Here is a 222,430-nt window from a genome sequence, read left to right as displayed (position 1 = left end):
TTGGGAAGATCTCCTGGAGAAGGGAAAGCCTACCCACTCCAGTATGCTGTCCTAGAGAATTCCATGGACTGTATAGTCCTTGGGGTCAAAAACAGTTGGACGTGACTGAGCGACTTTCACTTTCACATTTTGATAGTACTCCAGATACTTGAGAAGCAGGAGGAAGGGTCCCGAGGACCATGTCCCTCCTGCCCCCCAGTCAGCACTTTACTTAGATGAAGCTTCGGCATCTGAGCTTCTTACCCGAAAGAAAGGCTGGTAGACTAGTTCAGTTCTGTAGGAGTTTTATGGGGAAGAAGTTGACTGAGGGAGTCTTTTACCCAGAGCAGTAGTACTTACCACCACAATCAACAAAGCATGAAGATTTAAAGGTCAGAATTTAATGGCAAGAGTCCTAGGCCTATACATGAGAGAAGGAAAATTTGAACAGGTCCTGAAATAAGGGAGACAAAACAGTTATCAAAAGACAAAGTATAAAGCAAAGGAAACACATGAGAGCAGGAGGGGTGGCCTCAACAGTAGATGAGAGGATGCTGCTACTGCTGCTGTGTCGCTTCAGTAGTGTCCGACTCTGTGCGACCCCACAGACGGCAGCCCACCAGGCTCCCCCATCCCTGGGATTCTCCAGGCAAGAACACTGGAGTGGGTTGCCATTTGCTTCTCCAATGCATGAAAGTGAAAAGTGAAAGTGAAGTCACTCAGTCGTGTCCGACTCTTATCGACCCCATGGACTGCAGCCCACCAGGCACCTCCGTCCATGGGATTCTCCAGGCAAGAGTACTAGAGTGGGGTGCCATTGCCTTCTCTGGATGAGAGGGTGAGTTGATGAGAGGGTGAGTCTCCACTAAAATTAAGTGTTTGCAGGCTTAGTAGCAGGTTGTGTGGGAGGAAGACTTGCATTTAAAGGGCCAGTGATGCTGTTGCCTGGCTGGGTTGTGTGTTTCTAGCCTTGGGACACATTGGTAACCAGATATGCTGGACCAGGGCCCGCTCTACAGAGTCCCTGCTGCACAAGAGTCCACCATTGTGCCGATCTGTAAACAGATTCCATCTCCCCCAAGTTCCCTGAAACCAGATAGCCCTATCTCACATCTGTACCCTTGTCTAGAGAAATGAGGGTAGGGTGTTGGCAGGGAGATGAGAAGCCGGGCACAGGTGGTTCCCCTGTTATCAGTGGGTATGGTTGACTTCAGATAGGGCACCTGCACGTGAAGAGACGACTCCCAGTTCAGACAGAGCGGCTCTGTCTGTCGGCATGGTTGTCTACCCCAGCTTATGGGAAGACTTGCTTCCTCTTTCAGTCATCACCATTCTCCCAGATGGCTTCCACTTTGCTATTGCCTAGTTTTTCAACCCCCTTTCAGTTGATCAGGAAGTGTGGCCAGGTATTTAGGCAACCTTCCGTGACACATAGCTGTCAGTTTACAGTTCTGCTTAAGTACCCTCTGGTACTTAATGTTTTGAATGTTGTTTGCCTTTCAGTTGTTCAGTCATGTCCGACTCTGTGATCCCATGGACTGCAGCACGCCAGGATACCCTGTCCTTCACCATCTCCCAGAGTTTGCTCAAACTCATGTCCATCGAGTCCGTGATGCCATCCAACCATCTCATCCTCTGTCGTCCCCTTTTCCTCCTTTGAATATTGGAGCCAAATTATGATATGATATCTTTGTAAACAACTCTTGAGAAAACCCCCAAAGTTCTGCTGTGCGTGGGCATCAGGACAGATCATGGTACTGACTGTCATGATCCTGGCAGAGAGAGGGTATGTGTACTATGGGCTAGCAGGGCAATGTGTATTGCTCTCATAAATAGAATTACAGGCTGCGTGGAAAGTGAATTTCTCCAACCTGTCCACCAGGCAGGATAAAAGAGACGGTTTTCTACATCTCCACCTCAGATACCTTTAGAGCTACATCATAATGTTGCACAAGGTCCCCTCCAAGAATAGGCATAGCCTGAATTCAGGCAGAAAAAACAACTCCTCCTACACTTAGTCAAAAGGCTAATAAAGGCCACCACCTCCACACAGAGGCTGATGTGCTCCCTGAGCACAATAATGTAGTTGCCAGAGCTTCCAAGTGATTGTAGCAATGGGCTTGGCTCTGGAGTTTTATATTTGAGCAACAACATTCAGTCATCCCTTGTAGGGTCAGCCCAGCAGTGAACCAGCCAGGATTAGTACCATGAGCAGAGAATATGAGCTGGAGCTATGTGAGAGGATACAAAATGATGTGCTAGAGGGCTCCAGGCTCTTTTTTTTTTTTTTTTAATTAGGTAAATCTAGCTTCGGAAAAGGCAACGGCACCCCACTCCAGTACTTTTGCCTAGAAAATCCCATGGATGGAGGAGCCTGGTGGGCTGCAGTCCATGGGGTCGCTGGGAGTCGGACACGACTGAGCGACTTCACTTTCACTTTTCACTTTCATGCATTGGAGAAGGAAATGGCAACCCACTCCAGTGTTCTTGCCTGGAGAATCCCAGGGACGGCGGAGCCTGGTGGGCTGCCGTCTATGGGGTCGCAAAGAGTCGGACACGACTGAAGTGACTTAGCAGCAGCTTAATGCCCAAAGTTTAGACAGTCCTTTCCCTGACCTCCAAACAAATGCTAAACATCAGATCTTTTTTCTTATAGTTTCCTAGAATGTTTACATTCAGCTTTCAGTTGACATGAGATTTATTGTGGTGGGTGTGTAAGGCATAAATCTATCACTTTTTTTTTTTTTTTTCTTCTTTTTTCTGGCTGAGCAATGTGGCATACGGGATCTTAGTTTCCCAGACAGGAATGGAAACTGTGCCCTCTGCAGTGGAACCCCCAAGTCTTAGCCATTGGACAGCCAGAGAAGTCTCAGTAAGGCTTAACTCTAAATGGACAGTTTTATATGGGCACCGTAGTATGCTGGGTTACACTCTATATATTCATTCGGTCTTTGTTACTAGTTCAAAGTACACTGTTAAGGGCCAGAGAAGATAAAGGCCATATAAGGACTGTGCCCCTTACTCTGCAGCAGCTTACTGTCCAATTAAGGGGATGAAATGTACACAGATAACTATGCATACAAAGAACCTTGTGAAAAGTGCCATGTGAGCCATATGGACAAGAGAGAATACAAGGGCTTTTTTTGTGTGTTTGTTTTTCATCTGATTTTTTTTTTTTTTTTTTTGAGAGAAAGAGAGAAAGTATTCAGGGAATAGAAGTAGCTTGAGTTTTCCCAGAAGAAGTATGATTTCAGATAGGCCTTCAGGGATAGGTAGCTATTTTAATCTTGACTTGTTGGTTGTAATGAGCAGAAAACCACTTGAACCATCTCCGTTTAAAAAGGGGGTTATCCACTCATCTCACTTTTAAGAATCTATTCCAAAAGTAAACTGGGAAAAAATATTAAACAGAAATACGCACAGGGCAATTTACTATTTTTATGCCATTATTGGTAATAACAAGAGACTGAAAGCAACTCCAGTATTGTCAGTATGAGACTGGTTGAGACATCATGAGGACTGTGCAGTAAAAAGAAGGAGAAAGATAACTTGTCTCCAAGATAATTGGTTTAGAATGGTGCTTAGTGTCAACAGGAGGGACAGATATAAAGTATGTACATATGCGCTTATATTTTCAGAAAGAAACAATGGAAGACTAACACAAAAATGATAAAACAAACAAACAAACAAACAAACAGTGACCCAATGAGAAAGAGTGATGCTAGTGGTAAAGAGGGCTTCCCTGGCGGCTTAGACAGGAAAGAAGCTGCCTGCAATGAGGGAGACCTGGCTTCAATTCCTGGGTCAGGAAGATCCCCTGGAGAAGGGAATGGCAACACCCTCCAGTAATCTTGCCTGGAGAATTCCATGGACAGAGGAGCCTGGCGGGGTATAGTCCATAAGGTCACAAAGAGTCAGACACAACTGAGCCACTAACACTTAGTCACTTAGTGGTAAAGAACACACATGCCACGGCAGGAACATAAGAGGCTTGGGTTCAATTCCTGAATCAGGAAGATCCTCTGGAGGAGAAAGTGGCAACCCACTCCAGTATTCTTGCTTGGAAAAATCTCATGGACAGAGGAGCCTGGCGAACTATAGCCCATAAGGTCGCACAGAGTTGGACATGACTAAAGTGACTTTTGGAGAAGGCAATGGCACCCCACTCCAGTACTCTTGCCTGGAAAATCCCATGGATGGAGGACCCTGGTAGGCTGCAGTCCATGGGGTCGCTAAGAGTCAGACACAACTGAGCGACTTCACTTTCACTTTTCACTTTTATGCATTGGAGAAGGAAATGGCAACCCACTCCAGTATTCTTGCCTGGAGAATCCCAGGGACGGGGGAGCCTGGTGGGCTGCCGTCTGTGGGGTCGCACAGAGTCGGACATGACTGAAGCGACTTAGCAGCAGCAGCAGAAGTGACTTTACACTCATGTACACAATGAGAAAGGAGGAAATAGAGTGAAGGAAATAGAAATTATGATATAACATTCATATTTTATGAATTTTGGCAAGATAAAAATTTAAACATGAAAAAAAATTTCTCTGCCCTTTGGCCTCCTCTCTCCCCCACTGTACATTGTGTATCTGAATTGTGCATTGACCAAATCTCCCCATCAGCAGAAATACCTGCTCAACCATAAAGAGCAACATTCTGTCTGGACAAAGACAACTCCTTTAAAGATAACATTCCTTCTTAATCTTCTAAAGGGGTCTCAATGACCCACCACTGTGTACTTACAGATCTGGATTGCATAAGCTGTCAATAATATATCATTTAATATACAGCCCTCTTATCTCAAAAAATTTACATAACTATGCTTTGACTTGTAATAGGTGGAACAGTTCTCAGAGCTTTCTGAAGAGCTCATCCCAGGTTATAATCCTCAATTTGGCTTGAATAAATTTTCCATTTCTTCTTTAGATTGACTGATTAATTTTTCATCAACAAAATAGAATTTATCTTGAGTTTATTTTGTAACATAGTTTTGACTTTGGAACCATGTAAATATTGACATGCTTAAGAAACAGAAATTGAAAGTAAAAAAGGTGAGCAGGGGGTGCTTCCCTCGTGGTTCCATGATAAAGATTCTGCCTGCCAAGGCCGAAGACATAAGTTCAGTCCCTAGTCTGGAAAGATCCCACATGACACAGAGCAGCTAAGCCCGAGCATGACAACTGTTGATCCTGTGCTCTAGAGCCTGGGAACCACAACTCCTGAGCCCATACACCACAACCACTGAAACCCCCATGCCCCAGTGCCTGTGCTCCACAAAAAGAAAAGCCACGGCAATGCAAAGCCTGTGCACCACAACTAGAGAGTAGCTTCTGCTCCCCACAACTAGAGAAAAGTCCGGGCAGCAATGAAGACCCTGCTGCTGCTGCTAAGTCGCTTCAGTCGTATCCGACTCTGTGCGACCCCATAGACGGCAACCCACCAGGCTCCCCGTCCCTGGGATTCTCAAGGCAAGAACACTGGAGTGGGTTGCCATTTGCTTCTCCAATGCATGAAAGTGAAAAGTGAAAGTAAAGTCACTCAGTCATGTCCGACTCTTAGCGACCCCATGGACTGCAGCCTACCAGGCTCCTCTATCCATGGGATTTTCCAGGCAAGAGTACTGGAGTGGGGTGCCATTGCCTTCTCCGAATGAAGACCCAGCAGAGCCCAAATGAATAAATACATTTTTCAAAAAAGTAAAAAAGTGGAGCTATTAAAAAGTCATACTATAATATCTGATGATAGGTAAAGCCAGTTGAGGGACAGAACTACAAAGTAAGAAACCAAGGCAAGGACTTCCCTCGTGGCACAGTGAATAAGAATCTGCTTGCCAATGCAGGAGACACAGGTTCCATCCCTTTTCCAGGAGGATCTCATACGCCTCAAGGCAGCTAACTCTGTACGCCACAACTACTGAGCCCGCACTCTAGAGCCCTCGAGCTGCGACTACTGAAGCCCATATGCCTAGAGCCTGTGTTCTGCAGCAAGAGAAGAGACTGCAATGGGAAGCTCATGAACCTCAATGAAGATTATTTCTCCCTCACCAAAACTAGAGAAAGCCCGTGTGCACCAGCAAAAACCCAGTGCAACAACAAAAAAAGTGGTACTATATATAATCGTAAGAACTATCAGTCACGTTTCAAAAGAAACCAAGGCAACGTCCTCCATCTCCTTTAAGTTGCTCATTTATTTATCCAACATGTTTATTGAGCACATATTAGGAACCAGGAATTGTTCTAGGCATTAGGCATATAGTAAAAAATCAAAAGGAAAAGACTTGACTTTATGGAGCTTACATTTTAGTGATGGGTGACAGATGATAAATACATGAATAAAATGTAGAGTTTGCCATATGATGATGGTGCTATGGAGAAAAATCAGGGAGGAGAATAAGGAGCATGGGCAGGGGTAGGATTGTAATTTTAAATAGAGTGGCTAGGCAGAGTCTTGCAGAGAAGATGACATTTGAGCAAAGGTCTGAAGCAGGTAAGAAAGCATAACAGCCAGGTTACTTGGGAAGAGCATGCCCACAGAATTGCAAGTCAAAGGCTCTGAGGCAATAATGTGCCTGACTTCAAGGAAGAAGTTCTCTCTTGCTGAACTGGAGTGAGTGGTGGGGAGGGTCTTGGGAGATGGAGATCAGAGGGAAAGGGGAAAGCTTCTATAGGGCCTATGAGGTACTTGTAAGGACTTAGGCTTTTACTCCAACTAAAATGAGAAGAAAAGGGAGGGTTTTGGGCAGAAGAGTGACATGACCTGATTTGCATTTTAACCAGTTTCCTGGTCTCTGCTTCTTGCATATTCAGCAGTGGCCCCATCCCTCTTGTTCTCTCTCAAAACTTCTGCTTACTCATGGCTTCTGAGTTCCCATCTTAACATCAGCTTACATGTGACTTTTTGTTTGGTGTTGTAACAACTGTTGACATTTCAGCTTGTGTGCCTACTGTGACCTAATCACTCAGTCTCTCAGTGTCTCAATCCCAGATTCTTGGGTGACACAATATTAGACTCACCATATTACTAGGCTAAGATTAGCCCATTGAGAGAGAACAAGCTGAAGCAAGTGTGGGCAGAAGTGATTAGAATCCTATAAAATGTCCAAAATATTATGGACAGAAAAGCAATGGTTAGTACATCAGCTTCAACAGGTACCTCAAATATTTTGATTATTCAACATATACATAACAATTAGTAATCTGGCATATTTAGTAAACAATCTATAATCCAATTAGACTGCTAGGGTGCTCAGGAACCACCTAAGAGTAATAGTAATAATAGATGACTTTACAGTGCTTTATACTAAAAAAGGTACATGGAGCTTCCCTGTAGCTCAAATGCTAAAGATTCTGCCTGCAATGCAGGGGACCTAGGTTTGATCCCTGGGTCAGGAAAATCCTCTGGAGAAGGGAATGGTTACCCACTCCAGTATTCATGCCTGGAGAATCCCATGGACAGAGGAGCCTGGTCGGCTACAGTCTGTGGGGTCGCAAAGAGTCGGACACGACTGAGCGACTAACACTACTGCTGCTGCTGCTAAGTCACTTCAGTCGTGTCCGACTCTGTGTGACCCCATGGACGGCAGCGTACTAAAATAGAGCTTCTAAAGCTGTCCATGGTAAAGACCATTTTTCTCATTTCCAGTCTGTAGGAGAATTAGACTTTTGTAAAAGTGAATTCCTAGAAAAATTAAATGTAAGAAGATAGATAAAATTAAAACCTACATTTGTTGTGAGAGAAAATTTTCATTTTTTTATTTACTTAGAAAGTTATATGAATAGCTATAAAAGTTTCAAAATGCTTAGTCTCAATCTCTGTACTTATCATGCACCTGTTACAAATAGTTCTAAGCTTTAAATAGCACTGTACTAAAGCTCACTTATCTAAGTAGTAGCTAAATTCTACAGTAATGATGGAAGATTAAGGGCATTTCATATTCTGAATAAGCATATTAAAGAATATGAATTGTGCTGCTGATGTTACTTTCACTTTCCTCATTCTTCTCATTAAATAAGCTTAGTGCCCTGCATGCAGAAATGCATTTATTCATTTCTAATGAATCTTTGTTGATTGAAATATTTCTGTAGTTTGAGAATAATTTTATGCAAAACAATGTGTAATTTATTCTATTTAAATTTATTATTACAGATTAACTCTAAATAAATAGAGGAAAGCAAAAAAATAGATGAAAACAATAGAATGGGAAAGACTAGAGATCTCTTCAAGAAAATCAGAGATACCAAGGGAACATTTCATGCAAAGATGGGCACAATAAAGGACAGAAATGGTATGGATCTAACAGAAGCAAAAGATATTAAGAAGAGGTGGCCAGAATACACAGAAGAACTATACAAAAAATATCTTCATGACCCAGATAACCCTGATGGTATGATCATTCACCTAGAGCCAGACATCCTGGAATGTGAGGTCAAGTGGGCTTTAGGAAGCATCATTACAAACGAAGCTAGTGGAGGTGATGGAATTCCAGTTGAGCTATTTTAAATCCTAAAAGATGATGCTGTGAAAGCGCTGCACTCAATATGCCAGCAAATTTGGAAAACTCAACAGTGGCCACAAGACTGGAAAAGGTCAGTTTTCATTCCAATCCCAAAGAAAGGCAATGCCAAAGAATATTCAAACTACCGCACAGTTGCACTCATCTCACACACTATTAAAGTATGCTCAAAATTCTCCAACCCAGGCTTCAGCAATACGTGAACCGTGAACTTCCTGATGTTCACGCTGGATTTAGAAAAGGCAGAGGAACCAGAGATCAAATTGCCAACATCCACTGGATCACCAAAAAAGCAAGAGAATTCCAGAAAAACATCTACTCCTGCTTTATTGACTATGTCAAAACTTTGATTGTGTGGATCACAATAAACTGTGGAAAATTCTTCAAGATATGGGAATACCAGACACCTGACCTTCCTCCTGAGAAATCTGTATGCAGGTCAAGAAGCAACAGTTAGAACTGGACATGGAACAACGACTGGTTCCAAATAGGGAAAGGAGTACATCAAGGCTGTATACTGTCACCCTGCTTATTTAACTTATATGCAGAGTACATCATGTGAAATGCCAGGCTGGATGAAGCACAAGTTAGAATCAAGATTGCTGGGAGAAATATCAATAACCTCAGATACACAGATGACACCACCCTTATGACAGAAAGCAAAGAAGAACTGAAGAGGCTCTTGATGAAAGTGAAAGAGGAGAGTGAAAAAGTTGGCTTAAAACTCAACGTTCAGAAAACTAAGATCATGGCATCCGGTCCCATCACTTCATGGCAAATCGATGGGGAAACAATAGAAACAGTGAGAAACTTTATTTTGGGGGGCTCCAAAATCACTGCAGATGGTGATTGCAGCCATGAAATTTAAAGACGCTTGCTTCTTGGAAGAAAAGCTATGACCAAACTAGACAGCATATTAAAAAGCAGAGACGTTACTTTGTTAACAAAGGTCCATCTAGTCAAAGCTATAGTTTTTCCAGTAGTCATGTATGGATGTGAGAGTTGGACTATAAAGAAAACTGAGCACCAAAGAATTGATGCTTTTGAACTGTGGTGCTGGAGAAGACTCTTGAGAGTCCCTTGGACAGCAAGGAGATCCAACCAGTCAGTCCTAAAGGAAATCAGTCCTGAATATTCATTGGAAGGACTGAAGGTGAAGTCCTTCAATACTTCAAACTTCAATACTTTGGCCACCTGATGTGAAGAGCTGACTTACTGAAAAAGACCCTGATGCTGGGAAAGATTGAAGGCAGGAGGAGAAAGGGACTACAGAGGATGAGATGGTTGGATGGCATCACTGATTCGATGGACATGAGTGTGAGCAAGCTCTGGGAGTTGGTGATGGACAGGGAAGCCTGGCATGCTGCAGTTCATGGGGTCAAAAAGAGTCAGACACAATTGAGCGACTGAGCTGAACTGAACTGAACTCTAAGTGCTAAATATGGCTGAAATAAGTTCTAGTCTCTCTTGGGTTAGAAATGGGACACTCAAGGCGAAAAGCAAAATATCTTCTTAAATACCCAAGTCTCTGATATCTCCTGTATTAGCACACAGGTTCTTTACCACTAGTGCCACCTGGAAAGCCCAAATTTCAGATATAGACAACAACAGAGTACTGAAACAGGAGGGAAGGGGGCAGGGCTCGACCTTTAAAGAATGACGTAGACCGAGGACACAACATAAACTGATTAGAACCAAATAGGTCCAAGATGATGGCAGAGTCAGAAGAGTCGACTTCCACTAGACCTTGAGCCTCATCATTCACTCATTATAATACGTCAGCAAACTAAATGACGCACCCACAGGCACCATGACCTTTCTAAGGCCAAAAGTGAGCAGTGGCCTTAGAAAGTGGCCTTTCGCTTCCTGAAAATCCCCATCCTTTCCCTAAAATCTGGCTTCCCAGCTGGCTTTAGTGGTAAAGAATCTGCCTGTCTGGGCAGGAGATATAATAAGAGACACAGGTTAGATCCCTGGGTTGGGAAGATCCCCTGGAAAAGGAACTGGCAGCACACTTCAGTATTCTTGCCTGGAGTATCCCATGGACAGAGGAACGTGGTGGGCTACAGTCCATAATGTTGCAAAGAGTCGGACACGACTGAAGCAACTTAGCACGGATACACGTCATACCTAAAATAGCTGGAATACTCCTCCCACTCATCAGACCATGAAATTACTTACCCCTATAAAAACTGACAAGATGCCCTGGAGAAGGGAACGGCAACCCACTCCAGTATTCTTGCCTAAAGAATCCCATGGACAGAGGAGCCTGGCGGGCTATAGTCCATGCGGTCACAAAGAGTTGGACACGACTGAGTGACTACACATTCTTTTTTCATAAAAACTGACAATGCCTTACCCTCTTACCTTCTTGCACTTCTGAGTGCCACTCTTGCCTTCTGAGATAGCCCATATTCTGTGTAGCGTGTGTGTGTGTGTGTTAGTTGCTCAGTCGGGTCTGATTCCTTGAGACTCCATGGACAGTAGCCCACCAGGCTCCTCCATCCATGGAGTTCTCCAGGCAAGAGTACTGGAATGGGTTGCCATTCCTTTCTCCAGGGTATCTTCCCGACCAAGGCATTGAACCTGGGTCTCCTGCATTGCAGGCAGATTCTTTACTGTCTGAGCAACCAGGGAGGCCCCTCTGTGTAATGTGTTTCTCTCTAAATAAATAAATTTCTTACCTATTTGTCTCTCACTAAAGACTTTCTGCAATGAAACATGAAGAACCTAAGCTTCATTAAGTCCTGTGACCAGGTATGATCTCAATTAGAAGACCATGGTTCAAGTTCCAGTTTGAGTCATATAGCTTCATTACTAACACTAAATTAGAGGGAACAGTGCTTCTAAATACTCACATTTCATTGAGATTGAAAATCCTGGTTCTGTAATTGATTTGTGGACCATTTTTTAATATAGCTAGTATTTAAGCACTTAATTGCTATGCTGGGTTTTCTATAAAGTGAATTAAGCTGATTAAAGCCTAATATTTTATGGTTTCATCATTTAATACAAATGTATCAATAAGTATAACTGAATAAACAGTATATAAATCATTGATTTATTTACAAACTACCATTCTATAATCCCTGATTGGAAAGAAATTATAGAATAAGTTTACTCTGGTAGCAGTAAGCTTTGACTACTGGTTTATTTCCTAAGACTATATGGCTTTTTTTTATCCACAGATTTCTGAGTAACCAAAATTTAAATTCATGCACAAACTGATTTTAAAAACCTGAAATGGTTATGAGGAATTAAGTGAGGGTGTTTAAATCTCTTAGTACTGCCTCGAATTTCTTTCAAAGATAGCATTAAATGTTCCAAGTTTTGTTTTTATTCATACAGAATCAGAGTAGTTCAGCAGGAAAAACATACAACAATACCCCACTTGACCCTTTGCCACAATCTACTCTTTAAAAAACAGAAAAAGAAAATTAAAAAAGGGAAATTGTTTTTAAAGAATTATTTCAAGTGCATCATTGCCAGGAATTTAAATTGGTCTCCTCCATACCATTGTTGTGAAAAAACATTAATATTGTTTTTAAAATATTTCTATACCTTTTGAGGTGAGATACCATTTTTTTTTCTTTTTTTAAATCAAGTTCTAATGGTAAGGTTCTATAAGATACAAACTAGTAAATATTCCCTGCATTCACTTGTAAAAATGCTAAACCTATTCCCATAACCATTCTAAAAACTATCATATGTACTTATTTACTTCAGAGGTCTAAATATTTACATATTTACTTCAGAGGTGTAAATAGGTTACTGACTGCTGTTTCTTCTGCTTAGCTCATCCTCTTCCTTCTCACCTATCTGGAGAGAGACATTTCTCCCGGATCTCTTGCATTTCTGCATATCTTGTGACCGAGCCATTGCCACTCTTGTTCTGGATTATCTTTTCAAGGATGTTTACACAACAAACAGTCTTGGAAACTACAGATAATACCTCTCTGTAGAAAAGGGCAGGGTTTTTTTTAACCATCAAATACAACACAAATTGCGTATTAAAAAACAGAGACATCATTTTGCTGACAAAGGTCTGTATAGTCAAAGCTGTAGTTCCTGCAGTAGTCATGTACTACTACCATAAAGACCATATGGATCTTGGTCTTTATTTTTGGCTGCCCTGGGTCTTCATTACTGGGTGTAGTCTTTCACTAGTTGAAGTGAGTGGGAGCTGCTCTCTACTTGAGGTGTGAAGGGCTGCTACCAGTTGGACCATAAAGAGGGCTGAGTGCTGAAGAATTGATGCTTTTCAACTGTGGTGCTGGAGAAGACTCTCGAGAGTCCCTTGGACTGCAAGGAGATCCAACCAGTCAATCCTAAAGGAAACCAACCCTGAATAGTCATTGAAAGGACTGATGCTGAAGCTGAAGCTCCAATTCTTTGCCACCTGATGCAAAGAGCCGACTCACTAAAAAAGACCCTGATGCTGGGAAAGATTTAAGGCAAAAGGAGAAAGGGGCAGCAGAGAAAGAGATGGCTAGATAGTTTCACCAACTCAATGGACATCAATCTGAGCAAACTCTGGGAGACAGGGAGGACAGAGGAGCCTGGCATGCTGCAGGCCATGGGATCGCAAAGAGTTGGACATGACTTAGTAATTAAACAACAAACTGTAAGAATAATGTTTCCTCTCAGGGCCAAGGTCAGGCATACATCCTGCTTATTATAAAAGATTTGGGTTCCCTTGGGCTTCTCTGGTGGTCCAGTGGTTAAGAATCCACCTGCCAACCCAGGGGGACATGGGTTTGATCCCTGGTTTGGGAGGTTCCACATGCTACGGGGCAACTAAGCCCAAGCACCAAACTAATGAAGCTTGCTTGGCCAAGAGCCTAAGCTTTACAACAAGAGAAGCCATTACAGTAAGAAGCCCTTCACACCTCAAGTAGAGAGCACTCCCACTCACTTCAACTAGCGAAAGACTATACCCAGCAATGAAGACCCAGGGCAGCCAAAAATAAATAAGTAAAATAAAAAAGATTTGGGTTCTCTAAACTTGGGGTTTCTCACCTACAATCCACTGGGTATGTAAGCACCACCTGGCTCTCTTCATGTTGCCCAGTGAGCACTGGAGCTCAGAACCAGTGCAAATGCTGATACTCTGGCTACTGCTATGAGTATGAATGATATATTGTTCTTTGTCTGCAGCTCAGGAACATTTTTGTTTTCTGCCAGAATGAAACTGTGGCAGGCAAACTTCTTAGCTTGTAAATAGGGTAAAATTCCTGGGTTCCTTGCAATACCTCAGTTCTTGCATTGAGATCTTTCCTAAAATGCACCCCCCTTACCTTTGCCCTTCAGGTTCCTGAGAGAACCTGTGTCTCCATAATGAATTTCCTTTTTATTTGCATTTAAATGGGCTCCATTATTTGTAATCAAAATAGTCCTGATACTGTAGCCAAAAGTGGGATCAGACTGCTCACCACTCAAAAGCTGATAAAGTGGCAAGATTGGTAGAAAGGAAAGCTTGCTTTACTTTAGATGCCAGAAATTGGAGGAGAGGGAGGAAGGGGGAGAGATGGTGTCCTGTCTAGAGGCCAACTCCCTACAATCAGAGGCAAGAGCTTTAATAGACGAAGGAGGCAGCCACATGTAGAAACAGTACAGACAGCTCTGATAGTCATCTTGAAATTGGTCATCGGTGGTCTGATCAGCATCATGTTGGTTGTTTTAAGTACAGTTACTCTTCTGGTCCACAGTCCATTTTGTTCCCATTTCCAGGAGGCTAGTTCTTGGAACTGTATCATGACTACAGTCTGGTCATCATTTAGTTAACTTCTTCTACCTGGTGGGGGTTTTAGTATCCACAGGACAGCTCACAGTATATGGCTCAGAATATTATCTATAGCCCTTGAGAAAGAGCTAAAGGTCCTTGACTTTGCTTATTGACTAAACTATTATTGTTTTGTCCTATTTTCCTTTGCTTCTATATTTTCTTGCTTCCCTGTTTAGACTTATTCTTTGGCTAAAGTTTTTGCATAGACAAAAGGCCGGCAGAGGATATGGAAGGGAAGGACCACAGGGTCCTGTTCAGTTTCAATACCATCAAGAAAATCTATTTCTTTTTGAAAATAGAACAATAGGGGGGAATATTCGAGTGGTTTTCTAAATGCTTTCATTCAACAAATCTTTGTTGAGCCGATCCAGGTATTATGCTGGATGCTGGGGCTACAATAGTAAGTAGCATGTGGTCCATAGAGGTTCAATTATCCATACGAGAAGCAGCCTTAAGTATAAGTAAAGCAACACATATTAGTTGCAAACTGTGAGAAGTGTTGTGAAGAAAACAAAAAGGAGGTGAAGGAAGGGAATAAAAAGGGAGGCTACTTTACAAAGAGCGATTGGAGAAGGTGACTTTGGGAGAGGCATATTTAAACTGAAATGTGAAGGATGAGAAGGCCAAAGATCAGTATAAATTGAAGGAACAGTAAGTGCTAAAGCTTTGAGATGGAAAGAGCTTAGGAAATGTGAAAATCGAGAGAAGAACACTTGTGAATAAATGTAATGAGTAGCGGGAAGAATGCCAGGTGGGGCAGGGATTTACTCTGTGTACAATGGGAAGCCATTGGAGAGTTTTAAGAACTTAAGTGACAGGACCCAATTTACATTAAAGAAAACAAATTTTGCTGTTGTATGGAGGATGGGTTGGAGGAAAGCAAAATTGGAAGCAGAGAGACCCGTTATGAGGTTGTTGCTTTATCCAGGAAAGAAATGATGGTGGCCAAAAACCAGCGGTAGCAGTGGGTCCTGTGTGACTGGGACAGTGGATGTGGGTGGGGGTGGCAACCTGGGAGAGTGGTGGGTGGGGGAGGTCTGGGGCTGGTCAAATCAAGACTGCCATTTGGGGCTATGTTTAGTTGTACATTTCTATGCGATACCCCAGGGAAGATATCAAGTTGGCCATTGGAGGTTAAAGCCTAGAGTTAGATATAAATTTGAGGATCATCAACATATACATAGTATTTGGTCCCAGTTTACTTTCTTTCCCAGGACTTAGTGCTCATCCTTGGTGTCTCAGATGGTAAGGAAACTGCTTGCAATGCAGAAGACCTGGGTTCAACCCTCGGTTAAGAAGATCCCCTGGAGGAGGAAATGGCAACCCACTCCAGTTATTCTTGCCTGGAGAATCCCATGGACAGAAGAGCCTGGTGGGCTACAGTCCATGGGGCCACAAAGAGTCAAACAGGGCTGAACGACTAACACTTTCACTTTCTCCCCAAATTGGGATATGCAGGAACTTCTGAATCTCCTGCAAACCACCCACAGAACATTAAGAACTGGAAGCACCATGTTCAGATTTCTCTGCCTAATGGTGCCACCATGACTATTTTTTTTCCTTCTCTGGTGGTTCCAAGTTGATGAGGGCCTTCCTACAAGGCGGCCTCCTCCCAGATACCCTGACAGAAAGGTGCCTTTGCTTTCAACCTCCCCATCAACCTACCTGAAGGGTTTTTACTGACACAGTTTAATGGGGATACAGTTCTGGGCCCCTTCTCAGTTTATATCCATCCATGTTCACGTCTATAAACTAAAATAACACCGCCTCCTTCTCTCCCAAGCCTAAGTGTTTCTTTAAAGACTATTTTTTAAAACCACGTGGTTTTTTTGGACATATAAGTTACATACCATAACATTCACCCACTTGGGTGTGTAATTTAATGAATTTTAATAACACTCAAAGTAATAAACATAGCTATGCAGCCATCATCACCATTCATTGTGGACTACTTCCATCACTCCCTAAAAATCTTCTGTGCTTATTTGCAGGCATTCCTTGTTTCCTCCACCATGGCTCCAGGCAACCACTAATCTATTTTTGGCATTTTTTTGGCCTTTCCTAGACATTTCATATAAATGGAATCATGCAATATGTGGTCTTTTGTGTCTGGCTCCTCTTACTGAGCATAATGTTTTTGAATTTCATCCAAGTTGTAGCATACAGCAACATTTCATTACTTTTTTATTGCTGAATTTCCTTCCATTGTGTGGATGTACAACATTTTGTTTACCCATTTGCTTGCTAATTGTCATTTGGGTTGATTTTGGCTATTATCAATAATGCTGCAGAAATAGCATTCTTATTCACCAACCCTAGTCACATGTTGAAAGAATCACACATAATTTTTTTAAATTGTGAATTAAGTGTGTAATTTGTTGTGTATTTTCCTCTATTTTCCAGTTCTTTTGGAAATTTGGTTATACTGTATTTATAGTTTTAAAAGTAAACTTTATTCATTTGATTTAAAGTTATCATAAGATAGTTCAGTCACACACAAAGGCATTAGGATAACAAAAAAATCATGTACCTACCACAGTTCAAGAAATATTTCTCTGTCTAGGAGATAACTGCTCTCATTAATTTGTATTTTCATTCTCATTCATGTCTATGTACTTTTACATGTAGACATTCTTATAAAATACATAGTATTTTCTGTGTGATTTTAGACTGAATATACACTGTATGAAAAATAATGGTACTATGTATTCTTAGTACTTTAGTACTAACTTATTTTTCTTTTCATAATAGCTGCCTTAAGTTGAACAAATACTATCCCCACTTCACAGATAAGGAAACTGAGGCCAACAGAGGTTAAGTTACTTGCCAAAGTCACACAGGTAGTAAATAGTAGAGCTGGGTTTGAACTCAAAAGTCTGACTCCAGAGTATCTGCATGACTATGCCACACTATTTCAAATATTACATTGTTATACTGTGTTTCTTTTGCAGCCTGCTTTTCCCTTCAACATTATATTTGCAAGATTCCCCCATAATGATGCTTGAAGCCATAGTTCCTTCCTTTTCATTACAACATGGTATTTTGTTCAGTGACTAGGCCACAATTCAGTTACTCATTCGACTATTAATAGAGATGATTACCAACAATATTGCAAGTACATTCTTGAACAGGTCTTCCTGTGCACGCATGCAAGAGTTCCTATAGCGTATATATCTACAGAAAGAATTTCTGGGTCATATGGTATGTGCATCTTCAAACTAACTAGATATTTCCAGTTATTCTCCATAATGATGATGTCATTTCACTTGCAAGAAATCAGCTTGAAAAACATTCTTCTGTCCCTGGTTACAATATAAAAAATAACCAAGCACTACAAGAAACTGGAATAACATGCCCAAAAAAGTGACAAGAAGTGGAATTTATAAAGAAGAGTATAGTAATCCAAATTTGCCATTTATCAATTCTCTCATCTCCTTTTCCTTACTTCCTAAGCTATATTCAACTCTTGGATCTTTCCTGAAAAGCATGAACCTGATGTATTACTACAAATATTAAAACCCCTGAATTCTTTACAGAGGAGTGAATTATTTTGAAGCGCAGTGCCTTCATAGTTCAGTGTTTCATTGATCCCCTCTTTTCCTTAAACATTGCCATAGGTTTCTTCTCTACCAGCCTGAAACTTGCTATTTTTTATACTCACAATCATGGAGCATTAAAGAGTTGAAACTCTCTTTCATATATAAATAGAGATATAGACCCCAAGTAACCTTTTCAGTGAAGAACCTGTAAAGTTGTAAGAAAACAAAAAGTTTAGTGTAAGAAATTTTAGTTCAGTTGTTTGATAATTTACATGCATCTAACGTTAATACTGCATAAGAAAATTTCTTTCTTTGGCTATGCTGGGTGTACTTTTGTCTACTTGTGGCTACTCTCTAGCTGAAGTGCACGAGCTTATCATTGCAATGGCTTCTCTTGTTGCAGAGCGCAGGCTCTGGAGCGTTCAAGCTTCAGTAGTTGCAGCTCCCAGGCTCCAGAGCACAGGTTCAGTAGTTTTGGTATACGAGCTTAGTTGCCCGGCAGCATGAGGGATCTTCCTGGACCAGGTATTGAACCCGTGTCCCCTGCATTAGCAGGTGGATTCTTTACCACTGAACCACCAGGGAAGCCTGAAAATTTCTTACAGAAAAGGAATATAAGCAAACTTTGGAAGGTAAATGTTCTTTGAAATATTTTACCTTAAGATTCTTTTCAAAAGCTTTCTCTCTCATACATTTAAAATGGAGTCAAGTGTAGTTTGCTTCTAAATTATGAGCAATATTCTGCTTCCTCTGCAGCTTGGAGGGACATCATGGATGATGCCTTTCAGGTATAGAGAAGAGCACAGGATTAGTGGGGGTGGAGGGTGGAAGGAGAGAGAGGGAGCCTCCCGAACATGAGCTCATGGAAGATGGTAAACATTCATTGCACTTTTATTCTTTAGATCAACTAGGCAACTCCATTTATGTGTCTTGCCCCTCAACCTACCTTGCTTTCTGAAGCTGCCTCACTTTCTTCTGTGTTCATCTTTCATCAGTCTCTCCCTTGTCCTAGGTGGCAGGACAGGATTGACGACATGTAAGTGCTCCCCTCTTGGATACTTTTTTTCACCTGATGCCCCATCCCCATAGAAGATATACTCTTTCATCTCACAGATGCTTCCTGTCCTTCCTGGTGTGCCTTATAGAGCAGAGGCTGCAAATTCAAATGCCCACAGTAGCCAGAAAGGCAACTTTACTGAGGAAAAGTGGGACGGGATCACAGAGAACTGGAATGATGCCCCATAAAAGGAAGTGGCTACTACCAAGCTCCTGTTGATTCTTACCATTGGAAAATGGGATCCCAATATTGCCAGGTCTTTTGATTTCTCAGGTGATCTGGAAATACAGATTTTTAGGTGAAATTCTCCCAACTGTTAAATGTTGGAACCTGACTCAGTAAAGACAACAGAAACATTCTACAACTTAAACTAAGCTGGAGGGCTGGCAATGGCTTGTGGGTTGCCATTTCACCACCTTTACTTTAAGGAGAGTTCTGTCTTGGCCAGCTTGATTCCCAGACCTTTTGCACAATTGATAATGCAGAATTGAAAAAAATGAGTAGAGAGAACCAAGATCTCGGGGGTAAAATGAAATGCACAAGGACCTAACTGAATGAGGTAGGCTGATCTAGATAACAAAGAGCTGGGAGGAAAGGGGGGTAACAGAAACAGAGTTTCCAGAGTTGGGCAGTCAGGTGTGGAAAAATGGGAAGGATGCTCTAGAGGAGTGCTGCACGAGAAATCTTCTTAGGGTGGAGGTAAAGTCAGGAAAGAGCATGAATAAGTGTCAGTAAATACGGGTCACATTTTAATGATCCTCAGAGAAATTAGGTAGAGATTGGAACTCTTTTTTAAAGATCTTTTTGGATGCTAGGATTGGGCTTTAAAATGTGACAAAAATAAAAGAAGGAAGGAAGAAAAGAAAAATTAATAAAAAATAAAAAGCAAAAATAAAATGTAACTCCATGTGAAGACCAGGTCACTTCGAGTCCTGGGAATTAGTAGGAATAAGTTTCTTGATTGCTGACAACAGAAACAATTCTGGGTAACTTAAGAAGAAAATAGATTGATTGGAAGGATATGGGGCACATCAAAGAATCAAAGAATTTTAGGAAAACAAGAAAAGCAGGCTAAGAAAATGAGCAAGAATGAGGGAACAACCTGGAAGACAGCCAGCTCACACACGGGAACAGCCTGCCTCTCTTGTCACTACTAAACGCTCACTGTTACACGCCTGACTCTGCTCTCACTGCTGGTACTCTGTTGAGCACTGGCTGCTTACACCAGCAACAGAAATAATGCTATAGTCTACTGTTCTTGCTTCTTTGTATCAAGACTCAAAATCCATATGCAAGACAGCAAAAGAGACACAGATGCATAGAACAGTCTTTTGGACTCTGTGGGAGAGGGCGAGGGTGGGATGGTTTGGGAGAATGGCATTGAAACATGTATATTATCACATGTGAAACGGATCACCAGTCCACATTCGATGCAGGATACAGGATGCTCGGGGCTGGTGCACTGGGATGACCCAGAGGGATGGTACGGGGAGGGAGGTGGGAGTGGGGTTCAGGATGGGGAACACGTGTACACCTGTGGCGGATTCATGTTGATGTATGGCAAAACCAATACAATATTGTAAAGTAATTAGCCTCTAATTAAAATAAATATATTTATATTAAAAAAAAAAAGACTCAAAATCCTAAATCGAGAGTTTCCAACTGTCTGACCTTAGGGCGTATGCCTATTCCCTAGCTGGGAGGAATCTGAGAGTACTAGGGTAGTTCTTTTTAGCTTTCCCAGGGAGGGAGAAGCAGCCTCTTGCCCAAATGCATGCAATGGCAGCTTCTCCAAACAGGAAGTTCATTTGTATTAAGAATTGGGCAGTCACACATCTACTGCAGAACCTCAGTGGAAGTAGTCCCCCATGTGAAAGACTGAGTAGGAGATGGCCAGTGTATCAGCCAGGACATGATTCTTCATGCTGCAGTAAAAAATAACTCCGGAATCTCAGTGGTTCACAGCAACAAAGGTTTACTTCTCATTCACAACCATTGCAGACTGTACACACTGTCCTCATTGAAGGACCCAGGCTGGTGAAGCAGCCTCTACCTGGAAACATTACTAATCTCATAGCTTCAGTGGGGGTGGGGGTGGGGTGGGAGGAAGAGCATAGCAAGCCATATTCTGACTCTTAAAGCTTAAGCTTGGAAGTGATAAACATAAATTCTGCTCACATATTCCTCATCCAAACAAATCATACGACCAAACCTATTATCTGTAGGACAGACCCAAAGAAAGGGCAATTGATTATTTTTTAAAAGGAATTAAGGCCATTATCGGGGGGGGGGGGGGGGGGAGGGAGATATGCCAGGTAGTAAGAATGAGAACATTAGAGGCAAGAAACAAAACGGTGTTTGGGCAGTAGCTACAAGTAGCGTGCCATTACTGAAGTATAAGGCTCAGGACAGGAAGAATTAAGAGTACTGAATGACAAGTGGGAAAGAGGTCACCAGACCCTTGTCTTCAGGATGAAGAACTTGATCCTTATTCTGTAGGCAATGAGGATCCTTGTGGGTTTTTAAACAAGAATATGAGATGACTACATTTGTGCTTTAGGCAGATTACTCTATGCAAAGGATGATTTGAAAGAGGTCTGTTCGGAAGCTCTTGTATTTATTCAAGTGAAGGATGACAGCCTGAACTGGAGAAGCTAATAGGGGTGAAGAGGTGGTGACAGGCAGAGAGAAGGCAGAATGGCTGCGTTTGTTGATTGATTAGATGTGAAGGGTGAGAGAAAAAGAGACAGGGAGGGTGCTCAAAAGTACTCATTCTGCACAATTCAATTTCCTTCACCTTCCTACTAAGTGACAAAGCTGAATGTCCAACATCACCAAAATATCTTAGAACTTAGAATTTTCTGTTTCCCTAGATGTGTACATTGGAAAAGGCTAAAAGTTCCCAGGAAAATAAAAATGGCTAAACATCACCTCACATACTAGTGTAAGAAGAAGTTTAAAATGAGCATACTTCTTCAAGTGACTACCTGATCTCTCTTTTCCACTTATCTCCCTTTTTAATCATTCAATTCTCACGTCTTAGCCTATCCTTCAAGGTGTAGTATAACAATGAGAAAGGAACGCTCTCTTTTTTCTTTTAATAATTTTTATTTATTTACTTATTCTTGGCTGTGCTGGGTCTTCACTGCTGCTAGAGCTTTTCTCCAGTTGGGGTGAGCTGGGGCCACCCTCTAGTCATGGTGTGTGCAGCTTCTCTTTGCAGTGGCATCTCCTGTTGCAGAGCACAGGCTCCAGGGCCTGTGCCATCAGGGAAGCCCAGTTACTTTATGGTAGGATGCCAGCTACTCAGGTGGCTCAGTGGTAAAGAATCTGCCTCCCAATGCGGAAGGCACAGGAGATGCAGGTTCGATCTCTGGGTGGGAAAGATCCTGGAAGAGGAAATGATAACCCACTCCAATATTCTTGCTGGAGAATCCCATGGACAAAGGAGCCTGGTGGGCTATATAGTCTATGGGATCGCAAAGAGTTGGACACGGCTGAGCAACTGAGCACACACACACAGTATTACCAGTGACATCATTGCCTACTGATATGATGCACTGAGAACATCTGTATATTCCTGCCCCTCAAATTATAACTTGTATCCAATCATGAGGACACAACAAACCCAAACTGAAGATTATGAGCCTGGGCCTCAAAAATACCAAAATTATAAAAGACAAAGAGAGTTTGAGAAACGGTCCTGATGTTGATAGGGATGCTGTGGTTTTGTAAACAGTGCCCTTCTTTACAAGGCCAATGGGGCATCATGTCTGCCAACTTACTTTGAAATGGTTTAAAAAATTATACATCATTGCTGTCTCATGTATTTGTACGGGTGAGATAATGAGAAGGGGAGGGAGGGAGAGAAAGAGAAAAAAGGAGAATGGTGAAAATGTTAGTAAGTAGGGAATCTGGGTCTTGGGTAAAGGGTGTATAGAATTTCTTTGTACCGTTTTCTGTAACTCTGGTCTCAAACTAAAACAAAAGTTAAAACTAGAGAATGGAGCTACTGAATATCAAAAAACATTCTTCAGAAAAAATATCTTTGATACAGTGTTAAGAGAAAGATATTACTAAAGAAATGAATAAAATAAATGGCTTGGGGAAACAGCAAGCCTCAGAGATATGTCCTTAGTACCAACATGGCGAGACAGGACGAAAGCAGATATGGCTGCTTGGGTCTGGATCACAACTTCTCTAGTGCTAGAGGCTAGTCCCTTCCTCCGAAGATCAGGGGAAAGTAATGAGAGAATGTAACAAAATAATAGAACACAATACAATAAACTCCTTAAAAGCCAATAAGCACCATCTAGTGGCAAGAAGATGACTTTCCCCACAGTTTAAGAATTGTCAAATTCAAATTGTACAGGTCAATTTGCATGTCTACCAGCGGAGTGTGAGAGTTTCCAAAGTTTCACATCTTCCCGATCTTCAGCAGGCTTGCTAAGGTCATCCTTGTCCAGTTTTATCATTTGGTAAGTATGGAATGGTCTTTCCCATAAATGCAAGTGAAAGTCGCTCAGTCATGTCTGACTCATTGCGACCCCAAGGACTATACAGTCCATGGAATTGTCTAGGCCAGAATACTGGAGTGGGTGGCCTTTCCCTTCTCCAGGGGATCTTCCCAACCCAGGGATTGAACCCAGGTCTCCTGCATTGCAGGCATATTCTTTACCAACTAAGCCACAAGGGAAGCCCATAAACTTTCCCATAAACTTGAGGTTATATTTAGAGGCTTGGTTTAGATTCAGGTTTGTTTGTTTATTTTTTTAATTGGAGAATAATTGCTTTGCAATTTTGTGTTGATATTTGTTATGCTGCTGCTGCTGCTAAGTCGCTTCAGTCGTGTCCGACTCTGTGCGACCCCAGAGACGGCAGCCCACCAAGCTCCCGCATCCCTGGGATTCTCCAGGCAAGAACACTGGAGTGGGTTGCCATTTCCTTCTCCAATGCGTGAAAGTGAAAAGTGAAAGTGAAGTCGCTCAGTTGGTATACATATATTCTCTCACTGTTGAACCTCCCTTCCTCACCCACCTCATCTCATCCCCTCTAGATTGTCACAGAGCACTTGATTTGAGCACCCTGAGTCCCAGCCATTTCCCCTGGCTATCTATTTTACATATGGTAATGTATATGTTTCCATGCTATTCTCTCAATTCGTCCCACCCTCTCCATCCCCGGCATGTCCACAAATCTGTTCTCTATGTCTGCATCTCCATTGCTGCCCTGCAAATAAATTCACCAGTACCATCTTTCTAGATTCCATATATATCCGTTAATATACAATATTTGCTTTTCTCTTTCTGACTTACTTCACTCTGTATAACAGGTTCTAGGTTCATTCACCTCATTAGGACTGACCCAAATGTGTTCTTTTACATGGCTGAGTAATATTCCACTGTATATATGTACCACAACTTTCTTTTTCCATTTATCTGTCAGTGGACATCTAGGTTGCTTCCATGTTCTAACTATTGTAAATATGCTGTAATGAACATTGGGATACGTGTGTCTCTTTCAATTATGGTTTTCTCAAGGTAAATGCCCAGTAGCGGGATTGTTGGGTCACACTGTAGTTCTATCCCTAGTTTTTTAAGGAATCTCCATATTGTTCTCTGTAGTGGCTGTATAAATTTGTATTCCCACTAATAGTGCAAGAGGGTTCACTTTTCTTCACACCTTTCCATCATTATTGTTTGTAGATTTTTTGATGATGGCTATTCTGATTGGTGTGAGGTGATACCTCACTGTAGTTTTGATTTGCATTTCTCTAATGAGTGATGTTGAGCATCTTTTCATGTGCTCATTGTCATCTGTATGTCTTTGGAGAAATGTCTGTTTAGGTCTTCTGCCCATTTTTTGCTTGGGCTGTTTGTTTTCCTGATATTGAGCTGTGTGAGCTGCTTATATATTCTGGAAATTAATCCTGTCAGTTGTTTTGGTGGCAATTATTTTCCCCCATTCTGAGGCTGTCTTTTAATCTTGTTTATTGTTTTCTTTGCTGTGCAAAAGCTTTTAAGGGCTTCTCAGGTGACACTAGCGGTTAAGAATCTTTCTGCCAATGCAGGAGACCCAAGAGATGTGGGTTCTATCCCTGGGTCAGAAAGATCCCCTGGAGGAGGAAATGGCAACCCAGTCCAGGGTTCTTGCCTGGGAAACCCCACGGACAAAGGAGACTGGCAGGCCACAGTCCATGGAGTCACAAAAAGTCTGACAAGACTGAGCACTACTACTGTACTGTAAGTCCCACTTGTTTATTTTTGCTTTTATTTCCATTACTCTGCTGCTGCTAAGTCACTCCAGTCGTGTCCGACTCTGTGCGACCGCATAGATGGCAGCCCACCAGGCTCCCCCGTCCCTGGGATCCTCCAGGTGAGAGCACTGGAGTGGGGTGCCATTGCCTTCTCCGTCCATTACTCTAGGAGGTGGGTAAAAGAGTATCTTGCTGTGACGTTTGTCAAAGAGTGTACTGCCTGTATTTTCCTCTAAGAGCTTTTTAGTTTCTGGCCTTACATTTAAGTCTTTCATCCATTTTGAGTTTATTTTTGTGTATGGAGTTAGGAAGTGTTCTAGTTTAGGCAAAGATACTACTAACACAATTCTATATACTTCCTGTTGTATCACAACAAAAGGCACATGATACTGATTATAAGCTATACAAGCTAAAGCAATGAGGGCACTTTTAACTTTGTATCATCTTTGCATTATCATCTATTATCTTCAAAGTGGTTTAACAATTGCAGTGTGTTTCAATTGTTTCTGTCCATATTTTTAAGCAGGTAAGGTAGGTTTCTGAGGCTTTTTTGGTTAGTAAAGGACCACACTTTCCCATTTTTACTGTTGTATTTCTGTTCTTTTCTTATTATATTACTCAGATTATAACAAATCATTATCATACAGCAAAAACTTATCAATGTTTCTCTTAAAATTTATTTTATTTATTTATGTATTTTAGATTTTAAAATAATTCATATTTCTAGTCTTATCTAAAACCCTTTTGGCATACTGAGCTTTTCAGGTTTAATAAATTTAATAAATGTACATAGGGGCTTCTCTGGTGGCTCAAGAATCTGCCTGCCAATGAAGAAGATGAGGGTTCTATCCCTGGGTTGGGAAGATCTCCTGGAAAAGGAAATGGCAACCCACTCCAGTATTCTTGCCTGGGAAATCCCATGGACAGAGGAGCCTGGCCGGCTATAGTCCATGGGGGTCATCTGACACAACTGTTAAATAACAACTGGTTGTCAATCAATAAGTTCAAATGTGGCCAATCTGATTCATCAATCATATAATAATAAAACCCCTCATCAATATTTCACCTAATGATCTTACCAAACATTGATAATCTCCCATGCTTCACTTCTCTAATCCCTTCCTCTCCCAGAACTTCTGGCAACCAATAATCTTTTTCCTGTCTCCATAGTTTTGCCTTTTCCAGAATGTCATATAATTGGAATCATACAGTACGTAGTCATCTCATATTTGCTTCTTTCACTTAACAATATGCCCTTAAGTATTCCCCATATCTTTTTTTACCCCTTTGTCTTTTTGTGACTCGATAGCACATTTATTTTTATTGCTGAATAATATTCCATTGTTTGGTTGTACCACAATTTATTTATCCATTCACCTACTAAGGGATACCATGGTTGCATCCAAGTTTTGGCAATTATGAGTAAAGCTGCTATAAACATTTGTGTGCAGGTTTTTCTGTGGATGTTTAGGTAAATACTGCTTTCCCGATAGTTCAGTTGGTAAGCAATCCACCTGCAATGCAGGGGACCCTGGTTCGATTCCTGGGTTGGGAAGATCTCCTGGAAAAGGGATAGGCTACCCACTCCAGTATTCTTGGGCTTCCCTTGTGGCTCAGCTAGTGAAGAATCCGCCTGCAATGAGGGAGACCTTGGTTTGATCCCTGGGTTGGGAAGATCCCCTGGAGAAGGGAAAAGCTACCTACTCCAGTATTCTGGCCTGGAGAATTCCATGAACTGTGTAGTCCATGGGGTCGCAAACAGTCGGATACGACTGAGCGACTTTCACTTAGGTAAATACTAAAGGATATCATTGCTGGGTCATGTGCTAAGAGTAAGCTTAGTTTTGTAAAAAACGGCCAAACTGTTTTCCAGAATTGGCTGTTCCATTTTGCATTCCCACTGGAAATGAACAAGCTCCCGTGGCACCACATACTCCCCAGCATTTGGGATTGTCAGTGTTTGGATTTTAGCCGTTGTGATATGTGTGTATTGGTATTTCATTGTTTTAATTTGCAATTCCCTAGTGATCTACCATGTTGAGCATCTTTTTTTTTTTAGTTTTATTTTTGGCTGCACTGGATTTTCATTATCACACATGGGCTTTCTCTAGTTGCTGTGATCAGGCTCCTCATTGTGGTGGCTTCTGTTTTTGCAGAGCACGGATTCTAGGGTGCATGAGCTCAATAGCTGTGGCACATGGGCTTATTTGCCTTGTGGCATGTGGGATACTCCTGGGCTAGGGATCAAACTGGTGTCCCCCGCACCACAAGGTGGATTCCTAACCACTGGATCACCAGGGAGACCCCCAAGCATCTTTTCATAAACTTATTTGCCATCCCTTTCTTCTGGGTTTTTCCTTCCACTGTAGGTAACCATTTTTTATTGACTTTGGTTTGCCCTTCTATTTTTACTTAAAAAATCATATGTACTTATATTTATAGTCCCCTTGCTTACACAAAAGGTAGCATACTGTACAGATTCCAAAGCATTTTATAGAGCATCTTTTACTACAGCAGCATAGAACCCATCATATGGACATACTATTGTTTCATAAATGCTGAACATTTAACGGTTTCTAATCTTTTGGTATTACAAATAACACTACAGTGAATAAGCTTGTGCACACATCATTTCATATTTCTGTTTGTATATCTTTGAGATACATTTTATCGAAAGGTGATTATAGTGTCCAAGGTTAATGCATATGTAATTTTGCTAGATATTGCCAAATTCTCCTGATACCCCTGCATTCCACCAGCAATGTATGATAATGCACGCTTTCCTGCAGATCTGCCAATAAGATCTTTTGTTAAACTTAAGGATTTTTGCCAATGTGATAGAGGAAAGCTGTAATGTTCTACATTTTAGCACTATAGAAGTCTGTTCTGTTCTAAATTATACATTTTATGCATCTAGGATATTTTATAAAACAAGTTAACATAAGTATTTTTAAAGAAGATAGGTTTTCTATTTCAGTCTTAGAATATACCACTTTTATTGATAATCTAACTATTGATAAAAGAACTAGAACAATTTTCAGCTAGAATGAGAAAGAATTTCAGAGGTAAGAAAGTCTGATTTTATCTTTTAACAAAGTAAAACTCTTGAGCTCAAAGAAGCCAGGTAATTAACTTCAAGTTACATGGTTCATAAAAAATGAACTCACATTTAACTAAAGCTAAAAATACTGCAGTGACTACATCAAAATTATGAAGAATGCTCTCCACAAACTGGAAGGCATAACACTCATCTTCATAACAATTTCACTAAATTAAACTCTGATGGATTACATCAAAGCCCAGGTACTCGAGTGACTGCTGCTGTGTTTTAGTACAATTCTGGAAGCTGATGTGAGCAGTGAAACCCAAAGTCACTTGGTTCTAACAGCCTTATCAATCATCTTTCTCACTTTTTCAGCTTTACAGTCAAATAGATCTGCTAATGGATTTCTGCCAATAGTTCCCAAATTTACAATATGAAATCTGAAGGCAAGGCCTATATATATTAGAATTTTTCTATCAGTCTTACTATGACATAATTGTTTGTAATTCTTGAGAACAGAGTATGGAAATTATCTTTTTGACTTGGCTCCTTATGGAGTAGCAGGATGAAACTGCAATGATTTTACAGTTTTAGTCTCATTAAAAGGTATAGACACTTACTTAGAAGTATTTTACACTAAATTTGCATTCAGAGACTTCTTAATAAAAGCAAAAAGTTGGAGCAAATTAATCAAAATCACCAATTATCCATGGTGTCATTCATAGCACAAGAAAAATAATTTTTTGGTCCAGCACCCAAACCAATTCAATATCACACATTGCATTTAGTTTCCATGTTTGCTTTAGTCTTCTTTCACCTGGAATAAGCCCTCAGACTTTCTTTCATGGCTTCGATGCTTTTGGAGCATCAGGTCTGTTACTGTGTAGAATGTCCCTCAGTTTGAGTTTGTCTGATGGTCCCTCATACTTAGACTCAAGTTATGAATTTGGAACAGGATTCACACAGAAGTGATGCTGTATTCTCAGTGCCTTGGGTCAGTCATGCACCAGTTTACATGACACTAATGTGTCCCAGTAGCCATGATACGTATCTTAGTTATTCTCCACTGTAAAGTCACTATTTTTTTACTTTATAAATAAAAAGCAATTTGTGGGGAGATATTTTGAGACTATATCATATTTCTCATTAAACTTTCATCTACTAATTTTAGCATCCATCAACGATTCTTGACTAAGCCAATAACTATGTGATAGTTACCAAATGGTGGCATAAGGATATTGTTTAATTTGGATTTTTTCCCTTTTGGCTGTGCTGTGCAGCTTGCAGAATATTAACAGTGGCTTGTGGGCTCTTAGTTCCTGAACCAGGAATGGAACTTGTGCCCTCAGCAGTGAAAGCACAGAGTTCCAACCATTGGACCACCAGGGAATTCCCAAGTTTGGATTTTCTTAATATACTATAATTGTAATAATACATTTGTTTGCATGTTCATGAAATATATACAGTGCCAGAGAAAATAAAATAGCTTAAAACAGCAACCCAAAGAAGCTGTTTAATGACAAAGTCAGTTTGCACAAATAACAAAAACTATTTAGAAGTATGAATGAGCAAGTCTCTTATAGCCTAAACCTTTTCTTCCTTTCTAGTTTTATTGAGATATAACTGACATGCAGCACTGTATACATTTAAGGTGTACAGCATAATGGCTTGACTCATATATATTGTGAAATAATTACTATAATAAGTTGGTTAACATCCATCATCTCACATAGGTACAAAAATCTCCAAAGAAAGAAAAGAAAAAGAAATGTTTTCACCCTAGTGATGAGAACTTTTAGAATCTACCCCCTTAGCAACTTTCAAATATACCATCTGGCAGTTTAGCTCTTAGTCATCATGTTTGTTTTGACCTATACATATAAGGTTAAAGAAATTTTGGGAAACCTTTTAAATTTTAATTGTCACACATATCTTTGGGGGTAAATAAAAAGGATGCCCACCCAACATAAGCTTGAAAAAAGATGTCTTGATGGGGTTAACTGGAGCAGACTATCATATCATAAACTTATCACAGGGATGAAATTAACTCTATTAATAAGCTTGAATCTTACAAGATCTATATGCTTTGCTTTTGTATCTCTCCAAATACAAAAAGTGTTTTCCTTAATAATAACTTACATGAAATTAAAAATTACTGTAATTATTAAATACTTCAAACATACAGAAAAAAATTACAGACATCCATTACCCACTATCTGAATGTAAATGATGTTTATATCTTATTATCTTTGCTTCAGAATGTTTTTTTCTCTACATAAATAAAGTATGGATACACTTAAAGCCAAACTTTCATCTTTTTCCTTTCCCTCCTTAGGGTTAGCCATTTCCTATCATCAATGTGTCTTTGCCATGCATGAATTCATGCTTTGAATTGTACAAAACAGTTAATCTTTGAGTCCAATATATTAATGGGCTTCCCTCATAGCTCAGTAGGTGAAGAATCTGCCTGCAATGCAGGAGCTCCGGATTCGATTCCTGGGTTGGGAAGATCCTCTGGAGAAGGAAATGGCAACTCACTCCAGTATTCTCACCTGGAGAATCCCATGGACAGAGGAACCTGGCAGGCCATGGGGTTGTAAGAGTCAGACACGACTTAGCCACTAAACCACCACCACCTTATAAATATATCTATATAACACTGTTTTATGCATTACACAATTAGATTATTGATTATAAGTTGTATCATACTGAATGCATCAACTTTCATTTTTACTTAGTCTAATATTTTTGAAACTTATCTACCTTGATACATGTACATCTGACTTATTCATTTTAACTACTGTATGGAAATTTATTGTATGAATAATCATCTATTCACTATTATTTATTTCCCAGCTGATGATGAATTAGTGTTTTTATTTTATTTTAATTTATTTATTGCTGCCTCAAAGGGTGATGTAATAAATATTCTTATATGTTTTTCTTGGTATATGTGGGCAAGTTTCCCTGTAGTGAAAAAAATTTGAGTCATGGTGTAACCATATTTTCAGTTTTACTACGTATTGCCAAATTGTTTTCTAAATGGTTGCACCAACTGATACTCATATCAACAACTCACATCTTCTCTTGTACTTTGATTCATCAGGCTTTCTAATTTGTTTCCAATTGGAAGTATGTGAATTATTATCCCCTTATTGTTTGCATTTGAATTTCTTAATTAGTAGTATGCAAACTTTTCTTTTCATGTTTTTGCTATTGTATTTTCTTTCTCTGCGATATACCTGGGTATATCTTTCACCAGTTTTTATTGGGTTATTTATAATTTTCTTGTTCATTTGAAAGGGTTCTTATTTATTATGAATATTAATTCTTTGTTCTATGCCTTGCATATCCTGCCACCTGTAACTTGGTAAACTTTGCGTATAGTGCTTTGGATACATGTTTTAAATTTAATGTGGCTAAACTTAGTAACCAGATAGTTTCATTTGTTTTGGGTCATGAAGACCAGAAGACCAGCATTACTTAGATCTAGTGCATACCTGGATGAAATCTAGTTCCCTGTGCTAAACGTTCCCTGGTTCCATATCCCTTCTAATGCCTATGGAAGCAGAAGAAATTGAGACAAATTCTTAGAATTTGGATATAGTTGGGAATCTTAAAACTGGCCATAAGAAGCTGCACTTTGAGCAAATACTTTTCCTGGGGTAAATGAAGGAGATTCTTACCAAGTCGTTTTAGTTTTGTTTGGGGAAGGGCAGGGGTTAAACCAGGTAGATGAGCTTTTGTTTCTTAACAACTATTACTATCTGTGTGTGTTAGTCCCTCAGTCATGTCCAGTTCTTTGAGATCACATAAACTGTAGCCCACCAGGCTCCTCTGTCCAAGGAATTCTCCAGGCAAGAATACTGGACTGGGTAGCCCTGCTCTTCTCCAAGGGATCTACCCTACCCGGGGATCGAACCTGGGTCTCCTACATTGCAGTCGGATTCTTTACTGCCTGAGCCACCAGGGCTATTATTCCTAATGGGGAGTATTGATAATCTGGTATATGCTACTCTTCAAAAAGAAGAAAAATTATTAAGTTTTTTTTTTAAACCTTTTATGTTGTATTCGGGTATAGCCAATTAGCAATGTTGTGGTAGTTTCAGGTGAACAGCAAAGGGACTCAGTCATACATATACATGTTCTCCCAAGAAATGTTGTCTTGAGTCACATTAGTGGATAGGAGTTGCCAGGATATTTCCATAACATCTTGCTGGTTCTGTGGATGACAGCTGGGGTTTTGTAATACCTGATGTTTAATTCTCTGCCATTTGTTAAGAAATTTCTTTCTTGCAAGGATTGGATGAGTAGCTATTTTTCATATCCATATGAAATACCTCACACCCAACTCTACCTTGCTGAACATTTGGATAGCAGGATGTGTAAAAAGCTAATATAATGGCTACTTTGCTTCCACGAGGAAGAAAAAGGCAGTATATATCCTCTTTTTTAATGACTGTGAGAACTAGAAAAGTTACTTTCCCCTAAGACTACCTAACTGAATCAACGCAAACTTTAAAATCCTTGGTCAATTTTCCTTATTATGAAATCTTTTTAAAGCAAAATTAAATACCAATGTATTAGTCATTCAGTTCAGTTCAGTTCAGTCGCTCAGTCGTGTCCGACTCTTTGCGACCCCATGAATCGCAGCACGCCAGGCCTCCCTGTCCATCACCAATCCCAGAGTTCACTCAGACTCACGTCCATCGAGTCAGTGATGCCATCCAGCCATCTCATTCTCTGGCGTCCCCTTCTCCTCCTGACCCCAATCCCTCCCAGCATCAGAGTCTTTTCCAATGAGTCAACTCTTCGCATGAGGTGGCCAAAGTACTGGAGTTTCAGCTTTACCATCATTCCTTCCAAAGAAATCCTAGGGCTGATCTCCTTCAGAATGGACTGGTTGGAGCTCCTTGCAGTCCAAAGGACTCTCAAGAGTCTTCTCCAACACCATAGTTCAAAAGCATCAATTCTTCGGCGCTCAGTTTTCTTCACAGTCCAACTCTCACTTCCATATGTGACCACTGGAAAAACCATAGCCTTACTAGACAGACCTTTGTTGGCAAAGTAAGTCTCTGCTTTTCAATATGCTATCTAGGTTGGTCATAACTTTCCTTCCAAGGAGTAAGCGTCTTTTAATATCATGGCTGAAATCACCATCTGCAGTGATTTTGGAGCCCCCAAAAATAAAGTCTGACACTGTTTCCACGGTTTCCCCATCTATTTCCCATGAAGTGATGGGACCAGATGCCATGATCTTGGCTTTCTGAATGTTGAGCTTTAAGCCAACTTTTTCACTCTCCTCTTTCACTTTCATCAAGAGGCTTTTGAGTTCCTCTTCACTTTCTGCCATAAAGGTGGTATCATCTGCATATCTGAGGTTATTGATATTTCTCCCGGCAATCTTGATTCCAGCTTGTGTATCTTCCAGTCCAGCGTTTCTCATGATGTACTCTGCATAGAAGTTAAATAAGCAGGGTGACAATATACAGCCTTGACGTACTCCTTTTCCTATTTGGAACCAGTCTGTTGTTCCATGTCCAGTTCTAACTGTTGCTTCCTGACCTGCATATAGGTTTCTCAAGAGGCAGGTCAGGTGGTCTGGTATTCCCATCTCTTTCAGAATTTTCCACAGTTTATTGTGATCCACACAGTCAAAGGCTTTGGCATAGTCAATAAAGCAAAAATAGATGTTTTTCTGGAACTCTCTTGCTTTTTCCATGATCCAGTGGATGTTGGCAATTTGGTCTCTGGTTCCTCTGCCTTTTGTGAAACCAGCTTGAACATCTGGAAGTTAATGGTTCACGTATTGCTGAAGCCTGGCTTGGACAATTTTGAGCATTTCTTTACTAGCGTGTGAGATGAGTACAATTGTGTGGTAGTTTGAGCATTCTTTGGCATTGCCTTTCTTTGGGATTGGAATGAAAACTGACCTTTTCCAGTCCTTTGGCCACTGCTGAGTTTTCCAAATTTGCTGGCATATTGAGTGCAGCACTTTCACACCATCATCTTTTAGGATTTGAAAGAGCTCAACTGGAATTCCATCACCTCCACTAGCTTTGTTCGTAGTGATGTTTCTAAGACCCACTTGACTTCACATTCCAGGATGTCTGGCTCTAGGTGAGTGATCACACCATCGTCATTATCTTGGTGGTGAAGATCTTTTTTGTACAGTTCTTCTGTATTAGTCATTACTAATACTAAAAATTACACCCCAACTGATTCTCTATAGAGGCTCATCTTCCAGAAAGGTGGGCAGAGAGAAAATTGGTTCAAGTGATCGATTCCTTTTAATGCTCTCTTTTATGTTTATATGTGATATGAGTCTTTCTTCATTTTTAAGATAATTTCTCTAACCCCTATTAAAGACTGTTTTTTAAAGCTATTGAATTTTCATTTCTTATTGAAAATTATTAAGTTCAGTAAAATTGTTAACAATGTGAGTTTAAAAAAAAAACAAACCTGGTCATTCCCTGGCAGTCCGGTGGTTAGGACTCTCACTGAGTGGGCCCCAGGTTTGATCCCTAATCTGGGAACTAAGATCCCACAAGCCTTGTGGTGTGGCCAAAAAAGAAATTAATGAATAAAAATAAGTAACAATGATAACAATATCTTTGAATGCTTAATCACAGAAACAATGGATAATAATTACAAAATTATAAGAGAAAAAAAGAATATAAAAATCTGTAAGCATACCACCTAGAAGTAATAATTATTAATATTTTGGAATATAATTTATTTTTTCTATGCATATCTATGTACATTTTAACCAAAGATGAGATAATAAAGTCCATCTGCTTTGTAAATATATTTTTCACTGTTTCTTTCTTGATATAACATTTTACTTAATCAGTAAATATTCAGCTAAAATATAATTTTATCTAAAAGATCCTTTTACATATATATGCCTTCAGAGTTGTGTCATAATATATATATATATAGAAATGTACCTAATCATTTCTAAATTTTTATGTTATGAGTTTTAACATTAATGAAAATCATTAATAACTTTTTACACATGTCTATGAATAGTTCTTTGACAAACAGTCACTCCAGAGCAAATGGTATAAAAATTTTTGGGGCTTTTGATATTTACTACAAAATTTATCTTGATAAAACTTATATAACTTACACACTTAAAAGCCTTTTAATATTTTTTTTTACTTTCTTACAGGTAACATTTCAACTTTGTTGGCCATACTCTGTAAATAATACATAAAAAGCTTGATAATGTTTATCAATATCCAATAGAATATTGACCCATTAACATCCATTTTGTACAGTGCTATGCATTAGAAATCTTATCATATACTATTAATAGGTAAATATTAATCTGAGAGCCATTTCTATTATTAAATGAAGATGAAAAGTAAATGTAAAAACTTATCTGTGAATTCCTTCAAAATATATTCAGGAAAATACTTTTTTTAAAAGCTTTTTAAAATATTTAATCATTTATTTGGTTGTACCAAGTCTTAGTTGTGGCATGAGGGCTCTGGTTCTCTGACCAGGGATTGAACCCTGGCCTCCTGCATTGGGAGTGAGGAGTCTTAACCACTGGACCATCAGGGAAGTCCCTACTTTTTTTTTTTAAATAAACTACTATATTATTGGAGAATGAGTGAGAGTCACAGAAAGGTAGGTTTTGAGCAGAACTGTATGTTACAATAGAAATATTTAGACGTGAAAGTGAATGTGTTAATCACTAAGTTGTTTCTGACTCTGCGACTCCATGGACTGTAGCCCACTAGGGTTCTCTGTCCATGGACTTCTCCAGGCAAGAATACTGAAGTGGGTTGCCATTTGTTTCTCCAGAAACATTTAGAAATTATCCACGAAATAGTATAGGTTGAAGCTATAGTAAAAAATTGTTTAAATTTAGATAAATTATGGATAATTGAACAATGATTGACTCAAAATAGAGACTAAGTATACTACATACAATTATTTCATGGAGCAGCACTTTCCCACCAACTAGATTATAAATATTACTCCACTACTCTTGCCTGAAAAATCCCATGGACAGAGGAGCCTGGTGGGCTGCAGTCCATGGGGTTGCTAGGAGTCAGACACGACTGAGTGACTTCACTTTGACTTTTCACTTTCATGCACTGGAGAAGGAAATGGCAACCCACTCCAGTGTTCTTGCCTGGAGAATCCCAGGGACGGGGGAGCCTGGTGGGCTGCCCTCTATGGGGTCGCACAGAGTCGGACACAACTTACGTGACTTAACAGTAACAATCTGATCACAAATGGAATTATTATACTCTATTGTCCTTGCATCATTCATTCAACAAATTTTGAGTGCCTACATGTACCATTTAAACATTTTTAGGTTTTTTTTTTCTACAAACAATCTCACATTCACCATTTCATATTCTACATAGCTGGAGAAGGAAATGGCCAGACACTCCAGTATTCTTGCCAGGATAATCCCAGGATAATGGATGTAGGAGCCTGGCTGGCTACAGTCCTTGGGCTCGCAAGAGTTGGACTTGATTGAGCGACTAAACCACTACCAACATTCTTCATAGCAAGAGTTTAGATTTCCATGATACCAGGGGTTGAGACTCCAGGCTTCTGATGCAGGGGGTGTGGGTTCGATCCTTGGTTGGAAAATTAAGATCTGGCATGCTGCACATCATGGCCAAAAAAAAAGAGTATTCAATTTTTTATATTTGTGGAGATAAATACTACAGGACTGGTGAATGACCTTGGACTCCTGGAGTAGGAATTTCTGGGACTGGGGTTCCCCTCTTTCTGCAGTAGGGGGGCTGCATCTTCCCACTAGGTCTCCAGATGCTGGGAGCCACTTTCTCAGCACTGCTCACAACTGCTGGCATTAAAGTTCAGGCTGCCCAAGCAGTTCGTTTATCCCCACAACACTCTCATGCTCACCTTGCCTAAAGAGAGAGAAACAGAGGGGCAGGTCTCTCAACTAGAAGTTAGCGTTCACATTATACCCAGTATGTCCGGGCTCAAGTACATCTCTTTTTAGAACGTGTACGAGGGGGAATGCATCCATCTGCTGCCCCTTCTACCTGGGGTTTCTGCTGGCTCCAAGTGATACCACTGATACTCACTGGAGCCCTTCACCTGGCAATATTTAAGTAATCATTGTGGGAATCTCAGATCTGGCAGGGTCTCACCACCCCCTCCCAGCATTTCCTCAACTCCACCACATCTTGGCAAGTTCCAGGAAGGACCCTCACGGTTCCTTCCGTTCTCCACTACGCTCCTCCCTGAGAGCAGCTCCACTGCTTTTTGTTCCCTCACCCAGAACATACAGGAGCTGGGATGTGGGGAGTTGAGTGCGTGCTAAGTCACTTTAGTCATATTTGACTCTTTGCGACCCTATCAACTATAGTTCACCAGGCTCTTCTGTTCATGGGATTCTCCAGGCAAGAATATTGGAGTGGATTGCCATTCCCTCCTGCAGGGAACGTTCTCAATCCAGGGATCAAACCAGAGTCTGTCTACTGCATTGGCAGGCAGGTTTTTTTTTTTTTTTTTTTACCACTAACGCCACTTGGAAAGCCCTTCTTTTTTCTTCCCCACCCTTCCCAGGTTTGAGGAATATTTCTATTTTGGATTTTGGTGATGGGGAAGGAACTGGTTCTCTGCTGCATTTGCTTTCAAAATAATTTTTAAAATGACCTTACATTTGGACATTCCTTTTGAATTTAGAAAGCTAGAATTCAGTGTATTTTTTTTCTCCTCACACTAAATGCTGATCTCTGTCCTGACCCTACCCAGATGGCAGCCTCCTGTCTTGCAGCCCAGAGGGGAGAGATGGTCAAAGATTCAGGAAACAAAATACATGGACCAAAACCTCACAGAGTCATCCCGTCAAACAGCTCATGAATATTATGTCTTACATGAGGAAATGTTAAGTGAAAAAATAGGAAAAATGTAACTATGCCTTGGTTAAAGCTATATAAAATGAAAATGTCTACATAGAAAATAAGACAGGGATGAAGAACACTATCTAGGTTACATTTAGAGCGGAGGGATTATAGGTTGAGATTTTATTTTTTGTTTTCCAAAACGCTTGTGATTACTTTTATAAGTTGGAAAAAAATGAATGTACCAAAACTAAAAGAGAAATGTCTTTCATTGTTTGCAGATACATTTCCTTGAACAGACCTTGAATAATGAAGAAATATCCTACATTTATAGATAATGACCCTATTCTCTTGTGGTAAGCCATTCTAGTGTTTTAATAACCTTCTTGGTCAGGAAGTCTTCCTTCTATCTGTCATAAATATAATTCGCTATATTGCTATAATATTTCTTATGTCTCTGGCAAACATTTCAGTTTGTCATTTAGCCAATGTTATCATTGTGGTTAACCACAAAGGAAAAGTATCCTCATATATTATAAATAATAATATGTTAGCTAAACTATTAGTTGTTTATGGAAAGCATTGCAAGTTATATAAACCTCTGTCATAGTGTATCATAATATATTGGAGTAAATACAAGCAAGATAAAATAATTTGTCTTTATCTACCAGACTTCTTAGCATATGGGATACTTCCAATAGATGGTAATTAAATAAATTCAATTTTATGATTTTAAAAGTCCTGATCATTTCATAAGAACATAAGTGATTTGAAATATCTTGATTTTTGAAAGTCTTTGGATTAAAATCCAGATCAAATCTTTTAGACATTTATTTGAAAAATTATCCTTGTCTACAGTATGAGAGGTTTGCCTGGAGCACCTCTAATTAACCCTTTCATCCTTTATAAAGGTATTTTTTTGTTGTTTGTTTGTTTGTTTTCTGGCTATCCTGTGCAGCTTGCAGGATCGTATTTCCCCACCCAGGAATTGAACTCAGGCCTTCAGCACAGAGCCCTAACCACTGGACTGCCAGGGAATTCCCTAAAGGTAAATAATTCTATGACTTTATGATTCATTGGCCCACAAATGCCAAAAAAAGTAAAATCTAGTTTTTTATATTTGAATATTATTTAAGAAACATTAAAAAAAAGGAACTGGCATATTTAGGCCAGACTTGTATTGTCAGTGGAAACAGAATTGAGTGCTTCCCTAGTCTAGTGGATTCAGAGAGCAGAGCCATGTGACTAGTCTAAACACTCCTTCAAGATGACAGAAGGTAGGGTATTTTTACACATAGTGAGGATACTTTCTTTAAATGGCTCTATGCTTCATGCAGTCGTTTTCACACTCCATGTTGACTATGCACACGGCCTGAGATAAAATAGTATTGGAGTACAGCAGACACACTAGAGACAGCTCATTGGAAATCAAGAGCTTTGTAAGCCTCAGTTATAAAATCACAAAAATTTTCTGGAGAAAAGGGGAAAAGTAAAATCCACTAACTAACAAGGTATCCTTCAGCTGCTGGTACAGAATTTTGCATAGCTTCAGCAATGGCCAAAGGCGTCACAAATCACACGGAAGTGAATTTTGATGGGTCTGTTCCAGTTTTAAGACAGGGTAATCAACCCCTAGTCTGGAGGTCCCTCCTTATCTCTGAGGAGATTGTGGGCAGTTTTAGGATTAACCAGGGAATCTTGTTCAGTATAAGATGACTGTGCTGTGCTTAATTGCTTAGTTGTGTCCGACTCTTTGTGACCCAATGGACTGTAGCCTGCCAGGCTCCTCTGTCCATAGGCATTCTCAGGCAAGAATACTGGAGTGGGTTGCATGCCCTCCTCCAGGGGATTTTCCTGACCCAGGAATCAAACCAGGGTCTCCCGCATTGCAGGCGGATTCTTTACCAGCTGAGCTACCAGAGAAGCCCATAAGATGGCTAGGGAACCCTTAATATCATGAACTCAGGCTGCGGAAACTTCAATGGCAATGTTTCCCAAAGTGTGACACCTAGAGTATTGAAGGCAGTGCCATTTTCCCTGCCTGCCCTTCTGTGAATGTATGTGCACAGTATGCTCTGGACCCATGTTGTCCAATCTGGGCACACCAGACACAAACAGCTCTTGAATACTTGCACCTGACTAATCCAAATAAATACGTTGTAAAATACACACCCAACGTTGAAAGCATAGAGGGAAAAAATAAAGTAAAATGTCTCACTAATAATTTTTTGTATGCACCACATGTCGAAAAGCCTATATTCTAGTAAACTGGGTTAAGTAAGACATGCAATTAACCTTAATTTTACCTGTTTCTTTTTACTTGTTTCATTTTTGATAACATGGGTGGCCTGGGTTTGTGGTGCTCATTGGATTTCGGCTAGATGCTGCTGCTCTAGACAGATACCACTGGGAAGAGCTCCTGTCCGTCCCAGCACTCTGCTTGCACAGCATGCTGGGAATTACACCAGGGACCATTAGAGGAGGCCCTGCCTCCGGAGAGGAGGAGGATTTATCTAATGGTCAACAGCAGGCGGCTGTGTTGGAAGCTGTGTTGGAAGCCCAGCTGAGTCTGGGCTGAAGGCGGATGAGGTCAAGGGAGGAAATAACAGATATTTGTATTTTCAGTTTCCTGAAATTTCCTTATTAGGTTGTTTTATTTAAGTCAGGGAGGGGGCGTGGAAACAAGTGAGAAGAATATATTAATACAGGTAGGTCTTTAGATATGTAAACACACAACTAAAGTTTGTTTTATATATTCAACATGACTGTTTACTTAAAGTTCTTTGACTGAAACCATTCATATATATATTTTAGAGTATGACTTTCTGGGTTTTACTGTGAATCCTTAGTTTTTCTGTTTCATAGTAAATACAGGGCTCATTTTCTCCACTGCATCAGGAGATGGCTATGCATTCAAGGGAAGGAGAGAAGCCAACTTCTCTGTCCCACAGGGCTTCTTCTGTATCTACTCACAGCACTCATGCTGTCTATGTTGCTGCTGACACTTGTTGACTTTAAAAAAAATGTACAATATGTGAGTTGCGAGTTAAGTTTTAACTGGGGCAAAATGAGGACTGTAGGCCAGGAGATAGCACCTCAGATAGCTCTGAGAAACTGCTCCAAAGAGGCAGGGATAAAAAGGTCAATATATATGTGATTTTTGGTGAAAAGAAAATACATGCAATCAAGCACATATTTTTCCAGAAGGTTTCTACTTGTCTCATGAAGCCTTTGCTAGTCACGAGGAAGAGTCATCACCATGAAGGATTTTAGTGCTTTTCTAGATATGGGGAGATACAAGAATTGGGCTCATAAAATTGACTCCTGGAAATATATAATTATCTGAAGACCTCCCTCCTTCGCAATGAGCACAGAGTGCCTCATTTCTGCTCTCCACCCTGAACTCTTTGCAGAGGGTATTGAAGGTCAGCATTTGCAGCTGCACATGACTTAATTCTTATAGAAGTAGATGGCGTGTGCCCATGGTAAGTGCCAATTTGTAGTTGACACTCTTAATCGAAGAGTTTGGAATTCAGAAGTCAGGGGGAGATGCTTAGCTGTCCTTTTGAATGTTTCTATCAGCCCCTGAGGAATAGATTTGCATTTGCCTTATAATGGAAGGATGTTCAAGAACTTTCTGTTTAGGATATAGGAGTTCTACTAAAGCAATTCTTTTTTTTTTTTTTTGCTGTTAAAGTTAACAATGCAGGATATTATAAAGAGCAGAAAAACAGCCTGAGGATGAAGGCGATTTTGCAAATAGACTTGAGCTTGTTAACCATCTTCCTCTACGAAAAGAAATTTATATATTGATTCATTTACTTGGCAATTTGATGATAGTCTCCCAGGTAGGTGCAAGGCACCTGTAGTAGTACCTACAGTGGGTGCTAGTTTCATGAAATCTTGCAGACAATTAAGAAGATACATCATAGAGGACAATTTCTAGTGTAGATGTGAAAACTTCAAGATGGAGAAACTTAAAGTTAACAAAGAGGGGAAGAAATTCTTTAAAAAGAAAAGATGTTAATTTTTACCTTTTGAAAAAGACCAAGAGGGTTGCCATCATTTCTAACAGACTGCCTAACAAAAATGTGTCTGGCAGGCCACATTTTCTAATGGGCTTTGTTCCCACTATTGTTTAGAAGCCAAGAATTAAGTTGAACTAAAGAAGTCTAGCTTGTTTTTGATCATCATATTGTGTTATCAATGTTATGAAATAACATGCAATGTTAGAAAAACAAGCACAGGAAAAGGTTCTTTATAACCTTTTAATTTCTTTTGTATTTAAATTATTCCTCAGGGAAAAGAGAAGAGAAAAGGCAAAAATATTTCTTCCATTTTATAAAAACATGTAGTATCCAATCTCCTTAGTTTGGAATTAAATTGGCTGAGCACCTCTGGGTGGGGACTGCTGGGAGATGATGTGAAACATACCTTGATCTCAGTTTCTAATGCAACCAGCTGCAGCTATTAATGAGTCCATACCACCAGGATATAAAACATATCATAGTCCTTAAACCAAATGTCATCGGTGTTGAGCCCTCATCTGTTCACTACAGGCTTCCCTGGTGGCTCAGACAGTAAAGAATCTGCCTGCAATGCAGGAGACCCAGGTTTGATTCCCCAGTCAGGAAGATTCCCTGGAGGAGGGTGTGGCAACTCATTCCAGTATTCTTGCCTGGAGAATCCCATGGACCTGGTGGGCTACAGTCCCTGGGGTCGCAAAGAGTCAGACAAAACTGAGCAGCTAACACTTGCACTTCTTCCTTTTCACTAGGCAGAAAATAAAATCTCAGTTATTATTCAATCCATTTTACTCCCCTCCATGGAATCATACAAGAATCACAGGCCCACATTGTTCCAGGAGCTTTGGGAAGAGGCCCATACTTAGTCCTTGAATGGATGTTGACTTCACATCTATTGCTTCTTCTGTAGAAGCTGGTCTTTGGTACTTTGGTGGACAAGACTGTGGTGGATGAAGTAGACCCTTGCTTAGTTTCCTAAGTTTACTTGGAGGAGCTACCAATGTCCACCCTGAGTGCAGTGCATGAATGAGGCCCACAGCTGCCATTCCTAGAACCAGATTGTACTTTGAGTCTAGGGGCAGGCCCTGTCTTGGCTTGGGTTTTCCCAAAGCAGAGCTGTGATAAGCGCTCTTACTTAGGCAGTATACTTGGAGTGATAGGGCTTCCCTGGTGGCTCAGTGGTAAAGAATTCACCTGCCAATACAGGTGATGCAGGTTTGATCCCTGGGTTGGGAAGATCCCCTGGAGAAGGAAATGGCAACCCACTCTAGTATTATTCCCTGGGAAATCCCATGGACAGAGGAACATGGTGGGGTATAGTTCATAGGGCTGCAAAAAAGTCAGACGCAACTTTGCAACTAAACATCAACAGCAACAACACTTAGAGTGACCATAGGAAACAGGAGTAAGATAGTGGGGAGAATGAAGCCGAGAAACTGGAAAAGCCATGTGAAGGCATGTTCTGGAGGTCGATGCTTTGGGCAACAGGGCTTTGATTTGGCGAAAACCTTCAGTGCAGTATGCTAAGTGACTTCCAGAATTGTCTGTTCAAAATTGTCTGTACTGGAGTTGGAAAAATTCATATATACATCAGATATTGTCTCCCATTTGTCTAGGGTTGCTGTGTTAGTTTGCCTGGACTGCCATAACTTTCCCAGACTGGGCAGCTTAAACAATAGAAATTTATTTTCTCAAAATTTGGGGGGCTGGCAGGTCTGAATTCTCCTGAGGTCCCGCTCCTTGGCTTGCTCATGACCACCTGCTAGCTGTGTCCTCACCCGGCCTTATCTCTCTGCATCTCTTTTCCTGGCGTCCCTTCCCCTTCTTACAGGGACATTAGTCCATATAAGGTCCACCCTTATGACCTCTTTGAACTACATTACCCCCTGAAAGGCCCTAACTCCAAATACAGTACGTTCACATTGGAGATTAGGGCTTAAACTATGAATTTGGCAGAGGTCGGAGTGGGGATAGGGTGACACAATTCACTCCATAATGGTTACCCTTGGCGGAGCTAACTTGTTGACCAGCGTAGAGAACAAATGCAGTAGTGTAAAGTTACTGGAAATTCAGACTTGGATGAATTAGGAGGTGAGGGGGAAAGAATGTTGTTGTTGTTCTGTTGCTAAGTCATGCCTGACTGTTTTAGACCCCATGAACTGCAGTACGCTAAGTTTCCCTCCTTCACTATTTCTTGGAGTTTGCTCCACTATTTTCTGGAGGGGAAAGAATACGGAGTTGGGATTTCAGATGCTTGGATGGTCACCTTTTTCCTTCTCAAGTCAAAACTAGATCTTCCCTCACTATCTAAAATGAACCAGGTTAATCCTTTTCAATGGGCTAGAAACAAAGCCAATCTTTACTTTCCTCCTGGGTGAGGAAAGTATTTTAATTTTTTGGCCATGCTACACAGCATGTGGGATCTTAGTTCCCCAACCAGGGATCAAAGTTGTGTCCCCTGCATCGGAAGTACACAGTCTCAACCATTGGACTGCCAGGGAAGTCCTGGAGGCTATGTTTTTTTAAGACAATATGATGGGTCTTTCTTTCCTGGGATGGGTGTCTTAGGCTAAAGTGTGTGCTCATCAGAACTAAGACAAGGATTTCAATGCAAATGATTTATTTGGGAGGCAATCAAAGAAAAGAAAGAAGTGAATAAAGTGTGTATTAGTGAGCAGATTATCACTGAGGGCAACTGGCCCTCCATTCACTAGAATATGCCTCAGAGCTGTCCTATCCAAAGGCAAGCAAACTGGGGTATTTATCCTCCAGTCCTCACCTGTCATTGGTTGGTGGCAGTTCCCTGGCGATGCTAACTCTTCTGGCATTTCTGGACTATTCTGTATAAGAGAAAGCTGTCAGGCACAAGTTGCCCAAGGAAGACCTTGTGTATCTAAGGAATATGAGGGACACTGACAGCTACTATGGTGGGGTGAGGCAGGGAAAGGATGTCTGAAAGAGGGATGAACTAAGTAATTAACAGTATGAGCAGAACTGGACCATTGGAAGATTTCATTTTTTTAAAAATATCAATAAATATGCTGTGATCTTAGCAGTAGCGATTTGCATTTGCTTTATTATAGTTATTCAAAACGTATTCTACCATTCAGACTTTGCTGTTGTTGTCCAGTTGCTAAGTCATGTTCGACTCTTTACAATCCCATGAACTACAGCATGCCAGGGTTCCCTGTCCTTCACTATCTCCCCAAGTTTGCTCAAATTCACGTCCATTGAGTCAGTGATGCTCTGTAACCATATAATCTAATTCAGACTTCATATTACTTTCAATCACCCGTCTTTGTTAGGTTTAAATCAATTAAGTTTTTTAAAATTTAAATTTATTTATTTTTGGCTGTGCTGGGTCTTCATTGCTTCGAGGGTTTTTCTCTAGTTGTAGAAGCAGGGGCTACTCTCTCCTTATGGTGCACAGGCGTCTCACTGTGGTACTTTTTCTTGTGGAATATAGGCTCTAGGTCAAGCAGGCTTCAGTAGTTGTGGCACATGGGCTCGGTAGCTGTGGCTCCCGGACTCCAGAGCACAGCCTTAGTTGCTCTTCGGAACGTAGGATCTTCCCAGATCAGGGATCAAATTCATGTCTCCTGTATTGGCAGGCAGATTCTTTACCCCTGAGCCACCAGGGAAGCCCTAAATCAGTGTAGTTTTAATATTTTTTTTCTTCTTCATGATTGTTTCATTTTGCAGGCACAAAGTAATACTGTATTGTTATTTAGTTGCTCAGTTTTGAATGACACTGATTTCTGCTTTTTAGTATTTCTTCTATTTAAATTTATATAGCTTTTCTTCCTTTTCTAGGTTCTTGACAGTGGGAGCTTAGATTTTGATTTGGGACTTTTCTTCTTTTCTAATGTAGGCATTTACTGCTATAAACAGAGAAGGCAATGGCACCCCACTCCAGTACTCTTGCCTGGAAAATCCCATGGACAGAGGAGCCTGGTAGGCTGCAGTCCATGGGGTTGCTAAGAGTCGGACACGGCTGAGCGACTTCACTTTCACTTTTCACTTTCATGCATTGGAGAAGGAAATGGCAACCCGCTCCAGTGTTCTTGCCTGGAGACTCCCAGGGACGGGGGAGCCTGGTGGGCTGCCGTCTATGGGGTCGCACAGAGTCCGACACGACTGAAGTGACTTAGCAGTAGCATTGCTATAAAAATTTCTCTTGACACTGTTTAGCTGTATGCACAAATATTGATATGTTGTATTTTTGTTTTCATTCCATTCAGAATATTTTTTGTGTGTTTCCTTAATACATACTTTGATTCATGGATTATTTACAAGTAAGCTGTTATTTTCCAAGTGTTTGGGAGTTTTCCTGGAAATCTTTGTTATTGATTTCTGGTTTGCTTTCATTGTGACCTGAGAACACATGCTGTATGAGTTCAATTATTTAAAATTTGCTGCAGTTTGTCCTATGGCCCAGGATATGATTATCTCAGTATATGCTTTAAGAACACTTGAGGACTATTTTAAGAATTCTATTTCAGTTTAAATACAGTGTTTTTGTGTATATGTTTTTCTATAGCTTTTTAAGTGGTTGCTCTAGGTTTTATTGATACATTACATACACATAACTCCTCCTGGTGTCATCATTTTACCAGTTTGAGGGAAACAGAGAAACTTTAACTCCTTTTGCGTATCTTTACTCTCCAGGTGGCGCTAGTGGTAAAGAATCAGCCTGCCAATGCAGGAGACCTAAGATTCGAGTTCTATCCCTGGATTGGGAAGATTCCCCTGGAGGAGGGCGTGGCAACCCACTTAAGTATTCTCTCCTGGAGAATCCGAATGGACAGAGGAGCTTGGCGGGCTACAGTCCATAGAGTTGCAAAGAGTTGGACATGACTGAAGCAACTTAGCAAGCATGCACTTTCCCCCATTTATAATTGGCCTTAAAATAGTGGCACCCCACTCCAGCACTCTTGCCTGGAAAATCCCATGGACGGAAGAGCCTGGTAGGCTGCAGTACATGGGGTCACTAAGAGTCGGACACAACTGAGCGACTTCACTTTCACTTTTCACTTTCATGCATTGGAGAAGGAAATGGCAACCCACTCCAGTGTTCTTGCCTGGAGAATCCCAGGGACAGGGGAGCCTCGTGGGCTGCCATCTATGGGGTCGCACAGAGTCGGACACGACTGAAGTGACTTAGCAGCAGCAGTGACTTCTGTTGAAAATCTCATTTAAAAGGGTTTAAAGGCTTCCCTGGTGGCAGAGTAGATAAAAATCTGCCTGTCAATACAAGGGAAATGGGTTCAATCCCTGGTCCAGGAAGATTCCACATGCCGTGGAACAACTAAGCCTGTGTGGCACAACTACTGAGCCCACACAACTGCTGAAGCCCATTTGCCTAGAGCCTGTGCTCCACAACAAGAAAAGCCACTGCAATGAGAAGCCCATGCACCACGATAAAGAGTAGCTCCCACTTGCCGCAATTAGAGAAAACCTGTGTAAGAGCACCAAAGATCCAGTGCAGCCAAAAGTAAATAAATAAAAATAACAATGAAAGGGTTTTATACTTTACTCAATCCACTTTTAGATGACTGATCTTTCTACCAGAATGTAAGTACCACCATAACAGGGAGTTTCCTTGGGATTGTTCACCAGTGTTAGTTTTCTGCTAATGCAGTGATGGTCACATTTTCATAACTGCCACCATTGAAAGCTCAGTGGTAAAGAATCTGCTTGCAATGCAGGAGATGCAAGTTCGATTCCTGGGTCAGGAAGATCCCCTGGAGAAGGAAATGACAACTCCAGTATTCTTGTCTGGAAAATCCCACAGACAGAGGAACCTGGTGGGCCACAGTCCATGGGATTGCAAAACAGTCGGATATGACTTAAACACTAAACATCAACAGCCACTGAAAAGGAAGCGGCTTCAAAAAGTTGTGGGGCTAGATCATTCTAGGTAGAAGAAACAGTAAGTAAAAGCCATCAGGCCAGAATATACTTAGAATCCTACTAAAAATACTGAGTATAACATTCTATGTGACATAGCTCATATCATCTCAATCCTCATAATTATAAATTTGTTGATATAGTATGACTCATTTGAAACACTATTTAGATCCTAATCCAAAACAAAAATTGGCCAAACCCACATGGTTTCACTCAATATGTTCCTCTTCTTACCTTTTTATATGTTTTCTTCTGAGCATAATCTGGTTTTACTTTGGGGCCTTTTTTTCTAACTCTGTAATTTAATATGTTTTTACTTACTGTTAAATCAACATTAAAACTTTATAGAAGTAATTAAAAAAAAAAAAACACCATGATCCATGATTCAAACATATTTTCCCTGGCAGCTTTGAATGGTTAAAGTTTTAAACTCTAGAGTCATAAAGCTTTATATTCATATCTTGGCTGTGTGACTTCAGACAAATTATACTTGCTGCTGCTGCTGCTAAGTCACTTCAGTCGTGCCACGAATGAAGCCCACTAGGCTCCCCTGGCCCTGGGATTCTCAAGGCAAGAACACTGGAGTGGGCTGCCATTTCCTTCTCCAATGCATGAAAGTGAAAAGTGAAAGTGAAGTCGCTTGGTCGTGTCCGACTCTTAGTGACCCCATGGACTGCAGCCTACCAGGCTCCTCCATCCATGGGATTTTCCAGGCAAGAGTACTGGAGTGGGGTGCCATTGCCTTCTCCGAAATTATACTTAGGGCCTCTGCATTAGTCCTCTCATTTGTAAAATGAAAAGAAGAACTGCACACAGCTTTTTGTTAAAACTATTGTACCTCACACAGTTGTTGTGAGAATTAGGTGAATTGATCTAATGCATTTAAACAGTCTGGCACACAAGAACCCCCTCCTCAATAACTGTTCATAATTCTTATTATCAACCCAACAATTTTCTTCCCACATAATTTTTATTTAGTTGCAATCATAGGATATGTATGGAGTAGAGAATGGAAAACCAATTCAATATTTTTGCCTGGGAAATTCCATGGACAGAGGAGCCTGGCAGACTACAGTCCATGGGGTTGCAAAGAGTCAGAGATGACTGAGCATGTGAGCATGTGTGCACACACACATGTGCACGCTCACACACACACAGGATATGTAAAGGATGGTGTTATACTTTTAAATTTAACTTTAATAAGGTTTCCTTCACACTTATTTAATTAACATACTGTTTTTAATGATAGCCTGACATGCCATACTATTGATATATCTTGCTTAAAAATTTCCCTGTTACTGGGCATTTATTTTATTATTATGAGTTATGATCTTATAAATTTTTTATTCTGAGTGATGAATAATATTCTTTATTATTATGAGTGATGATCAATAAAGTGTGGAAAATTCTGAAAGAGATGGGAATACCAGACCACCTGACCTGCCTCTTGAGAAACCTGTATGCAGGTCAGGAAGCAACAGTTAGAACTGGACATAGAATAACAGACTGGTTCCAAATAGGAAAAGGAGTACGTCAAGGCTGCATATTGTCACCCTGCTTATTTAACTTCTATGCAGAGTACATCATGAGAAATGCTGGGCTGGAAGAAGCACAAGCTGGAATCAAGATTGCTGGGAAAAATATCAATAACCTCAGATATGCAGATGACACCACCCTTATGGCAGAAAGTGAAGAAGAACTAAAGAGCCTCTTGATGAAAGTGAAAGAGGAGAGTGAAAAAGTTGGCTTAAAGATCAACATTCAGAAAACTAAGATCATGGCATCCAGTCCCATCACTTCATGGCAAATAGATGGGGAAACCGTGGAAACAATGGCTGACTTTATTTTTTTGGGTTCCAAAATCACTGCAGATGGTGATTGCAGGGAGGCCTTGCATGCTGCAGTTCATAAGGTCGCAGAGTCGACACAACTGAGCGGCTGAACTGAACTGACGATCTTATGCACATGCTTTGTACATGATGCTTTTTCCTTCTTTCAAATGATTTATTTCCCAGCTATCCCCAGGAGTATAATTTTTGATTTTGTGTCCAACATAGAACTCTTTCCTCCCATGTATTTAGTTCCAAAGAAGCAACCATTATACTTTTTACATGTACTTTCAGTACATGATGGAAAGAGAGGCAGACATATCATATCACCACAATGAAGTGATGTTCATGTAGGAACAGACTCTATACAAGACTGATAAGGTCTACATTATTAGCATCATTGTTGTTATCATTCATTTATTCCACAAACATTTACTATTCACCTTGGACGGGCGTGGACAATGGTTAGGAAGAATGTTACAAAAGGAAGCCAGAGAGGTACAAAAAAGAGTGAAGCTCCAAATGCTAAACACCACTTTATTTACAAACTTTCCTTGTTGATTCTGCATGTCTTCTCAGGCATCATGTGGAATCTATCTGAAAGTTAAAAAGAGGCATTTTCTTTTCTCAAGGAACTAAGATTACGTCAACCTGATATTTCTCACCTAAACATATGAATTTCATGAAGCCATGTGGATATATGGTAAGAAGGGAGTCCCTCTCTCAAAGAAGTCATAGATCGCCTTTTCCCCCCGTCTATATTTCAACTTTATTAAAATAAACAGGGCAGTAAGAATGTTTGAATCTTTTCCTTGGAGGAAGAGGAAGAAATCTTTTCAGGTCCATCACCAGATTCCTTCTTTGGAAGAGGCCCAACCTAAAAGTTTGAGTTACATAAGCCTAACCTTGTATACTATTTTCTTTTCTTTAAAAATTTTTTTATTGGAGTATAGTTGATTTACAATGTTGTGTTAGTTTCAGATACACAGCAAAAATGAATCAGCTATATATATATATATATATATATCTCCACTCTCGTGTAGATTCTTTTTCCATATATGCCATTTCAGAGTTACATATATTAATAAAAGAATGAAATTAGAACACTCCCTAACACCATATACAAAGAGAAACTCAAAATGGATTAAAAACCTAAATCTAAGCTGGATGCTATAACACTGTTAGAGGAAAACATAGGCAGAACACTGACATAAACTGCAGCTAGATCTTTCTTTAATTTTTTTTTTATTTTGTATTGGGGTATAGCAGATTAACAACCAATGTTGTGATAGTTTCAGGTGAGCAGCAAAGGGATTCAGCCATACATAATATGTATGCTGTTTTCTATTAAAGCTACTGCCCATTTCACATAAGAAATAGTACAGGTTAAATTTTTTAGGTCTACCACATCCTGAGTTCAGTTTTACACCTTTTCATTAATGTAGCTGAAGCTCTCCTTCTGACACTGTCTCTAAAAACACTGCTGAAAACCAATGCCAGTACTCTCTACTGGCTTTGGAGATGATATACATGTGTTAATCACCTACTTTTGCTCCTTGACTGGTAATATAAACAATGCTTTCTTCTGGAAATGGTATAATGTTATGGAAACTAATTATCACCAATAAAGAGTTATATTTACCTAGATGTTTTGTTTACAGATCAGTCTATGGTTTTCTTGAGAACAGAGAGTGACAACACAGAACTTCTCTTCTAAGAAGGGAGGCCGTTTATGAAGGTGTTATGTGAGGATCGGGATTTGCTTCCCTTTCCATCAACCTTCATAAACTTTAAGAGTCTCACCAAGTCAAAAACAGGAGTCACCAGACCTGCCTCCCTCCAGGGAAAGTGAGCTGAAAATTAGTTCTTTTAATCACCACAAGTATCTGTTAAACTCAAGACAGTGACTTTTACCTTTTTTGGATCAATCTGATGAGAATTCTAAGTTCTCTCCCTTATACATATATATGTGAGCATTTTTCTTGGGAGAAAGCCAACATTATTACCATAATTACATAATTATAATTTGCACACACACATACATTTTCCATACTTTCAGAAGGTTCCTGACCTGTGCTCCCTCAAAGAGCACCTGCCCTGGGGGAAATTCTTTAACCAGTCAACAGGCAGCAGAAGAGACTGGGGCTGCGAAGAGGCAAGATCACCAAAGAGAAATTTTACTAGATTCATTCTGAGACATCATACTCAAGGCCCTCACCTGAGTGAAAGAGGTTTTGGAATCAGAAAGCCTTGGTTCAAATCTGTGCCCTCTTCCCATCGCCCCTCCCTCTTAGGCAAATCATTAATCATTAGATTTTTTTTTCTGTAAAATAGAATCTTGTCAGACTTCTCAGGGTTACTGTATGAGGAAAAGAGAGAGAATATATAGGAAGGCATGCTTTTAGGTCTCCAACAAGCACAAGGTAGAATGAGAATTAATGAATGTGACTTTCCCATTGCTTCATCTTCAGGCTGACTACCTGGCCGATCATTCAGCTCCCAGCTCCATTGTCACCTCCTTCGAGAAGCCTTGGAGACAACTGGATCTGTGGTCTTCCCCTCCCCACACTCTCAATTCCATCACCCTACTGTATTTTAGCCAGGACGCTTCTTGCACGTGCATGGCTTCATTTTTCACTTGCTTATTGATGACTGACTGTCCCTTTCGCCCCATTATACTAAAAGCTTCTGGAGGGCAGAGTCCTTGTATTTCTCTGGCCTCTTAACAGCTCATGAGACATGTGCTGGGCTGTGCTTAGTTGCTCAGTCGTGTCCGACTCTTTGTAACCCCACGGACTATAGCCCGCCAGGCTCCTGGGTCCATGGGATTCTCCAGGCAAGAATACTGGAGTGGGTTGCCATTTCCTTCTCCTCATGAGACATGGTGGACACTCAGATTTGGTGAGCCAGGAGAGCTGTGGTTTAGCGTTCAAAATCAGGAGGCAGACTACAGGGATTTGAATTCCAGCCTTTCAGTTTGTTGTTGGTTGACATTAGGTAGGTTCTTTAAATTCTCTGTGCCTTTCACCCTACATAAAATGGTGGACTTTTTTTTTTTTTTTATGCTGGAGTAACGTCGATTATCAAGGTTATGATAGTTCCATGGGGTCGCAGAGTCAGAAAGGGCTGAGCCACTGAGTGAGAACACACACACACACACCACGTGACCTGTTATAATTCCATGGGGTCGCAGAGTCAGAAAGGGCTGAGCCGCTGAGCGAGAACACACACACACACACACACCACGTGACCTGTAAGTGTATCAGATGCGCTCTGCTGCTTCAAGTTGGACAGAAAAACACTTATTCTTTTGGTAAAACTGGCTGCTTCGCTCCACCTCACTGCGTTACCACCTGGCTCGCCACCATTTAGCGGAAGGGGAGGTGTGGTCCCTAGTTCCGATCGAGTCCCCGGTCACCCACAGGTGGCACACTCGGGGTTCTCCCGGGCCAGGGGTGTCTGCGTCCTCGCGGGGCGGTTGGTGGGGGGCAGGAAGGAGGAGGTTCCTGCGTCCAGGAAACACCAGGGACGTTCCCGCGACTTCCCCGAAACTCCCGCTGGGTCCCGGAGTCGGAACGCGTAAGCGACCCACTCCCACCTTCAGTCTCAGAACCGCAGCAGAGCAGTGGGAACAGGTCGCCGCCGGCCTCCCGGAGCTGGAGGCGGAGCCCTCTCGGGCCGGGCGGTCGCCGGGCCGGCCGGGGCGGGGAGAGCGGAGGAGGGGGCGGGGCTCCAGGCACAGGACTCCGCGGCTCCGGCGGACTTCAGTGTCCCGGGCTACGCGAAGCGGTGTACTCCAGCCAGGTAAGGGCGCTGCGGGCCGGCGGGGCGGCCTCGGGCCTGCGCCACTCGGGGCGGGGAAGGGTGGGTGGGGATGTGTGCGGCGAGAGGAGGGTTCCACCAGCCCAGAGGCTGACTCTCATGGAACCAGGAAGGATTTTCTCTACCCCGCGCGGCCGTGAGCCGGAGCGCGCCGCCCCAGGTGAGGACCCCCGTCCTCTGCGGGCTACGGAGGGACAGGTGCGCGTCCCGGCGTAGCCGCGCCTTCCGGCGGCCGCAGCTTCTCCGTCCCCTGGGCTCCGGCGCTGGCTTCTCCCGAGGAGCGCCCGCCCCTTCTCCTTTAGAGTCTTGGGACCGAGGCCGCCCTGCAGCAAATTCAGCGTTGGGTTCACTTCCAGCCTCGCCGCGGACTTCACTCCTCCTCTCTTCTTGGGCAGCAGCGAAGTCTTGATGCGAGAGTTGGCAGAATCGACAGACTTTCCACGGTTGCATGTGTCTGAGTGCCTCTCCCCACCAGCCTCACAATTTTAAATCTGGGAAACTGTGTTTGAATCTCGATAGCAGGGAGTCGGTGAATACATGTGTTGGGGAAACTAGGGCCTTGACTCGGGGGTGTGCGCTTTCCTTCGGATCCTAAATTTCCTTTTGGTTTGATTTTGTTTTTTTTCCTCCATGGAAGAACAAGTTGCTGTGTATCAGATTCGGAAACAGTCTCATCTGTTGCCATTCTTTGGAAACTGGAAGACTTGATTAGAAGGGTAGGTCTCAGTGTTAAGTTAGAGCAACAGGATGACTGGTGGCTAAGTGGGTTTGAAGCTTATCCAAAATAGTTAAGTGTTCTGAGCGTATACCCTGTGTTTTTCCAGTGAATGCCCATTTTTTTCCTCTTAGGAAATTCTGAGAATTCACTTTTTTTTCTAGATAATTCTTCCCTAAAGAGCTAGAAAGAAGGAAACACTCCAACAAACCCGTAGGTTTCCCAAGTAAGTTTAGGATTTAACAGGTTGGTTTGTGATACTGGTAGCTTAGTTGTTGAGAATCACATGGAATGTCATGATTTATATGGAGAATAGAAAATGTGTATAACAGCCTCCTTAAGTATTTGAATTTTTTTTTTTTTTTTGGTTTAGGTACATTTTCATAGTTTAGGGAAAAGCCATACTTTCCCAATACTCCAGTTAATCTGATCAGTATATTCTTTTGTCAGTTCTAGATGCTTACTGCATTTATGTTAATGATCTTGATTCTTCTCAGAGGGTGTGTACATTTTGGTTTGTAGAACTGTATAGGGCAAGCGTTGCAAACACATGGGAATCAGTGTTGTTTGATTGGCAAACCTCTAGTTTGCCACACACAGGTTCTTGAACTAGAATTTTCACATCTTCCCAAACAGAAAAAAAAAAAAAAAAAGAATATTAATATATGTTCTAGCACTGTCAACCTGTTCCTTGCTTATTGTGTATCAAAATAGTCATCATATTTTGTCAGCAGCTAGTCACTCAAGGGCAGAATCTATGTTTTATCAAATCATAGTGAATCTCAAGAAAAAGGCGATCTTTGCTTCCTAAGCTGACCCTGGACAGGATGGCTGGTGGCATTGTGGCTGTGTCTGGCCACTTTTTGCTTGGGGAAGAGTTGCTGGTAGAGACCTTCCTTTGTGTGTACAGAGCGCTGGCAGCCTGAGCCTTGCGCTCCAGGCATATCTCTACCTACAGGTTCCTCCAGGTTGACCTGGTTGGTGCCTCCCTTCCCCACCCCAGCTCTTCCAGCTCCTTGGCTTCCACCCCACTCCACTGCTCCCTGGGATTCCACCCCTGGAGAGAATCATTTTCTTGTTCAGGGCAGGGATAGTCCACGTAGTTGACAGGGCTGTTGACTCTCAGCTTGGTGCATAGATGCTGTTGATGACGGGGCTGCCTGTTTCAGAGCCCTTACTATGTTCTTTTATCCAGTCGACTCAGGCAAAGTGGAGCAGCTGATCACTGTGAAGGTGAGCTGCCTTAGCTGGAGTAACTGGAGTCTGCTAGAAAGGAGTGCAATTGGTCCATGGTCCCTGGCAGTTCTAAAATTATCCTGTCCCAGGAGATTATGCCTTGAGACTAGCTATGTTGAAAAGAACCCCAGAGGAGAGAGGCATAGCAGTTTTCACCTACAAGCATGCCTCCACCCAGGCTTGCCTTTGCATCTCTGCTCTGGCTCAGCCAGTCCTTCTTGAATTGGATTATAACTATTAACTTTCCCACTAAGTCTGACTGTTCAGAGCTCAGATGACCACAGCTGCATGGTCTAGATGTAGAAAATGATATTTTCTTTTGTTTAGGTGAAACAAGGCTGGAATTTCCCAAACAAATTGTTATTAGGGAAACAGAGCAAAAGCAAATAATAAAAGGGCACAGAAGCCTCTATGTTTTTTGTTTTGTTATATTCTTCTCTTTCTTTTTAGTTTTAGTTTTAAACTTTTAATCCAAGTTACATGTTTCCCTCTCCAGAAATAAACACTTGTGATTCCCTGAGCTGGTTATTTTGGTATTTATTCCTTGTAGGCGATACTTGTAGTTGCACTTTTCAGTCTGAAGGTTTATCTGTTCACTTCCCGCTGTGGAAGATGATGACTTGGTTCTCTTTTTCCCTCTGACCCCCCATCTAACCATAGCTTCCTTATTTTCCTATCCTTGCTATAGTTAAATAGTAATTAGATCAATATTCATAGCCAAGCCAAGTACAACTTCTTTTCTTCAGAGTCAGTAATTGCTTTGTTTGTTCACTGACTTAGCTTTTTATGTACTCATCATTAATTTTACCCAAAACTTTTGAATAGTTTTCAAATTCTTCCCTTGGATGCATCAGGTATTCAGTCAATTGCATTTTCCTCGAAGAAGGTGTCCCTGAGCCTCCTGGCTTGCTCTAGTCTGGACTGGCTGCCTTCTACATATGGGCACAGATGTCACCCTGAGGACCTCCGTTTGTCATCATCCTGGGAATCCTCATCATTTCTCTCCTGTATCAGTTCTCCTGTTACCCGTGGCACATGCCTTTCTCATCTTTGCGGACTCCTTTGTCTTGGTGTAGTCCATCCTCAATAAGTTTCCTGGTGAAGGCTGCATAGGATGTGTATTTTGTTCTATTTAGTTTATTGATTTGTGTTTTGTCTATTCATTTAATAGCAAGTGCTGAAAATATGTTTACCACTGTAAATTGATAGTTTATCTGGCTGCAGATTGATAGGATGGAAGATTTGAAGGCATTGTCTCATCATCCCCTCCTGGATTGTGGTGTTGCTGTTGAGAAATTCAGAGTCCTTAATTGTTAAGGAATCTTAACAATTAACAATTGTAAAATTGTTCTGATTTCTTAATTTTGTCTGTAACCTTTCTACACACCTGCTGTTTGTAGAAGTAAGTTTATAGAATTCCTTTCTGGAAGTTGATAGAATTTTCTCTTGGCCTCCATAGCCTGAAATTTTCATGTGTGCTATGATATGGGTCTGTTTTCATCCACTGTTCTGGGTTCTTCCAGTCCAGAAATCTGTGTCTTTCAATTTGGGAACTTTTCTTGAGTTATCTTATTGGTCATTACTTTTTCTCTATGATGTCATTTTCAGAAAATTATTGTTGAGATACTAGATATTTTGGGCTGGATACTAGATATTTTCTTACCTTTTCTTTACTCTTATCTGTCTTTTTATTTCTTGTTTCTACTTTGGGTGAGATTTTCTCAATATTATCATGAACTCCTTCCACTGAGTTTTTCATGAGTGTAATCAGTCATATTTTAAATATTTAAAATTAAAACCTTTTTGTTCCCTGAATATATATACATATGTATTTGTGTGTGGCTTTTGTATTTCTTTCTTTCTTGATTTTGTTTCATGGTTTCAGTGTCTTATCTTTCTGAGGAGTTTTGTTTTTTAAAGCTTTTTCCTTCCTCCACAGACTGTTTTCCCCAGGTTGCTATTGTCTGTTTGTTTAGGTCTTTACCTTTTGTGTTAGAGACTTTCCTTGCATTTCTGATATCCTACATTGTCTACTCATATCTAAATGGGGAATTAAAAAGCTAAAGATATAGTGGGTTTGTTGACTGGGAAATTCACTATTGGGCGATTTGGGGAGACTCTGATGTTAGTGCCTCCTGGGCTGGTGAGGGTGCTCAGAAAGAGCTCTTGCAGTCTTTTTCCTGCCTGATGGGAAGAGCTTGTCTGTCAGGGATCTGGGAGCTAGGTGGAGAAGAGGCTGATTGTCTCAGCATCTGCATGTTCATGTAACCCCTCCATGGTATTAAAACACCTGAGCTGTGGCTGACATACTCCAATACAGAGACCTTCTGTTTTCTGCCCTCTTTGCGGGTAGTTACATGTTCCTGTAACTCCTCTGGGGGAAGAGGCAGGGGAGAAACTCCAGGTGTTTTCTTGCTGGGGTGGAGAAGGGGCAATCATTTAACTGCTCAGACTGGCTGAGACCTGGGAGACCTAATTGCTTCCTTAGGAGGCTTTCAATTTTCATTTTCGATCACCCCTCCCCCTACAGAGGATGCCATCGTCTTGACTTATTTAGATTGCAAGGAGATCAAACCAGCCAATCCTAAAGGAAATCAACTCTGAATATTCACTGGAAGGACTGATGCTGAAGCTCCAATACTTTGGCCACCTGATCCGAAGAGTCAACTCATTGGAAAAGACCCTGATGCTGGGAAAGATTGAGGGCAGGAGGAGAAGGGGACGACAGAGGATGGGATGGTTAGATGGGATCACCGACTCAGTGGACATGAGTTTGAGCAAACTCTGGGAGATAATAAAGGACAGGGAAGCTTGGCATGCTGCAGTCCATGGGGTTGCAAAGAGTCGGACACCGAGAGACTGAACAACAACAATTTAGCATTTTGAGATTCCATGGTATAAATCAGGGTGGATCTTGGCTTCCCTTCACCCCACCAAAGTATTTTTACTGTTGTGTCTTTTCTCATTCTCTCCATCCTTGTGGGTTTGTCCCTCAATTTTCATTTTATTGGACTCTCAGGCGGGAGAGAAAGCAGAAGGTTTGTTTACTCTGCTCTTAGTGCCTGAAGTGTAGCTTTCTTAATCATCCCTGCAAAGGGACTAGTGTGGTTTAGCCACAGCAGTGTGCTGGCATTTTTCCTACCTTTACCCAGACTAAGCATTTTCTTTTATTTTTAATTTATCTTTTTTACTTTTTGGGTGCACCATATGGCATGTGGGATCCTAGTTCCCTGGCCAGGGATCAAACCTGGGCCCCCTGCACGGAAAGCACGGAGTTCTAACCACTGGACCACCAGGGAAGTCCCAGTAAACATTTTCTAACCAGCCTGCGTGTATTTTCTCACCCAGCCCAGTTTAGGCCCCTCATTCCTTCTTATACCACGCTAAGGATCTGCTACCAGTTGATTCCAGGAGTCATAGGAAGCAAAACCCCTCTCCAGCCCTAGCTTGAGTAGGTATAGCTTACTGTTCATAGAGCCCTGGTTCCTGCTTCTCAAATTGGCTTTGTCTAGGAGGACTCATTATGTCCCCTTGTCCTCTTAGTGACACTTTTCAGTGAAACTCAGCCTCTATAAGTCTAATGTTTTAAGCTGAAAGATGGGCCTGGTGTCATTGGTGATCATGTGATCTCCAGTGGAAATTATCATATGTCCTTCTGGAGGCATTTATCACATAGTTGCCTGACCAGCAGCAACATCCTCTCTTCCCGTTTCAGAGCTCACGCCTTTTCTTGAAATGGGCACCAAGTTCCTGTTTCTGGCTTGGATGAGCAGGGATGACGGACTTACCCTGCTCCTCACAGATGATCACAACTTTCCCAACCCTGTTTAACCAGCTGAGACATTCTTCAGGCTCCCTTAATGCAGTGTGATCTTACAGCTTTCTATCTCAGTAGCTTGACAATACCAACATGATTTTCTGGTTACGCATAGAGGAGTGACGCAAGAGTTAGCTTCCACTGAAGTAGGAAGAGTGTTGATCACACACCACCTTATCTGTGTAGAAAAGGCAAAGCTCTATGCTCTCATGATGGTGGCTATGCATTGGGAATCCAGAAAAACCAGTGCTGCCAGTTGCTACAGTGGAGCAGATACAGCAGTCATTCTGAAGGATGACAGCAAAGGATAGGATGGTTAGGAAACACTCAGTTGGAACTCACCAGGTACCATTGTGAACAAAAGCTTGGCCAAGGGGAATACCTTCAGTTTTCATTCTTCCCTCTGTATTTCCACAGAGGTCCTTCCCTTTTTCTAAACAGAACCTTTGAAGACATTGCAACATCTTTTTCGAAGCAGCATACCTTTTCTTTAATGTGCTGAGTAATTCATATAAGTTCTTCTTTTTGTCTTCTTAGCTGAAATGCGAACTCTCCCAGGTTAAGAGTGCATGTCTAATGAATACTAGATCATTGTATCACATGAATTTTCCAGATAATTGTCAACACTTGATAGTTACATATATATATACACACACACACATATATATATTGTTATAATTATCCAAGTTGTATCCAATAGTCTATATTCACTAAATTCTTTTTTAATCTATTATATTTTTATTTTTTCAAACTTTTTATTTTGTATCAGAGTATAGCTGATTAACAAACAGTAGTGTATATTCACTAAATTCTTGATAGTACTTTCACTTCTCTTTGGCTGAATAGACTGAAGCCGTACAGTATTCAATTTAAGTATTCCCAAGTATATTATTTAGAAATAATCCTGATTGAAAACATTGAGAGGACAACATTAATTTTACTTATTATTAGTTGTTTTTCACCCATATATTTCTTAGCATAGTGTCGTGATTGTCTTGATTTTTATAGCTAAGGGGAGTAGCTTTGGAAGAGGAAGGGAAGTGTGTGCAAATTAGGTTTCAAATCCTCTAGGTTTTACATTTCTAAAAGAGGAAGATTTCTCTGGATTTCAGCAATATTTCATATATTTTTCCTTTGGTAACTATAGGCTATTTATTTTTTTAGGTTGAGAGCTTTGGAAATGCTTAGCTACAGAGTATCAAAATGAAAAACTTTACATCGTCATATACTACATGAAAGGCTTATAAAGTAGAACTCTGTCAAGTATCTTACTTCCTTTACCTTACGTTTTTGCAAAATTCTAGCCTGATTTAATAGGGAAAACTTGTAATGTCTCTTCTCTTTATTCTGAATAGAGTTCTAATAGTGTTCTTCTGTTAGCTATTTCTTTGGAAACTGTCATGTCCTCAAGTATCCCCCAATATTAAGTTTCAGCCACAACTTGTGAGATTTCCACATGACATTTCTGCTTTATTGACTATGCCAAAGCCTTTGTCTGTGTGGATCACAATAAACTGTGGAAAATTCTGAAAGAGATGGGAATACCAGACCACCTGACCTGCCTCTTGAGAAATTTGTATGCAGGTCAGGAAGCAACAGTTAGAACTGGACATGGAACAACAGACTGGTTCCAAATAGGAAAAGGAGTATGTCAAGGCTGTATATTGTCACCCTGCTTATTTAACTTCTATGCAGAGTACATCATGAGAAACGCTGGGCTGGAAGAAACACAAGCTGGAATCAAGATTGCCGGGAAAAACATCAGATATGCAGATGACACCACCCTTATGGCAGAAAGTGAAGAAGAACTAAAAAGCCTCTTGATGAAAGTGAAAGAGGAGAGTGAAAAAGTTGGCGTAAAGCTCAACATTCAGAAAACAAAGATCATGGCATCTGGTCCCATCCCTTCATAGGAAATAGATGGGGAAACAGTGGAAACAGTGTCAGACTTTATTTTTTTGGGCTCCAAAATCACTGTAGATGGTGATTGCAGCCATGAAATTAAAAGACACTTCCTCCTTGGAAGGAAAGTTATGACCAACCTAGATAGCATATTGAAAAGCAGAGACATTACTTTGCCAACAAAGGTCCATCTAGTCAAGGCTATGGTTTTTCTGGTAGTCATGTATGGATGTGAGAGTTGGACTGTGAAGAAAGCTGAGTGCCAAAGAATTGATGCTTTTGAACTGTGGTGCTGGAGGAGACTCTTGGGAGTCCCTTGGACTGCAAGGAGATCCAACCAGTCCATTCTAAAGGAGATCAGTCCTGGGTGTTCTTTGGAAGGACTGATGCTAAAGCTGAAACTCCAATACTTTGGCCACCTCATGCGAAGAGTTGACTCATTGGAAAAGACTCTGATGCTGGGAGGGATTGGGGGCAGGAGGAGAAGGGGATGACAGGGGATGAGATGGCTGGATGGCATCACCGATTTGATGGACATAAGTTTGGGTGAACTCTGGGAGTTGGTGATGGACAGGGAGGCCTGGTTTGCTGCGATTCATGGGGTCGCAAAGAGTCGGACACGACTGAGAGACTGAACTGAACTGAACCCCAAAGTTAAATTGTGGTTTTTTTTTCGTACATAGTAGTGATTTCAGTGTTTATTATTCTGCAAATAATTTAAGCATGCAGTAGAGTTAGTTTTGGAGAAGGCAATGGCACCGCACTCCAGCACTCCTGCCTGAAAAATCCCATGGATGGAGGAGCCTGGTGGGCCGCAGTCCATGGGGTCGCTAAGAGTCGGACACGACTGGGTGACTTCACTTTCACTTTTCACTTTCATACATTGGAGAAGGAAATGGCAACCCACTCCAGTGTTCTTGCCTGGAGAATCCCAGGGACTGGGGAGCCTCGTGGGCTGCTGTCTCTGGGGTCGCACAGGGTCGGACACGACTGAAGCGACTTAGCAGCAGCAGCAGCAGAGTTAGTTTTTACCATTGGGATTGTTTTTGTTTCATAGAAGGCAGTTGGCTTTCTATTTTATTTTCCTGCCTTGAGTAATAAAAATGCTTGATCCTTTAAGCATGCAGAGAAAAGGAAAACAATTTAACTGAGTTTTGAGTGCTGTTAGATATGTAAGTTTTAGGTATGAATGCTTTTTACTTTTTTAAAATGATATTCAGCTTATTTGTCACAAATTTAAGCCAGTTACAGAAGCAGTGCATTAAAGAATTCTTGTTTATAGATTCTGGAATCATAGCTGAAGGTTTTTGAGGCTCAGCTGGTGACACATCCTGCTTTCCTCCCCCAGACCAAGGATGGAACTCTGCCTGCCACTAGCATTCCTCAGCTCTCAGTGTGCTTTCTGGACTCTCCCTGCCATCATTAAAAAGAAGTCATTTTATAGAACTTTATATATTCATTGTTAAAAAATTGTGAACAATAGTGAAGCTTGCAAAAAAGAGATTTAAAATAACCCCCAAACTGTTCCAGAGAGAATCTTGGTAAACTCCCCTCTCCATCATCTTTATCATCATTTGACTTTCTACAAATCTTTAACAACTTTCTAGAAAATAACTAACCAAAGGAGCATTGTGTGCAACCATTTAGGTAACTCTAAATTCGATAATCTTTACATGTATAACACATATATAGATACATAAACACACACACATATGTGTATATATATACACACACACATACTTTATGAGATTATACTTAGACATGCTATTCTTTGGGTAACAGTTTTCAAAATAGGCATCTTCTTATAGGAATAATTATCATTTTTAATAGCCTTTTGACAGTCTGTCTTGTTAATATGCAATGATATTTTCGAACCACTCCCCAATTGTTGGACATATTTTTTGTTTGTCTTTAAGTAAATAGTGTTGCTTTATCTTTTTCCCATTTGGGAATTGTTTTCTCAGGAAATATTTTTCAAAATACCACTCTGGGATTAAAGGATTTCTAGTTTCCATTAATCATTGTCAGCAGGTACATAATAATAGTTTGTAAAAGCTCACTGGCTACATAAAATTTCCATTACCTCTTTTTTGATCTTTTGGATCCACGGTATCTCTTTTGGGTGAAGACATAAGGTTTATCTGGAGTTCTTGAGGCCACGCCATGTACCCAGTTGTAGGTCAGATAGTAAAGCTGGAGTAGCCTGACAGGTTTATTTGCGGAGACTGTGTTCTTGTTGATAAATGTCTACAGCCTCTTTATTTTGTTGGATGTCTGATAGGAAAAGTTTCCAGGGATCAGTAACAAAATGTGGAGGAGTTGTAATGAGATCTGTGAAACTAAATTTGTCTTTAGTATCTGGTCTAGGGTTCACGGAAGTGGGGAAGGCATTATATGTTCAGTAGGGAATTCCGACTTTCCCACCCATTTCCCCATTACTGGACTGCATGAGGAAGTAGGAGGGGCAGGGCAACCAGTAACAGGAGAGAATTTTGTAGTAATGCAGTTTCTTGATAAAGAACTGGAGCAGAGTGAATTCCTATTCAGATCCCTACCCCAACTCCCCGCAATCTCTCAGTCTGCTGTGTAAAGCCTAGGCTAGATTTCTAAGATAGCCATTATGTGGTATTGTGTTCCCAAGCCTCAGGTTTTCCATCTATTAAACAAAGCATAATGACACCTAATTAACAGTCCACTTCAGAAAGATTCATGGCCTAATGCTTGTAAAAGACTTTGAGCTTTTCCCAGAGTGTTTTATATACATTCATGAGTAATGAGATGGCCTGCTCTATTTAGCAAAGGACATCTAAATTATGGGTTTCCCAGGTGGCACTAGTGATAAAGAATCTACCTGCTAAGGCAGAAGATGTAAGAGACGTGGGTTCAATCCCTGGGTTGGAAAGATTCCCCTGCGGGAGGGGATGGCAACCTACTCCAGTATTTGTGCCTATAGAATCCCATGGACAGAGGAGCCTGGCAGGCTACAGTCCATAGGTCGCAAAGGGTCAGAGATGACCGAAGCAACTTAACACATGTATATTATGCCCATTTTACAGATGAAAAAAGTGAGCCTCATAGAGGATAATGCCTTGTTGAGAATCAGACGATAAACGTAATGTGGTGTCTGTGGAATTTTTCTTGGTCTTTGTGGAAGAACTGACTCATTTGAAAAGACACTGATGCTGGGAAAGACTGAAGGTGGGAGGAGAAGGGGACGACAGAGGATGAGATGGTTCGATGGCATCACGACTCAATGGACATGAATCTGAGTAAACTCCAGGAGTTGGTGATTGACAGGGAGGCCTGGCGTGCTGCAGTCCATGGGGTCGCAAGGAGTCAGACACGACTGAGCGAGAACTGAACTGAACTTGTGGGACGAGTGGAATCTAAAACAAATTCTGCAGAAGTTTATGTGTTGGGAAAGTGGATTTTACAGTTTTTAAGCAGATATAACCTTTTGCTGGGATAGGCTACTCCTTTGTGAGGAGGAATCGTGTTTGACAAATTCTCTAGAGTTCTTGAGGAACATTGCATAGTTATGGAAGCTAGGGATAAACTGTGAAAAGACTCCACACAAAGGCCATTAAATAAATTTAGTCAGAGGGAGGCTGGGAGAAATATTTTTAAAAGTCAGGAATAGGGAGGGGACTGGAAGACAGAACAGAGGTTAAGCATAGATGGACATGTCTGAGATTACAAATGTGAGAAAGTTAGTTTATTTATTACTATTTCTAAAGTAAAACATGTAGAAGAGGGAGAACACAGTGTAAACTCCCAAGTTTACAGTCAATCTGAACCTTTTGGGACATAAGAAGCCAAATTGCTGGTCTCAAGTTCATGCAAAATGTCAGGGAAGTAGTAAAGAAAGCATTTAGGTAAAATGAATCCGTCTGTACATACAAATGGATGTTCTAGTTTACTCGAGAATGAGATTCAGGTATTACTGTCAATTCTTAACTGAAGACATTGATTCACTGTAGGATTTGGAACAAAAAAGCTAGCTACATCTTAGCTGTTGTTACACATAATTCAGAAATGCTACCTTACCAGTTTTCATGATCCTTAAGCATGTAAGATTGTTTCATCAATGTACCTTAAAAACATAATGGACTTAGAAAAAAGCAATATATTAATCAGCAGCATAGAGGATTGAGTAAATAATTCTGTGCAGTTCTTTTGTCTAGAAAGATAAATGCTGAGGAGACACGTGGACATGGTGTACCTTCTTAAGCCATGGCAACCCAAGCTCTGTTGTACAGGAAGAGCTTTCATTTGCACCTTCTTTATTTCCAAATAATGCTCCAGTGGCCCCCTTGTAGTTAACTGAGCATGTAAGATGTGCCAGACTCCATGCTCAGTTCTTTACATTGGATTATCTCATTTAACCCTCCCAACAATCCCTATAAAGTACACAAGATAATTTTGGGCATTTTTATAGATGAAGAGCCTGAAGGAGACTTGGGAAATTTGGTTACGTGGTAGAGCCAGAGTTCAGAACAATACAGTCTGACTCCAGTGTACTCTGCAAGCTCTCCTGAGCTACACATACTGAGCTACCTGCTTGCCCGCTCCCTCTGTTATTTTCCTTCCTGGTCAACAGAGTTGGAAAACCTGGAAGAAAACATAGAGATCTGCTTCAAACAAAACTAAAAGCAACCAGCTCCCCTGGGTATCATTCCAAGCCCCTTCGCACTATAGGTCCTAAGATGTCTTCACAGCAGCACTGATGAATAAAAATATTTTGTGAGGGACTTCCCTGGTGGTCCAGTGGCTAGGACTCCATGCTCCCAATGCAAGGGGCCTGGGTTTGATACCTGGTCAGGGAACTAGATCCCACATGCCACAACTAAAGATCCTGCATGCTCAACTAAGACCCATGCAGCCAAATAAATAAATACATATTTTTAAAAAAGAAATATTCTGTGTGCCAGACATGTAATTTAGAAGTTTCTAGTTGCCACATTAAAAAAAAGCAAAACACAACAAGTGAAATTAATTTTAATAGTATATTTTGGGTAACTCAGTACATAAAAAATATTTTACCATATAATCATATAAAAGTTATTAATGTGATACTAGAAATAACTCAGGAACTTACTATGAGCAATACAGTATAATACAATGCAGTGCAATTCAGTAGAATATCTTATGCAGTACAGTGGATAAAGTAAAATGTAATCCTATCAAACAAAGTTAGGAAACATATTTTACACCACTTCAGTTTTACATTTTAAATTAAAATTAATTAAAATGAAATTTAAAAATTAGTCCTCAGTTGTAATAGCCACATATCAAATGCTTAATTGCTGTTTGTGGTGAGTGTCTACCATATTAAATGGAGCAGCCCCATAGCAAAAGTTACTCTCTGTCTCCAAAAGCCTGGAGACTCCAGATTCTCTATCCCTCCTATTCCTTGATCCCTTCAAGCCCCCATGTCATCTTCCCTGCCTATACCCAGGGCTACCATGTACTGTTGTGCAAGTTATTCACGGCAAAACTCTGGGATGTCATTCAGGTGGACAATTTGGTAGATGTGTTTACTGTGAGGATGGAAGTGAAGTGTCTAAATGAAGAGACATAATTTCCTAATTCATGCAAAGGCATTTTTTGGGGAGGGGGCAGTGGTTGCAGTCCTTGTATACCTTCCTAGCATTCCAGCAGTGGGGCCTGACATTTTTCTCCTGTATGCTCAGGACTCTTCAGTGTTCACAGCCTACGGCTAAAAGTAGGGAAGCAGCTTCAGTCACCCTCTCCTCTCCCCAAAATCATGTTACAAAGCCATAGTCATTTTTCATGGTAGTTTACCTTGGAGCCATGTGTCTCACTCACTCATCACTCTATCCTCAGTGGCTGGCACATAGTATATAGGTTCTGAACACATTCACTGATTTGAATTATCATCTCAGAGTTCATTCAGGGCCCCTGTATTGTAGCCTGAGTTGCCCTTAATGAATCTTGACCTGAGGCTGATTTATCCAAGTTTGCTAACCTGGCTCTCTCTCTCACCAAGTCACAACTAATCCTTCATGTGGTGCCCTTGTTCTGAATAATAATTGTCATGATTTTTATTATTACTGATAATAGCTACTATTTATTGATCCGTGTTCATCAAGCATTATGCTTAGCAGTTTATGTGCGTTATTTCATTTAATCTTTCCAAACATCTCTAGAAGGTAGGTACTGTTTTATAAGCAGGAAACTGAGGCACTGAGAAATTAAGTAATTTACTTGAGGTCACACAGGTGGCTTAGTGGTAAATAATTCACCTGCAATGCAGAAGACACAGGAGATGTAGATTCAATCCCTGGGTCGAAGATCCTCTGGAGGAGGAAATGGCAACCCTCTCCACTATTCTTGCCTGAAAAATCTCATGGACAGAGGAGCCTGGTGGGATACAGTCATGGGGCCCCAAAGAATCAGACACGGCTGAGCGGCTGAACATATATACATACACAGCTAGTCAATGTCAAAACTGAAATTTAAAACCAGTTCTGTCTGACTTCAAAGTCCTTCTAATGGTTTAAGTGACAAAACTGGGCTTCTCTTTTGGTATCTGGGGCCTGACTGACAAGTCACTACACTGTCTTTGCCCAGACTTCCTTCCTTTGGGGAACTTTCTATTCACAGTCCATGTAGTTTGGGTGGGGTTGACACCAATGCCAAGGATGGTCATGTGACTCAGCTTTGGCCAATCTGAGAAGTTCCTCCTTACCTGGCCAGGTGATTGGTCAGAGGTGAGCACATGGCCTAGATTCACTCACTCAGGCTCTTTTTCTGGTTCAGTTTAAGAGAGGAGGCATTTTTTTCCCCTCTGGGATTTTTAGGCTGCTGAAGTAATGTAACCTAGAACTTCTGGTGGCCATCTTTCTACTACATGGAGGCAGCTGTTTGAAGGAGGAGGGAATGAATGAGGCTGACACGCAGAGAGAAGTACCAAGTGGTGGTGAGAGCACAGATTGCAGCATTTGAACCCCAGCATTCAGATGTGCCTGAAGCATCCAGGACTTCTTGGTTATGTGAGCTAATACATTCCTTTTTGCTGCTGTTGTGTGTACAAATCTAGTTGTTTGGAATTGAAAATGCTAACTAATAGACAGACTAGAAGATATTTTTGTCGTGCATTTCCTGTTGCCATTCTCTGTCTGACAGCTAGATGAATTCACTACTTCTTGGGCCTGGGTGCCTACTGTGGTCTGCTCTATGCTTGGAGGTCTTTGATCCCTGTAGACCCTGTACATATTCAGCTTGTTTCTTCCCTTTTCAGTCTGTGAGCCCTGCCCCCATGAAGGGAGATTCCACACCCAGCCCCTCCCTGGTACTCCCCCCAATCCACTACCCCTGTGGCACAGCCCACACACGGAGATGTCAGTTGTGCCATGAGTGGAACATTAGGGAAATCGGATCTTTGTAGACATTAGAACAATTACTCATCAACCTACGTTTGAGTGTTGATCAAAGATTGTTGAATGCTTAACTCATCTGGCCCCTGACACTCTGGGATCTCAGCCAGTTTAGGCCAGAGCGTTGCCTCTTATCCCTAGTTTCCTTGGCTCCCAGCCTTTCTGATTAGCTGCCTTCTTATGTATTCTCAACTCCCCTGTGATTCTGAGCTTCCAGCCTTCTACTGGCTTCCTGCCCACATCTTTCCGGTGGCCCTCTGAGGGCATTGTTCCATTGTGAATCAGCATTCCCACAGCCCAGCCACACAGAGTGAGAACACTCCCTTCTCTGCAGCTGGCTCTTCTGTAGCCTTCTCCTGGCTTCCCTTTGTTCCTTCCAGGACATGTAAAAGCTTTTCTCCTTTAGCATTCAAGCCATTCATGCAAATACCCTTCTGATTTCTCCTTTTGTCACTGACCTCATGGTCATGCTGCTTGTTAGACTCACCTGGTTCATGGTTTTCTCTCCCAACTCTGCCGTCTCTGCATTCATCTGTACAACTAGCTTTATATATCTGTGATAAGTTGTCCAGTTGCCTTGAGGTACTTAAAGGGAGTAGCTGATTGTGACCAGAGTGGTATATCAGGGACACTCCTTAAAAGAGATTACCTGTGATCAGGACCTTAACAAATGGGCCGGATTTCAACAGGTGCTCTTCTAGGCAGAGAGAACTCAAACAAAGGCGTGGGGAAAGGAAGACATCTATGTCCTTGAGCTCTTGGAAACAGATGGTAGGATGGGAAGAGGGAACCCAGGTAGAATTTGACATGATGATATGTAGTTAAGATTAAGGAATAACCCAAAAGAGGATCCAGTGTGGAGAATGCAAGCGACGGACCAGCCTTTATCATTAAAGGGAGAAGTACTTTGAAGTTTTCAGGCATAGGTTGATAGTACAGATTATAAGATAAAAACCTGTTAGGTTGATTATAAAAGGAGAAGAGTTGTAATTAAAGCAGTTGAAGGAAGTTCATAGTAAGACTAAGGATGTAGAGAGGGTGGGTGGTAGAAGAAAAGGTGGGAGAATCTGTGGAGCAAACTGGTTGTGAGGGTGCTGGGAGCAGGCAGAGAAACCAGCAGGACATCTGCTTCTTAGGAGATGGGAGAGATCGAGGTCTGCTTGGTGATGGGTGATTTAGAGGTACAGGATTTGGTGTGAAACAACCGTGTACTAGATGTGAATCAAAGTACAATTGGCCTTTTAATTATCTTATGTATTAAGAGTAAGATGTTTATATCATGATGGTAAAAACAATTTAAATTATGTAAGCTTGGGAATTCCTTGGCAATCTAGTGGTTAGGACTCCATACTTTCACTGCTGGGACCTGGGTTCAGTCCTTGGTCAGGGAACTAAAATCCTGTAAGCCACACGGCATGGCCGAAAAAAAAAAAAATTGTGTTAAGGTGTTTCTCAAACTGTTCTGTAGAATACTACAACTCTGGGAGATGTTAATCAGGTTCAAGGGAAACGGAATGAGTTCTGTGATCAAATAAGATTGGAAAGTATTCTATATGATTCACAGAGCCTATTCATGTCTTAAGAGGTTCTGTGAAATGCACACAGGGAACCATTTAGACATTGATTAACCCTGATTTCCCTAATAAATTTGTCCATTTCAGCAAGGATGTGGTCAACACACTGTAATAGTATGATCTTGCCACTGTGCTGGCCACTGGTCAGTAAGAGAATAAAATCAGCCCACGTGCCTGCCCTTGTGAGAGTGTGGCCTGGTATTATCTGACAAGTTCATAGTGTTCTGAAACAGTTTGGGAAGCTTTGAGTTAAGGTGTGTAGACATTCTTGTTTGTGCTCTGGAGTAGAGTGGAGTGATTTTTAAAACAATACATATTTATTTATTGGGTTGTGTCAGGCCTTGGTTGTGGCACTCAGAATCCGCAGTCCTCCTTGTGGCATGTGGGACTTGTGGAATCTTTAGGTGTAGCATTTGAATGCTGTTAGCTGCAGGGGGTGGGATCTAGTTCCCTAACCAGGGTTTGGGGCTTGGAGTCGTGGCCACTGGCCCACCAGGGAAGCCCCTGAGCAGCTTGCTTGCCTCCCGTCCCGTCTCTCTGCCTCCATGTCTCTCTGTCACACCGGTATCTCTACTTTTGCATACTGTTTCCTGCCCCTTCTGCCTCGGGGATGGACAGAGCTGATGACAAGCTAACTTTCAGTTCTGGGAAGCTGGTGACTTGCCCAGGGTGACCCAGCTAGTTAGTGGTAGAGCCAGAACCCAGCTCTTCAGGCTCTAGGTCCTATGCAGATTCCATTCTTGGTGAGAAGGGACAATATGGAATGCCTAAATATTGAAAAAAAATTAGATAGACTCAACAGGTTGAGTGAGATGAGATACTATGGATTATGCCAGTTTAATCAATATCAGGGCTGATTTAGATATCACCAGCACCACCACCATCGTCATCACTAATGTTGAGTAATTACTATGATCCATGTCCTGTGCTAAGCACTTTACATATATTTAATTTTTACAACAACTCTGTGAAGTAGTAATTATTACCCCATTTTATAGATGAGGAGGCAAGCTCAGAGAAGTAAGTGATATATCCATGTTTACATAGCTAGGAAGCAACAAAGCCAGGCTTCCATTCTAGGCTGTTTTCAGAGTCCACATGCTTAACTTCATCTTCTATTAGGTGAGTTTTTTTTTTCTGCTTCTAAAATTCCTTCTCAGAATCAGTCTGTCTTTTCTCCCTTGCCATTTCAGCTTGCCCAGCCCATTCTCTGTGTGAAAAACTTGATTTCAGAAAGGATCTGATCTTTTATTTATTCCATGTCAGGTAACATTCATCAAGTATTTAATGGGTGCTAACTGTGTGAAGGAACTGTTTTAGGAGCTGAGGATCCAGTGGTGAACACAAGACTAGGTTCCTGCTTACGAGGAAGTTAGAGTCAGTGTGGAGGTCGCACGATTAAAAACAAATAACAGAAATCCTGCGTAGTAATAAGTATGATGCAGAGAATTAAAATCCTTATTTTAATTTAATCAGGGTGACTGATTATTTTAGATTGTGTAGTCAAGGGAAGGAGGGTTTCCATGGTGGTTCAGCGGTAAAGAATCTGCCTGCCAATGCAGGAGACACAAGTTACATCCCTGGGTCAGGAAGATCCCCTGGAGGAGGGCATGGCAAGCCACTCCAGTATTCTCGTCTGGAGAATTTCATGGACAGAGGAGCTACAGCCCATGGGGTCGCAAAGAGTCAGACATGACTTAGCGACTAAACAACAACAGTCAAGGAAAGGTCTTTTGGTGAAAGTGGCATATAGGTTGAATTTGAGTTACAAGAAGTTATTGGTTAAGAGTGAGCAAGAGAGAGCAGGTGGAATGATTTTCTAGATAGAGGTAACATTATTTGCAAAGACCACCTCCCCCCAACATGCCATGGATTTGCTATGTGTAAAGGACAGGAAGAAGGCTTTTGTGGGTTGACACATAGTGGGCCAGGGAGAGAGTGGTACTGGATGAGGTTGGACAAGTAGGTGGTGTCCTAAATTAAGAGATTTTTAGTCTGAGTTCAGGGAATCCATTAGAGGGTTTAAGCAGAACTGAGGACATAAGCTGGTTTATGTTTTTAAAAGTTTGTGTTGATTGAGACTTCCCTGGTGGCACAGTGGATAAGAATCCACCTGCTGAAGCAGGGGACATGGGTTTAATCCCTGGTCTGGGAAGATTCCACGTGCCTTGGAGCAGCTAATCCTGTGTGTCCAACTTCTGAGCCTGTGCTCTAGGGCCCATGAGGCACAACTACTGAGCCCGTGTGCTGCAACTGCTGAAGCCCGTGTGCCTAGACCCCGTGCTCTGCAACAAGAGAAGCCACGGGAATGAGAAGTCCAAACACCACAACAAAGAGTCGCCCCCCACTCTCTGCAACTAGGGAAAGATTGTGTGCAGCAACGAAGACCCAATGCAACCAAAAAAAAGTTTGTGTTGATTGATGAATAGAAAAAGGATTGTAAGAAGATGAGGAAGGAAGTAGTGAGACCTAACAGGGGGATATTGCAATAGTCCTGACAAGGGATGATGGTGTGTATATCAGTTATTGCCACAGTAATGCTGTGTGACAGATATCCCCATAAACTTAGTGACATACAGAAAAAAGGATTATTTTTGCTCAGTCAGTGGAATGGTTGCGTAATGCGGCTCTTCTGGGCCAGGCTCAGCTGATCCTGACTGAGCTTGCGCATGTCTGTGATCAGCTGTGGGTCAGGTAGGCAACTCTGCCATATTGCCTGCTTTTCCTGATATGTTTGGGAGGGCCAGCTGGTTGCTGATTGTCTAGGATGGCCTCAACTCAGATGGCTGGGACAACTCTGCTCTCCTCTGTGTGGTGTTGTTACATGACTCTATTCTTATTCTCTCATGGTCATAATAAAGAAGCAAGAAAGGAAGTAGAAATGGGCAGGCAGATTTTTAAGCCTTAGCTGGTGTTCCATTTACTACTGTCACATTGGTCAAGGCAGGTTATTTGAGTACATCGACAGCTACTATGAGGGGCATTGCCAAAGAGCAGGTATACAGAGAGGTATGAAAAGATTCAGGGAGGCATTACAATAAGAGCCATTAGTGCAATCAGTCTGTTGCACTAAAGGGAAAAGTATGGAGTCTTGAATATTCATAGGATATTGGAATATTTTGGAGCCTGGTGGCTCAGTGGGAAGGAGTCCACCTGCAATGCAGGAGATGTGGGTTCGAAGCCTGTTTTGGGAAGATCCCCGGGAGAAGGGAATGGCTACCACTCCAGGATTCTTGCCTAGAGAATTCCATGAACAGAAGAGCTTGGCATGCTGCAGTCCATGGGGTTGCAAAGAGTTGGACACGACTGAGTGACTAACACTTCCACTTCCACAGTCAAAAGAACATGCTGATGGATTAGAGTTGAGGTATGAAAGAGAGGAATGAATCAATGATAGCTCTTAGATTTTTGGCTGAGCAGCTGGGGAGATGGTGAGGCCATTTATTCAGACATCAAAGACTAGATAAAGAGCAAATTTTCGGGGACTATATAGCACTCCATTGTAGCCATGTTACATTTGAGATACTTGCTAAATATTTAAATAAAGATATCAGGATTGCAGTTGGATATATAAATCTGAGGTTCTTGGCAACAGGGCTAAAGATGGAGATGTCAGGGTTATTACCACACAGGTGGTATGTCAAGCCGTGGAACTGGATGAGGCTGCCTCCGAGGAGGATTCATAGATGAAGAAGCAAAACAAGCCCAGGGTAGAGTGCTGGTGCACACCAGTGTTCAGAAGTAAAGGAGGAAAACAGAGGTCAGCAAAGGAGACTGAGAAGGTTCAGCCTCTAAGATTGGAGAAAAATCAAGGAGACTTTGGTGTCACAGAGAACCAACAGAAGCGAAGCATTTCAAGGAGAGAATGGTCAGCTGTGTTAACACTGTTAGGGCAGCAGGGGAGAGAGACTAGAACTGGGAAGTGATCACGGGTTCTGGCAACAAGGCTGTTCTTGGTGATTTTGACACATGAAATCTTAGTGGCCTGATGAGACAGAAACACACCTGGAGCAGTTTGAGGCCAGCACATGAGTTGAGGAGCAGGGATAGCAACCCTAATCCTGTCTTTCAAGAGCTTTTGCTGTAAAGGGACTCAGGTGATACGGTAGTTGGAGGTGACTGTGGGTCAAGGCAGAGGTTTATTTTTGGGAATGTATGTGATGCTTCTGTACCAAAGGGGATGATCCAGTAGAGAGACATCAGGGACACCAAAGAAGGGAAAGCTACAGGCCACAAATGTTGGAGATGGCAGGAGAGGACGGGATTGAGAATTTAGAATAATTAGTGTGTTATCTTCTTTGGGGGTATTTGGGTACTCTGTTTTATTTCTAATTTTGGAATGAAACATTTACCATTGAAGTGAATCGTTTCAGCCAGGGTAAGGAAGAATATGAGTTCTGCTGTAACACTGGGCAGAGGGAATGCGTCTGTATTAGGCTCATTCAGCTACCATCGTAGAGGAGAGATGCAGAGACTTCTTTGGAAGTATTCTATTTCTGTAGGTGGTGCTCAGTGTTTCTTTTTTCTTTTTTTACTTATTTTTATTTTTCGGCTGTGTTGCCTGACATGTGGGATCTTAGTTTACCAACCAGGGATTGAACCTCTCCCCCTGCGGTGGAAACATGGAGTCTTAACTACTGGACTGCCAGGGAAGCCTTCCACGTTTCCTATAATGATAGAAAAACTGATAAATTCAGTTTCTTAGATTTTGATATGGGTAGCAAGTTTGGCACTTCTTGAGCAAAGCTAGGGAGGGAATGTGAATGACAGTGTCCAGATTCTTATAACAGTATGACTTGATGTTTTGATCAGTTCAGTAGATTGCAGACCAGATATGCATTCTGTAATTCCAGCTGGGAGATAAAAATTGCCTTTTATACTTTTTAAGATAAGGTAACTTCAACTTTACCTTTTGAACCATGGTGTTGGAGAAGACTCTTGAGAGTCCCTTGGACTGCAAGGAGATCCAACCAGTCCATCCTAAAGGAGATCAGTCCTGGGTATTCATTGGAAGGACTGATGTTGAAGCTGAAACTCCAATACTTTGGCCACCTGATGTGAAGAGCTGACTCATTTGAAAAGACCCCGATGCTGGGAAAGATTGAGGGTGGGAGGAGAAGGGGATGACAGAAGATGAGATGGCTGGATGGCATCACCAACTCAATGGACATGAGTTTGGGCAAACTCCAAGAGTTGGTGATGGACAGGGAGGCCTGGCATGCTGCGGTTCATGGGGTTGCAGAGTCGGACATGACTGAGCAACTGAACTGAACTTCAACTTGAAACTATAATATAAAGCAAATATATTAAATGAATGGTAATTTAAAATGTATTTTGTAGAAGTTCATGTGTACATTTGATGATATTTAAGCAACTATTTTCACCAGCCTTCCTGGAATCTGTGCTCTGTGTGTGGTGGGGTGAGGATGGTGGTGTTGAAAAAAGTAGTACCCTGTCTCAGAGTATCTTCCCAGTCTTCGAAGATTTTTGTTCAGTTGCTGTGAATCTGTTTTCCTATTTCACTGATTTAAAATATTAGTGCTTGTGCAGTTCATATTGTGAACTGAGAACCACATCAGTCACCACTCTGTTTTTTATTGCTTTCTGATTTGGTGGAAATAATACTGAAAAAGACATCTGCTAGGGCCTTAGTTGGAGAAGACAATGGCAAGCCACTCCAGTACTCTTGCCTAGAAAATCCCATGGATGGAGGAGCCTGGTGGGCTGCAGTCCATGGGGTCGCTACGAGTCAGACCGACTGAGCGACTTCACTTTCACTTTTCACTTTCACACAATGGAGAAGGCAATGGCAACCCACTCCAGTGTTCTTGCCTGGAGAATCCCAGGGATGGCAGAACCTGGTGGGCTGCCATCTATGGGGTCTCACAGAGTCGGACGCGACTGAAGTGACTTAGCAGCAGCAGCAGCAGCAGCAGGGCCTTAGTAATTCTTATATATAGCAGTCTGTTAGTTCAAAGGACTGTTAGTTCAAAGTTAGCAGAAATATTAGGAAGTCAAGAAGCAAGACGTAAATCAGATGAAGTCAGAATCTCAAAATGTAAATGCTTCTAGTGTGAAGCTGTAGATCTTTGGAATTGTTGGTGTTTTCTGTTATCTTAGATCATTCAGGAGGGTGTATCTGAAAATACTTAGCCTTCAAAAATTTTTACAGCAAATATGTTGATTATTATATTATTAATGTAATATTTACATTTCTTTCACATGTTGGAGAGTAAGTCTGAATTTCATTTAATTTTTATTGAAAATGAGCTTAAGCGCGTTTATCAGATATGGCTCAAGGATCATATCTATTTACCTAATTCTGTACTCGACTCTTCTTTCTTTTTTTTGGCCATGCTTTGTGACTTATGGGATCTTAGTTCTGCCACCCATTTCTCCTGAGGTGCCGTGGCTGATAGCCTGCAAGTGCTCAAAATGTGAGTGAGGCCATTCTGGACATTGAGCAGAATTGTTCCCCTGACAGAATCAGGAGGAAGAATACATTTTAATTGTTTTCATGTTCATAATTACAGAATGGGGTGTATTTTGCTGGTGGTTTTTCTCATCAGAAGCTAATGGACACAGCTTCCAGTGCTGGTGGACGTTTCTGCTGATGCTGTGTTGGGCTCATCTGGACACAGTGTGGCTGTGTCTTCTATGGAACATTCAAGGCTAATTTTGATTATATTCAGTTTCTGTTGTATGAACTGATGTGAGAACCAACTTCCATATAAGTTTTGCTTGGTTTCACTCTGTTTTATTCCTTCCTTCTGGTTTGTGATTTCTCCTTCTACTTTTGATTCTCATCTGTATGTTATTTACATATTGTACATTTATATTTTTCTTAAATTTTTTTAATTGAGAATAAATTCAGGTAACCACCATTTGAACCAACTTGAAGAGTACAATCCTGTGGTTTTTAATATATATACAATGTTGTATAACCACCACCACCATCTAACTCCAGAAGATTCTTATCACTTAAAAAAAAAACTGTACACACCCACCCTACCCCATTCTCTCTTCATTTCAGCCAAACGATAGTCTACTTTCTTTCTCTATGGGTTTGCCTGTTCTGGACATTTCACATAAACAGTGTTCTGGTCATTTCACATAAATGGAATCAATATAATGTGGCCTTTTGTGCTTGGCTTCTTTTACTTAGTATAATATTTTCAAAGCTCATTTGTGTTGCACTATGAATCAGTACCTCATTGTTTTTTTCTGGTGGAGTAACATTCAGTTGTATGGGTTTATATATATCTCCATACATCAGTGTATGGACATTTGGGTTGTTTCCACTTTTTGGCTATTATGACTAATACCTCTATGCGCAGTAGTTTATAAGCCTCTTTGTGAATATATGTTTTCAATTCTCTTGGGTATGTACTTAAGAGTGGAAGTGCTGGGTCATAGCTTAACTCTATGTTTAACTTTTGAGGAACTACCAAACTGGTTTTCACAGTGGCTGTATCACTTTACATTCCTACTAACAATGGATGAGGGTTCCCATTTCTCCATATTCTTGTCAATCCTTATTTTCCTTTTTTTGGGATTATAACTAGCCTAGTATGTGTATAGTAGGAACTCCTTGTGCTTTTGATTTATGTATTCCTAAAAGCAAGACAGTTCCAGAAAAACATCTGCTTTATTGACTAAGCCAAAGCCTTTGACTGTGTGGATCACAATAAACTGTGGAAAATTCTGAAAGAGATGGGAATACTAGACCACCTGACCTGCCTCTTGAGAAATCTGTATGCAGGTCAGGAAGCAACAGTTAGAACTGGACATGGAACAACAGACTGGTTCCAAATAGGGAAAGGAGTATGTCAAGGCTGTATATTGTCACCCTGCTTATTTAACTTAATGCAGAATGCATCATGAGAAACGCTGGGCTGTATGAAACACAAACTGGAATCAAGATTGCTGGGAGAAATATCAATAATCTCAGATATGCAGATGACACCAACCTTACGCCAGAAAGTGAAGAACTAAAGAGCCTCTTGATGAAAGTGAAAGAAGAGAGTGAAAAAGTTGGCTTAAAACTCAACATTCAGAAAACTAAGATCATGGTATTCAGTCCCATCACTTCACGGCAGATAGATAGGGAAACAGTGGAAACAGTGTCAGACTTTATTTTCTTGGGCTCCAAAATCACTGCAGATGCTGACTGCAGCCATGAAATTAAAAGACACCTGCTCCTTGGAAGAAAAGTTATGACCAACCTAGACAGCATATTAAAAAGCAGAGACATTACTTTGCCAAGAAAGGTCTGCCTAGTCAAAGCTATGGTTTTTCCAATAGTCATGTATGGATGTGAGAGTTGGACTGTAAAGAAAGCTGAGCGCTGAAGAATTGATGCTTTTGAACTGTGGTGTTGGATACGACTTTTGGGAGTCCCTTGGACTGCAAGGAGATCCAACCAGTCCATACTAAAGGAAATCAGTCCTGAGTGTTCATTAGAAGAACTGATGTTGAAGCTGAAACTCCAATACTTTGGCCACCTGATATAAAGAACTGGCTCATTTGAAAAGACCCTGATGCTGGGAAAGATTGAAGGTGGGAAGAAAAGGGGACAACAGAGGGTGAGATGGTTGGATGGCATCACCAACTCAATGGACATGAGTTTGAGTAAACTCTGGGAGTTGATAATGGACAGGGAGGCCTGGCGTGCTGTAGTCCAGGGATCTCAAAGAATTGGACATGACTGAGCGACTGGACTGAACTGAAAAGCTAATGATGTTGAGCATTTTTTCAAGTGTTTATTAGCCTTTTGACATCTTTGGGAAAATGTCTACTTAAGTCCTTTACCTGTTAATTAAAAAAAAATTATTCAGTTGTAAGTGTTATATTCTGGATACTAGACTCTTACTGGTGCCTCAGCTGGTAAAGAATCTACCTTCTATGCAGGAGACCTGGGTTCAATCCCTGGTTTGGGAAGATCCCCTGGAGAAGGGAATGGTTACCCACTCCAGTATTTGGCCTGGAGAATTCCATGGACTGTATAGTCCATGGGTCACAAAGAGTCAGACACGACTGAGTGACTTTCACTTCACTTCAGACTCTTATTGGGTATGTCATTTGTGAATTCTTTCTCTCATATGTGGGTTGTCTTTTCACTTCCTTTGTAGTGTCCCTAGACATACAGAAGTTTTTGAGTTGAAGTCCAGTTTCTCTCTTTCGTCACTTGTGCTCTTCTTGAAGTTGTGTTTAAAAAGCCATTGTGTGAACTAAAATCATGAAAACTTACTGCTATGTTTCCTTCTGAGAGTTTTTGTAATTTTAGTTTTTACATTGTCTTTGATCCATTTAGAAATCATTTTTGTTTGTGGTGTGAAGTAGGGATCCCAATTCACTTATATCCAGTTGTCTCAGAACCATTTGTTGGAAAGACTGCTCTTTCCTTGTGGAATAGTGTTGGCATGCTCATCAAAAATCAGTTAACCATAGATGTGTGGGGTTTCTTTCTGGACTCCCAGTTCTACACTGTTGATCTGTACATCTATCTTTATATAATATTACACTGTTTGGATTCCTGTAATATTGTAGTGAAAGTGAAAGTGTTAGTTGCTCAGTTGTGTCTGACTCTGCAACCGCACGGACTGTAGCCCACCAGTTTCTTCTGGCCATGGAATTCTCCAGGCAAGAGTACTGGAGTGGGTTGCCATTCCCTTTGAAATTGGGAATATGAGACCACCAGCCTTTTGTTTTTCAAGATTAAATGGCTATTTGGCATTACTGTGTGAGTTTTAGTATCAGCTTGTCCATTTTTGCAAAAAAAGAAAAAACAAAAAAGGCAATTGGAATTTTGATGCAGATTATGTTGAATCTGTAGAGCCATTTGATAATGAGTGCCATTTTAGCAATATTAAGAATTTCAATCCTTGAGCATGGACATCTTTCCCTTTATTTTGGTCTTCTTACATTTCTTTTAACAGCATTTTGTAGTTTCCAATGCATAAGCCTCACACATCTTTGGTTAAATTTTGTTCATGTTTCTTTTTTTTTTTTTTTTTTCTTTTTTGGTGGAGTCATATGGCTTGTGGATCTTAGGTTCCTGGCCAGGGATGGAACCTGGGCCCTTGGCAGAGAAAGCATGGAGTCCTAACCACTGGGCCTCAAGGAAATTCCCATGTTCATGTAGTTTTTAAAAATTTATTGAAGAATAATTGATTTACAATGTTGTGTTAATTTCTTCTGTACAGCAGAGTGATTCAGTTATGCATGCATATATATATATTCTTCTTCATATCCTTTCTATTGTGGCTTATTACAGGATATTGAATATAGTTCCTTGTGTTACACACTAGGACCTTGTTGTTTATCCATTCTATATATAGTAGTTTGCGTCTGCTAATCCCAAACTCCCGATCCATCCCTCCCTCCACACCACTCCCCTTTGTCTGTCCCAAGTCTGTTCTCTCTGTCTGTGCGTCTGTTTCTGTTTCACAGATAAGTTCACTTGTATCATGTGTTAGATTCCACATATAAGTGATAATCACATTATTTGTCTTTCTGACTTATTTTACTTAGTATGATAATCTCTAGGTCCGTCTCTGTTGCTCCATGTTGCTGCCGATGGCATCATTTCATTCTTTTTTTATGGCTGAGTAATGTACCACATCTCCTTTATCTGTTCATCTGTTGATGGGCATTTAGGTCATTTCCATGTCTTGGCTATTGTGAATAGTGCTGCTATTGTTTATGTGTTTTTATTGTAAGATGTCTCAATTTCTCTCTGAATGTATACAAGGTATAAATTGTAAATCAATACAAATAAAATTTTTAATGTAGTTCATCAGCTATATAATGTAGTCAGACTTTTACTATAAAAGTCTGAGAGTAAGGACACAAGATTTCTATTCTTAAAGGTATTAGTATTATATTAGTTACATTCTATTTTCTTTCTTTGTTTATAAAATGGTACTTGCACTTACTATGGGACTCTGGTGCATTTTAATTTCTTAGTGATAATAGTAGCACTACAAAAATTAAAATGGTAAGACTAAGAGCAAACACTTAACACTTAAGTGCATGTACTCTTCTGAGTGCTTTCTGTGTATTAACTCATTTAATGAAATTCTGAGTGGGGGTGCAGTTTTAAAAGCTAAGGGACTGTGAGTTTGTGTGTATGAAACTTTACATTTGAATGCCATTTTTAAAAACATAATTTTAATCTAGAGTTCTTAAAAATAGCTATAGTGAGTTGTTAGTTTTAAAAATTAAGATACTAATAATAGTATTAATGAACAAAGAGAGGGAAGTAGTATTTGTCAACTTAGCTTTTGTGTACTCTGAATTATTGGTAGAGAGGTTTGGACCCAATGATTCTAATTATTGGAGCACCCAGCTCTCATTTTCTGTAAACAAATAACTTGAATATGAATAAGCTGTAAACATCACAGTCCTCTGTATGGCACTTGAGAAGGATATTGGAGGAGAGGGCTCTTTAAAGCTTTAGACAGAAACTCTGCTGGAGTATAAGCTCGAAGAAGGTGGGGCCTGTGTTTTCCATTGCACTGTTGTAATCCTCTCACAGCATTAGATGTAAAGTGGATTTTAAACAAACTATTTGGTTGAAAAATTAATGAACAAATGAATACAAGGCTGAAAAAGAATCAGTTTGGATTTTGATTTCTTTTTGATAGTGGAAATACCATTCTCTCCTTTGGGAATATGTGTGTGTGTATTTGGGTAGAAATGGAAGAGAGAAAGGATTATTGAAATAGAATATGTTTAAATTAATGGAAGTTGTTTTTACTGTTTTTCTTCAAACTCACCTTGCATTTAGTGGGGCTGAGCCCTTGTTCAACCATCTTCCATGGGTGACAACTAACTCAGCCCTTACCCCAGCTCAGACATCATCTTCTCTGATTATCTTTCTACCTTCTACCTTTGGGCAGAGCTGAACCTTGTATCCATCTGTGATTTGGCACTTACCACATGGTTAATGACATTTTTACTTTCCGTTATATATGTCCTTTCTCCTACGTTGTGGATACCTTATTGGCTATGTCTTCTGCTTTATTCCCAGAACCTGATAGCGTATCTGGCACTTAGCAGATACTCAGTTAACAGTTGTTGAATATGAAGACATGTATCAGTTCAAAACAAAGGTATGGCAAAATGAACTGACTGTTGGCTATGTATAAGAAACTTTATGTGGATTTTTCTGATTTATACCTCATGTTACTCCATTAAGGTTGGTACCATTATCCTTATTATGAAGGTAAGGGAATAGTGTCAAAAGAGTTAAGTAACTTGTATGAAGTTATACAACTAATAAATGGCAAAGCTAAGATTTAGAGCCAGGTCAGTGAGACTTAAAAGTTCAGGCTCTTGTAGGCAAAATATTCTTGGACGTAAAGTGTAGCAATGTCTTCTTAGGTCAGTCTCCCAAGACAATAGAAATAGAAGCAAAAATAAATAAATGGGACCTAATCAAATGTATAACCTTTTGTGCAGCGAAAGAAACCATAAACAAAATGAAAAGACAGCCTATGGACTGGGAGAAAATATTTACAAACAATGCGAATGATAAGGGCTTAATTTCCAAAATATACGAACAGCCAAGGCAATTCAATAACAAAAAAACCAAACAACCCAGTCAAAAAATGGACAGAAGACGTAAATAGACATTTCTCCGGAGAAGACATACAGGTGGCCCAAGGCACATGAGAAGAGGCTTAATATCACTAATTATCTGGGAAATGCAAATCAAAACTACTTATCTCACAGTAGTCAGAATGTCCTAGGGAGGATGTGAAGAAAAGGGAAACCTCCTACACTGTTGGTGGGAGGGTAAATTGATGCAGCCCACATGGAAACTAGTATGGAGGTTTCTTAAAAAACTAAAAATAAAGTCACCATATGATCCGGCAATCCCACTACTGGGCATTTATCTGGAGAAAACTCTAGGACAAAGTATATGTGCATCCCAATGTTCATAGCAGCACTAGTTACAATAGCCAAGATGTGAAAGTAACATATATGCCCATTGACACATGAATGGATAAAGAAGAGGTGGGATGTATATACAATGGAATATTACTCAGCTGTAAAAAGAATGAAATAATGCCATTTGCAGCAACGTGGATGGACCTAGAGATTATCAAACTAAGTGAAGTAAGTCAGACAAAGACAAATATATGATATCACTTATATGTGGAATCTAAAATATGACACAAATGATCTTATTTACAAAACAGAAACAGGCTTCCAGATGTAGAAGACAAATTTATGATTACCAAAGGGGAAAGGAGGTGGGGGAGGGATAAATTAGGAGTTTGAAATTAGCAGATACAAACTATCAATACTATATATAAAATAGATAAAAACAAGGCCATACTATATAGTACAGGGAACTGTATGCAATATCTTATAACCTATAATGGAAAAGAATATGAAAAAAGACTACATATATGTATATGTATAACAGAATCACTTTCCTGTACACCTGAAACTAACACAGTCTATAAATCAATCATACTACAATAGAAAAAAAGTTAGGTTCTTTCTACTAAATCATTCTGCTTAAACCAGGAGTTCTAATGTAAGTAATTGGTGACATAAGATGACGGAGGGTGACATAGGGAAAGAAATCGTTAGGATAATGTATAAAGAACCATTGGTTATATCTTCTACAGCTCTGTCAGGGGACATATTAAAATTTTTAGAGTTAATATGTCAAAAGATATAGGCTTGCCTTCGAGATGGTTGAATTTCCTGTGTTTAATACAGTGGTATTAAACAGTGGCAGAGTTCCAAAGAATAGCAAGGAGAGATAAGAAAGCCTTCCTCAGCGATCATGCAAAGAAATAGAGGAAAACAACAGAATGGTAAAGACTAGAGATCTCTTCAAGAAAATTAGAGATACCAAGGGAACATTTCATGCAAAGATGGGCTCGATAAAGGACAGAAATGGTATGAACCTAACAGAAACAGAAGATATTAAGAAGAGATGGCAAGAATACACAGAAGAACTGTACAAAAAAGATCTTCACGAGCCAGATAATCATGATGGTATGGTCACTGACCTAGAGCCAGACATCCTGGAATGTGAAGTCAAGTGAGCCTTAGAAAGCATCACTACAAACAAAGCTAGTGGAGGTGATGGAATTCCAGTTGAGCTCTTTCAAATCCTGAAAGATGATGCTCTGAAAGTGCTGCACTCAATATGCCAGCAAATTTGGAAAACTCAGCAGTGGCCACAGGACTGGAAAAGGTCAGTTTTCATTCCAATCCCAAAGAAAGGCAATGCCAAAGAATGCTCAAACTACTGCATAATTGCACTCATCTCACACACTAGTAAAGTAATGCTCAAAATTCTCCAAGCCAGGCTTCAGCAATATGGGAACCGTGAACTTCATGATGTTCAAGCTGGTTTTAGAAAAGGCAGAAGAACCAGAGATCAAATTGCCAACATCTGCTGGATCATGGAAAAAGCAAGAGAGTTCCAGAAAAACATCTATTTCTGCTTTATTGACTATGCCAAAGCCTTTGACTGTGTGGATCACAATAAACTGTGGAAAATTCTGGGAGAGATGGGAATACCAGACTAACTGACTTGCCTCTTGAGAAACCTATATGCAGGTCAGGAAGCAACAGTTAGAACTGGACATGGAACAACAGACTGGTTCCAAATAGGAAAAGGAGTTCGTCAAGGCTGTATATTGTCACCCTGCTTATTTAACTTCTATGCAGAGTACATCATGAGAAATGCTGGACTGGAAGAAACACAAGCTGGAATCAAGATTGCTGGGAGAAATATCAATAACCTCAGATATGCAGATGACACCACCTTTATGGCAGAAAGTGAAGAGGAACTCAAAAGCCTCTTGATGAAAGTGAAAGAGGAGAGTGAAAAAGTTGGCTTAAAGCTCAACATTCAGAAAATGAAGATTGTGGCATCTGGTCCCATCACTTCATGGGAAATAGATGGGGAAACCGTGGAAACAGTGTCAGACTATATTGTTTTGGGCTCTAAAATCACTGCAGATGGTGATTTCAGCCATGAAATTAAAAGACGCTTACTCCTTGGAAGGAAAGTTATGACCAACCTACATAGCATATTGAAAAGCAGAGACATTACTTTGCCAACAAAGGTCCGTCTAGTCAAGGCCATGGTTTTTCCAGTGGTCATGTATAGATGTGAGAGTTGGACTATGAAGAAAGCTGAGCACCGAAGAATTGATGCTTTTGAACTGTGGTGTTGGAGAAGACTCTTGAGAGTCTCTTGGACTGCAAGGAGATCCAACCAGTCCATCCTGAAGGATATCAGTCCTGGGTGTTCTTTGGTAGGACCAATGCTAAAACTGAAACTCCAATACTTTGGCCACCTCATGTGAAGAGTTGACTCATTGGAAAAGACTCTGATGCTGGGAGGGATTGGGGGCAGGAGGAAAAGGGGACAACAGAGGATGAGATGGCTGGATGGCATCACTGACTCGATGGACATGAGTCTAAGTGAACTCCGGGAGTTGGTGATAGACAGGGAGGCCTGGCATGCTGCGATTCATGGGGTCGCAAAGAGTCGGACATGACTGAGTGACTGAACTGAACTGAACTGAACTGAGTACAGTGGTAATATAGGGAACAAGTGGGTTTCCAAAATGTTGAGCTACATAGAATTTTAGGGCTGACAACATTAGAGTTCCTCAGCTTCAAGGCATTAATTTAGAGATAACGTCATAGGACATTAGAGTTTGTGAGTTTTGCTTTCAGTTGCATTGTCAACTGAGGGCAGAGAAGATTCTTCTACACCGTGAGGTTCACTTTTATATTGTAACAAGGGATTCAGAATAGTGGCGGACAAAGACCCGCCACATTGATGAGACAGAGCAGGAGAGCTGGGAGGAAACACCGTCATTTCCCAGCCTCAGAGATGGGTGAAACTTGGAGCTTTGAGCTGCTAACCCTGTCAGGAAAAAGAACCTCTTGCATAGGTCAGACTTAATCCTCCGGAACATCTCAGAGGACAGAAAGATCCTGTTAGTTTTTTGGTGATTTATGATTAAAAGACAAAGACCCTGATGATTTGCAATACAGTTAGATGTACTTTTGAAAAAGATTTTTCCTGCAAGTCTGTCCAGTGACAATAAGAGAAACTAAAAATGGTGAAGGATCTGAAGTAGATACTTCTGTTACTTTTGTGGTTTGGCTTCTGAGGTAAATACCACCAAGGCTTAAATAGAGTGAAATTGTTAAGCTATCAAGTACTTATTGAATACCTGTTGTATTTCAGGCAGAAGTACTGGTTGCTGGATCCTGCCAAATGTTATACTTTGTTTTGCTTGATTTTCTGTTAAGACAGAGTATTATTCAGGGTGGGAGAAATACTTGGTAATATGCTTCTGAGAATTGCTGTGGAATGGAATGGAGATTTATATATCTGTATAGGGTATGTATGTGCACATGGGCTCAATCGTGTCTGACTCTACGACCCCATGGACTGTAGCCTACCAGGCTCCTCTGTCCACGGGATTTCCCAGGTAAGAATACTGGAGTGGGCTGCCATTTCCTTCTCCAACATATATATACATACATACATAGATATCAACTAACTTATTCTGTTGTGGCTGCCTAAATAACAGAATTGCCTTTTTTTTTTTTTAATTTTGGCTGTGGTGTATGGGCCTCATTGTGATACACGGGCTCTTATTGCAGTACCCGGGCTCTCTCTAGTCGCAGTGCAAGGGCTGCTCGCCATGGTGCATGCGCTTCTCATGTTGTGCATGTGGGCTCAATAACGCAGGGGATCAGGGGCTGTGGAACGAGGGCTTTGTTGTCCCGTAGCATATGGGATCTTAGTTCCCTGACCAGGGATAGAACCTACATCCCCTGCATTGGAAGACAGATTCTTAACCACTGGACCACCAGGGAAGTCCCAGTATTGCTTGTTTATGTCAAGTTGATTTTTACAATTTCACACAGCACTGGGAAAAAAATTGGACATCAGTTTCTTTAATAGAATATAATTTTTCAAATGAAATTTTCAGTTGCACTGAAATATGCAACCGTCTGTTGGCTAAACATGATGTTAAGATTTAATGCTTGGCTGTCTCCCCAAAATGAGAAGTATCTAGCTTCAGAATCTTTGTATGGTTAGGGAATGCTTATGTGGGGGAAACTTTTATTTTGGAGAAAGTAGTTGAAAATAGTAGGATGATGATGAAGTGAAAGTTCTGTAACTACTAAATTTCAATTCAAGCTGTTGACAAATTCTGGAAGTTCCATGAAACCATTTCTAAATTCTTTAACACTCAGAATGGCCTTTTTCTTTCCAAAGATTTGTAGTATGTGTATTGAATAAATCTTGCCCCCCATGGAAATGTGTTTTTAATTCTGTAATTGAATTCAGACAGACATGTTACTCTAGTTAAATTTTATTTTAATTTCAGTCATATACTTGGAATGCATTTGGTCTGTAAAGTAAAGGATATATGTAGTTAAAAGAGTCATTCTTCTGTAACCAAGACTTCTGCTTTTCTCTTTAAGTTCTTTTCTTCACAACAAAACATGGCAAAAGTAAATCTCATGATGGAGAGCCAGTACATAACTTCTGAAAATGAGAGTGAACACATGCCATTTTAAACTTTTCTTTCTTGTTTATGATTCAGATAAAAATCAAGCAACTTGATAAGAACATTTTCATATCTGTTAATATGTGCAAGTGATTATACAGACCAGAATATTAACATCTATTAATACTTTTATTCATGTGTTGGTGTACATCTAGCTATCTGTCAGAATTCTGGAAGTTCCATGAAACCATTTCTCAATTCTTTAAGACCCAGAATGGCCTTGTTTCTTTCCAAATATTTGTAGTATGTGTATTGAATAAATCTTTCTCCCCCATGGAAAGATATTTTTAATTCTGTAATTTCATTAAATTACAGTTAATTTGATTGTAATTCTGTAATATCCTCATTGATGTGGTCTACCATATTTTGAAGAGGGGTAGTTGTTCTTCTTTAGTGATTACATGTTAGTGATTTTTAAGGTCTATTGGTGTTCCAAAACAGCTTTGTCCATGTCACTTGTATGGCCCTCAACAGACTGCATTGTAGCTCTTTGTTTTAAAATTGCTTTTCCCTATGCCTGCCTAGAGCAGAGTTCTTGTCTTGCTAACCTTTGTAACCTCTTCAGTGCCTCCTGCATAGTTCTCATACATCACGGCTTCGCAATAAATGCCAGAATGAATGATCATATATGAATGTCTGGAATTATTATTGTGGACAGATTATGTCATCAACTGAACATGGTGAAAAGATGGATGAGTGAAGAAGAGGAAACATTTAAGGGAAGGAAGAGGGTTGACAGGGATTAGAAATGAATGAAATGAGAATGAGATGATCAGGAATGATAAAGTACATTAATTATATGTCCTGGTTATGTATTGCTGTGTAACCAACCACCTTAAACTTACCAGCACACAATCACAACCACTTTATTACACTCATGGATTCTGTAGGCTAAATATTGGACTAGGGCACAGTGGGAATGTCTACTCCACAATATCTGATGCTTGTAAAACTTGGTATCTGGGAGCAACTTGGACAGCTCAGAGCTGGAATCATCTGAGGGTTTTTTCACTCATCTGTCTCAGGCGTCTGGGCTGGGATGATTTGAAGCCTGGGCTCAGCAGAAATTCTCCACTGGAACACCCTGTATGTGACTTCTCTATTTGGCAGGAGCTTCTCTCATTATGGTAGCTAGGTTCCAAGTAAGACTGTCCCAAGTATGAGAAGTCTGAAAAAACAAGACAGAAGCTACTTGGCCTTTTCTGGCCTAGCCTCACAGATTACCCAGTATCCCTTCCACTGTACTCTATTAGTTGAAGGAATCAAAATCCCACTCAAATTCCATGGGAGGAGTGTAAGTCAATTTGCATCTGTTTTTAAAAACAGCTGTATTACATGTCATAAGTGGTTCAGACAATGGCAGTGATGGGTAGAGCCAAAAACAGGGAAGTACATTATCAATTTACTTCATTAGGGAGAGTGTGTGTGAGAAAGGTCCAGTTCCATTCTTTTGTGTATAGCTATCCAGTTTTCCCAACACCATTTATTTATTTGTATTCTTTTCTTTTTGGAAAAATTATTTCATGTATTTATTTTTGGCTGTGCTGGCTCTTTGTTACTCCATGGGCTTTTCTCTAGTTGTGGGGAATGGAGACTACTCTCTCATTACAGTGTGTGGGCTTCTCATTATGGTGACTCCTCCTATTGCTGAGCACAGGCTTTAGGGTGCCCGACTTTAGTAGTTGTGGCACGTGGGCTCAGTAGTTACAGCTCCTGGGCTCTAGAGCACAGGCTCAATAGCTGTGGTGCATGGGCTTAGTTGCTCCACATGCCATGAGGGATCTTCTCAGATCAGAGATTGAACTCTTGTCTCCTGCATTGGCAGGTGGATTCTTTACCACTGAGCCTCGGGGAATCTCCCCTACACCACGTACTGAAGAGATTGTCTTTTCTTCCATTGTATATGCTTGCCTCTTTTGCTGTAGCTTGACTGTGTGAGTGTAGGTTTATTAGGGGGCTCTCTAGTGTGTTCCACTGATCTGTGTGTCTTTTTGTGTCAGTGCCATACAGTTTTGATTACAGCACTGTAAGTTTGTAGTATAGTTTGAAATCAGGGAGTGTTATACCCCAGCTTTGTTCTCTCTTAAAATTGTTTTGTCTATTTGCGGTCATTTGTGGTTCCAAACTTTCCAGCTGGTGCTAGTGGCAAAGAACCTGCTTGCCAGTGCAGGAGATGTAAGAGACTCGAGTTTGATCCCTCAGTTGGGAAGATCCTATGAAGGAAGAAATGGCAATTTACTCCAGTATTCTTGCCTAGGGAATCCCATGGGCAGAGGAGCCTGGTGGACAGAGGAGCACGGGGTCGCAAAGAATTGTACTGAAGTGACTTAGCATGCATGTGATTGCAAACAAATTCAGGATTATTTGTTGTAGTTCTATGAAAAATGACATTGGTATTTTGATATGGATTACATTGAATCTCTGTAGGTTGCTTTGGGTAGCACATCTAAATGATATTGATTCTTCCAATCTATGAGCATGGTATATCTTTCCATTTATTTGTCTTGTTTTCAGTTTCTTTTCTCAGTGTCTTCGGAGTTTTCAGAGTATAGGTCTCTCATCTCATCAGTTAAATTTATTCCAGTTGTAAAGGGCATTGTTTGCTTTATTTCTCTTTCTGATAGTTTGTTATTAGTATACAGAAATGCAGCAGATTTATGTATATTGCTTTTCTTATACCATACTAAAAAATAAACTCAAAGTGGATTAAAGACTTGAATATAAGAGCTGGAACCACAAAACTAGAACACATGGGCAGTAATCTTTTTTTATATCGATCTTAGTAATATTTTTTTAATATGCTGCTAGGGCCACAAAAGCAAAAATAAACAAATGGGACTACCTCAAACTAAGCCTTTGATGAAGTCAACAAAACAAAAAGAGAACCCACTGAATGGGAGAAGATATTTATAAATATATATTTGATAAGGGGTTGATATCCAAAGAACTCCTACAACTCAGTATCAAAAAACAAACAAAAGCCCCAATTAAAATATGGGCAGAGGACCTGAATAGACATTTCCCCAAAGAAGATAAACAAGGCATAGGAAAAGTTGCTCCAGTATCACTCACCACCAGGGACATGCAAATCAAAACCACTATGAGGTATCACCTTACACCTGTTAGAACGGCTCTTAGCAAAAAGAAGAAACAACAAATGTTGAGGAAAGGGAACCCCTGTGCTGTGTTGGTGGGAATGTAAATCAGTGCAGCTACTATAGAAAACTGTATGGAGTTTCCTTAAAGAGTTAAAAAATAGAGCTACCAAATGATCCAGCAGTTCCACTTCTGGGTCTTTATCTGAAGAAAACAAAAACAATAACTCAAAAAGACATATACCTGTAAGTCTTCATTGAAGCATTATTTATGAATAGCTAGTGTTCATTGATAGATGAATGGATAAAGAAGATGTGGTATATATACACAGTGGAATACTGCTGCTGCTGCTGCTGCTAAGTCGCTTCAGTCGTGTCCGACTCTGTGCGACCCCATAGACAGCAACCCACCAGGCTCCCCCGTCCCTGGGATTCTCCAGGCAAGAACACTGGAGTGGGTTGCCATTTCCTTCTCCAATGCATGAAAGTGAAAAGTGAGAGTGAAGTCACCCAGTCGTGCTCGACTCTTAGCGACCCCATGGACTGCAGCCTACCAGACTCCTCTGCCCATGGGATTTTCCAGGCAAGAGTACTGGAGTGGGGTGCCATACTACTTGGCTATAAAAAAGAATGAAATCTTGCCATTTGCAGCAACATGGATGGACCTGGTTACCTTCCAGGTCTAAGTGAAATAAATCGGACAGAGAAAAACACATACTATGACTTTACTTTTATTTGGAATCTAAAAAACAAAACAAATGAACAAAGAAAAGCAAAATGGAAACAGACTCTGATACAGAAAACAAACTGGTGGTTGCCAGAGGGGAGGCGGATGGAAGGATGAGTGAAGGGATGAAGAGGGTCAGTCTTCTGACTATAAAACAAATAAGACATGGGAAAGTAACATACAGCATAAGGAATACAGTCAGTAATACTGTAATAAGTTTGTGTGCTGACAGATAATAACTAGACTTTTATGGCGATCATGTCATAGTGTATAAAAATATTGAATCACTGGTGTATACCCGAAACTAATATAATTGGAGAAGGAAATGGCAACCCACTCCAGTACTCTTGTGTATTAATTATAATCCCATAAGCAAAAGTCAGTGGACATTTTCCTCAGTAATTAGATCATGGCTTATATTCATGATACTTTTTGAATGTAGTTTACAGTATTTAATTGTTGCAAGTGATGTGTAAGAATGTTTCTCCTTCAATAAAAAAATGAAAAAAGAATGTTTTCTATGGAATTGGTATTCTTAGATGTTTAATTTTATCCTTTTTAGAGATCAGGTATATAACAGCTGGCATTTCACTTTGGGAAATTCATCTTTAACTGAGCTCCACAAGCCTTAGAATTAAGGGTAAATAATTCTCTGGTCAAATTTGCCTCCTTATCTTAGGGTGCTCTGTAGTTTCAATTGTGATGCTCACCTTTGGTAAACTTTCTAATGATTCTTTTTAAAAAGGCTACAATTCAGATATACTCACTTTATCTGACTGTCCACTGTGCTTTGGTGCTTTGTTAATGTGTATAGAATTTTCTTTTTATTGTGCTTTAGGCTTGAAAAGCTAACTTCTGCTTTCATGAAGTTTGAACAGGGGAAAGGACAGGAAATAGAAGAAGAGGAGTTATAACAAGGACAAATGTTACGTAGACTGTGGTTTTATTTTTGGCCCTGGAAACCACATACTCCTGTTTGTCGGGGAAGAAATGGTATCACATTACATTATCATGAGGCTTTGCTGACTCAATGAATCATTGGGATCATTGGAAGAGCTTCTGTGATGAGCTGGATAGCGTGGTAATAATATCCTCGAAGGAGAGCCCGCCCACCTTTTTCCACTTTTATTTGACTGTCTTTCCCCCCACCCCCTTCTCTTCCTTTTTTCATCTTTTTATGTACTCTTTCTTACCAGTTGCAAAGGGTTGGATGACAGGGACATGGAAAACCATGCTGTTCCTTTAAATAAATTTCAAAAAGTTTTTATTATGACAAATTTCAAATGCAGACAAAAATAAACTGTAATGAACTCCTGTGTGCCTCACTCAGCTTCTACAGTTATCAGCTCATGAACAGTTTTATTTTGTCTACACCCCCATATCCCCTTTACCAGATTATGAAGCAAATCACATACAGTATTTTGTCTGCAAAATTTCAGTATGTATCTCTAAAAGACAACTCTTAAAAATAGAATCACAGTAGCATCATCTCACCAAAAAAATTCCAAAACGACCTAGTACTATTTTGTTATCATCAAATAAATCTTACCACAAACTATATATCACCAATATATAGTTAGTGGTCAAGTTGTTAAGAGTTGTCTCACACATTTAAGAGATATCTCTTAAGACTGTTAAAAAGGCTTTTGACTCCTTCTCAGTCTCAGTGTTTTTGTTCTTGCAATTTTTTGTTAAGCTTACTTTCCTGTAAAAACAACTGAATGCAATAATGACTTGAGTTCTTTATTCCTATTTTGAAAACAATAGGAAAATAATATGTTGGCATTGATGAATGTTTCAAATTAAAAACAATCTAGATTAATGTAGTCAAGGAACATATTTTGGTATAAATTATTTTATATATAATTTTCAAATTACTTTCATGTTTTCTCCTAGTAAAAGTTGCTGAAAATCACTTGACCTACTTGAGAAATTTGTTATTCATGCCTTGTTTTCACTGGTTATTGTTTCCTTATGAATTTGCAAGAAGCAGAAAGAGAAATATTTTTTGTGTATCAGAAATTCCCTCATGTGAGGAGAACTAGTGCCAGAGTATTGTCACTTAAAGTGAATCCACTTACATTTCATAGTAAGTAGTAAACAAACAAAAAACCCACTATGATTCAGACTTTATCATGAAAAATAAAGTGAATATATGTTTTTTTATCTCATATATGGTACCGTTTAGATTATAATTTTTAACGTTTGAACAAATAGGGAATCAACTATTAGTTTTCTTGAAATTATTTTTCTGATGAAAATGCATGATAAAGATTTTTGACTTCCTTCCCTTTACATTTGCATCTGTCAGCACAGATCTAAAGAAGGCCCTTTTTTGGGAAAGCATTAGCAAGCTTTATCAGGTTTTGCAAGGGTGTATCCCGAGGTAGATTAAAGGTTAAGTCACGATAACAAAGAAACCATCATATGGCATTTCTAAGATCTGACAGAAGTGTGTTAATCCCTCACAAAGAAGGGTAGCACAAGTCTAGGCTGATTGAGCAGCTCTGATCCATGAAGTTATTCAAGGACTAGGTTCCTTCTTCTTCCCCTCTACTCCCTACGGTCATGTGTTGAACGCATAAAGTTGTGTCTGCCGTGTCTACTTTCCAACTGTTAAGAAGGTGGACAGTGCTCTAAATCTGGGGAGAGTGACCTGTCTTTAAGTTGAAGCTGGTCCACATATCATGTCTGCACACATCCCTTTGGCTTTCAGTTAGATGGCCACAGCTTGCTGCCAAGGCTGGGAAGTATTATCTCTAGCCCATACATCCGGAAAGAAGGGAAGGATGAGTAGGGCATGGGGTTACAAGTGGGGAAGGGAGCAAAAAGCAGTCTGACGCAGTGTATTTTAGTATTTTAAGTGTAACTCATTAAAAAAAATTTTTTTTTAATTGAACGATAATTGCTTTACAGAATTTTGTGATTTTCTGTTGTACATCAACAAGAATCAGCCTTAGGTATACCCATATCCCCTCTCTCCTGGGCCTCCCTCCCATCTCCCTCTCCATCCCACCCTTCCACTTGTCCCCGAGCCCCTGTTTGAGTTCAGTCATAGAGTAGATTCTCATTGGCTGTCTATTTTACATATGGTCTTGTGAATTACATGTTACTCTTTCCATACATCTCCCCTTCTCCCTCCTCTCCTCCCACCGCCCATAGGTCTGTTCTCTATGTCTGTTTCTCCACTGCTGCCCTGAAAATAAATTCATCAGTACCATTTCTTCAGATTCCATATATATGTCTCAGTATATGATATTTATATATCACTTCAGTATTCTTGCCTTGAGAACCCCATGAACAGTATGAAAAGGCAAAATGATAGGATACTGAAAGAGGAACTCCCCAGGTCAGAAGGGGCCCAATATGCTACTGGAGATCAGTGGAGAAATAACTCCAGAAAGAATGAAGGGATGGAGCCAAAGCAAAAAGAATACCCAGCTGTGGATGTGACTGGTGATAGAAGCAAGGTCCGATGCTGTAAAGAGCAATATTGCGTAGGAACCTGGAATGTCAGGTCCATGAATCAAGGCAAATTGGAAATGGTCAAACAAGAGATGGCAAGAGTGAATGTAGACATTCTAGGAATCAGTGAACTGAAATGGACTGGAATGGGTGAATTTAACTCAGATGACCATTATATCTACTACTGCGGGCAGGAATCCCTCAGAAGAAATGGAGTGGCCATCATGGTCAACAAAACAGTCTGAAATGCAGTACTTGGATGCAACCTCAAAAATGACAGAATGATCTCTCTATGCCCCAACCAGTAATGCTGAAGAAGCTGAAGTTGAACGATTCTATGAAGACCTACAAGACTTTTAGAACTAACACCAAAAAAGATGTCCTTTTCATTATAGGGGACTGGAATGCAAAAGTAGGAAGTCAAGAAACACCTGGAGTAACAGGCAAATTTGGCCTTGGAATACGGAATGAAGCAGGGCAAAGGCTAATAGAGTTTTGCCAAGAAAATGCACTGGTCATAGCAAACACCCTCTTCCAACAACACAAGAGAAGACTCTACACATGGACATCACCAGATGGTCAACACCGAAATCAGATTGATTATATTCTTTGCAGCCAAAGATGGAGAAGCTCTATACAGTCAACAAAAACAAGACCAAGAGCTGACTGTGGCTCAGATTATGAATTCCTTATTGCCAAATTCAGACTGAAATTGAAGAAAGTAGGGAAAACCACTAGACCATTCAGGTATGACCTAAATCAAATCCCTTATGATTTTACAGTGGAAGTGAGAAATAGATTTAAGGGCCTAGATCTGATAGATAGAGTGCCTGATGAACTATGGACTGAGGTTTGTGACATTGTACAGGAGACAGGGATCAAGACCATCCCCACGGAAAAGAAATGCAAAAAAGCAAAATGGCTGTCTGGGGAGGCCTTACAAATAGCTCTGAAAAGAAGAGAAGCGAAAAGCAAAGGAGAAAAGGAAAGATATAAGCATCTGAATGCAGAGTTCCAAAGAATAGCAAGAAGAGATAAGAAAGCTTCCTCAGCGATCAATGCAAAGAAATAGAGGAAAACAACAGAATGGGAAAGACTAGAGATCTCTTCAAGAAAATCAGAGATACCAAGGGAACATTTCATGCAAAGATGGGCTTGATAAAGGACAGAAATGGTATGGGCCTAACAGAAGCAGAAGATATTAAGAAGAGGTGGCAAGAATACACAGAAGAACTGTACAAAAAAGATCTTCACGACCCAGATAATCACGATGGTGTGATCCCTGACCTAGAGCCAGACATCCTGGAATGTGAAGTCAAGTGAGCCTTAGAAAGCATCACTATGAACAAAGCTAGTGGAGGTGATGGAATTCCAGTTGAGCTATTTCAAATCCTGAAAGATGATGCTGTGAAAATGGGGTACTCAATATGCCAGCAAATTTGGAAAACTCAGCAGTGGCCACAGGACTGGAAAAGGTCAGTTTTCATTCCAATCCCAAAGAAAGGCAATGCCAAAGAATGCTCAAACTACCGCACAATTGCACTCATCTCACATGCTAGTAAAGTAATGCTCAAAATTCTCCAAGCCAGGCTTCAGCAATACGTGAACCGTGAACTTCCTGATGTTCAAGCTGTTTTAGAAAAGGCAGAGAAACCAGAGATCAAATTGCCAACATCTGCTGGATCATGGAAAAAGCAAGAGAGTTCCAGAAAAACATCTATTTCTGTTTTATTGACTATGCCAAAGCCTTTGTGTGGATCACAATAAACTGTGGAAAATTCTGAAAGAGATGGGAATACCAGACCACCTGATCTGCCTCTTGAGAAATCTGTATGCAGGTCAGGAAGCAACAGTTAGAACTGGACATGGAACAACAGACTGGTTCCAAATAGGAAAAGGAGTTCGTCAAGGCTGTATATTGTCACCCTGCTTATTTAACTTATATGCAGAGTACATCATGAGAAATGCTGGACTGGAAGAAACACAAGCTGGAATCAAGATTGCTGGGAGAAATATCAATAACCTCACATATGCAGATGACACTACCCTTATGGCAGAAAGTGAAGAGCCTCTTGATGAAAGTGAAAGTGGAGAGTGAAAAAGTTGGCTTGAAGCTCAACATTCAGAAAACGAAAATCATGGCATCCAGTCCCATCACTTCATAGGAAATAGATGGGGAAACAGTGGAAACAGTGTCAGACTTTATTTTTCTGGGCTCCAAAATCACTACAGATGGTGACTTCAGCCATGAAATTAAAAGACGCTTACTCCTTGGAAGGAAAGTTATGACCAAACTAGATAGCATATTCAAAAGCAGAGACATTACTTTGCCAACAAAGGTCTGTCTAGTCAAGGCTATGGTTTTTCCAGTGGTCATGTATGGACGTGAGAGTTGGACTGTGAAGAAAGCTGAGCGCCCAAGAATTGATGCTTTTGAACTGTGGTGTTGGAGAAGACTCTTGAGAGTCCCTTGGACTGCAAGGAAATCCAACCAGTCCATCCTAAAGCAGATCAGCCCTGGGATTTCTTTGGAGGGAATGATGCTGAAGCTGAAACTGCAGTACTTTGGCCACCTAATGCAGAGTTGACTCATTGGAAAAGACTCTGATACTGGGAGGGATTGGGGGCAGGAGGAGAAGGGGACGACAGAGGATGAAATGGCTGGATGGCATCACTGACTCGATGGACATGAGTCTGAGTGAATTCCAGGAGTTGGTGATGGACAGGGAGGCCTGGCGTGCTGTGATTCATGGGGTCGCGAAGAGTCGGACATGACTGAGCGATTGAGCTGAACTGAACTGATATGATATTTATATTTCCCTTTCTAAAGTGTAAGTCATTTTTGATACTTGTGTTATTTTATTGTTTTTTTTTCAGTGCATTTAATTAGTTAATCTTTATTGGGGTATAGTTACTTAACAATGTTGCAAGTTTTTTTTTTATTTTTACCAGCTAACTGCAAGATCCTTATTTGCCAGTGGCATTGAGTGTGATGGGAGCAGTTCTTTAACATTATTTTCATTGACTTTTTGAAAACCCTCGTCTTTTGAACATTTGATGTTGTTGACTGTTGCATTCCCTCATTCAGTGAGTGAAACAGACCCACAAAGAAGCAGAACCTAGTAATGTGGAAGGAATATTTGGAGCCTATGTGGTCAGTTGATCAATGAGTAGTTTCTATGTTAAGACAACTTTTGATTCTCTCTAGAATACTTAACTCTGAATCTCCTGTAGTGTAAGTATATGTGATGATGCGTTGAGGTATTGCAAGCAGATAGGGTGGGGCTCCTCAGAGGAAGAGAACCCAGCCTCCTAGGCCTAAGTCATTTTGTGATCTAGCCTGGCCACAGTGCTTGCTCTTGAAGAAGAATAGGTCTCAATGGTTAATGATTTTATAGGAGCAAAAGAAGGTAAAACTGAACAGATATAATCAGGCCAGAGAGGTAACTTAACCATAATATATCAGTTGTACCATTTCAAAGGTCAGGATTAGCCTGAAGCACATTCTTGAGCTGTTTTGCGGAATGCAAACCCCTCTCGAGGGCACAATTTCCAGATCCATTGGAACCTAAGGAATGATGATGGTGACCTTTGCTGACCCTCCCAACTTCCATCAACTTGTGCTGGACTCTGTCAACCTTTCCCCAGTTCTATGCTGACTTCTCTTTGCTCCAGCCCCAGTCTTGCTGTTTGGGGAGATAATGCTCTGGGAAGTGTCCTTGTTGTCCTCCTTACTTGCTGCAAGTAATAAATCCTTCCTTCTGCTCTTCTCTTTGAGTCTGTCTTTTGGCTCGATACCTGCCAAGAGGTGAAACCAATTTCCTTGTAATAGTATTGCTCATGGTTTCTTTTGTCAGAACTTTTTCTCCATCCACTGTTCTTTTTATCTCTTTTTTTTTCTCTTCATTTTTATTAGCCAGGAGACCCTCAGCCACAATCATAGCCAAAGACCACAGCGGGGTCCTTCGTTGTGAACCCCAGACCTGTTGTCTTAAAGAGTATATGTTAAATTATTGCATTTACGTGTATTATATGGACAGTAAGAAACCACTCTCTGTAGTGTAGTACTGCACAGTCCGCCCCCAGTCCAACATCTTGGTCACCCACCATGTGGCTGGACAGGCACTACCTACCCAGGAGAGATAAGTCAGCTGACTTCTGTAACTTTTGCCTTTTGACCTTTTGAGTCTAATCTAGACCTAGTTTCAGTAGATCAACAAACTACTCAAAACTTTGTGGCCTGTTACTGAGCAACTAGCTGAAAGGAGACACAGTCAAGACTTTAAGAAAATACAGTTTATCCCTGGGTGCCTTGTTTAGTAGGTAAGGAAGACTTGCAGGCTAAACTTTTACTCTTATCTGAGAGCTAAAAAAGTGCCTGATCCTGGAATAGCACCAATTCATGATGTTAAATGGGGAGCCTAGAATGTACCCTTTATTCTGATTAAAGTCAGCCGAGCATTTCCCTCCTTTTTGCTTGTGTTTCTGCTGTTCGGTTCCCTTTTTACAAAAGAAAATTGGGGCTTAAGCTGGGGTTTACATTGTAGAAGAGAGCAGAATAAGGTTTGTTACTATATAGTACCTACCCATTTTAGATACTTTTGAATTGAAATATAACCCACAGAAACTGTTGGCAGACATACACCATTTGATTTCTCAGATAATTGTCAGTCTGATGTTTATTCATGCTATATTTCTTAACATTACAAACAGGCTGAAACTTTGTGGTAAACCTATGATGTAATGTGTAATAGCCACTGTGTTCTGATGTAAAATTCTGAAATTGAGAGCTTTAACTACATTACTACTCTTAGAGCATTGACAAGTATTAGATTGAGTTAGATAATATTGTTGATTTGTATAGGTAAAATATTGCCAAACATTGACCTTTTCATATGGCTTAACATAGTAAGATGAGAATTTTAACAACCTTTGATCACTCTGCTTCTTTCTGTAAGGAGTTCATCCTTTCTCTACCCTGACAAGTAGGCTGTTTGTTTCTTTTTTACTATATTCCTTACCATCCTCATGTTTGGTAATTCACAATCACCTCTGTACCCGTGATTAAAAATATTGTGAAAGGATGTATAAAGTAGGCTGGGTAACCTTAGTAGCCATTAAAAAAAACATATTTTTCTTCAGCAGAATTTTTATGATAAAAAAGAGTTCTTAGATCTTTTGGCTAAAATTGGTAGACCATGAAACCAAGAACCATTAGTCTGGTATTTAGATTTGTAACACTAGACAGAGAATACAACTTCATGGTGGTTTGGGTTTCTCATTGGTGAAACGGTGAACAGTGTCTACTTCAGAATATTGGTATTCAGATAAGCAACAAGGATATACTGTATAGCACAGGGAACTATATTCATATCTTGTAAAAACTTACAATGGAAAATAATCTGAAAAACATAACTGAATTACTTTGCTGTACACCTTAAACTAACACAGTATTGTAAATCCACTAATACTTTAATAAAAAAAGAATATTGATGTTCAAAGACTAATGCGTTATTTTTCAAGCTTTTAACAATTAGCAGTCAGAGTAAAGGAAAGAATGTTCTTGTGTTCACTGTTAAGGAGACACAGAGAAAAGGGTCTTAAGTTATAGCTCTTCGTTTTATTTTAAAAAGATACTTGTAACCCAGAGTTGGTTCATTTGTGATTCTTTTGTCTGAATGGCTCAGTCCTTTTTGGTGTGGAAAAAGGGAGAATCAGCTGGAGGAGTCTGAAATTTTGTTTCATCTTCATTTTTTACTTTGGAGCATCAAACGGATTCTTTCATTCAGAGTGATTGTCTCCAGGTTTTAAAAATTAATTAATTATGTATGTATGTATTCTTATTGAAGTCCTGTTGATTTACAATGTTGTGTTAGTTTCAGGTGTATAGCAAAATGATCCAGGTTTACATATATATATGTATTTTTCAGATTCTTTTCCCATGTAAGTTATTATAAAATATTGAGTATAGTTCCCTATGCTATACAGTAGGTCCTTGGTAGTTATCTATTTTATTTATAGTAGTGTATGTATGTTAATCCCAAACTCCCAATTTATCCCTTCCCTACCCCTTTCCCCTTTGGTAACCATAGGTTTGTGTTCTATGGTCTCTTTCTTTTCTTTTTAAAAAAAATCTCTTAGATCTGTTATTGAAACTTGCAGTGATCAAATGACTTTGACATGCATATTACATTTACATTTCTTATCATCAGTCCCCTATCCCAAGGGAGAACTCAGTTTCATAAAAGTTGAGGGACTTTCCCAAATTCACAAAGCTGAAGAAGCCTAACTTGACCTGGTACCCGGATTTGGCTGGTTCCAGAGCTCATACTTTTCCTGCCATTCCCTGTTCCTCTGGTAGAATGTGTGGGTCTGTTTCTGTTTGATTATAAATTCATTTGTTCTCTTTAGTTTTTGGTATTGAGAGATTGGTGTCCTTCTTAATGATGCCTTGGGAGTCAGTTTTATCTGTTGAAATTTGGAGGTTGTGTCGAATTGCCTTTAGCCATCTGCCTAAATAGAAGGCCGATAATGACGCATCATATGCTTTTCCCTTTAGTTCTCTTTTCCTTTCCACTGGAGAGGTTGTGTGTGTAGCGGTTAATAGTGCAGGCTGTGTGGTGAGAATGCCTGAATTAAAATCTGGCTCTTATTCTTACCATATGACTAGGGAATATTACCTTCAGTAGGTTTGTTGAATTAAATGAGTTGTTACATCTGAAGTGCTTAGTGTTTAGTGCTTAGTGCTTAGTGCTATGTGTTTGCTATGCCAACACGTAGCAAAATAGTGGAAGCTTGATTATATTTTTTATTATTTTTCTGTGTAAATAGTAACTCTACAGGGATACTCCCTGATTCTCTTATAGTCTGCTTATTCCTCCGGCTTTCATTGATCTTATCAAAAGGTCATTAGATTGACCTTTCAGGACAATGAGGTTAATTTCAGGTGTATAGCAAAATGATTCAGCTATACACATAACTATAAGGGAAATCTACTCAGCCTCCTCTCCTCTTTTCATGTACTTTTCACAGTATTTGGCAGATATGTGTTTCATAGTTTGCAGCTCATAGCCATCTTTTTGTTCACTGGAGGTAGGAATTATCTTCCTCTCCGATTTGAGTATTTTATTGCTTGCATAGAATTTTAGGGAAGGAGAGTAGAGAACATATTAATACTCTTTCCACTGCCATCTTCTAATAACTTTTTGATCCCAGAAGCAACCACTTTTACTTTTAAAACAACATGTTAGTAACGTAAATCTCTAAGTGATGTACTTACGCTGCCACTTCTTGCTTTTTCAATTTTAGGTATGATGCACTGACTTCCTCCTAGTACTATGGAGGACATAGTTCTCTTTCACAACATACCTTGAGATCCACAAAGAAGCATATTTCCTGCATTCCCTTATCCCAGTATTTTTATGCTAGTAGTAAGATTATTGTTGTTCAGTCGCTCAGTTGTGTCTGACTCTTTGCGACCCCATGGCTTCCCTGTCCCTCATCATCTCCCAGAGTTTGCCCAAGTTCATGTTCATTGAATCAGTGATGTCATCCAACCATCTCATCCTTTGTCTTCCTCTTCTCCTTCTGCCTTCAATCTTTCCCAGCATCAGGGTGTTTTCTAATGAGTCAGCTGTTCACATCAGGTGGCCAAAGTATTGGAGCTTCATCTTCAGCATCAGTCCTTCCAAAGAGTGTTCGGGCTTGATTTCCTTTCAGATTGACTAATTTGATCTTAAAGATAAGATTACTACTTATAGTCTATTTTATTATGATGTTCTAGATGTTATATATGGCTAAACTCTGTAGCAAACTGTGATTATTTTTCCTTTTCTGTATAATTTCTTACTTTCCATAAATTGATTTATTATTTTTAGGTTTGCTACATTTTAACTAATTTATTATAGATCTTCTAACAATACCTTCAGGTTCATTTCCTGGAATAATTCCTTCCAAGAACTGTTTCAGTTCAGTTCAGTCGCTCAGTCATGTCCGACTCTTTGCTACCCCATGAATTGCAGCACGCCAGGCCTCCCTGTCCATCACCAACTCCCGTGGTTCACTCAGACTCACGTCCATCGAGTCAGTGATGCCATCCAGCCATCTCATCCTCTGTTGTCCCTTTCTCCTCCTGCCCCCAATCCCTCCCAGCATCAGAGTCTTTTCCAATGAGTCAACTCTTTGCATGAGGTGGCCAAAGTAGTTTCAGCTTTAGCATCAGTCCTTCCAAAGAACACCCAGGACTGATCTTTAGAATGGACTGGTTGGATCTCCTTGTAGTCCAAGGGACTCTCAAGAGTCTTCTCCAACACCACAGTTCAAAAGCATCAATTCTTCGGTGCTCAGCTTTCTTCACAGTCCAACTCTCACATCCATACGTGACCACTGGAAAAAACGATGGCCTTGACTAGATGGACCTTTGTTGGCAAAGTAATGTCTCTGCTTTTGAATATGCTATCTAGGTTGGTCATAACTTTCCTTCCAAGGAGTAAGTGTCTTTTAATTTCATGGCTGCAATCACCATCTGCAGTGATTTTGGAGCCCAAAAAAATAAAGTCTGACATTGTTTCCACTGTTTCCCCATCTATTTCCCATGAAGTGATGGGACCAGATGCCATGATTTTCGTTTTCTGAATGTTGAGCTTTAAGCCAACTTTTTCAGTCTCCTCTTTCACTTTCATCAAGAGGCTCTTTAGTTCTTCTTCATCTTCTGTCATAAGGGTGGTGTCATCTGCATATCTGAGGTTATTAATATTTCTCCCGGCAATCTTGATTCCAGCTTGTGCTTCTTCCAGCCCAGCGTTTCTCATGATGTACTCTGCATATAAGTTAAATAAGCAGGGTGACAATATACAGCCTTGACGTACTCCTTTTCCTATTTGGAACCAGTCTGTTGTTCCATGTCCAGTTCTAACTGTTGCTTCCTGACCTGCCCTTGGTCTAATTTGGCCTGGTGATTTTCAGTCTGCTGCCCAATGTCAGCTTCAGATTTCCCTTCACCATTGTCTGGGAGACTGTTTTTACCTCTTTTGTTTTGAAACCCTTGTTTCCTGGGTTCCGTGTATTTTGTGATATAGTTTTTTTATTTTAATGGAGTATTGTCCTCAGGTAGCTATTTGAAGAGGGTGAATGGGAGGTAAAAATTTTAAACCCTTGAATATTTGAAAAATGTTTTTATTCTCTTGTCATTGTATTGATAGTTTGGTTGAGGATAGACTCTTAGTGAAGTGAACTCGCTCAGTTGTGTCCAACTCTTTGCGACTCTGTAGACTGTAGCCCGCCAGGCTCCTCTGTCCATGGGATTTCCCAGGCAAGAATACTGGAGTCGGTTGCCATTTCCTTCTGCAGGGGATCTTCCCAACACAGGGATCGAACCCGGGTCTCCCGCATGGCAGGCAGATGCTTTATCCTCTGAGCCACCAGGGAACAGCTATAGACTCAGGTTAGAAATAAATTTTCTTCAAAAAAATTCTCCATTATTTTCTAGCTTCTGTTATTGTCCTTGATGATTGCTATTATGAATTTTGATCCTTTCTGTGAAACCTATTTTTAAGCTTGCTGAATCTTCTGCTTGTCCCTGTGATTTTGAAATTTTATGAGCTCTGCTGATTTGGTTCTGTTTCAATTGAGAAGTAATCTTTAATTTGGGGAAATTTTCCTAAATTTCTTCTTTGGTTGGTTTCTCACTGCTTTCTCATCTTGGAACTCCTATTTTTCAAATGCTAAATTTTCTGGATGGATCCAGAAAATTATATTTCCTCTCCAGTTTTTATTTTTATTTTTTGTTTTTTTTTGTTTCATATTTTGGGAATATTTCCTCAGTTTTAAATTCTGACTCTTCTACTGTGCTTTTCATATCTGTTTTTCCTCCAGGGTCCTCTCTTTTGGTTCTGTGTACTTTATTTTGGCTGTATCCTGACCTTGTGTTATGCATGCAATGTCTTCTCTTAACACTAGGATTTTAGGACGGAGCCTGGGCTAATGTGTACATTCAGCCCTCCATCTTTAACTGAAAATCTACGTGAGGAGAACTTTCCTTTGTTTATATGAAGTTTCATAGTATTCTTTGGCCAGGATTTCCCATTGACCAACAGATTATTACAACAACAATGAACTATTTTTTTCATTTATTTAAGTATGTAGTTTAAAATTTTTACAATGTTGTGTTGGTTTCTGCCATATAACAGTGCAAGTCAGCCGTAATTATACATACATCCGCTCCCTCCCTAACCTCCATCCTCTCCCTCCATAGCATCCCCCCAGGTCCTCACAGAGCACTAGACTGGGCTTATTGTGCTACTTAGGAACCTCTCAGCAGCTACCCATCTTACATCTGATAGTGTATGTATGTTGGTGCTACTTTTTCCATTTGGCGCACTCTCTCCCTCCCTTGCTGTGTCTACAAGTCGATTTTCTACATCTGTGTCTCCATTCCTCCCCTGCAAATAGGCTTGTCAGTACCATTTTTGAGATTCCATATTTATGCATTAATATACTATATTTATTTTTATCTTTCTGACCTACTTCACTCTGTATAACAGGTTCTAGGTTCATTCACCTCACTAGACCTGACTCAGATTTGTTCTTTTTTATGTCTAATATCACATTGTATATATGTGCCACATCTTCTTTATCCATTCATCTGTTGATAAGCATGTAGGTTGCTTCCATGTTCTGGCTATTTTAAATAGTGCTGCTATGCACATTGGGGTACAAGTGTCTTTTTTGATTATTGTTTTCTCAGGGTATTTGCTGTGTAGTGGGCTTGCTGGGTCAGTACCAAATTTATAGTTTAAACTAAGGAGGACCAACTTAGATGCAAAGGAGCAAGAGCTTTTTTCTCTGACTTCTCAGCTTAGGATAATGGGTCAAATAGACCTGTTATCCACCTCTTATTGAGAAGCACTAAGAGTGGTATAAAGAGTTTGTGTCAGAGCCCAGTTTGTCTTCATTTAAGATAGTGGCTCTCAAATCTACCTGCACATTAAATCATGATGCCCTGGACCCCACCCCAGACCAATTCAGAGTACGTGGGTGTGGGTTCAGGATGTCTGAATTCTGAAAAAAACTTCCCTGTGTGATTCTGATGTGCACTTAAAGTTGATAATTATTCCTTCAGGAGCTTAAAATCTAGGTGAGAGTTAGAATATCAATTTAGAGCAACACCGATTCTCTAAACCATGGAAGGCAACAATGAGCTCTGTGATGGGTGATACAGAGATCACGGGCCCAGGAACCAGGTAGGTTTTAATTAATTGAGACCATCAGGAAAGGCTTCATCAGGGAGGTGAGTTTTGAGCTAGTAGTTTTCATAGGTGGAGAGAGGGGGTTCTCTAGGCCAGGGAATGAATGCTGACTATTTTGACTGGGATGTGGAGTGTTGGCTGCTGCTGCTGCTAAGTCGCTTCAGTCGTGTCCGACTCTGTGTGACCCCATAGACAGCAGCCCATCAGGCTCCCCCGTCCCTGGGATTCTCCAGGCAAGAACATTGGAGTGGGTTGCCATTTCCTTCTCCAATGCATGAAAGTGAAAAGTGAAAGTGAAGTCGCTCAGTTGTGTCTGACTCTTAGTGACCCCATGGACTGCAGTGCACCAGGCTCCTCCACCCATGGGATTTTCCAGGCAAGGGTACTGGAGTGGGGTGCCGTTGCCTTCTCCGGTGGAGTGTTTGGAGAGCAGTAAAAGTAAAGGTTGGATGTTAGGTTGCAGCTAAATTGTGGACCATGTCTAGTGTTTTGGCTAAAGAATTTTTACTTTATCCTGCAGGTGATGAGGAGGACTTTGGGGAGGCATGGAGGATTTCCAGTGAATGAATGTGGTGTGATGACAGTGATGTCTTTGGAGGCTGAGCCAGTGGGAATAATGGCATGATGACAGTGGTGTCTTTGAAGGCTGAGCCAATGAAAATAAAGGGCATGTAGTTTGAATAAAAGGAGGCAGGAGCTGGGGTGAAAGGAAGACCAGTTGGAAAGCTATTTTCATGGCCCAGATGATAATTCTTCAAGCTAAAAAAAGAACACTGGAATTAAAAAATAACAATAATAAACATTTGTACAGTGTTTCATAATAAGTAAGTTCTCTCTCACATCTCATTAAACCTCACAGTAACCTTGTGATATTTAGCTCCATGTTTTATGAATGAAAGAAACTGATGTTCAGAGGTTAAGCTGTTGTAAAGTAACTTTACAGAAAACAGAGGGCCTGATTGGATAATGAAAGATCAGTAGTAGGGAGTTGCAAGGAAGTTGCCAGAGTGTCAGCTTGGGTGGTATCATGTTGGCTGAGGTTGGTATTGGGTTGGCCAAAAAGTTTGTAAATTTCTCACTGCCAAACTCAGTGGCAAGTTCCCAGTTGTGCTCTCTGATAACCACTTATTTTCTTCACGTGACTCCTGTTGCCTCTCTGATTTTTAAAAAAAATATTTTATTAATTTATTTAATTGTGTCAGGTCTTAGTTGTGGCATACAGGATCTTTAGTTGCTGCATGTGGAATCTAGTTCCTTGGCCAGGGATCGAACCCAGGCTCCCAGTATTGTGAGGCCAGAGTCTTAGCCACTGGACCACCTGGGAAGTCCCTGCCTCTATGATTTTATACACAGTAACTTCTTGTCAGGGTGTGGTGGAAGGAAGGGAAGAAAGGGCTGTTGTCCTTTCAACTTGTCTCAGATAAAAATGTCCAGGCCTTTACTGAGTGTCTTTGGTTTTCAGAAAGTGAAATTTTGTTGGATTTTGGAAGGCTTATTAGCCTGGGCATGGATAGTCTAGATGTGGGGGCTCCAAATACAGGACTGAGGACCTCATACAGAGGAGCTCTGCCTTGAGGGGCAGCCATGTAGGGTAGGGTAGCTGAGTAGCATAAGCTGTAACTGGGTGGGAATCGTTTTCTCTTGTGATTGAGACAGGAGCCACAGGGAAGAGAATGTGGGGAATGGTAGTGTAGGTATCAGAGAGCATCCTTGTAGTTCTGGTGGTGAGGTTGCTTATCAAGATTACATCCTTGTTACAACTGGAAATTGATGCCATACACCACTGTGGTAATTCATTTTGTTCAAATCTGCCATGCCTATGTGCTTGTCTATTTGTGTACCAAGATCCTGAGGCAATTTAAATACCAGCCTAAACTAGCCATGCAGGTGATGAAATGTACTTTTCCATCTGAGATATTTGTTTCTCTGCAATCAAATAGCAGTAGAGTGTGCCAGCAAACCAAGGGATTGGCAGGGAGGGACAAAGGAGTGGATCATCATGGCGGTTCGGATTAGGTTTTCTTATCAAATCCTGGGACTTGGAGGAAAAGGATGGGGCTAGGGAGAAGGCAATGGCAACCCACTCCAGTGCTCTTGCCTGGAAAATCCCATGGATGGAGGAGCCTAGTAGGCTGCAGTCCATGGGGTCGTGAAGAGTTGGACACAGCTGAGCAACTTCACTTTCACTTTTCACTTTCATGCATTGGAGAAGGAAATGGCAACCCACTCCAGTGTTCTTGCCTGGAGAATCCCAGGGACGGGGGAGCCTGGTGGGCTGCCGTCTATGGGGTCACACAGAGTCAGACACGACTGAAGTGACTTAGCAGCAGCAGCAGCAGGGAAGAAGAGGAGGTTGAGCTTTTATGCCCTGTCCAGGCACTTTCTGTCCGGGTGCATAGAGTAACATTCCTCAGCTCCAGCTGTCAGAGTAAAATCTGTTTTTGTAATTTGGAATGACTGGCGTCCTTGGATAATTAACATGTTGCATTTTATTTCAACTGTTAATTTTCTTACTTTAGAACACTGGGATCTTCAATGGCAGGAGAAAGAGTGATCAGAAGACCGAGATGAATTTTAACACTATTCTGGAAGAGATTCTTATTAAGAGGTCACAGCAGAAAAAGAAGACGTCGCCCTTAAACTACAAAGAGAGACTTTTTGTGCTCACAAAGTCCATGTTGACCTACTACGAGGGTCGCCCAGAGGTAGGAGACAATCAAAATTTACTTTGCTGCTTTCTATGTTGATACTGCCTTTTGACACTGACATTCCTCACACCCTCCAAATCTTATGCAATAAGCTTTAGGTTAATGAAGTTAAGCTAATGATTTGTTAGCTAATGAAGTTAAGCTAATGATTTGAAAGAAAAAGTTTAGAATATGGATGGACATTTTCACACGTCTGTTAATTATGGGTTTAGTATACGTGGGTATACATTTTATGTTGGCCTACTGAATTAATCTGTTAGAGGAAATAAATTCCTACATCAGTTTTAGATCCTTGTGGAATTCATTAGGTATGTTTTGTAAATGACCGTTTCGCATAAACTCATATTATGTATCAAAGTCTTCTTTATTAGCACATACAAACTGTGTCTATGTCCATCACTATGAATATTTCTTCACTACTCGGTGGAAGTCACTTAAAACTGGTTAGTGATTTGATGAAGTTGACTGGCAGCAAAACTGTTCAACTTTTTTGGTGCTAAGCAGCTAGTACAAAGTTCCTTTGATGGCAGCAGGGGACAGTGGCTCACTGAGAACCTGGTTGGTGAGCAGCTGGCATGGGGTTCATGTTGTCATCCAGCTCCTGGCTCTTAAGTTGGTTTGTCCTCTGGTTCTACCACTCGATGAGGTGTGTGAGTGTAGAGTAGCCTCTGACCCACCTTTTTCTTCCTGCCGTGTTGGGGACTCATCATCCAGTACTGCAGGTCCAGCCATGTTCTCCCTTTTAGACATTTTCTCGAGTCCCAGGGGATGGCTGGAGAGACTGGGTCACCCTTGTTTACCACATGCCGTGGTCTAGTTGTTTACTAGTAGATTGTTGGTGATCTTGATGTTTTGTTTTATTTTACTCTACTTTTTTTCTGGAGTACCATCCTCAGAAATGGATTTGCTTCTTTTTGTTTTTGTTTTACTTCCACTAATTTCTCCCACTGATTTCTCTGTGTTTTGGTTCCCCCAGTACAGACAGAATGACATTGCTTTTCACTGGTGGCTCTCAATTCTGTTAATTTCTGTTGTGGCTTGTCATTGTGACCTGTGGAATTCTGCAGGTTCATATAATTCAGTCTTTTATCCACCTTCCTAAATCCCCATAATGCTGAAGACCCAAACTTCAAAAACTCAGTTGTAAAACCTGACCTTAGATGAAGCTATTTTTAGTTTTTATCTTAGTGGATATGGGTATATTTGGTAATAATCATGTGTTTAATTGCGTGGGGCTGTCCTAGTTCTTGCTGTGAGTGTTATGTGTGGTATATGAGGTATAATACATTTATTAAATCTGAAAAATTCAGGATTCCAAAGAGTTTCAGGTAAGACTAGAAATATGAATTATTTTAAAATCTAAAATAAAATTTAAGGGAAACATTAATACATTTTTGCTGTATGATAATGATCTGTTATAGTTTGAATAGTATAATAAGAAAAGAATAGAAATATTACAGTAAACATGGGTTAATGATGCTGTCTTCTGTGCTCCTTAACTGAATTATAGAAAACAAATACTGAAACAACTTGCTCACCTCTTGCCCAGCATAACTTAATATTTTTCTGTACTGGTTTTAAAATCATGCTTAATTCTGCAAACAAAAATAAATGTTTCACAGTGTTAAAAAAAAAAAAGTAAACATGGGAAAGTGTGGTCCTTTACTAACCAAGAAAGCCTTGGAAACCTACTTTACGTGTTTAGAGATATGGACTGTTACAGTTGAAATTCTTTGTAATTGTTAAGTCACTTTGAAGATGATAAATGATAATACAAAGATGATACAAAGTTAAAAAGGCCCTCATTGCTTTAGCTTAGGGAGAATAAAGAGAAGAGTGGAAACCCTCTTGTTTGACAACCTGACCTGCTGTCTTTCCTGGAAGCAGCTTCAGCCACCATGAGAACCAGAAAGGACAGAATGAGGAAGTTGTCACAACATGTAAAAAAAAGCCCAGCCTCTGACACTTATCATCGATTTACTGTATAGCACAGGGAATTACCTTGCCTGGAAAATCCCATGGACAGAGGAACCTGATGGGCTAGTCCACGGGGTCACAAAGAATCGGACACAACTGAGCACACACACCGACACACAGGGGATTATACTCGATATTTTATAATTTATAATGGAATATAATCTGCAAAAACCTGAACCACTATGCTGTATACATGAAACTTACATGATATTATAAATCAACTATACTTTAATGGGAAAAAAAAAGAATTCATCTCCTTTCTGGCTACTGATGACTGGCCCAGGGAGCCTAGTCGCATTAGCTAGTTCTGCCTGAGCCCTTACTTATCCCAGGAGCTGGGCATTTTTATCCCTCCTGGATTCTTTTCTCAGGAACTGATGTTCATTGGGACACTTATGACCTTCAGTTGAAAATATGATTACAGATTTGCTTTCCTCCCACAATTAAAAACAAATGTTTACCTATATTAAAAAGTTTGGAATTTTAAGATAAGAATCTGAATTCTTCATAAAGTAAAGGTTCTGATATACTGGGCTTAATTCCTTCATGACAGCTCTGAACCTGGCTTCTAGGTAAGCCCAATAGCATGTCATTGTAGTGTTTCTTCCCTGTTTGGGTTAATGTGCCCAGTTTTCTGTTTTCCGTGGATCAGTGTTCTTGTTACCATCTCCCTTACCCTAGAAGCTGTGATCTAAGAAGGGCTGTAATGTGGGTAACCCATGGAAATCAACAGGTATTTTAAAAATATTATTTTGTTACAAATATAAAACTCTTTTAAGTGGATAGCCCCAGATATATTATTTTAGTTGTTCATATTCTGTTTTAGAAGAGAAACAGTGGGTAGGCTACTGATTGATCTAGTAGCTACGTGGTTTCTTTATAGCTATTAAGTGACTCTTATCCTTTATTAAAAGTCTCAGTTAATCACAGTGTGAGTCAGACATCAGTCTTCTCCAGGTTTTCTACTTCCCAGCTCCTTTGATATGATGGCAGCAGGACTTTACTGAAAATTTTCTTGTACCCTAAGTACAGTTTATTGTACTTTTCGAAGTATGCCCAGGAATTCTGGGAAATTCATTGGGAAATTCAGTCAAGCTGTTTCTTCCAAGTCTGATGTTGGAAAACTTGTGTTTTAGTTTCTTCAGTGGTTCATTTTTTGGTTTGTCCTTATTCGTTCTCAACTAGCTCATATTTCTGCATCTTCTAGTGAACTGATAAACGATCTTACTGACAATTTATATTGTTTGCTCTTCTTGTAATAACACAGAACAGAGGACACTGTGATCTTGCTTTCTGATTAGGGAACTAATCACATAGATCAGACCACCTCATATTCTGCTGGAGCCTCCACTTGGTTTTGAGATGGAATATAGGGAAGAATAGGACTGGAGTTTAATCAGAAAAATGACCTATTAAATAATAGAAAACAAAGAATGGTGAGATTTCTATATGATGAGATGTTTGAATACAGAAATTTCAAGTTGTATATAAATCTGCAACTATTGTTACTTGAGAAATCAGGAAGTTTTATAATTCGACTTTGAAATTATCAATCTGGTTGGTTTGTTGTCTGTAATACTCCTCTGGTTTGAAAACTGGCCAGTAGTTTATGAGGTTGAGGAACAGGGAGACTAGTTGTGCTGGGGATCTCTAAGGCCATCCCTAGGTTCAGGGATTCAGTAGAATGCATGGGACTCAGTATAGAGTTGAGGTCACTGCTATGATTTATTTCAGTGAAAGGGAGACAAAGCAAAATGAGCAAGGCAAAAGGTGCATGGGGCAGGTCTGGAGAAACCAAGCACAAGCTTGCAGGAGTTCTCTCTCGGTAGAGTCACAAAGCGGGTGTATAATTCCTTCAGCTCCCAGTTGTGACAGTTGTGAAATGTTTTCTCACTGGGAATCTCAGTGGAGACTCAGTGCTAAAGGTTTTCACTGGGCTGGTCACATAGACACCCTTTGTCAAAGCATGTACCAAAACTCCAGACTCCAGAAAGAAAGCAGATGTTCAGCGTAAACCAGATTGTCTGTACAATTTAGACCCAGTGAGCTATTCTTATTAGCACTGGGAATGTTAGAGCTCTCCCTCTCCCAAAGTCCAAGTTCCCAGATGCCAGCCAAGGACCAGCCTTGTAAGCAGACCTTTTTCAGCCTCACAGGCCTGTTAGGTTAGCTCCTTCCCACACATCTGTAGTAGTTATGGCACAAATTATTGAGTACCAGATATGGCCAGGTACTGTTCTACTGTGCTAAGTACATGCATTATTTTCTTTATTCCTCAAAAGAATAGCGTATTACATCTTACTAGGACTCTCATTTCAAAAATGAGCAACACGAGACTTGTATGTAATAAAAACTTACACAAGGTCAATCAAATACCGATGAATTACAGGGCTGTTTATTCAAAGCCTATCTTTGAAACAACCTTGATACTCCAGGGAAAAATAAGGAAAAAAATCTATTAAATATCTCTATAGTACAGATAAATTTTTATTTTAAAAGTTTTGAGGAAATTTTTCTTACTTTCAGTTATGATTTTTTAAAAACGTTTCTTTGTGGTAGAAGAAAATTAACATCAGACAAAACTAAGGTTTCTGTCTGATTCTGTCATTATCTATCTAGACTTTATAAAACAATGTTTTTCAATTGTTTTTGTAATTTAGAAATTACTTTCATATATATTGTCTCTTTACACCCTTAACTCCTTTACCATGACTGCTCAACCCAACACACATCCAGTCTGTTACCAAATCTCATGAATTCTCCTTTCTTTCATCAGAATCTTATTCCAGCTCCCACTTTCATTCTTTTGGTGGATCACTGCCCTAGTTGATTCTACTTTTGAATCTTCATCTTTCAACTATACAGACTTCAGAAGGATACTTAAAACCTATAGCTTTGCATCTACTCTAGGATCAAGTTAAAACTCCTTAGATTGGAATACAAGGTACTTGATGCCATTTTTCCTTGTCTTCCCTCTGTCTTTCCTCCATCTCCAGCTGTGTCTTCTACCTGTACTCTTTCACATTGTACCTTTCTTAGTATTGTTCAATCAGCTTGGAGTGATATATTCTTCCACATACCTGCCAGGATTTATCTATCCACATTTTATCCATCAAAAATATAGTGAGAGGCCTAGTCAACACTTGCTCATCTTTTCTGACTGAGTTCAGTCCTTACCTTCTCTGAAGCCTTTTCTGTAATCCTCACACCAGTGGTGGACTCACCAGCCCCCATCAGCCCTCTGTGCCCTGTCCCATATTTTTATTGAGACATCTTGGTTGCTTGACTTTGTTTATGTGTCTGTTCCCCCATTGGACTTCAAGCTCTTTGAGGGCAGGGTTCAAAGCTTTCCTGTTTTCGAATTTTCGGGAGTTGAGTGGAGAGTTGAGTCCTCAGTACCCAGTAGGATGGCTGGTTGGTTCAAAGGAGATTTAGGGAGACCTCAACCCTTCAAAGAAGGCAGGGCTTCCTATGCAGGTTTATCCTATGCAGACAGCAGTTCAGTTCAGTTCAGTCGCTCAGTCGTGTCCGACTCTTTGCGACCCCATGAATCACAGCATGCCAGGCCTCCCTGTCCATCACCAACTCCCGGAGCTCACTCAGACTCATGTCCATCAAGTCAGTGATGCCATCCAGCCACCTCATCCTCTGTCGTCCCCTTCTCCTCCTGCCCCCAATCCCTCCCAGCATCAGAGTCTTTTCCAGTGAGTCAACTCTTCGCATCAGGTGGCCAAAGTACTGGGGTTTCAGCTTTAGCATCATTCCTTCCAAAGAAATCCCAGGGCTGATCTCCTTCAGAATGGACTGGTTGGATCTCCTTGCAGTCCAAGAGGACTCTCAAGAGTCTTTTCCAACACCACAGTTCAAAAGCATCAATTCTTCGGCACTCAGCTTTCTTCACAGTCCAACTCTCACATCCATACATGACCACTGGAAAAACCATAGCCTTGACTAGACGGACCTTTGTTGGCAAAGTAATGTCTCTGCTTTTGAATATGCTATCTAGGTTGGTCATAACTTTTCTCCCAAGGAGTAAGCGTCTTTTAATTTCATGGCTGCAATCACCATCTGCAGTGATTTTGGAGCCCAAAAAATATCATGGACAACCAAAAAGGTTATCATGATGCTAGTAAGAATAAGAGTCAGGATTAGAGCCTTGGTATTCTAACTGTAAGTTCAGTGCTCTTTCTGTAATGCCTCCCTTATCATTTTATTACTTTGTACTTAAATCAAACATTCTATGTGATGAGATGATTGAAAATTTAACCTTTTAGCCAGTTTAACTGTCTTGATGGTGGAGGGAGTTACAAGATGATGGCATGAGTCTCTTGAATATCCTGGGCCATCTCTCGTATTTCTATAAGGTCTTCTGGGTCATATTGTTGTTTGCTTGACTGACCCTGGGAACCTGGAGACTCTAGTGATGCAGGCATAAGAGCTTGTAAGCTTCTGCGATTATTGGTTATTTCTCCCTTAGTTGTATGCCTTGACTAGCTGGACTCCTAGGGGAAAGTATAAGTTTATAGGATCCTTCTTATTGCTACCTGAAGATTTGTGTCTTCTAGCACTTTCTAGGATTCTGGGGGGTGAGTATGGGGTAGAAGATATAGTTTCTTTTATTTCAGGACAATTGGGAGCATTGGCATCAGGCTTTAGAGGTTTCCAGACAATTCTCCAGCTTATAAAAAGTGAGACAGCTCTAAATACTCCATAAACAGTAAAGTGGCTAGTGTACTAGGGGATTTTTCTGGCTCTGAAAAGTCTCAACTCTGTGATCCCATGAAAACTCATTTTCTCACTGGTAGTTGAGTTTCCATGTTTCTGAAATAAGGTTGTATCAGCTTCCTGTCTTGTGTCTTAATTTCCTCTCTGTCTCTTCTTCTCCCACTCTTGATTCGTATTTGTGTTCTTATTCTACTCTCCTGGATCTGACCTTCTTCATCACTTAAAACAGCCAAGATGTAGGTCTGAAGTCCTAGGGGTCTGATTTACCCTCTTTATTTGCCAATTTATCTATTTCCATCGAACAGTATTCACTTTTTTTTTTTCTTTTTTTTCCTGTAGGAAGCAGAAACGTATTTAAGACTGAAGAGGGGGATAACACCATTTGTTCTATCCACTCTCCTAAAGTATTTTTATAACCTTTTATTTTGCTATAGTTTCAAACTGATAGAAGAGTTGCAGGACTAGTACAAGGAATTCTCAGATAAACTTTACTTAGATTCACAAATTGCCTCTGGTTGCTCCATTTGCTCTGTCATTCTGTTGGTCTGTTACTTGGTCTCTTTCTCTTCCTATGCATGTTTTCTGAACCACTGGAGAATACGTTGTAGACAGTCCCCTTCTTTACTTCTTTTTTTTTTTTTTTGTGGCCGCATCAGGAATAGAACCTGTGCCCTCTGCAGTGGAAGTGTAGAGTCTTAACTGGATCACAGCAAAGGCCCATGTAGATAATCCCTTTTTGCCACTAAATGGGTTGTTGTATATTGCCTAAAAATGAGGATATTCTCTTTTAGAACAACAGTACAATGGTCAAAGTCAAGACATGTAACACTGATACAATACTATTATTTGGTCCAGAGTCCATGGTCAAATAGTAGAAGGCAATGGCAACCCACTCCAGTACTCTTGCCTGGAGAATCCCAGGGACAGAGGAGCCTGGTGGGCTGCCGTGTTGCACAGAGTCGGACACGACTGACTCGACGCAGCAGCAGCAGCAGCAGCAGCCATGGTCAAATTTCATTCATCATTCCACTGATGTTTTCATAGCTGTTTCAAAACCTCCCCTCCCAAGTCCAGCATCTAATCCCTGATCATGCATTGTGTTTAGTAGGTCAAGACATACAAATTGTAAATGTTCATGGTGCAAGGAAGATAACGGTATACAGGAAATACTGTTCTTTGTTGTAAAATGCCAACTATATCATGAATACTCAGTGACTGTATATGAGAGTCCACATGCGTGAAATCAGATTTAAAAATCATTATAAGTTATTCCCCTGCTCACATTCTCATGGTCATCATTAGGAGCTGAAGATCACCTTCCCATGAAATAAATTATTTTAGCCTGGTACCTGGGATGATGAGAAATCACTTTTTCCTGTTTCCCTTTCTCTCGCCCCCTCCTCAATTTTAACTTTTTCTTTTTCTGTGTTAAACAATTACTAGTCATATAAAGCATTTTATGGAGAATAGTACAGTATGAGTAATTTCTAGTAAATGAAGTGGGAGTTTAATCAAAGGTTTGGTCCTCATGCTACTTAAAAGTAGAAATAATGAAAGAATTCTAGGTCTCAAAAACACTTCTGGATCTGGCTATAATAGTTGTGATTTATTCACTAATTATTTGTATCATGATGAGAAAGACAAAGCCTGTAAGAAAAAATTAGCATTTCTGTTCAGAAATGGTATTACCTAATTTATTCATAGCTTTCAGCAATTTTTAGTGTTATCAAAAAATAAAATTTACATCAAAGTTTTGTATAGTTATTTTAGCACTGAATATATTCAGAAAACTGTGCTGTAGGCACTGAAGGCAATTATGAAAAGACCAATTCCCAGAATGTCTGGGAAATGGCAGTATAGTGGAAACAGTGTTTCTCTGTACCCCCCTTTCCCACCTGCCTGTCTTAAAAGAAACTTGTTTTAACCAGAAGTGTATGTCACTTGTTGCAGCTTTTCTTTTTTTTTAAAGAACTGTATTTGACATCATGGTTTTTGTAAGATGAGTTTTGTTCTCTGCATCACGAGCTGCTGGTCTGGGGATCCTTAGAAATCTTAGAAGCTAGTTCTGTAATTAGTAGTTTCTATTAAGTGTTTGTTGATGAGGATAGATATGATATCACTTGTCCTGAAGGACAATTAGAAAAGAGGCCAAATTATATGAGTAGAGGAAGCACGGACTTCCCAGTAGCTCAGATGGTAAAGAATCTGCCTGTAGTGCAGGAGACCTGGGTTTGATCCCTGAGTCGGGAAGATACTCTGGAGAAGGAAATGCCAGCCCATTTCAATATTCTTGCCTGGAGAATTCCATGGGCAGAGGAACCTGGCAGGCTATAGTCCATGAGTTGCAAAAAGTCAGAAATGACTGACCACACACACACACACAATAAGATAGGGATGGGGAAACCGAAAAATGGATGATCCTGGTTTTGTTAAGCTTACAATCTGATTAAGTTATAGTTCTGCCTTTCTGGGTTCATAATGGTAGACTTTCCTATCCTGCATCCAGTCTGTTTCAAAGGGGACTTCTTGCCACCTGGAGTTCTTGTCCTTGTATGCCACAGTTATTTGCACTCGCCCATACTTTTCTGGATTACCTGAAACTCTGAACTTCCCTTGCCCTTGGGTTTCCCACTGTTCTTAGACTTTACATAGCCTAGATTTCACAAATGTAGAGGGGTTTTACATACACACTTGCAATATTCTGTTCTCCATAGCATCTCCATAAAGTATATGTGTAGATAACCATTTCTCCACCGTTTACTTCACAAGTGAAGACACTGAAGGAGGAACAACTAAGTCCTGTACCTTCTCTGAAGTGAGATCCCATTTGACTAGGTGAACCAAGATGCCTTATCTTTCTGGCTAGCATGCTGTTAAACCACATTATGTTCCTTCCCATGAAGGGGGACTTCCTTAAATAGTGTTTTCACTGACCGCCTCTAAACATACATTTCCTTCCTCCTTTCCTTCTGTAGCTTTATATATAAGATCTTGAAAGGGTGTTCTTTTAGCAGATGTTGAATTGTGTTTGCTTTTTTCCTCATTGTACCCCTGTGAGATGCTGGGAACCCTATGCATTTCAGTGAATTATAGTTGTACAGAAAAGGGACCCACAGAAAGAGCACATTCCTGTGAATGCTTAGATGAAAGAAATGGAAAGGGCTAAACTGAAGTTGTAACTCTTCAGAACTTTAAAATGGGTTTGGTTAAATAATTCATTTTATTTAACTTTAAATAGTTCATTTCAAAGTGCTTGTGCTGTGCTTAGTTGTTCAGTCGTGTCTGACTGTTTGTGACCCCATGGACTGTAGCCCACCAGGCTCCTCTGTCTATAGGGATTCTCCAGTCAAGAATACTGGAGTGGATTGCCATAACCTTCTCCAGGGGATCTTCCCAACCCAGGGATCGAACCCAGGTCTCCCACATTGCAGGCAGATTCTTTACCATCTGAGCCACCAGGCAAGCCTAAGAATACTGGAGTGGGTAGCCTATCCCTTCTCCAGGGGAATTTCCTGACCCAGGAATTGAACTGGGTCTCCTGCATTGTAGGCGGATTCTTTACCAGCTGAGCTACCCAGGAAGCCCTCATTTCAAAGTATGAATGGTCAAATGTTTCTTCACAAAGAAAACTCACAGGTAACTCAACTAAAGATGAATTTATTCATATTCATATTCTATCCCAACAAGTAGAGAACATTATCACAGCTGAAGAGAACCCATAAAATCTATTGCAGTAAGACGTTAAGTGCTTTTTAAAGTAGTAGATAAGTAGTTAAATATTTTTTCTAAATAGTTAAGTAAGCTGATTTTTAGGCTAACTCAGTCCTGGCTAAGTGTTAGTTGCTCACTCGTCTCCAACTCTTTGTGACTCCATGAACTGTAGCCTGCCAGGCCCCTCTGTCCATGGAATTTTCCAGGCAGGAATACTTGAGCGGGTAGCCATTCCCTTCTTCAGGGGATCTTCCCAACCCAGGGATTGAACCCAGGTTCAATCCTGAATTGCAAGCAGATTCTTTACCATCTGAGCCATCAAGGAAGCACTGATTATTGTACAACATCAAAAAAAGGGTAGAGACTTGAATTTTCTTGGAAAATTTAGCAGCTTGAAGCTAAAGGTCAAATATGGAATTTAAAATTTGTTTTTAAACAAAGCGATTCTTTTACTTTCAGATATCACACTTAATCACTTTCTAAGATAGGTATTACGACTAAAATATATGTAGGAAACAAGACCAATATCTACTGGATGAGAGAGTATATTTCTAGAGGTTCTAGAACAAGCTTATCGGCGGTTTTCTATTCCTTCTTCACTGTAGGGAACTTCTGTTGTGGTCTGAGGTCCATCTTTGAATTAATTGCTTTTCTGTGAGTTAGAGAGTAGATCATGGACTCTGGAGCCAGATGGTGTGGGTTCAAATTCTCAATTTGTTACTTATTAACTGTGTGACCTCAGTCAAATTTCTTAATCTCTCTGTGTCTCATTTTCCTCATCTTTAAACTGGGGCAAATAATAGTACTTCCTTACAGGTTTTTGTCAGGAGTAAATGGATTCCCCTGCATATGAAGTAGTTAGGACAGTTCCTGGCATCTAGTAGGTGCCATTCTAAGTGTCAGTGATTGTTGTTGTTACAAGTAAATTGCATTGTCTACCCACTTCTGTCTTTTTAGTATAATGTGTTTCAGAGTTTTTGTCTTGCATCTGGCCTTTCCCAGATACAGACATTTTTTTTTTTTTTTTTGCAATAAGCGTAACCATTTCATTTTCCTAATAAGTCACTAATCACAGGTGATTTCATTGATCTTTGCTCCTTGTAGTCTAGTTGCATTTGTGGAGTCTGATCACTAGGGGAGTTGCATACCCTGTGTGTGTGCATGTGTGTGTGTGCGTGTGTGTGTGTGTGTGTGTGTGTGCTCAGTCATGTCTGACTTTTTGTGACCCCCTGGACTGTAGCCCGCCAGGCTACTCTGTCTCTGGAATTCTCCAGGTGAGCATACTGGAGTGGGTTGTCATTTCCTCCTCCAGGGGACCTTCCTGACCCAGGGGTTGAACCTGCATCTCTTGTATCTCCTGCATTGGCAGGCGGATTCTTTACCACTCTGCTACCTGGGAAACCATGCATACCTTGGGATAGGGCTAGTTCTCATTTTTGGCACCTCTGAGCATCTGTTGGTGGTGCTCTCATTGTGTTTACCCTGTGTCTCTTTTGTCCACTGGCACATGATAGAATGAATGCTGGTTTGATGAATGTTGTGTTGTTCAGTTTTATATTTCATAACACTAGAGGTAGATCGACTGGGAAGGTAAAGAAAAGTAAGCATTAGAACCTTTCAATTCCATAGAATTGGATTTGTAAAGCCCCTAGAAGGGCCCTAGCACTTTCACATTTATAATTTTGCACTGAAAATAAGAATCTTCTCCCCAAGGTGTGTAAGCCTCAAGCCTCTCAAGACTTGGATCTGCTTTTGCAGAACTTGTGAGACACTATTTGTTCTAGTATCTGATAATAACTACAAATCTGCGAGTGAAATACCCCCAGACATCTCCACTGTAAAGGAAGCACATTTATAGTTTATGCTCTTAAATTTTTCTTTCAAGATCAAGCTAGTTTATCTATTTAAATTTGTCAATTTATTTTTCTTTAATTAAAGTTTTAGCATTGTTTTTAAAAAGTCTCATACTAAATATATTCCTGAGTATTTTATGGTTGTAGTTACTCTTATGAACAGGTGAATTTTCAGGATGTGTTATAGTTAGATACTGTTGATATGTAATCAAGCTCTTGATTTTTATACATCTGTTTTGTAACCAACCAGTATACTATATTATTTCTAAGTACTTACATTGGGGCACAATTTTATATTACCAACCTTGCTATAAAAGGGTTATTTTCTACTAAATTTAATCCAATTATGAGAAGAAAATAATTTTTAAAAATATATTAAGAAAAATAAAAGTATTTAAAATCCTAAGCAGGAATACTTGAAAGCCACATGGAAGCCTAGGGGAGGGTGTTCCAGCAGGTGAATCCAGGAAGTAAGGCCCCAAGGGAGACATGGGGTACTTCTTTGCTCCAGAAACAGCAGAGAGGCTGAGGGACTGAAGTGGAGTTGGCAGGGTGGGGGGGTTAGTGGGGGTGGGGGAGGTGGCTGGTGACCTGGGCAAGTTTGTACATAGATTGTTGTCAACCATGGAAAAGACTGAATTTTGTTCTTCTTCTTTTTTAAAAAATTAATTAATTAATTTATTTTACTTTACAATATTGTATTGGTTTTGCCATATGTTGATTTGAATCCTCCATGGGTGTACATGTGTTCCCCATCCTGAATTCCGCTCCCACCTCCCTCCGCATCCCATCCCTCTGGGTCATCCCAGTGCACCAGCCCCTAGCACCAAGATATTGGAGGGTTACGAGTGGGGAGTGACATAGTTTGGCCCTGACATTCATGCACATCAGAATACTGGGGCTCAGTGCAACATGGGTTGGTGGTTAGAAGGTGTGAGGTTGTTTTGGCTCTGCTAGCTGATGTGAGGCTGCATTCCATGGGGTCGCGAAGAGTCAGACATGACTGAGCGACTTCACTCTCACTTTTCACTTTCATGTATTGGAGAAGGAAATGGCAGCCCACTCCAGTTTTCTTGCCTGGAGAATCCCAGGGACGGGGGAGCCTGGTGGGCTGCCGTCTATGGGGTGACACAGAGTCAGACACGACTTAAGTGACTTAGCAGCAGCAGCAGCAGCCAGTGTGATCTTGAGGAGGTGAGTTATCCATGCAGTACCTCAGTTTCAACCCTAAAATGAAGAAGTTGGATTGTGTGGTTATAGAGTCCTTTTCGTGGCTAAATATGATTCTCAAGTCTTAAAATAGTTATTAAACGTGTATCGGCAGTGTCCCCCACCTCCCCTACCTGCTCAGACTTGGACTTTCCTTCCCTGTTCAGCTTCACCTCTGCCTCTGTGGGTAGCCAGATTCTGGTGAGTGTGGAGTGGTGATAACATTTTTTTTTTTTTTCCAACGTATATTTCCTTGGTCACTAAAAAGGGTGAGCAAGTCTACCTATTTTCATTTACTGTCGGTGTTTACTCTCTGTTGAAGTGCCCCTTTAGATTTTTTTCCTCCTTTTTTTTTTTCATTAAGTTTTCTGCCTTTTAAAATGTACTTTTAGAATACATAAAATACATATTCTGAATCAAACCCACTATCTGTATGTGCTTTGCAAATACTTGTTTGTGCTTTGTGACTTGTCTTCTCTTCATGGCATCTTTTTTCTTATTGTGGTAAAAACACATAACATAAAAGTTACCATTGTAACTATTTTAAAGTGTACAATTCAGTGGCATTAAGTATATTAATAATGTTGTGCAACAACCACCACTATTTAATTCCAGAACTTTTTTCACCTCTCCAAACAGAAACTGAGAATGTTCCATATGCACTGAAGAAGAACATATATTATGTTGCTTTTTGGATGAAATGTTCTCTGTATATCTGTTAAGTACATCTTATATAAAGTATCATTTAAGGCAGATGGCTCCTTATTGATCTTCTGTCTGAACGATCTATCCATTGATGTAAATGGGGTGTTAAAGTCCCCTGCTGTTATTGCATTGTGGTTTTTCCCTTTGGGTTGGTTAATATTTATATATTTAAGTCCTCCTATGCAAAAATGGGCTTGATAAAGGACAGAAATGGTATGGACCTAACAGAAGCAGAATATATTAAGAAGAGATGGCAAGAATACACAGAAGAACTGAACAAAAAAGATCTTTAAGACCAAGATAATCATGACGGTGTGATCACTCACCTAGAGCCAGACATCCTGGAATGTGGAGTCAAGTGGGCCTTAGAAAGCATCACTATGAACAAAGCTAGTGCAGGTGATGGAATTCCAGTTGAGCTATTCCAAATCCTGAAAGATGATGCTCTGAAAGTGCTGCACTCAATATGCCAGCAAATTTGGAAAACTCAGCAGTGGCCACAAGACTGGAAAAGGTCAGTTTTCATTCCAATCTCAAAGAAAGGCAATGCCAAAGAATGCTCAAACTACCACACAATTGCACTCATCTCACATGCTAGTAAAGTAATGCTCAAAATTCTCCAAGCCAGACTTCAGCAATACGTGAACCGTGAACTTCCAGATGTTCAAGCTGGTTTCAGAAAAGGCAGAGGAACCAGAGATCAAATTGCCAACATCTGCTGGATCATGGAAAAAGCAAGAGAGTTGCAGAAAAACATCTATTTCTGCTTTATTGACTATGCCAAAGCCTTTGACTGCGTGGATCACAATAAACTGTGGAAAATTCTGAAAGAGATGGGAATACCAGACCACCTGATCTGCCTCTTGTGAAACCTATATGCAGGTCAGGAAGCAGCAGTTAGAACTGGACATGGAACAACAGAATGTTGTTCAGGAAAACAATAGGAAAAGGAGTACGTCAAGGCTGTATATTGTCACCCTGCTTATTTAATTTCTATGCAGAGTACATCATGAGAAACGCTGGGCTGGAAGAAGCACAAGCTGGAATCAAGATTGCCGGGATAAATATCAATAACCTCAGATATGCAGATGACACCACCCTTATGGCAGAAAGTGAAGAGGAACTCAAAAGCTTCTTGATGAAAGTGAAAGGAGAGTGAAAAAGCTGGCTTAAAGCTCAACATTCAGAAAACGAAGATCATGGCATCTGGTCCCATCACTTCATGGGAAATAGATGGGGAACCAGTGGAAACAGTATTAGACTTTATTTTTTTGGGCTCCAAAATCACTGCAGTTGGTGACTGCAGCCATGAAATTAAAAGACACTTACTCCTTGGGAGAAAAGTTATGACCAACCTAGATAGCATATTCAAAAGCAGAGACATTACTTTGCCAACAAAGATCTGTCTAGTCAAGGCTATGGTTTTTCCACTGGTCATGTGTGGATGTGAGAGTTGGACTGTGAAGAAAGCTGAGCGCCGACGAATTGATGCTTTTGAACTATGGTGTTGTAGAAGACTCCTGAGAGTCCCTTGGACTGCAAGGAGATCCAACCAGTCCATTCTAAAGGAGATTAGTCCTGGGTTTTCTTTGGAAGGAGTGATGCTAAGGCTTAAACTCCAGTACTTTGGCCACCTGATGTGAAGAGTTGACTCATTGGAAAAGACTCTAATGCTGGGAGGGATTGGGGGCAGGAGGAGAAGGGGATGACAGAGGATGAGATGGCTGGATGGCATCACTGACTCGATGGACATGAGTCTGAGTGAACTCCGGGAGTTGGTGATGGACAGGGAGGCCTGGCATGCTGCGATTAATGGGGTCGAAAAGAGTTGTACACGACTGAGCAACTGCACTGAACTGAACTGATGTCGGGTACATAATTACTTATGAATGGTGTATCGTCTTGTTGGGTTGACATCTTTATAATTAGGTAATGATAATTACATATTCTTCACCTTTTATTATAGTCTGTTTCAAAGTCTATTTGTATGACATGGGTAAAGCTGTCAAGTTTTACCCAAAACTTGGTAAAACCCAACTTTTCCTTTGGTTTCCATTCACCACTACCTTTATACTTACATTTCCCATGAGATTTATCCTTCCGAGTATTTTCTTGTTGCTCATTCATGCAACATATGAATGTTTCAGTTTAAAGAAGCCCTTACACATCTGGTTTAGTGATGGTGACTCGTTTAGCATTGTTTGTCTGGAAAACTCTTGGTCTGTCCTTTAATTCTGAATAACTCTGTCAATTAAGTATTCTTGGTTTGAAGTTTACTTCTTTCAGGACTTCAGCTATACTGAACTACTCCAGAATTACCCCAGTATCAAAACCAGAGAAGGATGCTGCTAGAAAAGATAATTGCAGATCAATATCCCTGATAAATTCAGATGTAAAAATCCTTAGGTGGTAAACTCATTGACATAGGTCTTGATGATTTTTTAAATCTGACACCAAAAGAAAAGGCAACAAAGCAAAAATAAACAAATAGGTCTTCATCAAACCAAAAAGATTCTGCATAGAAAAGGAAAGCATCAACAAAATGAAAAGGCAACATACCAAATGGAAGAAAATATTTACAAATCACATATCTGATAAGAAGTTAATATCTAAAATGTACAAATAACTCATACAAGTCAGTGGCCAAAAAAAAAAAAAAAAATGTGGGCTGAAGGTCTGAATTGACATTTTTTCCAAAGAAGACATAACAGATGGCCAACAGGTATATGGAAAGGAGTTCAACATCACTAATCATCAGAGAAATGCAAATCAGAACTACAATGAGATATCACTTCACACTTGTCTGAATAGCTATTAAAGAAGACAAGAAATAACAAACATTTGTGAGGGTGTGGGAAAAAGGAAACATTTGTGCACTGTTGGTGGGACTGTAAATCGGTGCAGCCACTACAGAAGACGATTATGGAGGTTTCTCAAAAAATTAAAAATAGAGCTACCATATGATCCAGTAGTTCCACTTTTGGATATATATCTAAAGAAATGGAAAACACTAGTTCAAAATGATATACACTCCTCAGTATTCATTGTAGTATTATTTACAGTAGCCAGAATACAGGAGCAATCTAAATATCTATAAATGAATGAATGGATAAATTGTGATATACAGAGACATACATGCACATAGGGGAATATTACTCAATCATAAAAAAAGAAATGAAAGCGTGCCATTTGCAACAATGTAGATAGACCTCGGGGCTTCCCTGGTGGCTCAGACAGTAAAGAATCTTCCTGCAATGCAGGAGACCTGGGTTTGATTCCTGGGTTGGGAAGATCCTCTGGAGAAAGGGAATGGCCACTTACTCCAATATTCTTACCTAAGAAATCCCAAAGACAGAGGAGCCTGGCAGGCTACAGTCTGTGGGGTTGCAAAGAGTTGGACACGACTGAGCAACTAACACTTGAATACTTGAGATAGACCTCAAGGGCATTGCTAAGTAAAAATCAGTTAAAGAAAACATCAGTTCAGTTCAGTCTCTCAGTCATGTCCGACTCTTTGCGACCCCATGGACTGCAGCACTCCAGGCCTCCCTGTCCATCACCAACTCCCGGAGTTTACTCAGACTCATGTCTGTCGAGTTGGTGATGCCATCCAACTATCTCATCCTCTGTTGTCCCCTTCTCCTCCCGCCTTCAATCTTTCCCAGCATCAGGGTCTTTTCTAATGAGTTATTTCTTCACATCAGGTGGCCAAACTATTGAAGTTTCAGCTTCAGCATCGATCCTTCCAATGAATATTAAGGACTGATTTCCTTTAGGATTGACTGGTTGGATCTCCTTGCAGTCCAAGAGACTCTCAAGAGTCTTCTCCAACACCACAGGTCAGTTCAGTTCAGTCGCTTAGTTGCATCCACTCTTTGCAACCCCATGGACTGCAGCATGCCAGGCCTACCTCTCCATCACCAACTCCCAGAGTTTACCCAAACTCATGTCCATTGAGTCGGTGATGCCATCCAATTGTCTCATCCTCTGTCATCCCCTTCTCCAACCACCTTCAATCTTTCCCAGCATCAGGGTCTTTTCCAATGAGTCAGCTCTGTGCATCAGGTGGCCAAAATATTGGAGTTTCAGCTTCAACATCAGTCCTTCCAATGAACACCCAGGACTGATCTCCTTTAAGAGGGACTGGTTGGATCTCCTTGCAGTCCAAGGGACTCTCAGGCATCTTCTCCACTACCACAGTTCAAAAGCATCCATTCTTTGGTGCTCAGCTTTCTTCACAGTCCAACTCTCAAATCCATACATGACTACTGGAATAACCTTAGCTTTGACTAGATGGACCTTTGTTGATAAAGTAATGTCTCTGCTTTTGAATATGCTATCTAGGTTGGTCATAACTTTCCTTCCAAGGAGTAAGCATCTTTTAATTTCATGGCTGCAGTCACCATCTGCATTGATTTTGGAGCCCCCCCAAAATAAAATCTATCACTGTTTCCACTGTTTCCCCATCTATTTGCCATGAAGTGATGGGACCAAAAGCCACTTAGTTTTCTGCATGTCACTCTCCTCTTTCACTGTCATCAAGAGACTCTTTAGTTCTTCTTCACTTTCTGCCATAAGGGTGGTGTCATCTGCATATTTGAGGCTACTGATATTTCTCCTGGCAATCTTGATTCCAGCTTGTGCTTCATCCATCCCAGTGTTTCTCATGATTTACTCTGCATATAAGTTAAATAAGAAGGGTGACAGTATACAGCCTTGACATATTCTTTTCCCGATTTGGAACCAGTGTGTTGTTCTGGGTCCAGTTCTAAGTGTTACTTCTTGACCTGCATATGGATTTCTCAAGAGGCAGATCAGGTGGTCTGGTATTCCCATCTCTTTCAGAATTTTCCACAGTTTATTGTGGTCCACACAGTCAAAGGCTTTGGCATAGTCAATAAAGCAGAAGTAGATGTTTTTCTGGAATTTGCTTGCTTTTTTGATGATCCAACAGATTTTTGGCAATTTGATCTCTAATTCCTCTGCCTTTTCTAAAACCAGCTTGAACATCTAGAAGTTCATGGTTCACGCACTGCCGAAGCTTGTGTGAATATTGAGCATTACTTTACTAGCATGTGAGATGAGTGCAATTCTGCAGTAGTTTGAGCATTCCTTGGCATTGCCTTTCTCTGGGATTACAGAGTGATTTTTTAAGTATGTAGAACCTAAAAAAATAAAAAGCCAAGTTTATAGATAGAGATAATAGATTGGTGGTTGCCAGAAGTAGGGGTGCAGGGTTTGAAAAATGGGTACAAAGGTATTTAAATATTTAAAAAATGAAAACATAATAAAGTGATCAGGGGAAAAAAGAAATTACAATAAAACTTAGAATACATAGTTTCTCTTATTTTCCTTAAAAAAGTAAATCCATTAAGGCATTTTTTGAAAATGAAAGTGAGCTGCCTGCTTCCCATACATTCTGGTTCCTAAATTTGTCCCTAAATTTGATTAAAATTTTTTTTAAATTAAGAATCTCAAACAGTATACAAAATAAATAAAAATAAAATTAAATTAAAAAAAAAGACGCCTACTCTTTTTTTTTAAATTTTAACTTTACAATTTTGTATTGCTTTTGCCATAAATCAAAATGAATCTGCCACAGGTATACATGTGTTCCCCATCCTGAACCCTCCTCCCTCCTCCCTCCCCATACCATCCCTCTGGGTCATCCCAGTGCACCAGCCCCAAGCATCCAGTATTGTGCATTGAACCTGGACTGGCGACTCGTTTCATATATGATATAATACATATTGCAATGCCATTCTCCCAAATCATCCCACCCTCTCCCTCTCCCACAGAGTCCAAAAGACTGTTCTATACATCAGTGTCTCTTTTGCTGTCTCGTATACCGGGTTATTGTTAACCATCTTTCTAAATTCCATATATATGTGTTCGTATACTGTATTGATGTTTTCCCTTCTGGCTTACTTCACTCTGTATAATAGGCTCCAGTTTCATCCACCTCATTAGAACTGATTCAAATGTATTCTTTTTAATGGCGGAGTAATACTCCATTGTGTATATGTACCACAGCTTTCTTATCTATTCATCTGCTGATGGACATCTAGGTTGCTTCCATGTCCTGGCTGTTATAAACAGTGCTGCGATCAACATTGGGGTACACGTGTCTCTTTCAATTCTGGTTTCCTCAGTGTGTATGCCCAGCAGTGGGATTGCTGGATCATAAGGCAGTTCTATTTCCAGTTTTTTAAGGAATCTCCACACTGTTCTCCATAGTGGCTGTACTAGTTTGCATTCCCACCAACAGTGCAAGAGAGTTCCCTTTTCTCCACACCCTCTCCAGCATTTATTGCTTGTAGACTTTTGGATCACAGCCATTCTGACTGGTGTGAAATGGTACCTCATGGTGGTTTTGATTTGCACTTCGCTGATAATGAGTGATGTTGAGCATCTTTTCATGTGTTTGTTAGCCATCTGTATGTCTTCTTTGGAGAAATGTCTATTTAGTTCTTTGGCGCATTTTTTGATTGGGTCATTTATTTTTCTGGAATTGAGCTGTAGGAGTTGCTTGTATATTTTTGATATTAGTTGTTTGTCTGTTGCTTCATTTGCTATTATTTTCTCCCATTGTGAAGGCTGTCTTTTCACCTTGCTTATAGTTTCCTTTGTTGTGCAGAAGCTTTTAAGTTTAATTAGGTCCCATTTGTTTATTTTTGCTTTTATTTCCAATATTCTGGGAGGTGGGTCATAGAGGATCCTGCTTTGATGTATGTTAGAGAGTGTTTTGCCTGTGTTCTCCTCTAGGAGTTTTATAGTTTCTGGTCTTACGTTGAGATCTTTAATCCATTTTGAGTTTATTTTTGTGTATGGTGTTAGAAAGTGCTCTAGTTTCATTCTTTTACAAGTGGTTGACCAGTTTTCCCAGCACCACTTGTTAAAGAGATTGTCTTTAATCCATTGTATATTCTTGCCTCCTTTGTCAAAGATAAGGTGTCCATATGCTTTGAAAGTAAAGTTATGACCAACCTAGACAGCATATTGAAAAGCAGAGACATTACTTTGCCAACAAAGGTCTGTCTAGTCAAGGCTATGGTTTTTCCAGTGGTCATGTATGGATGTGAGAGTTGGACTATAAAGAAAGCTGAGCACCGAAGAATTGATGCTTTTGACCTGTGGTGTTGGAGAAGACTCTTGAGAGTCCCTTGGACTGCAAGGAGATCCAACCAGTCCATCTTAAAGGAGATCAGTCCTGGGTGTTCATAGGAAGGACCGATGCTGAAGCTGAAACTCCAGTACTTTGGCCACCTGATGCACAGAGCTGACTCATTGGAAAAGACTCTGATGCTGGGAAAGATTGAAGGCAGGAGGAGAAGGGGACAACAGAGGATGAGATGGTTTGATGGCATCACCGACTCAATGCACATGAGTTTGGGTGAACTCTGGGAGTTGGTGATAGACAGGGGCACCTGGTGTGCTGCAGTTCATGGGGTCGCAAAGAGTTGGACACAACTGAGCGGCTGAACTGACCTGAACTACACATAATGTCTTGCACTTCACCTCTGTTTTTTTTTTTTTTTGGCTTCACTAGGTCTTCTTCGCTGTACTCGGGCTTTTGTTAGATGTGGTTTTCAGGCTCCTCACCGCAGTGGCTTCTTTTGTTGCAGAGCAGGGGCTCTAGGGCATGAGGGCTTCAGTAGGTGTGGTGTACAGACTTGGCATGTGGAATCTTCCCAGACCAGGGATTGAACCTGTGTCCCTTGCTTTGGCAGGTAGATTCTTAATGACTGGACCACCAGAAACATCTACCTCTAACTTTTGATAGTTTTTAAGACTATCAAATATAAAAATGGGAATCAGTAAACCCAAGGTCTAGTGTTTATTTGGTTTGTGGATCCAAGCAGTCACTTAATCACTCTGAACTCCAGTAATTTTATGCATAAAAAGGTGCAGGTGGGGCAGGAGGAGTAGCATCTGCCTTAACCTATTTTATACATTGGTGAATATCTACTTAAAAAAATGGTAGTGAAACTATTTTGCATCTTTAAAAAATTAGCTATCATTATTATTATGATACAGGCTTCCCAGGTGGCTCAGTGGTGAAAACTCTGCCTACCAATTCAGGAGACACAGGAAATGTGGGTTTGATCCCTGGGTCGGAAAGATCCCCTGGAGGAGGAAATGGCAACTCACTCCAGTATTTTTGCCTGGAATCCCATGGACAGATATGCCTGGAGGGCTACAGTTCATGGGGCTGTACAGAGTCTGACCTGCTGTACAGAGTCTGACCTGACTGAGTGAGCACACATATTATTATGATTCTAAATTAATTGTCATTATCAGTCATCTGAAAAGCTGTATTAGGTCAGGTAAATCCAGATGGTGCAGAATTATTTAGTACATAATTAACTTCTGAAAAACTGCATGTAGTTTTGGTCATTCCTCAAAGTAAAAAAACTGGAAACTAGCTGGAAATGATCAAGAAGGGTCATTAAAATTTTCAAAGGGAAGAACTTCCAGTGTAAAAGAGTAGACTAAACATTATAGAATCCTAAAGACTGATACAGGGAAAGGCAACAAAGGAGAGCAGTGGGTCTTTAAAACAAAAACAAACAACCCACCCACCCTTGGCCTCATTAAATAGTTAATCCCCATTCCCTTAATACTGTAATCCCTTACAGTATTTATTTTTTTCCATCTGACTCATTTCACTTAGTATAGGGCCATCTTCATCTGTCCATGTTAGTTACACATGGCAAAATTTTTTATGGCTGCATAGTCTTCCGTTGTATATATAGATCACATCTTCTTTGTCCATTCACCTGTTGATGGACACAGGTTGTTTTCATGTCTTGGCTGTTATAAGCAATGCTGTTGTGAACATTATGGTGCCTGTACCTTTTCATGTTAGTGTTTTTATTTTTTTGTCTATACACCCAGATCTCATTCCTTTTTATAACTAAATAATATTATATCATAAGGATATGCCACGTTTGGCTTATTCACTTCTCTGTTGATGGGTATTTGAGTTGTTTCCACTTTGTGGCTCTTTTGTTCTTTTTTTAAAATTTTAACCTTTTTATTTTGTATTGGGGTATAGCCGATTAACAATGTTATGGTAATTTCAGGTGAACAGTGAAGGGACTCAGCCATACATATACATGTATTCATTCTCCCTCAAAGCCCCCTCTCATCTGGGATGGCACAAAACTTTGCGTAGAGTTCCATGTGCCATACAATAGGTCCTTTGTTGGTTATCTATTTTGAATAGCAAATAGCAGTGAGTTCATGACCTTCCCAAACTCCCTAACTATCCCTCCCCCCGACCCCCCACCACCAGCAACCATAAGTTCATTTTCTAAGTCTGTGAGTCTCTTTCTGTTTTGTAAGTAAATTCATTTGTATCATTTCTTTTTAGATTCCACATATAAGGGATGTCATACAATATTTTTCCTTCTTTGTTTGACTTCACTCAATATGCCACTCTCTAGGTCCAGCCATGTTGCAAATAGCATTATTTCATTCTTTTTAGTGGCTGAGTAATATTCCACTGTATATACGTACTATATCTTCTTTATCCGTTCCTCTGTCAATGGATGTTTAGGTTGCTTCCAAGTCTTGGCTTCTTGCCCACAGTAGTAGATATAATGTTCATCTGTATAAAATTCGCCCATTCCTGTCCATTTTCGTTCATTGATTCCTAAAATGTCAGTGTTCACTCTTGCCATCTCCTGTTTGACCTATTTGATTTTATTTTCTTGGGCTCCAAAACCACTGCAGATGATGACTGCAGCCATAAAATTAAAAGACGCTTGTTCCTTGGAAGAAAAGCTATGACCAACCTAGACAGCATATTAAAAAGCAGAGACATTACTTTGCCAACAAAGGTCTGTCTAGTCAAAGCTATGGTTTTTCCAGTGGTCATGTATGGATGTGAGAGCTGGACCATAAAGAAAGGCTGAGTGTCAAAGCACCACTTCAAAATGTGGTGCTGGAGAAGACTCTTGAGAGTCCCGTGGACATCAAGCAGACCAAACCAGTCTGTCCTAAAGGAAGTCAGTCCTCAATATTCATTGGAAGGACTGATGCTGAAGCTGAAGCTCCAATACTTTGGCCACCTTATGTGAAGAAGCCCCTGATGCTGGGAAAGGTTGAAGGCAGGCGGAAAAGGGGATGACAAAGATGAGATGGTGGGATGGCATCACCAACTCAATGGACATGAATTTGAGCAAGCTCTGGGAGTTAATGAAGCACAGGGAAGACTGCAGTCCGTGGGGTCGTAAAGAGTCAGACACGACTGAGTGACTGAACAACATGTCTTAGCTGTTGTAAGCAGTGCTGCAGTGAACACTGGGGGGGCAGGTATCCTTTCATATCATGTTTTCCTCTGGATATATGCCCAGAAGAGGGATTTCTGGGTCCCATGGCAGCTCTGTTTTTAGTTTTTTAAGGAATTCTGCATAGTGGCTTTAGCAGTTCACATCCCCACCAATAGTGTAGGAGGGTTCCCATCTGTCCACACCCTCTCCAGTGTTTGTTGTTTGTGAATTTCTCTGATGGTAGCCATTTTGACGATGTAAGCTGATACCTTATTGTAGTTTTCGTTTGTATTTCTCCGATAACTAGTGATGTTGAAGATCTTTGATGTGCCTTTTGGCCATCTGTATGTCCTCTTTGGAGAAATGGCTTATCAGGTATTTTGCCCATTTTTTTGAGCGGGCTGTTTGTTTTGATGCCGTTAAGCATCATAAGCTGTCTGTAAATTTTGGACACTAATCCATTGTAGGTCCTTGTGGCTTTTTGAATGGAGCTGCTGTGAATATCCATGTCCATGTTTTTGTGTGGAGGTATATTTTCATTTCTCACGCTGGGTCATTGGGTAACTATATTTAACATTTTGAGGGACTGCTAGACTGTTTTCCAAAGGGGCTGTGACATTTTAGATTCCCACCTGGGAGAGAATGAAGGTTCCAGTTTCTCCACATCCTTCTTAAGACACTTGTTAAAATCTCCTTTATTGTTTGAAGTCCTCCTAGTTGAAGTGGCATCTCATTGTGGTTTTGATTTGTATTTCTCTTTTGTCTGAAAATGCTGAGCATCTTTTCATGTAGCCTGTTGCTTTTTAAAATGCATATATGCTTGCTCTCTTTGGTTAGACAGTAAAGCTTGTCTGGCAGGAACTTTATCTTTACTCAATTTTTAAATGAAGGGGACAGTGGTGTCCTAGTAAATGCTTCGCAACTAGAGGTCAGGGGGAAGCCCATATTTTTAGTGTTTGCCAATTTCTGTAGTTTAAACACTCCTACTATGGCATATTTCCAGCCATCAACGAGCCACTGAACGTGGAGCAGGGAGATGGTGTGCACAGTACGCTCTCATGAGCTGGCATGAGCTGACTCCTTCCAGCATATCAGTGGGGAGAGGAACGGGTGACGTGAACCTCATTCGGGCTGCCTGGTGAGTGCAGGCTGGGCCCTGCACATCGGAAGGGGTGCCATCCTCATGTTAGCCTAAAGAGAAAAATGTATAATGTTCATTGAGTGTCTACCATGTACTTAATCTTCCCAACAGTCTGCTGAGGCAGATTTTACTATCTTATTTTCAGAGAAATCCAAGGCTTAGGGAACTATTAACCAATTCAGTGATTCACAGCTCAGTGTCATCCTTGGAATTTAGGTTAGGATTCCAGTTTACTAACTGTTTTGGAGAGATGGTGAGATCTCCAAGACCGCCCTCAGGCTTGATTAATTGCTGAGGGGACTCATTCAATGCAGCATGTTACTGTACCCATGACTCTCATTTATTATAGCAAAAGGATACAGAGTAAAATCAGCAAAGGGAAAAGGCACATGAGGTGAAGCCCAGAGGAAACCAGGCTCGAGCTTGCAAGAATCCCTTTTCTGTGGTGTCACACAGAGTATGCTAAACCTCTAGCGGTGAGTTGACAACGTGTGAAATATTACCTGACAGGAAGCTCATTAGAAATGCATTAGGGCACTGGTTGGTTATATTGGCACCCTCTGCCTAGCATGAGTCAAAACTCCAAATTCCAGGAGGAAAACAGGTGTTCAGTATAAACCAGGTTGTTTGTACAGACAGTTTAGACTCAGTGAGCCATGCTTTATTTTCTTTTATTTTCTGACTCTGTGGCATGTGGGCTGTTAGTTCCTTGACCAGGGATCAGACCCATGCCTCCTGCAAGTGGAAGCGTGGTCTCAAGCACTGGATCTCAGTGAGCCATTCTTATCTGTGCTGGGAATGACGGGACCTTTCCAAGTTCCTAAATGCCAGCCCAGGCCAATTGCAGAAAGGCCAGTAGGCCTTTCTAAGAATAACAGTCTCCAGTCTGCTGTATTAACTCTTTTCTGCACACTAACCCCAAAGCAAAAATAGGGAAGAAGGTTGAGAAAGGGCAGAAACCATATCTGCTTATCATTTCATCCCTTTTCCGCTTCTGGTGCCTGCATCAGACTTGATATGAGCTGGGTTTCTAATAATGGTGCCCTGAGTTATGCAAATCCTCACTGATGCTCAGCCCCTGTGTATCTGTGCCCTCTGTAAGGCTTCTGTGCTCGAAAGGTTCTCTGGGTTCAGCCAGAACCTCCAGATCATGATTAATTATGACTAATTATGACTGCTTCTCCCAGATATCTCTGTGTAGCTTCACACCCCTACTCTGACTTCTCAGCGACTGTTCTTTCTTGCAAGGCCTTCTGTTTGAATCACTGAGATCTACATTTGTATCTCCAGTGGAAACAATGGTTCTTTTGTTCCAGTGCCCCAGACACCTTGCCTCAGACTCACTTTTACTTCTGTGAACTTTAACTAAAATTGAAACAGTTTCTTCCACCTGACTTCCTCTGTCATGGTCATCTGTTGGGGTCACACCTTCTTTTTGTTCTTATGGGCACTGACAGAGTGAGTTGTCTGCACTGTGTCCAGTTGTTACCAGCACATTCGGGGGTCTCTGCTCTAGATGAACAGTACTGGGAGAGAGCAGACCCGGCTGCCACGAGCTGACTAAAACCCAGTTCCTCTCATTCTGAGTCACCAGACATATCAGTTAAAGCAAACAACTTACCTTTCTTTGACCATTTCCCTCAGCTTTCAGGTGAAGTAGTTGTTTTTCTGCCTATGACTTTACATAATTATTTTTTCCACTAATTAATTTAACATTATGGCTGGAAATATTCTTTTTTGGAGTTAAAAACAAATTTTCTAACTAAAAGAGGAAGCACTGATTCAGATGTCAAATGGCCAGTGTTCAGTCCCAAACTCTGTCCCTCACTGGCTCATATGAAGCTGGGTGAGTGAACTTAACTGCTCTGTGCCACAGTCTTCTCATGTGTGAATTGGGGACAATAATAGTTACTACTTCATAGGGTTGTTGTGGGAATCAGTTGAGAAAATGCCTTTAATATTTATTTCTTAGTTATTTGGTTGCACTGGGTCTCAGTTTCAGCATGTGGGGTCTTTAGTTGAGGCATGTGAACTCCTACTTGTGACATGTGGGATCTAGTTTCCTGACCAGGGGTAACCCAGGCCCCCTGCATTGGGAACATGGAGTCCTAGCCACTGGACCAGCAGGGAAGTCTGAGAGAATGCCTTTAAAATGGGCACTAAGTGAATTTAAAACACAACCCACCATGTAGTGAGCCTAGCTCAGTTGGTAAAGAATCCACCTGCAATGCAGGAGACCCCGGTTCGATTCCTGGTTGGGGAAGATCCGCTGGAGAAGGGGTAGGCTACCCACTCCAGTATCCTGAGCGACTTTGACTTTAAAAGAAAAGTCAGTATCTTTTAGTTAACTCTTGGTATAAAAAAATCATTCTTTTTGACTGCTCATACTGATTTGAGTAAATAAACACCCTGACCCTCTACCCCACACTCCTTTAGAACTCTATTTAACTGACAGTGAAAATTTTAAGAAAATTGTTTGAAAGGAGTTCCAGTGTGGTGAGTGAAGCCTGCTTACCTTGAAACAAGTTACGGGCTTTGGGACTGGGCAGCCTGGGGTCCACCTGAGACCATTCTCTGACTTTGTGAGCAGAGGGACCACTAACTGGGCTTTTGATTCTTGAGGTGGGGGTGGGGAGGGCGTGATCTGCCCCTCCAGCCTCAGAATGTAGGCCCCTCCAAAGTCTCTCTGCAGGCTCCCAGCTTCCTCCCACCATTCTGCTTCTCCTGTTCCTTGCTCCTCCTCTTCTCCTCCTCCTGGCCCAACTCCGTCTTTTAGATCCTGCTTCCTTGTTCGTACAGTGCCATTTGGATGTGATCTCCCAGCCTCTTTAATGACCCCCTAGCTCTTATGTCGGAGAAGGCAATGGCACCCCACTCCAGTACTCCTGCCTGGAAAATCCCATGGATGGAGGAGCCTGGTAGGCTGCAGTCCATGGCGTTGCTAGAGTCGGACACGACTGAGCGACTTCACTTTCACTTTTCACTTTCATCCATTGGAGAAGGAAATGGCAACCCACTCCAGTGTTCTTGCCTGGAGAATCCCAGGGACAGGGAAGCCTGGTGGGCTGCCGTCTATGGGGTCGCACAGAGTCGGACACGACTGAAGCGACTTAGCAGCAGCAGCAGCAGCAGCAGCAGCTCTTATGTATTAATTTATTTACGTATGTTGATCCATGTACCTATTATTTTTCAGATTCTTTTCCCGTTTAGGTTATTACGTAACTTGAGCAGAGGTCCTGTGCTATATGGTAGGTCCTTGTTGGTTGTCCATTTTAGATATAGCTGTGTGTACTTGTCCATCCCAGACTCCCTGACCCCTAACCCTTCTTGTTCATACAGTGAGTAATGGCGTTTTTCTCCTTTTGTGAACTCCAAGGTTTTCCTGCTTCCTTTCTGGCTGCTTGTTCTTGTCTCCTTCAAGAGTCAGTGTTCCTTAAGGTTGCTCTTTAAGGTCTCTTTTCTCACTCCACACTTGCCTGAGGGGACATCATTCATTTCTGTGGCTTTGGGTTGGCATGTATTTGCGAATAATGTCTCTACTGTGGTTCCCAGCCTGATGTCTATTCTGAGATCTAAGAATTTTCATCGCCACCTTAAATTCAAACTGTCTGAAAAGAAACTCAGGTTGTGCCCACCATCTCTGCCTCAGTAATTGTACCATGGTCTCTCCAACTGCTTGTGCCAGGAACCTGAAAGTCAGTCTGACCTTACCCTTCACCCTCTGTCATGTCTGGACTCTCAACAGATTATGTTGATCCTATCTTCTAAATATAACCTCAGTCCTGCCACTTTTTCTTATCTCTACCACCACCATGATCCAAACCACCCCTGCCTGTTCTTGGGTAAATATAGTGGCCTCTGTATCATATAGGATTGAGTTAGGCTATATATCACACAAAACCTCTAACTAATAGCAGCTTAAATGTACTAGAAATTTTTTTTTTCTTTCAGTGTGGAAAAAGACAAAGACTGGAAGCAAGCTGCCCTGAACTGGTACAGTAGATCCAACCTAGGGATTTTGAATCCTGTCTTTTTCTTTTATCGTCCTAGCTTATATCTTTTATTTTGGCCCACGATGGTTGCTGGTGCTCCAGCCATCTTTTCTGAATTGCAGGTTGTAAGAAGGAAGAAAGAAAAGAAGGTACTTCTCTCACCCGAGTTGATTTCCTTTAACAGCCTTTCCTTATGTTCTGTGTAAGACTTCCACCTGTATCTCATTGACTATAAGTTGGCCGCATGGTCAAGTTAGCTGCAAAGGGAGCCGGAAAGTAGTCTTCTATTTTTAATATCAGTATACCCAACTAAGAGTTAGGGTTCCGTTATTGCTGAGAAATGGATATTATGACTAGACAAGTAGGGATTTCTGCTGCGTCCTAATAGCTCCTTTTCCTGCTCTTGCCCTCTGCAGTCTGTGTACATCTTGGCCACAGTGATCTTTTAAAAACACAGTCTTGTTCCTCCTCTGCTTAAAATCTTTCAGAAACTAATCATTATCTCCAATTTAAATCTCAAAAGTCCTCAACAGGCCTTTGGGCCAGCAGCTTGCCCATCTGCCTGCATTATCTGCACTTCTTTCTCTTCCTCACTTCTGACCTTCCAGGTCACCAGTCTTTGTGTTCCTTTTAGGCACCTGACTCCTTTCCACCTTAGAGCATGTGCTTTAGCTGTGTCCTCTGTCTAGAATCCATCCCTCCCTTCCCTTGACTGGCTAACTTCTTCCGGTTTCAGCTTAAATATCACTTGCTCAGTATAACTTCACTGTTCTTCCAGGTTAGATTAGTTTTCTACTTATAAAATCAACTTGAGCTTTTACTATTTTTTACCACCTATCTCTGCTTAATAAATTTTTAGTGCAATTGTTTTTGCAGTCTTTCTCTTAACTAATCTTTTGCAAGGCAGATGAAGGCATTTCTTAGCCCAGTTCTTGACCTGTGGTAGGTAATAAATGGTTGTTGAATGACTGAATGGGATTGAGGTTCAAGGATGGATGTTATGAATTTATTCTGGATCATGATAAAGAGATGTAAATAAAAACTGTAAAGAGAAGTGGCTTGCTAGGTAGTCAGAGATACTGAATCAGGCACAGTAAGAAGTTGGGACTAGAGAAGTAATTTTGAAATAATCATATCTAATCTGTTTAATTCTCTTTATTTGAGAAGGAGGTAGCTTCCTAAGGGGATGTGCAATGGGGCTTTAAATCCAGACAGTTTGCTCTGAATCCTGGATCTGTCATTCACTAGCTATGACATTGGTCAGCTGATAAAATTCTCTAAGTCTGTTTCCTTTTGTGTAAATGGAGAAAATACATAGCCTGCAAGGACATTTACATGTAGCCAAAATATTTTGAACTCTTCTGTTTAGTCTTAAAAAAACACTATTAAGAAGGAAGATACACCTCACTATTAAAAAGGAAGATATAGCTACTTAAATAAACAGAGATGATGGAAAACATTATCCTTTTTAATCATTTCCTGGTCATCTTACATGCACATCCTTTTTGCACAGTGAAAATCAAATTGCCTTCTGGGCTTAGGAACAGAGGGCTTTGGGGCTTTTTTGGAGGCTTTTAAAAAAAAAAACTTTTAATTTTATGTTGGAGGATTGCTGATTAACAATGTTGTGATAGTTTCAGGTGGATGGCAAAGGGACTCAGCCATATGTATGCATGTATCCATTCTCCCCCAAACTCCTTCTCATCCAAGCTGCCACATAACATTGAGCAGAGTTCCACATGCTGTACAGTAGGTCCTTGTTGAACGTAACTTACCAAATACTTCCGTAGTGTGTACCATATGTCATGGTCTTCTGTGCTTTTCAAGCATTAACTTTAATCCTCTGAACTTTATAAGGTAGATGCACTTATCATTTCCATTTTACAGATGGGGAAACTGAAGGATAAGGAGATTGAGTGCCTCACCCAGGGTTGCAGAGGCAGGAATCCAGCTGAAGCTGTCTGATTCATACATAAGGATCAGGCTTCTATTCATCTTTATGTTCAGCAGAAAAAGGAACTTTTCCTCAAGAAAGCCTAGGAAACTGGTTCAAGTGTGCCTTTGTAGTAACTACTGTCAATAGTATACTTTGAAGAAAGAGCAGTTTTGGGCCAAAGATGCTCTCTGCTGTGCTGTGTAAAGGCTGTGAGCTACCAGAGATCAACTGTTTCTAACGTAAAAAGGAAGTGCTAATATAGTAGTTTGCAGATTCAGTATTGGTTTCATACTGTAAGACAGAGCTAAAATAGCCTCACAGGGCAAAAATAGTACAGTCACGTGAAGCATCAATAGTCCTTTTTAAAAAACAGAATTATCATACTTGTGAATTAGAGGTTAATCTCTTTTTCCAGATGAAAAGAGTGGATGTTGGTAGATACTGGTCATTTCTATTCTATCCTTCTGTAATGTTAGGGAACTGATATTTGTCCTGACCCAGGGAAGAATCTCATTCATGCCATTTTATTTTCTAAGATACAATCAAATTTGATATCAGTTCTCAGAAGACCTTTCCTGGCATCTAGAAGGTAGGTGTGAGAGTCTTTCTTTTAGTAGAACTAGAAACTTTTCCTTTATTTTCCCTAAGGACTAGTGTTGTTTTAAAATAACATTAATAGCTAAATTGATCAAACATTGGCTATTTGTCAGCTTTGTTTTGAGAGCTTAACATGAATTGACTCTTCAACTCTTATAGCAGGCTTAGGAGGTTCTGGTGCTGTTATAGCTATGGTATAGCTAAAGGCACTGAAGCTCAGGAAGGTCGAGTCACTTGTCCAAGGAGACAGAGCAAGTAAGTGACAGAGCTGAGATTCAAACCCAGGCGTTTGAATCAGAGTCCAGAGTCTTGCCTCTCAAGCAGTAAGCTCTTGTTAGAGTCCTGCTGGTTCTTAGTCTAATGAGGTATAAGATATATAATACAAAGTAAAAATGATTTTTCCTTTTATTATTATTTTCAATTATTATTTATTTATTTGGCTGCACCTGGTCTTAGTGACAGCACACAGAATCTTCAGTCTTCTTTGTGGCATGCAGAATCTTTAGTTGTGGCCTGTGGGATCCACTTCCTTGACCAGGGATCGAGCCTGGGCCTCCTACATTGGGATCTCAGAGTCTTAATCACTGGACACCAGAGAGATCCCAGTTTATTGTTTTTAGCAGCCTGGGCCCTTGCATGCCAAAATATAATCATTCAATGCCATGGTTCCTCATTTCCTTTAAGGTTAAGTGCAACCCCTATATCAGAGCCTTCCATAATCTGGTCCCTTCTCACCCTCCCACTCTCCTCTCCTGCCTCTTCCACTTGTCCTCCTCAGTTATCTGAACATGCAGGTACACTGACATCCCTAAATCTGCTTTGCTCCTTAGCCTATGATATTCTAGTTGTCAGTAATACTCTTTTTCTTTGCTTGGAAAACTCTTCTTTAGGACTCAAGGTGCAGCTCAAAGAGGCACCTTCTCCATGCAGCCTTCTCTGACTCTTCTCTTGGAAGAATCAACCTCTTCTTCCTTTGTGTCCCAGTACATTTTGTTCAGGAAAGAACCTTCCACACTGCCTCATGAGTAATCATCTCTTCCCAATCAGCTGGAAATTCCTGAAAACAGGAGCGGATGCTACATAAATGTTGACTGTGAGAGCTGGAGGGGTGAGGAGGTGCAGGGGAGATACTTGAAAGGTCTGAGGATATTAGACCTGGGTTAATTCCAGATAGTTAATATCCTGTGTATGGAATGTAAGGATTTTTGATTTGGGGACATAAACTATTCATTGTGACCTATTCATACTTTCTTTCATAACTCGAAACGAGAAGTATACGAATTACATTGTTCACAACCGTGATATCCATGAAACAAGCAACAGTGAAATAACTCTTCGATTTGGCAATTGAAATAGTGTGTGTTATTTAAAATAATTGTGCTGATTCTAGGTTAACTGTCGGATGTTTTAATTTGATTAAGTTAAGTCTAATTTCAATTCCATTGTTTTCCTGGGTTGCCCATACCACATATCCATTGAGTTCCCACTGTGCTGGTGGCGACCACACGAGGCAGGCGCCCATCCCTTACCCATCTATTATGGACGTGGAGTACTCCATGAGAGTCTCACAGTTAACTACACATTATGATATGTAGAAGTTAGAAAAAGTACTTTCAGAAAAAGTACAGGCTGCTTTTGTTTCAGAGTGTGAGGTATGTGAGTAGGACCAAAACGTTCTAACGGTACAAAATGTATTAAATGGAACCACCTGCAATTACCATTATTTGATCATTTTTCACTTCTAAAAGGGCAGTTTCTTATGACCTAATATTACTTTTGTGAATTGATGAGAAAAGCCACCTCTCTTTCTGAATCCACTTAAAAGCCTGTGCTTGGTAATATGGAGGTTTGAAGTCATTTGCTATAGAAACTCCTACAAGTTCCTTGAAAGTCTCACAAAGCCTGTTGTTGTTTAGGTGGTGTGAAATGGTCCCTCTGTGCTCGGAAGGGAGCTAAAGGGTTACCCTTATATCCCTTTAGAAGAGAAAATCAAACAGATAATGCCCCCTCCCAGGTGCTGGTGGGCCCACATTGAGTATAGCCTGGCTCTTGGGCTGTGGGGGTCATGTATTTGGCATTGGAGAGCATCTCTTGGAATGGCCATATATTCTGCAACATGGATTAATTTTTATTAGATTATTTGAGAGTTAATTGTATTAGCAATAGCAGAGTAAGAGAGGATGAACAGTTTAAGGATGGCCCCCAGCTGTGATAACCAATAAAGAGTAGAATAGCGCAGTCTAGAACTCTGTCTTCATTTGCTCTTAGCCAATTGGTTTAATGTCAGTGCCCCCATGTACCTAATTATACAGTGCAGATGCTAAGTAACTCATTTTTTCAGTAAGATCAGTAGTTTTATAATTAGACTTGAAGCACTTAGAGATTGATGGATGCAAAGAGTTGAGTAAATGAGACCTCTAAGAGCACTGTGTGAACATCAGGAATTGTGTTGGTTCCTCTCTTGAATCCATTGTTCACAGTACCAACAAGGATAGCTAAATCTTTATTAGCAGCACTTAAGCAATTTGTTCATCTCTACTTTTTTACCTGTTTATAATGCAGACTTTCTGTATTTTCACAAAGAATTTTTGTAAGTATATTCAACAACTGCTTTAATCAGGATTTTTAAAAATGTGATGGGAAGAAATATTTTTTTAGACTTTTCAAACATACTCAAGTGTGGACAGAACAGTGCACTGACTCGTATGTATCCAGCACCTGGCTAAATAACCCCAAGTCATACTCCCCATGCCCACTTCAGTTATCTTGTGGCACATACTTCCCACTCTCAGTATCTCATAGAAATCACATAGTTTCTTCTACAGATGCTTCAGTATTCATCCCCAAAAGACACAGAGGACCCATCTTTTTGCTGTTGTGTTTTTATGAAAGTACATTTGGTTTGCAGTGTTGTGTTAGTTTCAGGAATACAGCAAAGCTAGACACACATATATATATATATTCTTTTTCAGATTCTTTTCCCTTATTACAAATATTGAGCATAGTTCCCTGTGCTGTACAGTAGGTCCTTGTTGATTATTTTATATATAGTAGTGTGTATATGTTAGTTCCAAATTTCTAGTTTCTCTCTCCCCATGCCTTTCCCCTTTGGTAACCGTAAGTTTGCTTTCTGTCTGTGAGTCTGTTTGTTTTGTATGTAAGTTCATTTGTATCGTATTTTTTTTTTTTTTTTAACAAAGTCTGCGTCTTAGTTAGAACCTTAATACTATCACACATCTCAAAACTCATCAACACAACTTCCTTGATGGCATGAAGCAGGCCCAGTTAGTGGAAGAAATTGTTTCGAAAATCGTTTTATCTGTAGAATGTTCACAATTAAGAAACTGTGCTACCAACATTTTCTGTAAATTAATTGCAATACAAAGTGAATATTCCTATAGAAACCATAGTAAAAGCAGTGGTTAGCACCCATTCAGTTCAGTTCAGTTCCGTCACTCAGTCGTGTCCGACTCTTTGCGACCCCATGAATCGCAGCACGCCAGGCCTCCCTGTGCATCACCCATTAGGCCTCCACAAATCCGTGGAACTAGGCAAATTTGGGTATTTCTCTTTGAATATCTTACTGTGGGGAGAATTGACAGACAGTTCATCTTTTCTTACGAGAGATCTCGATATAAGACACACAGTTTCTCTCTCTTGCTGGTGTTGTCCCACATGATTCCTTCTCCCCACGTCCACCTCCTCACTCGCCTTCCCTTCACCCCTATCTCTTAGGCCCCCGAGAAGCAAAAGGAAGGAACTTTCCCTAGCATGACTGATTATCTTTACTGGAAAAAAGCAAGGATATTGCTTTCTTGGGGGCAGCAAGCTATCTAGGGAAGCTACGTTATATGTAGTTGAATATTTTAAAGGTATTTTAGTGAACAGACTACAGGATGGTCCTGTTAACACTGGAGCAAACTAGAGAAATGTCATATATGGTTCAGTAGAAACTTATTTAAAGACCAAGTTCATGCACTGTTTTACAGGATCCTAGCACAGCTAGGTTTATTTAAAAAAAATCTTATCTCCAAATCATACTTCTCTGCAAGCACTTTTGTGGTCCACTCACATCAGATAAGCAGAGAGAAAGTTTGTTTTTTTTTTTTTTTAGTGGAGGACCTGGAGGTCTGGCGTGGGCAGTGCGGAGATAAAGTTCCCAAGAGGTTGTGAGCCTCCTAACATATTCCCCTTGCTCAGAAACCCAGTCCTGCCTGCATGTCATAGGTCAGCCTCCAGGATGAGGCTGGGGGCAGTTACCACAGGGGTTTCCCACCCCTGGGGCTATCCTTTCTCTGAACGATCACTTCATCAATCCATTTGGCCACGATGGGGATACTGGGAGTAGGGGTGGAAATCATACCCCTAATTGTGCTGCAGAAGTAGGTTCATGCCACATGCAAAAGCCACAGAGTTTGCTGTGTGTGTTGCCATTACTCATTGCCCTGCCACCCACCACTTATCCCGGAAACTGCATTTTCAATTTTGCCCCATTTGCTGTCTGTAATTTTCACCCACCAGAAACTCATAAAGCTTCTCTCTCCTAAGTTCCTCTTGATTAGAAATCATGTTGTTGTGATTCTAGTTATTTATACTTTCAAAAAGATATAAAATGTCATTAAAAAAAAAACCTGAACACATGAAGTGTTTACTGGAGAGCCTCAGAACACGTGTGAGCAAACATACATGCAGTCATATACGTGCGGGTGTGCACGGAACCCCTAGGACAGAAGCAAGGTTCTGCTTGTCACTGTTAATTGTAGAAACTTGAAAACTGAAACCTAGGTTAAAGGATTTTCTTTCTTTTATCCCCTTCCTTCTCTTTTACTACTTAAACATACAAACAAAAAAGATTTGCAGTGGCTTATCCAGTGATTACCTTCTCTGTGGTTGAGGAGGGGTCCCTTGACAGAGCTGTATTTCTGAGAACTGTAATGTGACAGTTACTGTGTTCATTTGTAGTCGCACATTTAGCAATGCGCTTTGACTGAACAGGAGGGCAGAAAAAGGGCCTTTTAGGTCCTGGAAATTTGTGGTGTGCCTGTGCCCATCTGGGGTGGTGTATGTCTGAGACAGCAATGGCAGAAATAAAGCTAGCTGAAATGAAAGTGAAAGTTGCTCAGTCATGTCTAACTCTTTGCGACACCATGGACTATACAGCCCATGGAATTCTCTAGGCCAGAATACTGGAGTGGGTAGCCTTTCCCTTCTCCAGGGGATCTTCCCAACCCACTAGCTGAAACCCTGCTCTAAAATAGCATAGTCAAACAGATAGCTAGTGGGAAGCTGCTGTATAGCACAGGGACCTCAGCTTGGTGCTCTGTGATGACCTAGAGGGGTGGGATGGTGTGAGTGTGGGAGGGAGATTCAAGAGGGAGGTGATATCTGTATACATTTAGCTTATTCACATTATTGTTGCAGAAATTAACACAACATTGTAAAGCACTTATCCTCTAATTAGAAAAAAAAAGTGATGGCTGTGACAGGATATTGTGAAATCAGATCCAAGGAAGGCCTCCTCCCTGCTTAGCTGAATCCGCTTCTGTTCATTCATGTTTTCATTCATTCATGTCCATGTTCATTCTGTGACCCTGTGGACTGTAGCCTGCCAGGCTCCTCCTTCCATAGAATTCTCCAGGCAAGAATACTGGAGTGGGTTGTCATTTCCTTCTCCAGGGGATCTCCCTGACCCAGGGATCGAACCCAAGTCTCTTGTATCTCCTGCAGTGGCAGGTGGGTTCTTTACTACTGTGCCACCTGGGAAGCATTCATTCATTCATTCATTCATGCACAAGTCATCAGGCACCTGCCACATGTCAGGTGCTGCGGAGAAGGTGGGTGTGTCTTTCCCAGTTGGTGACCTTTATCCTGCCTGTCTCGAAGAAGTGGGTGAGAAAGGGAGAAAGAGGAGCGTAGGGCTGGGAACCAGCATTAGGGGAAGGTATTAAATTAATTTTATTTCTTAACCAGAAAAAATTTAGCACTGGATGAATCAGGTGGGTGGATGAGTTGTTTCTAAATCAAAACAAATACTAAGGCAGAGCCTTCATTTAATTGAGAGCCTATTAATTGCCTACTTCATTTTTATAACAATTTTTTTCTTTGTTGTTAAGTTTTCTAAGTCTTTGATTTATCTAAAACTTTTTTATATAGGTCATTATAGAGTATTGAGTAGAGTTCCCTGTGCTATACATTAGGTCCTTATTAGTTATCCATTGTATATATAGTAGGGCATACATGTCAGTCCCAATCTCCAATTTATCCCTCCTGCCTTTACCTCTTGGTAACCATAAGATTGTTTTCTATATCTGTAACTCTTTTTCTGTTCTATAAATAAGTTCATTTGTACCATTTTTTTTCAATTCTATGTGTAAACAGTATACCATATTTGTCCTTCTCTGTCTGACTTAACTTCACTCAGTATGACAATCTCTGAGTTCATTTATGTTTCTGCAAATGGCATTATTTTGTTCTTTTTTTTATAGCAGAGTAATATTCATTGTTCTCTGTTTGTTTCCAAGGCAAAGATAGAGTGCCTGATGAACTATGGAATGAGGTTTGTGACATTGTACAGGAGATAGGGATCAAGACCATCCCTATGGAAAAGAAATGCAAAAAAGCAAAATGGCTGTCTGGGGAGGCCTTACAAATAGCTGTGAAAAGAAGAGAAGTGAAAAGCAAAGGAGAAAGGGAAAGATATAAACATCTGAATGCAGAGTTCCAAAGAATAGCAAGAAGAGATAAGAAAGCCTTCTTCAGTGATCAATGCAAAGAAATAGAGGAAAACAACAGAACGGGAAAGACTAGAGATCTCTTCAAGAAAATCAGAGATACCAAAGGAACATTTCATGCAAAGATGGGCTCGATAAAGGACAGAAATGGTATGGACCTAACAGAAGCAGAAGATATTAAGAAGAGATGGCAAGAGTACACAGACGAACTGTACAAAAAAGATCTTCATGACCCAGATAATCACGATGGTGTGATCACTGACCTAGAGCCAGACATCCTGGAATGTGAAGTGGGCCTTAGAAAGCATCACTATGAACAAAGCTAGTGGAGGTGATGGAATTCCAGTTGAGCTATTCCAAATCCTAAAAGATGATGCTGTGAAAGTGCTGCACTCAATATGCCAGCAAATTTAGAAAACTCAGCAGTGGCCACAGGACTGGAAAAGGTCAGTTTTCATTCCAATCCCAAAGAAAGGCAATGCCAAAGAATGCTCAAACTACCACACAATTGCACTCATCTCACACGCTAGTAAAGTAATGCTCAAAATTCTCTAAGCCAGGCTTCAGCAATACATGAACCGTGAACTTCCTGATGTTCAAGCTGGTTTTAGACAAGGCAGAGGAACCAGAGATCAAATTGCCAACATCCGCTGGATCATGGAAAAAGCAAGAGAGTTCCAGAAAAACATCTATTTCTGCTTTATTGACTATGCCAAAGCCTTTGACTGTGTGGATCACAATAAACTGTGGAAAATTTTGAAAGAGATGGGAATACCAGACCACCTGATCTGCCTCTTGAGAAATTTGTATGCAGATCAGGAAGCAACAGTTAGAACTGGACATGGAACAACAGACTGGTTCCAAATAGGAAAAGGGGTACGTCAAGGCTGTATCCTGTCACCCTGTTTATTTAACTTACATGCAGAGTACATCATGAGAAACGCTGGGCTGGAAGAAACACAAACTAGAATCAAGATTGCCAGGAGAAATATCAGTAACCTCAGATATGCAGATGATACCACCGTTATGGCAGAAAGTGAAGAGGAACTAAAAAGCCTCTTGATGAAAGTGAAAGTGGAGAGTGAAAAAGTTGACTTAAAGCTCAATATTCAGAAAACGAAGATCATGGCATCTGGTCCCATCACTTCATGGGAAATAGATGGGGAAACAGTGGAAACAGTGTCAGACTTTATTTTTGGGGGCTCCAAAATCACTACAGATGGTGACTGCAGCCATGAAATTAACAGACGCTTACTCCTTGGAAGGAAAGTTATGACCAACCTAGATAGCATATTCAAAAGAAGAGACATTACTTGGCCAACAAAGGTTCGTCTAGTCAAGGCTATGGTTTTTCCTGTGGTCACGTATGGATGTGAGAGTTGGACTGTGAAGAAAGCTGAGCGTCGAATAATTGATGCTTTTGAACTGTGGTGTTGGAGAAGACTCTTGGGAGTCCCTTGGACTGCAAGGAGATCCAACCAGTCCATTCTGAAGGAGATCAGCCCTGGGATTTCTTTGGAAGGACTGATGGTAAAGCTGAAACTCCAGTACTTTGGCCACCTCATGTGAAGAGTTGACTCATTGGAAAAGACTCTGATGCTGGGAGGGATTGGGGGCAGGAGGAGAAGGGGACGACAGAGGATGAGACGGCTGGATGGCATCACTGACTCGATGGACGTAAGTCTGGGTGAACTCTCGGAGTTGGTGATGGACAGGGAGGCCTGGCGTGCTGCAATTCATGGGGTTGCAAACAGTCGGACACGACTGAGCAACTAATCTGATCTGATAATATTCATTGTAGGCTTCCTAGGTGGCTCAAGTGGTAAAGAAGACTAAGAATAAGTGGCTTAAGTGTTAGTTGCTCAGTCGTGTTTGACTCTTTGCAACCCCATTAACTAGCCTCTCCAGACTCCTCTGTCCATGGAATTTTCCAGGCAAGAATACTGGAGTAGCTTGTCATTCCATTCTTCAGGGGATCTTCCCTACCTAGGGATTGAATCTGGGTCTCCCAGATTACAGGCAGAATCTTTACTGTCTGAGCCACCGTGGAAGCCCAAGCGGTAAAGAATCTGCCTGCCAGTGCAGGCAATGCAGTAGATGTGGGTTTGATCCCTGGGTCAGGAAAAGCCTCTGGAGGAGGAAATGGCAACTCACTCTAGTATTCTTGCCTGCAAAATCTTATGACATAGGACCCTGCAGGCTACAGTCCATGGGATCTTGAAGAGTTGGACACAACTGAATGACTGGGCATGCAATATTCTATTGCATATATGTACCATATCTTCTTTATGCATTCCTCTGTTGATGAGCATTTAGACTGCTTTCATGTCCTGTGAAAGTGAAAAAAAAAAGTGAAAGTATTAGTTGCTCAGTCATGTCTGATTCTTTGTGACCCGATGGACTGTAGCTTACCAGGCTCCTCTGTCCATGGAATTGTCCAGGCAAGAATGTTGGAGTGGGAAGCCATTCTCTTCTCCAGGGGATCTTCCTGACTCAGGGATTGAACCTGGATCTCCTGCATTGCAGGTGAATTCTTGACCTTCTGAGCCACTGTAAATTATGCTGCAATTAACGTTGGGATGCATGCATCTTTTCAAATTATGGTTTCCTTTGAGTAGATGCCAAGAGAGGGATTACTGGCTCCTGTGCTAACTCTGTGTTTAGTTTTTAAAAGAACCTCCAAACTGTTCTCCATAGTGGCTGTGCCAATATACATGCCCACCAACAGTGTAGGAGGGTTCCCTTTTCTCTACACCCTCTCTAGCATTTATTATTTGTAGATTATTTTATGACCATGTGAGGTGATATCTCATTGTAGTTTTGATTTGCATTGAGCATCTTTTCATGTACTTTTTTGGCTATCTGTATGTCTTCCTTGGAGGAATGTCTATTTAGATATTCCACCCATTTTTTGATTGGGTGTTTTTTTTTAAGGGTTTGTTTTTCTGTGAACAATGTTTAAAGTCTTTATTGAATTTGTTAATATAGCTTCCATTGTTTTGGTTTTTTTACCTCAAGGCATGTGGGATATTAGCTCCCCGACTGGGGGTCCATCCCACATCCTCTGCACTGGAAGGTAAAGTCTGAAGTGCTGGACTTTCAAGGGAAGTCCCAGGGTTGTTTGTTATTGAGCTGCATGAGCTATTTGAAGTCTATGATTTAGAACAGTAAATTATTAGCAAGGAATTTCTTAGTTTCTAAATGTTCCCAGATTTCAAGGTCTCTGAATGCAGGGGCCATATTTTTTTTTTTTTTCAGCTTTGTTGAGATTATAATTGATATATAGTAAACTGTATGTTATAACTGATATATAGTAAACTGCATGATAGGCTACCTGCTCCAGTGTTCTTGGGTGGCTCAGCTGGTAAAGAATCTGCCTGCAATGGGGGAGACCTGGGTTCGATGCCTGGGTTGAGAAAGATCCCCTGGAGAAAGGAATGGCTATCCACTCCAGTATTCTGGCCTGGAGAATTCCACGGACCGTATAGTCCATGGAGTCGCAAAGAGTTGGACGTGACTGAGTGACTTTCACTTTCAAACTACATGTATTATTTGAGGAGTCTTGACATATGTATATACCTGCGAAGCCATTACTACAATACAATAATGAACATATCCATTACCCCTCAAATTTTCCTCATGCTCTTTTTGTAATTCATACCCCCTCTTTCTATCTCACTGTCCCTAGGTAATCACTTATCTGATTTTTGGCACTATAGATTAGTTTGAATATATGGGCATTTTGAAATAAACTCGTATAGCATTTACTCTTTAAAAAGCTAGCTTCTTTCACCTGGCATATTATTTTGAAATACATCCATTCTATTGTATCAATGTTGCATTTCTTTTTATTGCTGTAAACTATTTCATTGTTTGTCCAGTCACCTGTTGATGGTCATTCAAATTGTTTCCAGTTTTCAGCTAATACAAATAAAACTGCTGGGGAGAACATTTTAGCAGATGTTTGGGAGTAAGAGAGCTTTGTTAGTCTTTTGTTTGTGATCTTAGTGTTTGCATGTGGCAATTAATAGTTCTAAAAACTGAAAAATTTATGTATAATACAATAAACACTCATTGATATTACTTTCACTTGCACTCCTTTGGCCAGAGATTGGGCACATGGTCTTACCCAAATGCATGGAGATAGGAAAATACAGTCTAGCTGGGCACCCAGGAAGAAGGGGAAAACATTGAGATCACTAGCATCGTCTCTGCTCCCTGGGGCTCATAGTCTTTGGATTGAATTGATTAATCCTGGAGTTCATTGAATTTGGATGTCTGTCACATGAACTTTATAAAGTAAGAGATCTATATATGTTGATTTCTACATAACTCACTCCAGTCTTTACTAACTTTAAGAATTTAAGTAAATTACTTTTAGACTTACTTGCAGATATTTGTGTTAGTAGGTTTTGCTTTCAAATATGCTAAAACATAACTGGTATAAGTTTTAAAAAGTGCCTTTGGGTTGCAAAAGGGTATTAGGAAAAGGGTACCAGAAGTATAGAAACATCTCTATCAGCACAATATTATTTGAAGATTATTATGTGATTTTGGAAATGATTTTTTTTTGTCTTCAAATTCCTTATAAGTTATCCTGTTTTTGTTCTGGATGTTATGTTAGAAACCATAATCTTCATAAGTGAGCCTTGCTTGTGTATGTAACTACTGGCTTCTTAATGTAAAAGTACTCTTTTTGTTTGTTTGTTTGATTAAAGTCACTTTGTAAATTGTAAGGCCCTTATGTCAGTTATTATTATGAGCTGATTAAAAGGGAGGACAAAAATATTAAGATGCCAAGTTTTTGTTTTAGTTTTCTTCTAGTTTTTCACTGAAATTTAGTACTTAGTAAAGTGGGGACATTTCACCATAGAATTACCAAGTTGAAAATGACTTTATATTTTATTTATTCTACTTCTCCTGATACCAGAAAGGCCTACATCAGAATTATTCCCAGTATCCACACGCACACGGTCATAACCATCCTGAGGTTTTCCTTGTTTCTTATGATTTATGTGTCCTGTTGCTCTTGAGGCCCATTCTTTCAGCTCTGTTCTGAGTGGAAAGGGAAAACAACTTTCATGTATGAAATAGGCCTTTTTACTCATTTGAGATTTTTGGTAGAATACATCATTTTATTTCTTTCCTTTCAAGAGCTGATTGAAAACTCTATGGCCTCTTAGTATTGACCCCTCTGAACTTTCAGTGTCAGCTGATTATTCCTTTCCTTACCTTAGCAAATGGCTAGTTGTAAATTCCATAAGGGCAAGAAATTCTGTGCTTTTAAAATCTCTGTCATGGTTCTTTGGTATCTCTGTGCCTGGTGGTACAGAGATACCAAAAATCAATCTTAAAGATTAAAGATTAAAATCAATCTTTAATTAATGTGACTGAGTGAAGAAATGGTCATGATAGAATATAGTGAATGTCACTAGTAAGCTTTGATGCTGCCCATCTGCTGAGGACTGTGAGATTTAAGAACTTCACTATTATTATATAAAACATATCTTTTGTCTGTATTCTCTGGAAGGTCCTTTGTCATTAAACATGCCATGTCAACAGCCATCTTTGGGTTTGTACTTATGGTCTGTTTTAATTGTTGTGTCCTTTGGAGAAAACAGAAGCTGACTGAACACTAAACAACTTAACTGGACCAGATGGAGTCCTAACCAAAGCGTGGCAGTGTGTGTGCAACTAACTGGTTTGAGGTGTGCTTTTGAGGTGTGCTGTGTGTGTGTTCAGTCACTCAGTTGTGTCTGACTCTGCGACCCCATGGACTGTAGCCCACCAGGCTTCTCTGTCCATGGAGTTTTAATTCCATGGTTTGGGGAGAGAGATTCAATTCCAGCAAATAGCCCAGCCCTCACATTCAAGTAAGCTGTTGGTTTGAATCTTACTTACTGTCCAGTTTTGTTTGCATTTAATTGGTGAACTTGCTTTGATCTTATACCTATTAAGAGTTATAAACACGAGAAATTTCCACTGAGTTAGTTTGTGCTCAGTTAAGTGATATCAAGTTACTAAAGAGTACCTGGCACTTGAGAATTCAGGGTTGGAATTAGAGTTAAGGCCCTGGTTTGTTGTGTGACTTCTGCCCAGTTAATTATACGCTGTCAGCCTTGATTTCTTCATCGGTAAAGTGGGGTGGCAGCTCTCATAATGCTGTGAGGATTCACTGAGTTACCATTAAAGGTGCACATAGTGCCTGGCTCAGAGTAATTGTTACGTTTTGACATAAGATAATTTTATTTTCTTAAAATAAGTGTTCACAAATACTCAGGCTTGAGAGACCAGGAGTCAGGTAAGAGCTTCTGTGAGTTTGAAAGATGTGGTTTCAGTTCTAGCTCAGCCACTCATTACCTCTCAGCTACTCAGTTTCCTAACAACTTCCCAGGGTTGTTGTGAAGATGAATTAAGAGTAGATGCTGCCATTTAGAGAGTGACTTCCCTGTACCAGCCACTGTACCGAGCACCTTTGTGCCTTATCTTTTTTCCTGCTTAGAGCTTAGTGAAATGAGCAGTGAAATTATCCCTTATCCTTAGTGAAATTATCCTATACCTACAGAGGAACCCAGAGAAGGCAGAATGTGGCTGGACTCAGGATCTGCCTGCCTCCAAGTTCATGCCCCGGACCTGAGGTCCCTGCAGTGCACGGGTGATTCATCCAGTACTTTCTTCTGTGGCAGGCAGCTGAGAATAGCCACATTAGGAATAAAAGTTGTGATACAGGGGGAAAGGGAGGAACCACGAACAATATCGGAAGGAAACTCATTGCGCATAGTAAGTCTTAGGAGAGGGGTGTAGAAAGGAGGACCTGAGGGTGTTTTGCACATAAACCTGGGGCCAGCTCTGGATATTTGTATATAATCATAAAAATTTAGTTTAATTTAGAGTTGTTATTGATATTTTAAAAAATATTTTAATTCTAGAAATTAAAGGAAAACAGTGTATGTTGTAAGACTTTCCTAGGGGCAGATTCTCTTTCATCTAATTCCCAGTTCTACTGTTCTGTTGGTGTGTTGTTTTACACACGTCATATTTCATCTGTCTCTCTAGTTTCCCTATTTAAACAATGGACAAAATGACCATTAGTTACCTATTCCTTATTTGGTCTCAAATAATCATTTTTGTGTCCTTTCCTAGACTTCCCCTGAACCACTTTGAACTTCAGCCCCAATGAATTTCTGTTCCCTGAATCGGTGCTTTGTTGTTTTTTTTTTTCGCCTGAGTTCTCTTCTCCACTTTCTCTAAAAGAAAACTCGTACTATCTTTTAAAAACCAAATGAAAATATCAGTTCCTCCCTGAAACTTCCCTGGCTTTTCCCGGCTCATTCCATAGCATAGCATGACACATGACTTCATCTTTATTTGATTGTGAGTCATTCTCCTCTTCCCCTTCCACCTACTGTATTATTGTGAGCTCCTCTTGAGGGGACTCTCAACCCTCTTCCGTAATGTTGAGACTGCAGCACACAGCGCTGTGCTTGGTGTCTGATCAGTGTTTGCCAGCAGGATAGGTAAAGTAATGAATGACCAACTTAAGTGTGAACCTTTATCTGTAAATTTCATAGTGAAGTATTTGAATTAATAAACCCAAATGTTAGTATAGTACAATAGATTATATATCATAGGATGTGTATTTAGGGGGCCATAAACCAGCCCACCCCCAGTTTTCCTATATAGATTAACTGGCATCTGTCAGCCGCTTTTAGTCCCGGGGGCAGGTGGTGAGTGGAGATGGGCATCTTAGAAACTGATGATGGCCTGCTGCTCAAGAACTAAGAGAGCTGGCAGGTGATAAATGACCCCAGAGCAGTGTCTGAAAAAACTCTATGATGTATCAACAGGGATTTTCTCCAGGGTTGGGAGATTAAAGGTCATTTGATTTTCTTTGTGCTATTAATATTTTCTAAGGTTTCTACAGTGAAATATTTTCCAAGGTTTCTGTGACTTATTAATAGGATCGCAGTCTCTTCTGCCCACTAACTGGCATAAGCCCAGGAATGGGGTAGGTGGCCTTGTCTAACTAGCCCCCTTGGCACGGTGCACCAGGTTCTTTACAAGCTGGCCCTGCTCACCTGCCTCATGTACCCTGGGCTTCAGCCACAGTTTTTTTTCCTGTTTATTTATTTTATATAGCAAACACTCACGGATAGCATATTACAGATCACTCTTTAAAGCATTTTGCAAATGCTGACTCATTTCAATCTCATAACTATCTAATAATCTCTATGAAGTGGGTACTATTATTATTCCCATTTTATAGATGAGGCAGCTGAGGTCATTCTGGAATATGTTTTTCATCCCATGTGCTGTGATTTTCATTCCCTTCCTACCATATTATCAGAATTTCTTTTCTGAAATTAATCATATAAGCCTTGGTTCCCCAGTGTTCTCTTAGCATCTTTTTTATATCCAGTACTTACTATGTATTGCTGTGTTACCATGTATGTCTCTCCCACAGGTAAACTTGGGCAAGTTACTTAACTTTTGTTTCCTTCTTCTGTAAGATGTGTCTATTAACTGTTAACTCACAGAAATGGCACAATATTTGGATTGTATGTTCAGGAAATGCACTTTCTATCTCTGGACTTCGTGTGTTCCTTAACACAGTGGCTGGCACAGAGCAGGTATTGTTCTGTGAGAAACTGAGTGGAAGAGACAGAAAACCAGAGTGACCTAAAGTCAGAGCCTCTGCAGGAGAGAGCAGCAGCACCCCCTTAATGCCTCATAAAGGCTTGAGCGGAAGATAGCTGAGTGAAGGCCATTGGGTTTGGTCATGAGCGGTGTTTTTGAGAACAACTTTAGCAGCTGCGGTGAGAAGGGAGGCAGGCAGATTGCACGTGGTTAAGGAGGCGTGGGTGGGAAGGAAATGAAGGCTGAAGGTGTAATACCTCTCTTTTAGGAAGGGAAGGCCAGAAGAAGGTCCTTGGTGTGGATGGCAGAGGCCTGAAGGTGACTATAGCAGAGGTCCCCAACCTCCAGGCTTGGGACCGGTACCTGCCGTCAGATCGCTCATTGCTGTCTAATTGCTGGCGGCAACATTAGGTTAGAAATAAAGTGCACAGGGAATGTAACACGCTTGAAAAATCCCCCCACGCCATGGTCCCTGGAAAAATTGTCTTCCATGAAATTGGTCCCTGGTGCCAAAAAGGTGGGGGACCGCTGGTCTGTAGGCAGGAGAAGCAAAGGCCTCAGAAGAGTATGGCTATAAAGAACTTTCCTCTGGCTCTTGGGGCGGAAGCTCAGTCCATGCTCAGAATCCATGTTGCCCCATCGAGGACTTGGCTCCATTAATTTTGTCACCTGTTGGCAGCTGGGGCATCCAAGGTTGAGGGAGCTTTAGGAGCAGTTTGGGATCCTTGGGTGATGTGTTTAACCTGTGTGAGGTGCAGTTTCCTCATCTGTAAAGTAAGAATTTGGTGAGCATAGAAAGAAATGAGGTCTGTTAAGTGCCAACTACTGTGTCCTTAGCTGTTGTGTCCTTTTAACCTTCTCATAGAGACAGGATGAAAGAGAAGAAAAAGAAGGGTGAATCTTAGGGTGTTTTAGGCCTGCAAAAGTAAGAAGTCAGGGGTGTGCTTGTGGGATGGCTTCTCTCTTCTCCATGAGGTAGTGACAGGGATGGTCCACTGGGACGAGGGGAATGGGTAGGGTTTGTAGCTCTGTAGCATTTATGAGACTGGTGGTCTCCACGGAGGCCACCAGCTTCTCTCCACTGGAGACAGATGAGACCTGTGAAGGCCTGGCTAAGTATGAGAGGACAGGTAGGATTGTTTTGTGACCTGCTGCTGCCAGGCATGCAGGAGCAGAAGGCGTGGGTAGAACTGGGGACTGACGGAAATGTCAGTGGGGGATGGGGATTCCTGTGTGGGGGTGGGTTGGGGAGAGGGAGAGAGAGATGGGGGTGGAGGGAGGGAGACAAGGAGGATGGATGCCCTGGTAAAATGATGGCCAGATAACAATGGGATAAAATGGGATAAAAATGGGAGCTGATAGTCTGGTAGGGTGGTCTGGTCTAAGGGTGGTGGTAGTGAAACACAGAGCTGCTTATAAGGAGCAGGGTAGGGACTCCAAAGGCTGTGGCCATGGGGTAGTTTCAAAGTATTAGATGAAGCAGTTTTGAATGACCAGGGCCAGGGCATGCCTGGGTCATCCCAGATACTACAGTGTTCATCTTCATTTCTCTTCTTCTGTTCTTTGTCATATGACTCCGTACATTCTCTTCTAAAGTAATCTTAGTCTTTGTGCAGCTTTTTATATGGGATGTATCAGTTAATATTTTTCAGTAAACATTTTTTATTTCTACATTGTGCTTGAAATCATTTTTAAGGAATACACTATGCCAACTTGTCTTTGCACATACTACTTTGTATTCTTCTGGATTTTTTTCCCTGGGATAAATTCTCACATGTGAGATCATTATGCTCACGGATGTTAATGTTTTAGAGGGAGAAGTCCTGGTATGTCATTAGTTACTTGCTGTAGGGAGATTTGCAGTGAGCAGGGAGGGAGGGCAATAGGGAAGGAAAAAAAAGAAAAGAAAATTCAAACATAGATTCTGAATGGAGGCTTTGCAGGAGCATGCGTCCTCCTCACATCCTCCTGAGTTCTGTGTGCTGGAGTGGAAGATGTCACTGGCTGGAGTTTGCATCTGTGATCGAGTGCATGGGCTTTTGCTTGGTTTGTCTCTGATGCTTTCTTTTTTGGGTTATGAGAGTTGGCTGTCATCTAGAAGTTAAGGTGTGTGTCTGTGAGGAAGACAGCAATCAAAGGGAGTCTCTCAGTTCTAGACCTTTCTGGAGAGGGCAAGGACAGAGCAATTTCAGCTTTGAAAATTAAAGGGCTTAATTATTTTGATTATAATCCTCATAGTGTTAGTACTTTGAATAATTTTAGCCATACAGGGAGGCATGATTTATATAATTATGAAGGAAATTGTAATGTTTTGAATCAGTGATTTTTAAAACAAATATTGCTATTAATAACATTTTTCCTTTAACTTATGATTGAAATGGTTCTCTTTTTTTTTAACAGAAAAAGTACAGAAAGGGATTTATTGATGTGTCAAAAATCAAGTGTGTGGAAATAGTGAAGAACGATGATGGTGTCATTCCCTGTCAAAATAAATATCCATTTCAGGTGAGCTGGCGTATTTTTCTGACAGTGAATTTCTGGGCTTTTAGTCATGTTTACTATTTCACATTAAAGTTTCCTGTCCTTGCTTTGTTGATTGATTTCTTGCAGCTTTGTTGAAGTATTAATATAACTGACCCATAAGAATCATATATATGTAAGGTATAGATTTGATGTTTTGATATATTTCAACATTGTGAGATGATTGCTACAATCAAGCCAGTTAACATATCCATCATTTCACGTAGTTACCATTTTCTTTCCTTCCCCTCTCCCTTTTTTTTTCCTTCAGTGGTGAGGCACTTATCTACCTTCTTAGCAGTCAAGCATGTAGTGTTGTTAACTGCTATCCCCATGCTGTACGTTAGATCTCCAGACTCATTGATCTTGCATAACTTCATCTTTGTACCCTTTGACCAACATCTCCCAGCACTCCTCCTGCCTGCCCCTGTCAGCCACTCTTGCTGTTTCTATGAGGGTGTTTAAGATTCTACATCTGTGATCATGCAATGTGTATCTTTCTGTGTCTGGTTTAGTTTACTTATCGTAATGCCCTCCAGGTTCATCCATGTTGAAGCAAGTGACAAGGTTTTCTTTTTTAAAGCTGCATAATATTCCACTGTGTATATGTATGTTTATATATATGTGTATGTGTATATATACGTGTGTGTATAAAATAATTGTTTTTATTCAGTAATTTGTCTGTGGACATCTCCTCATGTTTACCAACTAGATGGCTCTCAGACCCCTCTCCTTTTTGGGTTTTTTTAGGGGCTCCATTTCTTAGGCACGATTGATTACATCATTGGCCATTGATGATTGAACTCAGTCACAGCTCCACTGCCCTTCTCGGAGCTCTCCACCTCTGAGAAGTGGGACTGAAAGTTCCAATACTGTAATCACAGGGTTGGCTTCACTGGCAACCAGCACCCTCCCCAACCTTCTCCTGGATTGTCACCTCATTAGCATAATAAAAGATACCCCTTTTCTCAGCCCAGGAAATTCCAAGGGGTTTCTAGGAGCTCTGTGCCAGGAACCAGAACAGAGACCAAATATATATTTGTTGTTATAAATCACAATATCAGAGGTGTCAGCTGCAAATTGGCACTTGTCATGGGCACTTGCCATTTACCTCTACAAGATGCTGCTGCAGTTGCTGACCTTCAGTAACCCCTGAAAGAAGTTCAGGGTATAGGGCGGAAATGAAGTACTCTGTGTTTTAGGAAAAACTGGCAAGACAGGTCTTCTGATAGTTAGATATTTTCAGGAGCTGATTTTATGAGCACAATTCTTGTATCTCCTCATATCTGGAAAAGCACTAAAATCCTTCATAATGATGACTGCTTAACGAGCCTAGCAGAAACCTTCTGGCAAAATATGTGCTTCATTGCATGTACCCTCCCTTCAAAAATCACATGTATATTGACCATCCCCCTTGCTTCTTTGGAGCAGCTTCTCAGAGCTATCTGACGTGCTGATTCCTGGGCTGCAGTCCTCATTTTGCCCTAAATAAAACTTGCAGCTCTCACATTATATCTTTTCAAGGTTGACACAGGTATGAAAATCATGGGCCAAATGAGGCAGCATACACCCCCAGCATACAGCCCTTTCTCTTAGTGCTTTATCTTTACCTCTTTAGTACATCTCATTTTCTGTCTTGTCATAAGGTATTTCTTAGATTCGTGTCTGTATCTCATGTAGTCCCAGCAAAGTGCTAGTTGTATGAATTAATCACCGAGTAGAATATAGCAATATTTGTTCTATGAAAGGAGATCCAACCAGTCCATCCTAAAGGAACTCAGTCCTGAATATTCACTGCAAGGACTGATGCTGAAGCTGAAACTCTAATCCTTTGTCCACCTGATGCAAAGAACTGACTCCTTGGAAAAGACCCTGATGCTGGGAAAGATTGAAGACAGGAGGAGAAGGGGACAACAGAGGATGAGATGGTTGGATGGCATCACCGACTCAATGGACATGCATTTGAGTAAACTCCAGGAGTTGGCAATCAACAGGGAAGCCTGGTGTCCTGCGATCCATGGCGTTGCAGAGTTGGACACTACTGGGTGACTGAACTGAACTGTTCTATGGTGTTCCCATTGTTATTAGACCACATTTATTTGATTCAAATGAATGAGGAGGGATTGTTGACAAAAAACTAATCAGTCGATCTAGGAAAGAAGTGGGGATTTTAAAAAACTTTTTATTTTATATTGAAGTATAATTGATTAACAATGTCATGTTAGTTTCAGGTGTACAGCAGAATGATTCAGTTATATATATATATACACACACACATGTATCTATTCTTTTGGGGGATTTGCATGTACACACTGCTATGTGTATGTGTGTGTGTGTATGTATTTTTTTTTTTTTTTTTTTGGCTTTGCCGTGCAGCTTGTGAGATCTTATTTCCCTGACCAGGGACTGAACCTGGGCCCTTGGCAGTGAGAGCATGGGTGAAGTCCTAACCACTGTATGGCCAGGGAGGTCCCCATACTGCTGTATTTTAAATGGCTAACCAACAGGGACCTACTGATAGCATAGGGAACTCTGCTCAATGTATGTAACAATCTACATGGGAAAAGAATTTGAAAAAAAATGGAAAACTTAATTCGAGCCAGAGTTGAGGATTATAACCTGGGAGGAGCATCTCAAAAAGCTCTGAGAACTGTTCCACCCTCTACAAGTCAGGACACAGTTAATGATACGTCAGTTTTTGAGTCAGAGGGCTGGACATCATGTGACATATTATTGACAGTTTTACAGAATCCAGAACTGAGCAGCATTGTAGTGGGTCATGTGACCCCTTACAAGATCAAGAAGGAATGCTATCTTTTAAGGCTCTGTATTGTTCCTGCTGGGAAGATGATGTTGCTCTTTAGGGTTGAGCAGGTATTTCTGCCCATGGGGAGGTTTGATTTTGCATCACAGAGTTACACAATGTACAGCGGGGGAGAGAGGAGGCTGAAGAGCAGAGAAGAATTTTTTGTTTACATTTCTCTTGTCTTGCCATAAAAATATGATTTTTATTTCTCAGGATTATCTATTAAATATGGTCAGGAAGAACCATCTATTGATGAAAGAGCTATCTGTGTTCAATCTAGTGGCTGTTGACATAGTAAAGAGAGGTTTCTAGCCAGATATTTCTTTTCGGTCAATCAGGGTGTTTCTGCCTTGTGACTGACCATCAAGGGTAAAGTGAAGACCAAAATTCTTGGGTTAGCTTCCCATTCTTAATTTTATTATTGATATTAAAAATATTAGGAATAAGACTGTCTAATTGCTCATCTGGAGGTAACTGTAAAAGAGGTACTGTGGTTAAAAGTTTGGAACTTAGAGTCAGGATCCTGGCTTTCTGGATGACCAGATACATGCTGATGGGCAGGTAAATTAAAGGGTACCATTTGCAGTGTATTCTGTGTGAGTGGTGCCTCTGGGAGCTATTTAGAATTGATGTCTTGGATAGGCCTTAGTCTCCTCTTCTGCAGAATGGGAATACTAATGCCTTGATGGTAGGATTGATTGAGTTGATGTCTGTAAAGCATGAAGTTTAGAGTTGGAGTAGTCCGTGCTTAATTAAGCTACCTACTGCAGTTATTTGTAGTGGCAAAAGGAAGGTGTAGGAGTGATGCTGAAAGAGTAGTCCATTCATCTAAATATTATTCAGAAAAATACTTGATTGGAATAATCCCTGTTGTACCAAGTTTACTTAAGGAACTTTAGTTCCTTATGTTGCAAGAAATAATAAGATTGGCAAAGCATCCTGGCCTCTGTACACTTTTTTTCATCCTGTAAAAGCACAATCCTTTGCAAAATCCCACCTGAGGTAGACCTGAAGAAATACATTTGCTTTTGTAAGATGGGAATCTAGGTTCTTTGGACTGAAAGCAATTGACTTTTGCTTAAAGAGTTTCCGAGTCTTTTATTGGTCCCTATGGTACCAGGGCTCTGTGCTGGGCAGGAGTGCTGTTCTCACCTGCTCCATCTTCTGTTTTATTTCAGGTTGTGCATGATGCTAACACACTTTACATTTTTGCACCTAGTGCACAAAGCAGGGACCGGTGGGTAAAGAAGTTAAAAGAAGGTAAGCTCATATCATGAAATATGAATCCGTACATAATTTCAGAATATAACATTCTTATCACTAGGACAGAACTATCTTATATTTATAATCTTTTAATCTACAGTAAGTGCTTCTCCAAGGTCATTCTTTTCCTGTAAGTGACACACATTGACGATAACTTCCTTTTTTTATAATCTGCTTCCTTCTAGTGGCTTATACATAGTTTTTTAAGAAAAACAAGCTTTCGTTTAATATATAATACATTTGGAGGTGACTAACCACTGGGCTTTTACGATAGCAGGATTTAGTATTTTCTAAGAAATTGTGTAGTCAACATGTGATGTGGAGGAATTGACTTGCACGTGAAGAATGTTCATTTGTAATTTGTCCTGCATAATCCTCATTGCTTCCTCTGAAGAACAAAATGGTGATGGGCTGACTTTTGTGTTTATCCATCACAATGTAGCAGAGATTGCTTCACCTTGTTAGCACAAGGGTGCCTCACCAAAAAAAGGAGGCAAAAGAGAACTGTATGCATCTTCTGAATGTTTGATTTTATGTTATGAGGATTTCCTCATAATAAACAGTCCATGGGGTCACAAAAGAGTCAGACACGACTTAGTGTCTAAACTGTAACAATGAATTTGAGAAAGAGTGATCAACAGTGTTATTCAAGGAAACATTCTGTCATCTCTGCTTTATTTCACTGATTGTTTAATGTATCTTTGAATTACAGAAATAAAGAACAACAATAATATTATGATTAAATATCATCCTAAATTTTGGGCAGATGGAAGTTATCAGTGTTGCAGACAAACTGAAAAACTAGCACCTGGATGTGAAAAATATAATCTTTTTGAAAGTAGTAAGTATTCATTTTATTCTATAACTATGTTGTGCTCAGGATGTACATATTATTCGTAAAGGGAGAAAGTGACATGTTTTTGATTTTGCTGCTGGTTAAATATGGCCTTCAAACTTTCAGGGTAGGTCTATTTTGTAAGGGTAAGTGTGAACTTAAGGAAGGACTGTCAGCACTTTTTCTCTCCTTTCCTCCCAGCTTTACTGAGGTATAATTAACAAAATTGCAACATCTTTAAAATTTACAGTGAGGTGATTGGATATGCTTTTCCATTGGAAAAGGTTTTTCTCATTGAGCTGATTAAAACCTCGTATGTTTACCTTTGTGTGTGTGTATGTATGAAAACACTTAAGCTCTATTTTCTTAGAAAACTTCAATTTACATTACAAAGCTATCAGCTATAGTTGCCATGTTATACACAAGATCCTTAGACTTTGTCTTTTTTCCTGTTTTATATTATGTGTATATATATATATACACACAGTTCAGTTCAGTTGCTCAGTTGTGTTGGACTCTTTGTGACTTCGTGGACTGCAGCATGCCAGGCATCCCTGTCTATCACCAACTCCTGGAGCTTGCTCAAACTCATGTCCATCCAGTTGGTGATGCCATCCAACCAACCCCTAATCTGTTGTCCCCTTCTCCTCCTGCCTTCAATCTTTCCCAGCATCAGGATCTTTTCCAGTGAGTCAGTTCTTCACATCAGGTGGCCAAAGTATTGGAGCTTTAGCTTCAGCATAGGTCCTTCCAATGAATATTCAGGACTGATTTCCTTTAGGATTGACTGGTTTGATCTCCTTGCAGTCCAAGAGACTCTCAGGAGTCTTCTCTAACACCACAGTTCAAAAGCAGCAATTCTTTGGCGCTCAGCTTTCTTTATGGTCCAACTCGCACATCCATACATGACTAATGAAAAAACCATAGCTTTGACTAGATGGACCTTTGTTGGCAAACTAATGTCTCTGCTTTTTAATATGCTGTCTAGGTTGGTCATAGCTTTTCTTCCAAGGAGCAAGTGCCTTTTAATTTCATGGCTGCAGTCACCATCTGCAGTGACTTTGGAGCCACAAAAAATAAAGTCTCTCACTGTTTCCATTGTTTCCCCATCTATTTGCCATGAAGTGATTGGACCAGATGCCATGATCTTAGTTTTTTGAATGTTGAGTTATAAGCCAGCTTTTTCACTCTCCTCTTTCACTTTCATCAAGAAGCTCTTTAGTTCCTCTTTGCTTTTTGGCAAAAGGGTAGTGTCATCTGCATATCTGAGGTTATTGATATTTCTCCCTGCAGTCTTGATTCCAGTTTGTCCTTCATCTAGCCCAGCGTTTCACATGATATACTCTCCATTTAAGTTAAATAAGCAGGGTGACAATATACAGCCTTGACGTACTTCTTCCCCAATTTGGAACCAGTCTGTTGTTCCATGTCCAGTTCTAACTGTTGCTTCTTGACCTGCATACAGATTTCTTGGGAGGCAGGTCAGGTGTTCTGGTATTCCTATCTATTTCAGAATTTTCCACAGTTTGTTGTGATCCACACAGTCAAAGGCTTTGGCATAGTCAACATTACAGATGTTTTTCTGGAACTCTCTTGCTTTTTCTGTGATCCAAAGGATATTGGCAATTTGATCTCTGGTTCCTCTGCCTTTTCTAAATCCAGCTTGGAGAATTTTGAACATCACTTTGCTAGTGTATGAGATGACTGCAATTGTGCAGTAGTTTGAACATTCTTTGGCATTGCCTTTCTTTGAAATTGGAATGAAAACTGACCTTTTGCAGTCCTGTGGCCACTGCTGAGTTTTCCAAATTTGCTGGCATATTGAGTACAACACTTTAACAGCATCATATTTTAGGATTTGAAATAGCTCAACTGGAATTCTATCACCCCCAAGAGCTTTGTTCATAGTGATGCTTCCTGAGGCTCACTTGACTTTGCACTCCAGGATGTCTGGCTCTAGGTGAGTGATGACACCATCATGGTTATCTGGGTCATGGCGATCTATTTTGTATAGTTCTTCTGTGTGTATTTGCCATGTCTTCTTAATATCTTCTGCTTCTGTTAGGTCCGTACCATTTCCGTCCTTTATTGTGGCCATCTTTGCATGAAATGTTCCCTTGCTATCTCAGTTTTCTTGAGAGATCTCTAGTCTTTCCCATTCTATTGTTTTCTTCTATTTCTTTGCATTTATCACTGAGGAAAACTTTCTTATCTCTGCTTGCTCTTCATTGGAACCCTGCATTCAGATGGGTGTATCTTTCCTTTTCTCCTTTGCCTTTCACCTCTCTTCTTTTCTCAGCTATTTGTAAGGCTTCCTCAGACAATCATTTTGCCTTTTTGCATTTCTTTTTCTTGGGGATGGTCTTGATCACTGCCTACTGTACAATGTCGTGAAACTCCATCCATAGTTCTTCAGGCACTCTGCCTATCAGGTCTAATCCCTTGAGTCTATTTGTCACTTCCACTGTATAATCATAAGAGATTTGATTTAGGTCATACCTGAATGGTCTAGTGGTTTTCCCAGCTTTCTTCAATTTAAGTCTGAATTTTGCAATAAGGAGTTCATGATCTGTGCCACAGTCAGTTCCTGGTCTTGTTTTTGCTGACTGTATAGAGCTTCTCCATCTTTGGCTGCAAAGAATATAATCAATCTGATTTCAGTATTGACCATCTGGTGATGTCCATGTGTAGAGCCTTCTCTTGTGTTGTTGGAAGAGGGTGTTTGCTATGACTAGTGCGTTCTCTTGGCAAAACTCTATTAGTCTTTGCCCTGCTTCATTCCGTATTCCAAGGCCAAATTTGCCTGTACTCCAGGTGTTTCTTGACTTCCTACTTTTGCATTCCAGTCCCCTATGATGAAAAGGACATCTTTTTGGAGGTGTTAGTTCTAGATATATGTGTGTGTGTGCATGCTTAGTTGCTCAGTTGTTTCCAACTCTTGCTACCCCCATAGACTGTAGCCTGCCAGGCTCCTCTGTCCATTGGATTCTCAAGGCAATATGGAGTAGGTTGCCATTTCCTTCTCCAGTTTTATATATAATATATATATATAAATTGAGTAATAATTAACATACCTTATTCATTGAATAACTGTAAACTTGTATTCTTTTACCAAAATCTCTATTTTCCCCACCCTGCATCCCCTGGCAACCATTATTCTACTCACTATGAATTTTTTTTTTTTTTTAAGATTCCCCATATAAGTTACAGCATGTGCTATTTGTCCTAAGTCTGGCTTATTTCACTTAGCATTATGCTCCCCAGCTTCATCCATGTTGTCACAAATTAAAGGATTTCCTTCTTTTTCTAAGGCTGAATATTCCATCATGTATATATGTACATATGTACACACCCATTGCATTTTCTGTATTCAGTCCTGTTGGTGAATGCTCAGGTTGTTTCTGTTCCTGGCTATTGTAAAATATGCTGCTGTGACCATGGGAGTACAGATTGTCTCCTCGAGGTATTGATTTCCTTTCGTTCGTGTATATACCCAGAAGTGGGATTGCTGGATCATCTGGTAGTTCTATTTTTAAGTTTTTTGAGGAACTTCTATGTTATTTTCCACAGTGGCTACATCATTTACATGCCCACTAACAGTGCACAAGAGTTCCCTTTTCTCTACATCCTTAGCAGCATTTGTTATCACATGTGGGTATTTTTTTTCCTTAGTTGTTTTTTATTTGTTTTTGTTTTTTTATTTTTAATATAAATTTATTTATTTTAATTGGAGGCTAATCACTTTATAGTATTGTATTGGTTTGGCCATACATCAACATGAATCTGCCAAGGGTGTACACGTGTTCCCCATCCTGAAACCCCTCCCACCTCCCTCCTCATACCATCCCTCTGGGTCGTCCCAGTGCCCCAGCCCTGAGCATCCTGTATCATTCATCGAAACTGGACTGGTGATTCGTTTCACATATGATGTTATACATGTTTCAATCCCGTTCTCCCAAATCATCCCACCCTCTCCCTCTCCCACAGAGTCCAAAAGACTGTTCTATACATCTGTGTCTTTTTTGCTGTCTTGCATACAGGGTTATCGTTACCATCTTTCTAAATTCCATATATATGTGTTAGTATACTGTATTGGTGTTTTTCTTTCTGGCTTACTTCACTCTGTATAATAGGCTCCAGTTTCATCCACCTCATTAGAACTGATTCAAATATATTCTTCTTAATGGCTGAGTAATATTCCATTGTGTATATGTACCACAGCTTTCTTATCCATTCATCTGCTGATGCACATCTAGGTTGCTTCCATGTCCTGGCTATTATAAACAGTGCTGCAGTGAACACTGGGGTACACGTGTCTCTTTCAGTTCTGGTTTCCTTGGTGTGTATGCCCAGCAGTGGGATTGCTGGGTTGTATGGCAGTTCTACTTCCAGTTTGTTAAGGAATCTCCACACTGTTCTCCATAGTGGCTGTACTAGTTTGCATTCCCACCAACAGTGTAAGAGGGTTCCCTTTTCTCCACACCCTCTCCAGCATTTATTGCTTGTAGACTTTTTTTTTTTAATTTTACTTTACAATATTGTATTGGTTTTGCCATATATCAAAATGAATCTGCCACAGGTATACATGTGTTCCCCATCCTGAACCCTCCTCCCTCCTCCCTCCCCATACCATCCCTCTGGGTCGTCCCAGTGCACCAGCCCCAAGCATCCAGTATTGTGCATCGAACCTGGACTGGTGACTCATTTCATATATGATATAATACATATTGCAATGCCATTATCCCAAATCATCCCACCCTCTCCCTCTCCCACAGAGTCCAAAAGACTGTTCTATACATCAGTGTCTCTTTTGCTGTCTCATATACAGGGTTATTGTTACCATCTTTCTAAATTCCATATATATGCGTTAGTATACTGTATTGGTGTTTTTCTTTCTGGCTTACTTCACTCTGTATAATAGGCTCCAGTTTCATCCACCTCATTAGAACTGATTCTAATGTATTCTTTTTAATGGCGGAGTAATACTCCATTGTGTATATGTACCACAGCTTTCTTATCTATTCATCTGCTGATGGACATCTAGGTTGCTTCCATGTCCTGACTATTATAAACAGTGCTGCGATGAACATTGGGGTACACATGTCTCTTCCAGTTCTGGTTTCCTCAGTGTGTATGCCCAGCAGTGGGATTGCTGGATCATAAGGCAGTTCTATTTCCAGTTTTTTAAGGAATCTCCACACTGTTCTCCATAGTGGCTGTATTAGTTTGCATTCCCACCAACAGTGTAAGAGGGTTCCCTTTTCTCCACACCCTCTCTAGCATTTATTGCTTGTAGACTTTTGGATCACAGCCATTCTGACTCGTGTGAAATGGTACCTCATAGTGATTTTGATTTGCATTTCTCTGATAATGAGTGATGTTGAGCATCTTTTCATGTGTTTGTTAGCCATCTGTATGTCTTTGGAGAAATGTCTATTTAGTTCTTTGGTGCATTTTTTGATTGGGTCATTTATTTTTCTGGAATTGAGCTGTAGGAGTTGCTTGTATATTTTTGAGATTAGTTGTTTGTCAGTTGCGTCATTTGCTATTATTTTCTCCCATTGTGAAGGCTGTCTTTTCACCTTGCTTATAGTTTCCTTTGTTGCACAGAAGCTTTTAAGTTTAATTAGGTCCCATTTGTTTATTTTTGCTTTTATTTCCAATATTCTGGGAGGTGGGTCATAGAGGATCCTGCTGTGATGTATGTTAGAGAGTGTTTTGCCTATGTTCTCCTCTAGGAGTTTTATAGTTTCTGGTCTTATGTTTAGATCTTTAATCCATTTTGAGTTTATTTTTGTGTATGGTGTTAGAAAGTGCTCTAGTTTCATTCTTTTACAAGTGCTTGACCAGTTTTCCCAGCACCACTTGTTAAAGAGATTGTCTTTAATCCATTGTATATTCTTGCCTCCTTTGTCAAAGATAAGGTGTCCATATGTGTGTGGATTTATCTCTGGGCTTTCTATTTTGTTCCATTGATCTATATTTCTGTCTTTGTGCCAGTACCATACTGTCTTGATGACTGTGGCTTTGTATTAGAGCCTGAAGTCAGGCAGGTTGATTCCTCCAGTTCGATTCTTCTTTCTCAAGATCACTTTGGCTATTCGAGGTTTTTTGTATTTCCATACAAATTGTGAAATTATTTGTTCTAGCTCTGTGAAAAATACCATTGGTAGCTTGATAGGGATTGCATTGAATCTATAAATTGCTTTGGGTAGTATACTCATTTTCACTGTATTGATTCTTCCAATCCATGAACATGGTATATTTCTCCATCTATTAGTGTCCTCTTTGATTTCTTTTACCAGTGTTTTATAGTTTTCTATATTTAGGTCTTTAGTTTCTTTAGGTAGATATATTCCTAAGTATTTTATTCCTTTCGTTGCAATGGTGAATGGAATTGTTTCCTTAATTTCTCTTTCTATTTTCTCAGTGTTAGTGTATAGGAATGCAAGGGATTTCTGTGTGTTGATTTTATATCCTGCAACTTTACTATATTCATTGATTAGCTCTAGTAATTTTCTGGTGGAGTCTTTAGGGTTTTCTATGTAGAGGATCATGTTATCTGCAAACAGTGAGAGTTTTACTTCTTCTTTTCCAATTTGGATTCCTTTTATTTCTTTTTGTGCTCTGATTGCTGTGGCCCAAACTTCCAAAACTATGTTGAATAGTAATGGTGAAAGTGGGCACCCTTGTCTTGTTCCTGACTTTAGAGGAAATGCTTTCAATTTTTCACCATTGAGGATAATGTTTGCTGTGGGTCTGTCATATATAGCTTTTATTATGTTGAGGTATGTTCCTTCTATTCCTGCTTTCTGGAGAGTTTTTATCATAAATGGATGTTGAATTTTGTCAAAGGCTTTCTCTGCATCTATTGAGATAATCATATGGTTTTTATTTTTCAATTTGTTAATGTGGTGTATTACATTGATTGATTTGCAGATATTGAAGAATCCTTGCATCCCTGGGATAAAGCCCAATTGGTCATGATGTATGATCTTTTTAATGTGTTGTTGGATTCTGATTGCTAGAATTTTGTTAAGGATTTTTGCGTCTATGTTCATCAGTGATATTGGCCTGTAGTTTTCTTTTTTTGTGGCATCTTTGTCAGGTTTTGGTACTAGGGTGATGGTGGCCTCATAGAATGAGTTTGGAAGTTTACCTTCCTCTGCAATTTTCTGGAAGAGTTTGAGCAGGATAGGTGTTAGCTCTTCTCTAAATTTTTGATGGAATTCAGCTGTGAAGCCATCTGGACCTGGGCTTTTGTTTGCTGGAAGATTTCTGATTACAGTTTCAATTTCCATGCTTGTGATGGGTCTGTTAAGAGTTTCTATTTCTTCCTGGTCCAGTTTTGGAAAGTTGTACTTTTCTAAGAATTTGTCCATTTCTTCCACGTTGTCCATTTTATTGCCATATAATTGCTGATAGTAGTCTCTTATGATCCTTTGTATTTCTGTGTTGTCTGTTGTGATCTCTCCATTTTCACTTCTAATTTTATTGATGTGATTTTTCTCCGTTTGTTTCTTGATGAGTCTGGCTAATGGTTTGTCAATTTTATTTATCCCCTCAGAGAACCAGCTTTTGGCTTTGTTGATTTTTGCTATGGTCTCTTTTGTTTCTTTTGCATTTATTTCTGCCCTGATTTTTAAGATTTCTTTCCTTCTACTAACCCTGGGGTTCTTCATTTCTTCCTTTTCTAGTTGCTTTAGGTGTAGAGTTAGATTATTTATTTGACTTTTTTCTTGTTTCTTGAGGTACGCCTGCATTGCTATGAACCTTCCCCTTCAGACTGCTTTTACAATGTCCCACAGGTTTTGGGTTGTTGTGTTTTCATTTTCATTCGTTTCTATGCAAATTTTGATTTCTTTTTTGATTTCTTCTGTGATTGGTTGGTTATTCAGCAGTGTGTTGATGAGCCTCCATATGTTGGAATTTTTAATAGTTTTTCTCCTGTAATTGATATCTAATCTTACTGCATTGTGTTCAGAAAAGATGCTTGGAATGGTTTCATTTTTTCTGAATTTACCAAGGCTAGCTTTATGGCCCAGGATGTGATCTATCCTAGAGAAGGTTCCGTGTGTGCTTGAGAAAAAGGTGAAATTCATTGTTTTTGGATGAAATGTCCTATAGGTATCAATTAGGTCTAACTGGTCTATTGTATCATTTAAAATTTGTGTTTCCTTGTTAATTTTCTGTTTAGTTGATCTATCCATAGGTGTGAGTGGGGTATTAAAGTCTCCCACTATTATTGTGTAATTATTAATTTCTCCTTTCATACTTGTTAGTATTTGTCTTACATATTGCGGTGCTCCTATGTTGGGTGCATATATATTTATAATTGTTATTTCTTCTTGGATTGATCTTTTGATCATTATGTAGTGACCTTCATTGTCTCTTTTCACAGCCTTTGTTTTAAAGTCTATTTTATCTGATATGAGTATTGCTACTCCTGCTTTCTTTTGGTCCCTATTTGCATGGAAAATCTTTTTCCAGCCCTTCACTTTCAGTCTGTATGTGTCCCCTGTTTTGAGGTGGGTCTCTTGTAGACAACATATGTAGGGGTCTTGTTTTTGTATCCATTCAGCCAGTCTTTGTCTTTTGGTTGGGGCCTTCAACCCATTTACGTTTAAGGTAATTACTGATAAGTATGATCCCGTTGCCATTTACTTTATTGTTCTGGGTTTGAATTTATACACCCTTTTTGTGTTTCCTGTCTAGAGAATATCCTTTAGTATTTGTTGGAGAGGTGGTTTGGTGGTGCTGAATTCTTTCAGCTTTTGCTTGTCTGAAAAGCTTTTGATTTCTCCTGCATATTTGAATGAGATCCTTGCTGGGTACAATAATCTGGGCTGTAGGTTATTTTCTTTCATCACTTTAAGTATGTCTTGCCATTCCCTCCTGGCTTGAAGAGTTTCTATTGAAAGATCAGCTGTTATCCTTATGGGAATTCCCTTGTGTGTTATTTGTTGTTTTTCCCTTGCTGCTTTTAATATTTGTTCTTTGTGTTTGATCTTTGTTAATTTGATTAATATGTGTCTTGGCATGTTTCGCCTTGGGTTTATCCTGTTTGGGACTCTCTGGGTTTCTTAGACTTGAGTGATTATTTCCTTCCCCATTTTAGGGAAGTTTTCAACTATTATCTCCTCAAGTATTTTTTCATGGTCTTTCTTTTTGTCTTCTTCTTCTGGGACTCCTATGATTTGAATGTTGTAGCGTTTAATATTGTCCTGGAGGTCTCTGAGATTGTCCTCATTTCTTTTAATTCGTTTTTCTTTTTTCCTCTCTGATTCATTTATTTCTACCATTTTCTCTTCTAATTCACTAATCCTATCTTCTGCCTCTGTTATTCTACTATTTTTTGCCTCCAGAGTGTTTTTGATCTCATTTATTGCATTATTCATTATATATTGACTCTTTTTTATTTCTTCTAGGTCCTTGTTAAACCTTTCTTGCATCTTCTCAATCCTTGTCTCCAGGCTATTTATCTGTGATTCCATTTTGATTTCAAGATTTTGGATCAATTTCACTATCATTATTCGGAATTCTTTATCAGGTAGATTCCCTATCTCTTCCTCTTTTATTTGGTTTGGTGGGCATTTATCCTGTTCCTTTACCTGCTGGGTATTCCTCTGTCTCTTCATCTTGTTTAAATTGCTGAGTTTGGGGTGTCCTTTCTGTATTCTGGCAGTTTGTGGAGTTCCCTTTATTGTGGCGTTCCTCACTGTGTGTGGGTTTGTACAAGTGGCTTGTCAAGGTTTCTTGGTTAGGGAAGCTTGTGTCAGTGTTCTGGTGGGTGGAGCTGTATTTCTTCTCTCTGGAGTGCAATGAAGTGTCCAGTAATGAGTTATTAGATGTCTATGGTTTTGGGGTGACTTTGGGCAGCCTGTATATTGCAGCTCAGGGCTGTGTTCCTGTGTTGCTGGAGAATTTGCTTGGTATGTCTTGGCCTGGAACTTGTTGGCCCTTGTGTGGTGCTTGGTTTCAATGTAGGTATGGAGGCACTTGATGAGCTCCTGTCAATTAATGTACCCTGGAGTCAGGGTTTGGACTTAAGCCTCCTGCTTCCAGTTATCAGTCTTATTTTTACAGTAGTCTCAAAACTTCTCCTTCTATACAGCACCATTGATAAAATAACTAGGTTAAAGATGAAAAGTTTCTCCACCTTGAGGGTCACCCAGAGAGGTTCACAGCGTTACATGGAGAAGAGAAGAGGGAGGAGGGAGTTAGAGGTGACCCGAATGAGATGAGGTAGAATCAATAGAGGAGACAGCAGGCTAACCAGTGATCATTTCCTTATGTGCACTCCACAACTGGACTGCTCAGAGATGTTCACGGAGTTATACAGAGAAGAGAAGAGGGAGGAAGGAGACAGAGGTGGCCAGGAGGATAAAAGCAGGGAATGAAAAGGAGAGAGACAGATCCAGCCAGTAATCAGTTCCCTAAGTGTTCTCCACCGTCTGGAACACACAGAAATTCAGAGTTGGGTAGAGTAGAGAAGGGTTAGGGAGGAGACACAGGCGACCTGGTGGAAAGAAAGGAGAGTCCGAAGGGGGAGAGACCAGTCAAGCCAGTAATCTCACTCCGTAGTAAAAAATGGGTACTGAAGATTGGGTTCTTAAAGGTACAAAATTGGTAACAAATACCTAAAAGCAAAATTTAAAAACCTAGAGTAGAGTTTGGAATTTCAAAAATACAATGTTAAAGAAAATAAGAAGGAAAAGAAAGAGAGAAAAAGAAAAAGAAAAAAAAAGAAAACAAAGTCACAAAAATTATAAAGAAAATATAGGTACAAAATTGATAACAAATACCAAAAAGCAAAAGTTAAAAAATCTAGAGTTTGGACACCTTATCTTTGACAAAGGAGGCAAGAATATACAATGGATTAAAGACAATCTCTTTAACAAGTGGTGCTGGGAAATCTGGTCAACCACTTGTAAAAGAATGAAACTAGAGCACTTTCTAACACCATACACAAAAATAATCTCAAAATGGATTAAAGATCTAAACATAAGACCAGAAACTATAAAACTCCTAGAGGAGAACATAGGCAAAACACTCTCTGACATACATCACAGCAGGATCCTCTATGACCCACCTCCCAGAATATTGGAAATAAAAGCAAAAATAAACAAATAGGACCTAATTAACCTTAAAAGCTTCTGCACATCAAAGGAAACTATTAGCAAGGTGAAAAGACAGCCTTCAGAATGGGAGAAAATAATAGCAAATGAAGCAACCGACAAACAACTAATCTCAAAAATATACAAGCAACTCCTCCAGCTCAACTCCAGAAAAATAAATGACCCAATCAAAAAATGGGCCAAAGATCTAAATAGACATTTCTCCAAAGAAGACATACAGATGGCTAACAAACACATGAAAAGATGCTCAACATCACTCATTATCAGAGAAATGCAAATCAAAACCACTATGAGATACCATTTCACACCAGTCAGAATGGCTGCAATCCAAATGTCTACAAATAATAAATGCTGGAGAGGGTGTGGAGAAAAGGGAACCCTCTTACACTGTTGGTGGGAATGCAAACTAGTACAGCCACTATGGAGAACAGTGTGGAGATGCCTTAAAAAACTGGAAATAGAACTGCCTTATGATCCAGCAATCCCACTGCTGGGCATACACACTGAGGAAACCGGAAGGGAAAGAGACACGTGTACCCCAGTGTTCATCGCAGCACTGTTTATAATAGTCAGGACATGGAAGCAACCTAGATGTCCATCAGCAGATGAATGGATAAGAAAGCTGTGGTACATATACACGATGGAGTATTACTCAGCCATTAAAAAGAATACATTTGAATCAGTTCTAACGAGGTGGATGAAACTGGAGCCTATTATACAGAGTGAAGTAAGCCAGAAGGACAAACACCAATACAGTATACTAACACATGTATATGGAATTTAGAAAGATGGTAACGATAACCCTGTATACGAGACAGCAAAAGAGACACTGATGTATAGAACAGGCTTATGGACTCTGTGGGAGAGGGAGAGGGTGGCAAGATTTGGGAGAATGGCATTGAAACATGTGAAATGTCATGTATGAAACGAGATGGCAGTCCAGGTTCAGTGCACGATGCTGGATGCTTGGGAATGGTGCACTGGGACGACCCAGAGGGATGGTATGGGGAGGGAGGAGGGAGGAGCGTTCAGGATGGATTTTCTTTTAAAAATTTAGAAAAAAAAAAAAAGAATTACAAAAAAAAAAAAAAAAAGTTTGTCCCTGATGTATTGTTCTAAACAGAGTATGGAGACTAAGAGGGAATTTATTAAACAAAAGCAATATAATCAAAAAAAAAAAAATCTAGAGTTTGGAATTTCAAAAATACAATGTTAAAGAAAGGAAGAAGAAAAAGAAAGAGAAAAAAAAAACAAAAACAAAGTCACAAAAATTATAAAGGAGATATAGGTACAAAATTGATAACAAATACCAAAAAGCATAAATTAAAAATCTAGAGTAGAGTTTGGAATTTCAGGAATACAATGTTAAAGAAAAGGTGAAGAGAAAGAAAGAGAGAAAAAAAAAAGTCACAAAAGTTATAAAAAAAAAATATAGGTACAAAATTGATAACAAATACCAAAAAGCTAAAATTAAAAATGTAGAGCAGAGTTTGGAATTTCAAAAATACAATGTTAAAGAAAAGAAGGAAAAAAAAAGACCAAGGTCACAAAAGTTATAAAAAATATATATATGAAGTTTGCTTTTTTAAAAAAAAAAGGGTCTTTTTTTTTTTTTGCAAAGTAATGGTAGGTTATAAAAGTGAAAATTAAAGGAGTAATAGAGGACTTGAAATTTTTAAAAAAATTAAAAAAAAGAAAGAATGATCGTATAAATAGTAAAAATATATAGGACTTTCTCTGATATTGTTGTGGGTATTGTGGGTTCAGTTCATTTTCGGCTAGTTCCTTGCTCCGGCTTATATTTCTCAAGATCTATAGGCCCCTTCCTATGTAGTCGGTACTAACCACGGGGTTTTAATCTATTGCCTGTCGCTTCCAAGGCAGTTCCCTCAGTTATAGCTTCTTCTGTTTGCTGGTCTCTTCAGTGTCTGGTTTCTGCCCTGATACAAAGGGGGCGGTCGTGGACACCTTTTTTTTTTTTTTAAGGCTCAAATTGTTCAGTCGTGCTGTGGGGAGGGAGGGACGCTGCAAATAAATAAGACTGGCGTGTGCTCGCAGTGCCTCAGCCACACTGGGCCTGCCCCCGCTCACAGCACGTGTAGCCTCCCTGCCCACACTGCTCAGGCTCTAGGTTGCTCCGCCAGGAACCATCCATGGCCAGCCCTGGACTGCTTGCACCTCCCAGGTCTAAGCTGCTTAGGTTCAGGTACTCGGGTAGTCCTCAGAGGCACAGACTCGGCTGGGCCTGCGTTTTGTGCCCTTCCCAGGTCCGAACAGCTCAGACAAGAAAGACAAAACATATACTTGTCTTTCAGTGATGAGGTGTTTGGCGAGTGTGGTTGCTGTGACTTATCGCCTCCCCACCACTTGGTTATCTGGGTTTACAACTGGCACACCTTCTCAGGCGGATGTTGACTGTCCAGAACCCCAAGAAGTTTTAGTTAGCAAAGAAGCCTGCTTACAGTTTTGTAGATAATGTCTCTCTGGGGCTGCGATTGCCCCCTTCCGGCTCTGGCTGCCTGTCACTGGAGGGGGACGGTCTGCAGCCGGCTATCTCTGTACAGTCCTTTGTTACGTGTGTGGGCCTGGCGGTGTCTTAGGTTAGGGCTGACTTTTTGTGTGGTAGATATCCCACTGTCTGGTTTGCTAGCCCAAATTATTTCTCTCAGGTAGCGCTCGGGGTATTCAGGGCAGATCCTTACTCTAAGCGATACAGCCCGCACCGCACCTCCCTGCCCAGCCCCCGCTTGCTAATGGTGGATGCAGGCGTCTGCGCTGCTTCTCCGCTGGGGGACTTACCGTAGGGCTCGTAATCTGTGGGTGTTAATTGTTTATTTTTCCTCCCTGTTATGTTGCCCTCTGTGCTTCCAAGGCTCGACACAGACTCGGCAGTGAGAATGTTTCCTGGTGTTTGGAAACTTCTCTCTTTTTAAGACTCCCTTCCTGGGACGGAGCTCCATCCCTCCCTCTTTTGTCTCTTTTTTTGTCTTTTATATTTTTTCATACCTCCTTTCAAAGACAGTGGGTTGCTTTTCTGGGTGCCTGATGTCCTCTGCTGGCATTCAGCAGTTGTTCTGTGGAATTTACTCAGCATTTAAATGTTCTTTTGATGAGTTTGTCGGGGAGAAAGTGTTCTCCCCGTCCTATTCCTCCACCATCTTAGCTCCTCCTTGCTTGTAGACTTTTGGATGGCAGCCATTCTGACTGGTATGAAATGGTACCTCATTGTGGTTTTGATTTGCATTTCTCTGATAATGAGTGATGTTGAGCATCTTTTCATGTGTTTGTTAGCCATCTGTATGTCTTCTTTGGAGAAATGTCTATTTAGGTCTTTGGCCCATTTTTTGATTGGGTCGTTTATTTTTCTGGAATTGAGCTGCAGGAGTTGCTTGCATATTTTTGAGATTAATTCTTTGTCAGTTGCTTCATTTGCTATTATTTTCTCCCATTCTGAAGGCTGTCTATTCACCTTGCTTATAGTTTCCTTTGTTGTGCAGAAACTTTTAATTATAATTATGTTCCAAACAGTATCAGACTTTATTTTTTGGGGCTCCAAAATCACTGCAGATGGTGATTGCAGCCATGAAATTAAAAGGCACTTAATCCTTGGAAGGAAAGTTATGACCAACATGCTGCTGTTGCTAAGTCGCTTCACTTGTGTCTGACTCTGTGCGACCCCATAGACGGCAGCCCACCAGGCTCCACCATCCCTGGGATTGTCCAGGCAAGAACACTGGAGTGAGTTGCCATTTCCTTCTCCAATGCATGAAAGTGAAAAGTGAAAAGTGAAGTTGCTCAGTCATGTCCTACTCTTTGCGACCCCATGGACTGCAGCCTACCAGGCTCCTCCGTCTGTGGGCTTTTCCAGGCAAGAGTACTGGAGTGGGTGGCCATTGCCTTCTCCATGACCAAACTAGGTAGCATATTAAAAAGCAGAGACATTACTTTGCCAACAAAGGTCCTTCTAGTCAAGGCTATGGTTTTTCCAGTAGTCATGTATGGATGTGAGAGTTGGACTGTGAAGAAAGCTGAGCGCCGAAGAATTGATGCTTTTGAACTGTGGTGTTGGAGAAGACTCTTAAGAGTCCATGGACTGCAAGGAGATCCAACCTGTCTATTCTGAAGGAGATCAGTCCTGAGTGTTCTTTGGAAGGACTGATGGTAAAGCTGAAACTCCAGTACTTTGGCCACCTCATGTGAAGAGTTGACTCATTGGAAAAGACTCTAATGCTGGGAGGGATTGGGGGCAGGAGGAAAAGGGGACAACAGAGGATGAGATGGCTGGATGGCATCACCGACTTGATGGACGTGGGTTTGGGTGAACTCCGGGAGTTGGTGATGCACAGGGTGGCCTGGTGTGCTGCAATTCATGGGGTCGCAGAGTCAGACACGACTGAGCAACTGAACTGTTTATTTCTGTTTATTTTTGCTTTTATTTCCAATATTCTGGGAGGTGGATCCTAGAGGACCCTGCTGTGATTTATGTCGGAGAGTGTTTTGCCTATGTTCTCCTCTAGGAATTTTACAGTTTCTGGTCTTACATTTAGATCTTTAATCCATTTTGAGTTTATTTTTGTGTGTGGTGTTAGAGAGTGTTCTAGTTTCATTCTTTTACAAGTGGTTGACCAGTTTTCCCAAACCACTTGTTAAAAAGATTGTCTTTTCTCCATTGTATATTCTTGCCTCCTTTGTCAAAGATAAGGTGTCCATATGTGTGTGGATTTATCTCTGGGCTTTCTGTTTTGTTCCATTGATCTATATTTCTGTCTTTGTGCCAGTACCATACTGTTTTGATGAATGTGGCTTTGTATTAGAGCCTGAAGTCAGGTAGGTTGATTCCTCCAGTTCCATTCTTCTTTCTCAAGATAGCTTTGGCTATTCGAGGTTTTTTGTATTTCCATACAAATTGTGAAATTATTTGTTCTAGCTCTGTGAAAAATACCATTGGTAGCTTGATAGGAATGGCATTGAATCTGTAGATTGCTTTGGGTAGTATACTCATTTTCACTATATTGATTCTTCTGATCCATGAACACGGTATATTTCTCCATCTATTAGTGTCCTCTTTGATTTCTTTCACCAGTGTTTTATAGTTTTCTATATTTAGGTCTTTAGTTTCTTTAGGTAGATATATTCCTAAGTATTTTATTCTTTTCGTTGCAATGGTGAATGGAATTGTTTCCTTAATTTCTCTTTCTATTTTCTCAGTGTTAGTGTATAGGAATGCAAGGGATTTCTGTGTGTTGATTTTATATCCTGCAACTTTACTATATTCATTGATTAGCTCTAGTAATTTTCTGGTGGAGTCTTTAGGGTCTTCTATGTAGAGGATCATGTCATCTGCAAACAGTGAGAGTTTTACATCTTCTTTTCCAATTTGGATTCCTTTTATTTTTTTTTCTGCTCTGATTGCTGTGGCCAAAACTTCCAAAACTATGTTGAATAGTAATGGTGAAAGTGGACACCCTTGTCTTGTTCCTGACTTTAGGGGAAATGGATCAATCAAAGAAGAAGATATAACAATTATAATTATATATGCACCCAATATAGGAGGACTGCAATATGTAAGACAAATGCTAACAAGTATGAAAGGGGAAATTAACAATAACACAATAATAGTGGGAGACTTTAATACCCCACTCACACCTATGGATAGATAAACTAAAAAGAATATTAACAAGGAAACACAAACTTTAAATTATACAATAGACCAGTTAGACCTAATTGATACCTATAGGACATTTCATCCAAAAACAATGAATTTCACCTTTTTCTCAAGCACACACGGAACCTTCTCTAGGATAGATCACATCCTGGGCCATAAAGCTAGCCTTGGTAAATTCAAAAAAATTGAAATCATTCCAAGCATCTTTTCTGAACACAATGCAGTAAGATTAGATCTCAATTACAGGAGAAAAACGATTAAAAATTCCAACATATGGAGGCTCATCAACACACTGCTGAATAACCAACCAATCACAGAAGAAATCAGAAATAAAAATATGCATAGAAACGAATGGAAATGAAAACACAACAACCCAAAACCTGTGGGACACTGTAAAAGCAGTCCTAAGGGGAAGGTTCATAGCAATGCAGGCGTACCTCAAGAAACAAGAAAAAAGTCAAATAAATAATCTAACTCTACACCTAAAGCAACTAGAAAAGGAAGAAATGAAGAACCCCAGGGTTAGTAGAAGGAAAGAAATCTTAAAAATTAGGGCAGAAGTAAATACAAAAGAAACAAAAGAGACCATAGCAAAAATCAACAAAGCCAAAAGCTGGTTCTCTGAGGGGATAAATAAAATTGACAAACCATTAGCCAGACTCATCAAGAAACAAAGGGAGAAAAATCACATCAATAAAATTAGAAGTGAAAATGGAGAGATCACAACAGACAACACAGAAATACGAAGGATCATAAGAGACTACTATCAGCAATTATATGGCAATAAAATGGACAACGTGGAAGAAATGGACAAATTCTTAGAAAAGTACAACTTTCCAAAACTGAACGAGGAAGAAATAGAAAATCTTAGACCCATCACAAGCACGGAAATTGGAACTGTAATCAGAAATCTTCCAGCAAACAAAAGCCCAGGACCAGACGGCTTCACAGCTGAATTCCATCAAAAATTTAGAGAAGAGCTAACACCTATCCTGCTCAAACTCTTCCAGAAAATTGCAGAGGAAAGTAAACTTCCAAACTCATTCTATGAGGCCACCATCACCCTAGTACCAAAACCTGACAAAGATGCCACAAAAAAAGAAAACTACAGGCCAATATCACTGATGAACATAGATGCAAAAATCCTTAACAAAATTCTAGCAATCAGAATCCAACAACACATTAAAAAGATCATACATCATGACCAATTGGGCTTTATCCCAGGGATGCAAGGATTCTTCAATATCTGCAAATCAATCAATGTAATACACCACATTAACAAATTGAAAAATAAAAGCCATATGATTATCTCAATAGATGCAAAGAAAGCCTTTGACAAAATTCAACATCCATTTATGATAAAAACTCTCCAGAAAGCAGGAATAGAAGGAACATACCTCAACATAATAAAAGCTATATATGACCAACCCACAGCAAACATTATCCTCAATGGTGAAAAATTGAAAGCATTTCCCCTAAAGTCAAGAACAAGACAAGGGTACCCACTGTCACATGTGGGTTTTATAATTGCTGTCCCAGTACGTATGAGTTGGTATCTTATTCCTGCTTTTAATTTGCATTTTCCTAATGATTAGTTATGCTGAGCACCTTTTAAAGTACCTCTTGGCTGTTTGTATGTCTTCTTTAAGAGAAAGTCTGTTTAGGTCCTTTGTCCACTTTTAATTGAGTTATTATTTAACTATTGAGTTCTATGAGTTCCTTGTATATTTTGGATACTAACCCCTTCTCAGATATGTGGGTTGCAAATGTTTTCTCCCCTTCTGTTGGTTGCCTTTTCATTTTGTTGATGGGTTTCCTTTGCTGAGCAGAAAATTTTTGGTTCTGTTGTAATCCCATTTGCTTACAATGAATAACACATGGCCTCAATCCCTATGGCACTTACAGTCTGTTCAAGAAATCTGTTCTAAAATAGTATTGCAAGCAACATGCACCAGAGTGAGAGAGTCAGAGTGGATTTCTTGTTATGTTTGCTGCTGCTGCTACTAAGTTGCTTCAGTCGTGTCTGACCCTGTGCGACCCCATGGACTGCAGCCCACCAGGCTTCTCTGTCCATGGGATTTTCCAGGCAAGAGTACTGGAGTGGGGTGCCATTGCCTTCTCCGTCTTGTTATGTTTAGTTTTCCTTAAAACTGTCGATCACTGTTAGATGGCATTTTAACCTATCTTATTGTTGTATTTTTAGGTATAAGAAAAGCACTACCTCCAACACCAGCGCCAGAAATAAAGAAAGTAAGGTGGTCTTTAACTTTTGGAAGTGATGAAAGAGATAGTTGCTCATTCATGTGTAACTTTTTGCGACCCATGGACTGTAGCTTGCTAGGCTCCACTATCCATGGGATTTTCCAGGCAAGAACACTGGAGTCAGTAGCTATGCCCTTCCCCAGGGGATCTTTCTGACCCAGGAATCGAATCCAGGTCTCCCACATTGCAGGTAGATTCTTTACTGTCTGAGCCACCAGGGAAGCCCCTAACTTTTTTAAGCGTGTGTTTACCAAGTGTGTTTTTGTTCAGTCCTGTGATATTGCCTCCTACATTTCTATCAGAAATGGATAGATTATGGCTTAACTTGATTTTTTTTTGGTGTCAAATAATATTTATTTAAATGTATCAGAAATTATCACTGGGGGCCCTATTATCATCTGGCATTCTGCCTATATTTTGGCTTTGAATATTATTCAAGCAATGGGGGACTTTAGAGGAATATTTCAGTCCTGAGACCACAGTATTATGACAAAGGGATGACTCTATTGATTTAATGATATACCTATGAATAGTGAAGTATGGTACAAAACATATACTTTGGACTTGGGAGGGACCCGATCCAGCTCGAATCTGATGTGGGTGACTTTAAGCCACTGTTTCCTTAGTTATAAAATGGAAATTATATACTCTTATGGAATTAGTACTAAGAATAAATGAGGATGCAAATGAACTTATTTGCAAAACAGAAACAGACTCACAGAGGAAGGAAATTTAGGGTTGCCCAAGGGGAAAGGCGGGGTATGGGGGTAAATTAGGCTTTTGAGATTAGCAGATAGGAACTATTATATATAAAGTAGATAAACAGCAAGGTCCTACTCTATAGCATAGGGAGCTGTATTCAGTATCCTATAATAAACCATAATGAAAACAGTATGAAAAAGAGTATATACTGAATCACTTCGCTGTATACCAGAAACGAATGCAGCATTGTAAGTTAACTATGTGCTATGCTGTGCTTAGTCCCTTAGTCATGTCCAGCTCTTTGCAACCCCATGGACTGTAGCCCACCAGGCTTCTCTGTCCATGGGGATTCACCAGGCAAGAATACTGGGGCGGGTAGCCTATCCCTTCTCCAGGGGAACTTCCTGACCCAAGAGTCGTACAGAGGTCTTCTGCATTGCAGGCAAATTCTTTACCAGCTGAGCTACCAGGGAAGCCCAACTATATATTTCAATTTAAAATTTAAAAAAAAAAAAAAGAATAAATGAGAAGATATATGCCAGCTATGTACTTAGAGTGTACCTTGCACATAGTAGGCATGAAGAAGTAGATTCCTTCAAGTGGGAGACCTGACGAAAGTAGGTCTTTTTCCCATTGTAGGCCATTAAATGGTGGATCTGCTTTTAGTCGTGATTTCTACTCACATTCTACCCTTGCCTCTCCCTGGTAAGTTAATCCTGACCCCGAGAAGAATCCTTCTGATATTTAAAGACAGTTTTTGCTCTTGTCCTGTATTCTGAAACCCATGAGAGGCCCAGTAGCATCAACATCCTCAAACTCATGGGCGGAGAGTCACCAGATTACTTTAGGTAGAGTTTATTCTGTGGCGGTATGCAGTGCTTAGTGTTTACTTTACACCCAGTTTCACATAGAAGACTAAACTTTCACATTTCCGTTTCTTAGCGAAGGCCTCCTCCACCAATTCCGCCTGAAGAAGAAAATGGTGAAGAAATAGTTGTAGCCATGTATGATTTCCAAGCGACAGAAGCACATGATCTCAGACTAGAGAGAGGCCAGGAGTATATCATATTGGAAAAGAATGATGTTCATTGGTGGAAAGCAAGAGATAAATATGGGTAGGTATTCCCTCCCTGTGGATGATACACAGTGGGTGACTGGGAGTTAAATACTGAGCGAGAAGATGATAATCTGTAACTGCTATGTAGTGAGACCAGTTCAACAGCCGTAAATGAAAATATACATTATTACCTTTTAGTAGCACAGTGTCTTCTTAGTAACTCAATAAATATAAATAGATCAACCACTTCTTTCCAGAAATTAGAATCCATTACACTGGTCTATTTCTCATCCATTGTATGTTTGAATTGGATTGTTTTGATCTTGGGGGAAATTACATTTTAGGTCTCTTTCTGTCCCCCTCCCCCTCAAAATAAATAAGTAATCTTAGATTGGTTGTAGAAAGAGAGAATGTGAGTGTGTGTCTGTCTATATGTATGTGTGTATGTGCCTATGTCTAAAATACATACATTCAAGAAGTTTAAAAACAAATGTTATTTATACTAAATAGGATTTAAAGAGAATAATCCTTTCAACCTTATTATTGGTAAATAATGGGTAAATATGATACGGCAGGGAGTGTATCTTAAGCTTCATTAGGAAAGCTCTATATCCTGTGCTTACCTCTGTAGTATAACCCTGTTTTTATTCTGAGTTCCTGTGAATAAGAAGAGGAGGGCTTTTTGTCCTGATTAGAGCATTCCCTTCATGCAAATCCACTTTCTTACCTCCTGCCCCACCTGCAGTTCCAGGGTCACTGCTGGAGAAGCAATGGAAGCCTCTGGATTGGGCAGGGCCCATGTCTGCTGCTCACTTCTTGGCAGTGGTACATCTCCTGAGTGCTGTGCATTAGTACCTTTATGGAAACCTGTTCATCTGTGTTTATAGGAAGGTCATCACTGCTTTTTTTTGCCAAACAAGATTTTTTTTTTAAATTATAGACATATCCAAAAGATATGTAATAGTTTAACGGAGCCTCTTGTCACTTGACTTCAGAAATTGGTCGGTCATAATTTTTAAATCTTCCCATTAAAACAACAAAAAAAATCTTCCCAACTGTTCTTTTTTTTTTTTGAGTATTTAAAAGTAGATTCAAATCATCATGAAATTTCACCCCCAAGTCTAATTGCTTAAAGATGTTTAAACAACTGCTGTGTCATTAGCATGTGTGCGTGTGTTAGTTGCTCAGTCGTGTCTGACTTTTTGTGACCCCATGGGCTATAGCACACCGGGCTCTTCTGTCCATAGAATTCTCCAGGCAAGAATACTGGAGTGGGTAGCCACTGTCTTCTCCAAGGGATCTTCCCCACCCAGAGATGTACCTGGGTCTCCTGATTGCAGGCAGTTTCTTTACCGTCTGAGCCACCAGGGAACCCCAACATTATAATAGAATAATAATTTTAAAAATTCCTTGGTAGGCTTTCCCCCAGCATTTTCAGGACTAGAAGAAATAAAAGCCCAGATATCAAATATTTAAATATTTATAAGTCAGGCTGACAAATTAGTGAATAAGGTATAATTTATCCTGCAGCTTGACAAACATACCTCCAAAATGACAAGGAAAGCAAGGTCTGGCTTAGAGTTCCGTGCCAGAATGTGACAGCGCCCGGAGGGCTGGCCGTCTCAGGGTCTCGCCCTTCTCCCTTCCCTTCTGTCCCTGGTTCCGTCTCGCATGCACCATGTGCGTCTCCCAGCTACACATCCAAATTCTGTCCATTTGGTTGGCAAAAGCCACCTCCCAGCTTGGTCACTGCCTGGACCTGGGCTGGAGGAGTGCATGCAAGCAGCATCATTTGGTTTCCAGAGAATGAAACCCCTTGGAAAGGCCCCTGTAGGGCTTGGCAATGGGCAGCGAATTCTGAGGCCATAGTTTCAGATGATGGTCCAGCTGAGGAATGATGGACTTTAGCATTCCCTCGAAAGTGTGAGGTCAGAACAGGGGCCCTTCTGGCCCAGGTTTAAGGATAGTACCAACTCTGTAATTCTGGTTTTCCTTGATTAGCTCTAATCTGTATTTTTACAATTTACTCAAGATTAAAACAAGGTCCACACAATGCATTTTGCTGACACGTCTCATGTCTCTCTTTTATTCTACAACAATCCCTGTCCTTTTTCCCCCCGTTTTTGATTTATTGATAAAACCAGATCTTTTTCTCTATAGTGAGCCACAATCTAGACTAAGCTATTTGCTTCCACATGGTATTGTTGAATATGTATCTATGTCCCCTATATCTGGTGGTTCCACTTCTTACGATGCCAGGGTTACGCAGGTAAACACACTGGAGGTATGTTTGTCAACTTTATTCCTCCATCATAAAATTCTTCGTCAATGTTTCACTTAATGATTTTAGCATCCATTGATGATTATTGCTTAGATCTATTATTTCCTTCAGGATAGCAAAATGGAGATTTTTCTAATTCTGACGACCAAGTTTCCTCTGCTGATAACAGTGGTAACCAATACTTTTAAAAGTGTTATTATGGATACTTCTGGGATTCCCAGGTGGCTCAGAGGTAAAGAACCCACCTGCCAATCAATGCAGGAGACGTGGGTTCACTCCCTGGGTCAGGAAGATCCCCTGGAGAAGGAAATGGCAATCCATTTCCAAGTATTCTTGCCTGGGAAATCCCATGGAAAGAGGAGCCTGGTGGGCTCCATGCGGTTGCAAAGAGTCAGACATGACTGAGCGACTAAACAGAAGGAGAAGCATGGATAATTTCATATTTGGTTTTTTTCTATTGCTGTCATTATTCTTTTTGCTTGGATTGTCCCATCATGCGTCAATGGTAACTATTTTTGTTAGGGGTCCTTTTAGCCTTTCTCAGCTTCCTTGCTTTCTGAAGAAAATAAAAGAGCTCAGTTTCATTCTTGTGTTCTTCCTGGTCAAACCTGCAATTTGCCATTTCCCCATAGAGTTCTGGCTCCTTTTCATAGGAAATAATATTTAAAGACAACAGGTGGGGTACTAAGATTCTCTTGCTGCTGGATTGTCCTTGCTTCTAGGCCTTTCTCAGTGCACAGAGCCACATATATACACTCTTATGTGTGCATATATTATGGGTTGTTACCAGAGGCCTGGCGTGCTGCGATTCATGGGGTCGCAAAGACTGAGCAACTGAACTAAACCAGCAGTTCAAATTCAGAATTATAGTATTTTTACTCAACGTAGAAATTTTATACATATATCTCTTTTTCTGCTGAAATTCTTGGTTCCAGCCAAGATTCTACCTACTATGACTGCTCCTTAAATTTTAATGTGCACAGGAGTCATCTAAGGTAAAAATGCAAGGTCCCCTGGCCCCACACAGGCCTCCTCAGTTCATGTCTCTTGGGTGGGACCCAGGAATTTGTCGTTTACCGAGTGACCAGATGATGCTGATGCAGATGTTAGGGATTACTCTCTGAAAGCGTGCACTGCACAGACTGTCACGGTGTTGCAGGGGCAGTTGTTTTCATCCCACACTGCCACTTTCCTGAAGTAGTGGTTTCTTTAAAACATCCCCAGAAAGGGTGAATTCAAGAGAAGCACCATAGAACGTTAGGAAGGGCCCTGAACCAAGTCACAAGTTCAGAATTCACATTCTGACCCTGTTGCTGGCTAGTTCTGAGCCCTTGAAAAAGTCTCAATCTTCCTAAGCTTTGGTTTCCCCACCGAAAAGTGGGTACAAGAATGTCTGCCTACCTCAGAATTTTTGTAAGGATCCAATGAGGAAATCCTTTGTAAAGCATCAAATACTGTAGATACATTGACTTATTGAGGGTCAGCCAATCTTTCTTATAAGCTTTAGGCAATATTATACTTTAATTATTCCAGAAGGGCAGTAATTTTCCTCTTAATACTGTCAGTAAAATATTTTCAGTTTATCTAAAGTGTTTTTCTTATTTCTAGGAGTGAAGGATATATCCCAAGTAATTATGTGACAGGAAAGAAATCAAACAACTTAGATCAATATGAGTAAGTAAAAGATATTTTGTGAATGTGGAGAACCAGACATTGTTTTTCTTTTCCTAATTATGTAAGGGACCTGGGAGACTAATGGTTATCTTTCACTGTCTTTATAAGGTGATACCAACTTATTCTTAACTCAGTTGTATAAGATGGTAAATGATGCTGTAATTAGTGTATAATTAGTTTCTATTATACACTTCACCTGAACATACTATGTGTGAATCGAGTTACAGAAATGAATATAATTAAATTGATTTTAAACAAATCACAGCTTAACTGGCTTTGAAATACAGCTCATTGTTCATTCAAGAAATGAAAATACAGTTTCCTAGAGTTGCCTTTAAAAAGCATTTGATTGTTTATTTTTTCTAACTATAATAAGTGATTATTGTTTTAAAATTGTTTGAAAATATGAAAAATGTTAATAAGGAAAAAATTATAAATCAACTAGATCTGAACTCTGTCAACATTTGTATATTTTCTTTCAATCTTTTTACTGTTTTAAAAAAATAGAATCATGCTGTATATACTGTTTTATATCCTGTTTAATTCACTTAACAATATATTTCCTCATACCGTTGAATGTTCTTCAAAAGCATTTTCATAATTGTACTGTGTTTCATTCTTCAAATATTTACTGAGACCTTAGTATGTATCCTGCACTGTGTGAGATCTTAAGGAGTACAACCAGGCATATAACCACATGGATGTGCAGTAATTTATAAAATCATTTTCTTATTTGTGTGACATGAATGTTTTGGCATCTTTGCTATGTAAAAATACTGGGATACCTCTTTCTGCTTATTGTTTTAAACTAGATCTTTAAAAACCTACATACTGGGCTAAAGGCTAGTTTTGAACTTCTTAAGACTTCTAAAGCATGCTGTCAAATTACTTTTCAGAGAAAGCAAGTGGGCTGCTGTTCATACGCCCACTAGCAGTGTGTGGCCAGGTTTTAGTGAGAGGCTCAAATATACCAAACACTGTTTGTGGTCATTCTGAGGTGGTATTTTGATGCTTCATTCACTTCTTTAAAAACAACACCATCACCACCACCTCCAACACAAAGCTGTTTCCTCTGTCCATGTCACTTCCTATAATATGAGTGTACCTTAAAAGTCTAGAAAAGGATTAACAGATTCAAAAGTCGTAGTTCCCAGTGGTGTGACCCCTTCAAAGGTGTTTTAGAAGTAGGTGAGGGTATAAAAAAGATGTAACTAAAATAGTGTTTTTGCTCTGAAATAAGTTTTAGGAAAATAGAGCATATATTTAGAATTTGGGGAAGATGCTAAAGGTAGAAACTTGGACTTGATTTTAAAGGGATCTGGTAGAGAAGTGACTGATAATTGAGGAGGGAAGTGCTTGGAAACTAGATAATCCTTATCTGAATGTAAGAGCTACCCCCTATGACTCACGGGATTACACATAAGGGTTTTAGAAAGTTTATGGTGCATTGCCATGCATTTTTTGGGTGCCTGACTCCACCTCTGCATGACTAAGGGGACTTGCTGTGGGAGCCCCCTCAGCTGGCTTCTGCCCAAGGTTGGGGATACCACGTGGCAGGGTGCCAGTTCTGGCTGCATGAGAGATGAAAAACCTGTTCTCAGTGCTGACTCCTGCTATCTTTCCATGCCACGGTTGGTGTTGGATTTTGCTAAAGCCCATCTTGTAATACATCTCAAATATCTCCAGGGTTAAAAAACTTTTTGCCAGGTGCTGAACCAAGAGCAATAAGGAGTTCATGATCTGAGGCACAGTCAGCTCCTGGTCTTGTTTTTGCTGACTGTATAGAGCTTCTTCATCTTTGGCTGCAAAGAATATAATCAATCTGATTTTGGTGTTGGCCATCTGGTGATGTCCACATGTAGAGTCTTGTGTTGTTGGAAGAGGGTGTTTGCTATGACCAGTGCATTCTCTTGGCAAAACTCTATTAGCCTTTACCCTGCTTCATTCTGTACTGCAAGGCCAAATTTGCCTGTTACTCCAGGTGTTTCTTGACTTCCTACTTTTCATTCCAGTCCCCTATGATGAAAAGGACATCTTTTTTGGGTGTTAGTTCCAGAAGGTCTTACAGGTCTTCATAGAACTATTCAACTTCAGCTTCTTCAGCGTTACTGGTCAGGGCATAGACTTGGATTACCGTGATATTGAATGGTTTACCTTGGAAACAAACAGACATCATTCTGTCATTTTTGAGATTGCAACCAAGTACTGCATTTCAGACTCTTTCGTTGACTGTGATGGCTACACCATTTCTTCTAAGGGATTTTTGCCCACAGTAGTAGTTATAATGGTCATCTGAGTTAAATTCACCCATTCCAGTCCATTTTAGTTCACTGATTCCTAAAATGTCAGTGTTCACTCTTGTCATCTCCTGTTTGACCACTTCCAATTTGCCTTGATTCATGGACCTAACATTCCAGGTTCCTATGCAATATTGCTCTTTACAGCATCAGACCTTGCTTCTATCACCAGTCTCATCCACAACTGGGTATTGTTTTTGCTTTGGCTCTGTCTCTTCATTCTTTGTGGAGTTATTTCTCCACTGATCTCCAGTAGCATATCGGGGGGGAGTTAATCTTTCAGTGTCCTGTCTTCTTGCCTTTTCATACTGTTCATGGGGTTCTCAAGGCAAGAATACTGAAATGGTTTTCCATTCCCTTCTCCAGTGGACCACATTTTGTCAGAACTCTCCACCAAGACCCATCCGTCTTGGGTGGCCCTATGCAGCATGGCTTAATATCACTGAGTTAGACAAGGCTGTGGTCCATGTGACTAGATTGGCTAGTTTCTGTGATTGTGGTTTTAGTCTGTCTGCCCTCTGATGCCCTCTGTCAGCTCCTACCACTGAAAAATGCTGGGCTGGATGAAGCACAAACTGGAATCAAGATTGCCGGGAGAAATATCAATCAATAACCTCAGATATGCAGATGACACCACCCTTATGGCAGAAAGTGAAGAAGAACTAAAGAGGCTCTTGATGACAGTGAAAGAGGAGAGTGAAAAAGTTGGCTTAAAGCTCAACATTCAGAAAACGAAGATTTATGGCATCTGGTCCCATCACTTCATGGGAAATAGATGGGGAAACAGTGGAAACAGTGAGAGATTTTATTTTGGGGGGCTCAAAAATTAAGCAGATGGTGACTGCAGCCATGAAATTAAAAGATGCTTGTTCCTTGGAAGGAAAGTTATAACCAACCTAGACAGCATATTGAAAAGCAGAGACATTACTTTGCCAAAAAAACGTCTATCTAGTCAAGGCTATGGTTTTTGCATTAGTCATGTATGGATGTGAGAGTTGGACTCTAAAGAAAGCTGAGCGCCGAAGAATTGATGCTTTTGAACTGTGGTGTTGGAGAAGACTCTTGAGAGTCCCTTGGACTGCAAGGAGATCCAACGAGTCCATTCTGGAGGAGATCAGTCCTGAGTGTTCATTGGAAGGACTGATGTTGATGCTGAAATTCCAATGCTTTGGCCACCTGGTGTGAAGAACTGACTCATTGGAAAAGATCCTGATGCTGGGAAAGATTGAAGGCAGGAGGAGAAGGGGATGACAGAGAATGAGATGGTTGGATGGCATCACCAACTCAATGGACATGAGTTGAATAAACTCTGGGAGTTGGTGATAGAACAGGGAGGCCTGGTGTGCTGTGGTCCATGGGGTCACGAAGAGTCGGACACAACTGAGTGAGTAAACTGAACTGAACTGAACTGAACTGAATCAAGAGCCCCTCTGCTGTTTGTTTGGGGGCAGGAGGAGGAGCCCTAGGCAATGGTTGTCCCCTGGGCTGGACTCAGGACTGCCAACCTACAGCTCCCGGGGTATCAGTACCCTGGTTCTCACCTCTACATCAGGTCCCAGTTGGGGGAGGACAGAACCAGCAGAAGTGCTGCAGGAAAGAAACTGGACTCATTATGGTGGTCAGGAATATATTCTTGATGGAAACACATTAAAGGAAGAAGGTGACAGGAATGCAAGGGCCCTTAGACGGGAAAAGTCCAGAACAAGACTTTGCATGGGTGATCCAGGAGGCAAGGACCAAATTGAGAACCGGCTAAGATTTATAGCTCATTGATTGGTTGTTTTCAATTCTTTTTTTGTTATTTTATACCTGTTGCCTCCTTTTTATAATTTACCCAGCCTACCCTCCCCAAGAAGCTTGGCTAGGATCTTTCCTTTCCAGAAAGGACTCAGTATCCCTAAATCAGCTTTTCCTCTCAATTCAGACACCACCATGAAGTCCTATCCATTTAAGTGTTTGAAGTGACTAGCCAATCTGAAACCCTCATTCCCATTAGGGTTTTGATATCTAAGAAGGGAATGACAAGTTACTTACAAATCCTGACGTTGTTTCTAGACATATATTGTACCTTCATCAAGGGGAACTAACTGATCTCCCTAGGTATTTGTGTACCAGGCTTGTGAGCGATGCGTGTGCTGGCGTCCTAGAGCTGTAACTCTCCTCACCGTGTGTGCTTCCTCACATTCCCACCCTCTGCATCGTTCTTTCCCATACGATGCGTTCAGCATCCTTTCCCTCTTGTCTGTCCCTCCGTGCCCGGTACCTCCGTGCCCATACCTTCTATGATAGGTATCATAGAAGAGACAAAGAGGCCACAAAGAACCGTTACGAAATACTCACCAAGAGCCACAGGTTGATTCCTCTTTTGATTTGCTCATCACTCCTTCCTGTTTTCCTTCCACTTTAGTGTCTGAGTTTCTATTCTAGGGAAAGAAAGCATCCTTTCTGGGGAACCTGCAAATGCCTTAAAAATGACTGCTTAGAACAGGATTTGTGCTGTGAATTCCTTTTCTTTCCTTATTTTCTTTATCCCTTCCTAGAAGCTTGAATCGGAGAAGGCAGTGGCACCCCACTCCAGTACTCTTGCCTGGAAAATCCCATGGATGGAGGAGCCTGGTAGGCTGCAGTCCATGGGGTCGCTAAGAGTCAGACACGAATGAGCGACTTCACTTTCACTTTTCACTTTCATGCATTGGAGAAGGAAATGGCAACCCACTCCAGTGTTCTTGCCTGGAGAATCCCAGGGACAGGGGAGCCTGGTGGGCTGCCGTCTATGGGGTCACACAGAGTTGAACACAACTGAAGTGACTTAGCAGCAGCAGCAGCAGGAGCTTGAATATACTAAGTGAGGAAAGGACCTCTTTTTTTTCCCCGAGTTTCTTATATCTAATTCCTCTTGAAAGCCACAGTCTAGTTTTACTGACTACTTGCATGTGAATGTGAGACTAATCTTCCATTGTTTACTCTTGCTGTGAGAATATGGGCTTGGATTTTCTGTGATTAGTTAAGAGAATATTTTTCAGTCTTTCAGATCCTGCTGGTTTATAATGCATAATGAGAGATCCAGTTACTGTTCTTAATTATTTCTTATGACTGTTTTTAAGAAGAGAAATATTTCCTCTATCAATGAGAAAGCTTTAGGGACAGAATCCAATCTGTTCTCCTTTTTTTTTTTTAATGTGAACCATTTTAAAAGTCTTTAGTAAATTCGTTAACAATGTTGTTTCTGCTATATGTTTCTTTTTTTTTTGGTTGCAAGGCACTTAGGATCTTAGCTCCTCAATCAGGGATCAAACCCACACCTCCTGCATTGAGAGGTGAAGTCTTAACCACTGGACAGCCAGGAAAGTCCCCTCCTCCTTTATTTCATTTCTCAATTACTTTCAGAAATTGATCAGAACTATAGCTTTGTTGAATGTGGTCCCAGTTCATAAAGTGGGACCCACAGAAATGAGATCTTAATACCCACAATTCTGAGGCCTGGTTAATCATTTCAGGTTCCAAATAAAATAAGTTACTGGCTTGTACTGAGATTATAATTTGTGTTTGGCTGCTACAACTGCTTAAAAGAATCTTGATGAGAAAAGATCTTGTATTTTTTTTCTTTGTGTTTTTCTCTTCCTCAGTCAGGGAAGGCCTTTGTATTTGCTTGTCTCACGGTGTTTGCTGGGCCAAAAGCAGGTGCTCATCCTCTTATAAAAGCCTGAAACAGTGACAAAAAATTCACATGTTTAGAGGGGCCAAGCTAAGTTTTGTAATATTGGAACCCTCAGGAAATATGACTGGTGGAGGGTTCTGCCCATGAAAGGCCATCTAAAACAAAACAGCAGAGAGCAAAAACCCAAGTGTAAAGCTGACAGTTTGAGGGACTTGTCTAGTGGTTCAGCGGTTAACATGCTTCCTACACGGGGCGGGGTGGTGGGGGTGGGGTGGTGGGCATGGATTCCTGGTCAGGAATTAAGATTCTACATGTCACACGGCCAGAAATATAAATAAACCTGACAATTTGAGTTCATCTTCTTCGGCCAACTTGCTTATAATCCCATGGAGAGATTGAGCTGTGGAAAGCAAGGGAAGGGGTGTACTTCTGAGCATGAAGTGGGAGATGGCAGTATCCATCTTTCCTTAGGAAAAATTTCCCAAGGGGTAAAAGGGGCGCTGATATGCAGGGGCTTAGCACAGAGTGGGGAGGGCAGGCGCCACTGCTTGGCCCTGGCGGAGTTCCTACAGCACACCTGAGGAGGCTCCCAGGGGTTAGGACTGTGCTAGAAGCAGCACGTCGGGAAGACCCAGGAGGCCTCTTCTGTTTTGCTCTGTTTCTTTCAACACTTGGGACCTTTGTGAAGTTCACTAGGGGAGTCTTCCTGATAAGCTGAGATGAAATCTACTGCCTGTTGGTGGGATGGAGGCTTAGGATTAGATTTAATTTGAATTAAAGACAATAATGTAGTGATATTTCCTGCATATTTGAGTCTGTGGGGTAAAATTCATTCTTGCTGTTATTATAATAGTGAAAAATAGGAATGATTTTTATGTTAACTAATAAAAAAGAGCTTAAATAAATTATGGCACATCCAGACTGTGAACTATATTGTTTTGCAAAGATGTGTGTGATACACTGTTAAGTGAAAAAATCCAGGTTCTGATACAGCAAGTATACTTTGATCAGCTTTAATAATGAAAATGAGAATGTTAGCATACATATGGGTCTTTATAAAAATATGGGTAGAAAAAGTCTGCAAGTATGTACATCCAAATGTTACTAGTGGTTTTCTATTTTATAGAGATCATGCATGATATCTTGTTCTTATTTATTGTTTGTCATTGGGGAGCAGTATTGCCTTGCTAATTCTAAAAAGAAAAAAGAACAATTAAAGTACCTGAGGTCTTAAACATATCTTTTTCTGTTCAGATGGTATTGCAGAAATATGAATAGGAGCAAAGCAGAGCAACTCCTTAGAAGTGAGGTAAGTGTTTGTACTTGTTTTGTGGGTTTGGTTCCAGCACAGAATCAATTGAAATTAATTCCCGATTAGAAATTCCACCTACCTCTGTGACCAAAGCCTAAAAAAATACCATGATGTACGTACAAATTAAAAAAAAAAAAAATTTAAAATTGAAGGCTGCCATATTTGTTTCCTGGGGCTACTGTAAACAAAGTACCACAAACTGAGTGCTGTACCAAAGTAGCACAAGCAGAAGTTTGTTGTTTCACGGATCTGAAGGTCAGAAACCTGAAATCCAGATGTCAGCAGGCTGGGCTCCTTTGGGGGCTGTGAGGGAGGGATCTGAATGAGGCCTCTCTCCCTTTCTCCCTGTGGTTCTTCCCTCTATGCATATCTGGCTCTGTGTCCAGATTTCCCTTTTATAAGGACTCCAGCCACATAGGATTAGGGCTCCCTGCCCCATGACCTCATTTCCACTTGATTGCCTCCATACATCTCCACAGAAGGTCACGTTCTGAAGCACCAGGGATCAGAACTCCAGTGTGTGTTTTTCAAGGGGGAAAGAAAGTCCCTGTTCTTCAGTCGCCCAGTCGTGTCTGACTCTTTGTGACTCCATGGACTGCAGCAGGCCAGGCTTCCCTGTCCTTCACCATCTCCAGGAGTTTGCTCAAACTCCTGTCAACAGATTTATGCTATACTATGCTATGCTAAGTCACTTCAGTCGTGTCCGACTCTGTGTGACCCCATAGATGGTAGCCTACCAGGCTTCCCCGTCCCTGGGATTCTCCAGGCAAGAACACTGGAGTGGGTTGCCATTTCCTTCTCCAATGCATGAAAGTGAAAAGTAAAGTGAAGTTGCTCAGTCGTGTCCGACTCTTAGCGACCCCATGGACTGCAGCCTACCAGGCTCCTCTGTCTATGGGATTTTCCAGGCAAGAGTACTGGAGTGGGGTGCCATTGCCTTCTCCGAACAGATTTATAACAATGGATAATAGCTATACATGGCCAACGTTTTCTTTACTGTTTCTTACTGATTTATCATTTGCTACCTTAATGTTAGTACTTATATGTATTTTTATTTTTTGCTTCAAGTTGTTTTAAAACAGTTTAACATCAATATTACATGCTATCTTTTATAAATGAAGTGTTAACACAGTATTTAGTTGCCTTTAGAAATGTGCCAAAATTCTTGCACTTTAGAAATAATTACAGTGGCAAGATGAAATCCAGTCTAGAGGAAGCTAAGTGGACTGAATAAGGAGACCCATCCAAGTCTAGCTGTTACTTTTCTAGTCTATTTTTGGCATCTGTAAGGCCGAAATGTTGTGTTAGAAGATGACCTCTACAGTTCTCTGCATTTATGACCTAGTTATTCTATTTAGTAATAGTTCTGTTAAACCTGTGCTTTCTCATTTTGTCTCCTGCTTATTATCCCTAGTTGAGGTTTGGTTGGGTGCTTATTTCTTATAGTTTATGTTAAGAGATCAGTACATTCATGCATGCTAAGTTGCTTCAGTTGTGTCAGACTCTTTGTGACCCTATGAACTGTAGCCTGCCAGGCTCCTCTGTCCATGGGATTCTCCAGGCAAGAAAACTGTAGTGGGTTGCCATTTCCTCCTCCAGGGGATCCTCCGGACCCAGGGACTGAACCCATGTCTTTTACATCTCCTGCATTGGCAGGCAGGTTCTTTGCCACCATTGGCACCTGGAAAGCCCATACTGGAAGAGAGCAATAGCAGGTGATTATGCTTGATTCAGAGATCAAATTGCCAACATCCACTGGATCATCGAAAAAGCAGAGAGTTCCAGAAAAACATCTACTTCTGCTTTATTGACTACGCCAAAGCCTTTGACAGTGTGGATCACAAAAAACTTGAACATTCTTTAAGAGATGGGAATACCAGACCACCTTACCTGCCTCCTGAGAAATCTGTATGCAGGTCAAAAAGCAACAGTTAGAACCAGACATGGAACAACAGACTGGTTCCAAATTGGGAAAGGAGTATGTCAAAGCTGTATATTGTCACCTTGCTTATTTAACTTATATGCAGAGTACATCATGCGAAATGCTGGGCTGGTTGAAGGACAAGCTGAAATCAAGATTACTGGGAGAAATATCAATAATCTCAGATATACAGAGGACGCCACCCTTATGGCAGATAGCAAAGAGGAACTAAAGAGCCTCTAGATGAAAGTGAAAGAGGAGAGTGAAAAAGTTGGCTTAAAGCTCAACATTCAGAAAACGAAGATCATGGCATCTAGTCCCATCACTTCATGGTAAATAGATGGAGAAACAATGGAAACAGTGACAGACTTTATTTTCTTGGGTTCCAAATCACTGCAGATGGTGACTGCAGCCATGAAATTAAAAGACGCTTGCTCCTTGTAAAAGATGCTTACTCCTTGGAAGGAAAGTTATGACCAACCTAGATAGCATGTTCAAAAGCAGAGACATTACTTGGCCAACAAAGGTTCATCTAGTCAAGGCTATGGTTTTTCCTGTGGTCATGTATGGATGTGAGAGTTGGACTGTGAAGAAGGCTGAGCGCCAAAGAATTGATGCTTTTGAACTGTGGTGTTGGAGAAGACTCTTGAGTTCCTTGGTTTGCAAGGAGATCAAACCAGTAGATCCTAAAGGAAATCAGTCCTGAATATTCATTGGAAGGACTGATGCTGAAGCTGAAACTCCAATACTTTGGCCACCTGATGCAAAGAACTGACTCATTGGAAAAGACCCTGATGCTGGGAAAGATTGAAGGCGGGAGGAGAAGGGGACGACAGAGCATGAGATGGTTGGATGGCATTGCTGACTCTATCTATTGACATGAGTTTGAGCAAGCTCCAGGAGTTGGTGACAGACAGGGAATTCTGGCGTGCTGCCGTCCATGCAGTTGCAGAGTCAGACACACCTGAGTGACTGAACTGAACTCAACTCATGCTTGATTCATATGACATGTCACCTCTCCTCCCATTCTGTGGGTGGCTCCACAGTGAAAGGCCGCTGTAGGGCAGTGGGTACCTAGAAGGCTTGAGGTCTAAATCCTGGCTCTGCTCTTTATTAGCCATTTGACCTGGGGTAAATTTCCAACCTTTCTGTGCTTCATTTCCTCACCTGTAAACAGGTAAGGGGATAATAGTAGTAGCTACCTCAAAAGACTATTTTGAGGACTGAGTAGATCCACATATAATATATCAAAGCAGAGTAAGTTTTCAATAAGTATGTGCAGTGGCACCCCACTCCAGTACTTTTGCCTGGAAAATCCCACGGACGGAGGAGCCTGGTGGGCTGCAGTCCATGGAGTCGCTAGAGTTGGCCTGAGCGACTCTAGCGACTTCACTTTCACTTTTCACTTTCATGCCTCGGAGAAGGAAATGGCCACCCACTCCAGTGTTCTTGCCTGGAGAATCCCAGGGACGGGGAAGCCTGGTGGGCTGCCGTCTACGGGGTCGCACAGAGTCGAACACGACTGAAGCGACTTAGCAGCAGCAGCAGCAGGGACTTCCTTGGTGGTCCAGTGGTTAAGACTCTCTTCTCCACTGCACTGGGCACCTGTTTGATCCCTGGTTGGGAAACTGAGATCTCACATGCCACACAGTGCAGCCAAAAACAAAAGAAAATAAGCACACAGACAAACAAAATGTGTTTTACTAGAAAATCTTCCAGCAAAGATAAAGGAATAGTTCTGCTTTATAGAGTAAAATCATTTCCAGGAAGTTTTGTGTAAGCAAATAATGTTAACTCATGGGAAACATAAATCAGGGGAAACAAAGTTTACTGACCAATAAATTATTATGATCATTGTCCCTAATGGTTCTTATCAGATTTATTTTGGGGGCTTTATTTCATTCCATTGTCTTTCCTAGGAATAAGGACAGACTGTTTTTATTTTCATCTGCTAGGCACACTTTCCAAGCGGATTCAGTGTTGGAGACTGACTGTGGTGCTGTTGGTGGAGAGGTGTTTGAGGTTCCTGGCTTCTGTTTCTTGCTCTTAGGCTTAGAACTTGATGAGGATTTATCTCTTGACCATTCACTGTGTTTCTGCCTTTTGGTTTTCTCTGCTTAAGTTGCTTGTGCTTCCGTCTCTCCTTTTGTAAAGAGTGATATTTAACATAGATTTCTAGGGGAATTAAGGAGTTTTTTAAGTGTTTCTATAAAGAGCACTGAGATGTTTATAGGAAAAATGCTATGTGGACAAAGATGATATAGAGTTAGGATTCACGACTTCTAGAAAATACAAAAAATGTATGAAATGAAACCCCGTTGTTAAGAAATGCCGTTTTCAGTAACTGTTTCCCCATATGTCCAGGAAGTAAAGGAATTGCAAAACTTGTCTGTCAGTTCTGGAAGGGCCCTGAGAGATTATCTTGGTGAAATGTCTCCTACTAGTGTGTGTTCCATGCATTGGAGAAGGAAATGGCAACCCACTCCAGTGTTCTTGCCTGGAGAATCCCAGGGACAGGGGAGCCTGGTGGGCTGCCGTCTATGGGGTCGCACAGAGTTGGACACGACTGAAGTGACTTAGCAGCAGCAGCAGCGTGTGTGTGAAGAGTTACAGCTATGGGGAATTATGAGTGTGCTTTCTTTAACCAGTCCATGGGTCGCAACAGTCCACGGGTTGCAAAGAGTCGGACACGACTGAGTGACTTCACTTTCACTTTCACTTTCTTTAACTACTCACGGTCCAGTAATGTGAAGTGAAACATCACGTGGATGACTTACCTGTTGCTAAGTTGTGCTTCTCCAACCAGATTTTCTAGGCAGAGGATAATAATCATAAAATCATAAAACTGGGTTCTTGGATCTTCTGTATGGCATTGATATTGGATTGAAATAAAATTTTTCTTAACTTGGATTTTAGGATAAAGAAGGTGGTTTTATGGTAAGAGATTCCAGTCAACCAGGCATGTACACAGTTTCCCTTTATACAAAGTTTGGAGGGTAAGTAATCTCTCTGTCTTTTAATTCAGAATTTTTGAATGCAGTTCTTACATAGCTTGCATGGATTCCTGAAAAATAAGCTGCAATTCAGAATTTTAAAATCTGAACTTGATTTCTAAAGTCTATGTGCTGTGCTATGCTGTGCTGTGCTTAGTCGCTCAGTCATGTCCAACTCTTTGTGTCCCCATGGACTGTAGCTTACCAGGTTCCTCTGTCCATGGGGATTCTCCAGGCAAGAACACTGGGGTGGGTTGCCATGCCCTCCTCCAGGGGATCTTTCTGACCCAGGGATCGAACCAAGCTCTCCCGCACTGCAGGTGGATTCTTTACTGTCTGAGCCACCAGGGAAGCCCTAAAGTCTATAACATTTTTGTATTCATATCTAGTAATTGTCCTCATCATTTTCTATATATGTATTTGTTGAGAATGGCTATAGAAACCTTGGGGCTTCCCAGCTGGTACAGTAAAGAATACAGCTGCCAATGCAAGAGACTCAGGTTTGATCTCTGAGTCTGGAAGATCCCCTGGAGTAGGAAATGACAACTCACTCCAGTATCCTTACCTGGAAAAGTTCATGGACAGAGGAACCTGACTGGCTACAGTCTATGGGGTCACAAAGAGTCAGACACCACTGAGGGACTGAGCACACACACACATAGAAATCTTAGCAACATTCCACAGATAATTACTTTGTACTGTGCTAGTGGTAAGGCTACCACACTGAGTTGCTTCCAGTTGCTTGGTGGGGATTTCTTTCAGAGAAGCAAACAGGCAGTGCTGGTATATATGAGTGAGTGCTGGGCAGAGTGCCTGTGTGGCAGGGTAGTGGGGTACATAGCCCAGACACATCTGAGTTAGTCATTAATACTACCTACTGACATCCAATCTGAGACCTGATGGGTGAGGCAGGTGGAGGTTGGAGGGAGGGGAACAAGTGTTTCTGACACAGGAAATTGCTGGACCCAGAAGTGAAGGAGCACTTGGCAAGCTGAGGAAAGTGTATTGTAACTAGATTGTAGAATGGGAGGGGTGGGGCAAGGGAGGAGAGAGGAACCTGAGAAGGAAATGTGAAGTCTGAGCTTTATCTTAATACCAGCAAGAGTTCTCTGAAAAGGACTTTTAGCAGATGACTCAAGAAGATCTGTGTTACAGAAAGATATCTAAAACAGAAGTTGTACATGTTTTATAAGTTCAGTTTATTCACTTTTAGAGGTCCTCTGAACATTTGTAACATCAATAATAGGGACAAAAAGCAGTAGCCAGCTAATTGCTATTTTAAGACTTTAAACTATTAGTAAAGAGTTGGTAGAAATTCTTTTTTACATTCTCATGCAAGAGATCAATGATGTTATCAGTGACCACTTTAAATCCCATCTGCTAATTTGAAAGGTGAAATTAAGAAGAACATGGGGAAAAATAAAATTTGTGTTGGAGACTAGATGGGGCTATATGTAGGGACCCTGGTAGAAAATATCTTACAAGTGAAGTTATGTTATTCCAACTTAGTTCTAACACATTTGGATTTTTGTTATAGCGAAGGTTCCTCAGGTTTCAGGCATTACCATATAAAGGAAACAATGACATCTCCAAAGAAGTATTATCTGGCAGAAAAACATGCTTTTGGTTCAATTCCTGAGATTATTGAATATCATAAGCACAATGCAGCAGGTAAGTAAGCTGTTAAAACCTATTTCAAATATGCTTAGAATAATTAAACATTGTGATGCGTTCTTCCTGGAGCAATTTTATATTGCAATTAGTTGTAGAATGTCATTGGTTGCATATTAAGGAAATGATATATACAAAGAAAAATCAGAAATAATGACTAAAGAAGTGCAGTCTTGACCTTTAAATGCAAGTTATTTTTGTTGTAGGTGGCAAAGGTTCACATTTCTGTGGTTTATACCCTTGGTGCTGACAAACACTCTTTGCTTGACCAAACTTTAGTCAGGGTCTGGAACCATCTCCTAGGTCCATCAGTATATTTTCTTATAAAATCCAATTTTAGCAATAACACTGCTATGTCAGTTTAACCAGAACCTCTTAACCTTGAGATCTGATACATATCTAAGCACCCTCAGTATCTGATTGAGTTCCTCATCTCCAGTCATCCCCTGCGTGATAGTCCGGCACCCTGGCTTATCTTCAGTGAGAATAATCTTGCTGCAAGATTCCTGATAGATGGGCTTAGCTAGAACCATCCCCACTCCTCCCTCCACTGGTGTTTCTTTTAGTAATTTTCCACCCACTGAACCCCACCCTTCTCCTTGGCTGTAAGCTTTCACTTACCCATGCTGTATTTGGAGTTGAGTCCATCTCTCTCCCCTATTCTAAAATCCCATTGCTGTGGTCCCTATACCTGTCACAATGGTGCTGATTGAAGCCTGCCGAACCATCTGTGACAGTGTCGTTGAATATTTTTTTTTTTCCTTTAACAGTACCAGACTAAAATTCAACATATGTCTGTGTCAGAGTTGTCACAGAAGCTACCAGATGAGCAGCTTGGGTTTAGGTCTATGTTAGAGGCTTCTAGAAACTAGAGTAATAGTGTCCCAGACAAGTTTCCCATCTTCCTGAATCTCTGCTACACTTGCCACTGAATGGGAATAAACCAAACACCAAAAACAAAACCAGAGACCACAGTTTTGCCCATTGAGGCTCCACAGGATGAAAAAGAGAGGTTTCTAGCTTTTGACTTCAAAGGTATAACTGAGTAGAGAGCCAAGCATCCAACCCAATTTATAGAAAATTAACTTTGGATATTTTATTGAAGGCTTTTGCCAAGAATGTTGCTATTTGTGACTCTCTTTTACTTTTCTCAGATAATGATAGAAACCGTTATTGAAATATAATTTATACACCCTAAAGTTCATCTGTGTGATATGTTCATAAATTAGTAATTTACAGAGTTGTGTCAACTGTCACGATAATCTAAGGTCATTTTTACTATCCCCCACAAGAAATCTTGAACCCATTAATCAGTTCAGTTCATTCAGTCGCTTGGTCGTGTCCGACTCTTTGCAACCCCATGAATCACAGCATGCCAGGCCTCCCTGTCCATCACCAACTCCGAGAGTTCACTCGGACTCATGTCCATCAAGTCAGTGATGCCATCCAACCATCTCATCCTCTGTCGTCCCCTTCTCCTCCTGCCCCCAATCCCTCCCAGCATCAGAGTCTTTTCCAATGAGTCAACTCTTCGCATGAGGTGGCCAAAGTACTGGGGTTTCAGCTTTAGCATTATTCCTTCCAAAGAACACCCAGACTGATCTCCTTTACAATGGACTGGTTGCATCTCCTTGCAGTCCAAGGGACTCTCAAGAGTCTTCTCCAACACCACAGTTCAAAAGCATCAATTCTTCGATGCTCAGCCTTCTTCACAGTCCAATTCACATCCATACATGACCACAGGAAAAACCATAGCCTTGACTAGACGAACCTTTGTTGGCAAAGTAATGTCTCTGCTTTTAAATATGCTATCTAGATTGGTCATAACTTTCCTTCCAAGGAGTAAGCGACTTTTAATTTCATGGCTGCAGTCACCATCTGCAGTGATTTTGGAGCCCAGAAAAATAAAGTCTGACACTGTTTCCACTGTTTCACCATCTGTTTTCCATGAAGTGATGGGACCAGATGCCATGATCTTCGTTTTCTGAATGTTGAGCTTTAAGCCAACTTTTTCACTCTCCACTTTCACTTCCATCAAGAGGCTTTTTAGTTCTTCACTTTTCTGCCATAAGGGTGGTGTCATCTGCATATCTGAGGTTATTGATATTTCTCCCAGCAATCTTGATTCCAGCTTGTGCTTCTTCCAGCTCAGCATTTCTCATGATGTACTCTGCATATAAGTTAAACAAGCAGGGTGACAATATACAGCCCTGATGTACTCCTTTTCCTATTTGGAACCAGGCTGTTGTTCCATGTCCAGTTCTAACTGTTGCTTCCTGACCTGCATACAGGTTTCTCAAGAGGCAGGTCAGGTGGTCTGGTATTCCCATCTCTTTCAGAATTTTCCAGAGTTTATTGTGATCCACACAGTCAAAGGCTTTGACATAGTAAATAAAGCAGAAATAGATGTTTTTCTGGAACTCTCTTGCTTTTTCCGTGATCCAGCGGATGTTGGCAATTTGATCTCTGGTTCTTCTGCCTTTTCTAAAACCAGCCTGAATGTCTGGAAGTTCACGGTTCACGTATTGTTGAAGCCTGGCTTGGAGAATTTTGAGCATTCCTTTACTAGCATGTGAGATGAGTGCAATTGTGCGGTAGTTTGAGCATTCTTTGGCATTGCCTTTCTTTGGGATTGGAATGAAAACTGACCTTTTCCAGTCCTGTGGCCACTGCTGAGTTTTCCAATTTGCTGGCATATTGAGTGCAGCATTTTCACAGCATCATCTTTCAGGATTTGAAATAGCTCAACTGGAATTCCATCACCTCCACTAGCATTGTTCATAGTGATACTTTCTAAGGCCCACTTGACTTCACATTCCAGGATGTCTGGCTCTAGGTCATTGACCACACCATCGTGATTATCTGGGTCGTGAAGATCTTTTTTGTACAGTTCGTCTGTGTATTCCTGCCACCTCTTCTTAATATCTTCTGCTTCTGTTAGGTCCATACCATTTCTGTCCTTTATCGAGCCCATGTTTGCATGAAATGTTCCCTTGGTATCTCTAATTTTCTTGAAGAGATCTCTAGTCTTTCCCATTCTGTTATTTTCCTCTATTTCTTTGCATTGGTCGCTGAGGAAGGCTTTCTTATCTCTTCTTCTTGCTATTCTTTGGAACTCTGCATTCAGATGCTTATATCTTTCCTTTTCTCCTTTGCTTTTCACTTCTCTTCTTTTCAGAGCTATTTGTAAGCCCTCCTCCTACAGCCATTTTGCTTTTCTGCATTTCTTTTCCATGGGGATGGTCTTGATCCCCGTCTCCTGTACAATGTCACGAACTTCTGTCCATAGTTCATTAGGCGCTCTATCTATCAGATCTAGTCCCTTAAATCTATTTCTCTCTTCCACTGTATAATCATAAGGGATTTGATTTAGGTCATACCTGAATGGTCTAGTGGTTTTCCCTACTTTCTTCAATTTCAGTCTGAATTTGGCAATAAGGAATTCATGATCTGAGCCACAGTCAGCTCCTGGTCTTGTTTTTGTTGACTGTATAGAGCTTCTCCATCTTTGGCTGCAAAGAATATAATCAGTCTGATTTTAGTATTGACCATCTGGTGATGTCCATGTGTAGAGTCTTCTCTTGTGTTGTTGAAAGAGGGTGTTTGCTATGACCAGGGCATTTTCTTGGCAAAACTCTATTAGTCTTTGACCTGCTTCATTCTGTATTCCAAGGCCAAATTTGCCTGTTACTCCAGGTGTTTCTTGACTTCCTACTTTTGCATTCCAGTCCCCTATAATGAAAAGGACATCTTTTTGGGGTGTTAGTTCTAAAAGGTTTGTAGGTCTTCATAGAACCGTTCAACTTCAGCTTCTTCAGCATTACTGGTTGGGGCATAGACTTGGATTACTGTGATATTGAATGGTTTGCCTTGGAAATGAACAGAGATCATTCTGTCAATTTTTTTTAAATTTTTTTTAATTTTTAAACTTTACATAATTGTATTAGTTTTGCCAAATATCAAAATGAATCCGCCTTTGAGTTGCATCCAAGTACTGCATTTCAGACTCTCTTTTTGACCATGATGGCTACTCCATTTCTTCTAAGGGATTCCTGCCCACAGTAGTAGATATAATGGTTATCTTAGTTAAATTCACCCATTCCAGTCCATTTTAGTTTTCCGATTCCTAGAATGTCGACATTCACTCTTACCATCTCCTGTTTGACCACTTCCACTTTGCCTTGATTCATGGACCTGACATTCCAGGTTCCTATGCAGTATTGCTCTTTACAGCATTGGACCTTGCTTCTATCACCAGTCACATCCGCAGCTGGGTATTCTTTTTGCTTTGGCTCCATCCCTTCATTCTTTCTGGAGTTATTTCTCCACTGATCTCCAGTAGCATATTGGGCCCCTACTGACCTGGGGAGTTCCTCTTTCAGTATCCTATCATTTTGCCTTTTCATACTGTTCATGGGGTTCTCAAGGCAAGAATACTGAAGTGGTTAATAGTCATCACCTAATCCCCTCCACCAGTCCAGCCCTAGGCAACCACTAGTCTACGTTCTCTCTTTACAGATTGGCCTGTTTTGGATTTTCATGTAAATGGAATCATACAATATGTGGTGTATTGTGACTACATGTGGTCTATTGTGCTTCTTTGAGTATAGTATGTCAGAGCCTCTATAAGTACTCTATTCCTTTTCATTGATGAATAATCATCCATTGTGTGGTTGTTTATCCATTTTGTGTCATTCATTAGTTGATGGACATTTGGGCTGTTTGCACCTTTTGGCTGTTTTCAGTTATGCTGCTATGAACATATGTGTACAAGTTTTTGCCTGGGAACATGTTGCATTTTTCTTGGATATTTACCTAAGAATGGATTTGCTAGATGATATAGCAACTCTGTGTTTAATATTGATGAACTAATTTCATATCAATTTATCCCCCAAAGAACTTTTTCTTATCTTTTATTCTATGCTTTTTCAGTGTTCACATTCCCTTATTTCTTTTTGTTCTTGTGTGAATTTTATTCTTCATCATGATCTCAGTTAATTCATTTCAGAAACATGTATTAAATGCCTAGTGCATACCAGTAAACTATGTCAGGCTGTAGGGAGACTATGGTGAACTAGATGTTATTAATCTCAACATCTGGTGGGGGAGACAGAGAAGTACATAATAATATTAAATTACTATGAGATATCGTATATTAGAGAAAATACATTGTGCTACAAGGTATCTATAGGTTTTCTGGGATTTCTTTTTTAGTACTTAAGCAACTTAAGTTAAAGGATTTAATGTACATCTCTGATTTCCAGTAGCTGGTATTCCCAGTCGTTAATATTGTAGAGTCCAACTTTTTGTTTTGTTTTTTCTCTACTAAATGATTTTTTAAATTTATTTTTTAATTGAAGGATAGTTGCTTTACAGAATTTTGTTGGTTTCTGCCAAACATCAGCATGAATCAACCATAGGTATACATATGTCCCCTCCCTCTTGAACCTCCCTCCCATCTCCCTCCCTATAGAATCCAGTTTTTATGCTGAGATTACAAATACAGAGTTATGGCAGGTGAATCACTTTAATTTTTAGTAGACTACTGTAGTTCCATTTTATAATTCAAATCTCATACTGGGAAAGAACATGATATAATAATTGATAATAATTTTTGGAAACTAACTTTAAACATCCTTTAAAATGTTTGCAAAGACAGTATGTTAGCATGGTGCCTGATAAACACTGCATTTTAAAAAATAATGTTGAATGAATAAAAACATATGTATATTTAAAAAATATGAAATTGTCAACTCAGTAGTGAAACCAAGTAGAACCCTGTGGGGCCTTCCTGGGTACAAAAACCCCTGTGTATTTGCCATTTCTTTGTTTTAAAAAAAAAAAAAAAAAAGCCTCCCCTGAATTCACAAGGACAGGCTCAAGCAGTTCGTGATTAGAGTTACCGGACTCCTAGTTCCTCCTGAAAGGATATAGATAACAATCTGATGCATACCTTTGATTTGCTCTGAAGAAACTAAGACCCCCATCCAAGTGGAGGAGGGTGACTGCCTGCTGACCCCAAGCAGGTAGACCCCAGACTGGTTGGAACTAGAAGGCTGATGACTGAGATTCCTGAAACATCACGCTGTTACCTACCACCAATCAGTAGAAGGTCCATGAACTAATCACTCATTAGATGATCCCCTCCCATAACATTGTCTTTAAAACCCTTGTTGAAAGGCTTTTGGGGAGTTTGAGTCTTTTGAGTACAAGCCACCCATTCTCCTTGCTCGGCCCTGCAATAAACCTTTATCTGCTCCAAACCCTGACAGTTTGGTTTGTTTGGCCTCACTATGCATCAGCCACACAGACTTGCTTTTGACAACGTAGGATCATCTTCCTTCCCTCCTTCCTTTACTTTTTGCCAGCATATAGCACAGGGCTGTATGTACATACAGAAGACGAGCAGTAAGTGAATAAAGGAATGAATTCTGTGGGTGAATTTCTAGTGTAGTGTTTCACTATGCAGAATGATTCAGAGTGAATTCAATTGCAGTACTTCTCTTTGATTTCTAGGACTTGTCACAAGGCTGCGGTACCCAGTCAGCACAAAGGGGAAGAATGCACCAACCACTGCGGGGTTCAGCTATGGTAACTCCTTTCGCAGTTGTGTGGGTCATTTCTCTTGTAAAGAACCCATTATCACAAGGCCAGTTTAGATGTGTAGAATTCCACATATGGAACTGTTTTTATAGAAGTTTATAGTCTGAAATGTTAGATGATTATACTTAAGAGCTGTAGTAACCCTAGGTTTTCTGTTTTCATCATTATTGATTATTTGGCAAAAAAAAAAAAAAAAAAAAACCGCCTGTTTGTGAAAATGAAGCATTACCATGTTGCTTCTAAATTATATCAAAGTCTTCCTGGGTCTCAATGGGCTCGGTTGGCTACTCACAGGAATGTAAAGATGGAGGTTAGTAGAGAAGAGATCCAACTTGATTGTGCTACTGGCGAAACTCTTTCCAACTTGATGGACTTGAAAAAAAAAAAAACTGAAGGAGAGGAATGGTAAAGGAGGAGGTATTTGTTTAAAAAAAAAGAGGTACCATTCTTTCATGCTCCATTATTAGCTGATGATGCAGCATCTTCTTTCCTTCTTCAGTTCACTTTGCTTTTATTGCGACAGCTGAGAATGGGTCCATCCTCCTAGAGAGTAGAAAGCCACCTTCTGGGGTTTACCTGCAGGTTGCAAGTCTGCTCGCTGTTTTACCAGTACTAGTATTAACTGTATAATTTTTAGATTGACTTCAGTTATAGTTTGTTTCTCACTGATTTTTACTGTGTTCTCCTGCTTAAATTTTAACCACTTTCTCCTTCTGTCTCACAGAAAAATGGGAGATTAACCCTTCAGAGCTGACCTTTATGAGGGAGTTGGGGAGTGGACTGTTCGGAGTGGTAAGGCTTGGCAAGTGGCGAGCTCAGTACAAAGTAGCCATCAAAGCTATTCGGGAAGGTGCCATGTGTGAGGAAGACTTCATAGAAGAAGCTAAAGTGATGATGTACGTTTCTGTGTTTTTTTCTGGTTCCCCTTTCTGTATTCAGAAGTGGCCCCTTGCCAGCTAACACCCCTGGTGGTTTCTTTCTCCGCAGTAACTCTCTGTATGCTTAACTTCCCTCCCAGGAAACTGACACACCCGAAGTTAGTACAACTTTATGGTGTATGCACACAGCAGAAACCCATTTACATTGTTACCGAGTTCATGGAGAGGGGATGCCTTCTGAATTTCCTCCGCCAGAGACAAGGCCATTTCAGTAGAGATATGCTGCTGAGCATGTGTCAAGATGTGTGTGAAGGGATGGAGTACCTGGAGAGAAACAGCTTCATCCACAGAGACCTGGTAATCATACCACCTGCTTTCCTGTCCCTGGCCAAATTCCTTTGTAATCTGGGTCAGCAGTTCAGTTCAGTTCAGTCGCTCAGTCATATCTGACCCTTTGCGACTCCATGGACTGTAGCATGCCAGACTTCCCTGTCCATCATCAATTCCTGGAGCTTGCTCAGACTCATGTCCATCGAGTCGGTGATGCCATCCAACCATCTCATCCCCTTCTCCTCCCACCTTCAATCTTTCCCAGCATCAGGGTCTTTTCCAATGAATCAGTTCTTTGAATCAGGTGGCCAAAGTATCAGAGTTTCAGCTTCAGCATCAGTCCTTCCAATGAATATTCAGGACTGATTTCCTTTAGGATTGACTGGTCAGATCTCCTTGCAGTCCAAGGGACTCTCCAGAGTCTTCTCCAACACCACAATTCAAAAGCATCATTTCTTTGGCGTTCAGCTTTCTTTATAGTCCAACTCTCACATCCATACATGACCACTGGAAAAACCATAGCTTTGACTAGTCTACTGGAAAAACCATAGCTTTGTCAGCAGACAAGCAATGATTTATTCATACCCAAGTTTTGTTCTCAACAGTATTTCACCATTATTTTTAAATGTGGTAAATTTAACTTGCCTGGTAGTTTTAACAGAAAGATCTTGTTAAATCTAATACATGTAGTATATATAGTTACAGAGGTCGTATTTCCAAGTTAATAACCATGCACTGATATTTGATCTTCACAAGAATCTCATGAGGTAGCCAGTGATAACAGATTTTCTGACCACCATTGTCTTATATAAGAAAATTAGCATCAGAGAAATGAGATAATTTGCATATGGTGAAAAATGGGTAAGTTAAGGGTTGACTCATCTTTTGACTTAATACTAAGGTCTTTTCTAGACTAGAAGAAGAAACTATTATGTAACAAAAATCCTTTGGTTCATTTTCTTCATTGGGAAGAGATGGAGGGCCATGTTAATAACTCCAGAAAATATCAGTAATCTTTTACTGGTTCTAAATGATTATGATAGAGACACTTCTAGATTTTCCTCTGTCTTATTCTGTCTCCCTTTCTCCTCCATTCTTTTTTCTTTCTCTTTTTCTTCTCTGCCTGTTATTGCCCAGTGTGTCTATTTTCAGTATGTTGGTAGAACTGTTAGTTCCTGTTAAAGTGTACAACCCTCTATTATTAACTGTAGTGATCATGCTATGTCTTAGATACTCAGAACTTATAACTGAAAGTTTGTACCCTTTGACCAACAGCTCTTCATTTCCCCTATCCCGCAACCCCTGGCAGTCACCAGTATACTCTCTCTTTATAAGAGTTCTGTTCTTTTTCCCCCGCTTAGATTCCATGTATAAGTGATACCATACAGTGTTTGTCTTTCTCTGACTGACCTATTTCACCTGACATAGTTTATTCCAGATTCATCCACGTTGTTGCAACCGATGGGATTTCCTTCTTTTTTATGGTTGAATAATGTTCCATTCTGCATGCCTGTGTGTGTGTAGTTATATACGTGTGTGTGTGTATATATATATGTATGCATGTATATGTACACACAGGTGTATACACACACACATACACTACACATGCATGCAGAATGGATGTGTATATACATACGCACACACATATATACACACACACACCACATTGTCTTTATTCATTCACCCATTGATGGACACTTACGTTGTTACCATATCTTGACTATTGTGAATAGTGTTGCTATGTATATGGGAGTGCAGATGTTTCTTTAAGATACTAATTTTGTTTCCTTTGGATATGTACTCATAAGTGGGATTGCTGGTTCATATGGTAGTCCATTTTTAATTTCTTGAGGAACCTCCATACTGCTTTCCATAGTGGCTGTACCAATTTGCATTTCCACCAACAGCATACAAGGATTCCTCTTTTTCTACCTTTTATATTTCTTGCTAGTGTTGTCATCTTGTGTTTTTGTTGTCGTAATTCTAATAGGTGTGAAGTGATATCTCATTGTAATTTTGATTTGCATTCCCCTGATGGTTTGTGGTGTTGAGCCCCTTTTCGTATATATGTTGACCATTTGTGTGTCTTTTTTTTTGTTTGCTGTGTCATGTGGCATGCAGGATATCAGTTCCCTGACCAGGGACTGAATCCATGCTCCCTGCAGTGCAAGTGCAGAGTCCTAACCAGTGGACCACCAGGGAATTCCCTTGTGTGTCTTTTTTGATGAAATAAGTATTCTGTCCTCTGCCCATTTTTCAATTGAATATTTGCTTTTTTTTTTTTTTTGCTATTGAGTTGAATGAGTTCCTTATTTATTTTAGATATTAACGCTGTATCAGATGAATGGTTTACAAACATTTTTTCCTATTCTGTAGTTTGCCTTTTCATTTTGCTGCTTGTTTCCTTTGCTGTGAAAAAGCTTTTCAGTTTGGTGTAGCCTAGTTAGTTTATCTGTGCTTTTGTTGCCATGCTTTGGTGTCATATCCAAAAGTTAATTTTGTGTATGGTGTAAGGTTAGGGTCCAAGTTCATTATTTTGCATATGGATATTTGAATTTCCCAGCCCCATTTGTGGAAGAGATTATCCTTTCCCTATTGTGTGTCTCGGTGCCCATGTTAAAGATTATGTAACCGTACATGTGTGGGTTTAGTTCCAGTTTCTCTGTTTCTGTTCCGTTGGTCTATGTTTCTCTTTTTGTGCCTTCACCATACTGTTTTGATTACTGTATTTCTGTAATCTGGTTCAAAATCAGGAAGTGTGATGCCTCCAGCTTTATTATTTTTCAAGATTCTTCTGGCTATTCAAGATCTTTTGTAGTTCCATATGAATTTTAGGATGATTTTTTATATTTCTATGAAAAATGCAGTAGAATGTTGATAGGGTTGCATTTCATCTGTAGATAATTTTAGGTAGTATGGACATTTTGACAGTTATTAATTCTTCCACTCTGTGAACACGGGCCACCTTGCCACTTAATTGTGTCTTCTCAGTTTCTTTCATCAGTCTTACAGTTGTCAATGTACAAGTCTTTCACCTCCTTGGTTAAATTTATTCCTACATATGTTCATGTTCTTTGTACTATTGAAATTCACTTGGTTTCTTAATTTCTCTCAGTTCATTGTTAGTGTATAAAACAAAACTGATTTTTCTGTTTATTTTGTATCCGACAACTTTACTGAATTCTTTTATTTTTTTAACAGTTTTTTAGTGGAGTCTTTATAGTTTTCTATATATAAGATCATGTCATCTGCAAACAGCAACAGTCTTACTTTTCTGTTCTAGTTTGGATGCCTTTCATTTTCTTTTCTCCTCTTGTTCTGGCTACGACTCCCAAGTACTGTGTTGAAAAGAAGTGACAAGAGTGGGCATCCTTGTCTTGTTCTGAATCTTGGAGAAAATGCTTTTTAGCTTTTCACCATTGAGTATGTTGTTAGCTGTGAGCTTGTAATATATGTTTTTATTATGTTGAAGTATATTACTTCTATGAAGTACATTACTTCTAATTTGTTGAGAGTTTTTAATCGTGAAATCAAGGGATATTCAGTTTTGTCAAATGCTTTTTCTGTGTCTATTGAGATAATCATTTTTATCCTTCCTTCTGTTAGTGTGGTTCCTCACATTTTTTGATTTGCATACGTCAAACTATCCTTGTATCTCAGGATTAAATACCACTGGATCATAGCATGCGATCATTTTAAATGTGCTATTGAATTCTGTTTGCTAATATTTTGTTGAGGATCTTTACATCTGTGTTCATCAGGGATATTGGCCTATAATTTTGTTTTCTTGTGTCCTTATCCTGCTTTGGTGTTAGGGTAATGTCAGCCTTATTAAATGAGATTGGAAGTGTACCTTTCAAAAATTTTTGGAAGAGCTTGAGAACTCAAATTTGGTGTTAATTCTTCTTTAAACGTTTGATAGAATTCACCAGTGAAATCATCTAGCCCTGGGCTTTTCTTTCACAAAACTTAAAAATTTATTTATTTATTTTGGCTATACTGGGTCTTCATTGCCACACATGGCTTTCTGTAACTGTGCTGAGTAGGGTCTGTTCTAGTCCAGTGCATGGGCTTCTCATGCAGTGCTTTCTGTTGTTGGAGAGCGTGGGCTCTAGGGCACGTGGGCTTTAGTAGTTGCTGTGCAGGGGCCTAAGAGCACAGACTCGGCAGTTGTGGCACATGGGCTCAGTTGCTTTATGGCATGTGGGATCTTCTTGGACCAGGGATTGAACCCACGCCCCCTGCATTGGCAGGCGGATTCCCAATCACTGAACAAAACTTTTAAAGACTACATTTTATGATAGGGGCAAAGGACTTTTCAAACTTGAAGATGTGAAAAGGTGGTGGGGTGGGGGGGCTTCCCTGGTAGTCCATTGGTTAAGAATCTGTCTTGCAATACAGTGGACACTGGTTTGATCCTTGGTCCTGGAAGATCCCACATGTTGCAGAGTAACTAAGCTTGAGTGCTGCAACTACTGAGCCCACGCTCTGGAGCTTGCGAGTTGCAACTGTTGAGCCCAAGAGCCCTCGAGTCTCAGAGTCCCGCAGCAGGAGAAGCCACTGCAGTAAGAAGCCTGTGCACCACCAACTAGAGCGTAGCCCCCACTTGCTGCAACTAGAGAAAACCCATGCTCAGCAATGAAGGCCCAGTGCAGCCAGGAAATAAATAAATTAAAAAATTTAAAAGGAAGATGTGATATGTGTAGCATTAGTTATTGTTATTATTATGTGCAGTGATGATAAAGAACATCTCTTTGTCATATTGAAACTTGTGAACTTAGCACCTTCCTCTTTCTTAAACTTGTAAAACTGATGGAAATCTGTAGTCTACATGGGTAGGACAGATTACACCTCTTTATACATATCACATCTTGGTGAAGGCAATTTTGATATCTTTGTGCCTGTGATACTGACATCAGTAGGGTATGTTTTTATCATCCCTTAAGGAAGATTCTGATGGTTCTGTCTCCTGGGTGAGGAATCCTGGTGACCATCATGTAAAGGACTATAGGATATCTTTACAGGAAGATGGAGATAACCCAGAGAATGGGCATTAAGTAATACTTTAAAAGAAACACTTAAAACACATTCAACAGGAAATAACCTCATTTAAGTGGAATTTGCCATGCATAGAGAACAAAATTCTGAAGCATCAGGAAGAAAAATACATTCTTACCCTATGGCTTTAGCATTTTAAATGATTGTCATCATGTCCTCCTTCTGAGAGATACTATGTGTTATTCCAAACTATTTTCTTGAACCTTGTAACCTTAAAGCATGGGCAAGAAAATCTAAATAATCTAGAATTGTATTTGTCATAAGTGATAAAGCAGACTATATTATGCAGGGCTGTTCTTTTGACTGGGGTAGGGAAGACCAATCATTGAGCAAAACACTGGGTAAAAGATCTTCACCCATCACTGTGGTGGTTGTGTGTTATATAGCTCACCTAGTAAGAACCTGAATTAAGGACCTTAAGAGATGTTGTTACTATCAATAAGAAAATCAGGTAATTTAATAAGAATAGCAAAAAGCTGGTTGACCCTTCTATTAGTCGTTAGCTGCGACAGTTGGCAAAGATTATGTAATAGTGTCTTGTTTGCACATGAGACTTTTGACCTGTCTTTGTATACATTCTTTCACATATATGTTGAAGACATTTCCATAGGGGTAAAAAAAATTTCATATAAGACACCTCTGCAAATGTTGACTGGCTTACAGTAAATTTAATATACACAGAACTTATATTTTTCTATTTTTATTGAACTTTTACACTAATATACCATTTTAATGTTGTTTTCCAGGCTGCCAGAAATTGTCTAGTAAATGAGGCAGGAATTGTGAAAGTGTCTGATTTTGGAATGGCTAGGTAAGACTGAGTATATGTGACCATTTTCTCTAAATTTGGGGTTAAATTAAGGCTCTGGCCTTTCCCTTTAAAGTACTTGACTTTTTCTTTGCAATTTGTGTCAACTTCTTCCTCTAAAGCCTATTTAAGAACTGTTTTGAAATATCTTTTTCTCCATTAGCAAAACATTAGAAGTACCCATCATTTTTGTACAGATCGATTTTTCTGCTTCTTAGTGTTTTTGATATAAGGTTAGAAAATAAATTAGATAATCTATATTTTGAAAAATTTATTTGCTGAATTTGTTTTTTTATTGTTAGCTTTGACTTTTTCTCAGGTAAACTGTTGAGAAATTATGATTACTTAGTGCTTCATTCGGAGAAGGCAATGGCAAACCACTCCAGTACTCTTGCCTGGAAAATCCCATGGATGGAGAAGCCTGGTGGGCTGCAGTCCATGGGGTCGCTAACAGTCGGACACAGCTGAGCGACTTCACTTTCACTTTTTACTTTCCTACATTGTAGAAGAAAATGGCAACCCACTCCAGTGTTCTTGCCTGGAGAATCCCAGGGACGGGGGCCCTTGTGGGCTGCCGTCTATGGGGTCACACAGAGTTGGACACGACTGAAGTGACTTAGCAGCAGCAGCAGCAGCAATGCTTCATTATGTGGCTTTAGTTGATAGTCACATTAGTTCATAAAATTGATAAGCATGGAAATAGTCTGTACTGATAAAGCAAAAAGGAAATCCTGTTAGCTGTCCTGAGATAAAGATAAATGTATTAAAGATAATAGTACTGTATATGAGGGCTTCCCTTGTAGCTCAGTCGGTAAAGAATCTGCCTGCAATGCAGGAGACCTGGATTCATTTCCTGGGTCAGGAACATCCCCCGGAGAAGGAAATGGCAATCCACTCCAGTATCCTTGCCTGGAAAATCCCATAGACAGAGGAGCCTGGCGGGCTACAGTCCACGGGGTCGCAAGAGTCGGACACAACTTAGCCACTAAATCACCACTAAACCATACATTGTGTTAATCATTGTTAACCATTCTCTCCACTAGGTGGTAGTATAGCCTGCTAAATATACTGCTTTCTTTTCTCCCTCGTGAGGATGAAATTTCTAGAATCTTTTGTTTTGATAGAAATGTGTTTGGGGTACAGTTTTTAGAATAACCAATCTGTAGTGTTTTTATTCTCCTAATTTTTGTAATTTTAGTAGTGTGTTATAAAAGACCTTTAAAAAGCATTTCATTTGTCCTGTCTTTCCCTCCTTCCTTCTTTTCATTCATTCATCCGTACGTGTGTGAGTGCTAAGTCGCTTCAGTCATGTCCGACTCTTTGCGACCCTGTGGACTGGAGCCTGCCAAGCTCCTCTGTCCATGGGATTCTCCAGGCATCTGTACATCCATCTATAAAAATATTAGGTGCTTGTGCTGTGCTAGGCACAACATTAGAGATTGAAGCCAGCAGAGGCTAAGACATTCGAGTCCCTGCCCACATGCAGCTTTAATTCAGGAGGAGAGAGAAGTATAAGACCTGAGAAGCACTAAGGGGAAAAGAACAGAGTGAGGTCCCAGCACAGGGGTTCGCAAACACCAACCTCCGGGCCACATCTGACCTGACACCTCTGTTTGTACAACCTGAGCCACCCACGGGGTTCACATTTTTTAATGGTCGGAAGAAAACTTAAAAAAATGTTATGACATGTGAAAATGATCTGAAAGTCCAGTATCAGTGTCCATAAATATGATATTATTAGGACATAGACTCGTCTGACTGCTTTCACTCGACAGAGGCCTGCAAACCTGAAATATTCATCATCTGGCCTTTTACAGAAAACATTTGCCAACCCCTGTGATAGTGATAAGCTGGGGTTCATGCGGTGGGGGGTGCTGAGTGATATGTGGGGCAGGGGTGATAGTTACTCCTTTAGGTCTATTGCCCTGGAAGACTCTTTGAGGCCAGGATATTTGGAAAGAGACTCAAAAGGTAGGCAGCAGTCAATTAGGTGAAAAATCTGACTGTAAAATAATCCAGGGGGTAAGAAACAGTGAGTCCAAAAGCTTGAAATTAGGGATGAGTTTGGCCTGCTCAGGAGTCAGAAGAGGGTCAGGGTGGTTGGCCCACGGTCGGCACGAGGAATGGTTATAAAGCAGGCAAGGCCAGGTCATACAGGCAGGTCTCTCTCCTAAGGAAACTCAAGCCGAGGGAGGTTTGAAAGCCTTTACTGTCAGAAATGGGACCAGAACTGCCGACTCTCAGGAAGTAATGACCCAGTGCTCTTTGTTTTCATTCTGTGAAGACATTCTGTATCTGCCAGGCAGACCTCCCATTTCATGCTTGATTTTCATATACGTCAGGCTTTCAGAAAAACCTGTGCTTTTGCATCAGTCCCTCTAACACAGTGGTCCCCAGCCTTTTTGGCACCAGGGGCTAGTTTCGTGGAAGGCAGTTTTCCCGTGGACCCGGGGGTGGGGCTGGTTTCAGGATGATTCGAGCATGTTACATTTATTGTGCACTTCATTTCTAGTATCATTACATCAATTCCAGCTCAGATCGTCAGGCATTGGACCTCAGAGGCTGGGGATCCCTGCTTCTAAAACACTCATTCTACACTCAATTCAAACTCTCTTGACTGACAGGCACCCACGGTGGCATTTTCACCAGCTTTGTCTATACAGCAAAGGACGTTAGTGCAAGTATTTGAATATTTTCCCATGGAGTTTGTATAAATTAACTTTATATGTCCCTACCTTCCTCTTGTAAATACATACTGAACACATTATAGAAAGGGCTGAAGAACCCAGGTTTACCATCCCAATTAAGGATCCTCCCCAGGGGTAACTGGTGTTACCAGCTTGTGTGTGTCCTACATGGTATTGTTTTGAGTGTGTGTGTATGGAGGAGGGATGTCATGGTATATACACCACAGTGTACATACATCATTCTGCTCTTTTTATTTGATATAGTTTTAAGTTGTGCTCTGTGGAATCATGGGGGCAAAGCACATGTTCCAAGCTCTTTGCACTACTTCCTTAGAGCAGCTCTGCTTTAGATGTTTTACAAATGGAACCTTTGGGCAAAACTTGGTTTAAAGGACAAAATTGCTTATTTAAAAAAACAGTTTGCAAGCTTTTATTGTGTGCTGCCTCCACTGCCTTATAAAAAAGAAAAACAGAAAAGTGAAAGTACAGATAGAAGGTAGTGTTTCCATCTCAAGCACTCAGAGGAAGACAACAATCGCAGAGGCGTGGCTGCAGAGGCAAGCAGCTTCAACCGGATGCTTGTTGGACTTCAATCAACTGTGTTTTGATTCTGGGGTGGGTGGGGGGGAGGTGGTGGTGGGCGGGGGCTGTGGTGGAGGGAGGCAGGTGGGGGGGTGGATTAAAGAACCTGTACAAAATAGAGATCATAACTCAGTGTCTTACTCTAGGTATGTCCTGGATGATCAGTACACGAGTTCTTCTGGTGCTAAATTTCCTGTGAAGTGGTGTCCACCTGAGGTGTTTAATTACAGCCGCTTTAGCAGCAAATCAGATGTGTGGTCATTTGGTAAGACTCACGCTCCATTTCCCCTCCACACTGCCCTGAAGAGGAAGTGGGTGCATTTTTTGGCAATCCTTCTCATCTTCCAGGTGTCTTAATGTGGGAAATATTCACTGAAGGCAGAATGCCCTTTGAGAAAAACACCAACTATGAAGTGGTAACCATGGTTACTCGCGGCCACCGACTCCACCAGCCAAAGTTGGCCTCCAGATATGTATACGAGGTGATGCTGAGATGTTGGCAGGAGGTATAACATTTTTGGGGTGCTTTCTTCCTCAGACTCTAAAGCATTCAGGGATCTGGGCTTGGTAGATTTTAATTTAATGTGTGGTCATTATAGCCTAGTGAATGAGTGCATGCTTTACATGATTTCAGACTCTTAAGTAGGAAGCTGCTCTTCTCAACTCAATCTGAATAACAGGAAGAAGATGTGAAGATGTGGAAAATGCTAATAATAAGATAGTAAATTCAGGCTGCCCCTTCCCTCCCAAGTGGGCATCCTTCCACGGTTGCCTGAGTTGGAGACTCTGGGAACACACCTGGAGAAGTAGCTCTTCTTTCAGTGGCCCTCTTGTGTTATTGAAATATTTACTCTTTCACCAGAGAGGGTTTCTTTCTCCAAGCCTCAAATTCCTCAGGTCTACTTTACTCAGGGTCTTTGAAAGTTTTCCTTTTCCTTGTGTTGAAATGTTACCTCATAGAAGAGATTGGCTTCCCTGGTGGCTCAGTGATGAAGAATCTGCCTGCTAATGCAGGAGACGTGGGTTTGATCCCTGGGTCGGGAAGATCCCTTGGAGAAGGAAATGAAAACCCACTCTAGTATTCTTGCATGGAGAATCCCATGGAGAGAAGCCTGGCGGGCTACAGTCCATGGGGTCACAAGAGTCGGACCTGACTGACAATTAAACAGCAACAATGACAGAAGAGATTAGACACGAAAGTGACTTTTGAAAGATAACAGTGATATTAGCTCACAATTATTACGTGATAGGCACTGTGCTAAGTGCTTTTGATTAGTCCTCAAAGTAACCCTTTGAAGTATGGATACATTGACCATGGTGTGGATGGGGATACCATGTTAATGCCTGCCCAAGGCCACTTCACTGTAGAGAAACAGAGTCCTGTCCAACTCCAAAGCCCATGCTCTCAGTCACGTGCTATAATTTGCCTCCTAAGAGCATTGGTTGGGATGGGAAGAGGCCTACTGCCCAAGAAGTAGCACTGGCCAGGAGGGGATAGTATGAGCAAAGATAGGGTGGTGGTACTGGACTTTGTGTCCACAAGGGTGGAGATTGTTCTGCTTGAGCGTAGAGCCCATATGAGGGTTTTTGTGGGAAATAAAACTGGGTAGCAAGGCCATGGGGGTGGAACAGGTCGTAGAGGGCACTGCAGGTTAGCAGGACTTGATTTTACAGGTAGCTGGGATCTCTACTAGGTTTTTGAGTTGGATGCAAAAGCTGTGGGGCAGAAAGATGAGTGTAGCAGCAGCACGCGCAGGATCAGTGAGACCTGATGGGATGTATGTGTGCTCTGGTGCGCTGTGCCATTTGAGTTTGAACAGTGAAAACTCATTTTGGGGATGGGTTCTGGAACCCACAGCTTCTCTTTGCTTTTTGAATTATAGAAACCAGAGGGAAGGCCTTCCTTCGAAGATCTGCTGCGCACGATAGATGAACTAGTCGAATGTGGAGAAACTTTTGGAAGATGAGTGGTGCTGTGACCGACGGCTTCCAGATTCCAAAGCACAAGGATGAAATGGCACTTCGTGGCAGACTCTTAATTTATTTAGCACTTGGACGGGAAGACTGTTGTACTTATAAAGTGGAAACATCTGATGCATTTGCTTCATGACCAGCCATAGCTCTGTGACTGAATCTTCTGGATTAATGGAAATGCTGGCTTAGACAAAGTGGTTAAAAGCACCCACTTTTATTCATTCCACAAGTGCTAGAGTGCCCACTGTGGGCCAGGCACTGTACCCAGGCCCCCGGAGTCAGTCCATTTCTCGGGTGTACGCGGGGTCATGTCCGCTGGCATCAGTGGAAGGCCAGGGTAATTGGGAGGAGGAAGGGTGTCAGAGCTGCAGTCCAGCCACCCATCGGCCCTATGATTTTTACAAAAATCTGGGCCAGGGTCTTGTCTAGAATGTGGGTTCTGGATGGATCAGTACCCATCTTAGGTTTTGAAACATCTGTTTTCAAGATTGCCATTAGTATTTCATTAAAACATATTTGTATGCTGTACATATTATAAATATATATAATATATAAAGTTATATATTTATAAGAAACGTGAGTTGTCTTTTTTATTTAATTTTTATTGGGATATAGCTGATTTCATGAGTTGTCATTTAATTGAAACATTTAATTCTATAATACATGAGCCAGCCTTATTAGGACATGGATTGTCTTAATTCCTTTTCCCCCAAGGATAAAACATTCCCTACTGAAGAGGAATGTCAGGACCTTTCTATTGCTTGTGCCCGCTCCTTACTTGAGTAGCCATGTTTGGGGTGCCTGTCCAGTTTAAGCCCCCAGCAGGGTTTGTGTTGGGCTAAGTGGTCCTGTCCACAGTATCCACAGCTAATTGAAGTTGGATGGAAAATTGAAC

The 222,430-nt window shown here is 40.5% G+C and overlaps 1 protein-coding gene and 1 non-coding gene across 10 annotated transcripts; one reads left to right on the top strand and one right to left on the bottom strand.

Annotated features, from left to right (window-relative positions):
* The first annotated feature begins 53,224 nt into the window (after positions 1 to 53,224).
* On the top strand, positions 53,225 to 222,110 carry TEC (tec protein tyrosine kinase). Of its 9 annotated transcripts, XM_070791405.1 has the most exons (20): positions 53,225 to 53,584; positions 54,240 to 54,318; positions 82,281 to 82,362; positions 108,881 to 109,066; positions 158,961 to 159,065; positions 163,065 to 163,146; positions 163,862 to 163,990; positions 182,991 to 183,037; positions 184,694 to 184,866; positions 188,698 to 188,763; positions 195,973 to 196,027; positions 200,868 to 200,947; positions 202,482 to 202,615; positions 209,132 to 209,206; positions 209,943 to 210,114; positions 210,237 to 210,453; positions 216,231 to 216,295; positions 219,708 to 219,826; positions 219,910 to 220,067; positions 221,445 to 222,110. In XM_070791405.1, the coding sequence occupies exons 3-20, from the start codon at positions 82,342 to 82,344 to the stop codon at positions 221,526 to 221,528; spliced, it is 1,968 nt and encodes a 655-aa protein (XP_070647506.1). In that variant the 5' UTR covers positions 53,225 to 53,584; positions 54,240 to 54,318; positions 82,281 to 82,341; the 3' UTR covers positions 221,529 to 222,110. The 9 variants fall into 9 exon arrangements, 8 of the variants coding, with proteins under 8 accessions (XP_070647506.1, XP_070647505.1, XP_070647509.1 ...); XM_070791404.1 differs by lacking the exon at positions 54,240 to 54,318; XM_070791408.1 differs by lacking the exon at positions 82,281 to 82,362.
* On the bottom strand, positions 58,780 to 58,852 carry TRNASTOP-UCA (transfer RNA opal suppressor (anticodon UCA)). Its single transcript has one exon. It is a non-coding gene; the product is annotated as a tRNA-Gly (tRNA).
* Positions 222,111 to 222,430: the final 320 nt, after the last annotated feature.

The sequence above is a fragment of the Bos indicus genome, chromosome 6, assembly GCF_029378745.1.
Source record: "Bos indicus isolate NIAB-ARS_2022 breed Sahiwal x Tharparkar chromosome 6, NIAB-ARS_B.indTharparkar_mat_pri_1.0, whole genome shotgun sequence".
Lineage (NCBI taxonomy): Eukaryota > Metazoa > Chordata > Mammalia > Artiodactyla > Bovidae > Bos > Bos indicus.
Note: the sequence above shows the minus strand (reverse complement) of the source record. Positions and strands in the feature narration are given on the sequence as shown.

Bases quoted from the DNA above. Each gene is read 5' to 3' on its own strand.
- TEC (XM_019962711.2), top strand. From the start codon at position 68,256: ATGTGCCTGAAGCATCCAGGACTTCTTGGTTAT. The intron at 188,764-195,972 runs GTAAGTAAAAGA...TTTTCTGTTCAG, and splicing joins AACAACTTAGATCAATATGA to ATGGTATTGCAGAAATATGA. The intron at 210,454-216,230 runs GTAATCATACCA...GTTGTTTTCCAG, and splicing joins GCTTCATCCACAGAGACCTG to GCTGCCAGAAATTGTCTAGT.